The sequence below is a fragment of the Dermochelys coriacea genome, chromosome 8 (genome assembly GCF_009764565.3).
Source record: "Dermochelys coriacea isolate rDerCor1 chromosome 8, rDerCor1.pri.v4, whole genome shotgun sequence".
NCBI lineage: Eukaryota > Metazoa > Chordata > Testudines > Dermochelyidae > Dermochelys > Dermochelys coriacea.
The window spans coordinates 854,421-1,095,150 of NC_050075.1; the positions used below are offsets into that span (position 1 = coordinate 854,421).

Here is a 240,730-nt window from a genome sequence, read left to right on the forward strand (position 1 = left end):
ACCCCAGCCCTAGACCCCCGCCCCCCCCCCGGCCCCCCCCTCCCCACACCCGCCCCGACCCCCGCCCACACCTGCCCCAGACCCCCGCCCCAACCCGGCCCCCCTCCCCACACCCGCCCAGACCCCGCCCCCAACCCCCTCCCCACACCTGCCCCAGACCCCCGCCCCAACCCGCCCCCCCCCCACACCCGCCCCAGACCCCCGCCCAACCCGGCCCCCCCCCACACCGCCCCAACCCCCTCCCCCACCTGCCCGCCCCCCGCCCCAACCCGGCCCCCCGCCCCAACCCCAACCCCCCCTCCCCACACCCGCCCCAGACCCCGGCCCAACCCCCCTCCCACACCCGCCCCAGCCCCAGCCCCACACTCCCGCCCGCCTTCCCCCGTCACCATCTCGCTTCCGCTGCTTGACCGGCACGTAGGGCACGTATCCGTCATCGTCCTCCCGGACGGGCCGACCCCTCCGCCGGCTCCTCGCCGGCTCTGCGGGGAGGAACAAGGTCCGTCACGGGCCGCGGCTCCGGGCGGGAGCGGGGGGGAGGGGCTCGCACCTTCCGGTCGCCTCGCACTTCCATTGTCCCCGGTCCCCGCGGCCTCGCCGGCGAAACGCGCGGGGCCAACGAGCGTCGGCGCTGGGGCCAGGGCCGGGCCCTGTCGCTAAGCAACGCCCCGCGGACGGACCGGGTGAGGGCGACGCGCAGGACGGGCTGCGCCGAAGGACAACTTAGCGAGTCGCTTACGGAGGCCGCCAGCGCCGGGCCCGGGGCGGAGCGGCCCGGCCGCCGCGCGCTGGTCTCCGCCCTCCCCAGACCCCGCCCCCCGCTCTCCGCCCCCAGACCCTGCCCCTCCCCCCAGCTTCCCCCCTCAGGCCCCGCTCTCCGCCCCCACCCTGCCCCTCCCCCAGCTTCCCCCCCAGGCCCCGATCTCCGCCCCCAGACCCTGCCCCTCCCCCAGCTTCCCCCCCAGGCCCCGATCTCCGCCCCCAGACCCTGCCCCTCCCCCAGCTTCCCCCCAGACCCCGATCTCCGCCCCCAGACCCTGCCCCTCCCCCAGCTTCCCCCCCAGGCCCCGCTCTCCGCCCCCAGACCCGGGCCCCCCCCCCAGCTTCCCCCAGGCCCAGCTCTTCCAGCCCCCAACCCTGCCCCCCCAGCTTCGCCCCCAGACCCTGCCCCCCCAGCTTCCCCCCCAGGCCCCGATCTCCGCCCCAGACCCTGCCCCCCCCCACCCCCCCCAGCCCGATCTCCGCCCCCAACCCTGCCCCGCCCAGCTTCCCCCCAGACCCGATCTCCGCCCCCAGACCTCCTGCCCCTCCCCCCAGCTCCCCCCAGACCCGATCTCGGACCCCAGACCCTGCCCTCCCCCAGCTTCCCCCCAGACCCCGATCTCCGCCCCCCAGACCCTGCCCCTCCCCCAGCTTTCCCCCAGGGCCCCGCTCTCCGCCCCCAGACCCTGCCCCTCCCCCAGCTTCCCCCCAGGCCCCGCTCTCCGCCCCCAGACCCTGCCCCTCCCCCAGCTTCCCCCCAGGCCCCGCTCTCCGCCCCCAACCCGCCCTCCCCCAGCTTCCCCCTCAGGCCCGCTCTCCGCCCCCAGACCCTGCCCCTCCCCCAGCTTCCCCCCCAGGCCCGATCTCCGCCCCAGACCCTGCCCCTCCCCCAGCTTCCCCCCCAGGCCCCGCTCTCCGCCCCCAGACCCTGCCCCTCCCCCAGCTCCCCCCAGGCCCCGATCTCCGCCCCCAGACCCTGCCCCTCCCCCAGCTTCCCCCCAGACCCCGATCTCCGCCCCCAGACCCTGCCCCTCCCCCAGCTTCCCCCCCAGGCCCCGCTCTCCGCCCCCAGACCCTGCCCTCCCCCAGCTTCCCCCCCAGGCCCCGCTCTCCGCCCCCAGACCCTGCCCCTCCCCCAGCTTCCCCCCAGACCCCGATCTCTGCCCCCAGACCCTGCCCCTCCCCCAGCTTCCCCCCCAGGCCCCGATCTCCGCCCCCAGACCCTGGCCCCTCCCCCAGCTTCCCCCCAGGCCCCGCTCTCCGCCCCCAGACCCTGCCCCTCCCCCAGCTTCCCCCCAGGCCCCGCTTCTCAGCCCCCAGACCCTGCCCCTCCCCCAGCTTCCCCCCCCGGCCCCGATCTCCGCCCCCAGACCCTGCCCCTCCCCCAGCTTCCCCCCAGGCCCCGATCTCCGCCCCCAGACCCTGCCCCTCCCCAGCTTCCCCCCCAGGCCCCGATCTCCGCCCCCAGACCCTGCCCCTCCCCCAGCTTCCCCCCAGGCCCCGATCTCCGCCCCCCAGACCCCTGCCCCTCCCCCCGCTTCCCCCCAGGCCCCGATCTCCGCCCCCAGACCCTGCCCCTCCCCCAGCTTCCCCCAGGCCCCGATCTCCGCCCCCAGACCCTGCCCCTCCCCCAGCTTCCCCCCCAGGCCCCGATCTCCGCCCCAGACCCTGCCCCTCCCCCAGCTTCCCCCCCCGCCCCGATCTCCGCCCCCAGACCCTGCCCCTCCCCCAGCTTCCCCCCAGGACCCGATCTCCGCCCCCAGACCCTGCCCCTCCCCCAGCTTTCCCCCAGGACCCGATCTCCGCCCCCAGACCCTGCCCCTCCCCCAGCTTCCCCCCCAGGCCCCGCTCTCTGGCCCCCAAACCCTGCCCCTCCCCCAGCTTCCCCCCCAGACCCCGATCTCTGCCCCCAGACCCTGCCCCTCCCCAGCTTCCCCCCCCCAGGCCCCGATCTCTGCCCCCAGACCCTGCCCCTCCCCCAGCTTCCCCCCAGGCCCCGATCTCCGCCCCCAGACCCTGCCCCTCCCCCAGCTTCCCCCCCAGGCCCTGATCTCCGCCCCCAGACCCTGCCCCCCGTTCTCCACCCCCAGACCCTGCCCCTCCCCCAGCTTCCCCCCCAGGCCCCGATCTCTGCCCCCCAGACCCTGCCCCTCCCCCAGCTTCCCCCCCAGGCCCCGATCTCCGCCCCCAGACCCTGCCCCTCCCCCAGCTTCCCCCCCAGGCCCCGATCTCTGCCCACCAGACCCTGCCCCTCCCCCAGCTTCCCCCCCAGGCCCCGATCTCTGCCCCCAGACCCTGCTCCTCCCCCAGCTTCCCCCCAGGCCCCGATCTCCGCCCCCAGACCCTGCCCCTCCCCCAGCTTCCCCCCCAGGCCCCGCTCTCTGCCCCCAGACCCTGCCCCTCCCCCAGCTTCCCCCCAGGCCCCGCTCTCCGCCCCCAGACCCTGCCCCTCCCCCAGCTTCCCCCCCAGGCCCCGCTCTCCGCCCCCAGACCCTGCCCCTCCCCCAGCTTCCCCCCAGGCCCCCGCCTCTCCGCCCCCAGACCCTGCCCCGCCCCCAGCTTCCCCCCCCGGCCCCGCTCTCCGCCCCCAGACCCTGCCCTCCCCCAGCTTCCCCCCAGGCCCAGATCCTCTGCCCCCAGACCCTGGCCCCTCCCCCAGCTTCCCCCCAGGACCCGATCTCCGCCCCCAGACCCTGCCCCTCCCCCAGCTTCCCCCCAGGACCCGATCTCCGCCCCCAGACCCTGCCCCTCCCCCAGACCCTGCCCCTCCCCCAGCTTCCCCCCAGGACCCGATCTCCGCCCCCAGACCCTGCCCCTCCCCCAGCTTCCCCCCCAGGCCCAGATCTCTGCCCCCAGACCCTGCCCCTCCCCCAGCTTCCCCCCCCAGGACCCGATCTCCGCCCCCAGACCCTGCCCCTCCCCCAGCTTCCCCCCAGGCCCCGATCTCGCCCCAGACCCGCCCCTCCCCCCAGCTTCCCCCCAGGCCCCCGCTCTCCGCCCCCAGACCCTGCCCCTCCCCCAGCTTCCCCCAGGCCCCGCTCTCCGCCCCCAGACCCTGCCCCTCCCCCAGCTTCCCCCCCAGGCCCCGATCTCCGCCCCCAGACCCTGCCCCTCCCCCAGCTTCCCCCCAGGCCCCGATCTCCGCCCCCAGACCCTGCCCCTCCCCCAGCTTCCCCCCCAGGCCCCGATCTCCGCCCCCAGACCCTGCCCCTCCCCCAGCTTCCCCCCAGGCCCCGATCTCCGCCCCCAGACCCTGCCCCTCCCCCAGCTTCCCCCCAGGCCCCGATCTCCGCCCCCAGACCCTGCCCCTCCCCCAGCTTCCCCCAGGCCCCGATCTCCGCCCCCAGACCCTGCCCCTCCCCCAGCTTCCCCCCCAGGCCCCGATCTCCGCCCCCAGACCCTGCCCCCCCCCAGCTTCCCCCCCAGGCCCCGATCTCCGCCCCCAGACCCTGCCCCTCCCCCAGCTTCCCCCCAGGACCCGATCTCCGCCCCCAGACCCTGCCCCTCCCCCAGCTTTCCCCCAGGACCCGATCTCCGCCCCCAGACCCTGCCCCTCCCCCAGCTTCCCCCCCAGGCCCCGCTCTCTGCCCCCAAACCCTGCCCCTCCCCCAGCTTCCCCCCCAGACCCCGATCTCTGCCCCCAGACCCTGCCCCTCCCCCAGCTTCCCCCCAGGCCCCGATCTCTGCCCCCAGACCCTGCCCCTCCCCCAGCTTCCCCCCAGGCCCCGATCTCCGCCCCCAGACCCTGCCCCTCCCCCAGCTTCCCCCCCAGGCCCTGATCTCCGCCCCCAGACCCTGCCCCCCGCTCTCCACCCCCAGACCCTGCCCCTCCCCCAGCTTCCCCCCCAGGCCCCGATCTCTGCCCCCCAGACCCTGCCCCTCCCCCAGCTTCCCCCCCAGGCCCCGATCTCCGCCCCCAGACCCTGCCCCTCCCCCAGCTTCCCCCCCAGGCCCCGATCTCTGCCCCACCAGACCCTGCCCCTCCCCCAGCTTCCCCCCCAGGCCCCGATCTCTGCCCCCAGACCCTGCTCCTCCCCAGCTTCCCCCCAGGCCCCGATCTCCGCCCCCAGACCCTGCCTCCCCCAGCTTCCCCCAGGCCCCGCTCTCTGCCCCCAGACCCTGCCCCCCCCCCAGCTTCCCCCCAGGCCCCGCTCTCCGCCCCCAGACCCTGCCCCTCCCCCAGCTTCCCCCAGGCCCCGCTCTCCGCCCCCAGACCCTGCCCCTCCCCCAGCTTCCCCCCAGGCCCCGCTCTCCGCCCCCAGACCCTGCCCCTCCCCCAGCTTCCCCCCAGGCCCCGCTCTCCGCCCCCAGACCCTGCCCCTCCCCCAGCTTCCCCCCCAGGCCCAGATCTCTGCCCCCAGACCCTGCCCCTCCCCCAGCTTCCCCCCCAGGACCCGATCTCCGCCCCAGACCCTGCCCCTCCCCCAGCTTCCCCCCAGGACCCGATCTCCGCCCCCAGACCCTGCCCCTCCCCCAGCTTCCCCCCAGGCCAGATCTCTGCCCCAGACCCTGCCCCCCCCCCAGCTTCCCCCCAGGACCCGATCTCCGCCCCCAGACCCTGCCCCTCCCCCAGCTTCCCCCCAGGACCCGATCTCCGCCCCCAGACCCTGCCCCTCCCCCAGCTTCCCCCCAGGACCCGATCTCCGCCCCAGACCCTGCCCCTCCCCCAGCTTCCCCAGGACCCGATCTCCGCCCCAGACCTGCCCCTCCCCCAGCTTCCCCCAGGCCCGCTCTCCGCCCCCAGACCCTGCCCCTCCCCCAGCTTCCCCCAGGCCCCGATCTCTACCCCCAGACCCTGCCCCTCCCCCAGCTTCCCCCCAGGCCCCGATCTACCCCAGACCCTGCCCCTCCCCAGCTTCCCCCCAGGCCCCGCGCTCCGCCCCCAGACCCTGCCCCTCCCCAGCTTCCCCCCCAGGCCCCGCTCTCCGCCCCCAGACCTGCCCCTCCCCAGCTTTCCCCCAGGACCCGATCTCCGCCCCCAGACCCTGCCTCCCCAGCTTTCCCCCCAGACCCCGATCTCCGCCCCAGACCCTGCCCCTCCCCCAGCTTCCCCCCAGGCCCCGCTCTCCGCCCCCCAGACCCTGCCCCTCCCCCAGCTTCCCCCCCAGGCCCCGATCTCCGCCCCCAGACCGTGCCCCTCCCCCAGCTTCCCCCCCAGGCCCCGATCTCCGCCCCCAGACCCTGCCCCTCCCCCAGCTTCCCCCCAGGCCCCGATCTCTGCCCCCCAGACCCTGCCCCTCCCCCAGCTTCTCCCCAGACCCCGATCTCCGCCCCCAGACCCTGCCCCTCCCCCAGCTTCCCCCCCAGGCCCCGATCTCCGTCCCCAGACCGTGCCCCTCCCCCAGCTTCCCCCCCAGGCCCCGATCTCCGCCCCCAGACCCTGCCCCTCCCCCAGCTTCCCCCCAGGCCCCGATCTCCGCCCCAGACCCTGCCCCTCCCCCAGCTTCCCCCAGGCCCCGCTCTCCGCCCCCAGACCCTGCCCCTCCCCCAGCTTCCCCCCAGGCCCCGATCTCCGCCCCCAGACCGTGCCCCTCCCCCAGCTTCCCCCCCAGGCCCCGATCTCCGCCCCCAGACCCTGCCCCTCCCCAGGCTTCCCCCCAGGCCCCGATCTCTGCCCCCCAGACCCTGCCCCTCCCCCAGCTTCTCCCCAGACCCGATCTCCGCCCCAGACCCTGCCCCTCCCCCAGCTTCCCCCCCAGGCCCCGATCTCCGTCCCCAGACCGTGCCCCTCCCCCAGCTTCCCCCCAGGCCCCGATCTCCGCCCCCAGACCCTGCCCCTCCCCCAGCTTCCCCCCAGGCCCCGCTCTCCGCCCCCAGACCCTGCCCCTCCCCCAGCTTCCCCCAGGCCCCGATCTCTACCCCCAGACCCTGCCCCTCCCCCAGCTTCCCCCCCAGGCCCCGATCTCCGCCCCCAGACCCTGCCCCTCCCCCAGCTTCCCCCCCAGGCCCCGCTCTCCGCCCCCAGACCCTGCCCCTCCCCCAGCTTCCCCCCCAGGCCCCGCTCTCCGCCCCCAGACCCTGCCCCTCCCCCAGCTTTCCCCCAGGACCCGATCTCCGCCCCCAGACCCTGCCCCTCCCCCAGCTTCCCCCCAGACCCCGATCTCTGCCCCCAGACCCTGCCCCTCCCCCAGCTTCCCCCCAGGCCCCGCTCTCCGCCCCCAGACCCTGCCCCCCCCCAGCTTCCCCCCCAGGCCCCGATCTCCGCCCCCAGACCGTGCCCCTCCCCCAGCTTCCCCCCCAGGCCCCGATCTCCGCCCCCAGACCCTGCCCCTCCCCCAGCTTCCCCCCAGGCCCCGATCTCTGCCCCCCAGACCCTGCCCCTCCCCCAGCTTCTCCCCAGACCCCGATCTCCGCCCCCCAGACCCTGCCCCTCCCCCAGCTTCCCCCCCAGGCCCCGATCTCCGTCCCCAGACCGTGCCCCTCCCCCAGCTTCCCCCCCAGGCCCCGATCTCCGCCCCCAGACCCTGCCCCTCCCCCAGCTTCCCCCCAGGACCCGATCTCCGCCCCCAGACCCTGCCCCTCCCCCAGCTTCTCCCCAGGCCCCGATCTCCGTCCCCAGACCCTGCCCCTCCCCCAGCTTCCCCCCAGGCCCCGCTCTCCGCCCCCAGACCCTGCCCCTCCCCCAGCTTCCCCCCAGGCCCAGGCAGAGGCCCTGGAAGCAGAGCTGGGAACATCAGACTCTGCTCCCGCTAGGGCTGAGGATGGTTCTGCCCAAGGCCTGGCTCTGTGGTTCCTGGGGCAGCTCGAAAGGAGCCTGGGTCTCCGCCAGCGTTCCCTCTCCTGCCCCTGTGTGCGCAGTGAGTTTGTTATGTGACCCATTACCTTCACAGTGGCGCACACCACAAAATTCATGGGGTGGGGCTGAGGGGTTCAGAGTGTGGGAGGGGGCTCAGGGCTGGAGCAGAGGGGTGGGGCCAGGGATGAGGGCTTTGGGGTGCAGGAGGGGGCTCAGGGGCTACGGTGGGGAGAGAGGACTCCCCCTCTCCCTGACGTGGCAGTTCTGGGGTTGGGGCTGTAGGAGAGGCACCCCTCCCATAACCCCAGCAGGCCCGGGCTGGGGGAGGGCCTGGGTGCCACTCGGCTCACCTAGAGATTTGCCTAGTTTTACACCAGGCTACACCAAGAGCACTCGCACAGTCAGTACAGACTAGAATTTCCTACAGGCAATGACTTGTTTCTCCTGCGCTAGGTATTGTGCACTGACATGTAAGCACAATATTTATATCCCCATTGATTTGTTTGATAATGATACGGTAAACCTCTATGTACCCCCAGGGACCCGAACCCCTGGTCGAGAGCCATTGAACAAAGGGATCCCTGTGCCTGCCCAGGCAGGTTAAAAACTGCCCTCCGCTGCCTGGTGCCCTCTTTCTCCCTGCTCTGCGTGGCCCTTCCCAAAGATCTTTCACTAGCAAGTGTTGCTGGTGCCCCCCCAGCCTGCCGCAACGGAGCTGGTAGTGAGAATTGCCCACTGAGCCCGCCTGGTGTTGCTGGGCATTAGCCCCACAGCGGCAGGATTTACCTGCCTGAGCGCCTGGCTGGCTGCTGATCCAAAATGCGAGTTACAGTATCTTTTAACCCTGCTCCTGGCAGGCCTTTCCGGTGCGCGGCTGGTCGCTGCTACAGCAGACTGGCACCTTCAGGCTACAGGGTGGGTCTGACTATGGCAGACTGACTCTCCTTGCAGACCTGGACCTCAAACCCTGTGCATGGTCCAGGCAGCACTGGGTCAGCCCCTGCTGTGAGCTGCAGCGCACCGGGCAGTTACCCTCCAGCAGTGGCACGGTTGGACTCCTGCTTTGGCATACAGGGAGGGGGCTATTTTGCTGCCCCTCCCCCTATAGTTTGTGGGTTCTCTCTTGCGGTGGCTGCCTAGGCTGCTCCTCCCCACCCACCTTCCCTCTTTTCTTACCCACCAGCCCCTGGCTCTGCCACACCTGCCAGCTCTTCTCTTGGCCAGGCACTCCTCCGTGCCAGCTCGCTGGCTGCCCGTGGCCAAAACGCCGACAGGCATCGCTAGCGCTGCCCATCTCCAGCGAGACTGGCACAGCCAGCTCCCTGCTGTGGGAGAAGCTGGGAGACTCTGGTGCTGGGTGTCAGTACACAGCCCTCCCCTCGACCAGCCACCTTTGGGGCAGCTGTTCACACCGGCCTTCCCCACCCACACTGCAGCACAGAAACTGCCAGGCTGGCTCAGAGCACGGCTCCACCTGGCTCTGTCTCCTGATGCCAATGGTGGCCCACTCCAGCTGGTTCAGAAGTTAGAGCCCCGTAGCTGGCAGTGATGGGGAACTGTACTCGGGGCACTTCCTCTAATGCTCCAAGTTAGGGTTGGCTCATGCCCTAAAGCAGAAGGGTTCCTCTCCTTTCCAAGCACTCATTTGGTTTCCATATTTACTCATATCTCTGGATCTTGTTTTCCATGGAAACATCCAAGCCCCTTTTGGATCCTGCTGAATTCTTGGCCTCACTGCCATCATGTGGCAGAGAGTTCCCATGGCTAATCATTCACTGAAAGAACAAATATGTCCTTTTACCATTTGTGAACTCGCTGCTTCCCCATGTCATTGACAGCCTGCCTGTTGTAGGGTTAGGACAGGCTGAGAGCAGTGGCCCTGCCCCTTGCCGTAGCCCCCTCATTGGGTATTTTATCAGATCTCCTGGCCCAAGGATTCCCTTTCTCCACAGAGGTGGGGTCCCACCCCCTACTCGAGGTCACCCTCCCCTGGCCAGTACTGAAGCATGGCCTCCAGGGGGCAGCCCGGAGGCTGGTTTAACACAGGCCCTGAAGTGTGGCTGGGCCCCACCTCCTTTCTGACTGGCAAGCAGCCCCCCAGCATAGAGCCCTGCAGAGGGAAGCCTCCTGCTGAAGCAGCACTTCCTGCAGCTCACCATCTCCCACCCAAGTGCTGACCTGGCCTGAGGTCAGGCAACATCCCAGCAGAGGTTGCCTGAATGCGGGGGCCAGTGTAACTCCATGTCCCAGCCTGGCCCCCCTGCACCCTGGGGCGGGCAGGCATGCTGGATGAGAGGTGCCTGATCACGCACCGTTGCCTGCAGCAGCCAGGGGGTCTGGCAGGAGCACATGGCCCAGCCCACGATACCAGGCTAGGGAGTCTCCTGCCTGTGCCAGCCAGGCTGGGTCACTGCCAGAGCTGTCAATGGCAGCGCTGGGACGGCTACCGTTACTGCCACAGCTGCTAGGTGGTGCTCCCATGGCCATGCGGGAAGCTCCCCCGCTGCTTGACCTAGCGTGGGGCCCTCTCACAGAACCGTGGGACAGAACGGGACCTCGAGAGGCCATTAGTCCAGTCCCCTGCCCTCAAGGCAGGGCTAAGTGTTTGCCTCTCTGCACTGGCCCATTCCCCATAAAACCCCCTGCCCCCGCCGTGCAGTCCCTGCCAGCAGCAGTCAGCATGGGACAGCTGGGTTTGAAGGCAGCCAGGCTATCAGAGGGGCAGATGGCCAGAGGTAAGGGGAGCAGGGGAGTGTTTGGCACAATCTACCCCCTGCACAGCACCACGAGGGGGCCGTGATGTCATGGCCAAAGCACCCTCGAGATGCTGCTGATCAGAATCACTGCCAGGGCCCGGCTGGACCTGGGACACGCTGCTGGCTCGGGGCCTGCCCCCTCCAGTCGCCCGCTAATCACACAGCACACACACCCGCTCTGTGTCCAAACGGCATTTTATCTTTCAGCATGAAAGATTTTCACAGTATCAAAAGTAAATAATTAAAAAAACCAGAGAAGCCAGTCTGGCCGTGGCTGGCTGCGCAGCAGGATCCCTCTGCAGGTGGGGCAAGGGCAGCGGCACCTTCCCAGCCACCTGCAGGCTGGAGGACCGGGTAGCACCAGAAATCGTGGTCCAGAGATTGGCAGTTTGTTTCCATTGTAGCTCACTAAGGGGGTAGGTTGGCGTGGGGAACGTGGGGAGCGGGCATGTGTGCGGGGAAGGGGACCCACGGCCTGTCCATCCCTCTGCCCTTCAGCGCACACACTGAGAACAGACTAGGAGGTGCTGCTTGGTCAGCCAGAGCACCCCGGCCCGCTGTGGCTCCCACACCTGTCACACCGGGGTTAGGCTGGGATTATGGTACAAGCAGGGGCCCGGTGGGGCAAGATTCACCAGAACCCTGCGAGCCGCAGAGCCGAAGGTGGAGCCCTAGTCTTATCTGCACAGGGCAGGAAGATTCGGCATGGAGCAGGTGGCAGAGCTCAGGCTGTGTTCTACCCTGCTGGGCTGCCTGGCGCCCTCTTTCCTCCCTGCCCCAGTGCTGCTTGGCCTAAGCTGGGAGGGGAGATGGAGTGCACATGCTACTCCCTGGGGTAGAGAAAGCCCCCAGTCCCTGTCCTGGGCATCCCTTACCCCAGGCTCCATGAGCTGAGGCACCCACGCCCTGCTTTCGATCCCCCTCAATCCAAAGCAGGGCAGGGCTGGGCTGGGCAACACGCCCATCAGAACCGCACCCTGTACGTGTGGGTGGGGCACAGGCATTGCACCCTGAGCAGGCCCGGCAGCCTGACATGCACAGGCCCACTCAGCCAGAGGGAGAGCTAGGCACAGCCCAGCTAGTACCAACCACGTCCCTCCCCCGCTCCCAGAAGTGCTGCTGTAGGTGCACTCTGCCCCAGCCAGGCATGGCCCTTTGGGAACCCGAGAGCAGAGAGCACATGGACTGGTGCAAAGGGGGTGCAGAGGGCTGCTGCAGGCAGCCACACTGCTGGGGAGAACAGCTGTAGGGAGATGGGGGCAGCGCCTGCAGGCTGGGAGGCCCTGGCCCTTCTGCAGGTGCTGCTGGGCTAATGGGACGCTGCAATGTGCTCATTATGGTGCCCACTGAGGCTTCCCTCAGCAGGTGCGGGTGCCCCTTGCAGCCAGGGGAAACGCTCAGGGCCTGCGGCTGGGTAGTGACGGGATGGGCTAGGAGAGGAGTGAACTCAGCCTTGAGGCAGAATGGAAGTTGCAGCTCCTGCCTAGGGCCCAAACCCTCAGCTCGGCTGGGCCCCCCCAGGGAGTTTGGAGGGCCTGTTTGCTACAGGAAGCTGGGTATCTCTTGTGACAGGCTGGCAGGGCAGCTGAGCTGGGGGGGGGGGGCCTTAGGGTGTCCCAGGAAGCCAGGAACAAACAACAAAAAAAGTTGGGTTTTTTAAATAAAATAAAAAATTAAAAAGTTCTTTATTAGGTCCAGCATGGTCCTTTCCCCTGGCTGCGCGCCAGGCTGGCATGGGGGGGCTGCCCACTGGCGCTGGCAGGCTCCCTGCACATCACCAACGGAGTGCTGGGAGAAGAGAAAATCCCCTAGAGGGAGCGGGGGGGGGGGAGCCTGCCTAAGCTGGGGAGTCCCCTGCCCGCCCCCTCCCCCCCCGCCAAGAGCTGTGACTGGCTCGGGAGGTGCAGGCCTGACTGGCCTGGGGGGAAGGGGTTCCACATTCACAGGAAGAGGAACCCACAGAGCAAACAAAAGGGGCCCCCCAGCAGGGGGAGGGGCACAGTGAGGCGAGTGTCTGTGGGTGCTGGGGGGTAGGCACAGGGCCCCTCGCACACACTGGGGCTCCCCCCACACCTCACTGAGCTGCACTTGAAGTGGTTTTCTTCAGGGTGAAGTTGGTCCAGTTCACAGCCACTTTCTGCCGAGTTTGCTTAGCAGAATCCAGACAGAACCTGGGGAGGGAGAGGAAGGGAGGTAGAGAGAGAATCAGGGAAAGAGCAGAGACAGTGACCGCTCCTTGCCCCCTGCACGGCCAGTGCCCAACCCATCCACCCCCTGCCCCACAGCACCACCCAAGCCAGGGATTCTACCCTCCCCACCCTAGCCAGAGCAGGCTAGGTCCCTTGGAAGAAAAGCCAAGGAATAAAGGAGCCCAGGAGAGGAGGCAATTTCTTACAGGGACAATATTAAAAGCACAACTGCCAACCATCCCGAGCAAAGGAGAGACGGGAAAAGAGAGAGACAGAGGCCATGAGGAGCCCTTTAGTGACCTGAAAATCAAAAAGGAATCCTACACCAGTGGAAACCTGAACAAATTGCTGAGAAGTACAAAAGAACAGCACGAGCACGCGGCGACAAAATCAGTTACACCTGGCAAGGGACAGACAAGAGGTTCTATAAATACATTAGGGCAAGAGAAAGATGAAGGAAAGTGTAGGTCCTCTCCTGGGGGCGGGTGGATGAGCTCAGAACTGATAATTTCAAGAGGTGGGGGTGTTTACTGCCCGCTTTGCTTCCATCTTCATTAAAAAGGTTAATGATGACCAGACACTCAACACAATTAACACAGCAAGGGAGCGGAACACAAGCCCATATAGGGAAAGAACAGGTTAGAGAATATTTAGACCAGCTGAATGTATTTGAGTCAGCAGGGCCTGAGGAAATTCATCCCAGGGTTTTTAAGGAACTAGTGTATGGATAAAGCCTTTTCTTATAGCCATATGGTCAGCCTAAGGCCTTTGTCTGCAGCCAGATTAAGAGAGCAGCAGCCATGAGCTAAGAAGCAGGAGTCATATCCTCACATTCCATCTAAATGACATTAAAACAATGCAGTATCAGGATGTTAAGGAGGAGATCCTTTCCTAAGGGCACCCACTATCACCAGGTAAAGAAACAGATCTTAAGATGGTTACAGAAAACCTAGTGTTAGGATTGTTTAGTAATATTTTAGTAAAATGATTGGTTAAGGTAAAGCTAAGCAGGACTCAAGTTTCACTATATAAACTGGGGTCCAAAAGGAAGTTTTGGGGAACCAAGTCCAGAACACAGCCCCAAAAATCAGAGTTGCCAGACCTCAACACTCTGCCAATGACACCGTGCAGAAACTGGAGACCCCCAGATGGACCTGATCTTGACTGGCCACCAAGAAAAAGTTCATCTGTCTTATTGGGAGTGGCGAACATTGTAGGTATAGTATGTGCATTGTTTTGGTGATTGTTAATAGACGTTAAGTAGGATATTACTGTGAGAGGCTCTTTCATGGGTAAAAGACCCTGTAAACCCGCAAAAGATTAAGCCCTGAGTCCACGGGGAAAGGGTGTTTGCTTCGAGTCCACAGGGAATGGGTGTTTACCGGAGCCCGGAGGAGTTGAGCCCGGAGCCCACGGAGGCGTAAAGTTTGGTGCCTTTTGCCTGGAGCCCTAGGAACTGGGAAAGGCTTGGGGTGCTTAAATGAACCGGGTTACGCCTTGAGCCCTAGGTAGAGGTGGGATGTCCTAGAGTGTGCAACTGACAAAGAATTTTGTGCGGGTAACACTGGCCTAAGCCATCTCGGAACCATTCGCAATTACTGTATCTTCAAGAATACCTGGAGGACAGGTGAGGGCCCAGAGGATTGGAGATGAGCAAACACAGCACCTCTCTTCCAAAAAGGGAACAAAGAGGCCCTGGGAAAGTACAGACCACTCAGCCTAACTTCAATTTCTGGAAGGTATTAGAACAAATTACTAAACAATCCATTTGTGAGCACCTAGAGGATAACAGGTTATAAGGAACAGCCAGTGTGGATTTGTCAAGAACAAATCATGTCAAACCAACCTCATCTTCTTCTTAGACAGGGTCATTGGCCTAGTGGATGGGGGGAAGCCGCAGACGTGGTATCTTGATTTTAGTAAGGCTTGCGACACAGTCCCACATGACAGTCTCATAAGCAAAATGGGGCAATGCAGGCTAGATGGAATTACTAGAAGGCAGATGCACAACTGGCTGAAAGACTGGGCTCAAAGAGGAGTTATCAATGGTTTGCTATCAAACTGGGAGGGCGTCTCTAGTGGGGTCCCATGTGGGTCAGCCCTGGGTCTGGTACTATTCATTATTTTCATTCATGACTTGGATAACAGAGTGAAGAGCGTGCACGTACAATATGTGGCTGACACCAAGCTGGAAGGGGCTGCAAGCACTTTGGAGGTCAGGATTCACATTTGAATTCACAATGCTCTTACAAGATGAAATTCACTAAAGACAAGTGCAAAGTACTTCACTTACAAAGGAAAATCAAATGCCCAACTACACAATGGGGAATAACTGGCTACACAGTTGTCCTGCTGCCAAGGATCTGCAGGCTATAGTGGATCACAACAATGGGATCAAGTTGCAGAAAAGGCTAATATCACTCTGGGTGTACTAACAGGAGTGTCATACGTAAGCCAGGGGAGGTAACTGTCCTGCTCTACTCAGCACTCGTGAGGCCCCAGCTGCACTGTCCAGTTCTGGGTGCTACACTTTAGAGAAGATGTGAACAAACTGGAGAGAGTCCAGTTGAGAGCAACAAACATGATCAAAAGTTTAGAAGCCCTGCCCTGTGAGGAACGGTTAAAAAACGGGCGTTTAGTCTGGAGAAAAGACGACAAAGGGGGGGAGGGCTGATACCAAGGGGGGTGCTATTACAAAGTGGACGGGGATCAGCCGGTCTCCATGTCCACTGAGGGTTGAATGAGACGTAAAGGGCTTCATCTGCAGGAAGGGAGACTGGGATTAGCTCTTCGGACATTCCTCTGGGTATGCCTGCAGCACGGCACAGCTAAGCCTCTCTGGCTGGAGCCTCGTCTCTGGGACCTTCCCCACACATGGAATCCCAGAGGGCAGGAATGCCCCTCCCAACAGGGTGATATATACGTGCCCCTCCAGGCACCCCCAGCCCCACTCTCACAGAGAGCTGCAGGCTGGTCTCACCTCTTGAAGTACTCTACTTCTCGGTCCGTCTCGTCCATCTCTACCCCATCCACGTCTTTGGGCAGGAACACGTCATCTAGCAAAGCAGTGGCACATGGTCAGCAAAGGGCTCCAGGCAGAGCAGGGTCAGCGCCAAGGACCACAGGCACCAAGAACACCCCCCTCAGCACCAGGGGCACATGCTGCCGCCCGGCACAGAGCCTGCTTGGAGCAAAGAGCAATGGACAGACACCCTGGGGTGCAGGGCAGGGGGAAGGGGGGCAGAGCCAGGGTACTCCACCGCTGACTGGTCTCCACTAGAGCCACCCTATGGCAGCACAGCTCCGTGGCCTGGAGGGGGTGACGCAGCCACACCGACCTGACCCCACCCCCTGTGTGCATAGTGCCGAGTCGACAAGAGAGCTTCGCCCTCACCACAGCACTCAGCTGTGCAGGACGACAAGCCGGAGCTGGGTCACTGCTGAGCAGAGGGACCGCACAGGGGACTCACCGATGGACGTGTTGGATTTCTCCATCCTGCTCCTGCTCTTCCTGCTCTTGCCCTTGGGCTGGGGGGAGCTGCCCAGGGTTACAGGGTGCGGGGGCTGCTGATCCCCAGCAGCAAGGGGAGGTGGCTGCACCAGCTCCGGCTGCTCTGCTTTGCCCTCGCCCCTCCGGCCTTTCCACTCGCTGCTCCTCTCCTTCTCGGGCCTGGAGCCGCCGCAGCCCCAGCCCTGCCCCTTGGCGCTCTCCGGTGGCTCCACACAGCCACTCCCCCTCCGCAGCGCGGGCACTGCTCCAGGCCTCGAAGGGTGCTTGGCTCCCAGCACCAGCCCCTTCGAGCTGGGGCTCTCCAGCCCGGCCTGGGTGCTGGGCACCGCAGTGCATTCCCCCTTCCTCGCCTGGCAGCTCTGTCGCTTGTTCCTCCTCAGTCTGCCCCCCGCCGGTGCCTGCTCCTGCTGTTCTGGACCCTTGGCCGGCGCCACCTCCTTGCACTCCAGGCCAGGCCCGCCGCTCTCCTGGGCAGAGTCTGTCGGCTGGGGAGACTGGACCCAGATCATCCGGGAGAGGTTGGGCACTGCGCTCAGGCGCTTCACCACCCCATTCTCAGCCTGCGGTGGCCCCTCCCCAGGGCCCTCCCCCCAGCGAGGGCCCAGCTCACTCCGTAGCAGCATGTGGTTCTTGGAGGAGCCCAGGCTCAGAGGGGAGAGATCCAGATCGATCTCCTGCAGGCCCGAGGAGCCGTTAAGATGGGACAGCAGAGTCTTCTGCTCCAGCACAGCGGCCTTCTTGGGGAAGTCAGCAACGTCCAGGTTGAGGTCGTAGACGCTGAAGCTGGCGCGGATGGAGTCCTTAATGGTGTTCTTGATCTCCTGCAGCCGGCTGCTGAGGAAGCTGTTCACCCGCTCCAGCTCCAGCTGGGGCCACTCCAGGAGCTTCTCCTCCGCCAGCTCCCTGTCCTGGCCAGCCAGAGGGCCGCGCGCCACCCGCTTCTGGGCCTCCGCCTCCAGCTGGGCTTTCTCCTTCTCCTGGAACAGGCAAGGCGGTGGGCCACGGTCAGATGTTCTCAAGGGGCCGGAGAGAAGACCAGCGGGTTGGCACGCCCTGGGCGTGGGGCGACAAACCCAAGCACTGCTGCACAGCCCAGCTCAGCCTGTAGCAAGCACAGTCGGGGTGCCATATGCCCTCTGGAGGAGGCACAACAGCCCCTGCTCCGGCACGGTTGCCCACCAGCACAGGCCTGGGGGAGACTTATCGGCTGGAACCACAGGCCAGTGGCTGATTCCCAGCTCCCAGAACAAGGAGGGGCCCTAGCCCACACTGGGATCCGGCACTCAGCCCCATCAGGACAGGCACATGCTGGGGAGACCACACGTAGGAGAGGTGCCCAGGTCCCTGCAAAGAGCCAGAGGTGTTCCTGACAGGCCCCTGGGGAGGGTGCTGAGTACAGGGAAAGCTTCCGAGGTGGGGAGGACAGAGCCCCATGGGGGTGCAACCCTGATCCAGCCTCCCAAGTAGGGTGGGTGGGGCTGGGCCTCAAGGCCTTTCCTAGCTCGGGCATCTGTCTAACACTCTGGGCTATTCCGGGGAGGCTTGGGGCCAGGGCCGCTACCAAGGGAAAACGGGACCCAAGGCGGCTCTGACCCCCGATGGACCGGGTCTGGAATAGCACATTTCCCTCCCCCCATCCTCACCTTCTTCTTCTGCTTGTGCCGTGCCCGCTTGGCGGCCTTGGCGCTGTTCAGGGGCTTGGGCTCCGAGCTGTTGATGTAGTCCAGTAGCTCGTCCACGTCCCGGTGATCCACGGCCGGCTCCCCTGAGCTGCTGCTGTGGCCCAGCTTCTGTGGGAGCTCCTCCTTCCTCTTGGTGAGACGGGAGCGCAGCTTCTCCCGGATCTCGGCATAGTTCCGGCTCGTGGGGGCCGCAGGGGGCTGCAGAGAGAGCCTGGGCTACTACTGTCCTGCCTGGCACAGATGGACACTGTTCCCAGGCCCCTTCCCACCCTCTGCTTACGGGGCTGCCCCACCCACAGCTCATTGCTGAAGGCAGCATGGTTCCTAGTTTGTGAGGAGAGCTGCTAGGCTGAGACAGGGGGCCCTGGGGGCTGGGGCTGAGAGGCGCTGGCCCAGCTGCAAGAGTCAGGGGCAGTGTCAGATGGAGACAGACTGGTTGCTCCCGGGTGGCTCGCCAGGGCTGGCCTAGCAGAGGGGGGCTGATGTCAGGCCTGTGGGGGACACATGCCCACAGCCCAGCCACCGGGTGTTGTGCTCTCGGCATGGCAGTCTCCCAAGCGCCCATGGCCAGCAAGCCCAGCTCAATGGCTCACTTACCGCGTTGTGGCCGAAGAACTCACAGTAGCAGCAGTCACAGAATTTCCCGTCTTTCTGGTTGGTGGAGGAGGAGGTGCAGGAGCTGCGCTCAGAGCTGCTGTCCTCATCCTCCCCGAGCCCCTCGTCCGCCTCGCATGACTGGGGCGGGTGGCAGCTGGTACCATTGGGGAACTTGTGTCCTTTGCACACGGGGTCCCTGGGGGAAGGGAGGGTGGGAGGTAGCTGGAAGGCAGACCCAGGGCAGTGAGGCACTGGGGGCCGCAGCCGAGCCAGGCTCAGACGGCACTGGGGCTGCCGAAAGGAGCAGTCCCCTCCCATGTCCCAGAACTGCGTGGGGGCACCTTGCGGGGGAGGGAAGGCCCCAGGGGAGGCAGCCCCCACCCCCAGGCACTCTCCTGACACCCGACTGGCTTGTTTAATTGGTTGGGAAGAGACCCCTGCGCTGCTCCCTGGGACCCCAAGCCCTTTGGTAGGGCAAAGACTCACCGAGCATGCCAGCAAACCAGACCCGGAGCCAGGGGGTGTAGCCAGAGCCTAGCTGCCTGCCCTACACGCGCCACCCACCATGGACCCCACTGCGGTGCTCTCTGCTGCCCCTCCCCAGGTGGGCTGGGGCTCCCTGCCAACAGCCATCCCCAGGGAGGAACCCAACGCTCCAGCCCACTCCAAGGGGCCAGGGCAGGCGGCTGCAGACCAGCTAGTCCTTGGGCTCCTGGCCCTGCTCGTGACAAAGAGCACGCTGGGCGGGCCCAGGTCTTTGAGCTGAGGGGGATCAATTCCCGAACTGCAGGAGAGACAGGCAGCGAAGGCCACGTCCGCCTTGCAGACAGAACTGTCATAGCGGGCGAGGCCCTGGAGCCTCAGGGCTGTGTGGTGCTGGAGTGAGACCACCTCTGCAGAGCTGTGGTGTGAGGAGCCCTTCTGCCCCGCAAGGGCTGGTTCCTTGGGATGGGGTCAGGGCAACTTGAGCCCTGGCAGGGCCCCTGGCTTATGCTAGTGCCCACAGAACACCAGGAGCCATCGCACCAGCCACAGGCAGGCAGAGACCCTCTCACCTGTTAGTGCTGGGCAGCTGGTGTGGAGCAGCTGGTGGCACCAGGGACCCGCTGCAGTGCCCATTGCAGGGGTGGGCACAGCCTGAAAGCGGAGGTGGCATCTTCAGAAGTGGCACGTTGGCAGGGGGCAGGTGAGGGCTCTTGCAGGAGGCCTGGCCATGCGAGAGGATGCCAGCAGGAGGGGACTCGGCAGCGGCTGCGTGGGGGCTGGCTGCAGGGACCGGCGCTGCCTGCGGTGAGGTGTTCAGGTGGGCGGGTGACTGCTTGGTGGAGATCAGCGCCGGTGGCTGGGAGGGGAGCCCTGTGGGGCTGTTGGGAGGAGCGGCGAGGTCTGGGTGCCGGTGATGGTCCAAGGAGTGGAAGGCCTCACCTGCAGACAGGTAGGATCAAAGATGGGTCAAGCATGTGCACAGCGGCACCAGGCTGTCCCAGCCCAGCATGGCAGGCAGAGGAGCGCCCATGCGCACACAGAGCCCAGCAGGACCCCAGGCTCTGCTCACCCCCAGCAGAGAAGCAGAAAGAACAGAGGCTTCCTCCCCGAGGACCTTCCACCATCCCCGACCCTAGAGCACATGGCCCACCCTGGCCCATGCTCTGACCCTGGCCCAGCACGCTGGGCTGCAGAGGGCCCTCCTGCGTCCTCACTGCTGCCAAGACTGGGCAACAAAATGGCAAATGAAATTCAATGTTGATAAAATCAAAGTAATTGACATTGGAAACCATAATCCCAACTATACCTATAAAATGATGGGCTCTAAATTAGCTGTTACCACTCAAGTAAGAGATCTTGGAGTCCTTGTGGATAGCTCTCTGAAAACATCCATGCAATGTGCAGCGGCTGTCAAAACAGCTAAGAGAATGTTGGGCATCATTAAGAAAGGGACAGATAATAAAACAGAAAATATCATGTTGCCTCTATATAAATCCATGGAACGCCCACATCTTTAATACTGCGGGCAGATGTGGTCGCCCCGCCTCAAAAAAGACCTATTGGAATTGGAAAAGGTTCAGAGAAAGGCAACAGAAATGATGAGGGTCTGGAACAGCTCCCGTATGAGGAGAGGTTAATCAGACTGGGACTTTTCAGCTTGGAAGAGACGACTAAGGGGGGACGTGATAGAGGTCTATAAAATCATGACTGGGGTGGAGAAAGTAGATAAGGAAGTGTTGTTGTTTACTCCTTCTCATAACACGAGAACTAGGGGCCACCCAATGAAATTAATAGGCAGCAGGTTTAAAACAAATAAAAGGAAGCATTTTTTCCATACAACATGCAGTCAACCTGTGGAACTCTTTGCCAGAGAATTTTGTGAAGGCCAAGACTATAACAGGGTTCAAAAAAGAACTAATGTTAATGGCGGATAGGTCCATCAATGGCTAGTAGCCAGGATGGGCAGGGCTGGTTCCCTAGCCTCTGTTTGCCAGAAGCTGGGAATGGGCGACAGGGGATGGATCACTGGATGATTCCCTGTTCTGTTCATTCCCTCTGGGGCCCCTGGCACTGGCCACTGTCGGCAGACGGGATACTGGGCTAGATGGAGCTTTGGTCTGACCCGGTAGGGCCGCTCTTATGACTGCTCCCTGCTGGCAAGGGGATGCCAAGGGGGCTTTCTCAGCCCAGCGAGCTCCTCCCAGCCACAGGCAGAGGACACAGCTGCATCTGCACACGCAGCTGGCTGGGAAGGGGCCTGGCCCAGCAGCTTTCATGCTCTGCAGGACTCTTCATCCTCCAGCAATGAGAAAAGGCCCTTCTCAGGCAGGGCCTTGGGCCTGCCATGCTCTTCTCCACCACTACAGGCAACCCGAGAGCCCACGGGAGAAGGGCTTTGACGCCGGCTGGCCTGGGAGAGCAGGCGAGGGGGAGGGGAAAGGGGCAGTGCCAAGGAGCCCCAAGCCATGGTGCAGCTGCCCCGCCCCCGCCACAAGTACACACCTGGCGGGGTGGGCCTGCGGCACATGCTCTTGAGCTGCTTGGGAAGCGTCTTACAGAAGTCGAGTGAGGTAGGCAGAGGCGAACCGGGGGCAGCCCCGCTGGAAGCTGGGGGGACGGCATGGCTGTAAGGACAGGCCTTGAGCCCAGGTGCCGCAGCGGGAGCCTGGCCGATGCACTCCGGAGCCAGCGGGAGGCTGGGGTGCTTGTCACCTGAAATGGAGTCAGCGCTGGAGACGGCTTCTCCCATGCAGAGCCTGGCCTGGGCCAGCACTGGAGACTCTGGGACGGCTCCGAAGCAGAGCACACATCGCTCCCCCCAACATCCGGCTGCAGCCTCGGGGCGCAGGAAGGGAGGATCCAGCCCCCCTGGTACCCTGGGCACTAAGGCCATGTGCTCCCTTTTCCCCTAGCCAGCCCTTCCAGAGCCCAGGGAACCCCAAGGTTCTGCTCTCTAAGGCAGGGCCCCTGGAGGCCACTCCACTCAGGCCTGGACCCAGAGATGGCCAGTAGCCATGCCGAGACCTATGTGGCCCTAGGCTGGCCTGAGCTCACCTAGTGCAGCCCCCCCCCAAGGGGCTGCCTTGCGTGGCTCCGTTGGCATGCTGGGAATTCCAGAGGCCCGACAGTTTGTGAGCAGACAGGAAGGAGCTGGGATCCCAGTCCCCCGAGTTCCCGTGGCACGAGGAGGAGGAAGATGACGATGAGGAAGATGAGGAGTGGGAGCCGCCCCCGCAAGACTGCGACTTGCAGGACGTGTGTGATAACGAGACCTGGAAAGAAACTCACAGTATGAAGCAGCAGGAGGCGAATCCCCAAACGCTCTGGGTCTAATCGGGGCTCCCCAGGACCAGGCCAAGTCCCAACATGCCCCCCCATCCTCACTCACGCAGGGCTCCCTGCTGGGCCTCCCCCTGCCAGGACCGAGCCTGTGTCTCCCCCACTCTGCCACCTTGGTCTCCACATCAGCCTTCGGTGAGAGCAGGTCTAGGCTACACGTTTACAGCGGCACCTGTCGCTCTAAGAGAGCTCTCCCGTCGGCTGAAGAACATGGGAGCCGTGCTGGAGGAAGCGCTCTCCCACCGACGCAGCGCCATGCACCGCATGACTCTGTCGCTCAGGGGGTGGATTATCCACACCTCTGAGCGACGCAGTTACGCTGACGTAACCCTCTAGTGTAGGGCAGGGCTATGACAGCAAGCTCTGGCCAAGACCAGTCAGCTGCACCAGGCTACCAACTGGGCACCTTTAACGAAGTGCTTCTGTCACTCTTCACCCAGAACAAGAGCGTCTCTGGAGGGATGTGCGCAGGCATGAATCCTGGTCATCTCTGCATGGAGGCCAGGGCTTCCCATAGCTCAAGTTCAATCTGCCTTGTTTACCAAAAGGAAGCGTTAGGGGTGACTAGATCTCAGTCTCTGAGTGCCTACATGGTGACCAAACGTTTGCTAGTGGGCCCTTCGCTCAGGCAGAGGCAGGTCTAACCCGATCCAAGGATTGGACATTGACACTAGACCCATTCAGACGGGAAATAAGGGCCCGTTTTTAACGCTGAGAGTAACAGACCACTGGAACAACTTACCAAAGGCTGCAGCAGAGTCTCTGGCCATTTTAAATCCAGCTGAGAGGTCTATCTAGCATATCTGCTGTAGGGGAGGTCTGGGGGCAGCTCTCAGGCCTGGGCTGTACCGGGGGTCAGATGAGCTGACCACAATGGTTTCCGTTGGCCTGATGCTGCCAATCCCTGACTGATGGACCCAGAATCAGGCCTAGAGGGGGCAGCTCTGGTGAGGAGCTGGGCCTGCCAAGCCACGGGGGGAAATTCCTGTCACCTAATAAAATCCCCCCACCCCAAGGAACATCCAAAGGTCTGCGGGAGCAGCGAGCCAATCTTCCCAGCCAGGAGAGGGATGGGGGGCGATGGGGAAATGAGGCATAAGTCGGTGGCACACTCACTCTTCCAGCTCTGGCCTTACCATGCAGGGGGCCTCTCATACCACATGGGCAGCTCTCACACAATCATAGAATCATAGAATCATAGAATATCAGGGTTGGAAGGGACCCCAGAAGGTCATCTAGTCCAACCCCCTGCTCAAAGCAGGACCAAGTCCCAGTTAAATCATCCCAGCCAGGGCTTTGTCAAGCCTGACCTTAAAAACCTCTAAGGAAGGAGATTCTACCACCTCCCTAGGTAACGCATTCCAGTGTTTCACCACCCTCTTAGTGAAAAAGTTTTTCCTAATATCCAATCTAAACCTCCCCCATTGCAACTTGAGACCATTACTCCTCGTTCTGTCATCTGCTACCATTGAGAACAGTCTAGAGCCATCCTCTTTGAAACCCCCTTTCAGGTAGTTGAAAGCAGCTATCAAATCCCCCCTCATTCTTCTCTTCTGCAGACTAAACAATCCCAGCTCCCTCAGCCTCTCCTCATAAGTCATGTGCTCTAGACCCCTAATCATTTTTGTTGCCCTTCGCTGTACTCTTTCCAATTTATCCACATCCTTCTTGTAGTGTGGGGCCCAAAACTGGACACAGTACTCCAGATGAGGCCTCACCAGTGTCGAATAGAGGGGAACGATCACGTCCCACGATCTGCTCGCTATGCCCCTACTTATACATCCCAAAATGCCATTGGCCTTCTTGGCAACAAGGGCACACTGCTGACTCATATCCAGCTTCTCGTCCACTGTCACCCCTAGGTCCTTTTCCGCAGAACTGCTGCCGAGCCATTCGGTCCCTAGTCTGTAGCGGTGCATTGGATTCTTCCATCCTAAGTGCAGGACCCTGCACTTATCCTTATTGAACCTCATTAGATTTCTTTTGGCCCAATCCTCAATCCTGAACAAACAAATGCCTGCCTTCTCCACTGGCACTACCAGCTCTCCCCCCAGCTAGGAGAAACCCTCCGAGGGCATCACAGCGCTAGGAGACAGCCGCGTGGAGATGCTCAGCAGACAGGTATGTGTATAGGCACTCAGCAAGGGCCAGAGGGGTGCCAGGCTCAAGGGGACCTTCAGCAGCCATTGCTACCACATGTCAATTAGTACCGATTGCTCAGCAGGACCCCCTGCCTTGAAGGGAGCCATGGCCCTAACCAGCATGGCCAGAAGTCAGCAGCTGCCTACCGCCAAGGCCTGCTCCTGGACAGCTCGCCGCTCCTCCTCCTCCACACTCTTCCGACAGCTCTGGCAGATCCACAGCGGCATTTCTCCCAGCAGGTTCTGCACGAGCGTTGGCACGAAGTCTGGAGGCAACCTCTCGCCCGGGGAGACCAGTCCATTGTGAGATGGGCCTCCCCAGTCCTTGCGCTCTCGGTGACATAGCAAGCAACACGTCTGCACAGACTGGTTGGCAGTGGGCAGCACCTGCAGCAGGACACATGGGCAACGAGTCACTCACAGCTGGGCACAAGGCAGGCTACAGGGCTCCCAGGTGTTTGTGCAGGTGCAGGACAGGCCCCGAGGGCCAGCAGGCTGGGTCCATGCAGCACCTCTGCGAGCCGTGCCCACCGGATGCTGCTATCCCACTATGGCAGCCCTCACAGACCGAGTGGAACGGCAGCACTACCCAATCCAGCAGTCTTGGGCATTTAGGGGAAGTGCCGTGGAGTCTGTCATGGCCACGGCCAGTCCCTTCCCAATAGCTCCCACCTTCGGCTTGGGCACAGACACGCCAGGAGCGCTGAGCGAGAAGAGCTGAGCAGAAGGGGGTGACCCTGGGAATACCCAAGGGCAGGCAGAGGACACCAACTGGGGTAGGCAGCCAATACCCTACTTTCTAGATCCCTTGTTCCAGCCCCACTGGCCTTGGGTCCTCCCCAGCTCTTTGTTTGGTGCGGATAGAGGAACAGATGTGGCAGGCCCTCGCTGCTCTTTGCATTCTGCCCCGCAGTCCCACCCAGGGCCGGGGCCTCCTGCCTGCACTGGTGGGGAAGCCAGGCTGCAGTCCACGGCTACTTTAGAGACCTCCCCAGCTCTGCACTCTGCTCTCCACAGCTGGCGGGGGGTGTCCCCCATTGTTTGCCGCTGCAGCGGGGCCAGGACAAGGAGCCACGTGTTTAACTGCCGCTGTGAAGCAGATGGCGCCTCACACTCAAGGTGAAGCAAAGGGGGCACAGGGAGGGGCCAAGCTTCTCTTCTTGCTACGGCTGCGGCAGATCCTGGGGGGGGGGGGAAGGAAAGGAGAGAGGCAGGCAGGCTCCTGGCTCACCCTGTGCCTCTCAGGCAGAGGGCGAGGGGGGGCGGCAGCAGCAGCAAGTGCTGCCCAGAGTGGGGAAAAAGGAGCCCCCCAGGGCAGTGCCAGGCTGCGCCAATGTCACCGCCCCGGAAGGAGCAGGCAGGCGGGAGGCACCTGACGGGAAGGTGAGCAGCAGAGTACGTGGGCCCAGCGGGAGGGTCTGCTGCCAGCAGAGAAATGCAAGTCGACGCAGGCTCCAGTATGCCTGTCATTGTGTCCCTTGGTGGCAACCCCAGGGAGAGAGCTAGCGCATCGGGAGGAAGGATGTTCCCCAAGCCCCTCGCTTCTGGGCACAGGTGCCAGCTGCGGGCAGGGCTCCCAGCCATCTGCTCTGCCAGCAAATGCGGAAATCAGGCAGACACAGACAGAACAAAAGCACTGGAGCCCCTGCTCTGGTGGGGGCGGGGCGCCTCCAGGAGACTGTCAGCTCCAGGCAGGCTGCTGGGGGCTGCGACAGACCCGGCTTGGGGGGGCTTTTTAAAGAGGCTGGGGGAGGGGCTGAGCCAGGCTTTCCCTCTCTGCGCTCACTAATGACGGCCACACGTCTCCCCCATGGGCATCCGCTGGAGAGGGACTGAAATCTGGCCTGACCTCCGCCAGCCTCAGCTCCCAGTGGCCGAGTCTCCGTGTGTGGTACGGACAAGGCCTGCCAGGTTCTGACCCGTCCCCAGGTGCTCGCAGGGGTTGCCCTGAGCAGGTGTTCTGCTTAGCCTAGGAAGCACCCCAAACATCCAAGCTCCCCACTTTCCCAGGAAACTATCCCATAACTCCAAAGACACTTCCCCAGCTGGGCAGCCCCATCACCCCTAGTTCCCTCGGATCACCCCCCACAGATGTGACCCCGGTGCTACCATGGCCGGCCGTTCACCCCCTGAATTCATTCCCATCTGTCAATGTTTGGAGTGTCACAGAGCCCATCAGCTGAGCCGGGGTCCAAGCCCTCTCCCCGCAGGGCAGCACAGAAAGGGACCATCCCTTTCTGCTCTGCAACACTTCTGGGGATACAGCCCAGAATCTCAAGGCTTCCAGCAGCCATCGTGCACGACCCACTCAGAGCCCTGGGCCCCCTTTAGCACCCGCCCTCCACGGACACTGTACAGCCATTGCGCCTCCTGATGCACCCGTCAGCCGTTCGCCACCCTGCAGGCTCTGAGAGGAGAAGTGACTCGGCCACACGCGGAGCCAGACACGCGGAGCTAGGAACGCTGATCACTCTCCCCTCACAGCACTGCAGGTTTGCCAACAGACATGAGCCTGCATTTCCCCAGTCCTGTAGCATTCTGCTGCCTCCACAGGCGTGTGCAACTCCTCACACTTTATCCTCAGCTGAGCATCTTCCATGTACTGGCACCTCATGCTCCCCAGCTTTGCTAGCCCCATGCAGCCGGCTCCCCTCCTACGCTCCAGAGTCCAGTTACAAACCGGCAGGTTCCATACAGCCCCCAAGGGAGTAAGTTATTGACAAGAGTCCCCCTGCAATAAGGGGGCAAACCCAGACAGGACACAGGCCAAACAACGAACAAGGGGCAACCCCCCGCCCCGCCCCCGTCAGCCCCTTTTGACCAAGCCAGCCCCAGAGCTGTATTTATACAGCCTCAGCTCTGCCTCCTTCCGGGCCCACACCCGGCCAGCAAGCCCAGAGACCTACTGCGCATGCTCACTGTACCAGCTGAAGGCATTAGCTCGGGGGGTCTGGACCCAGGGTCTCCCACCCACAGAGAGGCCCCCACAGACTCTCCCAAAGCCCCGCGGGCAGAGCACTCACCTGGGGAGTGAGAGACTCCTGTACAAATCCTGTCGGGGGGAGGGGGATTGAACCGGGGTCTCCCACATCCCAAGAAGTGTTCTAATCACATCCTCCAGCTGGACCCTGCCTGGGACCTGACCCAGCCGGGCTGCTCTGGCGGCTTACTGGATCGGCCCTGCACGTGCCCTAGGCAAGCGTATGCTCGGGACAGGGACGCCGGCTCCAAGGGAACATTCATGCTGAAAACTCAGGCGCACACAGGGCTCAGCAGGGATTCTGGGGCTCACACTGGAGCCCAAACTAACCTAACCATGAGCTGTGGGTGCCTTAGGGTGGGATTTGGGCACCTTCATGGCTCAGGGCCTTGGACTCTCTGTGCATCAAGGCCCCCATCTACACAATGGGGCTAGCACCACAGCCTCCCTACGGGGGCGAGTGTTATTGTGAGGTGCTCCAACAACGAGAATGGGGCCAAATGGAGCCTTCAGCCAGATTGGTGCTGCAGAACCAGAGGGGCCCTGCCGAGGGCAGGGCTTTTATAGACTCCGAAATAACTGCTCAAATATCGATCACATGACATCAAAACGGTCATTTAAAAGCACTAAAGTATCAGAACGGTAACAGACGAGCGAGGCGTTATGGTCTCAGGCAGACTTGGCCTTCGAGAGAGGCCTAATTACAAAAAAGCCACCTAACCACCTACACTATTCTAATTCAGAACAACATGAGCTTGGCTGAACTGAAGTTCTCAGTAAGGACAGAGTGGCACCGTGGTGTGATCCCGCAGGGAGCTGCCCTCTATGCTGGGCCACTCTTCCTGGAATGGCTGACCCTTTCAGAGTGCGGACAAACACCCCTTCCCATGGCAGGCTCCTGGGGACAGCATCCCCACCAGGGTTTTCCTTCCATGAACAGCTACTGACATGCCCCTGGGGCAGGGGGCGGGACGCAGCCTGACATATCCCTGGGGCAGGGGGTGGTGGCTAAGCTGGGACTAGGGGCAGGACGCCTGGACTCTGCCACCAGCCTGTCCACCAGCAAGTCATGTCATCGCTGCCTTGGCCAACTGGTGGCTGGAGTGTCTCAGTGCTCAGACTACCCAGGGTCTCATGATATCTGCCTAAGTCAGGCAGGGCTGCCCTCAACCAAAAACCCGGCATGAGACCGAGTGGGGCTGTGCCTCTCTCGTCCAGGTGGGGAAGGGTCAGAATGCTGTCTCCCCTCACCCAGGGGCTAGGAGTGGCAAACAGGCAGGCTGCATCTTCACACATTTATTTAAGACCAAGTTTTGACCTGGATGATCTTCCAGGAGCTGGGAAGCGAGCAAGTGGTGTGAGCCCAGGGGGCAGATTTCCTTGTCAGCCCCCAGCACAGTGTGATGACTCTTGGTGAACATGCACAGCTGGCCCTGCAACAATATCAAGTGGGGAGAATCCCCCAGCCTGTGGCCAAGGGAGCTGCCAGCCAGCTCCCCTCAGACACTCTCTCCCTTCCCAGCATGGATAAAACCTGGCTTCACAGCATCCCTCCAGTGTCGCTAGCTCGTGCTAGGGAAAGGGCTTGTCTGCCCTCTGCACCCATCAGCCGAGCGTTTCCAGCCCAGAGGGGGTCAGGCGGGAGCCTCACATGGCCGCGCAAGGTGGGGACGCTGGAGCCTGTCCGTGGCTGGAGGCACTAGGGCAGCTGGAATGCCAAGCTCTGGCCCACTCATCCTCAGGCCCAGGTGAGCCATCCCTGCCCCACTAGAGGCAGACAGCCCAACCCAGCCCTCCAGTGGGGCGTCTGGTTCACCCCACTCCAAGAGGGCACGTCAGGGATGCAGAATGCAGGTGGTCAGGAATGAACCAGAGCATCTGCAACTTCAAAGAGCTGCTGGCCCTGACACCCAGGAGCTTGCCTGGCCCAGCTGCCAGCCCTCCCGCCCAGTGTTCTGGGAGAGTAGCAAAGGGCCAGGGATCCACGGTGGGCCATGCTGGGAGCTGTAATAGGACCTAGAGAAGCTAGACACAGGCAGGTAGGAGAACGTCTCTCGGCTCTGGAGAGACCACACCTGTGTACAGCCCTGGGCGTCCCGGTGCCGAGCGGGGCTCACCATGGTGACCACAGAGAGGGGCAGGAGAATGACCCTGATACATGGTCACCCCTCTTGTCCCTGTGCACAAGGCTATGCAGCCCCAAGGATCGGCAAGTCCAGGAGCAGCGGGCTATCATCACTGCCTGCCCACAAGCAGCCATGGCCTAGCGCGAGGAGCAGAGAGCCAACCCCGTGACACAGAAGGCCAGCAGCACCTGTACGAGGGAGCGCCTGCCGCGAGCCCCGGTCACACAGCAGGGCCCCACTGCTAGCGCTGTCAGACACGGAACTCACAGTCCACGTGAAACGGGCGTTCCCCACCGCGGCTCAAGTCTTCACTGCTCTGCCCACCTGTGATGCCAGATATGACCCCTGGCTGGCTGGCTGTTCTCCACAGAACTCCATCCCTGGGCTGGCCGGCAAAGCCAGGCCCTCCCCTATTTGAACCCCAGCTGGCTGGTCTCCTGCTGGGTCATCCTACCCCTGCAGTTCCCTTACAATAGCCCTCTGCGGTGTGCTCAGCTTACGGACGTGCTCCGCTCCCAACCCTGGGGCACATGGGAACCTAGTCTAGACACTCTTTCAGGCAGGGGTCCGGGGTTAGCCGCTTGGGGAGACATCTTGAGCACATCATGAAAATACACAGTGCCAGGTGCCCTTCCCTCCCCTTCCAGAGATGACAGCCTTCCCCGCCCCCCAGCGCCGCGCCGCACCTGACCCCCACATGCTTCCAGTTCTTCTCCTTGCACTGCACTCGAAGCTGGAGAAAGGCACTAGAGAGCCACACTCTGAACAGGCTCAGCCCAGAAGGCAACATGAGCTTCACGAACAGAGGGAGCCCCCTGGCCTGTGGAGCCTGGCTGGGGGAGAAGGGGGCCGGTTCCCAGGACATCTCTGCCGAGACGGCCAGGTAGTGCCAGATGCAAGGCTGGTATGTTCTACTACCCACCAACTCCTTCCCCGCTTTGCCCGACATCTTCGGCTACTTGCCATAGCTTCTGATCCTGTGGGCTTGGGGCTGCTGTCACCCTGGAAAAGCTGTCTACGCCTTGCAGCCAGCTGGCCCACGTTGGAGGGAAGCGGTGCAGGAATTCCCTCCAAAGACAACAGGCAAATAATGTCCTGCACAGAGACGAGCTTGGCATTCCAGGTGCCCTAGCGCCTCCATCCACGGACAGGCTCCAGTGTCCCCAACTTGTGTGGTCAGGTGAAGCCCCAACTCTGCTCCCGCCTGACCCTCGCTGGGCTGGACACACTCGGCTGACAGGTGTGGAGGGCAGACGAGCCCTTTCCACAGGCCGCAGCAGCTGTGCACAGCCTGGCTTTCCACGGGGTTAATAGCACAACCGCGAGCTCTCACAAAGCGAAGTGAATCCTCCTGTCCCGGAGATCTGCCATCTCAGTGCACTGGGGGAGGTGCAGCCTACCCAGAGATGTATCCAGCCTGGTCCAACATCCCACCTGGGAAGGAGCCGCAGGGCACAGCTCGCTGCCAGCTCCCCAGGAGTCTGCCTGTCTGTGCCAGCTTCCAGCTCAGGCTGCACTCTGCTTGCAGCAAAGCTGCCATCTCCTTACCCCATCATTCTCACAGGAACTCGGGAGATTTCTGCAAATTCATCCCAATGCCACAGTTCATCTCGGCTGTTCCAGCTGGGGGCCCTGAATTCCTCCTGGAGAGGCCGGGGCAACAGTTTGCACAGCCCAGTTTTCATCTACACACTGCCAATGCACTGCACGATCCAGGCAGGTCACTATCTGTGCACCCCCCAGCCCAGCAGCACACTCCCTGCAGAAGCTTACCCCCCCGCCCAGCAAGAGGCATAATGGTCTTCAATTCCCAAAGCCCCCACTGCTTTGAGGGGAAGTGGAGTTCTGCGCAGAGAAACCTCCTTGCACAGCCGGAGCCTTGGCTGCACAGCAGCCCTGCAGAAAGAGCCAGCCCGCTGGGGGGCTGGGTGTCAGACCCACTTGCAAACTGCCTACAGGAGAGCAGGAAGAGGATGCTGCAATCACCTGGGACAGAACCTGAGCCCTCCTGGAGGGGTGTATGCTGCATGGCTCCAGCCCCCGTCCCACCCCCAAAGGGAGCAGCAAGGGAAAGATGGGGGTGAGTGTCTGCAGGATAGGCTGTGGCTGCTGGACTCAGTGTCAGGGGAACCGTGCTAGGTAGGGAAGGAACAGGAACGAGGTGGGTGCCACATGCAGAGCAGACGGCTGACAGAGGGAAGGGTGGATGTAAGGAGCGGGCTAGGTGGTAAGGGTCAGAGACAGGGCTAGGAGCACATGGTTCTGCATCTAGGCAGGGAGGAAACAGAAAGGGTGATGCAGGGTGAAGGAAGGGGGCACCAAGCTCTACGTACAGAGACTTCGAGAGAGGGTGAGAGGAGGGTGCTGCCTGCAGGGGTGGGACACGGGGCTGTGCATACTGGGGGAGGTCTGGTCATGGGGACGGATGCAGGGGGGTGCTGCATGCGTGTGCATGTGCAGGGTGAGATCCGGGTAGGTGCTGCAGGCGGAGGGTGGGCGGGACCCAGGTGAACGCTGCCGGCCTGGAATGGGTGCAGATTGGCATGGCTACTACACGCAGAATAATGGGGCACTACAGGCAAGGGGTGGGTGCAGGAGGCCGGAGGGTGCAGGGGGAGAACTGCAGGCCCAGGACAGGAACGGGCCGGGTGCCGGGTGGGCGTGTGCAGAGGGCTGGATGGGACTGGTGTGAGCACTACAGGCAGGGGGTGTGTGCAGGGAGGAATTGGGGTGGGCACAGTAGGTGGATGACGGGTGTGCGGGGATGGGTACATGGGTCGGATTGGGGTGGGAACAGGGCCCCAGTGGGGTGCAGAGGGGAATTGGGGTGGGATCTACATTCAGATCAGGAGATCAGGAGCTAGGCATGAGTGCAAGTGGGGGATTGGGGAACGGGGGTGCAGGAGATGGGGTTGAGATTCTGGGGCAGGGCAGAGGATTGGGGTGTAGGTACAGGGAGAGGGGTGCAGGAGCCGGGGGATTGGGGTGTGGGGGGGCAGGGGATCAGAGTGGGGTGCAAGGGGCTGCAGGATGCAGGTAGGGGATTGGGGGGCAGGTGCAGGGATCGGGGGCAGGGTTTGGGGTGCAGGAGCTGGGGGATCAAGGTGCAGGGGGTGGGGTGCAGGAGCTGGGAGATCGGGGTGCAGGGGGGTGGGGTGCAGGGGCAGGTGCAGGGATCGGGGGCAGGGTTTGGGGTGCAGGAGCTGGGGGATCAAGGTGCAGGGGGTGGGGTGCAGGGATCGGGGGCAGGGGGGTGGGGTGCAGGAGCTGGGGGATCAGGGTGCAGGGGGGCAGGGGGCAGGGGCAGGTGGGGATCGGGGGGGCAGGTGCAGGGATCGGGGGGCAGGGTTTGGGGTGCAGGAGCTGGGGGATGAGGGGACAGGGATCGAGGGCAGGGGGGTGGGGTGCAGGAGAAGGGGGATCAAGGTGCAGGGGGGTGGGGTGCAGGGATTGGGGGCAGGGTTTGGGGTGCAGGAGCTGGGGGATCAGGGTGCAAGGGGGCGGGGTGCAGGGGGCAGGGTTTGGGGTGCAGGAGCTGGGGGATCAGGGGGCAGGGGGGCGGGGTGCAGGGGCAGGGGGCAGGGTTTGGGGTGCAGGAGCTGGGGGATCGGGGTGCAGGGGGGCGGGGTGCAGGGGCAGGTGCAGGGGCAGGGTTGGGGTGCAGGAGCTGGGGGATCGGGGTGCAGGGGGGCGGGGTGCAGGGGCAGGTGCAGGGGCAGGGTTTGGGGTGCAGGAGCTGGGGGATCGGGGGGCAGGCGGGGGGCCGGGGGCCCGGTACCTGCGGGGCTCTGCCCGGCTCCGCGCTGCTGCCCGGCGCCGCCTCGGGGGGCTCTGCGGGGCCGGGCCCCGGGGGGGGCGCGGGGGGGCGGCTCCCCCGCCCGCTCCTGCGCGCCCCGGCCGCGGCCGCCGCCTTGTTCCGCCTGCGAGTCATGCCCGGCCCGCGCCGCCGCCGCTCCCGACAGGACAACAGCCAATATGGCGGCGCGGCCCGTCCGGCCCCTGCCGGGGGCGGCCCGGCGCGGGGAAGCCGCCGCCGCCATCGCCGGAGCGGGCAGCGCCCGGGCAGCGCGCCCCCAGCGGGCGGAGGGGGGAGCGCGCCGGGGGGGAGGAACTTGGCTGGGGGGAGGGGAGCGGCGGGGAGGGAACATGGCTGGGGGGAGGGGAGCGGCGGGGAGGGGAGGGAACATGGCTGGGGGGAGGGGAGCGGCGGGGGAGGGGAGGGGAGGGAGCTTGGCTGGGGGGGGGCTGGAGGTAGGGAGCCCCCGCCAGTGCTATGGGCTATGAGGGGGTGCTCAGGCAGGGTCCCCGTCTTGTCCCCCTGCGTGTACCATGCTTAGCCCCGTGCAGGCCCGGCTGCTACTCTTGCTTTGCCCTGCCTGTCCCAGACACATCCCCTTTCCAAGGAGGGCCGCTGGGCAGGCTTCAGACCAGAGGCCCAGCTCCGTGGTCTGCCCTGCCAGCCCTTCTCGCCCAGGGTCAGGGAGCCTGCCCGTGCAGCAGGATCAGTTTCCCCTGGTGCCTGGGCTTTAGCTCCTGGCCCCACGGGCATGACCAGCTCAGGGTTGCAGAGGCTGCTCCTGCATCCACCCTTCCTGTGAAGCAGGAGCCAGGCATTCTCCGCAGCCCTGCCACATCCCTGAGCAGCTGGCACGGCTGGGTCAGTCGCATTAAACCAGAGAGGGCATGTGGCTGGCACTGCAGAGGGGAGCTTCTGGGTAGACCTTTGCCACTTCGCTGTGTTTCCCCACAGACACACACTTGTCCCCATCACCAGATCACCAGGCTCCTGTACTGGGTGGAGAAGACTCAGCCACGGCGCTCACAGGGCCAGCATCCGAACCAGCATTTCCCACCTGCGCCGCGCCAGGCCAGCTGCTTAGCTCTCCAGGGCTGGGCTGATGGACGAGGCAGCCAGGGCATTGGTGGGATCGAAAGAGCTTTCTCACATAGTGCCCCGCTCCTGAGCGCCTCTGGCTGTTGCCCATGCTGACCAGCTGCGAGCCGTCAGGGGAAAGGGGCTGCCACTCTCCCACAGTGGCTTCAGCCCTAGGTCCTGTCAGAGCATGGGTGAAACAAACAAGGTCAATCTTCTGCCAAGGCCACCCAGCCTTTCCTCAAAGCTTGTGGGGAGTGGACACCGGCTAGCGCTGCGTGGGGAGGCAGCGGTAGGACGGAGGAATGCACAGAGGCTGCAGGCACCCTCACAGCTGAGCAACTCTTGGACTTGGCCATCTAGGAACCCAGGCAGAAAACTCCAATCAAAGGATGGGGAAAATCAAGTGTTTCTGTAGTAACCAACCCCCCAGGGAACTGGGAGAGAAAGGGGCCAGGAAGGAGAGAGAGCACTCTAATTGCATTGGGGCTCCCACAGCTGTGAGAGCAGTCCCAGAGCCATGCTTCAAGAGCGGCTCTAGTTCCTGGTGTGCAGCTGTGTACGGGTAGCATACCTGCTGCCAGGCTGAGTCACAGCAGGGAGACACACTCACCTGTCTGCGCTCTGGTAGGGAAGCGATGGTCTCTGTAGGCAAAGGCTCTGTGGCACCCCTCACGCCAGAGCTTGCAGTGTCTGTAAGACAGGGGCACCAGGAGAAACAGAGGATTGTGCCCCACTTCTCTGTGTGGACTGAAAGCAGGCCCCTTGCACAGTGAGAGCCCAGCTTCCTCTAGTGGGCACTGGTTCAGCAGGAATCAGGCCTGCCCATGAGTCCGTCACCATGGCTCTGGAATCAGCCGGCTGAGGGCGCTGTGGAGCGCGGTACCACGCTGCCCAAATGCTGGCCACATGGCTCACGACAGTAGAGGTCTGCTCAGGCCTAATATTTATTCAGGAACCAGACCAAGCTCACCTGACCCAAGCCAAAGAGGGTCAAGTCATTTTCTAGCCTCCCCCAAACTTTAGTCAGTGCCACCCCCAGCTCCTGCCTGGGCATTGCTGTGGTGGGCTGTGTGCACTAGCAGCTGCATGCCCGGCTCCTGGCAGCCCCCCCCCATGCCGCTGGGCACCCTCACTTCACAGCAGTCACACAGGAGCAAAGTGGCAGTGGCTGTCAGGGGCAGGGCCCATGCACTGACCATGCGGGCAGGAGGCAGAGACCCAGCTCACCGGAGAGGGGCTGGCTTTCTTCTGACCCAGACTCGCTGCTTGTAGTCCAGTCTCATCAGGTTAGATTGCAGGCCTCTGCAGTGCTCCCTCTGCTGCCACAGCCCGGCATGGATTACATGGCAAAGGTACGTGAATAGAGCAGGACGACTAGCAAATCCCATTTCATGAAGCAAGGTTGAGGGCGGGGGGATTCACCCATTGAAAGGCAGCATGTTTAAAACTGACCTTTTCCATGCAGTGCACAAGCGTCCTGTGGCACTCACTGCTACAAGGTATCACCAAGGCAAAGACTATCATGATTCCAAGAAAAAGGGCTAGACCTTTATATGGATAACAGGAACATCCAACATGGCATAGGAAGGGTTAAAAACAAACCCACCTGAGGTGGGAAGGGGCTCTAACCCCCCAGCTTCAGTTCAGGAATCCCCACCAGCTAATGGGGATTTGCACAAAGCTTCCCAGGGGCAGGCTGCCCTCACCCTACCAGCTGTTGCATTTCTTGCACCTTCCTCTGAAGCAGTGGATGGTGGTCAGTGTCAGGGTATAACAGAGCAGCAGAACCCTGATCTGCTCTGGTATAGCAGATCCTAGGCTTCTACATGCACAATCCTATCAATCCCTGCGAGAGACAGCTATTTTCTGTTTTCCCCCCCAGCACCATCCCCATTCAGCATTTCTGAGGGTGAAACCACTGCCTTTGTCTTATCAATGCTCCCCCAGCCCAGGCCTTCCCCCAGGCTCCCTTCTCAGCAGGCACCCATTAGGCTCCCCCTCAGACCTGCATCATCTCTTCTCTCCCCTCTGGGTGCCCTGGGGCTAGATCCCTTCCCAGGGAGCACCCCAAGTCCAAATGAAAGGCCAAAGAAAAATCTTCAGCCAAACAGCTCATCCCCCACCTCAGGCTTTATGGGAGTTCCCTTGTGGCCCTACCTCAGGCTTCCCCTGAAGGAGCCTAACCTGCTCCAGTGGCCATCTGCCTCTAGTGCTACCTGTCAAGCCCTACACCAGGGCTTCACAGCCAGCTGCCTCCACTTGAGCACCCATGGCCTACGAAAGGGCCTAGCCCCGCCCTGTCTCGCTAGGAGGCAGTTAATCACCCCCAGCTGCGGACCATGAGTAACTGGGATTCTTTCCCTTGCCGTGTAGGTGATGGTGGGGAAGGTGCAGAGAAGGGCAACAAAAATGTTCAGGGGTGTGAACTGCTTCCATATGTTGAGAGATTAAAAAGGCTGGAACTGCTCAGTTTGGAAAAGAGAGGACTCATGGGGAGATGAGAAAGGTCTATAAATCATGGCTGGTGCAGAGAAAGTGACTAGGGAAGCGTTATTTACCCCTTCACAAGAACTAGGGAGTCACCCAAGGAAATTAAGAGGCAGCAGGTTTAAAACAAATAACAGGAAGTACTTCTTCACACAACGCACAGTCAACCTGTGGAACTCATTGCCAGAGGATGTTGTGAAGGCCAGAAGTATAACTGGGTTCAAAAAAGAGCTAGATAAATTCATGGAGGATGGGTCTATCTATGGCTATTAGCCAGGATGGGCAGAGACACAACCCTATGCTCTGAGTGTAGCTAACCAATGTTTGCCAGAAGCTGGCAGTGGCTGACCAGGATGGATCACTCCAGGGCTTAAATTCTTATAGAGTACTTGCTGAAGCCCCCACATATCCCCTGCCCCAAACATGCTATAAAAACTCCAGGGTTTTGAAAATATTTACCAGAGCTCAGCTCCAGACAGCTCTGGCTGAATTTAAGCCCTGGATCACTCGATAATCACCCTGTTCTGTTCACTCCCTCTGAAGCACCTGGCATTGGCCACTGTTGGCAGACAGGACCCAGGGCTGGTTGGACCATTGGGCTGCCCCAGTCTGGCTGTTCTTATGTTCTTATGCTCTTGCACAGAGACTGCATGGCCTCCGAAGGAGGCTGTCTCCTACTAGCAGGGCACCAATGTCCTTGAGAGCACTTATACGTACTTGCAAGGTGCCCTCCCTGTCACAGCTGGTGCCAGAGGCTGGCAGGAAGGGAGGCCTTCCTGGTGTGCTGTGGTGCAAAGACCCAAGCAGGGCCAGGAGCTGTCCTTGCCTCCCAGGAGTGGCACTTGCATGCAGAACCAGCACATGGCTCACTGCAGCTTAATCACATTCTTGCTCTGGGAGCCACCAGCTGGTGTCGGAAGCAGCCCTGGCTCGGCTGCGCCCACAGCCCGTGCTGGGATGAACGAGTTCTGCCTGGCTCAGCGAGTCCTGACAAACTTCAGAAAACCAAACAACTGCTCTGGGCTACAGTCCAGCCTATTGCAACACTCAGCCCTGCCCAGGGGCTGTCTTCCGTCTAGGGAAAGGTACAGAGCAGCTACCCAGCCAGGCCTGCTACCAGCATATGCTCACTCCTCACAGCGCAAGAGGGATCTGGGCAGAGCACTGTGGGGGTCCCTGCTGCTGCTGTGGGCCATTGCAGACTTGGCTCCACACAAACCCAGGTGACCGGGGGGAGGGGGCGGAGGGGGGCGGGGAGACACTCTGAGTCCTTTGGCTCAGCCCCCACAGATCCAAGCAGGGGTGAGGCTATTGCCACAGAAGGGACGGTGGTTATGACTGTTGGACAGGCTGGGCGCAGGGCTGGTGCCAGACAACTCCATGAATAACAGACATGACTAGACTGTGGCTCAGGAGTGAAATCCCCACCCCAGCTACACTGTGGTTACGCAGAACCCAGGGGGAGCTGCCAGGAAACTCAGGCCACTCTGAGGGCGGCCGCCTACCCAGCACCCCCACTGCTCCCTGTCACCCAAAGGCAAGCAGCCAGTGACTGTGTGTGTGTGGGTGTGTGTCTGGGGCCCTGCCTGCCTGCCTCGATCTCCTCCGAGGCTGTCCTTAGGGACCCTTCCAAACACTGCTCCCTGGGTCAGTCTGAGGCAGGCTCTGTCCCTTGGGACACATCCCACCCCACATGCATGGCCTCATGCATCCTGCCCCCAGCACCCATTCCCGGCCCGTGGCCCAGCCCAGCAGGGGAACGGCCTGTCTCTGGTGTCAGTGCCTTGGCATGCAGGGACCTGCCTCGGACGCCCTGCTCTGGTGGTGTAATGCACAAAGGGGGTTGGTTCTCCTCCTGTCTCTGGGGCAAGGGGGGGCTGGAAGCCGGGACTCTTGAGTTCTAGCCCTGGCCCTGGCAGGGGAGCGGGTCTAGTGGTTGCCGGGAGGAGGAGGGAGCCAGGACTCCTGGGTTCTATTCCGGACCTGCCACAGTGTGAGTTTGGGGCACGACTCTTCCGCGCGGTGCACGTGGGGCCAGACCCCCGCCCCATGCGGGGCTGAAGGAGAATTTAACCTGCCAGGGGCACTTTCAAAAGGGAGAGACGCGGGGGGCGCCGGGCTCGGGCTCGGGCAGGCACCGCCCTGTTCCCCGTCCGGGCGGTGCCAGCTGCGGGCCCGCCCCGTGCGGGCGGCGGCGGCGGGGAGCCGGGAGTCCGGGACCGGGCGCTGCGCTCTCGCCATGCTGCCCGCGGCCGTCAGGAAGTGGCTGCACCGGCCCAAGGTGAGACCAGGAACCCCAGTTCCCCCTGCCAGAGCCCCCCTTTCCCACCCCCACCCGCCGGGACTCCCCTCTGCCCCCCGGGGGGGCTGCCAGAGCCCCCCTTTCCCACCCCCACCCGCCGGGACTCCCCTCTGCCCCCCGGGGGGGCTGCCAGAGCCCCCCTTTCCCACCCCCACCCGCCGGGACTCCCCTCTGCCCCCGGGGGGGCTGCCAGAGCCCCCCTTTCCCACCCCCATCCGCCGGGACTCCCCTCTGCCCCCCGGGGGGGCTGCCAGAGACCCTCTGTTCCACTCCCCGGGAATCCCATTTGTCTCCCAGGGGGGCTGCCAGAGACCCCCAAGTCCCACCCCCAACTGCCGGGACTCCCCTCTGCCCCCCGGGGGGGCTGCCAGAGCCCCCCTTTCCCACCCCCACCCGCCGGGACTCCCCTCTGCCCCCGGGGGGGCTGCCAGAGCCCCCCTTTCCCACCCCCATCCGCCGGGACTCCCCTCTGCCCCCGGGGGGGCTGCCAGAGTCCCCCTTTCCCACCCCACCCGCCGGGACTCCCCTCGGCCCCCGGGGGGGCGGCCAGAGCCCCCTTTCCCACCCCCACCCGCCGGGACTCCCCTCTGCCCCGGGGGGGCTGCCAGAGCCCCCCTTTCCCACCCCATCCGCCGGGACTCCCCTCTGCCCCCGGGGGGCTGCCAGAGCCCCCCTTTCCCACCCCCACCCGCCGGGACTCCCCTCTGCCCCCGGGGGGGCTGCCAGAGCCCCCCTTTCCCACCCCCACCCGCCGGGACTCCCCTCTGCCCCCCGGGGGGGCTGCCAGAGCCCCCCTTTCCCACCCCCACCCGCCGGGACTCCCCTCTGCCCCCGGGGGGGCTGCCAGAGCCCCCCTTTCCCACCCCCATCCGCCGGGACTCCCCTCTGCCCCCGGGGGGGCTGCCAGAGACCCTCTGTTCCACTCCCCGGGAATCCCATTTGTCTCCCAGGGGGGCTGCCAGAGACCCCCAAGTCCCACCCCAACTGCCGGGACTCCCCTCTGCCCCCCGGGGGGCTGCCAGAGCCCCCCTTTCCCACCCCCACCCGCCGGACTCCCCTCTGCCCCCGGGGGGCTGCCAGAGCCCCCCTTTCCCACCCCCATCCGCCGGGACTCCCCTCTGCCCCCGGGGGGGCTGCCAGAGTCCCCCTTCCCACCCCCACCCGCCGGGACTCCCCTCTGCCCCCGGGGGGGCTGCCAGAGCCCCCCTTTCCCACCCCCATCCGCCGGGACTCCCCTCTGCCCCCGGGGGGGCTGCCAGAGTCCCCCTTTCCCACCCCCATCCGCCGGGACTCCCCTCTGCCCCCCGGGGGGGCTGCCAGAGTCCCCCGTTCCCACCCCACCCGCCGGGACTCCCCTCTGCCCCCCGGGGGGGCTGCCAGAGCCCCCCTTTCCCACCCCCACCCGCCGGGACTCCCCCTCTGCCCCCCGGGGGGGCTGCCAGAGCCCCCCTTTCCCATCCCCCACCCGCCGGGACTCCCCTCTGCCCCCGGGGGGGCTGCCAGAGCCCCCTTTCCACCCCCATCCGCCGGGACTCCCCTCTGCCCCCCGGGGGGCTGCCAGAGACCCTCTGTTCCACTCCCCGGGAATCCCATTTGTCTCCCAGGGGGGCTGCCAGAGACCCCCAAGTCCCACCCCCAACTGCCGGGACTCCCCTCTGCCCCCCGGGGGGGCTGCCAGAGCCCCCCTTTCCCACCCCCACCCGCCGGGACTCCCCTCTGCCCCCGGGGGGGGCTGCCAGAGCCCCCCTTTCCCACCCCCATCCGCCGGGACTCCCCTCTGCCCCCGGGGGGGGCTGCCAGAGTCCCCCTTTCCCACCCCCACCCGCCGGGACTCCCCTCTGCCCCCGGGGGGGCTGCCAGAGCCCCCCTTTCCCACCCCCACCCGCCGGGACTCCCCTCTGCCCCCGGGGGGCTGCCAGAGCCCCCTTTCCCACCCCCACCCGCCGGGACTCCCCTCTGCCCCCGGGGGGGCTGCCAGAGCCCCCCTTTCCCCCCCCCACCCGCCGGGACTCCCCTCTGCCCCCGGGGGGGCTGCCAGAGTCCCCCTTTCCCACCCCCACCCGCCGGGACTCCCCTCTGCCCCCCGGGGGGGCTGCCAGAGCCCCCCTTTCCCACCCCCACCCGCCGGGACTCCCCTCTGCCCCCCGGGGGGGCTGCCAGAGCCCCCCTTTCCCACCCCCACCCGCCGGGACTCCCCTCTGCCCCCCGGGGGGGCTGCCAGAGCCCCCCTTTCCCACCCCCACCCGCCGGGACTCCCCTCTGCCCCCCGGGGGGGCTGCCAGAGCCCCCCTTTCCCACCCCACCCGCCGGGACTCCCCTCTGCCCCCCGGGGGGCTGCCAGAGCCCCCCTTTCCCACCCCCACCCGCCGGGACTCCCCTCTCCCCCCGGGGGGGCTGCCAGAGACCCCCCGTCCCACCCCCACCCGCCGGGACTCCCCTCTGCCCCCCGGGGGGGCTGCCAGAGACCCCCCGTCCCACCCCCACCCGCCGGGACTCCCCTCTGCCCCCGGGGGGGGCTGCCAGAGCCCTCCCGTCCCACCCCCACCCGCCGGGACTCCCCTCTGCCCCCGGGGGGGCTGCCAGAGCCCCCCTTTCCCACCCCCACCCGCCGGGACTCCCCTCTGCCCCCCGGGGGGGCTGCCAGAGCCCCCCATCCCACCCCCACCCGCCGGGACTCCCCTCTGCCCCCCGGGGGGGGCTGCCAGAGCCCCCCGTCCCACCCCCACCCGGCGGGACTCCCCTCTGCCCCCCGGGGGGGCTGCCAGAGACCCCCTGTCCCACCCCCACCCGCCGGGATGCCCCTCTGCCCCCCTGTCCCACTCCACTCACCGGGACTCTCCTCTGCCCCCCAGGGGGGCTGCCAGAGACCCCCTGTCCTATCCCCACCTGCCGAGACTCCCCTCTGCCCCCCAGGCGGGCTGCCAGAGACCCTCTGTTCCACTCCCCGGGAATCCCATTTGCCTCCCAGGGGGGCTGCCAGAGACCCCCAAGTCCCACCCCCACCCGCCGGGACTCCCCTCTGCCCCCCGGGGGGGCTGCCAGAGCCCCCCTTTCCCACCCCCACCCGCCGGTACTCCCCTCCGCCCCCCGGGGGGGCTGCCAGAGCCCCCCTTTCCCACCCCCACCCGCCGGGACTCCCCTCTGCCCCCCGGGGGGGCTGCCAGAGACCCCCCGTCCCACCCCCACCCGCCGGGACTCCCCTCTGCCCCCCGGGGGGGCTGCCAGAGACCCCCCGTCCCACCCCCACCCGCCGGGACTCCCCTCTGCCCCCGGGGGGGGCTGCCAGAGCCCTCCCGTCCCACCCCCACCCGCCGGGACTCCCCTCTGCCCCCCGGGGGGGCTGCCAGAGCCCCCCTTTCCCACCCCCACCCGCCGGGACTCCCCTCTGCCCCCCGGGGGGGGCTGCCAGAGCCCCCCCATCCCACCCCCACCCGCCGGGACTCCCCTCTGCCCCCCGGGGGGGGCTGCCAGAGCCCCCCCCGTCCCACCCCCACCCGGCGGGACTCCCCTCTGCCCCCCGGGGGGGCTGCCAGAGCCCCCCCGTCCCACCCCCACCCGGCGGGACTCCCCTCTGCCCCCTGGGGGGGCTGCCAGAGACCCCCTGTCCCACCCCCACCCGCCGGGATGCCCCTCTGCCCCCCTGTCCCACTCCACTCACCGGGACTCTCCTCTGCCCCCCAGGGGGGCTGCCAGAGACCCCCTGTCCTATCCCCACCTGCCGAGACTCCCCTCTGCCCCCCAGGCGGGCTGCCAGAGACCCTCTGTTCCACTCCCCGGGAATCCCATTTGTCTCCCGGGGGGCTGCCAGAGACCCCCAAGTCCCACCCCCAACTGCCGGGACTCCCCTCTGCCCCCCAGGGGGGCTGCCAGAGACCCTCGTCTCACCCCCACCCTCCGGGAGTCCTCTCTGCCCCCCCCGGGGTGGCTGTCAGTGACCTAGGCACCTAGGCTGTCCCTGCACCTGGCACTGCCGAGGAACCTGTCCGCTTGCTCTGGGTGCTGCCGTCCAGCCTCTCCCCCTGCCTGGAGCTCCGGGCAGCCCCCCCCGTGCAGGGCAGAGAGGGTGGAAGTGTCCCATCGACTCCTGGGGCCTGGCCCCTGTGTGTGCCCTGGGACACCCCTGGCCTGCCTAGCTCTGTACGCGCCCTGCAGCTCCTTCCCTCCGTCCCGAGAGGAGGGGCTTAGGCTGTGGGGTGGCTCCGAACAGTTCCCGCTCCAGGGGCTGGACAGCATCCACGGGGTCTGGCCGGTGTGAGAACCAACCCACTCTTGCTGCCCCTGCTGCTCTGCCAGCAGGGCTGGGCCCCGGGCCTGGGCTGGGCCAAAGCTGTGGGGAAGTCGGGTACAAGAGCATGTCTCCGAGGTGACTAAGGCGGGTGGGGGAGGGCCATGGCCACAGCCTACACATGCCTGAAGGGTGTAAACAGGCAGGAGCTGTATACAGGAGTCTCAGGCCTTCGACTCCGGGTGAAGGGACCGGCTTAAAAAAGGCAACATGCGGGCGGGGGGTTCTCTTCCCCCATCCAGGAAGGGGAACGGGACGGGGTGGGGCCTGGCGCTCAGGGTGCTGACACCTAGACTGGAACAGGACCAAGCAAGGCCCAGAAGGGAAGATCCCTGTCTTGGCCCTGAGGCCCGGCGCGGTGGGTGACCCACCGCCAGGAGCTGCGTCTCTCTCTGCGGGGAGGCTGGGGGAAGGAACAGGAGGGCACAGCCAACCTAGCTGAGAGCCAGGCGCTGCCACTTCAACTTTCCCTGGAGTAAAGCTACAGGGAAGCCCCAGGCTGGGATTCCCCATGGCCAGCCCCAGGTGGGCCCTGTGTGCTTACGCCAAAGAGTCTGGGTGACTGGGAAGCGTCTGTTGCCTGCAGCAGAGGGGCTGGAGGCAGGGTGTGTCCACGGGCAGCTTGGCCGGTGGATCCAGGCCGTGCTGTGGGCTGATGTTAGACACTGCCAAGGAAAGGCAACAGACTGCCCGCTGCAAGGTGCCCTCCTGAGGGCGGGAGGGGTGGCTTCCGGGTGAAGGGAAGAGCTGCAGGTGGCTAGTGGCCACTGTCCAGGCTTCTCTCAGCTTTTCCCCACGGGGGACGGGGGCTGCGTTGCTAGCAGGCTGCAGCAGGCTGTTTGCCTTCTCCAGAGTGATGCTTTGGGGCCCACAGGGGCTCTCTTGCTGTCCCTGATCAGTCTAACCGGCACCTCCCAGAGTGACTCCTGTGGTCTGCGGCTCTCTGCCACACGGGGCGAAGCAGGATGGGGATGCCGCCCCTTGCCCAGCTGGCAGCGTTACAGTAGGTTTGGGGGCTTTGGAGAGGCGAGGTGGTCCCGCGCAAGAGGTACAGGAGTGAGGATCTTAGCGCCAGGTGACCCCATTGTGTGCACGGCCCCGGGAGCCGTGTGTGTGTAATGGGGAAAGAGGAGCTGCAGGACTCTGTTCTCCTGTCCACGCCGTGGTCCCTGGATACCTTGAGGGGGGCAATGCATCACCCCAGTGGCAGCATGTGGACACACGCTCTGCTTCCAGCCACTCTACAAGGCTTCTGGTCCCAGGACTTTAAAGGGACAGCAGCCTGGTCTTTCCGCAAGTCTGACTGATTGCCCTGGGCCCGTCTTCCGCTCTCCCCACACCTAGCTTTACCCTCCCTTGTGCTTCATGCTCTGTACAAGGCCCAGGCTTTAAGGGACACACCCCAGGCCAGGGGCTGACTGACCACTAGCCCTCACTATTCCCGAGGGCACCGTCACCCTGTCACAAAGGCTGCCTTCTCACACTCTTGTACTTGGTGTGATATGTGCACACACGTCCAGCCCCACCCCTACTGGGATCCAGCTTGAGCTCATTAATCCTGTTCTACACCTGGGGAAACTGAGGTAGAGACTTGCACAGTCCACAGTGGGGGGGTTTGGGTGGAGCCAAAATGAGAGCTCCAGGATTCCTGGATCCCATTCCTGTGCCTGGTCCACTCGCTCTAGCTGCCTCTGCACAATCCAGTTCAGCTGCTGTGTGCTTAGCTAATTGTGGAGAGGCTTGGATTGAGGAAGTGTGTGAAAGGCCGGGTGTGCTGCAGGGGTGTGTGCTGCTAACCTGCTCCGTGGCTGAGACTCTTTGGCCTCTTACCTGGTTAGCTCCATCATGCCTGCCTGGGGTTTGTGTGACCTCATGACCCTAGGCGGGGGCCTGCTGTGGCCCTGACTTCACTGCTGAATAGCTCTGCCCAGCTGTGGCTGTTCACAAGCACGTGCACTGGCTGGGCGCGTGCCATGGCCTGAGGGACAGAGCACCTCGCTACGGTTTATAGGTGAGCCTGCAGCCCTCCTGCTGCCAGTCCTGCCCCAAACCCCGCTGCAGGCACAACCTCTGCTCCCCACTGCAGCACCCCCTGCTGGTCATGGGTGGCCCTGAAAAAATTTCACTCCAGAGCACGAGCTCCTGCTGGGCTCGGGGGGATGGACGGGCGGACGGACGGACGGATCAATGCTCCTGGGAGCGTCAGTGACAGTTGGGATCTGTTGTGCTGTCCTCAGGGCAGGGGGCTCCTGGCTCCTCTGGCAGCAGAAGAGCGGCAGGAATTCTCCAGGCACACCCCAACCCCCTCCCCCTCTGGAGGATTCGCTGGTTCTGGCTGGCACCCATGCTGGGAACCCGGCTGTCCTGTCTGCTTTGGGCCTGCTGTGGCCAGGAGTGGCTTGGAGCACGTGTGTATTCTGCTCTCCTGGGCCCACAGACCTTGGAAGAAGGCCGACAGGCCCAAGAGCCCTAGGGGGCTGTTTGTCACGGCCTGGGACATATTCACCCCAGGGCCAGGTGGGGGCTAGGGGCTGCTCTGAACTCAGCCTCCTGCTGATGGAACAGCCGCGGCCTGGCCTGCAGCTTTGCACTCAGCTCTGCTGACCCAAGGCTGCCTAGAGATGATCTTTGCATCACAGGTTTCCTTGGGAGCAGTCTGGGGGGCGAGATCCCGACCGAGGATAGTAGCTGGATGCTCCTGGCCAGGCCTGTTGGCAATAATGGGGCCACTGGACAGTCCATGTTGCACCAGACTGTATCTAGCTGTTAGGACAGGGTATTGGGAGCCAGGATTCCTGGGTTCTGTCCCCGGCTCTGGGGGAACATGGATGAGTCGCTGCCCCTTGTCTCTGGCTGGCACACTGAGCGAAGGGCCGGGAGCGCCTTTTGACAAGCGGGTTCTGTGGTGCTCTTGCCGTACCCATCCCCACGCCATGACCTAGTTCCCCAGTAACGGGGAGGGAAATGAGGGGCCAAAGGACACGGTGCCCCTTGGGAATTTCTGGCTTGAGGCCCATGACTGGTTCACCGGAACATGCTGCCGCTGATGCTGCTCTCTGGCCTGAGGAGAGCCAAGCTCGCCCCATGCCCCCAGCTCTGCATCGCCTCTGGGGCTTACGTGCTTGGGTGCAGTGCCCAGAGTACCCCCCCTCCCCAGGACCCACACGGCCTGTCCCTGAAGCTCTTCCTACCCATGGGGGGGCCCGGGGAACAGGACACAGTCCTGGCCCCTCGCACGATGGGCTGGGAGGAGGCAGGTGCTGTCCGTCCTTCCTGCCTGTGCCCCTCCTCCGCTCACTGCCCTGCCCAGACACCCCCACTCTGGCCACATGGTGCATGTCATACTGGCTCCATGCGAGCTCTTGGGGCCGAACAGGAGCGCGTCAGCCGAGCAGGACAGGGCTCTGGAGCTGGGACCGTCCCCTTCCCCCTCCAGCAGCCAAGGCTCCCCGCAGTGCCTCCTGCTGGGGGAGGCTGGAGCCACAGCGTTGTGCTCCTCGGGGTGCCGCAGTGACTGACAGAGACTCCCCTTCTCCCTGTGTCTCTCGCCAGAGATCCGACCCCAGGCTGCTGTCCCAATTCTTCTACGCCGATGAGAGGGTGACCCGCGTGGTGATGGAAATAAATGGCCTGGATGTGGAGACGGACCCTCAGCAATACTTGGTGCTGCTAAACCAGCTGCACCTCAGCCAGGTACCCTGTGAGCCAGGGCCCTGCCCCCTACATGAGGCCCAAGGAGCGTGCGCGTGCCCTGCCCTCAGCTGGTGTAGCGGGCTCTGCTGCTGTCCAGGGTGGGAGCGCAGGGAGGGCTGGGATTTCAGGGCTGGGGCCCTGGCCCTGGTGGAGGAGCTAGGAGAGATGGTGCATGCTCTGTCCCGCGCTGCATGGCTCGGCAGGGACCCGCCAGCGACCAGCATCCCTTATGTGTGGGACAGTAATCTCAACAGACACCTCCTGCTCCCCTGCCCAGGCTCACCTGCTGACCCTCATCGAGCAGCTCATGAATGAGTGCATCCCCAAGGAGAGGCACTGCCGTGACTACCTCGCCAAGTTCCCGGAGGAGCTCCTGGTGGACAATCTGGGGAACCACGTGCTGTTTGCAGCTGAGGTCAGCCTGCGGTGATTCCTGGGGAGCAGTCTGGGAGTTCCTACCCCAGTCCTTATAGGAAATGCACTTCCTGGTGCTGTCTGGACCCTCAGAACCCCCTTTTGGGGGGCGCAGGAAGGGTGCCAGGATTCTTTGTACTGTCTCCCTCATGCTAGACTGGATTGCACCCAGGAGAGCCAGGGGCTAAAAACACCTGCTCTCCCCAGATACCTTGAGGGGAGGTGCCATGCAAGTGCCTCCCCCCACACCCAGCTGTCCAGCCCTGGGCTCCGCCCAAGTGGACCACATGCCGTGTCCAACTCCGAGGAGGTCGCCTGGCCCCTGGGCCCGTGCTGAGCCCACGACTCCGGTCACATGCTCTCGGGGTGGTGGGATTCGGCTAGGTGGGCAGGGGAGGGGCTGCGCTGGGCTGGCTCCATGAGCGGCTCGTGTGGTCTCCACAGTGTCTAGTGGCAGGCACCGTCCTGGAGTTGGAGGAAGCGGACGGGCTGCAGCTGCGTCCCCTGGCCAAGAACCTGGTGTGCAGCTTGCAGCTGGTGCGGAAAGTGCTGCGGGAGCAAAGCCTGAGCCAGGCCAGCCCCTGCTCGGAGCCCGTGCGTATGGCGCTGATCCGGTTTGACACGCTCTTCGCTGAATTTGAACTCAGGTACGTGCCAGGCGCAGAACTCAGCCTGGCTGCAGAGGCCAGGTGCAAGCATTGGGGCAGGGTGGGCCAGCAGCCTCCGCCACCTCCCCGGCCATTTCCCAGCAGCCCAGAGAGCGCCAGGCTGAGCGTGGTGGGTGCAGAATGCCGGTAGCCGCTCGTCCTTCGTAGTGTGGGGGGCTGTGTCATAGGGCATCCTACCGGGACAAGCCACTCTGGAGAGGGCCAAGCAGAGCTAGATCTGCTGTCAGGAGCCCCCTGGGCACAATCTGGGCCCCTTGCTCCAGGCCAGAGTGTTCCATGGTGCTCCGCTGGGTGCCCTGGGAAGCAGGACAGGGCTGGGATTCATGGCTGGCCTGTCTCTTGTAGCTACGTGTCCTTGCTAGTCTCGGTGAAGTCCCCGGAGGAGCTCTACAAGCAGCAGGAGATCGTGGTGCTCTTTTGTGAGACAGTGGCGAGGTGAGGGGCTGTGTGGCTGGCAGGGCACTCTGAGGGGAGAGGCCCTGGGCAAGAATTGCTAATTCCCCCCCCTCCTACTTTGGGGTGTAGTTCCCCTGCAGCTTATGCAGAGGCTGCTGGATTCACCTGTGGTGAATGGGAGCTGAATGCCATTCAATACAGGAGTGGGGACACCCCAGCTCCCCACTCCTTGGTGGGCAGGGAGCTCTCACCTGCACCACTCCATGAGCCAGCTGGGCGCTGAGCAGCTGGAGCGTCCCCCTGGCCGTTCCTGGAAGCAGTGTGCTTGGACTGCCACAACGTGAGGCAGAGACTGTCCCCGGCCCCCCGGCTGCTGCCTTGGGGTCATGCTCACAGAGCATTCCTGGGGCGCCCCCAGCAAGCCTGCTGGGAAACCAGAGGGTGACAGGTTCACTGGGTCCCCCAGCCCGCCTGTCGGGCCTAGCTTAAAGCAACAGCTGCTGCTCTTTGGCACGAAGCCCGTGGTCCCAGACTGTCTCAAGCCCCCTGCCTCTGCCCTCCCTGAGCAGAGCCCTGAAACTTGGCTACCTGAGCCAGGACATGATTGACGGGTGCGAGCCGCTGCTGATGTTCACCATCCCCCGCCTGGCCATCATCAGGTGAGTGGGCAGCTCCGTGCTGGAGGGCTGAGGCCGCACAAGCCAGGGTGGTGTGGAGCCAGGCATCCCCCGAAGCACTGGGCTTCCGGAGCTGTGGCCCAGGAGTTCCCCGGGGTGGGGCAGTGGCTGCCTGACTCCAAGCTGCCCCAGCTCCTCTGCCCTGGGCTGGTTCCTGCTCTCCCCCCGGTGGGCACCAGGCAGTGCAGCTGCACCGGGACAGGGGCACTTCCTTGCCCTGCTGCTGCAGAAGGGTCACTGGCCTGTGGGCGCCTGGAGCTGAGCCCCTCTCCCCGTTAGCTCAGCTGCCCCAGGTGTGTCCCTAGGGGACCTGGAACCGCTTCCCAAAGACAGGGCTTGCACCACCCCTTGCCCCTTCCAGCCACTCGCTGACCCTTTGGCTGCGCCTCTGGCCTGGGCACTGACCAGCGGCTGGTGGGAGGCTGGTGCCCTCCGGTTTGGAGCCCCAGACCGAGAGCCAGGGTTTGCTTTGAGACAGGGCTGGGAGGGGGCAGCCCAGGGCAGAGCTGATGGGGCTGCACCCTCTCCCTGCATGCAGTGGGCTCCTCATCTATCCCGAGGGGCCTCTGAGCCTGGAACGGACACCTGAGGAGATGTCCAGGGTCTTCAGCCCATTTCACAGCGTGCTGAAAAAAATCAGGTAGGTGCACTGGGCGGTGGGGAGCAGCCTTGGGTAGGGGAGCGCCATGGGGTGGAGGAGGGCTGGGCGGTGGGGAGCAGCCTTGGTTGGGGGAGCGCCGTGGGGTGGAGGAGGGCTGGGGAGGGGGAGCGCCGTGGGGAGGGGGAGGGCTGGGCAGTGGGGAGGGGGAGCACCATGGGGCAGGGGAGGGCTGGGCAGTGGGGAGCACAGGGGCTCAAGGGGGTTTATAAAGCTGGTGTGCGGTGTCCTTTGGCAGCACGACCCCTGGCCCGGCACAGACTGCCTCGCCGGTGCGCTCCTGGCACTGGTGCCTGGAGGGGCTCAGCTCAAGCTGCTGTGGGGCCCCAGGTGCCCTGTGGCATGGAGCTGCCCTTGCTCCCCTCCTGCCCGGCCCGGCCCCCCAGCTGTGGGAGGACAGAGGGAGGCCCAGCCTGGGAAGGTCTCATGCCCGTCTCCGGCAGGGACCTGCTGCGGGTGCTCTCAGAGGAGGAGCTCGCCCTGCTGGAGAAGAGCCTGTGTGCTGCCGAATCGGAGGGTCCTTGCAGCGCAGCCGGTCCTGAGCCCAGGGGCGAAGCGGCTCTGGACACAAGTCGCCCTGTCCCCTGGAGCTCCCCGCAGCCCGCCCCCAACTGCTCTCTGCACCCCCCAGCTGCTGTGGGAGCCCAGCGTACGGCGGCCTGCAGCCATGGAACAGCTGGAGCCCCAGGGACTGCGAGTGGAGCTCCACGAAAGAGCAAGGAGGAGGCAAAGGAGCCAGTGCCTCCTGGCTCTGACCCTCTCCCCGAAAGGCCCCTGAACGTGAGGACTAGTGACGTGGATGCGGCCTGCACCGGGTCAGCCTCGTCGGGCCTGTGGACACCTGCTAAGGCTGTGCGCCAGGGGGTTCCTGGCACAGTCGGCAATGCCAGCAGGGACATGCGGCTGCAGATGTACTCAGCCATGCCCGAGGGAGCAGGGCACACTGACAGCATGGGGCCTCCATGGCACAGAGGCCAGCAGTCGTGGGCATGCTCCACAGACCATGGCCAGCTGGCACTAGTGGCTTCTAGGCCCCAGGAGCCGACTCTGCCAGGAGGATGCATGGAGGCCCGTGCCTGCCTGCAGAATGGGTGGGTGAGGCCTCTCCCTCCACTCCTGCCTGGCGACAGCAGCGGGTAAGTGGTGATGAATGATAGGGCTCTGGAGCAGATACCCATGCCAGGGGCCCCAGCGAGCAGTTCCCTGGGGCAAACTGGTGCCTCCTCTAGGCCAAGCCTCGGAGCCCACGTAGCTGCGAGTCACCTGAGGCAACCAAACCCAGTTCTGGTGTCTGAGCTAGGGGCCAGTGCCGGGGGTCAGGGGTGAAGAAGGCAGGGAAGGCCCTGCTGTCGGATTAGATGGGGGCTTGTCTGGGGGGCAGGGAAGGGGGACCAGCCTGTGCCCTCTTGTGTAACTGGCTCCTCTCTTCTGAGCAGGTCCCTGGGGCAGCAGCCAGGCAGTGCCCAGGGCAGAGTGCTCCCCAGGGCTGTTCTGCCCGGTGCACGCTCAGAGCTCCGCTCCTGTTACAGCAGCACCCAGGACATGATCCACACGCTCTTCGTCTGCATCTCTGGTACGTGCTCTGCACAGCGGGCCGGGAGAGAACTCCGGCCTCCTGCGCTATCCCACACTGCAGTGGGGGAGCTGGGGACCAGGGCACGGGGCTGTCCTGGGCTCGCTGCGGGCAGTGGGGTGCCCTGTGAGGGGAGCGTGTGCCAGGCGCACAGAAAGCTGCTTCTAGTCAGCTCTTGCCATGGGGCAGCAATGGCTCTTGCCAGCAGGTGTGACTGCAGGAGGTGCGTCCTCCAGGTGCTTCCCCATGGCGGGCAGCTGGGAGCAGCTCATCGGAGGGCACTGTCCCACCACCTGCTGGGCCCCCGCAAGGGGACAGAGGGAGCCGCAGCAGCCTGGAGCTAGCTGGGCCCATAGGAACTGGAGCGGTTCTGGAACAGGGCAGGGGGAGGCAGGGGCATGCACTCATGCTCCCAGCCGCTGGGCACAAGCGGACACTGCAGGCCGAGTGCCGGCACTGGTGTGGTGCCTGTGCCCAGCCTGCCCAGCCCAGGACAGAGCCCGAAGGTTACGCTGCCGAAAACAGCGGCTCCGCCTACATGTCCAGCCAGGCACTGCCTCCCACCGCTAGGCTTAAGCCTGAGCTTTGCTGCGGGATCTGCAGTCTCTGCAGGCTGCATCCTCGGCCAGAGCCCCGAGGTGGGGCTCTGTGGGCCTGGAGGAGCTGAGCTCTGCAAGCACCTCGCTGACGTCCCTATATAGTCCATTGTCGTCTAGGGGACGCTGGTGTCTCCGTAGGTCACTCCATGCTGAGCGTGGGGCTAAACCCCCCTGAACTGCCTGCAGACACAGTGATGGCCAGCCCCAGACCGAGTCATTAGTGCAGCATCCTTTGGCGTTGTCTGAATCTCACCCTGCGGGCCAAGCCACCAGCACTCTGGCAGAGCCCCTCTTGGGGGGCAGCTGCAGGCCCCTTGGCCCTGACTCTGCTGCTCTCTCTTGGGCAGGGGTGGCAGACCAGCTGCAGACCAACTTTGCCAGTGACCTGCGGAGCATCCTGAAGACGGTGTTCCACATCGTGACGTCCCAGCCCGAGGCTCCGGTGGGGACAGATACGGGCCGTGAGTGATCCTCCTGCTCTGTCAGCTGCAGTCTCTCGGGAGGGGGTGGCTGTGGGGCTGGCCCAGAAGATGCTCCTCCCATCAGTCTTGTCTGTCATTCGCTGGTTAGTGGCAGTGCCAAGCAGGGAGCCCCTTGCATGATGCTGGCTCCCAAATCTGCCCCTGGGGAGGGTCCAGGGCTGGGGAGGCGCAATGGCCATGCACACAGCTTAGGCAGCACCCCATACAAAGAACACCCCACGCTGTGGTACTGATGGGGCAGAGCAATTGGAGCATGTGGCTGGCATCTAAAGCTGCTGGACTGTCTGGGAGCCGATGTGCAGCACCAGCACACACACTGCGGGCTACAAGCAGCATCGCCTGTGACTCTCAGCTAGCCAGCGCCGTTCACGGGGTGCAGTAGATCCCACCCCTGCCACCAGTTGTCATGGAGTGTGGGGGAGTCCGGGGCCTGCACCCCTCTTCCTGGGATTCACTGTGACTCTCAGCCAGCCAGTAAAACGGAAGGTTTATTGGACAATAGGAACACAGACTAAAACAGAGCTTGTGGGTACAACCAGCACCCCTCAGTCAAGTCCTTCTGGGGGGGGCAGGGAGCTTAGACCCCAGCCCTGGGGTTCCCTGCGTTCCACCACCCAGCACCAAACTGAAACCAACCCCCGCCCCCCAGTAGGCTCTCTCCTGCAGCCTTTGTCCACATTCCCAAGGCAGAGGTGTTGCCTCCTGGCTCAGGTGACAGGCTCTCAGGTCTCCCATCCCCAGTGAAACTCCCCTGCCACATTCCCAGGTCAACACTCCCCCCTCCTTGCTGTGTCCCATCTCTCCCCCCTTCGAGACTGAACTGAGCAGGGTCACTCTGACCAGTGACCTGGAGAAGTTCAGGGCCCCCTTTCCGCATCCGCTCTCATGTTGGCACTTCCCTTCACATGGACCACGTCCATGTCATAGTCCTTTAGGAGCAGGCTCCACCTCAGGAGTTTGGCGTTGGCTCCTTTCATCTGGTGCAGCCAGGTCAGGGGAGAGTGGTCGGTGTACACGGTGAAGTGTCGCCTGAAGAGATCTGGCTCTAGTTTCTTGAGGACCCACACCATGGCCAGCCACTCCTTCTCGATGGCCGCGTAGTGTTGCTCCCGGGGTAGCAACTTCTTGCTCAGGTACACAATGGGGTGTCTCTCCCCCTTTTCATCCTCCTGCATTAACACCACCCCCAGTCCCGTGTCTGAGGGGTCGGTGAACACCATAAAGAGCTTGTCAAAGTCTGGGTTTGCCAGAACTGGGCCACTGACCAAAGCCTCCTTCAGCTCCCGGAAAGCCTCCTGGCACTGCTCGGTCCAAACCACCTTGTCTGGCTTCCCCTTCTTGCATAGCTCGGTGATGGGGGTGGCTATGGCACTAAAGCAGGGCACAAACCTTCGATAGTATCCTGCCAACCCAATAAAGGCCTGGACCTGCTTTTTGGTGTGGGGAGCGGGCCAGTCTCTGATCACCTCCACCTTAGCTGGTTCCGGCTTTAGGCGGCCGCTCCCCACCTGATGGCCCAGGTCAGATACTTCAGCCATCCCCACCTTGCACTTCTCAGCTTTTATGGTCAGCCCAGCTTCCTGGAGTCAGTCCAGCACTTGTCTAACCTGGGACACGTGGTCCTCCCAGGTCTGGCTAAAGACACAGATGTCATCAATATACGCCACGGCAAAACTCTCCATCCCTCTCAGTAGCGGATCCACCAGGCGCTAGAAGGTGGCCGGTGCTCCCTTGAGGCCGAAAGGCAGGAACTCATAGAGCCTCAGAGGGGTGATAAAGGCCGATTTCAGCCGGGCATCTGCATCCAGCGGCACTTGCCAGTAGCCCTTTGTAAGGTCCATGGTGGTAAGGTATCGAGCTCCACCCAGCTTGTCTAGGAGCTCATCAGGCCTGGGCATGGGGTTGGCATCAGATACAGTGATGGCACTGAGCTTCCGATAGTCCACACAGAACCGGATCGACCCGTCCCTTTTGGGGACCAGCACCACTGGCGAGGCCCAAGGGCTGGCAGATGGCTGGATCACCCCCAAAGCCAGCATGTCCCGGATCTCTTTTTCCAGGTCCTGAGCCGTTTTCCCTGTGACTCGGAAGGGGGAGCATCTTATCAGCGGGTGCAACCCTGTCTGCACCCCGTGGACAGTCAGATTAGTGAGTCCAGGCTGGTTGGAAAACAGCTGTCGGTACGGATGCAGCACCCCCCGATCTCAGCTTGCTGGGCAGGGGTTAGCTGATCCGAGAGGGGAATTGTTTCCAGGGGTGAACCAGCTCTGGTCCCAGGGAATAGATCTACTAAAGGGTCATCTCCCTGCTCCTCCCAATGTCTACACACGGCCAACACCACATTCCCCCTGGCATAATATGGCTTCACCACATTCACATGGTACACCCGGCGGTGGTGTGCCCGGTTTGACAGCTCCACCACATAGTTTACCTCATTTAGCTGCTTGACAATCTTGAAAGGGCCCTCCCAGGCGGCCTGTAATTTGTTCTTTCTCATGGGGATGAGAACCATCACCGGATCCCCGGTGGCGTAGGCGCGGGCCCGCGCCGTGCGGTCACACCAGACCTTCTGCTTCTGGGCTCTGGCCAGATTCTCTCTGGCCAGGCCCGTGAGTTCAGCAAGTCTCTCTCGGAAGATCAGGACATACTCCACCACTGACTCTCCATCGGGAGTGGCCTTCCCCTCCCATTCGTCTCTCATCAGGTCCAGGGGACCCCTCACCCTCCTTCCATATAACAGTTCGAAAGGTGAAAATCCGGTAGACTCCTGGGGGTACCTCCCTGTACGCGAACAGCAGGTGCAGTAAGTACTTGTCCCAGTCCTGCGGGTGCTGGTTCATAAAGGTTTTCAGCATCATCTTTAGCGTCCCATTGAGCCTCTCCACCAGTCCATTGGACTGGGGGTGATACGCTGAGGCCCAGTTGGGCCGGAGCCCACATTTCTCCCACAAGCACCGGAGCAGGGCCGACATGAAGCTGGATCCTTGGTCTGTCAAGACTTCCTTGGGGAACCCCACTCAGCTGAAAATGGTCAGCAGCGCATCTGCCACGGTGTCTGCTTCAGTGGAAGCTCAGGGCACTGCCTTGGGGTAGTGGGTGGCAAAAATCTACCACCACCAGGATGTATTTCTTCCCCGACCGGGTCGTCTTGCTGAGAGGCCCCACTATGTCCATGGCCACCTTCTGGAAAGGTTCCTCTATGATGGGCAAAGGTTTCAAAGCCGCTTTCCCCTTGTCCCGGGCTTTCCCCACCCTCTGACAGAGGTCGCAGGATCGGCAATACTGCCGGACAGTGGTAAAGACCCCAGGCCAGTAAAATTTCTGTAGCAGCCTTGGCCGGGTGCACCGGATTCCCTGGTGTCCTGAGAGGGGGATGTCATGGGCCAGGTACAGGAGCTTGCGGCGACACTTCTGGGGTACCACCAGCTGCCTCCTGACCCCACAGGACTCCACTTCCCCTGGGGGAGCCCATTCTCGGTACAGGAACCCCTCCTCCCACAGGAACCTCTCCCGGCAACCTCTCCTCATGGTCCATTCCACACTGAGGTCGGCCAGGTCCCTGAGCTTCCGCCAGGAGGGATCTTTCTGCAACTCGGCCTGGAACTCAGCGACTGGGGAAGGGATGGGGCCCAGTTCCCTCTCATTGGCCGGGTCTGAGGCCACAGTCTCTCTGAGCCGTGCCCCTCGGTGCTCCCTCCCCACGAGGGTAGGGTCCTGCACCTCCGGTGTGGTACCCTCCCCAAGGTCGGGGTGCAATGCCCCTTGCCGTCTCTGGCTACGGGTCACAACCAGGGCAGTCTGAGGGTTGCTTGGCCAGTCCTCTAGGTCCCCCCCATCAAAACCTCAGTGGGCAATTGGTGGTGCACCCCCATGTCCTTGGGCCCTCCTTGGCCCCCCATTTCAGGTGTACCCTCGCCACGGGCACCTTGAATGGGGTCCTGCCCACCCCGTCAGGGTCAGGTAGGTGTTGGGCACCACCCGATCTGGGGCCAACGTCACCTCCGTGCCCATATCCCAGTATCCATTGACCTTCCTCCCATCCACCTCCAGGGGAACAAGGCCCTCTCTCTGGAGAGACAGCCCCACGCCCACCCTGTAAACCGAGCACCCTGAGTCCAGAGCCTCCAGCCCTCTGGCGGAGCTGGCCGGGGGTATTCTTCCCTCCTGATCAGGTGGTAAGCTGGCAGCCCCCCCCTTGCCTGGACCGTCTGCCCCTCGTCCAGCTGGGTCCCTACCCAGTTAATCCTGGATAGGTTGGGTCTGCTCAGTCTGTCCCTGAGCCTGGGGCACTGGGTCCGTACGTGGCCTCTCTGACCACAGTGATAGCAGCTCAGGTCACGTTGGTCCCCTGGAGCGGGTCGGATGGTCCTGATGCCAGGCGTTCCCCTTGGGAGGGGGTTCTCCATATTTCCCCACTGGGAGGTCCCATGGTGACTTTTTCTCTCTCTCTCTCTCTCTCTCTCTCTCTCTGCATCGTGGGGGGCCTGTTCTTTTGGGACTCCTCCCTGCTACCCCCGACTGACTATTCACAAACTCATCGGCCAGCTGCCATGCGTGCTGGGGGTTCTCTAGCTTTTTGTCCACCAACCATAGCCTCTGGTCGGAAGGGCACTGTTCATACAGTTGCTCCAGTATAATTAGGTCAAGCAGGTCTCTTTAGCTTGGGCCCCAACTGTCCACTTGTGGGCATATCCCTGCATTCGGTTGACCAGTTGTAGGTATGTGACCTCAGGGGTTTTACGCTGACTCTGGAACCTTTTCCGGTACATCTTGGGGGTCAGCCCAAACTCATGGAGCAGGGCCTTTTTGAACAGTTCGCAGTCCCCTGCCTCCGCCCCTGTCATTTGGTTGTACAACTCCACGGCTTTGGGGTCCAGTAAGGGGGTGAGAAACTGGAGCCTCTCTGTAGTGTCAACTCTGTGCATCTCGCAGGCATTCTCAAAGGCGGTCAGGAAGCTATCTATGTCCTCCCCCTCCTTACGCTGGGCCAGGAAGCACTTATCAAAGTTCCTTGCAGTCTTGGGTCCCCCCTCACTCACTGCAGCTGGGGCCCCACTGCTCCTCAGCCTGGCCAGCTCCAGCTCATGCTGTCTCTGCTTCTCTTCATGATGCCTTTGTTTCTCCTTCTCCTCCTGCTCATGCTGACGTTGCTTCTCCTCATGCTGACGCTGCTTTTCATGATCCTCCAGCTCCCTCATTTTCATCTCCCTCTCCCATTCCAGCCGCCTTTGCTCCAGGGATGGGGAGCTCCGCCGGGAGGATCCCCTGCTAGCTGCCGGGGTCAGGGTGTCCTCGGTATTCGCTGGGCTTCCCCCAACTCCTCCCCCAGGCATAGGTAGGAAGGGTCTCGGGATGTCCTCGGCAGCAGTCTGACCCCTCCCAGCCCGGTCAGGCCCCAGGGCCCACGCTGCATCCACCGGGCAGCTTCCCTCAGGGACAGGGCTCAGGTCATCCAAGCGATCCCTCTCCTCCAACTGGGCAATCAGCTGTTCCTTGGTGGACCTCCCAATGTGCAGCCCCCTCTGCCTGCACAGCTCCACCAGGTCGCTCTTAAGGCGTTTAGCAAACATCTCCCTGCTGGCCACTCGCAGGCCTGGGCAGCTTTCCATGGTTTCCAGGGAGAGCCCCTAGGGTGCCAGCCCTTCTCAAGGTCACCACCTCTTTTTGCCAGAGTTGAGCTGCAGACTCCTCCACCCCTGGGACCACTCGCTGCAATCCCCCGGGGGACCCTGTTACTGCAAAAGTCCTTCTCTCTGGTCACACACTCCCAGGGGTTAAGCATCCCCTGAAACCATCTCTCTCTGAATCTTCAGCACGCCTGGTCCTCGTCAATCCCCCTTGGTTTTACTGTTCCCCAGTCACTTACTGCAGGAAGCGCCGTTCACAGGGTGCAGTAGATCCCACCTCTGCCACCAGTTGTCACGGAGTGTGGGGGAGTCCAGGGCCTGCACCCCTCTTCCTGGGATTCACTGTGACTCTCAGCCAGCCAGTAAAACGGAAGGTTTATTGGACAATAGGAACACAGTCTACAACAGAGCTTGGGGGTACAACCAGGACCCCTCAGTCAAGTCCTTCTGGGGGGGAGGGAGCTTAGACCCTAGCCTTGGGGTTCCCTGCATTCCACCACCCAGCACCAAACTGAAAACAAAACACCTCCAGCAGGCTCCCTCCTCCAGCCTTTGTCCAGTTTTCCAGGCAGAGGTGTTACCTCCCCCATCCCTCTCCTGGCTCAGGTGACAGGCTCTCAGGTCTCCCATCCCCAGTGAAACTCCCCTGCCACATTCGCAGGTCAACACTCCCCCCTCCCTGCTGCGTCACACCCAGCCCCTTTGCCCATGGGCCTGTCTGTGGGGTGTGCGCCTGCTGGCAAGCTGCTGGATTGCGAAGCAGGGAGCTGAGCAGCAGAAACCAGCCCCTCCCTGCTGCGAACAGCTCCTGTGTGCGTGGTGCTAACGCTTCCCCTTGCACCCCAGAGGAGGAAGAAGTGCGAGAAGCTTCCCCCTTGGCAGACTGTGCTCTGTGCTCCAGCCACAGGGAGGGGAACAGGATCAGGAACGGAGATGGTAAGAGGGGTAGGGTGTGACTGGGGTCCCTGCTGGCCCCTAATAGTTGACTAAATAAACTCTTCCTTGGTCCCTGCTGTCAGCACCATGGCCCCACGCAAGGCCTGATCCCACCCTGGCCTCCTGTTCCAGACAGTTCCAGTTTCCATGAGCAGCTCTTGGGTTGCTGGATCAGGGCACAGGGGCCCACTGTGATCACCAAGTCAGCCCTCCGGTGTGAGACAGGGCAGAGGCCCCCACAGCAATTCCTGGCTGCCTAGAGCGGCTGGTAGGAGAACAGCTGGGGTGGGTTTACATATTCCAGTGAGGACAGAGCCACCACAGCCCTAGGTAGTAGCTGTGCCAGTGGCTAGTTACCTGCGGGTCCCCAATTGCTCCCCCTCCCACTGCTCCCTCATCCTCCCCGCAGACTGACCTCATTTGCACCCTGTAGAACCAGCCCAAGCCCGTCCCTGTCAGGGGACATGGCCCTTAACGCCCCCTCAACATAGCAACCACCAGGCACCAGCATCTGCTTGCCACCCCCGCCCCCCCCAGCTCCCCTCCTGCACCTCTGCCCGCATGGCTACCCCAGTCCTTCCCCGAGTGCACCTGCTCTTTCCAGTCAGATCCCAGGTTCTGTTAAGGTCACCTCAGACAGGCCAGCAGGTCCACCCCTCCCCTGGCAAACCCCTTCTCCTGCCCCCAGGGACCCGCCTTGGGTCGCTTCTCCTTGAGCTTTTATTGCCCCCCAGGTGCTGCCCTGCCCTCTTAATTGGCCAAGCCGAGAGCACCTGTTCCAGCCTGGGGCCAGCCCCTGGGATGCCCTCACTGTGAAAGGTATCGAACTCTTGGAGCAGGCCCTCGCTCTCCAGCATGCCTGCCCAGAGCTGGGAGGGGAGCCAGGCTGTGTCGGTGGGCAAGTGGCTGTGTCCTGTGCAGTGAGGAGCAAGCCAGCTGGGGAGGCGCTCGGGCGTTCCAGGGATGGGGACTGTCGGTGCCTGGCTGGCCATCGCTGTGTGAGCCGCTCTGCCTGCCCCCTGCTCTGGGGTGGCACTTGCTGCTGGCATGCAGCAGGATTTGATTTCTTTGTGCGCCTCCTTGGGGCCCGGCTCGTCTCACCAGCCACCCTCCTCCTGTCCCTCCGCAGGCACCTCCAGGCTGCCGCCGTGGGTGCCGGATGGCACATGTAGCCAGTGCACATCGTGTCGGGCACCCTTCTCCATGGTCCGCCGACGGCACCACTGCCGCAGCTGTGGGAAGGTAGGAAGCCGGGGGGGGGTAGGAAGCCGGGGGGGGGCAGGAAGCTCTGCGCCCTACAAGCCTGTGTTGGGGGCTCCTGCCAGGGGGATGCTTGTGGTGCAGTGAGGAGGGGGTAAATGAAGCCCCATTTGACTGTGGCGGCTGCTCCTGGGCAGCTCAGAGTGGCTCCTCCCCAGCCTCTGAGTGGGTGGTGGGGCCCATGCTGGGAAGGGCTGTGTGGATTGGCTGATGCAGGAACAGGCAAGTGCTCCCAGCTGCTGCCCTTGGGCGCACTGGGTGCCCCTGCCTGGGTGGTCCTGCAGTGGGCCAGAGCTGGATTCCCATGTGGCGCCCCTCACTCATGGCTCAGTTTCTTTCCCTGACAGATCTTCTGCTCTCGCTGCTCCCAGCACACGGCGCCGCTCCCTCACTATGGCCTCCTGAAGCCAGTGCGTGTCTGCATTCACTGCTACACCATGCACCTCCCTGCCAGGCCCCCGACCCCCAGCCACCGCTGAGCTGCTCTCGGCTGTGTGCATTGGCAGCCCCAATGGCGTGGATCATCGCACATCCTTTGTCTCGGAAAGCTACCAAAGACTGCTCAGGACTTCTGGCAGCCTGCACCACCTATAGAGGGCCGGGACACTGCACAGACCTTGGGGGGAGCTCCCGGAAGGGCTCTCACTACTTCTTGCAATGGGGTTTTTAGCTTTAAGTCAAGGAATCCCTGTCTGAGCTGGAGGGTGGGCTGTGGAGACAGCAGAACCTCATGTGCACCCTCCCTGGATCTGAGCCAGCCAGCTGCACTCCAGCTGCTATCTCGGTAGGAAAGGGAGGGCCCACAGGGATGGTGCCTGGATTTCTGGGCACTGCACTCCAGCCACTCCTGCTCACTCTGACCACAGCAGCTCCCACTGGCAACAGAACTGGCTCCATGGTGACCCAGCCGGACTTGCCTGACGTGCTCCTCCCTGTTCCTAGTTAGAGGCGTTGGGACAGGCAGGGTCTGCTTCCTGAAGTGACTGCAGAGAACCCAGCCTCGTACTGGCCACCTGGCCATGAGCTTTGCCCAGTGGGGGCCTGGTGCCCCAGCCTCTTGTGCCACTCACCCAAACAAAGCCGGATGGATTCAGGAGCTCAGTTCGTGTCCCAAGGAAGCTCTGGGGCCATGGGTCTGGGCTTGCATGGCAGGGTACTAAGTGCTGGCCCTGGTGACAGTGGCAAGCCTCCCCTGCAGCACCAAGGCAGGATGGGGGCCTAGGAACAGGGGGAGGACTTCTCCTCTCTTCTCTCCATCCCCGCCCGCCCCATGCTGTGGGAAAGGTGCATTGTCCTACTCGCTGAACAGCTCAGATCAGCCACTGGGACTGGGGCCAGCCCATCCTTGCACACGCTGTTTAAAGCAGGGCTGGGAAAACCTCAGTGTTGTGTCTCGAGTGCTGCCCAGCCTTCCTGGGGGCAAGAGGGGCTCTGGGTGCTGCAGGGTCTGGCATGAGCAGTGACTAAACCTGGAGCGCCTAGACTCTGCCCAGCTGAGGCAGCAGCTAACAGGCACAGAGCAGAATGGGGTGCAGGTAGCTGCCCCTGTGGAGTAGAGAGGGAGCGGCTGCCGTTGGAGACTCCGCACCCCAGTGAACATAGGGGCCTGGCTGGCCCAATGGGGTGGTCCTGCCCACTGACATTTGTCAGCGTGGGCTGTACCTTGGCTCTGGGAGAGGGGGGCTGCAGGTGACTCCTGAGCTGTTCCTTGTCTCCTGCTAGTGTGAGGGGGCAGAGTTTCTCTTCCTCTTTCCAACCAGGGTCTCAAAGTGCTCACACTTTCCTCTCCCAAGACCTGGGGTGGGATAGGCACCTCTGTCCTTGCATGGTTCTGCTGCTGAGCGGGCTGGAGGGGCGGACCGTGGCTCTGAGCTCCTGGCTGGGCTCGGGAAGCTGCAGCTGTTCTAGGCCCAGGCTGTAGCCTGCACCTGGGTAGGGCTGGTAGAAAGCTCTGCCAGGAAGAACAAGCCCTAGACTAGATGAAGGCTAGCGCCCTGTGGAAGAGTGGCTGCAGCCATGGCTGGGCACCTCCTGTGGCTGGCACGGTGCAGCAGGCCCTTCCTCAGGCCAGCTCCCATTCAGTCCCACACCTGCCAGCGTAGAGCCTAGTAAACAAAACGCAAACCAACAGCTCTCTTTGGCCCTGTCTGCAGCTCTGCAGTCCCCCGCTCCTGGTGCTTGCTGATGGGCTGGCCTGTGACCCTGACCATGAGGGGCAACCAAGCTTTTATTAAAAAAGTGCATCCAAGCACCCAGCTAGGCTGGAACGTAGGACAACGATTCTGTGTGTAACGTGCATACTTAAGAAGCAACGGCAAAAGTTATGTTTTGTTTCAGTGGCTCTTGTCCCTTTAAAGATGGGCAGGTGGTGGGAGCTGGTTATCTGCATCCATGAATGGCACAGGTTGTGCACAAGCAAAATGAAGCAGGTGGTGGTTTTCAAGTAATGCAGTAAACTAGGAACATTAGCTGCAGTTGTACAGTTAGGAGTAAGCCCTGAACTGTGGAGTCAGGTGACTGTGGAGAATAGGGGGGGCATTATTACAACTTGTTTTCAGGATCCAAGTTTGCAGCCCAGAAAAAGGGGGGTGGTGGCTGAATGCAGCACCCCTCAGTTCCCTGGGGGGGCAGGCAGCACAGCCATGCAGAGGGGGCCATGGCCGGCTGGCTCTGGGAGGAAGCCAGGCACAGGTAAGCCCAGAAAACATCCTTATGCCGCATGCTTGTAGGTCTGGGACTTGGCCCTGCGGGACGACTTTACAAAGGGGGGCCAGGTGTGGGTCTGGCTCAGGAATGCAGGACCCTAGAGCTGTACGGTCCCGCTCAGCAGGGGTGGCAGCAGCCTGGCTCCAAACGCAGGTGGTCACCAGTTGTCTGGATTTCAAATAGAAAGTCTAGTTACCACAGGCTGGGGGAGGCACCGCGTCTGTAACCCTTGCCAGCTGTGGGCCTAGGCTGGGTGGGCTTTGCCCCCCACCCCTAATTTCTGCAAACACTGAGCAGGGCTTGCTCCGCTCAGCCTGTGCGGGGGAGGGAAGAGGGGCTCTGTCCTTCCCATGCTGTGCTGCCTGCCTCAGCCCCGGGATGCTGTGTCCCGTCTCCTGGTGCCCACAGGCATGTCCTTCTACCTGTGCTGCCCTGCTGCTGTACAGCAGCAAGTGCTTGGGGGGTGGGGGACAGGCCAGGCCAGGGGACAATGGGGAGAGGAAAGGGGATGGGCAGGGGGAGTTGCCACCTGGCCAGGTTTTGGCTTCTATGCCCAGGTGCCATTTAGGGTGGCCAGGGGTCCAGTTTCTGGCCATCAACCTGCACCAGGCCCTGCTCAGCCTGGGCATCTCCTACCTGCAGGTGCCAGGTGGGCTCCTTGGGGGATCCAGCGAGAGAGGAAGCATGTGGGGCAGGACCTTGGTGCAAAAGGGTGGGACCTCAGCAGTTCAATTATTGGCAAGGTCACACTGGGCCTGGCCTGTGGGGTTTGCGCAGCAGGTGCCGTCTGGGCTGGCCCAGGCTTGGCTCTGGGTTCTCCCATGCAGCGGCCAGGCTCGGGACAGGTGTCAGTTAGGAGGGGCACGTGGCTGCCCCATGCCACCTGCTGGAGCTAGAGGTGCCGGGGGCCCTGCTCTGCCTGGCTGGGGGCTAGCCCTGAGCTCCCCTCGCCTGCACAGAGCAGAAGGATCCAGTGAGCAGAGGGCTCCTGTTACACCCTCTGTGCTGGCCCAGCTGCGCAGCAGGGTGAGCCCTCAGGGAGCTGGGCTTCTCCCTGCCCAGCACATGGGGGCAGAGCCCGCTGAGTGGCACTGATGAGCTGTGAAGCTCAGGAGGGCTTGGATTCAGAAGGCTCCTAGACATGGCCCAGCGTGAGGGTAGGGCAGTGCTGGGAGGCTAAGCTGTCCGCTCCCAGCAGCCCAGCCTGGTGCCTCCATGCTGGAGGACAAGGTACAGACGGTGTGGAGGTTGGACAGGCTCAGGTGTGAGCAGCTGCTCTCTGCTCCCAGCAGCCAGGGAATCAGGGCCAAGAGCATGGACTCCTCCAGGCTCACACACAAGCACCAACCAAAGTCAATGAACCCCAGGGCTGGGCCAGGGCCACCCCTTGCTGCAGCTGTGCTGGTAACACCACTCAGCTATGGCTGCTGGTGAATCCTCTGCCCCGCACCCTGAGCCGGGGCAGAGAGGCCCATGCCCTGCTCCCAGGGAGGCTTCTTTACTCTTCACCCCAGAATCCCACAGTGGCTTCCATGCATCTGCAGCTGTAGGGGGCTGGGCCAGGCAGGGGGCTGTGAACGGGTCCTCTCATGGCTTGGCCGGCTGGGTCCAGCTAGGGCTGCCTTTTCCCGCCCTGAGGCCGAGATGGATATGGAAGGACTAGCATGAGGTGGCAGTGACGGGGAAGGACTGGCCAGTTTCAGCAGGGAACATAACTGCTCCAGCAAATCTTGGTTATGCCAGATGGTGCCCTGAGTGAGGGCTCCCCACACAGGCCTTTCTGGGCAGGTCCTGCAGGAGCACACCACACCGACTGCCAAGGGCTCTCGTCCCAGGATTGTTTCTTCTGCAGAGCATGCCCCCCTCACTACAGCTGCAGAGCCTCCTGCAGGAAAGCCCCCTACCCTCCCACCCCCTTGGGCCACAGCTCCTGCAAGGGGTGTGCAGTCTGGCATTCATCTTTCCAGACGAACCCCAGGCTGAAGCCTCCCTGGGGCGCAGCCTGGCAGCACCTGGACAGCTTCGGGGGGGCCTAAACCTCACTGGCTGGCATGGGGAGGGAGCTGCCTAGCCTGGTTTCCAATAGCTAAAGTGTCTGGAGCTGCCAGGATGGGGCCTGTGGGAGAGGGGACAGTCACCCTCTGAGTGGGAGCAGCCTGCTGCTGCAGGGGGCAATAAATACTGCACTTAGGGGGGGAGGAGGAGACAACCCAGCTCTCCCTCTGAAGAGAGAGAGGCCTTCGTTGTAAGTAGGGAAGCAAGTGTGCTGCTTGCCTTCCAATGGGGAATGGGGCTCCCCCTGCTTTCAGACAGCTCTGGTAGGGGCCTGCCCATCACAGGTGCTGCAAGGAAGCATCTGCCTTTGGAGTTTCTGCAGCGCTAGAGAGCCTGCACCTCAGCAAAGCTGCAGCTGCCCCAGGAAGCTGCTGTGGGTCCCAGCTGGCCAGAGCTCCAGTCAGGACCACAAGGTTGTCCCTCAGTGCTCTGCTGGTCTGGCGGGGTCAGTGGAGCTAGGGGCCAGACACAACCATTCCAGGGCCACTACTGGAACCTGTGCGGAGCACTGCCAGCCCTCACTGTCCAGCCCAGCCCCTGGTGGAAGTAGATTCTTTAATGATAGTTACACCTTAGTAAGGATCTCGCTGCAGCTGATTGTCAGACTTGTACAGTTTCAATTAAAAAATATAAACTCTAGAGAGGCTCCTGTCCGCTGTGAGGTGCGGGACGGAGCTATTCTGCACTCGTGCCAGCAGCAAAGGGGGATGGCTTCTCACACATACTGCTGCTTCTTCTTGGTGGCAGCCTTGCTGGCCAGATCCTTGGCTTTCTCTGTGGCTGCTAAGGCTGTCTCCTTGGCCTTCTCAGTAGCCTCCTTTGCCGTCTCCACCAAGGTCTTGGAGGGAGCCTCTCCTACGAGGAGCAAGTGTAACCCAGCTGAGTAGCCCAGCAAGGCTGTTCCCCTGCACTCCCCATAGCTCAGGATCTCAGAGGGCTGCAGCCCTGATAGAAAGGTTCCTCTTGCTCTTGGGCAACAGGCTGATGCAAGCAGTCACAGCCTCTGTGGGGCTGGAGCCAGTGTCCTGGCACAACAGGGTGTGCGCGTGCGCCAGTTCCTTTATTGGCTTCAACAGCACCTGCTTCGAGCATGCCCTTTGTAGCCTCAGAGTCTGCAGCAGGGAGGAGACCTGGTGGCACAGGCCAGGTGCCTCGTTAGGCTGCGGATGGCAGGCTGTCTCCCTGCTGGTTCGTGGGTGCAGCACACGCCCACTTGACGCTGCTGGAACCTCTCACCCACCTCCTGAGCACAGGGAGCCCTTTTAACCACCATCCCCAAACCTTGCTGCAGGCCAGCTGCTAAACCCACTAGAACAGAGGTCCCCAAACTGGGATGTGCCTGAGGGGGGTGCAGAGAAATGTTCAGGGATGTGTGGCTGGGGCCCAGGCCAGCTCCCACAGGGGGAGGTGAGGGCAGCTGCAATCCAGAGGTGGCTGCAGGGCTGTGACATCATTAACAACCCTTGGCTGGAAAATCATGTTGCCATCCCCAGTCCCATCTGCTGCCAGTGCAGGCCCCCCCTGTCCCCAGAGGCCAAGGCACTCACCTTGCATTTTAGCTAGCACATATTCAAAACCCCTGGTGCTCTTGGTCACGTTGCTCTTGAACCTGGCCAGGCCAAACTCCTGCAACAAGAGAGACCGGAGTTGCAAGCCTCAACCAAGGAGGCCCAGGCAGCTGGTGATCTGCTTAAGCTGCCTTCTGAACCCAGTGGTCTGTAAGTGCCCTTCCCTCCTTCCCTGTACCATGGGGGTCCCTGTGGGCTGCAAACTAAGCACCCAATAGAATCAGCCTCTATCGGCCACAGGGCTGGTGCTTGCAGCATCAGGATGCATCAGGCTTCCGGGGATGCACTGAACATGGCAGCCACTCACCTGGATGGCTCGGGAGACGCCAAACAGACTGGAGGAGACCCATGCTTCCCGTTTGACTTCAGTCCAGCTGCTGTTCTCTGGGTTCACACAGTAAACACAGCGCTCCTCCACCACCTGCAGGAGATGACAGCAGCATCAGCTCAGTGCTCCCACTGCCCATGCACCCTGGACTGAGGGGACCAAATGGCTCTGGGGTGAAGGAGCTGGGTTACCTCAGGCAGCAGCGTTTGTGGTCCGGTTCGCTGCTTGCTGCCCTAGCCACTCACCATAAGACGTGCATGATTAATGTTCCAGGTGTACGTGGTCATGGTTCGGTTCTGCGGGTCCACAATGGAATCTTCCAGGATGTACACAGAGTGGGAGACGTTAGCAGGAAAGAAGCGCTCTGCCCACCGCGGCATCCTGTTGGTCTTGGTCAGGAGCCGCCTGGAGAGCAGCTTCTGGTCCGCTGTCACCTCCCGGTGCACAATGTCTTCGGTCAGGACATGTTTGCTGGGTGAGAAAGGCAAGGGGAGGAGGGTGGATGTCAGGCTTAAGTCTGTGCCTCCTGGATCCAACATCCCAACACGCAGCCCCAGCGGTCTGTGCTGGGACCCAGTCAGATCCTGGTTTCTGAGCATAGTTAGTGCTGGGACATTATCTGAACGGGAGACACCCAAGCAAAACACAAAACACAAAACACCCCCACAGGCCCAGGGGAGATACTACTGTGCTGGCAGGTGAGGAACTGTGAAAAGACGGAGTGCACGCAGCAGGGAGCGTGTAGACGCAGCAGGGAGCGTGTAGACGCGTCAGTAGGAGGTGCTCTCCCCTAGGAGTCAGTACTGGACCCAAAACAGCACTAGATGTAGCAGTGTCGGTGATTCAGAGGCACTCTCTCCCCCTAAACAGTACTGACCCCATGCCCCAGAATGGGGCCAGGTGTGCTGTATTGCTGGAGGTTCTCTTTGCTAATGGAGAGGCCCTGCACATTTAATCATTTGAGATATCACTGGGTTTTCATTTCACAGAAATTCCAGGGGAGCCAAGCTGTGTCAGCATCCCCAGTTCCACTTCCTTGCTGACGCAGCTCATGGGAGGGAGGTTACCGGATGGCCCCATCCTGGAGGGGAGTAGCGGACTGGGTGGGTGTCTCAGCAGTGGCTGGCCCAGGACAGGAATGGGGCCCGGCTCACTCTATGCTCAGCTCCAGCCCAAGCTGTGTGTGGGAGACCACAGAGAGGGGACAGTGGTGACAATGCATGATCAGAAGGCTTGGCCTGGCCCGCCTCGCAGCAGCCCCCACAGGCCCAGGGGAGATACTACTGTGCTGGCAGGTGAGGAACTGTGAAAAGACGGAGTGCACGCAAACCAGCGCCTGTGGGGCAACTACTCCATAACAATGACACCCCAGGACGTTACGGCCCACCTTGGAGAATCTAAGCATGAACTCAGAGCTCCTGCATCGCCTGCCAAAACACACCCCAGGTGCTGGGCCACAGACACTTTGTAAAATGACAATAATACATTAGCCACGTCGTTTCAGTTCACTTCCTGGCCCCAGGAGCTTTGTAACCTTGGTGTGCGGCTATTCAGCAGCTGCTGCATATCACCCCAGAAGTGGCTGCATGTCAGCAGTGGGCACAGCAACAGCTGGGTTTAAAGGTTAATGCATAGTAGGATCTTTGGGATGCAAGACGATGTCCTCCTGCATCGAGGGCAGGAGGACCCACCAGGGAACCTGCAGGAGGGTAATCAAACGTTCCTGAGCCAGAGAGGTGGCCAGTGAAGCTCATGTGAGCAATGGAAGGAGTTTCTGACAGGAGACATCCTGGTTTCAGTCTCCGTGTTCAGTGGGAGCGGCTGCCTGGAATGTGGTGCAATGCAAGAGAGCTGTGGCGCTGGCAGACCACACCTTGGAAACAGGCAGCGGATCGATCCCACAGGAGCAGCAGACTGTCACTGAACTGGCTTTTGCTGGTTAGAAACGCTGGGCGCATCAAGTCAGCTCTAGGGCGGATGGTCCTGGGAGCAAGTGTAAGAGAGTGTGTGTGTGTGTCACAAGCAGGACAAGGGGCTGGGGACAAATGTCTCAGCCAGACCCAGCACCCCTCCTCAGAGAAGGGCTGGCACACGACACAGATCTCCCTTCCCTGCCAGGAGCCTGCCAACACAACGCTGGCACCTTCTGGCCTTGGAGTCTAGGCCCCCCACTGCCCCTTGCAGCGACTCCGTGGGGCGAGGCACAGCAAGCAGTGCTCGGTGCCCAGGGCCAGCAGCAGGAAGAGGCCCCCGCACCACGCCCCATGCAGGCCCCTCCAGCCCGCGAGAGGAGAGAGGAGGACTCAGGCACAGAGAACACACGGACAGCGCACAGTCCTGGGCACCGACCCACAGCTGCTTGGGGAGCGGCTCCTTGTACCCACGCCCCTGCCCCGTGGGGGGATGGGGGGCCAGTGTGGGGAAAGGGGAGGTGCCAGGGGGGTTCCGGAGGTGGCTGTGGGGCCACGGTGGTGCGGGGGCCGCTGGAGGGGGATGCATGGTGCGTGAGAGGCCCCCACGGGAGGTGGGGGATGGGAGCGAGGTGTGGGGTCCTGGTATGTGTGTGTGTGGGGGTCCCAGTGCAGAGGCGGGGGATGGGAGAGAGGCGGGGTCCCGGTGGGGGGGGCGGAGGAGGGGTGTACGGGGGGTCCCGGGGCAGAGGCGGGGGATGGGCGAGAGGCGGGGTCCCGGTGGGGGTTGTACGGGGGGGTCCCGGGGCAGGGGCGGGGGATGGGCGAGAGGCGGGGTCCCGGTGTGGGGGGGCCGGAGGGGGGGTGTACGGGGGGGTCCCGGGGCAGAGGCGGAGGGTGGGCGAGAGGCGGGGTCCCGGTGTGGGGGGGCCGGAGGGGGGGTGTACGGGGGGGTCCCGGGGCAGAGGCGGGGTCCCGGTGAGGGGGGGCGGAGGGGGGGTGTACGGGGGGTCCCGGGGCAGAGGCGGGGTCCCGGTGAGGGGGGGGCGGAGGGGGGGTGTACGGGGGGGTCCCGGGGCAGAGGCGGGGGATGGGCGAGAGGCGGGGTCCCGGTGGGGGTTGTACGGGGGGGTCCCGGGGCAGGGGCGGGGGATGGGCGAGAGGCGGGGTCCCGGTGGGGGGGGCGGAGGGGGGGTGTACGGGGGGGGTCCCGGGGCAGAGGCGGGGTCCCGGTGGGGGGGGCGGAGGGGGGGTGTACGGGGGGGGGTCCCGGGGCAGGGGCGGGGTCCCGGTGGGGGGGGCGGAGGGGGGTTGTACGGGGGGGTCCCGGGGCAGGGGCGGGGGATGGGCGAGAGGCGGGGTCCCGGTGGGGGGGGCGGAGGGGCGGGGGCGGGGGGGGCGCTCACCTGTAGGGGTTCGGGTAGCGCTGCCAGAAGGCGGCGAACACTTGGTCCCAGGGCCCGCGGAGGACGCCCAGGCTCGCGCAGTATTTCCCCATGGGCTCGCGGCCCGGCCCGCCACGCGGGGGAGGGGACGCGGCAGCCACTTCCGGGACAGGCCGCGCGCCGCTCGCTTCCGCCGCCCGCCCCGCGCGCACTTCCGGTCGCCGGAGCCCCGCCCCCCAGAGCAGCCGGGAGCGGCCCGCAGCGCCGGGCGCCGAGACGGGGCCAGGGGTTCCGGGGCCGCGGGCACCATGCGGCCGAGGTGAGCCGGGAGCGCGGGGTCCCCCCCCGCCGGGACCCCCCCGGGACCCCCCGCTCCATCCGCAGCCCCCCCGCCGGGACCCCCTCCCGGCTCCTCCCCCTCGGGACCCCCCCGCCGGGACCCCCTCCCGGCTCCTCCCCCTCGGGACCCCCCCGCCGGGACCCCCTCCCGGCTCCTCCCCCTCAGGACCCCATCAGGCCCCCGCTCCACCCACAGCCCCCCATCCGCCCCAGCTCCCCCCCACCGGTCCCCCAGACTCCTGTCTCCGTTTCTCTCCCCCCCGCACCCGAGCTCCTCATCAGGCTCCCGCCCCCCAGCTTCCTCTGGTCCCATGCTGCTCCCTATGGCGCCCTCATGACCCCCAGCTCCTGCCCCGGTTCATGCCCTGCTCCCCCCATACGGTTTGGCCGTTGCTCCCCAGCCCCTTGGCCGCCCTGCGGCCTGGGAGTCCCTTGTGCAGTTTCTGAGCCCCGGGATTCTCGGTTGCCGCCTTCCCCTGCGCTGTGGGGCAGCCTCGGGCCCCGCACGGAGCTCGTGATGTCCGGTGCTGCGGGTGGCAGGGCCCTGCGTTGCACAGCTCCTTAGCCTTTGGCGAGTGCCCGGTGCCAGCGGGTATGTCCCGTGGCTTCCATGGGCCTGCAGTTGTCGCCATGCGGGAGACTGTAGCTGGCTTGGCAACGGCAGTGGTTTCCTGCCCACGGTCTGTAGTGTCAGCTCATCCCTTCCTTGGTGTCTCCTTGCTGCAGGTGAAATTCTCCGCTTGACTCTTTCTTTCCTTGGCTGCGTACGGAGCCCCTGCGCTGGCCGGCTCTCTCGCTAAGGCAGGTAGAGTGAGCTCACAAAGGGGGCCTGGGGTCCAGCTGCAGGCACCAGCAGGAAGCCCTTGGCTCGGGCCCACGCTGGCAGTGGCTGGAGAATGAGTGGGCAGCGTGTGGATGTCAAAGTAGTCATGCTGGGGAAGGAGTATGTGGGCAAGACCAGCCTGGTGGAGAGATATGTCCACAACCGCTTCCTCGTTGGACCCTATCAAAACGTAAGCATGCCCCTCTGCCCAAGCTGCCTCGGGGATCCCCCTGGGAGGAGGCAGGCTGCCCGCCCCACTCATGGAGACTCGAATGGCTAAAGGGGACCTTGATAATTATCCCAAGGCAGCTGAGTTGCATGCGATTCCTCACAGTTGGGATGCCAGCAATTGGGAGCAGAACATTGGCCAGGACTCTGGAGGCAGGTCTGGCTTCCTGGCTGCATCTGGTCCTTCACCCCACAGCCTGGCTCTCCTTGCCTACAGGTAGAAAGCTTTGCAAAGACTTGTTTGAAATGCCAGCGGAAGGTTTTGTTTATAGCCCAAACACATCCAAGCCCCTTGGATCAGTGCTTGAGAATCAGTGGCCACAACTAGAAACAAAGTGGAACTGTCCAGAGTCACACGACACCTAGAGCAAATGAGCTTGGGCAAGGGAGTTGACTAGTAGGGAGACTGGCCGGGACTCGTAAAACCCACTGTCCCTCTACGGGGCGCTTGGGATGGGCAAGCTGAGAGGCGAAGCCTGAGAGACCAGGAAATGCTGAGCGAACTGCTGCTTCCATCTCTTCTGTTTCTGTTTAGACGATCGGGGCTGCGTTTGTGGCCAAAGTGATGTCCGTTGGGGGCCGGACAGTAACCTTAGGGATCTGGGTGAGTCTGATTTGAAATGGCTTCACGACCTTGCCAGAAGCCCACAGCTCTAGGTGCTTAGAAACCTGTGTGTCTTTCCCCATTTTCGGATTGGAAACTGCTGTGGGAAAGGGTGCCCTGGCAGCCGGGGGCTCTGCATGGAGCGCCATTGAGCAGCTGGCTTCTCCCGTGGCTATCTCTAAGGCCTAGCTTGGGTAACCTTTCCTGTTCTCTTGTTGCTGGTGCCTCAGCTTGGCTGGGCGGGAGGCACAGAGCAAGGGTGGGGATCTCACCCATGGGGCACGGAAAGTGATGACTTTTCTATTGTTCTTCCTAGGACACAGCTGGGTCGGAGCGGTACGAGGCCATGAGTCGGATATACTACCGAGGGGCCAGAGCTGCCATCGTGTGTTACGGTAAGGGCTTTGCCCAGGGCGCCTGGCTGTCACTGCAGCCATGCCATTCCCAGCACCTGGCAAGGTGCTCCTCACCCCAGAGCATGCACGGTCACTAGTCTGTAGTGGGGAGAGGGGCTGGCCAGCCATGCCCTGAGGGAGCTTCCTCTGTAGGAAATGAGGCAATCCACTCCCAGCCCTTCTGAGCAGGGGAGGCAGAGGCCCCTGGCAGTATGCTGCTAGCTCCTGTCTATTTCTTTAATTCCTGGAAGGGGGGAATTTTCAATGTTACACCAAGCCCAAGGAGGGGCTCAGATACCAGGGTGGAGGATGGCACCTTCCCACACCCCCAGCGTCGAGGCAGCTTTCTGGCTTCTTGAGAGGGTCCTCAGTGCTGCTGAAGCTGTTTTCAGCTCTTAGCTGAACAACTCCTCCATGAGGCATCTGTTCTTGCTGGTTTTGGGTCTTGCTGATTCCCTGCAGGCACAGGGCAGGCCGTGGCTTGGGGAGGGGCCAGCTGTGGAGAATGCATTCGGCAGGGCAGCGTCTGACTTCTCCCATCTCCTAGATCTCACAGATAGCAGTAGCTTTCAGCGAGCTAAGTTCTGGGTGACCGAGCTGCAGAACTTTGAGGAGGTGAGTTGCTCTCTGCTCCCAGCCTGGAGCTCTGGGCAGGGGGGTTAGTTCACGCTTTCCTTCTGGAGACCCTGAGTGGGTGAAAAGTTGGAGGGATTTTCCTTCCTTTGAGGAGCTGGTTCCAGAAGTGGCCAGGGCAGTGAGAGCCCCGTCACACTCAGCCCAGCATAAGGCTTGGGGCTTCCCCACCTGTCCTTCCGCTGGCGGGGGTGTCTGCCCCAGGTTAGGGTTGGAGACTCACTGCACACAGGTGCTGTGCTCCGGGCAGTCTGCATACACCTGTGTGGGGGTCAGTATGTGACTGAGCAGGGGCAAGGCCTTGTGGTGTGGCATGTTGCTATGTGGGTGCGGCGAGGTGATTGTGGCTTGTGTGGGAAGCGTGCTTGGGGAGAGTGCATGCATTGGGGGGGTTCCTAGAGGTGCCTGCAAGCTATTCTCTCTGAGCAGTTTCTGCACGGATGACTGCCCTGTTCTTTCCTTGCTCCAGAACTGCCGGATCTATCTGTGTGGCACCAAGAGCGACCTGTTGGAAGAGGACAGGAAGAATCGGAGCATTGACTTCCATGATGTGCAGGATTACGCAGATGGTACGTCTCTGCCTTTCCTCGGAGCACATGGCTCTGCCCTGCTGCTGTCACCCTCGCGCTCCAGGGGAGGTGGCGCTCTGGAGTCCCAGGCACCACCCCACTGTGCTCTGCTCTTAGCTTCAGTTTATGCCAGTCCGGTGCTGGCCGCCTGTCACGTTAGTCCCAGTTCAGCGGGCAGAGTCTTTGGCTCTCCCCAGTATCAACAGGGGAGCCAGCATTCACCTGCAGAGTGGGAGCCGAGGGGAGATGAAAGGATGAGAAGCTGGATACGAGTCAGCAGCGTACCCTTGTTGCTAAGAAGGCCAATGGCATAGTGGGCTGCATTAGTAGGAGCATGGCCAGCAGATCGAGGGACGTGATCATTCCCCTCTGTTTGGCACTGGTGAGGCCACATCTGGAGTACTGTGTCCACTTTTGGGCCCCCCACGACAGAAGGGTTGTGGACAAATTGGAGAGAGTCCAGCGGAGGGCAACGAAAATGATTAGTGGGCTGGGGCACCTGACTTACGAGGAAAGGCTGAGGGGACTGGGATGATTTAGTCTGCAGAAGAGAAGATTGAGGGGGGATTTGATAGCAGCCTTCAGCTACCTGAAGGGGGGTTCCAAAGAGGATGGAGCTCCGCGGATCTCAGTGGTAGCAGATGACAGAACGAGGAGTAATGGTCTCAAGTTGCAATGGGGGAGGTTTAGGTTGGCTATTAGGAAAAACTTTTTCACTAGGAGGGTGGTGAAGCACTGGAATGTGTTACCTAGGGAGGCGGTGGAATCTCCATCCTTAGAGGTTTTTAAGGCCTGGCTGGGATGATTTAGTTGGGGTTGGTCCTGCTTTGAGCAGGGGTTTGGACTAGAACCTCCTGAGGTCCCTTCCAATCCTGATATTCTATGAAAGGGAAGGTCTTGGCTTGATTTGCTGTTAGTTTTCCCACACTCTTGGGGGAGTTAAGCAGGAGCTGGGAATGTCACAGTGGGAGCCGCTCAGTGCTGAGCCTGTGCCCTGCCAACGCTGTGCCAAGTTCAGAGCATGTCCCCACACAGAGAAGAGTCTTGGGCTGGTCAGTGTGCCAGCTGGTGGGAGATAGTGCTGACGGGGTGTGGCGAGGAGCTGGGCAGAAGCGGCACGTCCTGTCCTTGCAGAGGGGCTGGAACCAGCTTGTTCTGCCTGCTGGCTGCCTTTGTGACCCTGGCAGCAGCCCTTGCTTCAGGGTGGTTACCAGGAGGAATCCTGGGGGCGTGGCGGGGGGTGGTGATGGGGAGCCTTCCCACCCCCGCCTCTAGCCCTGATGCACACAGCACAGCCACCCTCTGGCCCTAACCTGTTTGTGTTTCAGAGATTAAAGCTGAGCTCTTTGAAACCTCCAGTAAGACAGGCCAGAGCGTAGGTGAGTTGCCCCAGCGGGTGCTTGGAGAACAGCAGCAGCCACAGCAGACTGCGGGGGTGGCTGTACAGGTTAGGGGGTCGCTGTCTTGGCCATCTTCCTACCTAAACATGTCCTGTGCACCCACCCCAAGGTGTGCTCAGGAGCTGGCTGCTGACAGGGTTTGTGGGAGAGCAATGCCGGGGAGGAGAGGGGAGGGGGGCAGAGCACCTGCTGACCAGGAGTGGGAAGAAGTTCAGCATAATTACTTGTCTGACCTATCAGGGCTAATGCAGGGAGCAGGCTGTGGAGACTACAAGTCCCATAATGCCATGCACTGGCTTGGCTCCATGCTGGGACCCGGGCTGCACATAAGCATTACAGGAGAAGGCAGGTGTGGGTCACACCTGGCCCTTGCCCCTTTGGCTCCCTCCGTGGTGAAGCAGATTCTGCCCCACTTCTCTAGTGCTGGAGGGTGAGTGCAGTGGCTCAAGTGAAGTTCCCTGCAGCGGGCTGTCTGCCTTGCCCCAGCCTCCTGCCCAGGGCTTCTCATCAATGCCCCACACTGGGGAATAGTCTCTTCCCGAGAGCCCGGCCCCACTGCAGCTTGTGCTAGGAGTGTGGAGGAAGGGCTCATTCTCCCCTTCCTGTCCCAGATGAGCTGTTTCAGAAGGTGGCTGAGGATTATGTCCAGCTCATGGCCTTCCAGGTGATGACAGGTGAGTGGCAGGACAGGACCCGCTGCCTTGCGTCCCACACACCAGCTGAGTCAGTGGCAGTGAAACCTTTTCCACTCATTCTCCAGCTGGGGTAGGTCTGTCACCGTGCCCGAGGGGAGCCCACGGGTGGCACTTCCCCTTCATTAATGCTCCCAGTTCAGCCCAGGCCTACGTTCAGGGCGTTGGCGTCCTAGCAAGGGACGTGGTGGTTCAGAGGCTGGGTGTTTTCTGAGCTGCTGGCTTGAAAGGAGCAGCGGCCTGGCTGCTGCTTCCCACAGAGTCCCTGCAGGATCTGCTCTCAGTGCTGCCGCAGGTCCCTGCTGATCCAGACCCATTTTCTTTATTTGCTGCTTCTGCTGGGGCTGCAAGGTGAGATGCAGGGACCCAGCCTTCATTGCAGCATCAGCGCAGCTCATAGCAGTGGTGCTGGGCTGCAGGGAGATGAGTCAGGTGGTGCTGGCTCCCCCTTCGCCTCCATCTGTTAGCAGGGACTGATGTCCCCACACGCCGCTGGAGAGTCACTAGTGCACAGGAGAGCAAAACTCCTGTGCGTATTGGGGTGCAGGGAACAATGGATTCCCCAAGGGCCTGCGCCAGGAGAACAGGTTGGTGTCTGACGGTGAAGGGGACATGTGCCATGGAGAATGGCGCTGGCAGGACAAGCTCCTAGTTAGCTGGAGCTTTAAGGGGCTGCTGTCAACTTGAAAATCCCGTTTCCATCTGTTCCCGGGTGACTAGAGCAGAAAGGCTGGAGAGAAACACTGCTCTTTAGTTTTCATTGTGTGTCAGTTGCATTTCCTATCCTGTGCTCTACGGCAGGTCTCGCTCTGCCCTACCCTGCCCAGGGGGTGCGCTCGGCCATGCGTTCCTCAGCCCTGGGAGGGGCCGGTGTGGAAGAGGAAGCAGGCGGGCATGTTCCCGGGCATGGGCCCGCAGGCGCCTAACCCAGAAGATCAGCAGGAAACCTTGCAGGGTTGCTCTTTAGTTTGAGGGCTCCCTGATTCAAGGGGCTGTGATTAGAGAAGTGGATTCTAAGACCTGTTCCACTTGTGTCTCTGCCCTAAGCTGTCTGGCGCCCACCGTCCTGTCCTTAGTTTAGTAAAAGGGCTGGCAAGCAGGCTGGAATGGTGGCTACAGAGACTGATTCTGTGGGCTGAAACAGAGCATCCAGCTGAGGGGGGCACAGAAGAGGCAGCAGCCCCTTTTCACTCGTGTTCTCTTTTCAGAGGGTGAAGGTGTAGACCTGAGCCAGAAGAACAGCACCTACTTCTACAGCTGCTGCCACCACTGAGCGCACCTCCCGCTGCCAAAATACAACCAGCCTGCTGGGGTAGCAGTTCCTGCTCTTCGGACTGTTTGTTTTCTGCCTGCTGTACGGAACGCCTGGCACCCTGGAGTACGGGATCCCCCGTGCCTGGCTCTCCCGTCCATGGGACTTGACAAGCAAAGCTGCTGTGGTCCTACAGGAGAGACAGGCTCTGTTCCACTTTTGGCAGGACTCTGCTGCCTTGTGACGGACACCAGGTGCCTGCACATTAGTGAAGAGTGTTTGGAATAGCTGCTTTCCCCAGCTGGCTCCTTGCAGCTCAGGTCATGTGTAGCTATGGCCAGTGTGTTCCATGGGATATGTTGCCTGATTCTTTGTAGGTTATTTAAATGGCTTCTATTAAGTTATACAAATGTAAATAAAGTGCATTGTGGTCCATGAGGCCAGCTGGGTGTTCTTGGGGAAGCCAGGGCTGACCGAGCTGGTGCTTTGGGACCTGTGACTGGGGGGGATGTACCTGCCACAGGAGGGAGGAATGTGTCCCTTCAGCAGCAGCTGGCCAGGAACCTGCACCCCCTACTGTAGCATGAGAACATGGCTCCCAGGCCCAAGGTTTTCACCCTCCTCCAGCTCACTGCAGCTGTCCCTGAGGAGGAACCAACCCTCCCCAGCTCCCTCTGGGATTTGTGTTACTGTCGTGCCTCTCTAACTTCCTCTGTTCCCTGGCGCCTCTGCACTTGCACCGCAGCCAGGCTGAGTTCAGTTAGTAGAGATGCTTAGTCAAAGGCTCTGAAGAGCTTGAAATCTGTCCCGCCCCTGGACGAAGCGGTGCCTGAACTGACCTGGAGGGCAGCTGGGCTGATTCACAGCTCTCTGCCCCCTTCACCACTTCCTGCCCTGGCTGGCTTACAGAAGCCCAGTGCTCTCTTGCCACAATATGCAGCTCCAGCCACTCAGGACTGATCTTAGCCTTATGACAACAGCTGGTGGGAACCTGGGTCTGATGTGGTGGTGGTGAAATGCAGGAAACCAGCTTAGACATTTCCTTCCCAGTATAGGTGAGCCAGTCTGGTGCCTCTGGGAACTGGCTCTCAAGTTTCTCACTGGGTAAGTGCACTGGAGAATAAAATCAACGCCAAAGCTTTGAGCCTGAGCTTTAAGCAAAAGTAGAGGTAGGATCAGGTCACCTCATTTATCCCAAGCTCTGCCTGTTCCTTCCAGTACCACAGATAAAACTTCCTTGACTGGTTTCCATGCCAGGTTGCAGCAAACCCTCAGGACAGGCCCTTAGAGCTGCCTTCAGCTAGAGAGCATTCTGAAGCTTGTGAGCCAATTCAAAACTTTTGAGGCGCTCTGGCCAAAGGGACTTCTGCCCGTGGCTTGGCTCTGGGGAGCAAGCATGGAGATTAGTGGTCCATGCTTACTTCAGCGCACACATCAGGATCTCAATTCCTTTCCCCATACCCAGCACTGTTTTTGATCAGCTAATCTTCCAGAAAAAGGCCAATATACGCTCCCACTATGCTGCTTTGTAAGCACTGCCACCCCACCCCCCCAAATGGGTAATGATGTTGTCAGCACCAACCTGAGCTGTCTTCTCAGACACATGAACATTTCTTCCTGAGATAGAGGCTGGGCCCAAGACACCCTATGAGCACCAGGGAACGCTGTTGTAGCTGATTCTTTTGTGCACTGGCCCCAAAGACCTGCATGTTGTACTGTTTCTCCCCAGGCTTCTGTGCATCCTTTTGGGGAGGCAGAAGAGATCTCGGCACCTAACTCTGCAGATATTACCTGGTATAAAAGATGGCTGCTCTCTCCCACTCAAACACTTCAGGGGACAGCGGCTGCTGGAGTTGGAGCCTTTGGCTTCTCTTGGAACGGAGACCTAGCATCCAGCCTTAGCTCTCTCACCTTCTTCTTCCTTGTACCATTGTACCTTGCCTCTGCTGTGACGGCCTGGATGGGCTCTCAGGGACAAAGAGCACCTGCTGCAAGACGAGCCTAGACCCCTGAGCTTTTTGCTGTGCTGTTTTCTGCAGGCCAGATCCCCGTAGTGATGACTGGCTGTAAGTATCTGAGCTTAGAGGCTAGCCCCTCACAGGGGGGTGCCTGAACTGCTGCCAGGCCATCGCAAGGTAACTTCCACTTACCCCAGTGAGTCCTGCAGAGAAGGCAACAGGATGCACAGCACAGACATCTAACCCCAGTCTGTTACTCTAAGGGCTCAATCCCCCAAGACCAGCACTTCCTGGGTGTCAGCTCCAGCTGGGAATCCCAGAGATTGTCAGAGCCTCCAAAGCATTAGATTAAAAAAAATGAAAACTCCAATGATGGCATTAACATGACTCACTCACTCAATTCTGCTTTTTGGTTCAGCTCATTTGCCATGTAAACTGGGAGGCAGAGACTCCGCTGTTGGGCACTATAGAAATTACGCTGTTGGAAAGAGCCTACAATTACCTTCCCCAGAATGGACAGCTTGCCCTATGCGGGGGGGGGAGGGGGAGGGAATAAGGGCATTAATCATCTCAAAGAGCAGTGCTCTAACTTGTGGGGGCTACCAATTTCTTCACAGCAATGGGTCACCAGCCAGGAGAGTCTGGTAGCTGAGCTGACCTCTCTGGCTGAAACTGGATGGAACTCATCCACATGGGGAGATGTACGTCACTCACTGGCTGTGCGCCTCACAAGCCGTCACTGCACAGAGACCACATTAGAATCTCATGCTGCTTGTTAACCAGTATCTGCCTGACCTCAGTGAGACAAAACACACACGACACATTCAAGAGTAAAGTTAAACTTTACTTTACAGTAATTGTTTTCTTCTATATACAAAGAATTACAGTACATAATCTGGGAGCACCTGGAGAAGGCCAACCCTCTTTTCATTATCATAAGTTTCACATACACAGCCAACAGTCTAAGGGGAGCAAAGTGAAATTAATCAATGGTCCAAGACTCTCCCCTTCCTCTTCTAAAAATAATAGATATATACTGTAAATATATAAGCCTCTCTCACTCAATCTCATGTTCTTTGTACAGGACGTGTGGCAGGTGAGTTCTGTGTAACACCATTACATTAGACAATCTTTCACAAACTCCCATGTGCTGTGTTCATCCACTGCTGCCTGCACACACATACAAATAAAGCACTGGCACAGTCATGGTAGGGCACAGTGACACTTGGCAACCCCTTCCTGCAGTTGTTACTCAGGCACTATTCCCAGTTACTTCAGTGGAAGTTTTGCTATGGCAGGGGCCCTGCCCGGTGTCCATCTCACCAGCCCCAGGGCAGCAAGCATGCGTGTGGCCTGATATGACAGACTTGGGGTAGGAACGCTATCATGCGTATTCTTCACTCAGCTTGTTAGCAGTAATCACACTGAAGCAATTTGCCTCTACAGCCCTCTTCTCTGCTGCGTGACCTTGTGGTGTTAGTCTTAACCTCTTAGTTCCTGGCCCAAGGGCAGGAATATCACACTCCCAGCTGGATCTTCAGCTGAAGGAAGAGGAGGGTAGTTTAAGCACAGAGTGCTGGCAGTGCCCCACAAGGGGGAAGGTGCGCTTCGCTTTTTACAAATATTTCTCCCCCGTGCTTTTAAGCAGCTTCATACAAACCTGATCAATCCCACGTTTCATCATTTATTCCTCAGGGTAAGGAGGGGGAACCCCTCCCTTGGTCACAGCAGACAAGGACCCTGCAAGGGGACGTCTTGCTCCAGATGCTGAACTGTAGGGAAGAGACTTCCCCTTCAGGCTCTGACACCTGTTCGGTCCTGGGGATCGCACTGCAGGCTGGGGGGGGGGGGGGGAGGAGGGGAAAGGAGCTACTAGACTTATACAAGCCTAGTGCAGTGTTAGGGAGAACCAGTGCAACGGGAAAGGGCCATCCCTGAGGCTGAGCACAACTTTCCACCCCCAGTTCTGCCATAGCATGGGGGCTAGCCAAGGGGACAATGGTAGGAGCTTTTCAAAGCCGTGTGCACTTTACACCAGGCTCCCACTGTCCTAACAAAGGCAGACCTGGGGGTAGGGGGCAGAGTGCCAAGCATAAGCAAGGCCAGGCTTCTGCTGTCAAGCTGCTCTGACCAAAGCTTGGAGCATCTCTCACTTGCTAACACACAAACTGCTTGTTAGAAAATACAGAACTTCCAGCACCATTAGCCCCTGCCCATCTCAAGGCAGTGATCTTGCTAACACTTTAATTCCATTCTCCTGTGTATGACTGATTGGTTCTCAAACTCCTGTATCATACAGGTCTGCAAGCAGCGTAACTGATTTCATTCCAATCCTTTATCCTCCCTGCAGACACCAACAGAGCATGCTGACTGTTCAGTTTGCTTTACAGGTTCCCAGCGTAAAGGTCCAAAATCCAGTTCCTCTAGGTCAACGGTTCTGAAACATCATAACCCTGAAGCCAGCTCAGTCCCTAAGGCAACACAGAAGAACATGCACGTCCCAGTGCATGCACAGGTCTTTTTAAGAAACCCAGAGACTCGCTGGCAGCTTGGTCTGGTTTGAAGGTGTCTCAAATCTGGGTAACATCAAAACAATCAGGGTGTTCCTGTGAGCCCTGTCCTGTCTCAGTGACTCTAACCAAAGGCCCAGCCCAGCTACCAGAGAAGGAAAGGATTCAGCTTGCAAAGAAACTCCAGGCATAGGGCTGGGGGATGTGAATTCAGCCCTACTGTTCTGAACAGCCAAACTCTGTACAATAGCACCACGAGAGCCCAAGTACTTAGCCAAGGGCACATTTAAGATTACAACTTTCCCTAGCAACAGGACACAGCACTATTAATTTGTAGAGATTTCCCCAAGAGGTAGATTGAGTTCTGCCAGGCCTGCCCACCACAGCCACTCCTTTAGCCCATGGTGCAGCATATCACTCTGCTGCCACGATGGCAGAGGGGGTTGGCTGACTTCAATAAGAACATCACATCAGGACGTCTCTAAAGGAAGGAATCTGCTTCCACTTTAGTGCCCGGTCGCCAAGAGCCCTGCTAGCGTGCTACATGCAAAGCTCCCGTTGACGCCAACGGGAAAGTGAAGGAAAATCTCCCTCCTGACCTAGATTTGTCCCTTCTCCACGGGTATAAGAACCTAATGAGCAGGGAAGCCTGTCTACATTAGAAAAGTCAGTAACTGGATCACTACATATGCTTCCAATGGTGTAGTACTAGCATGCATATGTCTTATTGTAGACAAGTCTCAGGCAACTTTGACACCACGTTCTGAGAAGCTGTTCAGAACAGATGTCTGCACTAGTGGCTTAGTATCACTGCAAGTTCTGCTGTAACCTTCCCAGATATCAGCTAGGTTCAGATGTGTAAGGTTGAGCATGCATATTGGAAATTTAGGGTAATGTACATTCGAGAGATGTAAATTGAGAGTTAAGGCTAAATTTAACAGAAATCCAAACACGTTAAGGTGTTGAAATGCACAGTTCAGACTCCCAAACAACCCTGCCTCCACCCTGTAGTGATGTCAGCCAAGAACCATTCAGTTACGATTGATGCTCATCAGTGCCTGTGATCTCAGATTAAACTGAACTGACTTTTCCAGACAGACTTTTCCTCATTTTTCATTTCCACCTTTACAGGAAGGAATTAAGGTTGTTTCCACAACTTAATCCTGCATAGTCTCATCTTAAAATGCTGTATTTATTTTATGTTTAACATTAACTCCAAATTCCCTGGGTTTAATGATGCTTGTTTAAAATTAATCACAACATCCCTGTATTTTTTTACCCTAATTTACTAATATGTATTCTCTACCTTAACTCCATCATACATTTTTCTCTGGGAATTTGTTTTCTTTTTAATTACTAAAGTTTTCATATGTGATCAGTAAACAAAACTCACAAAGAAACAGCTACCAAGGGATATTTTTAATGATCTGAAGATATGTAGCATCAGCCTTAACCATCTTTTAAAATGGTAATTTTTGTGTCCGGATTCACCAGTGCGCTGTCTACTTTAGGCACTCGGAAGCAGTGCAGAGGTGGATAATGATGCTGCGTTTGCAGTTGTTTTTCATCGTCAGAGCAGCACAATGCATCAAGTGCATATGCCCCTTACCCCTTCCCTCCACATTCCCCTGTGCATACCCTGCCCCCACCATTTCTCCCTGATCTCCCAGCTGGAGAGATTAGGTGCAACAGATAGTTTTTGAAAAGACCTGATTAGTATTAAGCACCATTATTTTGCAGTTATTCTTCATAAAAGAAGGTTACTTGTAGTAACGGGAGAGCTACGAGATGTGACAGCAGGTATTCACCATGTCTGCACATGTGCTGTGTGCGCCCAGGACTGGAAATTCTTCAAGAGTGATGTCTGTTGGGCCACCCATGTGCCCTGCATCTCCTTGTGCTGTGAACCAAGAGGTTAAGGGGTGGCATCGACCAACGGCATCTCCAGTTCCTATTCTGCCATGAAGCCCGTGAGGATCAGAAGCCAGAGGAGGAGGGTGGGTCTGCAGAGACCACACATAAGAAAGAACCCAGTTAAAGAAAATAAACTTCCCTTTTTCCTCATCAAGTGCTGGTCCCAATGGTTTTTCACTGTGGGTGAGTGCCAAGCAGGTGGCGGGCAGGAAGAGTTCTGTACACAGCTCACAGAATGGCTGAGCCGAAGGGAGCGCGCTCAGCCGAGGCCTGATTCAGTGACTGGTGCCCAGTGGACACGTGAATGGAGCGCCATCGCTCAACACACTTCAGAGGGGTCCCTTGGCAGGATGCCACTGTGGCAGCTCACGCTCTGGTAGCATGAACCCTGAGAGTCTGGAGAGGGGCTCCCGCCCTCTCAGAGCAGAGAAGGATGCAGCTGGAAATCCATTCTGAGTGTCTTCGAAAAGATAGGTTTCAGAGTAGCAGCCGTGTTAGTCTGTATTCGCAAAAAGAAAAGGAGGACTTGTGGCACCTTAGAGACTAAACAAATTTATTTGAGCATAAGCTTTCGTGAGCTACAGATCATTTCATCGGATGCATTTCGTGGAAATTTTTGTTTGCATTTTCCATCAAATGCATCCGATGAAGTGAGCTGTAGCTCACGAAAGCTTATGCTCAAATAAATTTGTTAGTCTCTAAGGTGCCACAAGTACTCCTTTTCTTTTTGAGAAGATACTCCTTCTCCTTTCATCTGTGCAGTTATGGACGCACAGCCGTGGAGATCTCCTGCAGGACCTTGTCCTATCCAGACAGAACAACCAAGCTATTCAGCATCCAGAGAGCAAACTCCCACCCTCACTATTCCTGTGAAAATCTGGGTAATACACAGGTAGGTGAACGGCTGGTTACAGTGGAAGTCAGATGGAACTTGGGATACAATCTCAACGACACTGTCCCTGTGAATGACAAGATCAGGCAGGTCTGCCACTGGGCCCAAACTCACCAATTCTCCTGGCCAACAGCTTTAAGGACAGTTACCTTCAAATAGTAGGACTGAGGTGGAGGCTCAGGGTTCATATGGTGGTTTCATGAGTTGGGAATGGACCAAGTTCAGGTCCCAAGACAGAGGGGCTCTTGATACCGTGGGAACATTCTAACAATGCCTTTTAAGAACTTGACTCTTGTGGGATGGGTGAGAACTGACCAGTCCTCTACTGAGGATGAAAGGCATCGACAGCTCTCAATAAATCCTTAATGAAATGATGGATAGGCCGGCTGACTTCCAGAAGATGAGACAGTCCAGGATAAGAGGAACAACAGACCCTCTTGAGGCAAATTGTGCCTCTGACACCACATGGAGAGTTGCTTGCACTCAGCAGTGTAACACTTCCTTACAGAAGGTTTCCTGCTACTGAGAAGCATGGATCACCGAGTAGGGTCTCTCTAAGTCTGTTGTCCACCCGAAAAACAGACTGCCAGATGAAGAGATATGGGTAGGGATGGGTGGGTCCTGTCCCCATTCTGTGATAGCAGGTCCAGAAATGGCTGCAGGCAAATGTATGGCAAAAGCAATAAGTCAGATACTTACTGTTGTCCTGGATTGCAAAGTCATCACAAAACGGGGATCCCCACTGGCACAAGGTTTGTTGGATGACGGACAAGCGGAGCTCCCATTCATGGGCTGTGTGAGAACGCCTGCCGAGGCTGTCTGCTAGGGAGTTTTCATTCTCCCCAGTAGGTGCACTGCAGGGAGGGTGAGCTGCTGCTGGATGCACCAGCTCCCAGCTGGACAGCCTCCCCGCAGAATGATCTGACCTGGACAGGGTGGCTCAGAAAAAGGGGAAGACTTGTGTGCATGCTTTGTGGATGGCACAAAGCTTGAGCAGGTTGATGTGGCATGTGAACTCTTGCAAAGTCCAGGAATGCTAATCTATGTAGTCACGCAGACGGGCCCCCCCATCTAGTCAGGCTGCGTCTGTCACAAGTGTCCTTGGGAGTGGGGTGGGAGCAAAGGGAATCCCCGCAAATACCGACTCCCTTTTCCTAATAGGTGAGAGATGCCCGAATGCTGGAAGGAAGGGTGACTCTCTTGTCCAAAGAGTCCTTGTTTGGGATGTTGACTTTCCTCTGCTAAATCTGGAGACTGTGGGGGGAAGCCTGGGGATGGGAGTAGGTGTGTGTCACCACATGGCTAAGAGGACCAGACTGCTGTCTGATGACTGAGAAAAGTTGGATACCAAGGTCTCTCATTGTTAGGAATCTGTCCTGTGGTAAGCAAACTCTGGATGCAAGCAAGTCAAGAACTGCTCCAATAAATTCTGCAGCCGTGGGTGTTAAATGGACTTTCCTGGGATTCCCTGAAGTCCCAAGGAGGGGCACAGGTCAAGCAGGACAGCGAATTCTGTATGTACCGCCTGATATGATCATCCCTGGAGGAGCCAGTCACCTAGACAGGGACATACATGGTAGCGGTGATAGTGTAGGTGTGCTGCACTACTAACAGGACTTTTGTAAAAGCCACCGGTGCTGCCAAAAGGCCCCAGGGGCATGCACCTGGTACTGGAAGTGCTCTGACCCCACCATGAAATGCAGGGATTTCCTGTCTCCATGTACGTGAAAAGGCATCCTTTAAATTGAGAGCTGCCTTTGTCTAGGGAAGGGACTAGAGCATCCACGGTAATCATTCTGAACGGCAGCTGCCAGAGACTAGGGTGGGTCCCCGCCCCTCTTCCTTTTGGGGATCAGGAAGTATCTGGAGTAAAAGCTGTTTCCCCGGCATTCAGCAGGTACCCGTTCTGTTGCTTCTAGTTGGATTGGAGAGTCCATTTCCTCTCTGAGGAGCTCCTGGTGAGAAGGGTCCCTGAAGAGGGATGAAGATGGGTATTTTGCAGAAGGACAGGGATCGGACTGTGTAGCTGGCTGAAATGATGCGAAAGGCCCATCTGTCAGAAGTTAAATGTTGCCACATCAGAAGAAACCAGGTTAGATATCCATCAAAAGGGGTGGGGAGACTGGACAGACAAGCACTGCATGTGAAGCTCTCAATTGTCTCCTCGATGATCAGACTTGCTGAGAGATGTCTGAGTCTGGAGAGGGGACAGCGGTGTGTCAGTTGCCCTGTATCCTCTGGCATGTTCTCGATGGCCCATAGGACCCCAGTGGAACCACAGCTGTGGGGCTGGGTAGTCTCTAGCTTGGGGTAGTTTAGAATATTTTCTGTGAGAAGCCAGGGTGCATATTCCTGAGGAACTGAGGTGGCACAAGCGTCTCTGAGTGACTCATCCGTCCTTTCACTCAGTAAGTTGTTGCCCCCAAGGATAGATCTTCTAGAGCAGCTAAAATCTCCTTGGGGAGATCTGATGCTTGCAGCCATGATGCCTATCTCATGACCGAGATAGCCACAGAACAGGAAGCCATGTTCACGGCATCCAGGGATGCCTGTAGAGATGACCCATTACAAGCTTTCCTTTATCTGTGACAGCCGGGAAGGGGGTTGGTTTGTGCCAAAGGTTTTTAGCAGGCTCCAAGATGGCCTCATTTATAGAGAGAACTTTGGAGTCGGTTTCAGAGCGCTGTAATCTCCTGGTACTGGCTCTTGCTCCCTGGGAACTCTGGGTGCACCTGGTCTGGGGCATCAATTCTCACTCAGCCCCAAGGGAGGGGAGCGATCCTCTTCTTTGACGACTTATTAGAGGACTTGTCAGTCTTCTGATGAGTGTGTTTCCCTACCCTCTTCATGCATCCTCTTCCAGTCCGCAGGCCTGCTGGAGAGTTCTCAGGTGCCTGCAGAGTCTGAGCTGCCAGGACGGCCTAGCACAAGGGAGAGAGGAAGGAGTAGCAGGTCTCACAGTTCAATGGGATGCAAGATTCCTGGAGGCAGTAGAGACAGGTCTTGTGAGCGGTGGTGAACAGGAAGACTTGAGGGCATGCAACACAGTGCTTGAAACCTGGGGCCTTGGGCATAAATGCCTTGGACATAGGGAGAATAAGGTGGGGGGAACATCCTGATCACCATTAACTAACAGCTACTTGAAAAGCCCTAGCTAACTAGTGAAAAGAGCCACATAACCAATACACCATTAGAAACACGTTTAATGTTTACAGGTAACACTGAACAGAGGCAAAGAGACTAACGAACACAACAGGGCTCCGTCCCAGAATGCGAGCGGTAGCAAGGAACTGGAGAGGCAGCTGATCCACATTGTCACTTATATGCCCTCAGTTCATAGCAGAGGAGATGGTCAAAGCACAGACACGGACCAAGGGATATGGCTATTGAAGAATGTCTGGTCCTGAGTGCTTGGAACACGTGCCCCCCCATGGTCAGACCTCAAAGTAGTACTGAATGTTTTCTCCAGCAGCAGAGGCTGGTGCATAGCATCTTGTCCTACAGAAAAGCTCACCAAAGGCTTCCCTTCCAAACAGGCATGCATGCCTACTGACCTCCCTCTCACTGCTCCCATTGCTCTGAATGGCACTGAGGTTGCAGGCTTTGCAACGCTGACCACTGCTTCCCATTGTTCCCAATGGGAGTGAAGTCCTCAGGGGAGACAATGGCTCTATGCAGGCAGGGGAAGGACAGCAGCATTGGGAGGAGCCGATGAGTAGAGGTGGTGGCCATCTTTGCTAAAGGCAGTGAATGGCCTCAGTCCCTTGGAGAACAATGGGAGCCTGCAGCCATTTCGCAAGAGGGCTTTTATTGGAGAGTTTCTATGAAACCTTCTTCAGCCTCTGCCAAAGGGGAAACTTTCAGTTATAAGCAGACAGAAAACATGGCTCTTAACCCAAAATTCTTCTTCTCAAAACCACCCCTTGCACTAGATCTACTCAGGAGCCACCTCTTGCAGCAACACCTGAGCTGAGACTATTGGGGGGAGGGGAGGAGGAGAGAATGTCTGACACCTCTTTGCTATGTTGGTAGAATGTGTTTGTCCTCAACAATGAGGGTGAATTTCTGCTTTAAGTGCAAAACTTGACTCCACCTTCCCTGTGGGGCAGCCCCTCTATCTGGTACTGATGTCTCTAGTTTCAGAGTGGTAGCCGTGTTAGTCTGTATCTGCATAAAGAATGAGGAGTCCTTGTGGCACCTTAGAGACTAACACATTTATTTGGGCATAAGCTTTCGTGGGCTTCAGCTCACTTCATTGGATGCATGCAGTGGAAAATACAGTAGGAATATCGGATACATGCAGTGGAAAATACAGTAGGAATATCTTCCTACTGTATTTTCCACTGCATGCATCTGATGAAGTGAGTTTTAGCCCACGAAAGCTTATGCTCAAATAAATTTGTTAGTCTCTAAGGTGCCACAAGGACTCCTTGTTCTTTCTGATGTCTCTAGTGTAGACACACCCTGAGTCTCTCTCTCTCCATTAAATCGTTTGATCTCAGTAGAACTCAGTATCTGTGGCAAAGGCCAGAATGAACTGCTGCCACACTTCATTTAATTTACTTTAAAACTGACCGTTTCTTTCTCTGGCTACTATCCTACATGAGGACTAACATGTTTGCAATGCTATTTTCTATATAAAGAATCCCGTGACTTGAATTATTGATGCAAATTCTAAAAGGTAGCAAAGGAAATAAATGGCATTTAAACTGCCCCAGTATAAGCGTCTCCTCTGACCATCCAAGTCAGCAGATGCAGCTGGCTGGCTCTGCTGGCTGCCACCATCTCAAACAGCGGAATTCAGTTTTTTTTCCTTTAGTGTGAATCTGCCTGGCATACAAAGAGTGCCAATCTGACCCTGAGGCTGAAGTCACTTTAGTCCTCCCCAAATAAAGGCAGACTTGGTCCCAACAGAGCATGTCTCAGGGATCACGTCTGGTGGCAGGAATGTTCTGTTTCAGAGGACCCTTCAGGCCAGGGCCTGTATGCTGAGATTGCCAGCAGGGTTTGGACATAAAGCTGTTAATTTCTTCTCCATCATATTAACTTACAGAGATGTTCCCATCAGTATCAAAAGCTTCCTCCTCTAGCCTGGGATAACACAGAAGTGGCCAGCCAGCCAGGATTCGTCAGTGTTCTACAGCTCGCTAGCGAGGGGCCGGGGCACATTCCACTCCTGGGGAGTGGGGTGTTCAGCCGTGGGCAGAGAGGAAAACCCCACTACCTGCACAACCCCTTCCACCTGATACAGAACAAATGCTTCCTGGTTTCCTCACTTCTCCTAGTCACTAACACTCTTGCACCTAGAGAGGCATTTGTATTAACTTCTAAACTGACACAAGCACTGCCTTTAAGTGATATTTCCCAGTGCCGATCCATATCTAACCAAGCAGGTGCACAGCTACTCTAAAGTCAGCTCTGTGAAATGTGTCAATTGGAAGGTGGGTGGACTGGAAAATTGGATCTGTACAGACAAGGTCTGGAGGGAGAAGAGAAGAGAAACAGTGGTGTAGTCTAATGAGTGTCGTAAGGCCATGGGCTTAAAATATCATACAATGGCTCAATCTACTCTCACTGTTCAAACAAGAGCTCCTCAATACCTGCTGCGAGTGAAGGGTTTCTGCTGCTGCTGTGAACCTTGCTCTATATTTCAAGACGTGATTTATAAGGAAGATTCTTCAAACCTGCGCTCATGAGAATTCACTGAGAACTTTTCCATTGTAAAGATTTAAAATAGCCTGCACCAAAAATATTCACAGTTTATTTTTCATGAAACAAATAACTAGTTAACACATGACATTGCAAAAACAGAGTTGGACAAAGCAGTGCAGATGTCTTTTCTTGTTACAGCTCCACTGGCTGGGCGGCTGGCACAGAGGACACCCTACTCACACAATCTACATGGCAAAGTCCAGCTCATGGGAAGGGCTATCAATGTAAATTAGAGATTTATTTTCCTTCTCACACATGATAAATACTTAACATACTGAACCTCATTACCCTTTTTTTTGTAATTTTGTTTTTATTTAAAAAGTTAATAAAATGCCCTTAGTTTATCCTCTCTCAATGGCTCTGAGGAGACATCCTGATTCCCTTTGTGCAGGAGTCATGCAAAACCATAGCTGCTTGCATCTCCCCCAGCTCAGCAGAGATCAGGGACTGACCCGCAGGTCTTCACGGAAAAACAACACTAAACACTAAGATTCCATAAACCATAAAGCTTTTCCAAGTCACAAGCTACACTGAGGGGCCTGAAGTGATTCAGACTAGAGAGGAGACACACGACAGCACTGCCCAGAGGGGACACTCTTGGGGAGCTGACTTTGGAAAGGAGAATGGATCAGGATTTGCCTTGTTACAGAGATCTCTCTGCCTACCACAGAAACCCACAAAGCTAATTATTGCTCTCTCTTGGAGCACTGGGAACATGCGAGCTGAACGCCAGCCCTGACCTGTTCCCAAGTTAGTATGGAGGGGCTAGTATGGAACTAGGGCTCCCCCTCTGAGGAGAGACCTACCGCATTCTCTCTGAAACAATGGGCCCAGGTCAGTGGAGCTCAGGCATGTCACGCAGGTAAAGTCTTGGGAGACAGTGCTGATGAAACAGCACTTATTGATGGCACAGCACACTGCACTGACCGTGGGCAGCAGGGATGCAGACTGCCCGGCCACTCCTTCGCAGGTCACAAGTGTCACTAAGTCACAAGTAGTCATTTCCTAAGTCCCTGCCTGTAATTCTACCGCACACTGTATCAGTGCCATAGCTGTGTGTATTTCTGCCTCAGCAGTCAGGTCACTTAACTGCTTCCATCAGGTCTACTCGGAATGCCAGCCTGGCAAGTCACCAGGCAGAGTTACCTTTAGTAGGCGAGGGAGAGAGAGAGAGAGTGGGGCCAGCCAGGTGCTAGAGCCATTGTGTTCCAGTGTGAGAACTATTACCTTGAGGGGCTGGTTTTCTGACACACAGACACTTCAACATAGTCCAAGTAATTCAAGTCTCCTGTGGGATTTTTTGGTTGGAAATACAGAGGCTAACCCAGGGGAAGGGTGTTGACATGGTTTTCCATTCTGGATACAGCATGCCTTCTGAAATAGCTTCTTGACTTTGCACTATGGAGTGAATTCCACAGAATTCATTGTGCTAGGGCTACCAAGACACTCTGCAAACAGGACTAAGCATGTGGATGAGATGGGGGAGGAAGAGATTATTTAGTTTGCTAGTTCATGGTAACAACCAACGTCAAGAAGGAACTGCCTGGAGCATTCAGAAGGGCAGCATCTCTACCCTGGCAAAGGCAATGCTCAGCATCCAGTCGGGGCCTTACTCACGCACTACCCTGCTACAGCTGCCTCATGGGCTCAGAGCATTGCATGTGCCATGGAAATTCTGCCTCTCTCACGTTACAGAGCTAAGACCCAAGAGGAGAATCCTGGCAGATGGTATCTTCAGAGACCCTCTCCCCCCCATCCCCAATCACAGGGTCTGCACAGAAGCAGTTCTCTTGCCCATGCTGGAATGAACTGTACAGTCTAGCAGGAGAAGGCTCCTCCACTAACTTCAAGGGACTCCACCATTTTATAACAGCACCTGTGTTTTGGGTGAGCTTTGCACTGGTGACACATATCAATGCACACACACAGGCAAACACTTGCAAAGGCAAACCCTGTGGGGAAGGAGAATTGGGCAGCACAAGTGTTAAATCCCTTCCCCTCTTCAGAGTCTAGCAAAGACACTTGTCCAATTACTCTGTGCACCATTTAATCATTTGAAACATCTGAGATCCCAGTTCAAACTAGTTGTTCTGCTTTCACTTAGAACAGTTAAGAGAAAGGAAATTGCTTCCTCAGGGCCATTTAGCTGTGTTTTGGAAACCCCTTTTGGATGCAGACCTCGCACGCAGACGCGCTAGATCAGTAACATGACCATTTCAATGGAATTAGAGATTTTATCCGGAGTGGACTCTTTATTTCAACTTTACCGTTTGTAAAAGGAAGAGGAAAAAAGGTCGCTGATGCTCACTCTCCATGGCTGGGCCACACTCCGGTTTAGGTAAACGTCCTTGCTTATGTCATGAGAGTGCCTGGGCTCGAGGCTGGGCTCAGGGACGTGAACAACAAACAAAACAAAGAAAATCCCTCTCCCCAAACAAACCGACTGCAACCTGCCTGTCTCATTCACTGACTTCACTTCGGTTTCGATTCAGCCAATTCCTGACTGGGAGAATCCTGGGTGCAGATGAGCACTATGTTTTGCTCAGGCAAAGGGGCCTGCCCCAGGGGTGTCTGTGCTTTTCCAGAGAGCCAAGAGATCTGCTCAAATGTCTGAATGTTCCTGGCAAGCCATGAAGTCTGCTCTGGGGGTATTGGTGCTTCCCTGGCAGGCCGGGGGGTCTGTTCAAATGTACGTAACCTCTCTGAAGTCCAAGGGCTCTGCTCTGTGGGTGCTGATGCCATTTCCCGGTCAGCCTGCGTCGGTGGCTCAGGCGTCTGTAATTTCTCCATGGGCCAAGGTGCCTGCCCCACGTGGGTCATGGCCATCCCTGCAGGCCGAGAGGTCTGCTCCTCAGGTAAACAAGTTCGCTCTTTCTGCTGCGGCTGCGGCTCCCCCACTGCGGCTCCTCTCTCTTTTGGCTCAGCATTCTGATCCCCAGGCCGCAGTGCCTTCTCAGACAGCAACAGCCTTGGAGGCCTGTCTAACGCCTGACGCTGCAGGGCCCCGGTGGTGGGAGCCTCATCTGACAGCAGGGGCTGCGGGCCCTTGATGGGAGACTCACCCAACGGCTGAGGCCGTGGGACCCTAGCGAGGGCGGGAGACTCGTCCATTAGCTGGGGCCACTGAGCCTGGGTAGCGGTGGGAGACTCGTCTGATGGCGGAGGATGCAGGCCCTTGGTTGGAGACTCATCTGCGGGGGGAGGCAGCGGAGCCCCAGCAGCGGAAGGAGACTCATCTGAGGGCGGAGGCTGCTGGCCTGCAGTGGTGGCAAGAGGCTTGTCCGACTGCTGAAGCCTCAGGGATACAATGGTGGGTTGTTTATCTGACTGCAGCCTCAGGGCCACGGCGGAGCAGGGCTTGTCCGACGGCTGCAGCCTCAGGGCCACGGCGGAGCAGGGCTTGTCCGACGGCTGCAGCCTCAGGGCCACGGCGGAGCAGGGCTTGTCCGACGGCTGCAGCCTCAGGGCCACGGCGGAGCAGGGCTTGTCCGACGGCTGCAGCCTCAGGGCCACGGCGGAGCAGGGCTTGTCCGACGGCTGCAGCCTCAGGGCCACGGCGGAGCAGGGCTTGTCCGACGGCTGCAGCCTCACGGCCACGGCAGAGCAGGGCTTGTCCGACGGCTGCAGCCTCACGGCCACGGCAGAGCAGGGCTTGTCCGACGGCTGCAGCCTCACGGCCACGGCCAGAGGCAGCCTGTCAGAAGGCGGACGCCTGAGGCCCAGGACTGCAGGCTGACGGTCGGAGGGCTGAGCGTTTTGACGGTTAGCCGGTGGGACTGTGGGAGAGACATACTCACGAATTTCCCCGGGCTCTAGAGGGTTGGGTCCGCAGGGATCATGCTCTGTGCATGATAAGCGTCCATCCAGTTTGGAGATAAAGAGCATGCCCTCCCGATGCTGCTTGCAGAAGGAGCTGGGACACATCTCACAGAAGGAAGCTGCTTCTTTGCCACACGCATCACACTGATGCCAAGGGCACTCCCACTTTCCTGCAGCACAAACAGGAGAAAAGGCGCCTTAGGAGGTAAGGTAACAGAGCTATCAGGTTGGGAAGCTACAGCCGAGGGCGGGGGAGACATGCTTGTAACAGCTCTCACTAAAACAGTGCCAGAAATTCCCCTTCTCTGCTCCTGCACCAGTTGCCTTGGATCCATTACACCAAGCACAGAGGGAAACCTAGACTCCCCATAGCACAGGGCTAATGCAAGGAAGTTCTGCCTTCAAACTAACCCCCTACTGAAAGGGTTCCAGATGTTTCCAATTTCAACTAGGGCTGAGTGAATTTGAGGCCGATTTCCTCCCTTCACATTGATGTGAGAGAAGATACTGGAAGACACTGGAGACAAGGAACTGAGGGCTGGTCTACACTACCGCGCAGGGTCGATCTAAGAGACGCAACTTCAGCTACGTGAATAGTGTAGCTGAAGTTGAAGTACTTTGTTCTACTTACCGCGGTGTCTTCACTGCGGTAAGTTGTGAGCTGACATTCATTCTCCCGTCGACTCTGCTTGCACTCCTCGTTCTGGTGGAGTACTGGAGTCGACAGGAGAGCGCTCAAGGGTCGATTTATCACGTCTATGCAATAAATGGGCCCTCGCTGGATCGATCACTGCCTGCCGCCGATCCAGCGGGTAATGTAGACAAGCCCTGAATTTCTCTTGTCTCCCCCTCTGGGCATAGGACAATAGTTCTTTACAGAAGCCAAACTATGTCTTAAGGAGTTCAGTTTGGAATTTCAGTCACTGCTAGGATCAGAACCATCCTGGAGAAAAACAAATCACCCCTAATGTGCAGCAGAGTCAATAGCAGGCCTCTCTGTGGATTCAACCCATAGCACTCCCCAGCTGGGCACACACTGCACTGGCTACCGAAAGCCTCTAGCTTACAGATTCATAGAATTTAAGCCCAGAAGGGACCATTAGATCATCTGGTCTGACCTCCTGTATATCCCACACCATTACATTTTACACTGTTACCCCTGTATGGAATCCAGTCACTTGTGTTTGGCTAAAGCATCTTCCAGAAAGGCACCAGCCTGGCTCTGGCGACATCAAGAGATGGAATATCCACCATTTCCCCTGGGAGTTTGTCCCACTGGTTAATCATCCTCACAGTCAATAAATGGGGACTAATTTCTAATCTGAATTTGGCTGGTTTCAGCCACCCACCATTAGTTCTTGTGATGCAGTTTTTCCATTAGATTACAGGGCCATGTAGTACCCAATATTTTACCTGTGAAGGTACTTATACTCCATAGTCAAGTCATCTCTCAATCTTCTTTTTAATAGTCTAAACAATTGAGCTCTTTACGATGAAAGAGTTAAGGTAAAAAGAAAAGGAGTACTTGTGGCACCTTAGAGACTAACAAATTTATTTGAGCATAAGCTTTCGTGAGCTCACAAGCTGTAGCTCACGAAAGCTTATGCTCAAATAAATTTGTTAGTCTCTAAGGTGCCACAAGTACTCCTTTTCTTTTTGCGAATACAGACTAACACAGCTGCTACTCTGAAACTTGTCATTATGCAAGAGTTAAGGTATTTTCTCCAGCTCTCAACTCATATTTGAGGCTCTTTTCTGACCCTTTTCAATGTTCTAACATCCTTTTAAGAACATAGACACGGTATTCCAATATCATCTCAGCGAGGGCATACAGAGGTAAAATCAGCTGCCAACTCCTATGCACTACTGCTGTTTACACATCCCAGGATCGCATTCGTTGGTTTTCACAGCATTGCCCTGGGAGCTCATGCCAAGTTGCTTGTTCACTACGAGTGCCTAAATCCTTTTCCAAATCACAGGTGCCCCAATCGGTAGCGATGGCCTGCATTCCTTGTCCCTAAATGTATAATGTTGCATTTGGCTGTATAAAAACCCATTTTGATTGAATGGGCCTGCTTACCAAGCAATCCAGATCCTTCTGTCTGACTCCCTGCCCTCATCACTATTTACCACTCTGCCAGTCTGTTTCACCTGCAAATTTTATCAGAAGTGATTTTATATTTACTTCCAGACCGCGGATAAAAATGTTGAATAGCGTTGGGCCTCGTACCAATCCCTACAGCCCATTAAAACACCTGCATTCAGTGATGAGTCTCCATTTATGGTTACTCTGAACTCTGTCAGTTAGCTAGTTCGTAAGCCATTTAATCTGTGCTTTATTGCTATTGTAAAGTGCCCATTTTCAAAACCAGATCATCATGTGGTCCTGTTAAAGGGTGGCTTGCCCTTGGGATGGAGAACCTGGGGCTAAGCGAACCTGATAATAGGAAAAACCCCACCTGTGAGGGCCCAGGGGATTTCCTGTACACAAAAAGCTGATAGGGAGCAGCTGGAGAAAGAGCTGGAGGGAAGAGACTGCAGGGAGCAAAGTGGTTCTGTGGGGCCCTGAGTCAGAAGGCCAATCAGAGTAGGAAAGGAAGCTCAAAGCAGGGAGACAAGCTCCCCAGGCTAGGAGGCCTGGGACAGACCCGATCAAAACAGGGAAGAGACTGAGAGCCCCTGAGGGGAAGTAAAGAGGTGAGGTAGGAAATGGCCAAGAATAAAACCGCAACATGGGTAAAGGAGCTGAGCTAGCTGCGCAGTACAGGTTGGAGAACAGAGACAGAGAGAGTCAGAAGAATTGTTTTTTTGCATTCAGACATTTTTGGGATTCCTTAGTTTGGACAAGTGTGACACCAGAAGGGGTGGACTTATGATGGTAACCCAGTAGGAGGGCTGAGGTACTATTCCAGCGCTGGTGACCACTGGCAGGGAGCACTAGCCCTGCAGGAGAGCTGCAATGCCGGATCTGGTCCTAAGGGGGCGGCGGGGGTGAGTGGACTCGCTTACAGTTACTAAGTCAAACACCTCACAAAAGTGTAAGTATTTTAAATCTACACAGTTAACTTTATCAATCAAATTTGTAATCTCATTAAAGAATGAAATTAGGTTTGTTTGATAAGATCTATTTTCATAAAACTATGTTGTCTTGCATTAGTTATATTCCTGTCCTTTAATTCTTTATCAATTAAAACCTATATCAGCTTTTGCTTTATTTTGCTAGCCAATAAATAGCTGCATCATCCCGTTTTCCCTTTTTGAATATGCGCACAACACTAGTACTCTTCCAGTTTTCTGCAATTTCCCCAGTATTCCAAGATTTATTAAAAATTAACATCAGCAGATCAGAGATCTCCTCAGCCAACACTTTTAGGACTCTTGAGTGTACGTTATACAGGCCGGCTGAATTAAAAATGTTTATCCCTAGTAGTTGTTTATCCCTAGCAGACTCTCCTCAGTCACTAATGGATTAGAAAATACTTCATCATCCACATGTGATACATCATCCTGCTTCTTTCCAAATACAGAACAGAAATATTTATTAAATACTTCTTCCTCTACTGCATCATATGAACAATTTTACCCTCTGCATCAAGTAATGGGCCACGACCACAGCTAGGATTTATTTTGTTCCTGATATATTTAAAAAAATCTCCTCACTGAATTTAGCCCTGCCAGCAATGGATTTTTCCCTGCTGTCTTTAGCTTCCCTTATCAATTTTCTAAACTTCATAACTTCCAATTTATATATTATTATTCTATTTCCCCCTTTTTTCATATTTGTTATATATTGATGTTTTATTTCTAATTTGCCACTAAACCAGGATGGGCTTTTAACCACATTTCTTCTCTTGATTGTGGAGTTGTGGCTTTTGGGCCATCTAATAACTCCCCCTTTTCATTCACATTTTTCTGCCTAAATGTGTTTCTGCTTCCCCTGCTCCCAATTTTGCTCATAATTTTTCTCTGCTTTAGGAAATTAGCCCTTTTGAAGCACGCAGTGTATATATTACTGGTTGGGACTGTTCTCTGTTCGCTCACGTTGAATGTAAACAGGTCACGATTAATGGTCCCTAGGTAACCACCAACTTCCAGTCTAATGATCAACTCAACTTTATTCATCACACTGAAGTCTAATACAGAATTGCCTCATGGTGAGTGCAATACCTCTTGTGCTGGAAAATTACTATCTATAATTTTTAGAAGCTCCAATTGTGTGTTACTGCCAGTGAGCAGAGAATTTGCTTTCCCCTAGCCAGGCCTAGCAGTGCAGGTCTATACCGCTCCCTTCCCAAGAGCAGAGCCCAAAGGAGCTGCCCCAGGCATTACTGACCTGCTGGCCGTTTGGTCAGGTTGAGGCAGTCTGCATGGTATACTTTCGGGCAGCCCGTCTTCTTACACGACACTAGCTGCCCTCCGTCTCCACAGCTGAAGCACTCATCCTCTCGCTCTTTCATGACTTCTGCCTGTGATCTGCGCTTCACTTGCTGCCGTCTTTTGAACTTCTTGGACTTCTCCTCTGTCAGGTTAGGGGGATTCTGCAAGTAAGATCATATAAATTAACACTGGTCTCTGGCCCCTCTATGCAAGTGGCACAAGCCATGCTGAAGTATCCTGCTACAGGAGAGCTGCCCATCTAGCACACAACTGTTGTGTCCAAAACAAGGCAACTGGGAATACTCTGAATATTCAAACAGAGGAAAAACTGGAATGAAACCCAAAGCAGAGTAACAATTCCATCTATACACAGTAGGGCCAAGCCACCCAAACTCCTGGCTTTCATGCCAGACTAACCTTCCTCCCCAGGATCCAATCTTGTCTTTTTTTTGTAAACAAGAATCAAAAACTTATACGTTGGTGACTGAATGACAAACTCCAGACAGTGAGATTAAACAGAGAGAGATGTAAGTGCTTTTTACACATTAAAGAATTAAATGTAGATGTGCTTTATCTTACCCTGAAAAGTATCAAAGCCATGGACGGTGATTCATGGATGTTAGCTTCCTATTATGGAGTGCACTGACTGAACAATAGAGCACATTTCAATACGTGAAGAGCTTTTAAGACCCCTCATGATACATGCCATGAGTTATGCTGAAGTGAACATGATGTGAATGGTGGTTTCAACCCCAAGGGAAGTTGAAAAGCATCCCATTCTGGGAAATAACTGCTTTGCAGAGGACACATAATTAGAAAAACATTGCCACTGAAACCTGAGACGTACCTGGCATGTGACACAGCTGTTTCTAAATGTTTTGTGAAACCCATGTGACCTGTAGTAAGATGGGCTGCTGCTGCTACTGTATCTGGAAATGATCTAGAACCTTTGCACTGAACGGGTTGGCAAAAATGGGCACTGCATCGTACTTAGCAATGGCAAAACTAACACAGTGGGAATAAGATTGAGGGTACCAGAATGCATGGCTCTCTCTGATGAATGAGGCTGATCAGACTTTAACAGAACTCAGACTGACGTATTTCATTATTTGGATATTTACTGACACAATGAGCCTCTCTTTTCCTTTTTCAGCTAAAATTTTCCATACTTGGACTTTGCCAAAAGGTGGTTGTTTCTGGACAGCTTGACAAACCCCTGGGAAGTTGGTGAGTAACAAAAGGATTTATTGACACACATTGCTCCCCAGTACAAGAAACCTGACCTCTATCATGGGATTAACTAAAAGACCAACTAAATTTGAAAAGTCAAACTTTAGTGTAAATAACCCTCTAGGCCAGATTTTGTCCTGCCCCTGAGAGCAGGCATGTGAGGAGGGGAGAAGCAGAAGGTGAATGCCGTGCACATGTTGTGCGGGGAGTGACTGCACAGAACATGGGGTATTTGACTAGCAAGGGCAGTTGTGAAAGCAGGGGATCATTTTAAGCAAGACCCTGCAATACTCTCTAGCTGTGAAATATATTCCTTGCTAAAGAATTATTCAACTGATTGCGAGGCCTGGTCTACATCTAAAAATTAGATCTAGCTACATTTTTCATGGCTGTGAAGAATTTTGCATGTAATTAGGTCGTCCTAGCCCCCACTGTCAACGTGGCTAGATTGATGTAAGAATTCTCTGTGGTGTAGACACTTCCTACATCAGTGGAAGGGGGAGAGGTGGATTAACTACATCCATGGAAAAACCCTTTCCAACGATGTAGGAAGCATCTACGCTACCTGGGCACAGCTGTGGCGCTGTAGCCTCTGCAGGGTAGATATGGCCTGAGTTCCGACTTTAAAAAAAAAAAAAAAAAAAAGAAGAAGTTTCCAGCCTTTAAAACATAAACAGAAGGGGATGGACCACCTTCCGTATCAGGAGAGGTTAATAAGACCGGGACTTTTCAGCTTGGAAAAGAGACGACTAAAGGGGAATATGATAGAGGTCTATAAAATCATGACTGGGGTGGAGAAAGTAAATAAGGAAGTTTATTTACTCCTTCTCATAACACAAGAAAAAACAGTTACTCACTTTCTCGTAACTGTTGTTCTTTGAGAGGTGTTGTTCATGTCCGTTCCAAGCAGGTGTGTGCGCGCCGCGTGCACTCCAGCCAGAAGATTTTTCCCCTAGTAGCGTCCGTAGGGTCGGCCTGGGCGCCCCCTGGGGTGGCGCCTTCATGGCGCCCAATATCAAGCCCCGCCAATCCCCCCCCTCCCCAGTTCCTTCCTATTGACCATTCCGACAGAGGGGTAAGGAGGATGGGTATTGGAATGGACATGAACAACACATCTCAAAGAACAACTGTTACGAGAAAGTGAGTAACCGTTTTTTCTTCTTCGAGTGATTGTTCATGTCCATTCCAAGCAGGTGATTCACAAGCTAGAGCTCAGGAGGTGGGGTCGGAGTTATCCACAGAAAAGAGCACGGCTCTCCCAAAAGCCACATCGTCCCTGGACTGTTGTGTAATTGCATAGTGCAACGTAAATGTATGCATCGAGGACCACGTGGCTGCCCTGCAGATTTCCTGAATAAGAACTTGTGCCAGGAACGCCACAGAGGAGACCTGGGCCCTGGTAGAGTGAGCGGTTATCTGCAGAGTGGGCTCCTTTGCCAGGGTATAGGACTCCCTAATGCAGGACGTTATCCATGATGTTATGCGTTGAGATAATACCGGGAGGCCCTTCATTCTGTCTGCCACGGCTACAAAGAGTTGGACGGATTTCCGGAATGACTTAGTTCTCTCTATATAGAGGGCTATGGCCCTATGCATGTCCAGTGAGTGCAGCCTGCACTCCCTATCAGAGGAGCGTGGCTTGGGATAAAACACTGGGAGGAAGATGTCCTGGGTCATGTGAAAATGGGAGACGACCTTCGGGAGAAAAGCCAGATGAGGCCTAAGCTGAACCTTATCCTTATGAAAAACTGTGTCAGGGGGCTCAGACGTGAGGGCCCTGAGCTCCGAGACCCGTTGGGCCGAGGTAATTGCGATGAGGAACGCAACCTTGAATGAAAGAGATAGCAGGGAGCAGGGAGCCAGAGGTTCAAATGGTGGGCCTGAAAGCCTGGAGAGGACTAAACTGAGGTCCCAGGCAGAGACAGGTCTGACGCATCTGTGGGAAGAGCCTGTCCAAACCCTTGAGAAAACAACTGACCATAGGGTTTGGAAAGACCGATAGAACCTCGGTGGAAGGCGGAGACAGCGGCCAAGTGGACCCTTTATGAAGACTGGGACAAGCTCTGGTGCTTTAGGTGAAAGGTAGTCCAGTATAAATGGCATGGGGGCGAAGAGCGGCGGCTGACTACGTTGCTCCGCCCAGATGGAGAACCTTTTCCACTTGGCCAGGTAAGTAGCCCTGGTGGAGGGCTTTCTACTACCCAGGAGGACTTGTCTGACCTGGTCTGAACAAGAGAGCTCTGTGGCACTTAGCCATGGAGCATCCAGGCCGTAAGGTGGACCAACTCCAGATTCGGGTGCCGGAGTCGGCCCTAGTCCTGTGTGATCAGGTCGGGGACCAGCGGTAAGGTGAGTGGGGCCGCTATGGACATTTCCAGGAGCAAGGTGAACCAGTGCTGACGCGGCCACGCCGGTGCTATTAGTATGACTTGGGCCCAGTCCCTACGGATCTTGAGGAGCACCCTGTGGACTAGGGGGATGGGTGGGAAAGCGTACAGCTGGGAGCCCTCCCACGAAAGGAGGAAGGTGTCCCTGATGGACCCCGAGCTGTGGCTCCCGAGAGAACAGAATGCCTGACATTTCCTGTTGCCCAGAGTGGCGAACAGGTCTATCTGGGGAGAGCCCCAGAACTGGAAGATTGAGCTCACCATGTCTAGTTGAAGGGACCATTCGTGGCAGTTGAAGGTCTGGCTGTCCACCAGTGGGTTTCACACCCCTGGGAGATATGAGGCCTGCAGGTGGATTGAGTGCTCTATGCAGAAGACCCACAACACAAGGGCTTCCCAGCACATGGGAGAGGAAGTGCACCCCCATTTGTTGATATAAAACATCGCCGAGGTGTTGTCCATGAGGATTGAAACACATCTGCCCGTAACGTGCGTTTTGAAAGTGCAGTATGCCAGACACACTGCCCTCAGCTCTTTGACACTGGTGGGAAGAGCGAGGTCCACCAGAGACCAGAGGCCTTGGGTCTTGAGGTCCCCTAGGTGAGCCCCCCAACCCAGATCCGAGGCGTCTGACACCAAGGTGAGCAAGGACTGAGGGCTGGCAAAAGGCACCCGTGCGCAAACCATTCGAGGGTTGAGCCACCATAGGAGGGAGTCCAGTACCAGGTGGGGTAAGGTTACGAGCCTGTCCAACGTGTCTCTGGCTGGTCGGTGCACCGACGCCAGCCAAGACTGGAGTGGGTGCAGCCTGAGCCTGGCATGCTGCACCACGTACGTGCGGGAGGCCATGTGTCCCAGCAGCTTTAAACAGTTTCTTGCTAATGTTGTGGGGAACCATCTGAGGCCTTGTATGATGTCCTGAAGTGAGCGAAACCTGGCATCCGGGAGGTACGCCCTGGCTTGGGTAGAGTCCAGGACCGAGTTTATGAACTCTATCCTCTGCACCGGGGACAGAGTGGATTTCTCCTCGTTCAGGAGGAGACCTAAGTCAAGGAAGGTCCTCCTTATAAACCCGACCTGAGCCTCCGCCTGGGCCCTCGAGCAACCCTTGATCAGCCAGTCATCGAGGTATGGGAAAACCTGTATCTGGCGCTTGCGCAGGAACGCCGCGACGACTGCCATGCATTTGGTGAATACTCGTGGGGCAGTCGACAGTCTGAACGGGAGGACAGCAAACTGGTAGTGACCTGTGTTCCCCACGAATCTGAGGTAGCGTCTGTGATGCGGGACTATTGCGATATGAAAATATGCATCCTTCAAGTCGAGGGCGGCGTACCAGTCTCCTGGATCCAGTGAGGGATAACGGAGGTTAGCGAGACCATGCGAAACTTGAGTTTCTTTATGTACTTGTTGAGCTGTCATAGGTCCAGTATGGGTCTGAGGCCCCCCTTGGCCTTCGGTATTAGGAAGTTCCGGGAGTAGAAACCCTTGCCCCATAGCTCCTGAGGAACCTTCTCCACTGCCTCTACTGAGAGGAGGGACTGCACCTCTTGACACAGAAGTTGCTCGTGAGAGGGTCCCTGAAGAGGGACAGGAAAGGGGGTTGGGGGGGTGGGAGGGTACAGAATTGGATGGAATATTCCTTCTCTACTGGGTGGAGCACCCAGCGGTCCGAAGTAATTTGAGACCAGGCACAGTAGAAAGGGGATAGACGGGACGAGAAAGTAAGATGGGAAGGATCCAAAGGTCGAACTGGCAAGCCGTCCTCGACCGTACCCTCAGAAGGGTGATTTAGAGCCCTTTGGGACCCTAGGCTGGCCTGAGTTTTGCCCCGAGGGAGGACATTGCCTCCTCCGAGTGCTCCTGTTCCGCCTACGCGGAGCGTCCTGGCGGTTCTGGGGTTCATAGGGACGAGGAGCAGGTTGAGGCCTAAACTGTCTGCGCTGGGTAGCAGGCACGTGAAGCCCCAGCGAACGAAGGGTAGCCCTCAAGTCCTTCAAGCTGTGAAGTCTCTTATCCGTCTTCTCGGAGAAGACAGCTACACCTTCGAAGGAAAGGTCTTGAATGGTCTGTTGGACCTCGTGGGGAAGACCAGAGTCCTGTAGCCAGGAGTCTCTCCTCATAACCACCCCTGTGGCCAAAGTGTGAGAGGCCACATCCGCCGCGTCCAGGGCCGCTTGTAAAGACACTCGGGAGACCAACTGCTCCTCCTCCTTGAGTGCAGAGAACTCCCCCCGAGCTTCCTGGGGCAGAAGCTCTGTAAATTTTGCCATGGACTAGCAGGTGTTATGTCCGTAGCTGCTTATTATGGCCTGTTGGTTGGCTATACAAAGCTATAGACCTGCTGTGGAGTAGAATTTCTGGCCAAACAGGTCCAGTTTCTTGGCATCCCTGTTTTTAGGGGTGGAGCCTTGAAACTCCTGACGTTCTCTCTAATTGGCCGTGTCGACCACCAAAGAGTCTGGAGGAGGGTGGGTATAAAGGTGTTCATACCCTTTAGAGGGAACGAAGTAGTGGCGCTCAGATTATTTGGCCGTAGGTGCCAGAGAAGCAGGGGTTTGCCACAAGTTCTTAGACGTTTCAGTTATTGACTTGATAAATGGCAATGCAACCCTGGATGGGTCGGAGGGAGCCAGGATGTCTATGACTGGGTCTAAGTCTTCTTCTACCTCCTCTGCCTGAATCCCCAGGCTTTGGGCGGCCCGCTTCAAAAGCTGTTAAAGAACCTGGTTGTCCTCCAAAGCTGGGGCCAGTGAAGTCCCCGTGACCGCTTCATCGGGTGAAGACGAGGAAGAGAGAACCAGAGGTGGACCCAGTTCACTGCCTTCAGCCCCTCCCGGGGTAACTTGGCACGCGGTACTCGGTTTGAGGAACCGGCACCGATGAAGAACTCTGCATCGCAGCTGGTGCTGGGACAGGTAAAACCAGTGGGACCAAGACTGTTGAGGGTGTAGGGATGGAGCTGAGGCTTCCACCGGTGCCATCAGTTGGGGAGCTGGTGCTGGGACTGGCTGAGGCACTGGTGCCGAAATCATGCGAGTCGGTGGGGCCACTCTGCCCGAGGGCGCTGCCATCATAGGCAGTGCCGGCTCTGACTGTGGCACAAACGACGCCGAGGACACTGATACCATTCTGGAGCGCGGACCATGGACTTGACCCTGGCTCTGATGGTACGCCCAGGGTGTCCAGAAAGGCCATTGAGCAGGTGGTTGCCACTGCTGTTGCCACAGTGCCGGGTATGGTTGGTGACTGTGCCGGGACCGGGATCTTCTGCTGTGCGATGTGCTCAATCGAGCCACGTCTACCTCCGACTCAGAGGTCTCCGAATAAGAAGACCACGGAGGAGCAGTCCCCTGGGTCACCAACGAACGACGACTCGACTCCGGGGAGCGGTGTGCTTCCTGTGTCTGTGCGGGAGGTGCTGGAGATGGAGACCGATGGGCCATCATGGTTGGCTTGCCCCTGGGGAGTGAAACAGGGGCTGTGCGGTCGCCGGAGACTTGTCCCTCCTTCAGGGGGAGGCCAGCACCGGGAGGTGCATCAGGTCCATTGCCGCCTCGAACGCCTCTGGCGTCGATGGTAGCTGTATGTCCACCAGATGGTCTGGGGACCGAGGAGGGTTTGGACTCAACAGGACCCTGGCCGGAGCAGGAACTGATGAGACCCTGGGTGGAAGAGAGGTGGACGTAGTCTGTGCCGAGCCACTCGCGGACGGCACCGGCCCCTTAGGCTTCAAGGGGGGTGATTAACCCCGCTCACCGGCCTTTTCTTCTTTACTGACACTGGAGATGGAGAACGGTGCCGAACTGATGCCGACGTCCTATGTCCCGAAGAGTGGCGGCGCCGGTGGGCTTTAGAGTCCTTAGTCTGGCCCAATTTGTGCGCTGCTGGCGCCGGAGCACTGCGCACCGAAGAGGACGTGTTCCGTGCCGGGTCGTTGGGTCCTGGGTCGGACTGCAGTCTCAGAGCCGCCTCCATGAGCAGGAGTTTCAGTCTCTGCTCTCTGTCCTTAAGGGTTCTTGGGCAGAAACCCTTGCAAATGCAACACTTGTCCTTTTGGCGAGTCGCACCAAGGCACTGCAGGCAGGACGAGTGAGGATCACTCTTGGGCATAAACTTGCCACAGGACTCACAGAGTTTAAACCCTGGAGACCCGGGCATACCCCCAGAGGGGAAACTAACTATCTACCAAAACACTACTTACTATGTGATAAGTACAGCTACAGAGAAAAACTAAAAAGAAAAGGCACCTTAGAGACTAACAAATTTATTAGAGCATAAGCTTTCATGAGCTACAGCTCACTTCATCGGATGCATTTCTCACGAAAACTTATGCTCTAATAAATTTGTTAGTCTCTAAGGTGCCACAAGTACTCCTTTTCTTTTTGCAAATACAGACTAACATGGCTGCTACTCTGAAACCTGTCATTAGAGAAAAGCTATTTACACTAAGAACAAAGACACTGCTAAGGCGCTTGCTGCAAGAGCGAGCAAAGTTCTAGCTAGCCATCACAGGCAGTAAGAAGGAACTGAGGGGGTGAGGGATCAGCGGGGCTCGATATTGGGCGCCATGAAGCTGCCGCCCCAGAGGGCGCCCAGACCGACCCTACAAATGCTGCTAGGGGAAAAATCTTCCGGCTGGTGTGCACGCAGCGCGCACACACCTGCTTGGAATGGACATGAACAATCACTCAAAGAAGAACTGGGGGTCACCAAATGAAATTAATAGTCAGCAGGTTTAAAACAAACAAAAGGAAGTATTTCTTCACACAACACAGTCAGTCAGTCTGTGGAACTCTTGACCATAGAATCATAGAATCACAGGTTAGGGCTGGAAGGGATCTCAGGAGGTCATCTAGTCCAACCCCCTGCTTGAAGCAGGACCAATCCCCAATTTTTGCCCTAGATTCCTAAATGGCCCCCTCAAGGATTGAACGAATAACCCTGGGTTTAGCAGGCCAATGCTCAAACCACTGAGCTATCTCTCCCCACAATGATGTTGTGAAGGCCTAGACTATAATAGGGTCCAAAAAAGAAATAGATAAGTTCATGGAGAATCGGTCCATCAATGGCCATTAGCTAGGATGGGCAGGGAGGGTGTCCCTAGCCTCTGTTTGCCAGAAGCTGGGAATGGGTGACAGGGGATGGATCACTTGATGATTCCCTGTTCTGTTCATTCCCTCTGGGGCACCTGGCATTGGCCACTATCATAAGACAGGTTTCAGAGCAGCAGCCGTGTTAGTCTGTATTCGCAAAAAGAAAAGGAGGACTTGTGGCACCTTAGAGACTAACTAAGCTTTCCACTGTATACCGATTTCCACTCAGCGGCTTTCTAAGTGGATCACTTCATGCATCTGTCCCTGTTATGAGCTGACAGGTGTCCCCCCGCTATCCATCGTCAGGACACACTCGACTTGGGCGCAGTCCTCGTCGGCTGCCTTCGTGGCCCACATCACCATCCAGGACATTTGTAGGGCCACCACGTGGTCTTCGGTTCACACGTTTGCCTCACGCTATGCAATTGTCTCCCAGGCCAGGGATGATGCCGGGTTTGGCAGGGCGGTTCCGCTGTAGCTCACGAAAGCTTATGCTCTAATAAATTTGTTAGTCTCTAAGGTGCCACAAGTACTCCTTTTCTTATCATAAGACAGGATACTGGGCTAGATGGACCATTGGTCTGACTTAGTATGGCCGTTCTTATGTTCTGTGCTGTCTTCTGAGTCTGCAGACAGCCTGAAACAATCCCTCTGAGGGAGTGAAAAGACAGTTACTTTTTCAGTAACTGGTGTTCTTCGAGATGTGTTGCTCAAGTATATTCCACAATAGGTGTGTGTGCTCGTGCCAGTTTTTCCCCTAGCAGTACCAGTAGGGGGGGAGCACCCCCCCGCAACCCCTGGAGCGGCACCTACCTGGCACGGTATAAGGGGGCTGCGCTCCCCTCACGCTCAGTTCCTTCTTGCCAGACAACTCTGACAGAGGGGAAAGAGGGTGGGGTGTAGAATAGACGTGAACAACACATCTCGAAGAACACCAGTTACGGAAAAGGTAACTGTCTTTTCTTCTTCGAGTGATTACTCACGTGTATTCCACAATAGGTGATTCCAAGCTATATCTGTTGGAGGTGGGTAGAAGTTCACAAGTTCTCGGTACCGAGTACCGCCCTGCCAAACCCGGCATCATCCCTGGCCTGGGAGACAATTGCATAGCGTGAGGCAAACGTGTGAACCGAAGACCACGTGGTGGCCCTACAAATGTCCTGGATGGTGATGTGGGCCACAAAGGCAGCCGACGAGGCCTGCGCCCAAGTCGAGTGTGTCCTCACAATGAATAGCGGGGGGACACCTGTCAGCTCATAACAGGGACAGATGCATGAAGTGATCCACTTAGAAAGCCGCTGAGTGGAAATCGGCTAATTCTTCGTGCGCTCAGCCGAGGCAATGAACAGTTGCAATGACTTTCTGAATGGCTTGGTCCGCTCGAGGTAGAGAGCCAGAGCTCGCCTCACATTGAGCGTGTGGAGACGGCGTTCCTCACTAGTCGTGTGAGGCTTGGGGCAGAGGACTGGCAGAAAAATGTCCTGACCCAGGTGGTAGGTGGAGACCACCTTTGGAAGGAATGCGGCGTGTGGGTGGATCTGGACCTTGTCCTTATGTAAAACCGTATACGGCGGTTCAAAGGCTAGGGCCCTGAGCTCCGAGACCCGCCTGACTGACGTGATAGCTACCAGGAAGGCCACCTTCCATGAATGCATCTGATGAAGTGAGCTGTAGCTCACGAAAGCTTATGCTCAAATAAATTTGTTAGTCTCTAAGGTGCCACAAGTCCTCCTGTTCTTTTTGCGAATACAGACTAACACAGCTGCTACTCTGAAACCTTCCATGAGAGGTGAGACCAGAAACACGTGGCCAGTAGTTCAAATGGGGCCCCCGTGAGACAAGCCAGCACCAGGTTTAGATCCCATTGCGGAACCAGGGGCTTGGAATATGGGTAGAGATGGTCCAAACCCTTAAGGAACCAGCCAGTAATAGCATGGGAAAACACTGTGTGCCCTTGCACCGGGGGATGAAAGGCTGATATGGTCACCAAGTGTACCCTGACTGATGAGGGTGCCAGTCCCTGGGCCCTCAGGTGGAGGAGGTAATCAAGGATAAGCTGAATCGGGGTGGCCGTCAGGGAAACACCCTGGCCTGCCACCCTCCTCGAAAACCAAGACCACTTCGCCACATAGGACCAGCGAGTGGAGGACCATCTACTTTTGAGGAGGACGCGCTGAACCTGTTCCGAGCATGTCCTTTCCTTGCCACCTAGCCATTGAGCAGCCATGCAGTGAGATGAAGTGTTGCTAAGTTGGGATGGAGGAGGTGGCCCTGGTCATGAGAGAGCAGGTCCAGGCAGAGCAGCAACTGCCATGGCGGAGCTACCGCCAGCCCGATAGGGTCCCGTACCAGTGTTGCCTGGGCCACGCTGAGGCAATGAGGAGGACCCTGGCTTTGTCCGTCTTTATTTTCTCCAGAACCTTGCTGATCAGAGGGAACAGGGGAAAGGTATAGAGGAGCTGGCCTGACCAGGACAGGGTAAAGGCATCGGAGATAGCGCCCCTCCCTAGGCCCCCCCGGAGCAGAACCAGGGGCATCGTCGGTTCTGCCTGGTTGCAAATAGGTCCACCTTGGGAGTACCCCTCCTTTGGAAGAGTTAGTGAGCCACTTCCGGGTGTAGCGACCACTCGTGCTGAGAGGAAAAATTCCTGCTTAAGCGATCCGCCCTCACATTCCGGGCGCCCGGCAGGTGGAAGGCTTTTAAGTAGATGTTGTGGGCTATACAGAAGTCCCACAGACTGAAGGTTTCATGGCAGAGGGCAGAGGATCAGGCCCCGCCTTGCCTGTTGATATAGAACATTGAGGCCGTGTTGTCCGTGAGGATCCTGACTACCTTGGCCTCCAGGTGCGAGCGGAACGCCATACACGCCAGTCGCACCGCCCTGAGTTCCTTGACATTTATATGAAGGGGTAGGTCTTGCAAAGACCACAGGCCTTGGGTCTGAAAGTTCCCCACATGGGCCCCCCAACCCAGGTCTGACACGTCGGACACAGCTCCAACGACAGGGCCCTGTCCCTGAACGGGACCCCTTGGAACATGTTGTTTGGGGTGGACCACCACCGTAGGGAGGTGATCACAGAGTCTGGCATGGTGAGGACCTTGTCCATCCTGTCCATGGCCTGAGAGAACTGCGAGGCCAGCCAGAGCTGGAGGGGCCTCATGTCTGTGTGCACAGACTCAGAATATGACCCAGCAGTTACAGGCAAGCCCTGACTGTCAGCACTGCGAACCTTGTGACCGAGTCGATGAGCCCTTTCAGGGTCTCGAACCTGTCTGGTGGGGGAGAGGCTCTGGCAGACATTGCGTCCAGTAGCACCCCGATAAACTCTATGCGTTGGACTGGGACTAACGTGGCCCTGGTGTTGTTTACCAACAGGCCCAAGGCGGTGCACATGGACAGGAGGAGCGCCACATGATCCCTCACCTGCGACCGGGAGGTGCCTTTGACTAGCCAGTTGTCCAGATATGGGAATATTTGGACCCCCTGGCGTCTGAGGTAGGCCGCTACCACCACCATATACTTTGTAAAGACCCTGGGGGAAGTGGACAGACCAAACGGTAGGACCGTGAATTGGTAGCGACTCTGTCCCACCACGAAACAGAGGAAGCGTCTGTGCCCCTCAAATATATGGATGTGGAAGTATGCATCTTGTAGATTGAGGGCAGCGTACCTGTCCCTGGGATCCAGGGAGGGGATGACGGAGGCCAGGGAAACCATGAGGAACTTGAGTTTCACCATGTAGTAGTTCAGGCCTCGCAGGTCCATGATGGGCCTGATTCCCCCTTTGGCCTTCAGGATAAGGAAATACTGGAAGTAATACCCCTTGCCCAGGAACTCCTTGGGCTCCGCCTCTATAGCTCCTAGGTCCAGGAGCTGCCCCACCTCCGGCTCAAGCAGAGCCTCGTGAGAGGGGTCCCCCGGAAGGGACGGGCATGGAGGGCGGCGAAGAGGTAAACTGAAGGGTGTAACCTCGGGAGATGGTGTTGAGGACCCATCGGTCCAAGGTGAGCGGCGATCATTCTGGGAGGAAAGCACACAACCGATTGGAGAAAAGGAGCTTTATTGGGGGTAGATCCCTGCTGAGAACTGGTGGGGTACCCCTGAGCGTCCCGTCAAAAGCCCCTTTTGCCCGCCTGCTAGCCCTTAGAAGACCCAGGCTGGGGGGCAGCCCGGGATTGCCGTCGCAGGCACTTTCTATAGTCCCGCTGCTTTTTGTGGGCGGCCTGGTCGGAAGCCTGCTGCGGCTTGAACTTGGGTTTTGCCGGAGCCAGGACATAGAGGCCCAAGGTCTGGAGGCTTCGTGCGGGAGTCTTTCATGCCATGCAGCCTTGTGTCTGTTTCCTCAGCAAACAGAGCCTTCCCGTCGAAAGGGAGATCCTGCATTGACGACTGCGCTTCGCAGTCCAATGAGACTTTCATGTTCTCTCCACAGGTACCAATGCGGAGAGTGGACCAGATGATATGTCTGGGGGGAGAAAGCAGAAGGAGACTCCGCTGGTTGGGAGGCATGAGATGCGATGTCCTGAGGTTGGGGGTTCCACGACCACCACTCCCAAGAGGAGAAGGCGGGTGGTGGTGGTCGGGGACTCTCTCCTCCGGGGGACTGAGTCATCTATCTGCCGCCCTGACCGGGAAAACCGAGAAGTCTGCTGCTTGCCAGGGGCTAAGATTCGTGATGTGACGGAGAGACTGCCGAGACTCATCAAGCCCTCGGATCGCTACCCCTTCCTGCTTCTCCACGTGGGCACCAATGATACTGCCAAGAATGACCTTGAGCGGATCACTGCGGACTACGTGGCTCTGGGAAGAAGGATAAAGGAGTTGGAGGCGCAAGTGGTGTTCTCGTCCATCCTCCCCGTGGAAGGAAAAGGCCTGGGTAGGGACCGTCGAATCGTGGAGGTCAACGAATGGCTACACAGGTGGTGTCGGAGAGAAGGCTTTGGATTCTTTGACCATGGGATGGTGTTCCATGAAGGAGGAGTGCTGGGCAGAGACGGGCTCCATCTTACGAAGAGAGGGAAGAACATCTTTGCCAGCAGGCTGGCTAACCTAGTGAGGAGGGCTTTAAACTAGGTTCACCGGGGGAAGGAGACCAAAGCCCTGAGGTAAGTGGGAAAGCGGGATACCGGGAGGAAGCACAGGCAGGAATGTCTGTGAGGGGAGGGCTCCTGCCTCATACTGGGAATGAGGGGCAATCAACAGGTTATCTCAAGTGCTTATATACAAATGCACAAAGCCTTGGAAACAAGCAGGGAGAACTGGAGGTCCTGGTGATGTCAAGGAATTATGACGTGATTGGAATAACAGAGACTTGGTGGGATAACTCACATGACTGGAGTACAGTCATGGATGGTTATAAACTGTTCAGGAAGGACAGGCAGGGCAGAAAAGGTGGGGGAGTAGCACTGTATGTAAGGGAGCAGTATGACTGCTCAGAGCTCCGGTACGAAACTGTGGAAAAACCTGAGTGTCTCTGGATTAAGTTTAGAAGTGTGTGCAACAAGAGTGATGTCATGGTGGGAGTCTGCTATAGACCACCGGACCAGGGGGATGAGGTGGATGAGGCTTTCTTCCGGCAACTCACGGAAGCTACTAGATCGCATGCCCTGATTCTCATGGGTGACTTTAATTTTCCTGATATCTGCTGGGAGAGCAATACAGCGGTGCATAGACAATCCAGGAAGTTTTTGGAAAGCGTAGGGGACAATTTCCTGGTGCAAGTGCTAGGGGAGCCAACTAGGGGGAGCGCTTTTCTTGACCTGCTGCTCACAAACCGGGTAGAATTAGTGGGGGAAGCAAAAGTGGATGGGAATCTGGGAGGCAGTGACCATGAGTTGGTTGAGTTCAGGATCCTGACGCAGGGAAGAAAGGTAAGCAGCAGGATACGGACCCTGGACTTCAGGAAAGCAGACTTTGACTCCCTCAGGGAACAGATGGCCAGGATCCCCTGGGGGACTAACATGAAAGGGAAGGGAGTCCAGGAGAGCTGGCTGTATTTCAAGGAATCCCTGTTGAGGTTACAGGGACAAACCATCCCGATGAGTCGAAAGAATAGTAAATATGGCAGGCGACCAGCTTGGCTTAATGGTGAAATCCTAGCGGATCTTAAACATAAAAAAGAAGCTTACAAGAAGTGGAAGGTTGGACATATGACCAGGGAAGAGTATAAAAATATTGCTCGGGCATGTAGGAAAGATATCAGGAGGGCCAAATCGCACCTGGAGCTGCAGCTAGCAAGAGATGTCAAGAGTAACAAGAAGGGTTTCTTCAGGTATGTTGGCAACAAGAAGAAAGCCAAGGAAAGTGTGGGCCCCTTACTGAATGAGGGAGGCAAGCTAGTGACAGAGGATGTGGAAAAAGCTAATGTACTCAATGCTTTTTTTGCCTCTGTTTTCACTAACAAGGTCAGCTCCCAGACTGCTGTGCTGGGCATCACAAAATGGGGAAGAGATGGCCAGCCCTCTGTAGAGTTAGAGGTGGTTAAGGACTATTCAGAAAAGCTGGACGTGCACAAGTCCTTGGGGCCGGACGAATTGCATCCGAGAGTGCTGAAGGAATTGGCGGCTGTGATTGCAGAGCCCTTGGCCATTATCTTTGAAAACTCGTGGCGAACGGGGGAAGTCCCGGATGACTGGAAAAAGGCTAATGTAGTGCCCATCTTTAAAAAAGGGAAGAAGGAGGATCCTGGGAACTACAGGCCAGTCAGCCTCACCTCAGTCCCTGGAAAAATCATGGAGCAGGTCCTCAAAGAATCAATCCTGAAGCACTTAGAGGAGAGGAAAGTGATCAGGAACAGTCAGCATGGATTCACCAAGGGAAGGTCATGCCTGACTAATCTAATCGCCTTTTATGATGAGATTACTGGTTCTGTGGATGAAGGGAAAGCAGTGGATGTATTGTTTCTTGACTTTAGCAAAGCTTTTGACACGGTCTCCCACAGCATTCTTGTCAGCAAGTTAAGGAAGTATGGGCCGGATGAATGCACTATAAGGTGGGTAGAAAGCTGGCTAGATTGTCGGGCTCAACGGGTAGTGATCAATGGCTCCATGTCTAGTTGGCAGCCGGTGTCAAGTGGAGTGCCCCAGGGGTCGGTCCTGGGGCCCGTTTTGTTCAATATCTTCATAAATGATCTGGAGGATGGTGTGGATTGCACTCTCAGCAAATTTGCGGATGATACTAAACTGGGAGGAGTGGTAGATACGCTGGAGGGGAGGGATAGGATACAGAAGGACCTAGACAAATTGGAGGATTGGGCCAAAAGAAATCTAATGAGGTTCAATAAGGATAAGTGCAGGGTCCTGCACTTAGGATGGAAGAATCCAATGCACCGCTACAGACTAGGGACCGAATGGCTCGGCAGCAGTTCTGCGGAAAAGGACCTAGGGGTGACAGTGGACGAGAAGCTGGATATGAGTCAGCAGTGTGCCCTTGTTGCCAAGAAGGCCAATGGCATTTTGGGATGTATAAGTAGGGGCATAGCGAGCAGATCGAGGGACGTGATCGTTCCCCTCTATTCGACACTGGTGAGGCCTCATCTGGAGTACTGTGTCCAGTTTTGGGCCCACACTACAAGAAGGATGTGGATAAATTGGAAAGAGTACAGCGAAGGGCAACAAAAATGATTAGGGGTCTAGAGCACATGACTTATGAGGAGAGGCTGAGGGAGCTGGGATTGTTTAGTCTGCAGAAGAGAAGAATGAGGGGGGATTTGATAGCTGCTTTCAACTACCTGAAAGGGGGTTTCAAAGAGGATGGCTCTAGACTGTTCTCAATGGTAGCAGATGACAGAACGAGGAGTAATGGTCTCAAGTTGCAATGGGGGAGGTTTAGATTGGATATTAGGAAAAACTTTTTCACTAAGAGGGTGGTGAAACACTGGAATGCGTTACCTAGGGAGGTGGTAGAATCTCCTTCCTTAGAGGTTTTTAAGGTCAGGCTTGACAAAGCCCTGGCTAGGATGATTTAACTGGGACTTGGTCCTGCTTTGAGCAGGGGGTTGGACTAGATGACCTTCTGGGGTCCCTTCCAACCCTGATATTCTATGATTCTATGATTCTATGAGAGCCCAGAGAGCAGGAGCCATGATGCCCGTCTCATGGACACCGCCGAGGCCATGGACCATGCGGCCGTGTCCGCTGCATCTGAAGTGGCCTGCAGGGATGCTCTTGTGGCCGCTGCCCCTTCCTCCACAAGCACCTTAAACTCCTTCTTATCGCGCTCCTGGAGGGAGTCCTCAAACTTGGGGAGGGATTCCCAAAGGTTAAACTCCTAATGACCCAGGAGAGCCTGATGGTTTGCTACTCGTAGCTGAAAGCTTGAAGACAAATAAACTTTTCTCCCGAAAGTATCCAGCCTCCAAGAGTCTTTGTTCTTGGGGGTCGGGGCTGGTTGCCCCTGCTGCTCCCTGTGGTTGACCAACTCGACCACCAAGGAGTGGGGCGTCGTGTGGGTATACAGATACTCGTGTCCCTTCGTGGATACAAAGTACTTGTGCTCCGCCTTTTTAGAGATGGGAGCCAATGAGGCTGGTGTTTGCCACAGGGCATTTGAAATTCTTGCCACCCCTTCATGGAGTGGCAAGGCCACCCTGCCCGGTGCTGAAGGGGACAGCCCATTGAACAGAGTCTGAGGGCTCTTCCATCGCTTTAGCCTGGAGGTGGAGGCTCTCTGCCACCCTTTTTAGTAGGCCTTGGTGGTCCCTGCAGGACGGAGGTGGGGCGGAGCCGCAATCAACTCCTCCGGATGGGGTGAGGCCAGTGCGGTGCTTTGGCTGTTCTCCGGCACCAGAGGATCCACCACCTGGTCGGATTCCGGGCACAGTACCGAGGACACAGGTCCCACGGACCTTTTTTCTGATGGTCAAAAGATGGACACTGACGGTGCTTCCGAGGCCCTGGCCACCAAGTGAGCCCCCACCGGAGGCCACAGTGCCCACTGGTTTCACTGGGCCAGCCACAATGCTTGGTGCCATTGCGCTTGCTGAGGCACCGGCGGGGCTGGCTGTTTGGGCTGGCTAGCTTGGTTTGTAGACAGGCGGCTGTGAGGGGAGGCCGGGCTGGCGTAAGATTCACTGCTGCCTCCGGACCAGGAGTATCAGAGGTGCCGGGATCTACGTCGGCTACAGGACTTCGATCTTGATGTGGAGGAGCGGCATCAATGATAGTAGCTGCTCTGCTGATGGCCTCGATGGGCGGATCCGCATCAGCGAGACGCCGGCGATCGACAACAGGGCTACGGTGCCTTGGCAGGGACTTGGAACGGGAGTCCAAACGGGAACGGCGTCGATGATGGTGCCGCGGCTGACTGTGGTATCTCCTGCGAGACGAGGGCCATTGGCATCGTCCGCCACGGTACCGTTGGTATTCGCTTTGCGAAGACTAGCAGTGCTGGGAGTCCCGGTCGGACGGCACCCATCCAGTCTGGCCGGTGTCGAGGGCTATTCCCATGGACTGAGCCCTTGACAGTGAGCGGTGTTGGGAACGGTGGCGACTGTGGTGATCCCAGTGGCAGCTTGCCTCTGGACTGTGGGGCCGACGTCGGCGGAGCTCTGAGCACCGGCATGGACATGACATCCCTGGCTGCCTGAAGGGCTTCAGGCATAGATGGCATCCGGACATCCAGAGAGGCCTGCTCTGAAGAGGCTGGGCTACTTCGCTCAACGTGAGTCAGAGACCTAAAGCCCAATGGGGATCGAGGACTACCTGACATGGGCCTAGCCTCTGTCCCAGATTTCCCTCGGTGCCGCTGCGAAGAGGGAGTCTTTCCGGTCCTCTTGGCGTGCCCTGTGGACGGGGAGCGGTGCCGACTGGACGATGGTACCGGAAGGTCTCCACCTACCAATGCCGCAGTGCCGAGTACCGGTTTGGAGTGGCATGCTGAGGTCAGAGCCAGAGCCGACTCCATCAGGATGGCCCAGAGTCTAATGTCCCTTTCTTTTTTGGTCTGGGGCTTAAGAGACTTGCAGATCTTGCACTTTTCGCCAATATGGGTTTCTCCCAAGCAGTGCAGACAATCCGCGTGCAGGTCGCTCCTTGGCATAGAGCAGCATGACTTAAAGCCTGGGGCACGAGGCATGCTCCGGCCCAGACTAAATGACTAACGGGCTCAATGATGGCAAAACTGGTGGCTGAACTTTGTGACTTTGTCCTCACTCATAACTACTTCACGTTTGGGGGACAATGTATACCTTCAAATCAGCAGCACTGTTATGGGTACCCACATGGCCCCACCGTATGCCAACATTTTTATAGCTGACTTAGAACAACGCTTCCTCAGCTCTCATCCCCTAAAGCCCCTACTCTACTTGCGCTACATTGATGACATTTTCATCATCTGGACTCATGGAAAAGAAGCCCTTAAGGAATTCCACCATGATTTCAACAATTTCCATCCCATCATCAACCTCAGCCTGGACCAGTCCACACAAGAGATCCATTTCCTGGATACTACGGTGCTAATAAGCGATGGTCACATAAACACCACCCTATATCAGAAACCTACTGACCGCTATGCCTACCTGCATGCCTCTAGCTTTCATCCAGACCACACCACACGATCCATTGTCTACAGCCAAGCTCTACGATACAATTGCATTTACTCCAACCCCTCAGACAGAGACAAACACCTATAAGATCTCTATCAAGCATTCTTACAACTACAATACCCACCTGCTGAAGTGAAGAAACAGATTGACAGAGCCAGAAGAGTACCCAGAAGTCACCTACTACAGGACAGGCCCAACAAAGAAAAGAACAGAACGTCACTAGCCGTCACCTTCAGCCCCCAACTAAAACCTCTCCAACGCATCATCAAGGATCTACAACCTATCCTGAAGGACGACCCATCACTCTCACAGATCTTGGGAGACAGGCCAGTCCTTGCTTACAGACAGCCCCCCAACCTGAAGCAAATACTCACCAGCAACCACACACCAGAACCACTAACTCAGGAACCTATCCTTGCAACAAAGCCCACTGCTAACTGTGTCCACATATCTATTCAGGGGACACCATCATAGGGCCTAATCTCATCAGCCACACTATCAGAGGCTCGTTCACCTGCACATCTACCAATGTGATATATGCCATCATGTGCCAGCAATGCCCCTCTGCCATGTACATTGGCCAAACTGCACAGGCTCTATGTAAGAATAAATGGACACAAATCAGATGTCAATTCAAAAACCAGTTGGAGAACACTTCACTCTCTTCGGTCACTCGATTACAGACCTAAAAGTGGCAATAGTTCAACAAAAAAACTTCAAAAACAGACTCCAACGAGAGACTGCTGAACTGGAATTAATTCGCAAACTGGATACAATTAATTTAGGCTTGAATAAAGACTAGGAGTGGATGGGTCATTACACAAAGTAAAACTATTATTCCCCCCTCCCCCCCCGCTGTTCCTCAGACATTCTTGTCAACTGCTGGAAATGGCCCACCTTGATTATCACTACAAAAGATCCCCCCCACACCCTGCTCTCCTGCTGGTAATAGCTCACCTTACCTGATCACTCTCCTTACAATGTGTATGGTAACACCCATTGTTTCATGTTCTCTGTGTATATAAATCTCCCCACTGTATTTTCCACCGAATGCATCCAATGAAGTGAGCTGTAGCTCACGAAAGCTTATGCTCAAATAAATTTGTTAGTCTCTAAGGTGCCACAAGTCCTCCTGTTCTTTTAACTAAACTAACTGAATTAGCTAACTGACCACTGGTACTACTGAACAAACGAAGAGTTCTGGGGACGAGCTGCGGCAAGGCTGGAGTAGAGTAGTTCTAACACACCTTCACTGGTGGCAAGAAGGAACTGAGAGTGGGGGGAGTGCAGCCCCCCTTATACCGTGTTGGACAGGTGCTGCTCCAGGGGTCGCGGGGGGGGTGCTCCCCCCTACAAATACTGCTAGGGGAAAAATCTTCCAGCCCCCCTGCACGTGGCGGGCACGCACACCTATTGTGGAATGCACACGAGCAATCACTCGAAGAAGAACTACCTCAGTCATCAGACTGAAATGTTAATTCTGGATCCCAACAATGGCAAGTTAAGTGTAAACACCATTAGCTATTTCACTGCTGATTGTTTTATCAGAAACATCCATAACGTGCATATCGCAGAACTCCAGACCAACCCCCCCCGGCCCAAAGCATCAGCTGCTCCCATCCAACTGTCAAACCCTCCAGCTTCCCCTGACTAGATGAGGCATACTAGGCACTGAAAATGTCGCATCAACACACAATAAACTCAACTTAATATCAAAGTAAACAACAGAGGGGCTCCCTGTGACAGCTGTGCCATTCGGCTCATCTGTAACGAGTGGAAAAGCTGTGGTTTTCACTAAAATGAGGCTGCTAAAGAATTTCCAATCTGCTACACCACAAGGCCACAAAACCCGGGATCCCACTACAGAATTTAGATCCAGCTTGCTGAGGAGAACACAGGGCCTGGCCTGTAAACTTGTGAGGCTTTGGTGGTGCAGTATCTAACTCAACTCTCAATGAGGCAGTTTCTTTGTTGCAGCATGTGCCCACTAACTCCGTAGCACAGAGTTTATAAGCTGTTTTGGTGAAGCATGTGGAACTAGTAAACAGCTGCGGCTCAGACTCTGCTGTTGAAGACTGTGAGCCATGCCAACTGGCTCTGCATTTTTTCATTAAGAAGTCCCCATCTCAAGCAAACAGTAAAATTCAAAATAAAATATTAATTCCTGTTAGTGCAACATTAAGGTTACGAAATCAAGTGCTCAAAAATCAGGAAGCTCCAAAAGCAAACATTTCCCCTCCGATGTTAGCTCATCCCTGTTGCATGTATAGAGTATTTCTGTTCCTATTTTACTAATAAACTTTAATGTATTATTGCTAAACCCGTGGAGAAAAATACTTATTAAATCTCCTAGTGCAGACAAGGCCGCTGTGTGGGTCCTCTGCTCTGGAATTTGGTTCCTACACTGATTTAACAAAATCTAAGATTCTGTGCTCCAGTAACCTAAAGTGAGGTACTTGCATGTTTGCCCATCTCAGCCCCAGCAGGATTTTCACAACCACTTTGAAAATACAGTGGCATTTATTATGGCACTTCTGTGTTCCTGCAGCAAGCAGGCCACTCCAATTCAAAGAGAGCCCTTTGAATAAAAAGAAGCCAGAGAAGGGCTGTCCTACCTTTGGCCGCACTCCTAGGAACCCACTGCAATTTGGAGCGCCACATTTGCAAACTGTCTTTCCATTCCCCAAACATTCCAGGTTGTAGTTGAAAGTCAGCTCAGTCCCTGGTAATAAAAGAAATCAGTAGGCAACATCTGGACTGTGACCAACCATACAGCTTCTGCTGAACTGAAGAAACACCAGAGCCTATTCACGGCTGGCAGAAATGTGGAGAGGCACCAGCTTCTTCCCCCTCCCCTCCGGTAGATCTGCATGGATTGGCAACTAGATGCAGACCCCATCACCTGCCACATTCCAGGTTTTGACATTGCATTTGTTTACTTGCCAGTGGCAACCCAGGAATCATATGCTGGGCCCTGGGCAATTATAACTATGCCCCTCTGCTCAGGGGCACAGACGCTTACTGAGAAGGGGGGAGGTGGAAAGATAGGGAGCAAGGGGAGCTGTTAAGACTCTATGGGGGTTAGGGGGAGCTGGATCCAGCTGTGGGGGGGTGCATCCTGACAGTTCCTGCCATTCCTAGGAGAGTTCCTCAGCATCTGGCTCCCTCTGCACTGACGTCCCCCTGCCCAGGTGCCAATGCCCCATCCCTCAGCCTATCCCAGCTAGCTGGGGGGCTTACACTGTGTTCCCTCTGCATGCTCCCTGCACACCAGTGCTGGCTGGCACAACTGCTATAGGCAGCCGGGAAAGGAGAGCTGTTCCTACCTGCTCTCCAGTGGCCAACCCGATGCTGTGTGCCACTGGAGCTGTTCTGGCCCCTCCTCCAGGTCCCTGGCCCCTCTGCCCCCCACCACGCATGTGCAAGGAGATGGAAACACATCCAGGTCCCGCTCTTGCTTCCACAAGATATTGTGGGGGTGGAAAACAAGGGGCAGGTGGCGGAAACACACAATCAGCCCTCCCAATACACCCTCTGCTGCATGTGCCAGGTTTATGTGTTCCACCCTTTGCATTCTGAGGCTTTCCTACAGGCCGCCTCAGCTCCAGACCCTCATTACAGACCCTTCCCTTTCCTGACAGAGATGCCCCACCAGAACTCCGGGTCAGCAACAGAACAAGGTCCCTTACCAGCTTTGATATTGACAAGAGCAAAGAGCCCAACGCGCGTGTCACCATTCACGGACCATTTCTGAGTCTCACAGTTGGGCTGGCAGCAATGGTTCATAAATCGAGCGTAATTGCCCTTCGGTCCCGCATCAATGATTCGATCCTAAAATCACAAGGAAAAGCGACTTTTCTAACGTAACATCTCCTGCTTGAGCCACCCCACAAAGGCCCTGCCCTGTCCCCAAAGCGTGTTACAAAGTATTCTCAGTGCTGGCTTTAAGTGCCTGGGTATGTGTTTTACAATGTCCTACAGGCAATACCTTTTTCTGTATGCACTTCTGAAACCTGGCAGAATCCAAACAAGCTTCTGCACTCGGATTTCCTTCGCTGGAGCTTGCAGGCAAAGTGCAAAATGCAGAGAACTGCCCTTCCCCAACCTCCCCGAGCATCTCTTCCTCCAATGGAGATGGAGGCTTCCTAATGGAAGAGGCTGCTGTCTAGCACATCCAGCTTTTCCTTCCTCCGAAGGGTAAAACCCAGGGCTCATACTGGGCCAGCATGCTGCGGCAGGGCATACCAGCACCACTCCTGTGCTGCTCTCTTGTGCTCCATAATCATCTTCTTATTTATGATTTGTATCACTGAAGCACCGAGGAGCCCTACGTGTGGACCTGAACCCCACTGTGTTAGGCACTGTACAAAGAAAGAATCACAAGATGGTTGGTCCTGCCCCAATCTATGTATAAGACAAGAAACAACAAATGAACACAGACAGATGGGGGCATACAAGTAAACAATAATGGTCAGCATGACAGACAGCAGTCTCTGTGCACCACCAGTCTAACTCTTGCCAACTTTTTTATAGTTGTCAAAGCAAAGGAGATTTTTGAGACTGCATCTGCAGGTGGATAACAAGGTAGCTTTGCAGATCTTAATGGGGAGCGCCTCCAAGCATGTGGGTCAGCACAAGGGAAAGCACAAGGGAGTTTTCTGGAACATTTAACACGTGGGCAGCGCAGACTCATGTCCTGGGCCAATGAGAGGTGAGCACTGATGGCTTGATAACGAATATGAGATCATTGGAAGGTTGGGACAGGCCACGAAGGCTTTGAAAGTGAAGATAAACAGCTTGTGCTTGATGCTCTAGAGCAGGGGGAGCCAGTGGAGGGCGCAAAGAGAGGAGTGACATGTTAAAACCAAGGGCTAGGAAAAGACCTTTGAAGGAATGTTTTGAATGGATATGAGCAGGGCAAGATCTCATCTATCAAAGCCAAAAAGAATGAGGCTGCAGTAATCGAGAAGACGAGAGCTGGGATGAGCGTTTTAGCTGGACGGATGGCTGGGAAAGGCAGTCTCTTAGAGGCACTATGCAGAAAGAAACAGCAAGATTTAGACACAGGCTCGATGTGAGGCCCTAGCAAGAGCGCCAAGCTGAAGATGACAGCAAGCTATGGGACGGAGTGACAGGCAGGCTATGACAGTGTGGTCCACAGTGATAGTTTTCATTTGCCTTCAACAATGCCTGTTGGCTGAGCACTGATCGGGTGGTAACAATCACACTAATGAACACAGCGTTTCTGTGGTGCAATTACCTCTGCCCACCCTCAGGTTTGGGACTGTACTTTGGTGCAGCAACATTGGTGGAAAGACCTGAGATGCCACTGAAAGAAAGGAGGGCTTCCAGTTTTAATGAGACAAAAGCAGAGCTCCGGGTTCCATCCTGTCGGATCCATGCTGCTATGGGCCAGGTCAAACATCAACACCTAATTGGGGAGCTTGACCCTGGGTTTCTTGAGACTCTGAACCCTTTCAGGCTTCTGGGTCAGCTATGTGCAACTATTGGAAAAGTGGAAGCCCAGGAGGACTTTTGAGGAGCTCACTCTGGGACCTGATTGCTCGTGCGAGCGTCTCTCAGTGAGGGCCTTGAGACACCATGCATGAGGCATGCCTGTGCAGAGACACTGCATGGCTGCACTTTAAAGCTCCTGAGATACTTCTCCTGTCTCTGAAGGGCAAAAGAGAAGGACAGAGAAGCAGGCAAGACAGCAAGAGTGCAGAGAAGCCTACAGCTATGACCCAAGTGTCTGCTTGGTGCTCAGGTGCTTTGAATTCAAGTCATGACGAGCCTCAGAAGCTCAATGATGCACCTAATAGTGGAACAAGAGCAGAGCGTGCTATTGAGCACTTTTCTGACACCTGTGATCAAGGGAGGCCTGGAGCTGTGGAATCTTGTGCTCCCAAACAGTGCCCTAAGGGTCTGTCTACACTGCACTGTAAGCCCAGGGTTAGCAGAACTCGCGTTAGCAGACTTTGGGTTTGTTAACCTAGGGCTTGAGCTCATTTGGGCCTCCAGTGTCTACACTGCATTACGTGGGCCCGAGCTCAACTACCCACATCCCAGGCTTCCTAGCACCCTTCCAAAACGTGGCTGCTCTTGCCTTCTGTTCATGATGCAGCGTGGGAAACCTTGACAGTCCAGAAGCAGTTGGACATCTCTATAGTTGCTCCAAAGACAACCGGAGAATACAGCTCTGCTGGGGTGGATATTACCACCAATGAACAGTGCACAAAGCCAAGATCTGAGGCTGGAGAGTAGACAAAGGGGGCGATGGGGGAGGGGAGCAGCGCTGCGAGGTCTGTGAGTTAACAATCAGCAAGTTACAGTCCCAGCAGGCTCCTTCTCTGACCACAGCCAGAAGGGAAATATCCTCTGGTGAACAGAAGGCAGCCTCAGGATCTTAGCAGGGGTGGCCTGAGACACTTTTGGCGGATCCACCATGGACCCAAAAATAGAGAGCCATTAAGAGTAGAAATTCTACTTAGAGAAACCCTATTGCCTGTCTGCCTATATGGCCCCTGTGACCATCATATCTGAGCACAGGGGAATCATGGAATCGTAGGCCTCGAAGGGACCTCTCCAGGTCATCTAGTCCCATCCCCTGCATCGAGGCAGGACTAGGTATTATCTAGACCAGAATTTCTCAAACTGGGGTCTGCGAGGGTACTCCAGGGGGTCCGCGGACCCCGCTGATCAACTTCTCCCCATCCCTCCCTCCCAGTGCCTCCCGCACACTTGGGAACAGCTGTTCACCGGGTGCAGGAGACGCTGGGAGAGAAGAGGAGGAGTGGGGAAAGAGTGCTCGGGGGAGGGGGCGGGGCCTGGGGCTGAGCAGGGGTCTTGGGGGTTAGCAAAAAATTTACATAAAAATGGGGGTCCTCAGGTTGCTAGAAGTTTGAAAGCCGCTGATCTAGACAACCCCTGACAGGTGTTAACCTGTCTAACCTGCTCTTGAAAACCTCCAATGATGGAGATTCCACAACCTCCCGGGGTAATTTGTACCAGTGCTTACCCACCCTGTCAGAAAGTTTTTCCTAATCTCCAACCTAATCCGTCCTTGCTGCAATTTAAGCCCATTGCTTCTTGTCCTATCCTCAAAGGTTAAGGAGGACAATTTATCACCTCCTCCCTATAATAATTGTTTATGTACTAGAAGACTTATGTCCCCTCTCAGTCTTCTCTTCTCCTGACTAAACAAACCAAATTTTTTCAATCTTTCCTCATAGGGCATGTTTTCTACACCTTTAATAATTTTTGTTGCTCTTCTTTGGACTTTCTCCACATCTTTCCTGAAGTGTGGAGTCCAGAACTGGACACATTACTCCAGCTGAGGTCTTATCAGTGCTGAGTAGAGTAGAAGAATTAATTCTTGTGTCTTGCTTTCAACACTCCTGCTCATACATCCCAGAATGATGTTTGCTTTTATTTATTTTTTTTTGCAACAGCATTCTATTGTTTACTCATATTTACGTTGTGATCCACTATAACCGCAGATCCCTTTCTGCAATATTGCTTCCTAGGCAGTCATTTCCCATTTTGCATTTATGCAATTGATTATTCCTTCCTAAGTGTTGTACTTTGCATTTGTCCTTACTGAATTTCGTCCTATTTATTTCAGACTTCTGAAAGGGGCACAGTACTCTGGAAAGATTGAGAGCCACTGGTCTAAGATATTGGCACAAGAGAGGCCCCTCATGTACCTTGTCCAAAGTCAGCATATAGAAGTTGGTAATGTCATGCTCCTGTGCGTAGCGGATTCGGGCCCGACACTCCTCCTCATCAATCAGCTCTCCCACGTATTCATTAACAAACTCACCCTGCAAAAGAAAAAGGAACAGGCAGCTGCTCAGGACTTGCTACTGACTGAAGCAGGACTCTTTGGGGGAGGAAAGCACTTCTGTGCTAACACAGCTTGCTATCCATTTCCTCTCTGGATACTTTCATTTCATTAAAGACTAGACCCCAGGTACTTTGCAGCACATTTCACCTAGATTCTGCAGCAGCTTCATAAATTTAAAAATAAACAACCTTATTCAGTAAACTAAATAGGACCATTAATAATATAGTCAAACGTTACCCCCTGTTCTATTTGAAAATAAAACATTTAGGGACAGCAAAAAGCAAAGTGAATTTGGACTTAGTGTGTTACAGAATTCTGTACTGACACCTTCTCCATCACTGAATTACAGGAGTTGTGGGCAGAATTGATACACAGCCTGGTCCTGGAATACAACCCTGCAACAAGCTTTGCAACATCGCAGAGCACAGGGCATCTGGTTTGAACACTACTGACATTTATCCCACACAGTAAAACCTGTTCAAGAGGCCACCAAACACAGTGAGTACAATGCTGCGCCACTTTTACCAAAAGACACCCCCATTTCAGCATCTAAGTTTCACTGGTTCCTTGTGTGGTGGTTACAGACAGGTTACATGGAAGGTTTTCAGGGATAACCACCTACACTGCATCACTAACAATCACCAGTTAGGGCAGCCCACAGAGGCCAGGACTGGGGCCGAGTTTGGCCTTCCTCTCTCTGGAGATGCCAACCCCGCCTTTGCTAGCCTGTTCTGCTGTCTAACAGCCCTTACACATATAATGTGCCTGTCTTCTATTCAACTTAATTGTTCTCTGCTTTCCTTCGTTGTTTAACACAAACCCTCTTTACTATGGAGAAAATCCCTCTGACCACCAGCAGATCTAGACTTCTGGATTTTAGAAAGATAGAGGTTTGGGCAGTAGGGGGATTCCCCACATCCAGATATGCTAGCTTCAGCCATCACTACAGCTCTCCCAAAGACACTGCCCTTGGTCTGAGGGCTTCCCCAACAGACACTAATTATGACCTGGGTTTTTAAGTAAGATCCCCATGTGAAGAATGCCTGGAGGTTCCAGAATGGAAGCTCAGTGCTCCTTGTCTGAGAAATCTCAACCCAGTCTAAGGCCTGCTATCTTAGTGCCCATCACTTTAGTGTCTGAGGGCCATATAAGCAGATGGACTGAACCATCTTCTAGACTACCATGGGGATTATTAGATCCCGACGCACTTCCCCAGATAAGCTAGAACATCCCGGCCACTTGGATGAAAGCAAGTCAGGAAATTAAAGTCATCCATTTCTCTGCTATATGGGCTCCTTTGGTCAGACAATATGTAAGTTATGGAACTATAGGAAGATGTCTATTAGGACGGGCTCAATGTTACCACAGAGTAAAATGAAGACACATAATGGGTACCTTCTTAATGTCCCTTTTGGCTTGCAAGCCCCAGCCTCGTGCCAGCGTGCGGAAGATTTCTACCTCTGGGTACTGCCTCTTGGAGAAGCACTGGTTCTGACAACGCTCCCCAGCTGGACAGACCAGGGGATGGCACTCATACAGCAGCATGCGATTGATGCACTCTGAGTCCAAGCCACAGGGGTTTTCATCTGTGTGTTTGCAGTTGCATCGTGGTATCTCAGACAGGTCTGCTGTGAAGATTTGCACCCTGCCCACTGGTCTGTTTACCTTGGAATGCACACACACAAGGTTAGCTAGCTAGGAAACAATAGCATGACAAGGAACAATCAACGCTGCATTTCATCCCACCCTCTGAGCATACAGGCCACAGTGCAAATCAGTTACAGCAAAGGACTGACAGAAGGCCACAGAGGTCTAAGCATATACTTAACTTGTAGGCATCCCTCTAATTCCATTCACCCCAACCTCTGACTGCACTCAAGAGCTGCTGCTTTACCACTTTCGCTGCCACTGCCAGTCTGTGGCACACCCCATGCATCTTCCATGTGAAACAGCAGGTTCTGCACTCTCTAGTGACAGGCCTTAACGCAGCTTCTCTTTTTGGCCTCTTGGTTTTGAAGCAGTTACCTCCAACAGTTCTTTGCCATCCACCACCCAGACTGCACATCTGTGACAGGTGCAGGGACTCTGCTGAGCACTGGCAAACAAGCAGTTAACTCCCCACCCAACTATCTTGCATGTGTAAAGGCAAGCGTAACCAGACAAGGCTGAGGTCTGAAGGCCCATTCTGAAACTCAGAGTTAAGCCAGGAAGCTCTTTAAAAACATCTCTGTGAGGAGGTAGAGGGCTGCATCAGATGGAGAAGAGATTGGCTTGTTTTTAGCACAAGCAGGGCCTTTGACTTGGTTAAAGACAAGGAACTCTGAAAGGCAGGCAACAAAGAGATGCTCTCTTGAGAAAAGCCCTTTGCGGTTCTTTGTACCAACTTGCAATCCCACTGAATCTACTCCTCCGCAATGAATACCAGTAGGTTACTCACCTGTAACTAGAGCTGTCCTCCAAATCCCTCAAGACCCACTTCTTGGTTCTCAAACAATGGGTTGGGACACAACTGCACATAACTGTTTTTTCCTTCACCACTAGCTAAACCCACATGGGAGAGAGACATTTCCGTGACTGTATATGACTAGTCTGTAGCTATGTAAAGATGCCCAGAGATGTCTAAGTAAATCAGAGCACCTCTGTTACTGATGTCCAGCAGTGACACAACAGCTGCTACATGAATTCAGGTAGCAGAGGGGACAGATGAAAAGCTTCAATACACAGCTGGAAGCTGAAAACCTTCCTGTCAACCCTCCCTGGGGGTAGCTAATCAGCCTTCAAAGGCATGCTCCACAGTGCAGGACACTGCAAGCAGCAAAGGCATTTCTGTGTGCCTGTAAATATCCTGCACCAACAGCTCAGAGCTTATGACCCAGGCCTCCCCTCTAGCGCCCACCAGTTGGTGATGATGTGATGTCCTCACCTTGATATGTTTGTAGGGAGGAGGCTTCTTATCATTCTTTCTGTCTTCCTGCAGCTGCCTCAGTTCTTTCTGTGCCTTCAGCTCTTCAAACCTCACAGCGGCTTCCTGCAGAGCTGAAAGAAAACAGACGCTGTGTTACAAGAAGCCCCTTGCACTAGTGTTGAAGTCAGGTAACCTGAATATTCTCCATGGCTACGTTTGTGCTCAGTTGTTTATATGCATGTTTCTGAATGGACAGGCCACGCTCCAGTGGCCTTCTACCTTGCCCAAAAGAGAGATGTTCCCCAGGTGGAATAACAGCATCCCATAAGAGGTGTCACTGAAGAGAGCTACTAGTAACCAAGTTGCAAGCATTAGCAGCCCCACTGAGGGAGTTGGGAGCGAGGGCATTATTAATTCTGCCCCCTGAGATGCTAGCCTTCCATCACTGCTTGTATCACAGGGTCCCCTCCAGCACAACACACCACTGCACTGAACACTCACAAGCAGGAATCAGGAAGAGGTAGTTTGGAAAACTACTAAAGGGGCACACAGTAGTTGCAGTCATGTAAGGTGGGTGCTTGTGACTGGAGGACTACAGTACGGATTGTTAGTGGCTTACCTTGTCCTTGAGCAGTTGTGTTAGGTGTATGGTGTATTTAGCAATTCTAAACTGCTTTATAACAATGTTTTGTGTATGTTAATTACTCTCACATTACAGATGGTGACCCTGAGGCACAGTGGCAGTGGTTCAGCCAAGTTCACAGAGTTTGTGGCAGAACTGAAATAAACTGGAATTCAGGAGCTGGGTGTCTCTTGTTCCCCTGGCATAAGCTCAGACCTCTGAATATTCTGGGTGGGTTCACTTATGGGTATGAGGCACAAATCAGAGGTACTCTGCAAGCCTTGCTTCAACCTTGACTATGGGAGGACCATTGTTTTTCCACACCCTTCATGGCCCAAAACAATCTCAGAGCAGACAGCTAGTGCCTCCCTAGAGCACGGGGAAACGTGTTACCTTTCTTATAAATGCCATCCACTCCCTTGCCCATCTTGTCCTTGCTGCTCACATCGCCTTCCATGTAGGGAAACACCCGAGCCTGGTGCGTCCACAGATAATCGTTGGACCCAAAAAACAGCACAGGAAACTCGCCAATGTCATGCTTCATCTTTTGGATATTTACAGGAATAGTTCTAGGATGGCAAATCTCAGCTGGCCACCACCTGTCACAGGGGATAGGGACAGGAAAAGTAAGTCAAAGCTTTGACACCACTGCCCCAAAAAGCTGGCAACAACGATTTTCCATTCTCTAGGGGCACTGAGAAGGAGAAAAGGAACTTTCCTGGGGCTTCCAGTACTTCACACAAAGCAGCAGTAATGGGCAGAAGCTTGGCTTGGGGAAGAGAAAAGAAGCAGGTGAAAGAGGAAAAGAACAGGGAGGAATGGTGCATTCTACTATTAGGTGCCTATGTGGAATTAAAAACAGACCCAGCTGCGTAAACATGAGTAGAAACCAGCACTCTCCAGATCTCCCCAGCATAGTCAGTGCTGCACGATGAAGGGCTTTAACATGGATATGAACTACATTTATTTTTACCCACCTGTAGCGCCCAACTTTTACCCAGACCACCTCCTTGTAATGTGGTTTCTTGCCAGCTTTGCAGTCGTTACAGTACCAGCTTCCCTCAGGCATCTCGATGTTCAGACACTCACGGTGAAAAGCAGCTGGGCATGACTCACAGCACAAAAGGCTGCCCCCTGCATCCAGGAGCGATACAGCAGTGAGAGCCACATCACAGAAACACTGGCCCCTAGGTTCCCAGACAGAACCAAACTGCCGGGAAGAGGGACAAGGCTCTTGCACAAAGCTCATTCCATCTGCCCAGGCACCCGATCTCTCCTTCTCTGCCAAGCAGCAGTACAAGGCCATGCAGAGGGCCAGGTCACTGCCCACGCACCACTGAAGTCCCTCAAAACAGGGTTACAGTAGCCTGCAGGTTTTGCACTCTGTACCCTTCACCTCACTCAGGCCTGGCAGCAATGGCCACATGCAGCTGAGGCTGTGTCTCATCTCCTGGGGTGACTAGGTGCAACCACATCTGAAAACAGACTTAGGCTCTTCTGCGAAGCTGTTCCAGTGGCAAAGTCCTTCCATCAAGAACATTAGCTCATTTCCTGCCCTGAGAAGCTTCTCCCAGGCTGGATACAGAGACCTGGGAGCACAGCTGCCCAGTGTGTGGAACGGCAGTCTCTAACACAAACCAACCCTAATTCAATGAGGCTTAATGAGAGCAAGACCAACACCCTGACCTGGCATTGGACGGGAATGGGGGCCCCAAGCTGGTCTGTCCTCAGGAATATTTTCCTGCTAAGTAGCTGGTTCCTGCATTAGGTCTCTACCTTTGGCACCCCCCATGCAGGCTCCACCCTGTATCTCCCACCGGGCAACTGGGTGTCACCCTAGCACAGGCCCTGCCCCGTACTCCCCGCGGGGCAAGTGACATCATCCCATGGCACAAGCTGACAGGTGGCTCCCCAGGGCAAGCCCCACCCCGTATCCCCCGCGGGGCGAGCGCGCGTCGCCCCGGCCCGGCCCGCGGGGCGAGCGCGCGTCGCCCCGGCCCGGCCCGGCCTCCCCCGCGGGGCGAGCGCGCGTCGCCCCGGCCCGGCCCGGCCTCCCCCGCGGGGCGAGCGCGCAGCACCCCAGCCCAGGCCCGGCATGGCCCGGCCCGGCCTCCCCCGCGGGGCGAGCGCGCAGCACCCCAGCCCAGGTCCGGCATGGCCCCGTATCCCCTGCGGGGGCAAGCGCGCAGCACCCCAGCCCAGGCCCAGCCCCGTAGCCCCCGTGGGGCGAGCGCGCAGCACCCCAGCCCAGCCCGGCCCCATATCCCCTGCGGGGCTAGCACGCAGCACCCCAGCCCAGGCCCGGCCCGGCTCTGTATCTCCCGCGGGGCGAGCGCGCGTCACCCCAGCCCAGGCCCGGTCCGGCCCTGTATCCCCTGCGGGGCGAGCGCGCAACACCCCAGCCCAGGCCCAGCCCAGGCCCGGCCTGGCCCCGTAGCCCCCACAGGGCGAGCGCGCAGCACCCCAGCCCAGGCCCGGCCCCATATCCCCTGCGGGGCAAGCACGCAGCACCCCAGCCCAGGCCAGGCCCGGCCTCGCATCCCCCGCGGGGTAAGTGATGTCATCCCAGCCCCGGGCGGCCCCGTATCCCCCGCGAGGCGAGCGCGAGTCACCCCGGCCCCGTATCCCCCGCGAGGCGAGCGCGAGTCACCCCAGCCCAAGCCCGGCCCCACCCCGTATCCCCCGCAGGGCGAGCGCACCTCACCCCGGCCCCGGCATCCCCTGCAGGGCAAGTGTGCGTCACTCCAGGCCAGGCCCGCCCCTGCCTCGTATCCCCCGCAGGGCGAGCGCACGTCACCTCAGCCCAGGCCCGGCCCCGTATTCCCCGCAGTGCTCACCGTGCACTAGGCAGAATACAGAGGGTCTCACCTTCCGAGCAGACAAAGCACCAGCTGACATTAACGTGCTCATGGTTTCTGCAGCCCCGCCGTGGAGAGAAGTGATTGGGGCAGATGATGCTGTTGGAGGCAAGGATCACTGTCCCAGCAGCCAGACAGAAATCATTGGCGTGGTATGCCACCGGACACCGAACACAACGCATCAAGCGACCTGGCGGTGGAAAAGGTTGAACACAGGTAAACACCTGAGGGAAAGTGACAATTACAATTTGCTCCTAGAACTGTTCTGTCAATATTCAGGTTTACAACAAAGGGTGAAATGGATCACTTGACCAAGGGACACCTTGCCTCTAATTACGCCAGCTTCTCAATAACTCGTTCCCTGTGTTTAAACTAACCGATAGAACAGCATGCCCCATATGGTGGGTGCTGCACCCCGGGCAGAGGGGCTGGAGCAGCAGAGGCTCCAGGCATTGCAACATGGCACAGGCTCACAGATGGCTCCCCCAGCTGTCAGGTGGGCACCAGCTCACAGCTGTGAGCCCTCCCCGCCTTCACGCTGACAGTCCATGCCTGCATGGGCTCTATTTCACAGCAGGGCGCCTACCAGCAGTGAAACCAACTTTCTCGCAGAGATGGAGTTATGATATCAGTGTAGTGGGCCACTTCCTGCAGCAGAAGCAGCACTGTGGTGCAGACACTGACATCACGTCGACCTAACTCTGTAGGGTAGACCAAGCCTTAGCTTTGGCCCAGCCTGGCCAGGGGAGCAGCTGAGATAAACCTGAATGGAACTGCCATCCTGGGCACCAGGTTGCCACATCCAGAGCAGGGAGATGGGCCCAGACTAAGCATCCACACTGCTCTATAAACCTGTGGTTACAATCGCCGAACCCAGATCTCTCAGCCATGCTAGTGTGTCCATACTGAACTACACAGACCTTCTGACTCAGGTCTGTGTCCACACTGCAAATTGATACTGAGAGTGTACTTGAGTCTCACTGGGACTTGAGCTCAGCCCCATGCCCTAGCAGGGTCCTAGGACCCGGGTCCTGAGTCAGACTGATTGATATGTGTGCGTTAACAGAGCAGAGTCTTTGACTCACACCTGAGTCAGAGCCCAGGTGCAGCGTAGACATACCCTAGCTAGAGAGCTGCAAGTTCATGGTCTGGCACTTTCCCCAGAGGACACAGCCCACAGCAAATGTCACACGATGAAAGACTGAAGAACAGGCACTGGGTGGGAGACACCGAGCACCTCAAGCTGCTCCAAAATTACAGGTGTTTTGGATGCAAGAAAGGGGCTCCCGCCTTTTTTCCCTGACCAGCGCCAGTAATTGCAGGCACAGAAGGGTTTCTTTACCTTTAGACGCAGAAAGGTTCGCTGGGTTAGCAGCATGACAAGTCATACAGATGTGCAGTGAGCATCGAAAGCCCTTGTTCTGCATGACCGTGGGTGGATACTTCTGCACACACTCTTCATGGTAGTACTTCCCACACAAGGGGAGCAAGCACCGCCTCACGTCTTCCCCACTGCTCTTGCACACAAAGCAGGTATGGACGCCTGGAGGAGAGAACACCGGTCACACGGCAAAAGGGAAGGAGCTCTCTCAAAGAAAAAGTTACCACCTCCGGCCAGACTGGCTGGCTCCTTATGAGCCCCCGGCCTGGACTGCACAGCTTCCCAGCCCCCTCCACGCTCTCTGGCCCTGGCCATTTGTCCCAAGAACAAAGCGAGCTCAACTCATGCCTTCTGCCAATGGCACACTTGAAAGCCCCACACGAGCACCCAGCAAGCGGCCTGCCCTCCCACCCGACGCCATACCTGTCGAACACTCATTGCAGATAAACTTGCCCTTCGGCATTTCTGAGAGCCCGAGGCACCGCAGATGGAAAGCACCACAACACTGCGCTTCACACAGCAACAACTCCCCCGGCTTCTCACAGATCTGTGTGGAGAGGGAACACAGCGTTAATTCTGGCTAGATACACACCAGGCATGCACCTGGCAGGCTGGCTGAGACTGCCACGAGAACACCCTACGGAAATCCTTTCACACCAGCACTCCCACTTCTCCTGAGTCCCTGCTGTCAGGCAATGGCTTAAATACATCCCACTTCATTCCCAGCCACCTAGCTCCCGTCCCACCGCTGCAGGGATAATGCACCTGGAGCCTGCTGCGGGAGGGACGGGCACTGCAGAGCAGTCATGCCACATCTATACACAAGGGAAGTGTCCATTCAGTGCAAGGCACAGGAATAACTGGACAGCCAAGTCTCCTGACAAGAGGGGCCCATCACCAAGGATCCAGAGAACATTAGTTAACTCAATCAGATCTGCTTTGAGGTTGCTTTGTTAGCCAGGGTATTAAGTATGCTGCACAGTTGCTCAACACCACCCTCAGTGTTGCGAAGGTTCACCAAAAGACCTTAGCTCCCTACCTGACACACATTCTCCTTGAGGGCTGCTCCTCCTCCTCGCTCCCCCTGCATCTTTTTGGATGAAGACACTCCATGGTCATTCTCAGACCCATCCTCATTGAGCTCCTTGGGGCTTGCAGCACTCCCATGGATAGGTATCTCTCCCTTTAGAAAAAAAATCCAGAATTTGGACTGTCAGTATTTCCTGGCCCACCCTCTAGGCTGTTAGTTTGGCTATCAAGCACATACAGGTTTTCAGCTGGGCTGCAAGCAGTGCCTTTAACTCTCATCCTGCCTGCGGAGGGCCCCTCATGCCCTGGGGAAAATGCCCTCCGCACTGTTCCACTCTGAGGTTTTATGAGGAAGTTTTGGTTTGCGCTTTAACCCCAGGTATTCAATTGGCTCACTTGCTGCCCACAACCCCTCTTCATGGGGCTCTCTCTTTGGATTAATTCTGCCCCAACCTGACCCGATAGAAACACTCAGTTTGGTGCCAGAACAGTCCTGGAGCCGCCAATATGGCCCAGAAAGCTTCCCAAAGGCACTGCGTACACACTCCACTGGATGAGATGCAAATGAGCAGAGCATGGTCAAAGCAACCATTATTTCATTCTGCGTATGAGCGCGCCAGGAACACACTGACAGTATTTTAACTGGGGGTGTTGGCTGAGGCGATGCTAGAGAACCAGATTGCTAGTAACCGATCCCGTGGAGCTGCGCCAGTGCCGCGAGTCATCCCAGCCATCTCCTTTAGGGTGCAGTTCTATTCTGCATCCCCCTGCAAGCCTAGATTCTAAGGCCAGACGGGACCCTTCTGATCATTTAGCATGATCTCGTGCATAGCACAGGCCACAACTGCCGGTGGCACTGAAGCATCTTTCAGAAAAAATCCAATCTTGCTTTAAAGATTTCAAGTGACGAGAACCCAGCACATCCCTCGGTGAGCTAAGTCAACAGTTCCTTGCAAGGTCCGAGACGAGCAGCCGCAGCTGCAGAACTTTCAAATCAGAGCGGAGAGACAAGGTGGGGGAGGTAATATCTTTTACTGGCCCAATCTGCGTGGGGGAGAGAGACCAGCTTTCAAGCTTACACAGAGCTACTCTTCAGGTCTGGGAAGGAGAGCCTGTCTGCATCTCTGTGGGGAGCTGGCCCCCACACTGCAGCGGCAGACCAGAAGGAAAGGAGAGTTCCAATTATCCTATGGAGGCCAGGTCCCCTGGAGAGCTACTGGTCCACTGGGTACTGCCTGGGGTTGGGAACGTCCCGTGGGTGCCATGGGGATGAAGGTGTGCATGGCAATACATCAAGTGTTGCAGGGGCATGGGATCAAGATGGCAAATGTGCCTGAGCTCATTGAGGGATCTGAGCAATTGGGCTCACTGAACTTTGCTGGAGCACAGGTGTATTGCATGTGCCTATTCTGTGCCCATTCCCACCTAACCCAAAAAAACTGTCACTCCAAGGTCAGCAAGCCCTAGGGGAGCCCTGTACCTGGTTCCGACAGGCAATAAGATGGCCTGGCACATGCATCACATAAGGATTTTTGAGAACTCTGTTCTTTTCAGAAGCAGACAGACTCACACTCTTCCCACAGCATAGACAGTGAGGTGTCACAGAATCACTGCATACCCGCTGCTCCCCCGGCTCACCAAGCCATATCCTGAGCACAGGCACTTAGATGGTAGTTCATCTGCACACTCAGAAAGCGCAGAGTGGTGGTCCAGTGTGCATTTGGAAAGCTCAAAGCAAGAGGACGGTGCTGCTGACATGCCAGGACAGTCAGGATCATGAGTCCCGTCACAGCTGTCTGCTGTATTCTGCAAAGGATGAGGTATTCTTGCAGCAATCATTCGCAGCCAGACTGAAAAGCAATGCCAACCAAAGCGGTGACTTGCACTTTGCGTGCAAACAAACCTTGAGATGCTGGGGCCACACCTTTTGTCTGGGCAGAGAAAACAGTGGGGATAGATTATGTTGAGGTGTGCAAATGTCAGCATTCCCTGCTGTTAAATACCATTGCTAAGGCTGCAGGTTTGTCATGGTGGTCACAATGTCACAGATACAGATGCTCCCCGGGTTACGCAAGACCCGACTTATGCAAATTTGTACGTACAGAAAAGTTCCATAAGCCAGAAATAAGGATTTTTGAGTTGCGGAAATTTTTGCATAACGTAGGGTATACGTTTCTGACCTATGCAAAATTCGAGTTATGCGAGGCTATACTGAACGGAACGATTGCCTAGTTGGGGGGCGTCTGTACTGTGATTTTTCTATTTGGCTAGGACTTTTCTTTGTGTCTGAGACTTTACTGAAGCTGGGTTTCCCAAATCCTGGGTTGCTGAGCTGGTGTGGAGCTGAGGGTGAGCCCTGGAGAGCTTATTGTGCAGCAGGGGCTCCTGTCCCATGAGGCTCAACCTGACTCCCTGCTACGGGAACTGCAACCTGGTGCATGGGTTTGCAGTGCTGCTCAAGTTTGGTCCGGCCACCCTCTATTATGACAGAGGCAGCTGGGCCAAATCTGAGTAAGTGGCACTGCAAAATAACAGACACTCAGGGTTGCACAGCCACTCATCCAAATTTGGCCCGGTGCCGCTCTGTTATCATGACTGAGGAGTGGCTGGGCCAAACCTGAGAGGCACTGCAACCCCTGCACCAGTTTGCAATGGCTGGAAGGGGAAGCCAAGCAGACAGGTGCTGTTACTGGAGGTGAATGCAGGGTGGGTTCAATTTCCAGATCCCCTCCCTGGGGCCCTCTCCTCCTCACCAGGCCAGGATTAGGGCTGTGGTGCAGAGGCAGAGGGTGCTGTTGTGGGTGGTCAGGATCCCCTCAGGAGGGCAAGGGGGGGGGCAGCAGCAGAGGGGAAGGATTCTGGCCTGTTGAGGACTCCCTCAGGAATCTGGACCCTGGGTGGGGCACAATAAAAGACAATATGAAGTTGGTGGGTCACCATGCTAAAAAGTTCGGGAACCACTGCCATAAAGCGGCTTGAACTTGAATACTTGAAAAAAATGCATATTTTATATAAAGAGCTACAGAGAGTTGACTTTTCCAATCTGTGGCTTTACACACCATTTCCCCAGACCCCTTTGGTTCTTACTACATTTCCCATGGCTGCTCTGTGATTTTTGATTTAAAAAACACCATGAGAGATCTGCAGCCCTAGTCACTGCCTCCTTTGCTAGTGCGTTTCTCCATCACTGTAGACATTTTTAACCTGAGAGGAGTTTGCCCGGAGGAGTTCTGGAGCGAAGTAGGGATGCATTGACGGCACACGGAAGTATGGGACAGAGATAAATGGAGCAAATCATGTTTATTAAGCACACAAAAGTGGAAGACCAGCAGCAACAACAAACTAGATCAAAACCACAATACTACACACCAGGCACTTCTGCGGACGACAGGAGTACGAATGCATGTCCCGGGGAGCCTGAGTCGCTCTGTCCAGTTTGTTGGCAGGGATGGAATGCCATGGAAATGCACAGGAAGGAACAGACCAGTAGGGCACAGACCAAAACGAGCTGCCACCATCCTGTACCACAGCACTGTATGAGGAGGTGGTATGTACAGGTCAGATGCTGGGGACTGCTAATGGGATAATGGCACTAATTGCCTGTGTCTTTGAATGTGCTTTCTCAGGCATTCATTCCCTTTGGAATGCTTGCTCCTGCCTCCTTCTTTCTCTGTCATGAGGGACGTATTACATCACAGTCTCTGTCCTCTTCCCCCACTTGGCTTCTGCCTGGAAGCTGCACATAGGAGCAGAGTCCCCTTTGCACATCCCCCTGCAGCTCCAGGGTCAGATCCTTTTGTTCTCCATTTCCCCCCAAGGACTGGTGAAGTGTTTAGTCCCCTGATGTTCTCAGACGCCTGATCCCTGTCCTGCTCAGCAATGCAGCAGTGGTTCCTGTAACAAAGAAGAGGGTTAATAGGGTTACCGACACTGTAAACCCTTGGAATACCAAGGAGTGCAATAGTTCTGGTTCCTGCTCACCTTGGAATTCCAGTGCCACTCACAGGACCTATCTGAGCAAGCAAGGGCAAGGACTTGGATTATTCTCCTGGATAACATAGGAGGACAGGCTCAAGGAGCCGGAAAGGCACTATGCATTTCCCTGAGGGATCTGGAAATTAGTATTACACCTGATCTGATTAGTAAGTCCAGTCATCTAGCTGTGCAAAGATTACCAGAGACTCCTCCAGATTTCAGATTAAAGTTCTTCTGTTGGATTGCTTCCCCATGTTTCAGAGGGGCACTGCAGGCTTTAGATAGGGCCATCATGGTTGACCTTGAGCAGTTTGCCATCAATAATGCTTATGCCCACGTTTCATGCTTTCAGTGGAAAGCAGAATGAAATAGGTGTGCAGCTACACAAGAGCAGATAAGTAAATAGTGCACTGCTTTGGTGTGGGGTCAACAGAGACAATGTAGCCTGTGTGGGGCCATGCTGCCCCAGGTTTACTGCAGTAGAATGCTCCTGCCAGGACATCTCCTATATTTCAGGGTTTGACCTAAAAGCCCATCCTGCTTGGCTGCCCTTTTGTGTCCAGACACATGCATGGCTAAGCCAGTCACTGTATGTTGAGGGCCTGGGACTTCTGCTCCAGCTTGGAATAATGCTCCACACAGACAAATGTAGAAGGGGCAGCTGAACCTGGTGGAGCAGAGCCAGCTGGGCAGGGGGTGGCATAGGAAGCTGCCATATGCACAGTGGAAGGGAGACTTCCGCTCTCATGAGTTTGCAACTGAACATTTTTCATAAGAACCGGACACATTGCCCCCTCCTCGGCCCTGAATCTGCCAAACCAGCCCGGTCACTGAGAATAAATAACAGCCACGTACCTCGTACAAAGGGCAGGTCTCTCTTCCTCCACCTTCTGCCGCTGTCTCTGCAGCTTACGATTCATTGAAGAGTCCTGGGGAGCCTGGCATGTTCACAAGCATGGCCTGAGCCATATCCTGGACTTGCCCACACCAGAGCTGTCACCCAACCCTGCCTGGCGCTCCAACCTCAGGTTTCACAGGAGGTTGAGTGCAGAAAATACAGTCTTGTTCAGCATGAAAGGGGCAGGTTTCCTCTGCCTCGGAGCAGCTGTTATTATTCCACACTTTGCTGTACTGGACCTTCAGGTGCGTCAGCCTCCCCACACTGTGCACCTGAATGAGGGCTACCCTGCTGGCAAGCCATTTGGATACCCTCTCATAGTCCAGGGCACTCTGAATTACAGAGCTCAGCTGCGACGGGATCTCCTTGTCAACCTAGACACTTGCAAGTGTCCAGACATTTCTCTCCGGCCAGCTGGCAGCATACTCACACCACGGCTGCTAGGAGACCTGCTCTGAAACTGGCGTGCCAGAACACACAGCAATCACAAGCAAGTGGAAGCTGGCAGGAAACAGCACACAATGAGTTGTACAGGGCCTCAGAAAACTTGTTCCCAGGCCAGCAGAAAGTACCGCAGAAAGGCCACCACTGCCATGCCTGGGGCCCTGAGAGGAAGTGGCAGGAGGGCAACCTGATCACCCGTGCTTCCCCCAACACTAGTACCGCACCAGTGGAGACTGCCATGGCAGTGAGCAGCAGAGGGGTTAGCCTTGCTCGGGTGAACAGCTGTGAACCACTGGGAGCCATTACAGCAACAGAGTGATAAGAAATGCCTACAGCTGGCTCCTGACATACATCCTGCCAGCACTGGGTGTTGTTCAAGGTGAGCCATTTGAAGTGGAAGGCCCAGGGGTGTCCCTCCTCTCCCAGGACATGTCTTGGGGAGACCTGGCTCATTCTTAAAAGGCAAAATGTGGCTGTCAGAGATACTGTTATGAGCGGTCTCTGGCAGGGCGCTTTCACATATCCAAAGAGGGAGTGACCCACTGGCGCAGGGGAAACAGCCCAACTCTGACCTCTGGATTGGCAGAGGTTGCCAGAAAGCAACCAAGTGCCCTGACCTCATGAGTGGCTCTCAATACCCGCTTCCACAACTCTGCAGCTAATGCTGGAGCACAGAACGCAGACAAGAGGCGACTGCAGCGTGTAATGCCCACACTCCAAAGTTCGTTCTGCTTACCGGTGCGCAAGAAGACAGCATTCCCCGCTGCAGCAGCCACAGCCTTTCAGTTGAATGAAAAACCTTCCAAACTGGCAAAGCAAAACGCCAGGTGAAATTCCGCTCTGTCATTGCTTCGAACCCTCTCTCACGGTGAAATCAGCTGAGCAATAGCCCCAAAATTAAGCCCAAGCTTCAGTGGTCTTTAAAAAACAGCTGCTAATTCAAAGTGATACATTCCATTTAAACTCAGAACAATTTAAACTCTTCTCTTCCATTTAGCCAATCAAATGCTGCAGAGTTTGTTTTTCAGTTGATACTCTGAAGAAGGAGAGGAGAGGTTAAAGGGTTCCTTGATAAAGTTTGCAACACCTAGAAGGACTAGCAGTACCTCAGAACTGGGAGCTTCCCCCAGTGCATCTTCACTCCTTCCTTTCTTGTACTGCGCTGTAGCTGGGGAGTATCGCTGTCTCTTGCGCTTTCTCTGCTTCTCAGGGAGTCTGTCAGGAGCTGATGGGAGAGATACGTGTCAAGACAATGGAGAAATAATAGTTCTCCTGGCCATGGGCAGTGCAGTGAATTCTGCAGTTCAGGCTGGGAAGCTCAAAACTTGTCCCACTGCACTAATGGATAATGAGGCCAGGTCCAGTACAAGCCTGCAAGCAATGCCTTGGAATGCAGTTCCCAAATGGCTATACTGGTGACACCTCCTGTTCCTGCAGCCCCTCACAAGGGCATGAACCTGGGAAATGGGGATTCATATTGGTTTTGGCATGGCAGCAGAAAAACTCAAAGCCATTCCTGCTCTCCCTGAGACCCCAGCGGGGAAGCGCTGCAGCCAGCTCAAAGCACTGTGAGAGGTTAAGAGATTTTTTTTTTTTTTTTTTTTAAAGGATTACTTGTGGCATCTTAGAGACTAACAAATTTATTTGAGCATAAGCTTTTGTGAGCTACGGCTCACTTCATCGGATGCATGAGATTTTAAAGTTATTAATCCAAATGCTAATCAACTGTCCCCCTTTCCTAAGTATTGCAACTCAAACTTCCTTGACTTTGGCTCAAGGGAGGGAAAAAGTGCAATACAACTGCAAAATTCTCTTCTGGCAGATCGGCCCCTGCTGAGCTTGGTGCAGGGCTCTCTGTGGCACAAGACCCCCTACAACAGCCACAACAGACACCCTCAGTAACACCCTCACTTTGGGCCAATGGCTAGGGGCGTGAATCCCACAACTGGGCCTTGGCCTGCAGGGGCACTGAGCACTAGAGAAGCTGCCTTCCATGGAAGGTGTGTATGTCCAGTATCTCCACTGCCCACAGGAAAGGGAAGATGCACTGCCATCTTTTGATAAATGAAAGCAATCAAATCAGGAGTCCAGGGCATTACTCCTGGCAGCTTGAGAGCTATTACTGAGTGCACAATATCCACTGTCCGTATTCAGTCACAGCAGTATGTAATGTGCTGGCTTGGCACCTGCATCATGACAGGTACTAGAGAAAAAGCAAATCTGGTTCCACAGGCCACCGTCTTTAAGGGAGGAATGGAAATTCCCACTGCCTCTTCCCCTTCCAAAATGCAGGGCTTTCAAAACCTGGCTTTCAAAAGAGACAGAAATCTCTAAATCTCGGTATCCCCCAAAAACTCATCATCAGTAACAACCTGGCAGGACCTCAGGAGAAAAACTGCACTGAGAAACCTCTATCTGAACAAGCAGAAGGCACCCATCTAACCCCAGCCCCACCGCAGGACAGTGCTCTGGAGACAGAGTGCCATTCACAGCTGTATTGTGCTCGCGGTTGCTCTCTTCACCAATTTCACACTTTACAGAGCTTACCGGGGGGGGGGGGGAAGGGGGCACAACTTTGAACAAATCAATTAGTTCTCCTGAGCGGTAAATGCCTATGTAAACCCTGACTGGGTGCTATGTATACACATGCTCTTCTGCCACAGGAACTAACTAATGTGGTTTGCCAAGAGCCCTGGCTAGACTACCCCAGGAATGACACCAGGGGCTCCTTGCTTCGTTTCACAGATGCCTAGTATTTCCTACCTTCTCCGAGATCCAAAAACTGGGGTGTGGAATAAAATTCAGAAAGGTCACTCTCCAGAGGGCCAGCATGAAAACACTGGGAATAAACAAGATTGAAACAATTTACCAGTTGCATTCAGACACGAGCAAGGAGATGCGTTTTCCTGAGCAATTCAAGCTGAATGTTTTTATGAACTGCTGTTTATAAGTAATATCTCAGATTCCAACGAACCGAAAGAGATCAGAGAAAACAGGATCTGCTTCGTGTCGGACAAATCTTTGTAAACAGTAAGTCAACTGGCTGGCCAGCTGGAGTGCTCTGGCTGCTGCTGTTTATCATGCTGACCAGTGTCATCTCACTGGTTCCTCATGCTCCCCTCCTGTGTGTTGAATCCACCTGTTGTCTCTCATCGTACACTTAGCCAGTGAGCTCACTGGGACAGAGCCTGTCTCTCTGCCATACGTTCATACAGGGCTTAGGACAACGGGGTCCTAATCTTGGGATGCTACCGCACCACTAACATTAACAATCCTGTTGTCTGGGGGGGCTTCACGCAGCAACAAGGGAGAGAGAAACATCTTTCAAAATAGGAAAATGCAATTACAAACCCACAAAAATTGGCAAGGGCTCTTGGGTAGGCACAAAACCTAAAATGTATGCACAATTCTGATCTCCCATTTGTAAGAAAGATTAATTCAAACTGGAACAGGTGCAGAGAGGGGCTACTAGGATGATCCTTATGAGAGGAGACTCACAGAGCTTCGCTTGTTTAGCCTAACCAAATGAAGGCCTAGGGGCGATATGGTTCCTCTCTATACATATATGAGAGGGATAAACACCAGGGAAGGAGGGGAGTTATTTAAGTTAAGGGCCAATGATGGCATAAGAACAAATGGATATAAACTGGCCATCAACAAGTTTAGGCTTGAAATCAGACAAAGGTTTGTAACCATCAGAAGAGTGAAGTTCTGGAATAGCCTCCGCAGTGGAGACAAAAAAACTAACTTGTTTCAAGACTAAGCGTGCTATGGAAGGGGAACTATGATGGGATTGCCTGTAAGGACATATGGCTCATCCATGATGCTATTAGTGACCATCTCCCAAGGCCGGACGTGGGACACTAGAAGAGGAGGGCTCTGAGTTACTACACACAATCCTTTCCCAAGTGTCAGGCTGGTGGTTCTCACCCACTGTTCACCATATTTCGGGTTGGGAAGGAATTTTGCACCAGGTCAGATTTGGCAGAGACCATGGGAAGTTTTTCGACTTCCTCTGCGGCATGGGTTACTTGCAGGTTTAACCTAATGTAAATGTTGGATTCTTTAAAAAAGAAAAGGAGGACTTGTGGCACCTTAGAGACTAACAAATTTATTTGAGCATAAGTTTTCGTGAGCTACAGCTCACTTCATCGGATGCATTTGTAGCTCACAAAAGCTTATGCTCAAATAAATTTGTTAGTCTCTAAGGTGCCACAAGTACTCTTTTTCTTTTTTTGCGAATACAGACCAACACAGCTGCTACTCTGAAACCTGTTGGATTCTTTGTAACTTAAAGTCTTTAAATCATGATTTGAAGATGTCAGTAACTCAGCTAGAGGTTAGAAATCTATTGCAGGAGTGGGTGGACGAGGCTCTATGGCCTGCAATGTGCAGGAGGTCAGACTAGATGATCATGATGGTCAACTTCTGACGTTAAAAGTCTGAATCTTTTTATCTCATTTTTTGAAACCATGTAACCTGGTGAACATTAGAGACCAATGGGTGATTTTCCTTTAAACATCAGAATCCAACAGCACACAGAGAGCAACTTGAACATTTCATACCATCAGAATCCCGTCAATTTAAAGTACAGGTTTGATGAGACCCAACTAAGACTCATTCTGATGTTCACCAGCTCACAGAGGAGGGTAATGAGAGAAATGTCATCCCCACTTCAGAGAAAATTTGGTATATGAAAATTCTGGGGCTAGGACCTCAGGATCAAGGTCAAGCAGCAACAGAATAGAACACATGGAGAACACATTGCACTATAAGGTGGGTAGAAAGCTGGCTAGATTGTCGGGCTCAACGGGTAGTGATCAATGGCTCCATGTCTAGTTGGCAGCCGGTGTCAAGTGGAGTGCCCCAGGGGTCGGTCCTAGGGCCCGTTTTGTTCAATATCTTCATAAATGATCTGGAGGATGGTGTGGATTGCACTCTCAGCAAATTTGCGGATGATACTAAACTGGGAGGAGTGGTAGATACGCTGGAGGGGAGGGATAGGATACAGAAGGACCTAGACAAATTGGAGGATTGGGCCAAAAGAAATCTAATGAGGTTCAATAAGGATAAGTGCAGGGTCCTGCACTTAGGATGGAAGAATCCAATGCACCGCTACAGACTAGGGACCGAATGGCTCGGCAGCAGTTCTGCGGAAAAGGACCTAGGGGTGACAGTGGACGAGAAGCTGGATATGAGTCAGCAGTGTGCCCTTGTTGCCAAGAAGGCCAATGGCATTTTGGGATGTATAAGTAGGGGCATAGCGAGCAGATCGAGGGACGTGATCGTTCCCCTCTATTCGACACTGGTGAGGCCTCATCTGGAGTACTGTGTCCAGTTTTGGGCCCCACACTACAGGAAGGATGTGGATAAATTGGAAAGAGTACAACGAAGGGCAACGAAAATGATTAGGGGTCTAGAGCACATGACTTATGAGGAGAGGCTGAGGGAGCTGGGATTGTTTAGTCTGCAGAAGAGAAGAATGAGGGGGGATTTGATAGCTGCTTTCAACTACCTGAAAGGGGGTTTCAAAGAGGATGGCTCTAGACTGTTCTCAATGGTAGCAGATGACAGAACGAGGAGTAATGGTCTCAAGTTGCAATGGGGGAGGTTTAGATTGGATATTAGGAAAAACTTTTTCACTAAGAGGGTGGTGAAACACTGGAATGCGTTACCTAGGGAGGTGGTAGAATCTCCTTCCTTAGAGGTTTTTAAGGTCAGGCTTGACAAAGCCCTGGCTGGGATGATTTAACTGGGACTTGGTCCTGCTTTGAGCAGGGGGTTGGACTAGATGACCTTCTGGGGTCCCTTCCAACCCTGATATTCTATGATTCTATGAGACTCCCTACTCCAACCGGAAAGTCTACTGTAGAGCACTTCCACCTGGGAGTCCTGGTGAGAGCTCCCTGGAGTTCCCTTTGCCAATGCAAATTAAAGGAGAGGGATGTTTCACAGCAGAAACTATCCAGTCCCCATAAGAAGCAAAGTTGTTTCCCTAGTTATCTAACTTCAATTGTTTTATTCACTGTAACACACAGACCAAAATGTGGAGACTCAGCACAGGGGTCATATGGCTAAACATGACCTGGTGCTGGCAGGTTTTGTTGGTACTGTCGGGAAGCAGTGCTAGTTGGGATGAATTTATAAGGAGATTTTGTATAACATGTTCTGAATTGATTTGCACTGAGCATTCCCTAAAAATCATGAGTGTCACCATAGCCGAGGACATATTGCTACCCCAAGAGTCTGAGATCCACATTATTACATCATAATTCAGCTAGACACATAACATGGTGTCTGGTATTTAATTTCCAGCTAGCATTCAGGGTTTGCTGGAAGGAATGTACCTTCTTTGGAGGAGTCCACCCCTCCTTCTTTGGCATAAACACAGCATCCAAATCATTGGATTCCAAGAGCTTCTTAGTTGGCTTCCTCTGGCGCTTACTCTCCAAGTTCCCTGCAATAAAGATCTAATTAGGAAAAATACAGTTTCTTTAACTGGATTCAGATTAACAAAATCCATTATCAGATACCAACTGACATTTAAAATCTCATCCACCTGCTACCCCTTGTGTCTTAGACTGTAGGTTCTCAGAGGTAGTGACTATTAGGCATTTTACATGAGTGGAGCACCCAGCGTTACACACTTCAGCCTGGCTGTGCTCTTTAGGTTTTACCACAATATCTATGTTTAAACAACAACGTCAAACTCACAGAAAAATCGGAGCTGTCAGGTCAGACAGCACACACCAGCAATGCAACTTAGAGAGAGCCAGGCAATCAGCAGCTACATCACTCAACAGCCCACTGACCACCGCTCACCAGTCCCCTTCTCCACCTCAACGAGTTCCCTTCCACCACCCACAACCCACGTATCTCCACCTCTATCCTGAACACCAGCTGTCTGTACCATTGTGTGTTCACATGTTACCATCAGGTTGGTATGGCTTCAAAATTTACATTCGATGTACTTCTATATTTGATTCTGTATTGGTGCATTTAGGTGAGTGGATCCAATTGCTGGTAAGTGTTTTGGGCAGCTTCTTCAGACCATAGCTACAGTGCTTCTGGTCTCGCAATCACGGGGAAAGATCAAGTCCAACTCAAGCACCTGCCTCGTACAGATGCAGCAACTACACTATGATCCTGTTTATCCAAAATGTTTTGGGGACATCAAAAAAAACCTTTCAGACTAACAGGAATATAACTGTTGCAAGCAGCATCCATGCAGAGATAAACATGATCAGAAAAAACGGTTACTCACCTTCTCATAACTGTTGCTCTTCGAGATGTGTTGTTCATGTCCATTCCAATCAGGTATGCATGTGCTGCGTGCAAACCAGCCGGAAGATTTTTCCCCTAGCAGCATCCGGAGGGTCGTTCTGGGTGCCACCTGGAGTCATGCCTTCATGGCGCCTAATATAGGGCCCTGCCAACCTGCCACCCCTAAGTTCCTTCTTGCCGACTGCTCCAACAGAGGGGTAGAAGAGTGGGTACTGGAATGGACATAAACAACGCATCTTGAAGAACCGTTACGAGGAGTAACTGTTTTTTCTTCTTTGAGTGCTTGGTTCATGTCAATTCCAATCCAGTGACTCACAAGTCTAAATTAAGGAGGTGGGATTGGAGTCTTCCATTGATTAGAGCACTGCTCATCAGAAGGCTGCATCACCTCTGGCCTGCTGAGTGATCACACAGCGCATGGTGAAAGTGGGTATGGAGGACCACATCGCTGCTCTGCGGATTTCCTGGGTGGAAACCTGTGCCAGGAATGCTGCTGAGGGGAGGCCTGAGCTCTGGTGGTGTGTGCAGTGATTCACTGAGAGGGCACCTTTGCTAAGTTGTAGCACTCCCGAATGCAGGACGTGATCCATGACGAGATACATTGAGAGGAGACGGAGACTTTTCATTCTGTCCGCCACTGCCACGAATAACTGGACGACCTTCAGAAAGGCTTTGTTCACTCGATGTAGAAGGCTAGCGCTCTGTGGACATCCAGAGAGTGAAGCCTCTGCTCCCTGGCACTGGAGTGAGGCTAAGGGTAGAATACAGGGAGGAAGATGTCCTGGTTGACGTGAAATTGGGAAACAACTTTTGGGAGAAAAGCCGGGTGAGGCCTGAGCTGAACCTTGTCCTTATGGAACACGGTGTGAGGGGGATTTGAGGTTAGGGCTGTGCTCAGACACACTCCGAGCTGAGGTTATCACCACCAGAAACACCACCTTGTATGAGAGAGAAGCAGGGAGCACGTTGCCAGTGGCTCAAATGGCGGCCCCATAAGTCTGGAAAGAACCAGATTGAGGTCCGAAGCCGGGACCGGCTGTCGGACCTGTGGGTATAGCCTGTCGAGACCTTTAAGGAAGCGACTGACCAACAGGTTGGCAAAGACTGAGCGTGCCTCTGCACCTGGGTGCAAGGCGGAGATGGCAGCCAAGTGAACCCTTATTGACGACACGGATAGCCCCTGCTGCTTGAGGTGGAGGAGATAGTCCAGTATAAGTGGCACAGAGGTGACAGTTGGACAGGAGATGCTGCGCTGACCAGACTGAAAATCTCTTCCACTTTGCAAGGTAGACAGCTCTCGTGGAGCGTTTCCTGCTGCAAAGGAGAACTTGTCTGACTTGATCAGAGCAAGAAAGCTCCACTGGGTTCAGCCATGGAGCTTCCACACTGTGAGGTGGAGCGACTAGAGGTTCGGATGTTAGAGATGGCTGTGATCCTGAGTTAGTAAGTCCAGGGAGAGCAGCAAGGTGACCAGGGTTTCCACGGACATTTCCAGGAGTGATGCGTACCAGTGCAGGCAGGTCCAGGCTGGAGCTATCAATATCACTGAAGCTTCTTCCCTCCGTACCTTGAGGAGCACCTTGTGAATGAGAGGGATGGGCAGGAACGTGTAGAGGAGACAGCCTCCCCCGGGAGGAGGAATGCATCCACAATGGAGCCCGGGCTGTGGTTCAGGAGGGAGCAAAACTGCTGACACTTCCTGTTGCATTGCGTGGCGAACAGGTCTATTGGGGGAAAGCCCCACCGATAGAAAATTGAGGTCACGACGCCCGGGCAAAGGGACCGCTTGTGGCCATGGAACAAGCTGCTGAGATGGTCTGCCAGCTCGTTCTGTACTCCAGGGAGATACGATGCTTGCAGGTGTATTGAGTGCTCTACACAGAAGTCCCACAGCATGAGGGCTTCCTGGCACAGGGGAGAGGAGCGTGCACCCCCAGTTTGTTGATATAAAACTTCGCCAAGGTATTGTCTGTCAGGACTAATACACATCTCCCTGCTAAGTGGGCTCTGAAAGTCTGGTATGCCAGGCGCGCCGCTCTCTGCTCTTTAACATTGATGTGTAGAGAGAGACCCACCTGAGATCAGAGGCCTTGTGTTCTGAGGTGTCCCAAACATGCTCCCCAGCCCAAGTCTAACATGTCCGTCCCCAATGAGAGGGCTGGGAGCTGGTGGCTGACCCAGTTCGTCAAATGTCATTCTTATGAAGATGACTTGCATCTCTACTTGAGCTCTGGATTGGCCCTTGATCAGCCAGTTGTCGAGGTATGGGAACACCGGCACCTGTCACCTACACAGGAACGTGCCCACAACTGCCAGGCACTTGGTGAATACTTGAGGTGCCACTGACAGGCCGAATGGGAGGACTGTGAACTGGTAGTGGGTGTTGTTCACCACAAACCTGAGGTACTTCCTGTGGGACAGAGTTATCGCTATGTGAAAGTACGAGTTCTTCAAGTTGAGGGCGGCTTACCAGTTTGCTGGATCCAGTGAAGGGATGATGGAAGCCGAAGAGACCATGCGGAATTTGAGTTTCTTCACGAACCTGTTGAATTCTCGCAGGTCTAGGATGGGCCTGAGCCTGCCCTTGGCTTTTGGTATTAGGAAATACTGGGACTAGAAGCCCTTGCCCTTCAGCTCCCGAGGAACCTCTTCCACTGCCCCTACTGAAAGGGGCGAGTGCACCTCCTGTACAAGGAGTTGCTCATGAGAGGGATGCCTGAAGACGGATGGGGAAGGGGGTAGAAGGGCACAGAATTGGATGGAGTATCCCCTCTTTACTGTGTGGAGCACCCAGTAGTCTGAGGTGACACGGGACCACGCATGGTAGAAAGCGGATAGTCAGAACAAAAAAGTAAGATGAGGTAGATCCAGTTTTTGATCTGGTACACCGTCCTCGTGCACGCCTTCAGAAGGCCTGTTTCTGGCCCACAGAAGACTTGGTCTGGCCAAAGGACAGGTGAGGCCTCTTCCCGCTGCTCCTGTTCCTCCTCCGGGAACCGTCCTGTCAGTTTTGCTGGTAAACCGTGGAGGTTGCGGCCTGAAATGCCTGTATAGTGTCACCAAGATCTAGATCTCCTGCTGCTGGACCTATCTGAAAGATAGGACTCCTCCTCGGACTCAGAAAAAGGCGACCACGGAGGAGCAGTACTGGCTGGTGCCGAAGAGCAGTGCCAAACTTCTGGGGACGGATGCAGCTCCCCCCAACCCCATGGGTGGTTGGTGCCAGGGAGTGGCACACCGGAGATGGGGTGCAGCGTGACATCATCGCCGGCTTGCTCCTAGATGGAATAGGCAGCCTGGCTGACACCGATGTCTCATCTCTCCTTGGGGAAGGTGGAGCTGTCAGGTGAACAAGGTCCTGCGCTACCTCAAAATTCTCCGGAGTGGAGTGGAGTTGAATGTCCTGGCCATGACAGTCCAGAGAGCAGTAGTGAGCCAGACTCGACTGGACCCCTTGCGGGGTACAAGTCAATGAGTCCCTAGGAGTTGTCAGGCCCGAAGTAGGCTGGATGGGCTGAGGCCTTTCTCCATTCTAGGAGCTGACTTGCGCACCGTCGGCACCGGTGCACTCGGGAAGTTCCAGCTAGCCGTCACTGGCGGTAAGAAGGAACTGAGGAGGTGGCGGGTCGGCAGGGCCCTATATTGGGTGCTATGAAGGCGCGACTCCAGGGGGTGTCCAGGCCGACCCTACGGATGCTGCTAGGTAAAAAATATTCTGGCTGTTGTGCATGCAGTGTGCACACACCTGATTGGAATGGACATGACATATGCACTCAAAGAAGAAGAGGGAGTTCTGAATACCCAGGTTTGGATAAACACGTAGTATGCGGAGAGCACATCACGTTATGGACAATGCTGGGAAATGTGAAGCGAGCAGCTGATTCTTTGGCTACCAAATTTATAATTTATGCTTGCTCTCTTACAGCCACATTACTGAGTTTAACAAAACAGAAACCAGAGAACAGTTCTTCAGCTTTCCAGCACGGATCTGAGTCAGAATTCCTGCCGCTAGACGCAAAGCAGACTCAAGCATTTCAGAACGGAGGCATGCTGCATATCGCTTACCTGATTTCAGGAAACGTTCCTCTGCCTCCAGAGAACAAGCAGAAACTTCAGACACATCAGGGGAAGATAACATCAGCTCTGGCAAATCTGAATGTCCTTCTATGAGTAGGTCAGTGGGCTCAGAGGAACGGGATACTGGCTCTTCTAACAGCAAATGTTCTGCTTCAAGGACCGGAGGAGAATCTTTGGTTGAAGAGGAAGATGGAGTTGACAGCACAGGGTTCTGCTCCAGCTGCACATTCTGGATATCACTTCCACGACTGCATCGTGCTGGAAGCTTTTCCTCCCCCTTGAACTCAGACCTCTCCCGAGAGCTCACCTAGCAGCAGCAACAGATATAGATGGAAGTGGGTTTAACCTGCCCTGTGCTATGCACAGCAAGAACACAAACAACATACTGCGGGGATACAAACCAGAGCCCAGAGCAAAAACCACAGAACAGGAGTTAGCAGCATGACGCTCTCACCTACCCTTTGCAATTGCTCCTGGCCCCTCTTTGATTTTTTCTTAGGTGCAAATATCTGATCATATTCTTCTGCATATTCCAGAAGCCGTTTGCTCGGCTTTCTAAGGCGTTTCTTTTCTGAATATGCTATGAAAAAAGAAAACAGCTTCAGGATGAAGTTTCTGAGAAGAGCAAAAGGCTGGCATGAAATCCACTTCTAGCCTGTCCGTAGAGGTTGCTCCAGTACCGTTTTCCGGAAGCACCGTGAAGAAAAGGCAGTGTAATCCAGAGGAGAAAAGTCCCTTCACATGATTCTCTTGGACAAATTGTTATCTTTAGGGGGATGTCTGCACTGTGACAAAAGACTTGCGGCATAGCTGCAGCTAGCCGGGTTACCTGACTGTCTCGCTGGGCTAGAAAATTGCAGTGTAGACACTCAGGCTTGGGCTGGAACCTGGGCTCTGGGACCTTGCCCCCCTTAGGGTCTCAGAGCCCAGAGCCCGAAGTCTACACTGCAATTTTATACCCCACAGCCCAAGCCTGAGTCACCTGATCCAGGCCAACTCTGTGTCTTTTACTGCAGTGTAGATTTTCTAGTTCCCAACTTATTAACCCTTCTTGGCACAGTGGGTCAGATTTTCAAAAGTGCCCAAGAGAGCCAGGCACCCTGAACTCTCACTGACAGTCAGAGAGAGTTCACCAGCAGATCCTACGCAGGCACATCTGGAAATCTCACCCTGCATCTCCCTTTCCTAAGCTCCCCCCTGCCACTGAACCGTTTCACACCATTTCCCTGTTATTTCAGACTCTCTCCCACTCTCTGTTGTTAAGACTGAAGATGTTGCTCTTTATAACGTAGTTTAGAGTTAAGCCAGAGTTTCACTAGAAGCTGTGCTGGAAGCCTCTCTCCTTCCCACCTTTATTCCGTGCAGCATCCTATACCTGGGAGAGCCTTCAGGTGTCTCCCTCCCGCTCCTTCTGCAAACCCACTTCTTCCACTTCGCTTCACAACAGTCCACGCTGCTATGATGCTGCCTGATCTGTTTGCTGTCTCAATCAGACTGCATGTTCCTCAGGGCACAGACCTGCCTTCCATAGCTTTGAAAAGCATTGTAGTATTACAGAAAAATAAATGATAAAAATGCTTCCATTCATAGATTCCGAAGCAAGAAGGAACCCTTGTGGTCATCTAGTGTGACCTCTTGCATAGCACAGTCCAGAGACCTGCCCCACAATAACTGCTAGAGCAGAGCGTTTAGAAAAACATCCAGCCTTGATTTAAAAATTGCCAGTGATGGGAGAATCCACTATGACCCTCAGTAAAAATTGTTCCAGTGGTTAGTCACCCTTCCTGTTAAAAAAAAGTAGGCCTTGTTTCCCATCTGAATTTGTCTAGCTTCAATTCCCAGCCATTGGATCGTGTTAGAGCTCTCTCTGCTACACTGAAGAGTGAATTATTAAATATTTGTTCCCCATGTAGATACTTCTAGACCATAATCAAGTCACCCCTTAACCTTCTCTTTGTTAAACTAAATAGATTTGAGCTCTTTGAGTCCGTCACTCTGAGGCAGGTTTTCTAACCCTTTCATCATTCTTGTGGCTCTACTCAGTCCTCCCCAATTTATCAACATTCTTACTGAACTGTGACCAGAACTGGACACAGGATTCCAGCAGTGGTCACACCAGTGCCAAATACGGAGGTAAAATAACTACTTCTGAGGGAATTCTGCACCAAAAAATTAAATATTCTGTACACATTTTAAAATCTGCATATTTTATTTGTCAAAACAACACAATATAATCACATCATTTTCAATTATTTGCTGGTAAGTATTTTGAAATAAATTACCAAAAGAATTGAAAATGGTGTGATTATATTGTTATTGTGTTTTTGGGTTGTTTTGACAATTAAAATATGCAGAACTTAGCAAAATTTTTAGTTTTTCAGTTCAGAATTCCCTCAAGAGTACCACGGTTCTGTGTGATGAAATCTGGATGCTCCTCATGGGGAGTCTGGGTGGCTCAGTGCAGGTTTTGGGGGCAGGGGGTATGGGACTCTGCAGGGGAGTCCAGGTGAAGGTGGTCAGGGCTCAGTGCGGGGGGCCCTGGGGGAATGTGGCTTGGGTGAGTGGGGGGTCAGGGTGCAGCTGGTTGGGACTAAGTAGGATGGGGGTCTGGGTGTGGGGGGCTCCTGATGCAGGGGGTAAGGCTTGGCAGGGTGGAGGTTTGGTGAGCTTGGTGGTGGAGTTCTGGCTGCTGGGGGATCCTGATGCAGAGGGGGCTCAGTGGGGAGGGTTCCGGGTGCGGCAAGGGGTCACTGTACAGGAAGCTGCTCCACATCCACCCAACCCCTGTGCATCTAGACCCCCGGCACCTAACCTCCCTCCCCCCACTGAGCCTTACCTCCCTACACACCTGGAACCTCACAAACACCACCACCCTCGCCCCGCAGTCAGACACACACACACACACACATGGGGTGAAGAGATTCCTGCAGCTAGTGGAAGTTTCTCGGGCTTGATCTGACCCAGCCCTGGCTGCTCCGTGCAGGGAAGGGGGAACTCCACCTCCATCCCCTCCCACCAGCTGGGACTAAGTTCCTGGATGGCCAGGGCATCCCCAGACCCCTCTCCCCTGATTGATTTACCTCTCCCCGGCTGAGCTGCCAGGTAGGGGTGAGCGAGTAAAGGTGCAGCTTCTCTTTGCTTCCCCACAGAAACCATTTTATCTGCAAGGAAGCAAAAGGAATTGGTAAGGTGGGGGACAGGCATTTTTCTGCTGTGCTACAGGGGCACAGAATTTTCCCAGGAGTAAATAACCTCCCTATTCCTACTTGAGATTACCCCGTTTATCCATCCAAGGATCACCTTAGCCCTTTTGATCACAGCATCTCACTGGGAGCCCATGCTCAGCTGATTATCCATCACGACCCCCAAAACATTTTTCAGTCGCTGTCTCCCAAGACAGAGTCTCCTATTGTGTAATTATAGCATACAGCCTTTGTTCCTAGATGTATCATTTACGCGTATTAAAATGCATAGTTTGCTTGGGCACAGTTCACAAAGAGATCCCTATCACTCTGAATCAGAAACCCGTACTCTTTATTATTTACCACTCTACAATTTGTGTGTCATCTGCAAACTTTATCAGTCAAGATTTTTGTTTTCCTCCTGGTCATTGATAAAAATTTTCAATAGTGTAGGGCCAAGGATCATTCCCTGCCGGACTCCTCTAGAAAGACACCCCTTAATGGAGAATTCCCCGTTTACTATTACATTTTGAGACTTATCAATTAGCCAGTTTTTAATCCATTTAATGTGTCATGTACATTTTATATCATTCTAATTTTCAATCAAAATGTTCTGTGCTACCAACTCAAACGCCTTATAGAAGTCTAAATATATTACATCAACACTACTACCTTTATCCACAAAACCTGTAATCTTATCAAAAAAAGATAGCAAGTTAGTTTGACAGGATCTATTTTCCATAAACCATGTTGATCTGCATTAATTACACTTCCCCCATTAAATTCTTTACCAATGAGTCCCATACCAGCTGCTCCATTGTCTTGCAGGTATGTGTGTAAGACGGCCAGGACTATAACTACCCTGGTCATCCCATTTAGTCTTTTTAAATATAGGCACATTGGCTTTGTGGAACTTCTCTAGTGCTCCAAACTTTACTGACCATCAACACTGATGGTCCAGAGAGTTCCTCAGCCAACTCTTTTAAACTCTTATCTAAATTTCTGACAAGACTCCTAATAGCCTGTGCTGTATTGCCATGCAACACATTTAAACCTTGTAAGCGGCAATAAATAGCTTCAGCTCAACACTCCATTTCTACGCAATAGGCTATTGGAGCAGGACGGCACACTTACTTCTCTCCTTTGTTCTTTGAGATACGCCACCACTGGTTTTTGAACAATGCTAATCTACTGACTTTCCATCTTTCGTGATTGAAAGAATCATTAAACAACATTCTCAGGAGATTCCCGTTAGTCACTGAATGTTTAAAATCTGATCACTTCAGTCTCTCCATAGCTCAGAATCTTAGGAACAAACCAAGAATATCTTCCTCCTCCATAAGCTTTTTGTCCACCTCCATGTGTGTGTAGGAGGGGCTAGTCTATTTATTTTTTAACTGAGGCACTTCATAACAAAGTGGGAACAGTGGGAGGCCGGGCAGCATCTCTGTGCCTTATTGAGGTTTCATGCTTACATAAGTACAAAAAAAATCTAACTTAGCCACAAGTGACGCAACAAACACTGTTTGCTTACAACAGCTATCACCAGTAGGCAGCAATGCACCACGTAGGGTGCCATCAGGGTGAGGTGCAGGTCCTGGTGCAGAGCTTACATGGAAGCCAAGCACTTTCTCTGACACCAACAGCACACAGCATGTAGCACTGCACTATAAAATGGTTATTTAGTATTTTAGCTCAGAGGATTGATCTGTACAAAGAGAGACTCAATTGAACAGTCAGACCACTGCATTTGCCAGCCAGATTACTTTCTTAAAAATACCAGGAGTTAGCAACTTCCAGTCGTCCTCCCTTTTTGCTTATTTGGTGTAGCAATTACACTGGTACCAGAAATATGTCAAATATTCCATTTGAATTGAGAGGGCAAATAATACTGTAGCTGAGAACTTCTGCAGTTCAGGATACAGCCTGTCATGGTAGTTATGTGGGAGCGCTATTATAGTTAAGGTTGCATCATGACATCTGTTTAAAGGTGGACCATTCTAAATCCTCTGAAATTGACATGCTTAGTCAGATTTCTTTGAAATTATGCATGCCTGGGGAGAGTACAAGGTAGGATTAGTGACCCAAATTTGGAGTCATTTGAGCCAAGGATTCCAGAGATTTAAGCCCCAGCAATAAAACAGCCATTTAAAAAAAACCAAAGTGGCACGTCTTTGCCCAGAGCTAGAGATCAAACTGCTGACGTGATGCAGGTCAAAATGGTCTCAGCAGAGTGTTACCTGAGGTCGTGCATGGCACCCCCTGAACCTCTGCAGGACCTAACCCGTGAAGTGTATTTAAGAAATGGACATTTTTACACAGTCCGTAACAGACACATAGCTAGAGGGTTTCCACTCCTGCCATTTTATATGCTTTAAAGCTCAACTCTCATAAGTGCTCTAAAATCCAAATGATTCACTGGAGTGCTTTGAAATTCAGGGTGCTTCATGGGGGTTTAGCACAGCATTAGTGATCCAAATTTGGGGTCCTTTGACTGAAGTTCCCAAGTTACAGCCTCACCCCCCCCCAAAATAGTTCCCTTCTGCTGCCTTATACTGTTAAACTGAGCAGTACAAATGAATCACAGGTCTCCTTGAGATTGATGGCCATGAACTCACTCTTCCAAACACATATCTAGGGGTAAATTAACCAGAAGCCTGCTCCAAAAACAAAAACATTTTGAACTGAGTGGCTGCAATTTGAGAGTCGTGGGTAGCAATTTCATTTTGGGAGAAATGTAATCACAATATTGGGCGTGGGGGGGAATTAGACACGTGTTTGCTTCCTGGGATGAGGAGGATTAGTAGGGGGCGAAGAAGTGGGAGAGCAGGGGAGAGGGATTTGGGCCTGCAGCGAGAGGAGGGAGATTCTGGGGCAGGGGACAAATGGGGATGGATGATGGTAGGGGAGGCAAAAGGGGTTAGGGGCTCAGGTGGGGGAGGCATGGCACCCGGTTCCCTGCACCACCAGCTCTGCCAGTGCACCCTGTGACCCGAGAACCCCTGTGCCAACTGGCATGGGGCACTGAGGAGATGCAAAGTGGTTACAGGAATCTCCTGAGTCTGGCACATGCACCCTAGTTTCAAAGAATGTTGGGTGAGATCTCAAATGAAAGCCAGTGTCAACATTATGGTGAAATGGATGGATGTTCAGTAAATATACTGAAAATATGTCCTTAAAGTCTGTGTCTAAGGAACGGTCCCAGCAAAGGGGAACCCCAGATTTTCGGTCTAGCGAACAGGAGCACAAAGAGGAGGTTTGTGAGGGATTCTCCAGGTGAAGGAAGACCACCTACAACTGCGGGGGGTGGGGGTGGGAAGATTTGTCTGCTAGTTTATTTGTCTATTTGTTTGCCATGTGCTTGCCCGCTTGACAATTATTGTGTGGGCTGTTTTGGGGACATTGAAGGAGTAAACAACACGTCCTTAGTCACTCTCTCCACACCAGCCACAATTTTATAGACCTCGATCACATCCCCCCACCCCATCATCTCTTTTCCAAGCTGAGCAGTGCCAGTACTTTTAATCCCTCAACATAAGGAAGCTTTTCCATGCCCCTGATCATTTTTGTTGCCCTTCTCTGCACCTTTTCCAATTCCAATATATCTTTTTTGAGGTGGAGTGCCCAGACCTGTATACAGCATGCAAGGTGTGGGCGCATCAGGGAATTATATAGTGGCATTATGATATTTTCTGTTTTGTCGTCTGATCTCTTTCTTAATAGTTTCTAACACTGTTAGCCTTTTTGACTGCTTGGAAGTCAAATCCTACTGAAGGAAATAGAAAGCAGCATAAATTCTGGCAAGTCAAGTGTAAAAGGATAATTAGGCAGGTCAAAAAAGAAATTTGAAGATCAACTAGCAAAAGACACATAGCAAAAAAAATTGTAAATCCATCCATTAGAAGTAGGAGGCCTGCCGAAAAAATCAGTGGGGCCACAGGACAATTGAGGAGCTAAAGGAGCACTAACGGAGACGAGGCCATTGTAGAGAAGCTAAATGAATTCTCTGCATTGGTCTTGAGGGCTGAGGATGTGAGGGAGATTCTCAAACCTGAGCCATTCCTTTTAGGGGACAGATCTGACGAATTCTCCCAGATTGAGGTGTCAATAGAGGAAGTTTTGGAACAAACTGATAAATTAAATAGTAGTAAGTCATCAGGACCAGATGGTATCACCCAAGAGTTCTGAAGAAACTCAGATATGAAATTGCAGAACTACTAACTGTTACTACTAACTGTAACTTGTTACAGTGTGTATGGTAACACCCATTGTTTCATGTTCTCTGTGTATATAAATCTCCCCACTGTATTTTCCACAGAATGCATCTGATGAAGGAAGCTGTAGCTCACGAAAGCTTATGCTCAAATAAATTTGTTAGTCTCTAAGATGCCACAAGTCCTCCTTTTCTTTTTGTGGATATAGACTAAAACGGCTGCTACTCTGATAACTGTGGTATGTAACCTATAGCTTAAATCAATCAATCAGTCTCTGTACCAGATGACAGGAGAATAATTAATGCAACAGAGATTTTTTAACAAGACTCCAGAGGTGATCCTGGCAATGACAGGCCGGTAAGCTTAATTTCCGTACAAGGCAAAGAATTATCAGATACATAGATGAACATGACTCTTGGTGAAGAGTCAACAGGGCTTTATATAAAGGGAAATCATGCCTCACCAACCTATTAGAATTCTTTGAGGGGGGGGGTCAATAAACATGTGGACAAGAGTGATCAAGTTGCTCTAGTGTATTTAGATTTTCAGAAAGCCTTTGAGAAGGTCCCTCAACAAAGGTTCTTAACCAAATTAAGCAAAAAGAAAAGGAGTACTTGTGGCACCTTAGAGACTAACAAATTTATTAGAGCATAAGCTTTCGTGAGCTACAGCTCACTTCATCGGATGCATAGTGAGCTGTAGCTCATGAAATCTTATGCTCTAATAAATTTGTTAGTCTCTAAGGTGCCACAAGTCCTCCTTTTCTTTTTGCGAATACAGACTAACACGGCTGCTACTCTGAAACCTAACCAAATTAAGCAGTCTCATAGACATTAAGGCCAGAAGGGAACATCATGATCATGTAGTCTGACTTCTTGCACATTGCATGCCACAAAATCTCAGCCACCCACTCCTGAAATAAACCCATAACCTCTGGCTGAGTTACTGAAGTCCTCAACTCATGATTTAAAGACTTCAAGTTACAGAGAATCCACCATTTACATCAGTTCAAATCTGCAAGCGATCCGTGCTCCATGCTGCAGAGGAAGGTGAAAACCCCCCCAGGGTCTCTGCCAATCTGACCTGGGAGAAAATTCCTTCCCGACTCCAAATATGGCGATCAGTTAAACCCTAAGCACGTGAGCAAGACCCGCTAGCCAGACACCTGGGAAAGAGTTCTCCGTAATAACTCACAGCCCTCCCCAGCTAGTGTCCCATCACTGGCTTTTGGAGATATTTGCTGCTAGCAATCGCAGGTAAGCCACATGCCACTGTAGGATGTCTCATCACACCATCCCAGTCATAAACTTATCAAGCTCAGTCTTGAAGCCAGTTAGGGTTTTTCCCCCACTGCTCCCCTTGGAAGACGGCTCCAGAATGTCACTTCTCTGATGGTTAAAAACCTTTGCTTAATTTCAAGCCTTAATTTGTTGATGGGCAGTTTATAGCCATCTGTTCTTGCGTCCACACTGGTGCTTAATTTAAATAACTCCTCCCCCTCCCTGGTATTTATCCCTCTGATGTATTTACAGACAGCAATCACATCTCCCCTTAGCCTTTGTTTGGTTAGGCTACACAAGCCACGCTCGCTGAGTCTCCTCTCATAAAGTAGGTTTTCCATTCCTCGCACCATCCTAGTAGCCCTTCTCTGCACCTGTTCCAGTTTGAATTAATATTTCTTATGGGTTCTCACCAGTGCCTTGTATAATGGTACTAACACTTCCCTATTTCTACTTTAAATACCTCGCCTGATGCATCCTAGGACTTCATTTGCCTTTTTCACAGCTATATCTCATTGGCAGCTCATAGTCTTCCTGTGACCAAACAATATACCCAGATCTTTCTCCTCCTCTGTCACTTCCAAGTGATACGTCCCTATCTTATAGCAAAAATTCTTGTTATTAGTCCCTAAGTGCATGACCTTTCACTTTGCACTATTAAATATCATCCCCATTTCTATTACTCATGTTTTCAAGGTTGTCCAGATCTTCTTGTATGGTATTCCGGTCCTCCTCCGTATTGGCAATACCTCCCAACTGTGGAAAGAACGAGGAGTCCTTGTGGCACCTTAGAGACTAACGAATTTATTTGAGCATAAGCTTTCGTGGGCTAAAACGCACTTCATCGGATGCATGAAGTGGAAAATACAGTAGGAAGATGTATACACACAGAGAACATGAAACAATGGGTGTCGCCATGCACACTATAATGAGAGTGATCAATTAAGGTGAGCTATTATCAGCAGAAGAAAAAAAACCTTTTGTAGTGATAATCAGGATGGCCCATTTCCAACTGCTGACAAGAAGGTGAGAGTAACAGTGGGGGTGGGGGAACAAGCATGGGGAAATAATTTTTACTTTATGTAGTGACCCATCCACTCCCAGTCTTTATTCAAGCCTAATTTAATGGTGTCCAGTTTGCAAATTAATTCCAATTCAGCAGTCTCTCATTGGAGTCTGTTTATGAAGTTTTTTTGTTGTAATATTGCGACTTTTAGGTCTGTAATCGAGTGACCAGGGAGATTGAAGTGTTCTCCGACTGGTTTTTGAACGTTGTAATTCTTGACGTCTGATTTGTGTCCATTAATTTTTATGTAGAGACTGTCCGGTTTGGCCAATGTACAGCATAAATGAACACAAATCAGATGTCAAGAATTATAACGTTCAAAAACCAGTCGGAGAACACTTCAATCTCCCTGGTCACTCGATTACAGACCTAAAAGTCGCAATATTACAACAAAAAAACTTCAGAAACAGACTCCAATGAGAGACTGCTGAATTGGAATTAATTTGCAAACTGGACACCATTAAATTAGGCTTGAATAAAGACTGGGAGTGGATGGGTCACTACATAAAGTAAAAACTATTTCCCCATGCTTGTTCCCCCACCCCCACTGTTACTCTCGCCTTCTTGTCAACTGTTGGAAATGGGCCATCCTGATTATCACTACAAAAGGTTTTTTTTCCTCCTGCTGATAATAGCTCACCTTAATTGATCACTCGCATTATAGTGTGTATGGCAACACCCATTGTTTCATGTTCTCTGTGTGTATATATATCTTTCTACTGTATTTTCCACTTCATGCATCCGATGAAGTGCGTTTTAGTCCACGAAAGTTTATGCTCAAATAAATTTGTTAGTCTCTAAGATGCCACAAGGACTCCTCGTTCTTTTTGCTGATACAGACTAACACGGCTGCCACTCTGAAACCTGTCCCAACTGTGGGTCATCCACAAATTTTATTAGCACACTCCCACTTTTTGTGCCAACATCATTAATGAAAAGATTGAAGAAGATTGGTCCCAAGACTGATCCCTGAGGAACTCCTCTAGTAACCTCCCTCCGGCATGTTCACCTCTCAGTATGCCCACTGTAGTCTCCCCTTTAACTAGTTTCTTATCCACCTTTCAATTCTCACATTAATTCCCATTTTCTCCAATTTAACTAATAATTTCCCATGTGGAACTGATCAAACGCCTTACTGAAATCCAGGTAGATTAAATCTACTGAATTTTCTTGGCCTAAAAAAATCAGTTGTCTTCTCAAAGAAAGATCAGGTTGGTCTGGCACAACCTACCTTTTGTAAAACAATGTTGTATTTTATCCCACTTACTGTTTACCTCTATGTCCTTAACTATTTTCTCTTTCACTTAAGGTCAAACTAACAGGCCTGTAGTTTCCTGGATCACTTTTCTTCCCTTTCTTAAAAATAGGAACTATATTAGCAATTTTCCAGACATGGCATACAACCGCAAAGTTTACAGATTCATGAAAAATCTTTGCTATTGGGCTTGTAATTTCATGTGCCAGTTCCTTTAATATTCTTGGATGGAGATTATCCAGGCCCCACCATTTGGTCCCATTAAGCTGTTTGAGTTTGATTTCCACCTCGAATTTGGTAATTTCTATTTCCACATCCTCATTTCCATTAGCTACCCTGCCACTATCTCAAGCTCCTTAGTAACCTTACTAAAACCTGTCTAAAACGGATGGACCCCTTCTGGTGTAGCAAGAAGTCCAACAAATTGTCACCCCTCGCCAGGGCCTTCAGCCCTTTAAATCCTGCCCTTCACTCAGGCTTCTGAGCAAGCCTTGTCCCCTTCTTGGTGCCTAGGCCACTTTCCCGGTGGCCAATGAGGGAGATCTGGGCTTTCTCACTACTCTAGGTCCCAACCCAGGGACCCTACACATAACAGCCATGTACAACTGCCTTCAGTTTGGTGCTGTTATTCCCTGGGATTTCTCCCATGTAGAGCCTCTCTTCACCCTGGCCTCGGGACGGAAGATCTCAAATCCTCTTTGTCCTTCAGAATGCAAGTACCGATAGAATCAGTCTTCTGGTTCTCTTCTTGAGCTCCTGTGACTAGCAATGTGCCCTCTTTCCTTGCTCCTCGGGTCCCAGCCAGCAAGAGCAGGGTGCTGCTGGGCTCTGATTGGCTGCTTCTATGCAGCCTCTCTAGGCAGGCCTGGAGGACCCACTTTCACCACCCTTTTTCTGGAGGTGGGTGTGGTAGGACTGTGGGAACTTCAGCAGGAGGCCTCAAAGACCCAGGTTCACTCTAACACAGTCCCCTAAGGACCAGTCTGAAGCAGAGGGGCAGGAATGCAAATAGTGGAGTACCAACCAGGACACACATCTGGAAGAACCACAGTTACTGCACAAGGTAAGTAACCTCCTCTTCTTCTTCGAGTAGGAGGTGCTCCACTTCAGGTGGCTTCCGAGCAGTAACCCCAGATGGATGAGGGCGCTTCGAAACAGAGACCAGAACTGCAAATATATTGCAGAACCAAGTGCCACATCAGATCTGAGGGCATGGATCAGGCCCTAATGTTTCTGAAACATATGTACTGAAGCCCATGTTATGGCCCTATATATTTCAGATACCAGTACATTATTCTATAGTGCCAGAGATGTTGCCTACAATCTGGTCGAATGTGCCATCACCATTTGGTGATGATATTCTGATGCTGGCAAACCAGGTGCCAGCTTAGCTCAGAACCCCAGGCCAATTCACTTGTGTTAGAACAGATCAAAGTGTTAAATGTATAAGCGTGTGTTCAAATGTTGAAACTTAATGAAAACTAGTGGAATGTTACTTGTATTGTTTTCACTTATCTGTTCCTGTTGTAATGCAACAGCAAACATTTACATGGTGTATACCCTGTAACTAAATAACCCACCAAAGAGATCTTGTGAAAGGCTAATGAAGGACTTTAACAGAAAATGCTAATTTCAAAGCAAGTGGCTGTTATGTATAGCGGTTGGGGTCAAAAGACTAAGGGCACGTCTTCACTGGCAACATTAAAGTGCTGCCGTACCAGCGCTTTAACGTGGCTTGTGTAGTCATGGCAGAGCGCTGGGGAAGAGCTCTCCCAACGCTCTAAAAACCCACCTCCACGATGGGTGCAGCTCCTAGCACTGGTGCACTGTCTACACTGGCACATCACAGCACTGACGCTTGCTGCGCTCAGAGGGGTGTTTTTTCACACCCTTGAGTGAGAAAGTTGCAGCACTGTAAAGTGCCAGTGTAGACAAGCCCTAAGTACATTCCTCACACATCTCATCAAAGGAAAAGCCCACGGGGTTAGAGACACTATCAGCTCGCTTTGTGTGTGACAATACTACAAATAAGGATTCAAAGAAAGATCCTTGATCTCTGGACAGTTTGGACTCTTACAGGGAAGTGTGCCAGATGCAAAGCGGAGATCCCAAGAGAATCTGGGTACCCTGGAAAGACTTTTGGGGAACAGGCAGTTCATTACATCCCTGCCACCATTTGAAGTTACAAACCAACTCACCTGTACGCATATTTTACCTGCTTTAACTGCTCCATAACTTATCTGTCTGGATGGCAAGACAGACTGGAGAGTCTAAGGGGACTATCTGTGACTCCATGGTAAGTAACTCCATGTTTAGCGATCCAGGAGTTCATATTTGTCACTGGCTTGGTGAAATCTAATTATAGAACATACCACCAGTCTGGGGTGTCTGCCCTTGTTTTCTGACCATCTGCCCTGAGGGTAGGCACTCACAGTTGTGAGTTACTCCAGACAGCACGACAGATACATCCAGATACATATGTCCATAATCTCTGAGTAGAGACAGATGACCCCACGGATCTATCTGTGAAGGAAACAGCCTAGGTGACTTCCTAAATTGCTTGGTCCTATCTAAGTAGAAGGCCAATGTCCTTCTAACATACACAGGAAGTACACAGGATTCCTTTAGAGAACTACATGGCTTCATGAAAAACACTGGTAGATGAATGGATTGATTAAGGTGAAACTCCAAAAGAACCTTAGGTAAGAATTTAGAGTGTGGAAGTAGAGATCTTGTCCTTTAAGGACACCATAAAGGGGGGGGATCTGCCATCAAGGCTTCTGTCTCCCCAACCCTACACATCCTATCTATCTGTGATGCTTAAACAAGGTCCGCAGATATAAAGCAGATATCTGCAGATTTACAGAACTCTAGATATAAAATTTGGATCCGCATCCATCCATGAGCCGCAAAAATGGTTCATGGATGCAGATATCCACAGGTATAAAGCAGATATCCGCAGATTTCCAGGGCTCTACTGATCTGGAGACTGGTTTTCTGAGTTGTCCACGAGTCCTGAGTTGTGAGGGCACTCAGGTGCACTACCCATCCCAAGAGTGATGCCTATGTTGTGAAAGTCACTGATGGGGCTGGGCGACAGAAAGGAACAGCCGCACAGATGCAGAGTTGATCCTTCACCAGGCGAGGGCGTCCCTCTCCTTGTAGAGAAACTTTCACCTGCCTGTCCAGGGTGCATCTAACTGGAGAACAAGTCGTTCTGAGCCAACCCTGGAAGCAATGGAGGCACCGCCTTGCACGATCGGTCACAAAGGTGCAAGTTGCCACATGTCCCAGGTGCTGAAGACAGTTCCTTATTGCGGTTCGAGGGCTCCCATGAATTGCCCATACCAGACCTGGCAAGGTTACAGGTCTGTCTAAAGGAAGAGAGGCTCTGGCCATCAATGAGTCCAAATATGCCCCTATAAACTGTACCTCCTGTACAGGGATTAATGTGGACTATTTTCACCATCCTGAACTTCTGAGGCTTTACAAACTTGTTGAGAAGCCTTAGATCTGAGATAATTTTCCACCTTTGGCAGAAGGAAAAACCCTGAGTCGAATCCCTTGCCCTTGTGAGGAAGAGGAACCGACTCTATTGTTTCTAATCAAAGGAGAGAGAATTCACTTCTTGTCTCAATAAAAGCTCATGAGAGGGGACCCTGAGAGGGACAGGGAAGGGAGGTGGAAGAGAGGGAGTGACGTAAAATGGATGATATAGCCCAACTTTATGACCTTGTTGACCCACTTGTCTGTAGCAATCTGCCTCCAAGCATGGAGGAAATAGGCAGGTGGTCTCTAAAGCAGAGGATGTGGGCCAATGGATGTAGATTTATCCAGAGGTATGGGAGGATTCAAATCCTCAACCGATCCATCAAAACTGTTGCTTCGAAGATGATTGGGTGGACATGGAGGGCGGTTAGACGGTCCTCTCTCTCTGAAATCTGTCTCTCTTTCTGAGGGATTTGGTGGATCTGTTGAACCCAGAACACGGAGCAGGACGCAATCTCTGGGCAGTCTGTGACCTACTAAACCCTTTCTTATTTGTAGGTGTGTATGTGCCCAGGAACCATAAAGTAACCTAGAGTCCTTCAGTGCGTGCAAGGACTCACCCGTGGTCTCCCAGAACAGTTTACGACTGCCAAAGGGGAGGTCCTCCACATGGTTCTGCACTTCACGCAGAAACTAACCTCCGCCGGGGAGATGGACCTGGCAGCTGTGTCCACAGCATCTAAGGGTGCCTGAAGAGCAGTCTGGCCACCCACTGGCCTTCTGAGATAATGGACTGGAATTGCTCCGTGTTCTCATGGAAGATGTTCAATAAAAGCAGGGAATCTGTTATGATTTGTACAGTTATATTTGGACATGACAACCTGAGAGTTGTGATCCCGAATTGCGAGGTTGCTGGTGAATAGGCCTTTCGCCCAAAGAGATCCAGGCTTTTCTGGTCCTCATCATAAGGGGTAGACAGGCTACATCTACACTAGAAAGGCTAGAGGTGCCGCTGTAGTGCTTCTGGTGAAGACGCTCTAAACCAACGGGAGAGAGCACTCCTGTCAGCTTAATTACTCCACCTCCCACAAGAGGCAGTAGCTATGTTGGCAGAAGAAGCTCTCCCATGGATGTACCACTGTCTACACCGGTGCTTAGGTTGGTATAACTTATGTCGCTTAGGGATGGGGATTATTAACACCCCTGAAGTGAAGTAAGTTATACCAAAGTAAGTTCTAGTGTAGACAAGGTCTTAGAGAAGTGCTGCTTACCCTGCTCATTTACCACATCTGCCATCAGGGAGTTAGGAGGCAGGTGAGAGAACAAAAAGTCAGAATCCTTAGGGGGAACATGATACTTCTTATCTGCCATTTACACATGGGTGGAATAGGGACAGGTTTTTGCCACACCGCTTTAGCTGGATCCAGAGCACCTCACTGATGGATAATGCCACTTTGAAGGGTGTTGCTGACTGCCAATAGCCAACAGTGTGCGCTGAAAATCCTTGACCTCTCTGAGTGGAATCTGAAAGGTGTCAGCTACCCTCTTTATGAAGCGTTGAAATTGCTGAAAATCACCTGTCATGGATGGCAGCCAGAGGCATAACCACCTCATCCAGAGAAGAGAATGAGATAGATGTTTGAGGGGTGGTCTCCTTATCTGCCCTGACCTCCTGCTCCTCAGTCATCTCCTCCTGAAGTGGGCTGGCCAGGAGGAGAGAGCTGTCTGACTCTACCCTCCCCCATGAGATGGTATCGTGGTCTGGCAAATGGTTTGGGTCCCAATATGGCCATTGAGGGGGCTCGTGCAGGAGTATGAGTGGCATGCAGGGTTGGTTCCATCACCCTTGATAACAAGCCTGATCTTCCCTATGACTTCCAGAGAATGGGTTCCTGTAGAGATACGCTGCAGAACCCAAAACAGAAATAAAGGAGACTGACTGGAAGTCTCCTTCATCCTCCTCCTTGTTCAACAGAGAAGCAACCGTGAAAAATGGTGGAGTCCTGCAATACGAGAGGACGGTAGTCCAGACACTCAGTACCCATGTGGAGTGGGGACTCCAATTCATCCATTATCCAGAGGTCCTTCGTCTATCTGAACTCCTGAACAGGGGATTGATACCAATGCAGTAGTTGAGGCCATGGTTGCCAAAGCCAACATTGCCATCTATGGTGGGCACACCAATGGCATGTGGCACCATTGCTTGCTTGGTGCTGAGGGCGCTGCATGTATGGGTCCTGATGGCTGGCCTGAACTCGACGGGGCTGTTCCAGAGTGTCTATGCTTCCCATCCTTGCTGGTAGAAGGTACCGAGACCCTACTGGAACCACGTCTCTCCTTTGTGCTCTGGGACTTGGCAGCCTCACAGTTACCAGAGGAGTTGCCCTTCGACACAAAGGTACCAAGTCGAGAGGTCAAGGCTTTGGAGATGGTAGATGTCTCTGGGGATCTGGTTTTTTTCAGAGCTGGCTCCTCGAGGTGAGAGTCTGCATTCCTCTTTGGAAGCCTTCCCTGAAGGCTCCAAAGCCTTCTCTTTCCTAGGGGAAGCCAGAGCCAAGGTAGAAGGGTCACTGGATCTGTCCAGACAAGACATACAGGGACGGGGGCCTCCTGACCTGACTCACAAGCAGCTGCAAGGACCATTCCATCGGTAGCAGGCAGAGTTTAATCTCCCTGTGTTTCCTTGCCCTGGGCATGAAGACAAGGCAGAGGTTACACTTCTGGGAGACATGGGACTCCCCCAAGCAATGGACACGCTCAGTGTGGCCTGTCCCTCATAGGTGAAGCCTCCTGGCGCAGAAGAGGTAGCATTTGAAACCTGGTGAGCCAGGCACGGGCTGCCACGAAAACAAGATTCCCAGAGGGGAAACAGAGAAGAAAACAACCCTTTCAGTACTTATCGAACTTGCTGGCGATAACCATAAAAACTATCGTACCCACTCCAGAAACACTAGAAAAGCTGAGGGATGCTTCAGGCAGACACCCTAGGGCCTGGTCTTGGGCCGAGGCGGCTGAGAAGGAACTGAGGGTGGGTCACCTCTGCACTTCTCAGTGCCTGGCACAAGGAGGCACGTGCCGGCTGAATGGACACTGTGAGCTGAAAATCTCGGGCTCAAAATCCTAAAATGTGCCTGTGCATTGCAGTGGAGCGCCCAGAGGGACGCCAGGCGAAGAAGAATCTCCTCGGCTCTTTGACAATACATTGGGTCTTTGTTTTCACCCGAAAGAGAGCTACATGCGGTGTGATAAGCCAAGTGCTGGTCCTTAGCTGACTCTGATGTGTGCGGTTCCTCTGGGGACAGCAGGCCTGGTGTGCTAGGGCCGGACACTGCAGGGAACGCTTGGAGCACACGGGGGCGTGGTGTGATCATCACACCCGGTACTGAGCAGCAAGGCCTGCAGGGGCACCAAAGGCAGGGTTTGCACTACCAGAGGCAGGTGGGTTCAGGAAGCTGATCCACAGCAGCCACAGACAACCAGATACCCCTACAGAAAGTCACAATCCCAGCCTTGCTGCACCCCAACCTCCCAGCACCCCAGCCATCCTGCAGCCCCAGCTCTGCCAGCGCATCTAAACCACCTGCACTCCAACCCATCTGTACACCAGTACTCTGCCAGTGCACTCCAACACCCCAACCACCCTGCACCCCACCTGTCTATACCCCCCAGCTCTGCCGGTATACCCCAACCTTCCTGCACCTAGCCTCCTGTACCCCCAGCTCTCCAAGTGTACCCCAATGTCCCTGCACCCCAGCTCTGCCAGTGCATCCAAATCACATTGCAAACAAACCTGCCAGCACCCCACAGCTCCACCAATAGAACCTGACTCTACTCCACACCCTCTGCATCTCCATCTCTGCCACTGCACCCCAACCCCCCTGCACTGCCTATCTCTGATAAAGCATCCACCCCAAAGCCCCAATCATCTTGCAGTCCTAGCTCTCCCCTGCATCCAAACTCCCCACACACCAACCTGTCTGCACCCCCTAGCTCTGCCAGTCCACCCCTAATCCCTGCACCTTCAGCTCTGGCAAGGCACCCCCACCCTCCGACATCCCCCACTCTGCCAGTGGACCCCAACCTGCCTGCACTCCACAGCTCTGCCAGTGCCTCCAACCCTGCACCTGAACCCCTCTGAAATCCACAGCATTGCCAATACACCCAAATCCCCTGTGGCCTCAAAATCTTTGGGGGGGGAAATTAGCCATATAAACACTCCCTGGGAGGAGAGTGGTACTCAGGGGAAGAGGTTTTGGGGGGGACAGTGGGAGAGGGATTTGGGTCTGCATCAAGAGGAGGGAAGAAGTGGAAATGGGTGATGAAGAGGGGAGGGAGATTGGGCAGTGGGAAAAGGGATGTGGACATAAGTGGAAGCAGGTCTCAGGGAAAAGCAGGGGCAGGGGTACCTTCAGCCCCACATACCTCTCTCCCTGTGTTTGCCTAGATCTGTCAGCCTCTTGCCCCTGTATGTTGGTCTAAGCCCCTCTCGCTGCCCTCCCATGTGTGTGCCAGAATCTGAGAGGCCCATGCTGGGCCCTTCTACAGGGAGTTGGATCATCCCCTTCCTACCCTCCTCATGTGAGCTGGATTCTGGGGGTACTCGCCCTTCTGGGAGGGTCTGAGGCCCCCTCTGTGTCCCCCATGTGAGCCAGGATCTGGGGATGTCCTGCCCCTGTGGGTGGAAAGCCGAGAACAGGCAAACTTAATGCATATCACAGACTCTACAGCACTCAAATAGGGGGATGGGAGCCCAAACCGAGGCAATGTCTACACCAGCACTTTTGTCAGTCAGGGACGTGAGGGAAAAAACCACACGCACACGCCTGACATAAGGTTCACCAACAAAAGTGCCAGTGTGGACAGTGCTGTCGGCAGGAGACACTCTCCCCTGACATAGCTAGCACTGTTCTTTGGGGGTGGTTTAATTATGCGGATGGGAGAGCTCTCTCCTGCTGGCATAGAGCAGCTACACAGGAGACCTTACAGCAGCAGCCGTACAGCTGTGCCACTGTAAGGTCTGTGCTTTAGACACAGTCTGAGACAAATGAAGCAGTTCACATGTCTCAGAGCTGTCTCCAGGCTGTCCCATCCCCTGTTCTCATTCAGCTGAAACCATCCCATTGAGATGAAGGGGCCACTTAACACCTCACAGAGCCTCCTGTTCTGCAGATGGGGGTGTAGAGTTCAATGCTTCTAAGTGCTCTAAAATCCACACGCTTGCACAGATTTTCTTGAAATTCACTTTTCCTTGTGGGAGTGCAGGGTAGTGTGAGTGAATCACATTTGGACCCATTTTAGCGAGGGGTTACAGTGATACAAGCCCAGAAAAAGACAGTCATTTTTCAAAAAGTTTCTAGGTGAGTTTTTTTTGTGCGGAGCTAGAAATCAAACACTTACTGTGGTGCCAAGTCAAAAAGGTCTGTCAGTCAGTCAATGCTTACCCCAGGCAGTGCCTGGCACCCACTACGTCTTTGGGGGTCCCAAACTGTGACTGGCATTTAAGAACATGTTCTCTTCGCATGCACAGACATGCAGCCCAGGAGGATTACAATAAAGAAAAAAGTATGAGGGTTTCTACGTAGCCACTTTGTTCTGACCTATGTAGCTTGAGGGAGATGCCATTGCCCCATGGACAGCCCACCACTGATGCTTCTAGTCCCACCTCTGCACACCTGTGCTAGTGCCTGCTCCAGGGCATAGAGGGAAGGGGGCACAGGCCCCCCTTTTTCCCTTTAACAGTGTAGGATGGAATCCCCTGGGGGAAGAGTGATTGGGCTGTAAAAGGAGGTGAAAAGCTTTCAGCAACTGTGTGGTTGTAAGTGTGTGTGTTAATGGGGCAAACTGCAACCCTGCTGGAAAAGGGCAGAGCTAAGGTTGCCTGGGTTGTTCAGGGAAGTGGTGTTACTGTACTGACAAAAAAACACCTGTTGGCGTACGCAGTGTCTACACTAGGGCTCTGTTGCCCAGCTGTATCAGTAAAGCCTGTGATGCGCAGAGAAGGCCTTATGCTGGCTGCTGCAGACAAGGATTAGCCGTACTCTCTCAAAGCGCAGCTACTATGAGGAAAACTATTATCTTTCCTAAGCCACCAACCGTTCTTTTGCCAAACCTCCAGTGGGGTTATGGACCGGTGAAAAGGTCACAGCACATACAGTTTTCTCAGCCTTCCTAACAGCCAACCTTTGTCTGATACCGTGGAAAGCAGAATAGCTTCCATGTGTGTATTCTTCACAACATGACCTCAGCACCACCACTACATGGGGGATCTCACAGCCTTCTCTGTGTTCCACTATACACAACAGATCTTCAGCTCCTTGGTCTGATAGAGGCAGAATCTGATGTCCTTCAGGGCATGCTGCAAAGCCTATGCATCTCCCCAGAGGGAAGGCTAGAGTCAGGTAGGTGAGCGGTGGGGAAAGGCTGGGCTGGAGTTAGGCTTCACTGTGGACATCAGTCTAATTTGTAACTTATGAGCACACTTGTCCTTGCAGCTAGAGTTCTCCTACCCAATGCAGCTCTCAGCCAGCGCCCATGGCGGCCACCTGAGCAGCCCTCCCCCGCCCACCCTCCTTTCTGCCTCCCTTGCTCATGAACACCTCCATGTACTATCTGTAAGGCTACAATTTAGTCGAGGATATTTTTAGTAAAAGTCATGGGCAGGTCATGGGGCAATAAACAAAAATTCATGGCCCCGTGACTTGTCCATGACTTATACTATAAATACCCCTAACTAAACCTTGGGGAGGAGGGGCCGCTGCTGGGGGGTGCCCAGGGGCCAGTGGCATCAGCTGCCAGAGGCTGCCAGTACAGCGGCTGCTCCAATCGCCTTGGGGACCATGCTTGGTGGTACTGGTGCCAGCTGCCCAGAGTAGAGGCGGATGCGGCTGGCCCCAGGGCCGCCCAAGCAGCTGGCTGCAGAGCCATTCCAGCAGTGGCAGATGTGCCAGGCCCTGAGGCCAGCTGCTTGGGCGGCCCTGGGGTCAGCCACACTGGCCGCTGCAGAAGTCACAGAGATCATGGAAAATCACAGAATCCATGACTTCCGCAACCTCCATGACTGACACGGAGTCCTAGCTATCTGCAAAGGCCCTCCAGCCTCTTTGCCAAGCCCTCTCCCTCACCTTGTTCCAGTCTCTCCTACCATTTCACCGTAATAATACGAGGGGGTGTTCACATGGTAAAAGGATCACCAAGTCATTAGGACACGGATGCCCCTCGAGCAACCTCGAGACCTTCTCACTTATGTCTCCCCCTTTGCCAGTTTGTGACTGTTTCCTGTACCATTGCTGATTTCCATGGCACCGCCTCGGGGTGGGGATTACACCTGCATTTTTGTGAAACACCTACACACTGCTGGGTGCTCAGAAACTATGTAACAACAAACAGAGGATTCAATGAATTATTTAAGATGTCACCACTTTGAGACAGGACCTTCACCTGGTCACCAGTGTATTATACACTTGTTGAGCCTATCTCAGTTTGTCTTCCATAGTACAGATGCCCAGTGGGGCAGCAGCTGCCTGTCTCTGTTTTGTACCATGGCACGCCTGGATAGCAATCAGGAAATAACGACTAATATAAAAAGGGCAAGTGGCAGAGTAAGCCTACATGAACAGTAAACACACAGCAAAATTAGTGGAAAGTAAACTCAAATTCTAAAATTCTTCCAGTTATAATTGATGGTGGTTTTGTAACACTGGCTGCTGGATCAGATTCCTGCCCCAGTCTGACACACAACGCAGTTTAGTGGATCAGGTCTTTTCAAGGGAGGACAAATAATTCAGATTTTATTTTCACTGCCAACAAATAACCCTTATTTGAAGGTGTTTTAATTTACAGTTGCTCCCTGGATGATGAAGACAGTTGTGTTGGACTCTATTCCCCACTCAGTCCCCTGGTATACTACTACTCTTATTTTAAATAAAGCTGTCTGCACAAGGTGGGGGAGAAAACAGACAATTTTATTTAGAGTCTAATGCTAGTAATGGGCTAAATACAAATATAGAAAAATAGAAAAGGAAAACCGAATCAGGCTTGAAACAGAAGTTACTTGTAAAATCTTTACATACAGGAATTAAAACTCTAGTATTATACTGAATTGTAAGTGATAAACACAACAAAACCATAGAGGTTTCTCTGGCCTTGTCTCTGCATTAGCACTGGAGATGCTATTCCTTGTCAAAGTTGTAGTTTGACCGCTTATCCATTCCCAGGGATGGGCCCCTGAGCCTTTGATCTAAGCACTCGGCTGTCCACTCCACACACTAATCACATCAGAGCTCCATCCAGGCTACCGTAAAGCTCTGTTTTGCTCTGAAAAGTGACTGTGTAAAATTGGCCTAGTGGAGGTTCCATGTTCATTGTGTCTCAGTGACTCTCTATTAAATTTTCTTAGGTTAATGCTGCTTTCCTAATGGCCAAAACTGTAAGATTCATAGATTCCAAGGCCAGAAGGGACAATTATGTGGACCTCTAGCAGAACGGAGGCAAGAGAATTTTCCCAAAATAATTCCTAGACAAGATCTTCTAGAAAAAACATCCGGTCTTAACTTAAAATTGCCAGTGATGGAGAATCCACCATAATCCTTGGGAAATTGTTCCAATGGGTAATTACACTCATTGTTAAAAATTTGCCCCTTATTTTCAGTCTGAATTTGTCTAGCTTTAGCTTCCAGCCATTGGATCGTGTTATCTCTTTCTCTGGTAGACTGAAGAACCCATTATTTAAAAAATACCTGTTCCCTATGTAGATACTTCTAGACTGTAAACACGTCATCCCTTAACCTTCTCTTTGTTAAGATCAATAAATTGAGCTCCTTGAGTCTGTCACTATAAGGTATGTTTTCTGGTCGTTTACTCATTCATTCTTGTGACTCTACTCTGAACTCTCTCCAATTTAGCAACATCCTTCTTGATTTATGGACACCAGAACTGGACACAGTAGTAAAACAGTGGTCTTACCAGTTCCAAATACAAAAATAAAATAACCTCTCTACTCTTGTTGGAGACTCCTGTTTATGCATCCCAGGATTGCATTAGCCCTTTTGGCCACAGTGTCGCACTGGGAGCTCATGTTCAGCTATTTATCCACCACAACCCCCAAACCCTTGTCAGTCACCGCTTCCCAGAAGAGAGTTGCCCATATGTAAGAATGATCTACATTCTTTGTTCCTAGACACACGTTTCTAACCATATTAAAATGTCTATTGTTTGCCTGCACCCAGCTTACCAAGCAATCTAGATTGCTCTGTACCTGTGACCTGTCCTCTTCGTTATTTTCCACTCCCCCAATGTGTGTGTTATCTGCAAACTTTATTGATGATTATTTTGTTTTCTTCCAGGTCATTAATACAAATGTTAAATAGCATAGAGCCAAGAACTGATCCTTGCAGGATGCTGCTAGAGACACACCCATTCAATGATAATTCCCCATTTACAATTACATTTTGAGACCCATCAGATAGCCAGTTTTTAAGCCATTTAACATGCACTATATGTTCATTTTATGTTTTTTTTTTTAATCAAAATGTCATGTGGTATCAAATCAAATGCCTTACAGTTTGCTCTTGGACCTGAAAGCCAAGCCGGGTTCTTTCTGGTTCATACATCACCAATGGAAATATGAGTCTGCAGACAAAACTTTACCTCAGCTACACGTAAGCAACTCCACTGAATTTCCTCAGGTGTTGTAAAACTTTTCAGAACTATTGAATGATGGGAGCCCCTGAAGACCCCATGAGCTCCTGTACATTCCATCCCTCTACAGATACCTCCCTCCTGCTTCCCAGACCACCTCATCTGAGCTGAAGCTTCTATCTACCCACTCTCTTCCAGATCTAATTCAGCCCACGCCTCCCACATGGTTCTCTTCTTCCTGCTCCTCACCTCAAAGACAAAATGAATGTCAACAGAGCAAACATTCATTCCAAAATAGCCTGTGGGTTAGGAACTCCACAAGCTTCCTAATTAACCCCTTGTAATAGTTAATTAACTCCCACCCTAAAAAACAGTTGGGGCATCAGCCCTTGTTGAGACCAACAGAACAAAGCAAATGTGGTCACTAGCCTCAACTGTGAGAGAGAAAATGAGCCAAAAACAAATTGTTCAAAGAGCAGAACCTGGTTTTCCTCCAGACTTTCTGGAACCGACCTACACAGTGTAAGAGCAAGTTGTAACCTTTCAGGGAAAGCCTGGAGGTGAAAACCGACTTATAAGAGACAGACACTCACTTCTCCCTTCACTATGGAGATGCTAATCTCTCTCCATAATACACTTCAGCTTTTAGACTAATATGTCAAATAAATCATCATGTAATCAAACCACCTCTCTCTACTCCGCACTTTATTGGGAGATGTCTAAGAACACGACATCACACGTTGAGTGCAGTTAGGTACCCTCAACGTTCCATTTAGACCAGTCAATAACATGATGTTTTACATTTTTAACTTAAAGGATTACAGAATGCACACACGCATGGCCACACATGCACACACACACACACACTTAGGTGTAAATCGAACTCCTTACCTTGTGAAGAGAACTCAGACTGGGAAGCAAAACGGCAAAGCTCTGATTCTGAATGCATCACATCATTGTTTGGCTTATCACATACATTCAAACTTTTCACAACTAAGTCTAAGTGATTCTCCCAGTCCTGGTCTGTCAGGTCTCCCTCAAGCCCCGGGGAAAGGGTGGGAGGCCTGTGCTCCAGGCACTCCTTTCCCTTTAGTGAAAAGTCACTAGAATTCAGGCCCCCAAAGGCGCCCCTGGAGCTCTCTTCTTCCCTAGATCTATGGACGTGCCGACTGGTTCTAGCACTGCTTTGGTTAAAACGCTGCCATCGCTTCTTGGGTGCTACATGGTTTACATCATTAGACTCATCCCCCAGGGAGCTTTCGCTATTCAATTCTGAATCCAGCTCTAGGCCCTCACCATTTTCAGCAGAAGTGCAACTCTCAGTATTTTTATTAGGTTCAGGCCTCTTTCTGATATGATCTAAATTATCATCAGATGAACACGCAGAGTCTTCATCAGTGGAGTGTTCCATTAACTCAAGAGACTCTTTCCTTGCAGTTTCTTCTATTTCATTACCAACAAGACTAGTAACCAAGCCCTGCATATCCCTGCGTGAGAGGGATGCTTTCTCTGCTATATTACTGGAGACCTGATTTAGAGGCTTGCTCAGCCCTTCTAGTTTTAAATCCTTTCTGATTGATGTTGCATTATCTACTAGCTTGGATGACTGCTTAGATTGTGAACAGTTGTGTCTTGAGATGCACTTTGTGCCATTCGTACCAGAAAGAGCAGTATCCGTGGGGTCCCTTTTGTTAGTACTCCTCCCACTTATCTTGGCTGTAGCGCTGCACGAAAGAGAGGATTCACTGGCACTGGGGTTCTGACATGTTGCTTCCAGAACGCAATCCCCATTTTTTTCTAATTTATAAGTGGGTCCTTTTGCAGCCAAAGCCTTCAAGCCACTTGCAGAGTTACTTCCAGAGGAACTGCTCATGCCAGCATTTCGATACGGGACCATGTTCTGAGCTGACATCAGCTGCTGCTCTTTTGTCTTACTATCATGCATATCTTTCAACATCATTAGCAACGTGCTGAATTTGTAGTCTGGCTCAATGGGCAAACGACTCTGCCCAGAGGTAGAAGAGAAGAGTACGGGTGCTGTGGTCTTAGGTGCCCCATAGTCACTAGCTTCATCACCAAGGGACCTATAGGATAGCTCCTTCAGCTCTGAGAGGACATGCTTCACCACGGCAGTCTCTATTTCAGCAGAATCCCTGCCTCTCTCATGCACATTATTTAATGGTTCCTGACTATCAACTTTCCCACTTTTGGCAGGAGGACCAGTGAAACCTTTGGTGTCAGAAGAGCAGCAATTCATGCTACATTCCTCTTCTAAGAGAGGGGGTTCTGTCACAGCAGCACTCTCCTTGTGTTTGCTTCTTATACTTTTGAGCCGGGGCACTTTGATGTTTTTCAGGTGTAGATTCAGTTGATTTGTAATCCCAATGTGGGAGCTTTCCCGGCAAACACTCTGGCGTGTAGGGTCCTTATCTGCAAGGGAAAGACGGTCATTTCTTATAGCTGAAGTACACTCTAGAGCAATAACAGGCATCTCAGTGTCCGAGGCTGCTCCTTGGAGCTCCCCATCCACAGATTCAGCATCACTTCTGCCCCCTGGAGGTCTGTGATCTCTAGATGACCTTTTCCTGGCTCTTCTGTTGCTGTTTTGTGAGAGATACATGGAACATTTACTGTTTCCCCTCATCCCTGTAGAGAATTCCTTTTCTTCTTTATCTGCAGAGTCACTGATCTCCAGGGCGCTGCAAGCTGCTTCAGAACTTTGGTCCCCGGTATCTAGATCACTAGTTCCATCATCTGAGAAGGAAGTCAGCGAATCGGACTCACTTTGCTTTTTCTCAATAGCAGCGTCAGGTGTAGAATAGTGTACCTGTAATTTGGAACTGCAAAGAATGCCTACGGGGCTTTTCTGTTTCTCTGTAGAGCTGCTGGAAAGCAAATCCACTTTCAGTGTGTCCCGTAGGGAGTCACCATGAGGAGCCCGATATTCCTGTTTCAAGGTTGTCTTTTCAAAACGTCTTTCTCCAAAAGAAGAGAGCAAGTAGTTTTCCACGGCACCATTGGATGCTGTTAGATTGTTTGCTATCCGGCAAAGTTCGTGTGATGCATGTTTATCTGGCAGGTCCCCAGCAATCATGTTTCTAACTATGTTCTCTGGTGCCTTTCCTCCAATTTCTCTCCTAGATGCTTCCAGTCTGGTGCGGCTCTTTTTTACTCTAGTCCTTTTCCTGCTGTCAGAGCTCTTTTTCACTTGTGATTTAGTGCATGACCTTCCCTTCTCCCTGGCTGAGTGTTTGGAGTCAAATGCCAGGGATTTAAAACAGCCATTCAGCTGCCTGTCCAGTTCCATTACAGGGCCATTAGTGCAGGATTCCAACAGCACATCCTCACTGTTCAGCTTGCTGGGATTCTGACTACACTTTTGATCCTCAGTCCCCTTGAGAAGGAATTCTTCCGCATGTCCGACACTGACTTCCCATTTCGCCATAAACCTCTGAGGAACCTGAATGTTTGAGAAAACACAAAGAGAGGTTACCATCAAATAAACATTTAGGAGAACCATAAAGTGAAACAACACATAAGAGATACACCCTGCTCTAGTGTATGCAAAATGCAGCAGCAGTCTCCAGGACAGGAGTCCAGCACCTCATGGCTAACATGGCTCCTGGACAGCACATCCACGGAGCACAAATGCATAGGACTCCAACTGAACTCAACCGAAATCGCTGCAGAACTGCTTGGATCACAATACTAGTAAATTAGTGTCCTGTGTGCTTTCCTTGTGCTATTGAAGCTTCTGTAATAGCAGCCCCATAGGGTTCCGTAATGTGTGTCATACCAACACTCTCAAGCCTGAATCATGTCCGACATCCTTCTTCCAGTAAAAGAGGGAGGGGTGCAATTCCTCCCCAACCTGTCACTACTGACAAAAGGGGTCCCTGACGGTACTGGCCTTCCTCAGGGACTGAATACACTGGCCTCCCAGCATGCACCTAATGCAGCAACCTGGACAGCAGCTATCAGGAAGGAGAATCCGACACTGGCCCCCTGCGCGGCAGGGCAGAGCACCAACCACTGGGCCATCAGAGAGGCGTCAGCACGCATCTCTCTAAAACATGCCATAAAGAAAGCCCTGATTTGCTCTGTCCTGACCCTTCTTGCTTCCATTTATTTCACAGTGCATTTCAACCTGTTCTCCCCGACAGCATTCCCCTTCTCTGCCACCCCACATACAAACCCAAACACACTTTCATGGGGATTTGCCTCACACAAACCCAAACACACTCTGCTGTTCCTTCTGCTTAGGAGGCTCCCAGGATCCATACTGAGTTTTGTACCCTTCACACAAAAAGAGGTGCCCAGGGCATTAGATAGGCTTTTTAAAGAAGCCTGGCTTTCCATCAGGGTTTGTTGTTCTTAGCAACAACAAACTGTAGGTTTTCGTTACTAATCCTGAACCAAAATGAATCCCAGCTCAGGGGAGCCGTTTGAATTCCCACCACTTTTCTTTTAAAGGGTGATCTACAGAATCTCAGCTGACTAAAGAATGGCAAATAACCCAATGTCACAAGGCAGCCAGATCCTTTGCAGCTCTGTAGGAAACCCTGGCGGGCGACCCCCTTGCGGATACAAACCCAGAATATCAAGTAAGCAGTGTGTTTGGTTTACATAGGTGCAGCAATGCCAGCACTACACCCCAGCAATTCAAAGAACTGGACTCAAGCCATAGACCTCCTGAGTCTTGGGTGCACAGAGCTAATAGAGACACTAGGTTGGGAATAAAGGCAGAGGACTGCAAACACTGAATGAAGACGTGAGGAATATCTCCCACACAAAAGGAACCAGGAGAAAGGAAGGCATGTGTATAAGAGTAGTGAATCCTCTGGTGCTTTTTACTACAATCACCTAATCACTTACACTGAGACAATTATATCTGTCCCCTAACAAAGCAGCCACTACTGTCAGCAGTTAAACTATCAGTATAAGATACAACTGCTTCCCTCTGGCTGCTCACTTGCAACCATCCAATGGCCCTCTGTATTCCTTCACTTTAATAATGCTGAACTGGTGAATTTCTTCAGTCATCTTTATAAGGCTGCAGGGCAGGAAGCTTGTATTATATTACGTTGTGCAAAGGCATGTCTGCTCCCATTTGAAATAGAGGCTGCTTCATGAGCAGATGATGTGCTAGACTATGCAACTCCCTCCCAAAGTCTGATTGGTGAGGCACTTTCTAAGTCAAATCAGGAGGAACTCTAAGTACTTATAAAACTTATTACAGAAGCAGGGTTCAAAACACTATTATTGTTTTTTATGACAGGTTTCAGAGTAGCAGCCGTGTTAGTCTGTATTTGCAAAAAGAAAAGCAGTACCCGTGGCACCTTAGAGACTAACAAATTTATTAGAGCATAAGCTTTCGTGAGCTACAGCTCAGTGGTCTAATACAGAATGGAAGCATGATCTGTTCCCGAGTCAGCCAGGAGAGGTCACTGGAGAGCAAAGTAAGTTACTTCCAAATGCACTTTTAATCATCATAACTGATATTTCACATCCATAGAACTGTTTCAGAGTAGCAGCCCTTAGTCTGTATTCGCAAAAAGAAAAGGAGGACTTGTGGCACCTTAGAGACTAACAAATTTATTTGAGCATAACCTTTCGTGAGTTACAGCATGCATTCATCCGATGAAGTGAGCTGTAGCTCACGAAAGCTTATGCTCAAATAAATTTGTTAGTCTTTAAGGTGCCACAAGTACTCCTTTTCTTTATCCATAGAATTGTACTGTTGAATAAAATGGATAGATAGTGAGTATGTCCAACTGTGACAGGATGACAACTTCTCCACCTCTCCGAATATTCTCGACAGTAATTTACAAACTACAGACTATGCCCTTAAATAGGAGCAAGTTTGGAAACTCCTTGTGGCTTAAAAACACTGATCATCACAGGAATTCTGCAAATCAATTTACCAGCTGTGCCCTCACAATTATCACTGCACAAACACATTTTTAGGGTGCTTTTCCAGACATACAAGAACAATTCGGCTGTGCAAAAACAAGCTACTTTTTAATCTCAGAAAAGAGTGAGCAAAGCAAGCTACCAAGAACAGAAGCTTTACCTTGTGCTTGTAGCCTTTTTCTTTTTGCTTCCCTCTTCTCCGAAGCACAGGTAGCTCTTCAAACTGATATCTGCCTTCAAAAAGTACAATAGCTTTTCCTGCAACCCAGGCTTTCTCAGAAGGATCTCCTAAGGCATCTACGTAGTACTCTCGATATGGTCTCCGATTGGAAACTATTTAAAGAAATTAAACAGGATTATTGTCTTGCTTAAAACAGCATACTAGTGTGGGAAAGGAAGCACAGAAAGTTTATTAGTAGATTCTCCACACATTCTCCTAATAACATCTTCCTAAAATCCTAAACAAATGCCAACTGGGGAACTCCTACTCAGAGGGTTGGTGGGTATGCTTTTGTCTTAGTTTTCCTTGCTTTTAGTTGGTATTTTGCATCTTGGAGAGGAGTTTGCTGTTAAATAGTTGATAGACAGTTTGCTTCCTCACTGGAGCAAAGACTTGGAGTTTGGTGAAAACAACCCAACCATCTCCCTCTGTGACGGGAAATTAACATAAAGTACAACAAACTTAATATTAATCCTCTTAATGATCACACTGTCCAGTCCTCTAGATCAGCAGTTCTCAAACTTTAGCAACCCAAGTACCCCCATTTTGATTTAAAATTTTTCACAGACCCTCAAGCCCCCCGCTCAGCTGCAGGCTACACTAGGGTTGCCAACTTTCTAATTGCACAAAACCAAACACCCTTGTCCCCCCGCATTTCTAAAGGCTCCACCTCCACTCATTCCAGCCCCCCTCCTCCACCCTCACTCACTTTTCACTGGGATGGGGCAGGTGCAGGAGGGGATGAGGGCTCCAGCTGGGGGTATAGGTTCTGGGGTGGGGCTCGGGGTGCAGGAGGGGGCTCCAGGCTGGGGCCAAGGGGTTTGAAGTGTGGAAGCAGGCTCAGGGCTGGCGCAGGGGGCTGAGATGCAGAAGAGGGTTCTGGCTACAGCTGGGGGCGCAGGCTCTGGGGTGGGTCCTGGGATGAAGGACTCAGGGTGCAGGCGGGGGCTCCGGGCTGGGGTGAGGGGTTTGGAGTGTGAGAGGGGGCTCGGGGCTTCACACTACTCCCAGAAGCGGCAGCCATGTCCGGCTCCATGGTGCATGGAGCGGCCAGGGAGGCTTCATATGCTGCCCTCGCGCCCACAGGCACCACCCCCGCAGCTTCCATTGGCCACTGTTCCCCAATGTGCAGGAGGCGCTGGGAGGGAGGGGGAGGAGTTGTTCACAGCATGGCTTGCGGTCCCCAGTTTCAGAAACGCTGCTCTAGATGGTTGTGAAAACTGCAGGTAGGTGGGATGGAGATGCACAGAAACTAGATACTTTGGATTCATTCACATATTTCCTCCATCTCCTGAACCCCCAGAGAGAAGAGCCCTGCTGTCTCTGTGCTGGAATCTGGGAGAGAAAACCCGCAAACATCATCCTAGGCCTTAATTTCCAGCTTGTTCAGCAGATCATTGCCTGATACTGAACATCTATCCTGGACTCAGAATGGTGGTGGCGACAGGTTTAGGAATCTAAGGAGCAGAATATAAAGGTGTTCCAGCTAGTCCTTACTCTGAGTGTGCATGCAATCTGACATGCTGTGCAGTTATACTGGATACCTGCATGCTCAGGGGGCATTGGGAGCCCAAGGCAGGACTCCACTACAAGCACAGATCTGAAAGCGTGTGACTGCTTAAAGGAGTTTTCTTGATAAGGGTATTCAATGAGCTCAGCAGGGTGAAGGAATGAGAGGAATTGTAATGTTGGGCTACATGGCATCTGAAAGGGAATCCTGTGTGTGCTTGTGAAAGGTGCTGGACTGAGGGCAATAGAACAAACATTTCAGGCCTCTTCCCCACACTGTCCCACCAACATATCTCCACCCTGTTCTGCAGGGACCACCACGAACGGTGACAGGGCAGTTCAGTCTCCGTGGGCAATTCAGTCCTTGGCTTCTCTGCTGAGATTGCCAACAGTAATGCCACCCCCAACGGTGTTCTAGAGATATGGGCATCAAGGATTAGACTGAGACCACCCACTCACTTACCAGATAGGATACAGTACAACACTCAGAACATGGTAAAGCATAAAGCCTTTCGGCAAATACTGACCTGGGTTAATGTCAGGCCAAAGACAGAGGCAAAAGATTGCACATATCCTATTTCCCAATCCCTAAACCAGCCAGTCTCACTGAGCAGAGGAAAACTGCTTTAAAGAAATCGCTACGTGACAGATGAGACAAGCTCTCTGGGTAAGTGATGGGTTTGAAGCTACCTGCCTGGCTTTGAACAACCCAGTGTTTGTTTCCATAACAAGTGCAGGGAGTAACAGCCAGGTGGGAGAACTTGTACGTTTCAGAAGTAGGTGGACAATGCTGGAAATTCCATTTGCCCAATAGCATCAAAGATCTAAGGTTTAATTGGTGCCTAAAGTAGTCACCTGTTAATTAGGGAAGGAGACAGAGCACAAGTGGGAGGGGCGGGAGGGGGAGAGAAAACCAGGGAAAGAAAGATTTCTTCCACACCTGTTCTGATCTGAGCAGGACCAGAATGTGCGGGGAGGGCTGTGGTCTGAGATTATCTAGGACAAGCACATCAGTTGGACCGTGTTAACCAGCATATTACTTTCATTCCAAATTCCCATTTTAGAAGTAATTGCACACAGCTGTAAGCTGATTGGCAAACAACCATTCCCACTAGATGCAGCCAATAATAGAAAATGCCCATTACACGCTCTCAGGAGGTGTCACAATAGCTAGAGTACGACATTTAAAAAAAGAACGTAATGGCCACACTGGGTAAGCCCAATGGTACACTCTGCCCAGTATCCTGTCGGCCAACAGCAGCCAGTGCCAGACACCCAGAGGGAATGAACAGAACTGGCAATCACAGAGTGATCCATCCCCTGTCATCCACTCCCAGCATCAGGCAGTCTTAGGGATACCCTGGCCATCCTGGCTAATAGCGATTGATAAATCTGTCCTCCAGGAACTTATCCAAGTCTTTCTTGAACCCATTTATGCTTTTGGCCTTCACAACATCCCCTGGCCATGAGTTCTTCACACAATGCACAGTCAGCCTGTGGAAGCATTTCCTTCCATTTCCCTCAAAGCTGTTACCTATTAACTTCATTGGGTGACCCCAGGGCCTTGTGTTATCGGAAGGGGCAAATGACACTTTCTTAGTCATTTTCTCTAAGTCATTCATGATTTATAGATCTCTCATTTCCCCCCTTCACCGTCTCTTTTCCAAGTTGAACAGGCCCAGTCTCTTTAATCTCTCCTCAGGCGGAAGCCGTTCCACCCCCCTCACCGTGTCTGTTGCCCGTCTCTATATTATTTCCAATTCCACAATATATTTTTGAGATGGGGCAAAGAGAACTCGCATAGTATTCAAGGTGTGGGTGTAACATGGATTTATGAAGTGCCATTATTATATTTACTGTCTTCTTATCTGTTTCCTAATGGTTCCTAACATTCTCTAGCTTTTTTGACTGCTGTTGCACATTGAGTGGGTGTTTTCAGAGAATTATCCACAAGGACTCCAAGATCTCTTTCTTCGACCCATGAATAGTTGGGATGCATTCCAATGTGCATTACTTTCACAGAATCATGGGACTGGAAAGGACCTCGAGGTCATCACGTCCAGTCCCCTGCACTCATGGCAGGATTTCTGTAGTTATCAACACTGAATTTCATCTGCCATTTCATTGCCCAATCACCCAGTTTTGAGAGATCCCTTTGTAACACTTACCAGTCAGCTTTGGACTTAACTATCTTCAGTAACTTTGCATCATCTGCAAACTCCGCCATGTCACTGTTTACCCCCTGTCTCAGATGATTTATTAATATGCTGAACAGTACAGGTCCCTGGGGAAACTATATTGTTCAACATGTTCATAAATTTATGGATATAGGCTCCTCAATGGCTATGAGCCAGGATAATAAGGGATGCAACCCCATGTTCCATGTGTCCCCATTCTGAAAACTGACCATTTATTTCTACTCTTAGTTTCCTGTCTTTTAACCAGTTACTGATCCATGAGAGGACCTTCCCTCTTATCCCATGACTGATTATTTTGTTAAGAGTCTTTCGTGAGGGACCTTGTCAAAGGCTTTCTGAAAGTCCAAGTACACTATATCCACTGGATCACCCTTGTCAAGGTGTTTGTTGACCCCCTCAAAGAATTCTAATAGATTGGTGAGGCCGGATTTCCCTTGACAGAAGCCCTGTTGACTCTTTCCCAACATACTGTGTTCATCTGCGTGTTACTAAAGCCAGGCTCACTGGCCTGTAACTGACAGGATTGCCTCTGGAGCCTTTTTAAAATACTGGTGTCATGTTATATCCTCCAGTGACCCAACAGAGAGGCTGATTTAAGCGATAGGTTACAGACCAGAGTTAGTAGTTCTGCAATTTCATATTTGAATTCCTTCAGAATACTTGAGTGATACCATGTGGTCCTGGGGACTTATTAATGTCTAATTTATCAATTTGTTCCAAAACATCCTCTACTGATACCTCAATCTGGGACAGTTCCTTAGATTTGTCACCTAAAAAGAATGGCTCAGCTGTGGGAATCTCCCTCACATCCTTTGCTGCAAAGACAGAGCCAAAGAATTCATTTAGCTTCTCCACAATGGCCTTGGGTCTTCACAGAGTGCCCCTTTGGCACTTTGTCCAGTGGCCCCACTGACTTTTTTCGGTTTCTGATGGACTTAAATAAATTTTGCTGTTAGTTTTTGAGTCTTTTGCTCGTTGCCCTTCAAATTCAGTTTTGGCCTGGCCAATTATATTTTTACATTGACTCGCCAGAGTTCATGCTGCTTTCCATTTTCCTCAGCAGGGCCTGGCTTCCCATTTTAAAACGGCGCCTTTTTGCCTCTAACCACCTCTTTCATTCTGGTTTGCCATGGTGGCATGTTTTTGGTCCTCTTACTTTTTTTTTTTCCCCCAACTTGGAATATATATATGTAGTTTGAGCCTTCGTTATGGTTTTATAAAATGTTTCCATGCAGCTTGCAGGCATTTCACTCTTGTGACTGTTCCTTTTCATTTCCATATAACTAGCTTCCGCCTTTTTGTGTAGCTCCCTTTCTTAAAGATAAATGTTACTGCGGTGGGCTTCTTTGGAATTTCCCCCCCTACAAGGATGTTGAATTGAATCACATTATGGCCACTACTACCACTGTGATCCACTTAGAACTAAATCAAAAACTGCCTCCCTCCTTGTGGGATCCAGGACTACCAGCTCCAAGACACAGTCATTAATAGTGCCTAGAAATGTTATCTCTGCATCCCATGCTGAGGTGACATGTACCCAGCCAATATGGAGATACTTGAACTTCACTATTGTTATTATTATTATTATTACTATTATTTTTATTGTTTTCTATTTTTATAGCCCCTCTAATCTCCCTTGGCATTTCACAATCACCACCACCATCCTGGTCAGGTGATCGGTAGTATATCCATACTGCTATACTCCTATTATTCAAGCATGGAATTTCTATCCAGAGAGATTCTATGGGACAGTTGGATTCATTTAAGATTTGTTCTATATTTGACTCCACGCTTTCTTTCACAAACAGTGCCACTACCCCATCAGCACGATCTACTCTGTCATTCCTATATAGTTCGTACCTTGTCCCACTGATTATCATCATTCCACCAAGTTTCTGTGATGCCAACTATGTCAATATCCACATTTAATACCAAGCACTCAAGTTCTTACTATTTAGACTTTTAGCAGTTGTATACAAGCACTTCTAAAATTGGTCAATATTTAGTTGTCTGCTTCATATGAGGTAACTGAATGGGACTCTTTCATTTGACTGTTTCTCTTCAGTTCCTATGCAATTTATCAACTTCTATCCTCTCCCCTTTACTAGGGCAGAGAATCCCAGTGAAAGGATGCTCCCCTAAGGGATGTCTCTGTCCAAACCATGTGCTCCTCCGTACCTGTCAATTTCTCCCAGCCATTAGTTTCAAAACTCCTCTACCACCTTTTAAATTTTATATGCCAGCAATTTGCGTCTATTTTGGTTCAGGTTGAGCCTATTTCTCCTGGATAGGCTCCTCCTTTCCTGAAGGGTTCTCCAGTTCCTAATAACCCTAAACCCCTTCTCTTACCTAGCAGTCTCTCTTCTAGCTTTCCCTATGTTATTGGTACCTACATGTACCAAGACCACCGGCTCCTCCCCAGCACTGCACATGAGTCTGTTTAGATGTTTTGAGTGATTTGCAACCTTCATACCTGGCAAGCAATTCACCATATAGTTCTCCCAGCCATCATAAACCCAACTAGCTATATTTCCAATGATCAAATCCCCCATTACTGTTACCTGTTTCTTCCTAATAACAGGGGCTCCCTCCCCTGGTGGGGTATCATCAGTGCGAGACAATACCATGACATCATCTGAAGGAGGGTCCCAACTAAGAGATTGTTTCTTCTGCTCCAGTTTGATGTTCTTCCTGAAACTTTCATCCTCCTCAACAGCACAGAAGTGGTCAGCCTGGGGATACAACCGCACTACAGTATCCCAGAAAGCATCCCATCTGTGTTCCTCTCTGTCTCCCTTAGTTCCTCCCCTTCAGCCACTCTGGTCTCAAGAGCCTGTACTCAGTCCCTCAGGGCCCTGAGCTGCTTAAATTGTTGCATATTTAAACTGTATATTCAGATAGTATCTAACGCTAGGGTGAAGGGCTTTAGGAGAGGGAAAGGCAAGTAGAGAGACAGAAAATGAGAATGTGGTGAAGCTGCTGAACCTACGGGAGATATAACATGCTGTCTATGGAATTATGTATCATAAAATCATAGGCCTGGAAGGGACATTGAGAGGTCATCTAGTCCAGTCCCCTGCACTCATGGCAGGACTAAGAATTATCTAGACCATCCCTGACAGGTATTTGTCCAACCTGCTCTTAAACATCTCCAATGATGGAGATTCCACAACCTCCCTGGGTAATTTATTCCAGTGCTTAACCACCCTTACAGAAAGTTTTTCCTAATCTCCAGTCTAAACCTCCCTTGCTGCAATTTAAGACCATTGCTGCTTGTCCTCTCCTCAGAGGTTAAGGAGAACAATTTACCCCCCCTCCTCTTGTAACAAATTTTTATGAACTTGAAAACTGTTATGCCTCCTCTCAGTCTTCTCTTCTCAAGACTAAACAAACCTAATTTTTTCAATCTTTCCTCGTAGATCATGTTTTCTAGACCTTTAATCATTTTTGTTGCTCTTCTCTGGACTCCGGTTTGTCCAGATCTTTCCTGAAATGTGGCGCCCAGAACTGGACACAATAGTCCAGATGAGACCCGATCAGTGCGGAGTAGAGTGGAAGAATTACTTCTCATGTCTTGCTTATAAACACTCCTGCTAATACATCCTAGAATTCTGTTTGCTTTTTTTGCAACTGGGTTATACTTTTCACACATATTTAGGTTGTGATCCACTATGACCCCGAGATCCCTTTCTGCAGTACTCCTTCCTACACAGTAATTACCCATTTTGTACGTGTGTAACTGACTGTTCCTTCCTAAATGGAGTACTTTCCATTTGTCCTTATTGAATTTAATCTTATTTACTTCAGACCACTTCTCTAATTTGTCCAGATCATTTTGAATTTTAATCCTGTCTTCCAAAGCACTTGCAACCCCTCCCAGCTTGGTATCATTCACAAACTTTATAAGTGTACTCTCTATCCCATTACCTAACACACTGATGAAGATATTGAACAGAACCAGACTCAGAACTGATCCCTGCAGGACACCACTCAATACACACTTCCAGCTTGACTGTGAACAACTTATAACTACTCTCTGGGAACGTTTTTTCAACTGGTTTTGCACCCACCATCTAGGTTGTATTTCCCTAGTTTGTTTATGAGAAGGTCATGCAAGATAGTACCAAAAGCCTTACTAAAGTCAAGATATACCATGTCTACCGCTTCCCCCCATCCACAAGACCTGTTACCCTGTCAAAGAAAGCTATCAGGTTGGTTTGGCACGATTTGTTCTTGACAAATCCATGTTGACTGTTACTTATTACCTTAGTATCCTCTAGGTATTTGCAAATTGATTGCTTATTTGTTCCATTATTTTTCTGGGTAATGAAGTTAAGCTGACTGGTCTGTAATTCCCCAGGTTGTCCTTATTTTCCTTTTTATAGATTGACACTATATTTGCCCTTTTCAAGTCCTCTGGAATCTCTCCTGTCTTCCATGACTTTTTGAAGATAACTGCTAATGGCTCAGATATCTCCTCAGTAAACTCCTTGAGTATTCTAAGATGTGTTTCATCAGGCCCTGGTGACTGAAAGACATCCAAGTTCTCTAAAAGTGTTAGTTCCCTATTTTGTCCTCTACTCCTACATGATTCACTATGTAAGACGACCAATCGCAACTAAACATTTTGGTGAAAACCAAGACAAAGAAAAGATCATTTAGCACTTCTGAATGTTCAACGGACGGATGAACAATAACAGTTCTCAAAGAGAACTCATTGAGTAAGGGGCCTACTCTGCCCTTGGTTTTCTTCTTGCTTCTAATGTATTTCTAGAATGTTTTCTTGTTACCCTTTATGTCTCTAGCTAGTTTGATCTCATTTTGTGCCTTGGCCTTTCTAATACATCCCGACATACTTCTGTTATTTGTTTATATGCATCCTTTGTCATTTGACCTAGTTTCCCTTTTTGTAGGGCTTCTTTTTGAGTTTCAGCTGGAGATTTTAACAGTCTGAGCTGAGAATCACTAACACTGCATGCTCACAGAGTCTAGCCTTCCAGACTGGTGAGGGCCCCAAAAGTTGCAAAAATACCACATCACTAAACAGCAGCCTGTCCTGCATACAGAGCACTACCCCAGACAGACTGACATTTCAAAGGTGTTCAATTACCAAGGGAATGTGGAGAGAGAGAGAGAGAGAGGCTGGAGGGAAAACGAGGAGAAAAATACCCAGAAATATACAGGTCCCCCCATTCATGATATGCTGGAATAAAATAGTCCCCTGCTATAGCTAACTTTACATGGACAGCAGTTTAAATACATCTGAGTGAAATGCAAGGTCAGTTTCCAAATCAAAGGGTCTCTTCTCCTCTGTTCACCTGGCCTCTCTGCTACCTCTGTCACCATTGACCACTCACGTTGATACCACCCCCCCACCCTGTCTTGGGCTCACAGGACTCTGCCCTTTCCTGGCCCTCTCCTTTTTCTGACCATTACCCAAAGAGAATCCTCTTCCTCTTTCCTCCCCCTGGTGCATGTGCCTGAGGAATCTGTCCTTGGTCCCCTTTATTCTCCTCCTCCTCATTCATCCCTTCTCTGCTCCCCTGGTGCATTACCCCTGGGGCCAATGGCCCTCAGATCTACCACTCAATCTCCAGCTCTCCCGAGGCCTCTCCGATAAGAGACATCTGTGGGGAGTTCACCTCCTTATATGAAACGAGGCAAAAACTAAACTTCTCATCTTCCTCCCAAGCCTTTGTATCAGGAAAACTGTGATCTACTGGTCCGTAGGCCTCTCCCTTGTATCCAGCAGCTAAAACAATCTCCCTTTCCCACTACTCTGTTCCTCTTCCCACCACCAGCCTCCTTGAGTCCATTCACTGCCTTCCAGTTTCTTTCCATGTACAGTTCAAATTCCTCACCCTCACTTGTCAGGCTCTGTACAGTTGTGCCTGGCCCCATCCCACTCCCAACTCCTGCAGTTCTCCCTGGCACTCTGCCCAACCCTCTCATCTCGCTCCACCCTCTCTCCTCCCACCCTGTCCCTTTTGTCCCTTTTCATGCTGCTCCCTATGCCTGCAATGCCATCCCTCTTGGTCTGCGCCAGGCACCACTGCTCTGCTCCTCAGAACGTGCATCTCTTGCTTAGCACAAGAATGGAGCTCAGTGGTACAAACTACTCCCCAATTTAAAATGCCAGAACCTACAAGATCCACTTGCTATCTTACCCCCATCATTCTCATTTGTCTTAACCTTCATCTCCCCATCCCTATACTTCCTTTGCTAACTTCCTATCAGTATTTGTCTAATCTACACTGTAGGTTCCCATGGCAGGGACCATCATTTTTAACCTCTATGCACTGCCCTGCGGTTAAAGGGCTGCCCAAATGCTTATTAGTAACAAAGAACTGCAGCAACTGTGGCACTAAGTGTCCTTAACTGTTTCGCTCAAGTGGGTACAGTACCTTTCATTTTTGAGTGACAGTCGAGCACTGGATCATGACAGATTGTGCAGGGCCACCACGGTCGTCTGTTGAACTTAGCCCAGACCAGATCTCCAACATCATACTTCACTGGAGCAGGTTTCTTCTTCGCTCGATTCTTTGGACAGAAATCAGAACATGAGGAATCAAGTAAGTGAAAGACACCTTTGAGGAAAGTCTCACATCTCATTGGAACATCATCGGACAATCACCAGTGGTGACATTTCTCTTTTTAAAAAAAGCTAAGATTTCTTGTTCTGACATCTTTCACAGGACACCAACAATTTCCTCCCACCCACTCCTTCCCAATCCACTGTAGCCAGACATCACACGATACAGCAGTAAAAGCTTTCAGCTCATAGCCAACACTGATTAGTATCCAGGTCAGTCAGATGTCCTAGTTCACAGACAAGGAAGCAGAATATCTTGAGACAGTTCTATCTGGAAGGTGGTGCTCAGAACAACAGATGCACAATATCTGCCACTGAGTAAAGTGCTGGGCACATACAGCCTAATCCTACTCTGCTTCTCAGACAAATGCAGGAAACGGAGTTTGCTGATAAAACACTTTGTAATACACTGAATGCATGTATGGTCATAATATCTTCGCCATTTCTCTGGCAGTTTGGTTTATGCATGCAGAACCACCGCTGCTCCCCCCCCAAAAATCCCCGAGAGAGAGAGAGCAGGCAAGTCTGCATTGTCAGTCTGTCGCCTTTATGAAAGGAACCAAACTATAAAATCTGAGTGCAACTGGCTGAGACATGGCTCATTGGGAGAGGCATGAAGACAGGAGCCACACCTGCCTCCAGAAGCCGCGACCTGAATTTCTGTTTAAACTGAATGCCCAAATCCACATGGTATCACCAGTCTACACATGGGCAGGTGGGCGAGCTATTTTAGGGGAGTCAGGGGCCAGCCTACTTGGGACAAGCTCCACTAAGGAGAATGAGCCAACCCAGATCCACCTGCGAGTTGTTAATTACCAATGTGGTTAGGCAGCAGTTAAGTAATTAAGGAATACGCAGGCCTTACAAAGGTTATAAGAGCTCAGGCAGGGGGACACCAGAACACACAGAGGCAGGTCTTGAGGAAAGGGGCTTCTCAGGGGAGCTGGTTAAAGAACGCACCAGAAAAGGGGACCTAGGAAAGAGGCTCCTGGAGGGAGCAGGTTCCAAAAGTGCTACAAGGGGCAAAGCCCTAGGGAGGCCTGGTCTCAGCAAAAGGACCTTACCAGGCAACAGCAAGAAGTCCAGATTGCTGGGGAACTACGCACCGCTCCAGAGAAGAGCTGCAGCAGTTTCACCTCTGCGGGGCCCTGAGTCCAGAGAAAGAACCCTTCCCTAGGTGATGGCAGGAGCCTGACTCCAGAAGAGGGTCCCGGGTCAAGAGGGCCTTACTGGTGAACAGCCTGGACGAAGGAGATGGATAGACTCAGGTGGGGAAAACAGACTAATATTAATTCGCCCCCGGCCCCAGTTGGACCACTGGGATGATGACTTGCTTGCCTGTCTGTTCAGCCTTTCATCAAATGAAATAGCAAAAGACCTGCAGGTAGCCCTGTGGCATCTTGTGCCCTTCTGGAACATTGAGTTCAGCAAAACTCAAACTCCTGAAAACCAGGAAATAGAGTTACAGTAAAAGCCTGTGCAACCTTAACTCTGCCCCTTCTGGAGCTGGCAACAGCCACTGGGAATTACCTGCATGCTCTCCAGCTGCACTCAGTCTGTTAGGGATAGCTGTACTGAATGGTGGAGGAATATGTTGGAGTAGCTTGGAAGAGCTGTGACTGTAATATAAGGAGATCTGGGTCTGAATAAAGGAGGAGCATATCTATCTTGAGGTTCCAGTCTGCATTATGTCGATCAAGTTGTGTGGATTGTGTCAGCCGTGGGCACTGGGGCACTCTTGCCATGGGTACCGTCAGCAGTGAGGTGGGAGCAGTCCAGATTTAATGATGTGTAGGAGGAAGTGTAGGTTTAGCTGGGCTGCTGCGTGCAAGAGTGAAGGGGCCATAAAAGGTACAAAAGCAGTTATTAAATGTGACACGTGTGGTATTTGGGGGGGAGCAGGTGCAGTGTTTGAGCACAGGGCAAGTGAAGGTAGCGCCTGTTCATTACCGAGACAAGGCAGAGTAGGAGTACAGATGTTATGGATGTGTTGGGGTATCGCTCCAAGAGGGCAGAGTTAAGGTTGTGTGGACGTTTACCTGAAGTCTGTATGTCCTGGTTTTCAGAAGTCTGAGTTCTGGTGAACTCAACGTTCTAGAAGGGCACAAGCTCACACTGGGCAGCCTTAACTCTGTCAGTGTTTTGGCCATTTAATTTCTTAGGTTTTGTTAAAGAAATGTCTGTTGGCAGGAGTTAGTAGTCATTGAGACAGTTTCAGTTCTCACCTAGATTTGCAGCTGATAGGCTCCTGTGGCTAGGTAATAAGTAACTGACTTTCACACAGTGCTTTTCATAAGCAGATTTCAAAGAACTTTCCCCTTTAAATGGGAAACTGAGTCACAGAAGTGACATGACTTACCCAAGGTCGCCCAGCAGGCTGTGGCAGAGCTAGGAACAGTCCCAGTTCAGTGGTCTTTCCACTGGGCCATACAGCTGCTGTGTGGCTACATACTGCTCCTTCGCCCCACCCCAGTACATGTTGTTAGAGTGCAATGGAGACAATGGTGGGTCAGAGCCAGCGAGAGAAACCTCACCCCTGGTCTCAGTCCCAAAACCTTGCCAGTTTTATCACACGGCTATTAGAGTAATGTTAAGCACATGAGAAGACTGGGGTCTCTCTCCACCCCCCCACTATTCTCCTGAACATGGATCGTCCCACCCTGCCAAGGTCTCCAGCTTCCTCTCCCCACCCCATCCCACGGTGCCCCTCGCTGCATTGCAGAGGCCAATCACAGCTCAGAACTTGCTCGTTGCTGTCTCTTGCTCTGTGCTGCTGCAGGCACGTATCACAGGCAGCAGCTCACTAGAGGGCCGCCTGCTAGCCAGAGCTCCACAGAGCCCAGCCCCTCATTCCCACTCCCCATCCCGAGCTGCTCAGCTAAACTTCCGCCATGCGCCGGACCCGCCCCGCCCACCCCTCCCACAAGCCACCCCACACACAAAGGGGGGATATCTTAACTATTCACTTTTTGGATTTCAGATGTTTAAATCTGTTACCCCAAGGTCCTGTCCCCCATGAGATCCAGGTTCACATGGAGGAGCAGGAGGAGGGACTTAGACCCTTTCAGGGAGGTAGACCTCCCTGAGATCCCACATGCACATGAAGGTGAGAATTCAGGACTGACATCCCCCACTCCTAGCCTCCCAACTTCCTTGGCTAGCCCTGATTCTCCAACCCCTCATTTTCCCCAATCCCCCTCCCTTGCTTAAGCTCCTCTACCACCCATTCCCATGTCTACCCCTTTTCATATTACCTCCATCTCCCACTGCACACCTAAATCCTCCCCTACTCTTGTTCCCCAATCACCCCTCCTCTCCCAGTGAGCATTCACACATGGAAATGATTTTCCAAAATAGTTTCAGTGCCTTCTGAATATTCAGCTGTGCTCAGATTAAATTTCTCCTAAATAAATAAATCAAACTTGACAGAGGCAGATTTTTCCCACATGTGTACAGTTCATTCTCAGATTTCCTCCCAGGATGGGTTCAGAGTTGCAGACTCAGAGAGGTGTTTAGCGGCCCATTCATCTTAATGAGATGTTTTCAGCTGAAGGAAAGCACCTGATGGAGAGGACTACAGCCTGAAACAATAGCTATGAGACCTGTGGATTATTCCACTCATGTCAGTGGGTGTGCCCATCTCTTCTCCCCCCTCCCCCTGGGTGCAGGAGAGTTTCTGACATGTGTCAAGCTTACCTGTTCTCAGCTCCTCAACCCAGTCTCGGCAGTATGTTCTTGGTACATGCTCTGAGCATGCCTGTTCTCAGCTCCCCAGAGGGGCAGAGCTTCCTCAGCTCACATAGGGGCAGGGAGAGGGCTCAGACACCCCGGAAAAACAAGCCATGTCCAGAACCTGGCTCATATGAAGAGGAGAGGGAAAGGAGGGGTCAGACTCCAGTGGATGGGCAGGAGCCCCCCAGAGCCTGGTGCATACAAGGGGGCAGCGATCAGGGCTCAGGCTCCACTTCGGGGGGGGGCAGGGACCCCCAAATCCTAACTCACATAGGGAGAAAAAGCAAGGCCTCTCCCTCCCCACCCCCCGCAAACCTGGCTCACATGAGAGGAGTCTCATCCCCAGGGCACAGCACACATGTGGGAGGGGTATGTGGGACTGACAGGCACCCCTGCTCTTACTTTCCCTCTGACTCCCTGTCATTCACCTTCATGACCCTCTTCCCTTCCTGCCACTGCACCTAGTCCCCATCACCTGATCCCCCAACACCTCTCCCCCATTCCCAACTACTCTTCACCTCTAATCACCCTCCCCCCAATCAGCGATTGCATGTGTAGCTTATTTTCTTTTCAAAACACTTGCAGCATCTTCAGTGCCCTGGTCTATATTACAAACTTATGTCTGTATAACTGTGTCGCCCGCGGTATGGAAAAATCCACCATCCTGAGCAACACAGTAACACTGACCCATCCAACGCTCGTTGTTGATGGGAGGGCTTCTCCAGTTAACCCAGCTACTGCCTCTCGAGGAGGTACGCCTATGGGAGAGCTTCTCCTGTCGGCACAGGTAGCGTCTTCAATAAGCACTACAGCTGTGCCACTACAGTGCTGTAAGTGTAGACAAGCCCTGAATAATCTGCTGTACTTAGATTACATTGACGGAAAACCCCCTACATCAACGTAGGAAGTGCTGACACCATGGCGCTGCAGCAGCTGTACTACAGACATACCCAGAGGGCTGGTCTACGCATGGAACACTGCAGTGGTGCATCCGACGGGAAGGTTTCTCCTGTTGGCCTAGGTAATCCATCTCCCTGAGAGGAGGTAGCTAGATTGACAGAAGAGTTATTCTGTCACCCCGCACTGTCTATACTGGGGCTAGGTCTGCTTAACTACATCTGAGCGATGGAGCTATGCAGAGGTAAGTTTTCAGTGTAGACCAGCCCCTAGACTCTCTGGAATCTGGAATTCTGACCAATATGTGCCAATGACACTGTGGCTAATTGAATTCATCTTTTTGAAGGAAGTGTATGTTTCTAGCAAATCTAATCTTCCCTCTGCTCTCTTACTGTGAAGTAGTAATGGTATTAAATGGTGTTAGAGTTAGGCCTGGTCTACACTAAAAAATTAGGTTGACCAACTATGTCGCTCAGGGGATGTGAAACATCCACACCCCATAGCAATGTAGTTAAAATGACCTAATCCCCAGGCTAGACAGTGCTAAAATGCTTCTGTCAATCAACCTACCTCCCACCTCTTGGGGAGGTGAATTAATATGCTGATGGGAGAACCCCTCCCATTGTCATAAGTAGTGGTTACACCAGCATTTCTCAAACTGGGGTCTGCAAACCCCTGGGGTCCCCAGGCCCCGCTCATCAACTCTCCCCCATCCTCCCTCAACTCCTCCCCCTCTCTCTATCTCCTGGAGGCTACTGAAGCCAAATCAGGAGATTTTAGGCACTAAAAGTCCGTCAGCACAGCGGGGCTAAGGCAGGCTCCCTGCCTGCCCTGGCTCTGCACTGCTCCCGGAAGCGACCAGCACATCACAGCAGCCCAAGGGGGGAGGGATCTCCAGGAACTGTGGCCAGTGGGAGCTGCGGTGGCGCCTGCAGGCAGGGGCAGTGAACGGAGCCCCCAGACCCCACCCACCTAGAAGCCACTGCCAGAGAGATGTGCCTGTCACTTTTGGGAGCCACCCAACGTAAGCATCACCCAGCCAGAGCCCACACCCCCTCCTGTACCTCACCCCCCTGCCCCAGTCCAGAGCCCATACCCCCGCACCCAAACTCCCTCCAAGTGCTACAACGGTGCAGCTGCAATGCAGCAGCAGCTGTCGCTGTAGCAGTTTAAGTGTAGACATGCCCTAGGTAAAGGTAGGTACAGCAGGCTTTCACATAATACAGGCGTTATCATTAGCCCCAATGTACTAGCTATTTGCCCCTGCCTCATGTCACTTCAGCAGTCCAACAGCTCTAAAACATTCCAGATATGATACACTGTACATGAACCTCTAGGGCTGCAACAGCAAAAACACAGAGTGGCTTCCACAAGCATTGCCCTGGGGTTCCAGGCAGAACACAGATGCATAGAGTCCTATGCTAAGCTTCTCCCTTCACACTTTTAAGTCCTGCAACTAAATTGTTAATTCAAACATTAAGATGACAACTGTTTGGGCTGGAATATATGGACCCAGTTCCAACTATCTGTAGGTCAAGATTTTATTGACCAAAATGTTAGAGAGAGAGAGAGAGAAAACTAACTGAGGAAAATGCATTATACTTTTGGAAATAATTGTCCAGGTTTCATTTGCATTGTTAAAGAACAGAATTCAAAGTAGAAAGGCTTTTTGCAGCGAACAGCAAAGAGGCTAACAGAGGGAGTTTGCCTGGGAATTTGCCTGGGGAGAGCCCACTGAGGCTTTCATCTTGCCAGCTTCTCCGAGTAGTTACTGCAACAGCTGAGGAAGCTCATAGAAGGAAGGTAATATGGATGATGAGCATTCAGCTGTTGTTACCTGCACAGGATGTGTCATGTTTATCTTTCTTACACAGGACAGAAGCGACTTTGTCTACAAAGTGCAAGCTGGTCTCCATATTGGAAGAATGGGTTCAATGTCTGGAGAAACAAGTATCAACCCTGCGTTGCATAAGAGAAACTGAAGATTTCCTGGACGCACATCAGGATATGCTTCTATGAGCACAACATACTGAAGATTCAGAGCAGGCTGCGCAATGGGGACAGGAGGACGGTGAAAAAATTTTGCAACATGTGACCTCCAGAAGAAGAAAGGGGAGCATCCATGTACCAGCAATGCAAATACAGGTAAGCAACCGTTTTCATGTTCTATCCACAGGTACTAATGCGGAGAGTGGACTAGACGATACATCTCAGGGAAGGGAGCAGAAGGAGACTCCGCCGACTGGAAGGCATGAGATGCACTGTCTTAGGGAAGGGAGTTCCATAACCACTTCTCCCAAGAGAAGGTGGCGGGTGGTGGTTGGGGACTCTCTCTCTCCTCAGGGGGACTGAGTTATCTATCTCCCACTCCAACCAGGAAAACCGAGAAGTCTGCTGCTTGCCAGGATTCACGATGTGACGGAGAGACTGCCAAGACTCATCAAGCCCTCCGATCGCTACCCCTACCTGCTTCTCCACATGGGCACCAATGATACTGCCAAGAATGACCTTGAGCGGATCACTGCAGACTGTGTGGCTCCGGGAAGAAGGATAAAGGCGTTTAAGGCGCAAGTGGTGTTCTCATCCATCCTCCCTGTGGACGGAAAAGGCCCGGGTAGAGACCGTTGAATCATGGAAGTCAACGAATGGCTATGCAGGTGGTGTCGGAGAGAAGGCTTTGGATTCTCTGACCATGGGATGGTGTTCCAAGAAGGAGGAGCGTTAGACAGAGACGGGCTCCACCTAATGAAGAGAGGGAAGAGCATCTTCGCAAGCAGGCTGGCTAACCTAGTGAAGAGGGCTTTAAACTAGGTTCACTGGGGGAAGGAGACCAAAGCCCTGAGGTAAGTGGGGAAGTGGGATACTGGGAGGAAGCACGAGCAGAAGAGCGCAAGAGGGGAGGGCTCCTGCCTCATACTGAGAAAGCCGGACGGTCAGCGAGTTATCTGAAGTGCCTATACACAAAGGCAAGAAGCCTGGGAAACAAGCAGGGAGAGCTGGAAGTCCTGGCACAGTCAAGGAATTATGATGTGACTGGAACAACAGAGACTTGGTGGGATAACTCACGTGACTGGAGTACTGTCATGGGTGGATATAAACTGTTCAGGAAGGACAGGCAGGGCAGAAAAGGTGGGGGAGTTGCACTGTATATGAGTGAGCAGTATGACTGCTCAGAGCTCCGGTATGAAACTGCAGAAAAACCTGAGAGTCTCTGGATTAAGTTTAGAAGTGTGAGCAACAAGGGTGATGTCGTGATGGGAGTCTGCTACAGACCACTGCACCAGAGAGATGAGGTGGACGAGACTTTCTTCTGGCAACTCACAGAAGTGACTAGATTGCAGGCCCTGGTTCTCATGGGAGACTTCAAATCACCCTGATATCTGCTGGGAGAGCAATACAGCAGTGCACAGACAATCCAGGAAGTTTTTGGAAAGTGTAGGGGATAATTTCCTAGTGCAAGTGCTGGAGGAACCAACTAGGGGCAGAGCTCTTCTTGACCTGCTGCTCACAAACCGGGAAGAATTAGTAGGGGAAGCAAAAGTGGAAGGGAACCTGGGAGGCAGTGACCATGAGATGGTCGAGTTCAGTATCCTGACACAAGGAAGAAAGGAGAGCAGCGGAATACGGACCCTGGACTTCAGAAAAGCAGACTTTGATTCCCTCAGGGAACTGATGGGCAGGATCTCCTGGGAGAACAACATGAGGGGGAAAGGAGTCCAGGAGAGCTGGCTGTATTTTAAAAAATCCTTATTGAGGTTGCAGGAACAAACCATCCCGATGCATAGAAAGAATAGTAAATATGGCAGGCGACCAGCTTGGCTTAACAGTGAAATCCTTGCTGATTTTAAACACAAAAAAGAAGCTTACAAGAAGTGAAAGACTGGAGAAATGACCAAGGAGGAGTATAAAAATATTGCTCAGGCATGCAGGAGTGAAATCAGGAAGGCCAAATCACACTTGGAGTTGCAGCTAGCAAGAGATGTTACGAGTAACAAGAAGGGTTTCTTCAGGTATGTTAGCAACAAGAAGAAAGTCAAGGAAAGTGTGGGCCCCTGACTGAATGATGGAGGCAACCTAGTGACAGAGGATGTGGAAAAAGCTAATATACTCAATGCTTTTTTTGCCTCTGTCTTCACGAACAAGGTCAGCTCCCAGACTACTGCACTGGGCAGCACAGCATGGGGAGGAGGTGACCAGCCCTCTGTGGAGAAAGAAGTGGTTCGGGACTATTTAGAAAAGCTGGACGAGCACAAGTCCATGGGGCCGGATGCGCTGCATCCGAGAGTGCTACAGGAGTTGGCGGATGTGATTGCAGAGCCATTGGCCATTATCTTTGAAAACTCATGGCGATCGGGGGAGGTCCCAGACGACTGGAAAAAGACTAAGGTAGTGCCCATCTTTAAAAAAGGGAAGGAGGAGGATCCTGGGAACTACAGGCCAGTCAGCCTCACCTCAGTCCCTGGAAAAATCATGGAGCAGGTCCTCAAGGAATCAATTCTGAAGCACTTAGAGGAGAGGAAAGTGATCAGGAACAGTCAGCATGGAGTCACCAAAGGCAAGTCATGCCTGACTAACCTAATTGCCTTCTATGACGAGATAACTGGCTCTGTGGATGAGGGGAAAGCAGTGGACATGTTATTCCTTGACTTTAGCAAAGCTTTTGATACAGTCTCCCACAAAGAAAAGGAGTACTTGTGGCACCTTAGAGACTAACAAATTTATTAGAGCATAAGCTTTCGTGAGCTACAGCTCACTTCATCGGATGCATTTCCCACAGTATTCTTGCCAGCAAGTTAAAGTAGTATGGGCTGGATGAATGGACTATAAGGTGTATAGAAAGCTGGCTAGATCATCGGGATCCACGTGTAGTGATCAATGGCTCCATGTCTAGTTGGCAGCCAGTATCAAGAGGAGTGCCCCAAGGGTCGGTCCTGGGGCCGGTTTTGTTCAATATCTTCATTAATGATCTGGTGGACTGCACTCTCAGCAAGTTTGCAGATGACACTAAACTGGGAAGAGTGGTAGATACGCTAGAAGGTAGGGATAGGATAAAGAGGGACCTAGACAAATTAGAGGATTAGGCCAAAAGAAATCTGATGAGGTTCAACAAGGACAAGTGCAGAGTCCTGCACTTAGGATGGAAGAATCCCATGCACTGCTACGGACTAGGGACCCAATGGCTAGGCAGCAGTTCTGCAGAAAAGGACCTAGGGGTTACAGTGGATGAGAAGCTGGATGAGAGTCAACAGTGTGCCCTTGTTGCCAAGAAGGCCAATGGCATTTTTGGATGTATAAGTAGGGGCATTGCCAGCAGATCGAGGGACGTGATCGTTCCCCTCTATTCGACATCGGTGAGGCCTCATCTGGAGCACTGTGTCCAGTTTTGGGCCCCACACTACAAGAAGGATGTGGAAAAATTGGAAAATGTCCAGCGGAGGGCAACAAAAATGATTAGGGGACTGGAACACACGACTTATGAGGAGAGGCTGAGGGAACTGGGATTGTTTAGTCTGCAGAAGAGAAGAATGAGGGGGGATTTGATAGCTGCTTTCAACTACCTGAAAGGGGGTTCCAAAGAGAATGGATCTAGACTGTTCTCAGTGGTAGCAGATTACAGAACAAGGAGTAAAGGTCTCAAGTTGCAGTGGTGGAGGTTTAGGTTGGAAATTAGGAAAAACATTTTCACTAGGAGGGTGGTGAAGCACTGGAATGGGTTACCTAGGGAGGTGGTAGAATCTCCTTCCTTTGAGGTTTTTAAGGTCAGGCTTGACAAAGCCCTGGCTGGGATGATTTAGTTGGGATTGGTCCTGCTTTGAGCAGGGGGTTGGACTAGATGACCTCCTGAGGTCTCTTCCAACCCTGATATTCTATGATTCTATGTTATAGCTGTAGGGAAAGTTCCACCAGTAATTATATTACAGACCACATTGCTCAGAATCTTATAACTCAGCCACCCAGATACCACAATAACGAGTAAAGTTTAAGAGCTCAGATAACTCATCCAGAGAGGCGGCACAGCCTAGTGGATAGAACACTGCACTGGGAGACAGGAGATCTGCCACTGGCCTGTTGTGTGATCTTGGGCAAATCCTTTCCCCTCGCAGGGCAGTCACTTCCCCTCCTGCCCTGTATTTGTCTGGTCTGTTGTATTGTGAGTTCTTTGGAGCAGGACCGGCTTCTCACTGTGTATGTGCAGCACCCACCAGGATGGGGTCCCACCCTTGTGGGCCTCTGGGGCTATCATAATATAAATGAACGTTTGTACAGATACAACCTTATTTTAAATACTTCAGGTTGTTTAAATAATAATGAAATTCTATTAGTGATTAGTTTCAGAGTAGCAGCCGTGTTAGCCTGTATCCGCAAGAACAACAGGAGTACTTGTGGCACCTCAGACTAATTTGTTAGTCTCTACGGTGCCACAAGTACTCCTATTCTTTTTATAAAAGTGATTAGTTTCAGATGAGCAAACTTTCGTTATGGCTAAGTGAGATTTCTCTCTCAAGAGTGAAGATATATATGCAGTATTTACAAAAACATTTTAAATGCACACAGTACATGTATAATCTATACACAATGCTCACAGCTTTGGTCTGAGCACAGTGAACTGCAGCAGTGTAGCTACATCAACGTACCTACGCCAGGGCAAAAATCGCTCCTAGAGACAGGTCCTTAGTACAACTCCCCAAAGGCACGTTCTAATGTGACCTAACTTCCCTAGTGAGAACACCCTTAAATTATCCAGGTTTTAGGCAGCTATAAAATAGCTAACTCCGTTTCATTACACTCTAGAAGCCTTTCAGCAACCTTCAGTCCAGTCCACAATTATTTTAATTCTTCACCAATTTACGTTCTTATTTTTTTCAGCACCAGGAATCAGATGTTGGTCTTATAATTAAGCATCATCAAGGCTCCATCAATGCCCTCATGAAGGGAAATTGAGCTAATGCAAACTGGTACAGTGCCTTCATGACAAACATCAGAGTCAGCTGTCCCGAGACCGGCTGCCTCTAGGCACGGTCTCTTGCCTGCCAATTCCCACAAAACCAAAACAAAGAAGAAGCAATAAGACTCCTCTATATTTTCAAAAAACATATTTCCTGTTAGACAATGTCCAGCGTATTAATGACAAAGAATTAATGTTGTTGATTAAATAGCAGTAATTAGGCACTTATAGAAACAGAGAAGGCTCTTCTGTTAAATTGTACCATACAAAGCCATACTTATGGTCCCCAAAAGTACAGGATTTTTCTGGGTCAGACTGCCATAATTTTTATTCCTAGTACAATATAATTACAACATACAGTTTTAGGTTAAAACTGATAGAATATATTAGTGCCTGGAACTGCAAGACTTCAGAGAGGGCTAATTATTTTTTTTAATGCCAGTTAAATTGATTTTTTTAAGGACATAGGGGAGCCCAAAACACAACTTCTAGATGCAATTCCGATTCCTGGTAATCTAGCAATAAAGCCCATTCTAGCACCTGTTAGCATGGGAGAGGATATGGAATTTTAAATAATAAAGCTGGTTACCTGCCCGATACAAGGTAGATCACACATTTTATCTCTGGCAGTGATGGACAGAAGTCACTCAGTGATTGGAAACAGATACATGGGGAGGGAAATGATATTACTTAGCTCTCTTTGAAAAACATCACAATGAACATTGTGTATTAAGTCTGACATTCTCTTTCAAGTTGGGTTAGCACTGCCTGCTGTATATTCAATCATTTGGAACATATTAAATTGATTTGTGTTGAGACTGGGCATAAATCCTGGATTATATATAAAATTACAAGCAATTTTTTCACACTATTTTTGAATGAAGCAAGAATGACTTTTTGGTGGTTTTAAGTGGTCTACATCTGTCAAAGCACGGACCCAAAACTAAATTGTGGCGAGAGGGTCACTGTCCTGGAAGCACAGCCTTGCACGACAAGTGTATGCTTCCACCCTGAATAAATGCAATCCCTGCACACTAGTGTTTTGGGAGACGAAAGATCTGTTGTAATTCATTGAGCATCACTGTGGGACATCACAATCAAGTTTTGAGGAGGCTCTTACAGACACTATAGCAATAATGTTATATAAACGTGTATGAACTAGGTAACTCCCCAGACCTGCAGTTCCCATAAATCGGGTGTGAAATAAATAGTGAGCAAAGAAACGTCATATCTAAATGATTTTATCAGAATGACACAAACACAGAAAAACCCCGTGAGTCTTGCTAATCTTCCTTTTAAAACGGACAATTTATTAAGTAGTGGTAACTACTGTGCATGTCCCGTAACCACCCTTCATAGCATTGCTGTTCATCTCTATGAGTCTTGCTGAAAGGAGGAAAAACCACAAATCCACATGCTGATAGCTATCGGGTGCATCATTTCTGAAGCCATTACCCTCTCACTCTGACAACTGCAGCATGCTCAGGTCATTAACACAGCATGGCAAGATCAGATATCCCTAGTATTTTATTGGCTTTTTTCAGACTATTACAGGCAGTGACTCTCTTGCTAAAGAAGCAACAATGAAAGACTGCAGGCCAAGTAGCAGCTGAACGCAAGGCAACAGGTCAAGATTTTCCAAAACTAGGCACTATGGTTAGCCTCCTAAATCCTCACCTAGGTGCTTGAACAAGTCATCTGATTTTTCAAAGTGCTGAGCACCAAGCAACTCCAGTTAAAGTGACAGACACTTCTGAAAAGTCAGGTGACTTCTGACTCTGCTGAACTCTATGCACCATTTTAGAAAATCTTGGCCAAGAAGTCTCTATGCTTTAATTCTGGTGCAGTGAAGAAATTATTTTATGGTTACAATGCTCTAAAATACTTTATCTATATATTAACGTTTATGACTATAGGAGTGAAACACACACTTATGTTGTGCTCCAGATCAATAGTACCATTCTGCCTGCCTAAATTTCCCAGTGGCAGGGTAGATTTGATTTAACTCACTAGTCAGGAAGACTTGATTTAATCATGGTTTTCTACATGAAAGTGCATTCTTGTTGGTTGTTATAACCTTAATACCTATTCTTCACAACTCAGAGATAGAGGTAGGTTTCATTTTTAGAAGGTACACACTATACATTTTTAAACAGTGATTTATTTTGAAAACTTTTCAGATTAGTTTTACAGCTATATCAGAAAATGAATGATTGTTTGGTTATTTCATTTACCAAAGGTAACCAAAGCAGATACTTATGAAGTCATTGGGAGGTGAACTATCTCCAATTCAACAAGAAACAACTATGTTATGGAGTGTGGGTTTTTTTCCTTCAACAGCAAACATATAATATTTTAACAAAACAAGCATATGTCCCTTGCTTCTCAGATTTATCTCCAGACCTTTTCCACCCCCAACAATCTTCTATTCATTGAATTTTTTGAAACTTTGCCCTTTTAGAGAGAGGTAAGGGATTGACTCTATGTACACAAATTTGCAGAGGGACAACAGAGTTGAGATCGGTTATTTCTCATCTCTATATATTATTTATTTTAAAACATTTTTGCTGTTAACAAGCATGTTACTTCTGGGAAGACAAATCCACAGTTTGAGAACTGCAAAACTAAGCATCTCTGATGGTAGCTTCCAGACTGAACACTGAGTCCCATTGTGTAGATAGAAAGATTAACCTAAATAATCTATACAGAAGCCCCTAGAATCCCATAAGATTGGGTCCCTAATCCATGAACGATTGGAACTAATTTACAAAACTTTTCTTAAACATTACATGAATCTATTGTCTCATACTATAGAATTAGAATTTATAATCCCTATTCCATGATGAGATATCTTTGAGATATAATGCATCTTAATTAAAACTATCTTTCAATAGGTTTTTTCCTGAAAAAGCATTTTATCAAAAAAATCCAATTTAAATAAAAAAATCTGATTAAAAAAAAAATCATTGATTTTTATCCACCCTGCCCAGTGGCATCTTCATTTCCTGGACAAGCTATGCTGATTCCATGACATTTGCTGCTTCCCACATGAGAGGTAACTCCAAAATAGTGGAAAGTCAAGCGATCCCTGTATGGATTGTTTGCAACTCTGAAGAGCATCATGATGCTCGTAAAAGGTGCTACATAAACAGGATCTGAAAAAAAATTCTACTCATGCAGGGCAAGTATGAATCTTTCCTACATAGGCATCACCAACTTCTGCAGATTTTAAGATTTCAGTTTAAAAAAAAGTAAGATTCTCACCCTCAAGTTGGTGCCGCTAACGATCCAAACATGAACTGAGGGGTTGTCTTCAATACTGGGGTAAGTCGAACTAAGTTACGCTACTCCAGCTATAACAATGAGGAGTCCTTGTGGCATCTTAGAGACTAACACATTTATTTGGGCATAAGCTTTTGTGGGCTAGAACCCACTTCATCAGATGCATGGAGTGGAAAATACACTGAAGGATGGGAGTTGCCTTACCAAGTGTCTCATGAGACAATTCACTTAACAGCAGGATACCAAGGGAGAAAAAAATAACTCTAGCTATGTAAATAATGTAGCTGAAGTCAACGTAGCTTAGGTCGACTTACCCTGGTGTGTTCACTGCACTGCGTTGACAGAAGACGCTCCCCGGTTGACTTACCTTATGATTTTCGGAGAGCTGGAGTCCCGGGGTCAACCGGAGAGCACTCTGCCATCAATTTAGCAGGTCTTCATTAGACCCGCTAAATCGATCCCCGCTGCGTCGAATGCAGCGGCATGGATCTCTCCTTAGTGAGGACTAGCCCTGAGCGTAAACTGATGCAAAAGCACCTTCCTAAGTCTGCAAATAGTCAGCTTCAATGTCTGTTCCACAGCAGTGGAGTAAAGCTAACAAGACTGGTTAGCTTTACAGTGGCTATTTAAAACCAGCCAGGAAGCAGGGAAATTGTCAAGTATCAGGCAGGCTACTGGTGTCCAGAAAAATTATAGGCAGTGACAAACCCAGGAGTTATTCACTGGGAAACTGGACTTAGATAATAAACACAAGGCACACAGGATCAGGACAGATCAGCAGAAAGCTCCACCACTGCCTTGCTGCAGCCAGGATGTTCTAGGGCCAGAGGGGAGACAAAGAATGCTCTTTCCTTCCAACAGACAGAGGGGTTGGGAGCCTTGAAAGCCAGGGCCCACCAAATGGCAATACGGTTACAAAAGGTAAGGTTACACCCCGAATGAGATGCAGAGAGAACAACCACATAGGCATATAAGCATCAACTTACAGGGGTTGTGGCTTCTTATTTGGATGCTACCCCTCATGCTGGGTATTTACTCCTCTGGCTATTAGCTGTTTGATTAATTTTTCAGGTCCTTTGTGTGAAGGTGTTGATGGGATGAAGGAATGTGCTAGTGTGTGGATGCATGTGGGGAAGAGACATCGGCGGGTTAAATTGAAAAGAGAAGCAGGGTATTGAGAAATTTGGGGGAGGAAGGAGTAAGTGGAACAGAAACAGTAATGGGCGGAGGAGGAAGATAAAATGATGCTGGGATCAAAAATAGAGTCTAAAAGCAGAGAAAAAGGAAACTGCAGACACTGAGACTAATGCAGGAAAAGATACAGCTCTGATCTACTGTAGGAATGAAAATAAAACATGGAATGAAGACAGGATGGAAAAGGTAAAAAGCAAAGGACAGGAATTATTTTGGGGAAATCCTATGGCCTATGTTCTGCAGGGGACAAGATGATCACCGTGATCCCTTCTGGCCTTAGAAGCTATAAAAGCTACATAGAAATGTGCACTGAATAGAAAGGTGATTGAAAGCATGTTTCCAATGAATAGGCAACAAACAGTACGCAACTGTTCATTTCTTTAAACCGGAAGAAGAGGTTGCATGAGACCGTAGTGGCACAGGTATCTCCACCTGGCTAGCAAGCTTAGTCATCAGACTAATACATGCCACTTAATGAAGTCCTGTAAAGCCAATTCATAAATAAGTGCCATGGGTTCAGAAAGGTAGCCACTATTAGCACTAGGTTGAAAGCTTCCACTACTTCATTTTGAATGTACATGATTGTGTATTCATGTTACACCTTTCTCTGCCAGACTGAAGAGTCCATTATTAAATATTTGTTCCCTAACTCTTAAGTCTCTTGGATGCAAGTTATCTGGACCAGCTGACTTTGAAATATCTAACCTTAGTAACTGCATGCGTCATATAATGCCAGCTGCCTATCCACCCTGGGGTCCAGTGTTGCTAGAGCTAGCAAAGACAAAGAGGCACTTGCTGCAGTAGATAACTTCTGCAAAAAAAGCCCTAATGTAGTCCAGGCTCACGGGAGCTCAAACTACTAGGTTCAGTGAGACCAGCAGCTTTCATTTACATAAAAAATGGCTGCCCCATGTTGGTGGCACACATACCCCCACCTAAAATCCAGACAGAGACACAAAGCTCATGAATACAATTGAACCATGGCCAACCTGAAGTTACCAATTCACGAGGACACCGAGAACCTTTCAAAGACACGTCTGAAATGATTCAAGGTTCTTTGGGAGCAGGCTGAAGCTCTTAAGGGGTCCTCATTTAATCCTGAGGCACACTGGAAAGAAGTCTGGGACAATGCTAATGTCCCAAACAAACACCGAATTGCTGGCTCCACAAAAGAACTTCCATGCTTCAACAAACCCCAGAACAACGGCTCACAGTGAACTGTTTAGAACACTGCATGGCAGATGCGACCATCTCTTACAATTTTGGAAGATGAAACACAATCCACAACATGACTGTGGACATCAGTCACAAACTACGGACCACAACGTAAATCGGTGCTCGCGCTGATCATTTGCTGATGGCATCTCAGTGTTACACCAAGCTCCTCCTGAAGCTACCTACTATAATAGAACCTCGGAGTTACGAACGCCAGAGTTACGAAGTGACCAGTTAACCATATGCCTCATTTGGAACCAGAAGCATACAATCAGGCAGTAGCAGAGACCAAAAAAAAAAAAAAAAATGTGAATAGTAGCGTTAAACGTGAACTACCTAAAAAAAAATAAAGGGAAAGCAGCGTTTTTCTTCTGCATCGTAAAGTTTCAAAGCTGTATTAAGTCAATGTTCAGTTGTAAATTTTAAAATAACCCCCCTAGCATTTTGTTCAGAGTTACGAACAACCTCCATTCCCAAGGTGTTCGTAACTCTGAGGTTCTACTGTAGCTCACTAACCTGGACTTGGTTATCCGAACGTTGCTAATCACCTCTCTTGGAGTACAAAAGAAGATGTGATTCCAAGGATCGTTATTTCTTTCAGTATGGAGAAACAATAGAACAGAGAAGAAAAAAAAAGACAGGATCACGAAAATATTTGTTTGGTATGACTTGCTTTTTCTTTAGTGAATTTTCTGTTTTAAATAAGCATTCTGAAATCTCTTTCAATCAAATTGAATCTACTAGCCAAAACACATGTAAAGGGAAGAAAAGAAAATTATTACATAACAGGTAAAGAAGTAAAAAGAAAAGGAGTACTTGTGGCACCTTAGAGACTAACAAATTTATTAGAGCATAAGCTTTCGTGAGCTACAGCTCACTTCATCGCATGCATCGGAGGTAAAGAAGTGTTTGAATCCAAGCAAAAAGAGCCCTTCTATTGAAGTTTCTGTGCATGAAGTAACACAAATCACATTAATACTAAGGCCTTGACTATATGCACAATTTGTATTGTTTTAATATACCGTACAGATAAAGTGATACAACCGCCCTAGTGTGCTCACAATTACATCAATATAAAAGCGCTTATAGCACTACAGCTTATTACCACAGGAGAAGAGGAGTAAGCTACACCAATATAAGCACTTTTATATCATTATAATTGCAACCACACTACACCAGTTATACTGCTATATGTATTTCAATTTAAAAAAAACTCACACCCCCTAATCAAAACAGTTATATAGGTATGAAATCTGTTTGTCGAGCATGCCTAGAACAAAACACGGACATTACAGAAGCCCAAAGGACCTTAAATGACTCCCTTCTCTAGCCTCAGGGCCTGATCCTGGAGAACTAAAATCAATGGGATTTTTGCCATTACCTTGGGCTCCTGAGGTCAATGGGAGTTCAGAGACTGCCCAGCATGTCAGAATGAGGCCCTTAGTGACTGATGGTCTGAAGTTCTAAGCTAAAGAACCCAAATGTGCACTAACAACTGGACAGGAGTTTGCCTATTCTACCCATCATGCCAGAGTGGATGGCTCAGGGTTTTCACTCTTCTATAAAAGCCAAGCATCCTGCATTAATCTCTGTTCATCTTGGTGGTAACTGTAGCAGTAAAAAGTTAACACGTAACTACTTTGCATTAATGTCTGAAAAGCTACAGCACATCTCACAATTTACAAAGAAGTGGCATCGAACCCTGGATAATTCACACAGTTCTGTGACAAAACAAAGAGCACAATAAATAACATACCTGGATTTTATTCATATTATACTAGCAGATTATAATCTTATATTTTTTTTATCTGAGGCCAATTTTTAGTATTTTTGGTATATATTTTTTAATTAGTGGGCAGCACCCAGACACCAACGGGCAAAGAGAGAGAGAATATATAAATTGAAAAGACAAAAACCAGCTGACTGGGTTATTTATAATAACCTGAAGTTATATGTTCCAAGAGAGCTTCAAAATTCTGGAGTAAAAATATTCTGATTTAGGTATGAAGGAGATGCTAATAGATGAGAGTTCTTTGACACAAAGGGGTTTGGGTTAATTGCATCACTATTTTACCAGTGGTGACTTTAAGTGTACTTACATATTCTGGATCAAGTATTACCAATAGGATACTGAAGTCTGCACCTCAACACCACCATAGTAACCAGAAATCCAAACTGACATCACGTAACAACTGCAGGAGTTGGAGGTTCTCAGTCCAGTTTCCTAATGGACAGAAGTCCACACCACAAAAAGCACTCCTGCAAGTGGCACTTTTATTAGCAGCCTCAGCGGCAAAGCCAAGAACTGAATATACAGGAAGACTGATTCATAGGATGTAGTTCCTCCGGGTTAGAGATAAGAGAGTAGCAGTGGATGAATGTGGGGATGCTTACACACTTGCTGTTGCTGAAACTGCATGTTTTCAGGATAAAGATGACTTCACTTTCCTGCTCTAGCACCTTTATTACAAATAAATTACTTCAAAAATTAGAGAAACAGCATACAACATTTCCTGCATTTTGCATAAATGCCTTACAGATCAGTCTTCTCACTAAACACATGTTCCAGTATTAGAGAACTCATAAAAATAGGTCACAGACCTGCTCATCTTCCCCCTTCCTTTATTCATAGAGTTATAGTCAGAGTTGAAGACCAGAAGGGACCACCAGACCAACCAGTGAAATTATTAAGTGAGCTATACCCAAAGAATCCTGGCAAGTGATCTGCACTCACATGCTACAGGGGAAAGGGAAAAATCCCCAAGATCACTGCCCTTCACCCTCCCTGGTGTTTATGCTCCCAATGTATTTATAGAGAGCAATCAGATCCCCTCTCAGCCTTCTTTTTGTTAGACCAAACAAGCCAAGCTCTTCCAGTCTCCTCTCAGAAGATAGGCCCTCGATTTCCCTGATCGCCCTAGTAGCTCTTCTCTGCACCTGTTCCTGTTTAAATTCATCTTTCTTAAATATGGGTGACTAGAACTGTACAAAGTATTACAAATAAGGTCTCACCTATGTCTTGTTCAATGGCATTAATACTTCTCTCTCTCTACTGGAAGTGTCTTGCCTTATACATCCTAGGACCATATTTGCCTTTTTCATATCCCAATCACACTGGTGGCTTATAGTCATCCAGTGATCGACCCACACATCTAGGTCTCTTTTTCCTTCTCTGTCACTTCCAACTGATAAGTCCCCAGCTTGCAGCAGAAATTCTTATTAGCTGACCTTAAGTGCATGACCTTGCACTTCATGCTATAGAATTTCATTCCATTTCTGATTACTCCAGCCTTCAAGATCATCCAGATCTTCCTGTTTTATGTTCTGATCCTTCTCTGTATTGATGATGCCTCCTACCTATATATCATCAGCCAGTTTCATTGGCACACTCCTAATTTTTGTGCCAAGGTCTTAATAAAAATACTGAATAAGATTTGTCCCAAAATCAATCCTTGAGGAACTCCACTAGTAACCTCCCTCCAGTCCGATAATCCATCCTTCAACACAACCTATTGCCTTCTCCCCTTTAGTCACCTTATCCACTTTACTTTGCTTGTACTGATTCCCATCTTTCCCAATTTAGCTAATAATTTCCCATGTGGTACCATGTTACTGAAGTCAAAGTAGATTAGATCTACTGTACTTCCCTTATTCTAAAAAAATCAGTTACTTTCTCAAAGAAGCTAATCAGGCTAGACTGGCATGATCTACCTTTGGTAAACCTGAAATTGCAAACCCATTAGCAAGAATTTTTAATGAATCTGTAAACTCAGGAGTTTGTACCGAATGATTGGAGAATTGCTAATATAGTTCCTATTTTTAAGAAAGGAAAAAAAAGTGATCCGGGTAACTACAGGCCAGTTAGTTTGACATCTGTAGTATGCAAGGTCCTGGAAAAAATTTTGAAGGAGAAATTAGTTAAGGACATTGAAGTCAATGGTAAATGGGACAAAATACAACATGGTTTTACAAAAGGTAGATCGTCCCAAACCAACCTGACCTCCTTTGAGAAAGTAACAGATTTTTTAGATAAAGGAAACGCAGTGGATCTAATTTACCTAGATTTCAGTAAGGCGTGTGATACCGTGCCACATGGGGAATTATTAGTCAAATTGGAAAAGATGGGGATCAATATGAACATCAAAAGGTGGATAAAGAATTGGTTAAAGGGGAGACTAAAACGGGTCCTACTGAAAGGAGAATTGTCAAGCTGGAGGGAGGTTACCAGTGGAGTTCCTCAGGGATCGGTTTTGGGACCAATCTTATTTAATCTTTTTATTACTGACCTTGGCACAAAAAGTGGGAGTGTGCTAATAAAGTTTGCAGATGATACAAAGCTGGGAGGTATTGCCAATTCAGAGAAGGATCGGGATATTATACAGGAGGATCTGGATGACCTTGTAAACTGGAGTAATAGTAATAGGATGAAATTTAACAGTGAGAAGTGTACGGTTACGCATTTAGGGATTAATAACAAGAATTTTAGTTATAAGTTGGGGACGCATCAATTAGAAGTAACGGAAAAGGAGAAGGACCTTGGAGTATTGGTTGATCATAGGATGACTATGAGCTGCCAATGTGATATGGCTGTGAAAAAAGCTAATGCCGTTTTGGGATGCATCAGGAGAGGCATTTCCAGTAGGGATAAGGAGGTTTTAATACCATTATACAAGGCACTGGTGAGACCTCACCTAGAATACTGTGTGCAGTTCTGGTCTCCCGTTTTTAAAAAGGATGAATTCAAATTGGAGCAAGTACAGAGAAGGGCTACTAGGATGATCCGAGGAATGGAAAACTTGTCTTATGAAAGGAGACTTAAGGAGCTTGGCTTGTTTAGCCTAACTAAAAGAAGGTTGAGGGGAGATATGATTGCTCTCTATAAATATATCAGAGGGATAAATACAGAAGAGGGAGAGGAATTATTTAAGCTCAGCACCAATGTGGACACAAGAACAAATGGGTATAAACTGGCCACCAGGAAGTTTAGACTTGAAATTAGATGAAGGTTTTTAACCATCAGAGGAGTGAAGTTTTGGAATAGCCTTCCAAGGGAAGCAGTGGGGGCAAAAGATCTATCTGGCTTTAAGATTCTACTTGATAAGCTTATGGAGGAGATGGTATGATAGGATAATGTGATTTTGGTAATGAATTGATCTTTAAATATTCAGGGTAAACAGGCCTAATCCCCTGAGATGGGATATTAGATGGATGGGATCTGAGTTACCCAGGAAAGAATTTTCTGTAGTATCTGGCTGGTGAATCTTGCCCATATGCTCAGGGTTTAGCTGATCGCCATATTTGGGGTCAGGAAGGAATTTTCCTCCAGGGCAGATTGGAAGAGGCCCTGAGGTTTTTCGCCTTCCTCTGTAGCGTGGGGCACGGGTCATGTGAGGGAGGCTTCTCTGCTCCTTGAAGTCTTTAAACCCCGATTTGAGGACTTCAATAGCTCAGACATAGGTGAGGTTTTTCGTAGGAGTGGGTGGGTGAGATTCTGTGGCCTGCGCTGTGCAGGAGGTCGGACTAGATGATCAGAATGGTCTCTTCTGACCTTAGTATCGATGAATCTATAAACCCATGTTGCATTACATCCCTTTTACCATTTACCCCCATTAATTTAATTATTCTTTCTTTCACAATTTGTTCTAAAGCCTTGCACACTGCTGAGATCAGACTAACGGGTCAGTAATTACCCAGATCATTTTCTTTCCCATTCTTACACAGAAACATGACACAAGCTATTCTCAAGTCTTAAGTTACTACCCCCAAAGAGATGGTTTTATTACAAATCCTTGCTACTGGACAAGCAATCTCATGTGCCAGTTCTTTCAATATTCTGGCTTGGAAATTATCCAGTCTCCTGATTTGAGCACATTAAGCTCTAAGTTTTTCTTCCATCTTCCTTGATGTTAAGAAAAATACACACTTCTTTAAAACCAAAAATGTGCATAGATCCAACATTAAGGTTGCACAGTTAAGTGTGAAAAGTCAGAAAATGGGAAACATTCAGATAGTAAGATTAACTTGGCTGTGTTGCACTTCCTACAAGTATCACACACACACAGGACAAACTTTATGATCTAAAAAGTAACATTATTAAGCTACAGATTTAACCAGAAAAACAGGAATAGAAAACACAGGTACAATGTAGCAAAGCAAGCACTGCTGCTGAAACCTTGACTTCTGCATTTCAAGACTTGTAATTTTACAGTTCCACAGTCAAAATCATTCAATCAGTGCAGCTTCTGGCATAAAAAAATGCAACCTAGGAAGTAGAGCGTGCACCTCTAGATTTCAGAAAGGTGTAGCATGACATTTTCAAAAAGTCTTATATTTGTGAAACCAAGCTTTTTTCCAAACCAAGCAAAGTCATTATTAGTTCTTAATGAGGATTACGTTCATGCCAAATTTTAAGTTTAAAACTTCAGCTACTTCACTTTCTTTGGGATACAACAGAAGTCAGAATTCTTTATATGACCCGTACAAACTCACCCCCGTTGTTTTACTTCTAGAACAAACCATTAAGCAATGTGCCCTGGAGAACAACAGGGCTACAGCCACCAGTTTCTACAAATTTAAGATTTAATTTATAAAGATGAATCTCCTAGGCCTTATGGCTGTGAAGGTAACTTCATAAATAGACAATGAATGTACAGAGAACTCTGGTGCTGCTGCAGAGTAGAAGGATAGCAGAGTGAAATTAACAAGACTCTAGTCTCTTTCACTGCTGCTATTCAGAAATCTGTAGACAGCTGAGACACTCATCCAGAATAATGTAAAGTTCAAGCAGCTGCCTGGGAAAGCAAGAAACAGCATTGGGGCAAGGGCAGGCATTAATTATCGACAGAGAAAGAAGACCAGTAACATCATAAAAATCCTTTCCTGTCCCTTTCTGCAGCAGCTAGGAGGCTCTGGGGCAGAAGCAGAGTAGCAAAGGCATTCCCTGACCTCCTGCTGCTACAGAGGGCAGACAAGTTTCCTTCCTCCTTCTCTTATGCTCTAATAAATTTGTTAGTCGCTAAGGTGCCACAAGTACTCCTTTTCTTTTTGCGAATACAGACTAACACGGCTGCTACTCTGAAACCTGTCATTATGCAAGGCACTGAATTTAGCCGTATAGAGTGGAAATCTGTCAACTTCATGAAAAAACTCGTACAGATACAGACAGACATCATCTTCCTCTCCAAATGCAAACAGATGGACATCATACCAAAAGGACTGAAGGTAAAAAATCCATTACAATCTACATACCACACAGACTATGCTGACAGCTTGTGCCACACACTCTCAAAGAAACTGCGGAACCACCTGATCAACATCCTCTACAGCAAACAGGGAAAGATTAAGAATGAGCTCTCAAAACTGGATACTCTCATAAAGAACCAACCTTCCACACAAACTTCCTCGTGGCTGGACTTTACAAAAACTAGACAAGCCATTTACAACACACACTTTGCTTCTCTACAAAAGAAAAAGGACATTAAGCTATCTAAACTACTACATGCCACAAGGGGCCACAACAGTGATTCCCGTAACCCATCCAGCAATATTGTTAATCTATCCAACTATACTCTTAGCCCAGCAGAAGAATCTGTCCTATCTCGGGGCCTCTCCTTTTGCCCCTCCACCCCCACGAACATGATACAGTTCTGTGGTGACCTAGAATCCTATTTTCGATGTCTCCGACTCAAGGAATATTTCCAACACACCTCTGACCAACATACTAACCCACAGAGACCTTCCTACCAACACTACAAAAAGAAGGATTCTGGGTGGACTCCTCCTGAAGGTCGAAACAGCAGCCTGGACTTCTACATAGAGTGCTTCCGCCGACGTGCACGAGCTGAAATTGTGGAAAAGCAGCATCACTTGCCCCATAACCTCAGCCATGCAGAACACAATGCCATCCACAGCCTCAGAAACAACTCTGACATCATAATCAAAAAGGCTGACAAAGGAGGTGCTGTCGTCATCATGAATAGATCGGAGTATGAACAAGAGGCTACTAGGCAGCTCTCCAACACCACTTTCTACAAGCCATTACCCTCTGATCCCACTGAGAGTTACCAAAAGAAACTACAGCATTTGCGCAAGAAACTCCCTGAAAAAGCACAAGAACAAATCCGCACAGACACACCCCTGGAACCCCGACCTGGGGTATTCTATCTGCTACCCAAGATCCATAAACCTGGAAATCCTGGACGCCCCATCATCTCAGGCATTGGCACCCTGACAGCAGGATTGTCTGGCTATGTAGACTCCCTCCTCAGGCCCTACGTTACCAGCACTCCCAGCTATCTTTGAGACACCACTGACTTCCTGAGGAAACTACAATCCATCAGTGATCTTCCTGAAAACACCATCCTGGCCACGATGGATGTAGAAGCCTCTACACCAACATTCCACACAAAGATGGACTACAAGCCGTCAGGAACAGTATCCCCGATAATGTCATGGCTAACCTGGTGGCTGAGCTTTGTGACTTTGTCCTCACCCATAACTATTTCACATTTGGGGACAATGTATACCTTCATGGCCGCATGGCCCCACAGTATGCCAACATTTTTATGGATGACTTAGAACAACGCTTCCTCAGCTCTGGTCTCCTAATGCCCCTACTCTACTTGCGCTACACTGATGACATCTTCATCATCTGGACCCATGGAAAAGAAGCCCTTGAGGAATTCCACCATGATTTCAACAATTTCCATCCCACCATCAACCTCAGCCTGGACCAGTCCACACAAGAGATCCACTTCCTGGACACTACGGTGCTAATAAGCGATGGTCACATAACCACCACCCTATATCGGAAACCTACAGACCGCTATTCCTACCTACATGCCTCTAGCTTTCATCCAGATCATACCACTCGATCCATTGTCTACAGCCAAGCGCTACGATATAACCGCATTTGCTCCAACCCCTCAGACAGAGACAAACACCTACAAGATCTCTATCATGCATTCCTACAACTACAATACCCACCTGCTGAAGTGAAGAAACAGATTGACAGAGCCAGAAGAGTACCCAGAAGTCACCTACTACAGGACAGGCCCAACAAAGAAAATAACAGAACGCCACTAGCCATCACCTTCAGCCCCCAACTAAAACCTCTCCAACGCATCATCAAGGATCTACAACCTATCCTGAAGGACGACCCATCACTCTCACAGATCTTGGGAGACAGACCAGTCCTTGCTTACAGACAGCCCCTCAACCTGAAGCAAATACTCACCAGCAACCACACACCACACAACAGAACCACTAACCCAGGAACCTAACCTTGCAACAAAGCCCGTTGCCAACTCTGTCCACATATCTATTCAGGGGACACCATCATAGGGCCTAATCACATCAGCCACACTATCAGAGGCTCATTCACCTGCACATCTACCAATGTGATATATGCCATCATGTGCCAGCAATGCCCCTCTGCCATGTACATTGGTCAAACTGGACAGTCTCTACGTAAAAGAATAAATGGACACAAATCAGACGTCAAGAATTATAACATTCAAAAACCAGTCGGAGAACACTTCAATCTCTATGGTCACTCGATCACAGACCTAAAAGTGGCTATCCTTCAACAAAAAAGCTTCAAAAACAGACTCCAACGAGAGACTGCTGAATTGGAATTAATTTCCAAACTGGATACAATTAACTTAGGCTTGAATAGAGACTGGGAATGGATGAGTCATTACACAAAGTAAAACTATTTCCCCATGTTATTTCTCCCCCCCCACCCCACTCCCCACTGATCCTCAGATATTCTTGTTAACTGCTGGAAATAGCCTACCTTGCTTGTCACCATGAAAGGTTTTCCTCCTTTCCCCCCCCTGCTGCTGGTGATGGCTTATCTTAAGTGATCACTCTCCTTACAGTTTTCAGAGTAGCAGCCATGTTAGTCTGTATTCGCAAAAAGAAAAGGAGTACTTGTGGCACCTTAGAGACTAACAAATTTATTAGAGCATAAGCTTTCGTGAGCTACAGCTCACTTCATCGGATGCACCAAATGCATCAAAAAATCAAAAATGAAAAAAATAAAAAAAAATTAAATCAAAAGCTTATGCTCTAATAAATTTGTTAATCTCTAAGGTTCCCCAAGTACTCCTTTTCTCCTTACAGTGTGTATGATAAAACCCATTGTTTCATGTTCTCTGTGTGTGTATATCAATCTCCCCTCTGTATTTTCCACCAAATGCATCCGATGAAGTGAGCTGTAGCTCACGAAAGCTTATGCTCTAATAAATTTGTTAGTCTCTAAGGTGCCACAAGTCCTCCTTTTCTTCTTCCTTCTAACAGCCAGAGTGGAGCAGAGCATCGAATTTAAATGATGGAAGCTCCATGAAGGGCCCAAGGACAGCACTCTGCTAGATATCCTACAACCTCAATCTTGCAGCGGTTCGAGGATAGCTAGATTTTTCACCAGAACACTGCCCAAGGACAGAATGAGCAGGAGTTCCCCATTCCAGACTCTTGTATCAAACTCTGGCTACTAAGTTTCTGGTAACATTTTAAAGTGCTACTTCCCCCTTCTCACACAACCCAAAACTTACACATGCAAAAATCAGACAGAACAAAAATGGAAAATTTAAGCCCTCAAATCAGTATTTTGGAAAATTATGAGCCTATGAGAAAGTTACTAATGGAAGCTACTTTGCTATGTTAATTACAGCCATTACTACCAAGTACAGGAAAGTTGTTGACTTTTACATTACATTAAGTTACATTACTGAAGTCCCATCAAAATAACGTCAATGCCCAATCTCAAATGGAGCTCGTAAGTGTCCAGCATCATGCTCTTTTAAAGCCACCGGAAAGGGTTATTATACTATTACGAATTAACAAAAAACAAAACCGCACAATTTTGTTTTGCGACAGCAGAGATCACGTCAAGACATATTCCACATACCCAAACCCGGAAAGGATGCAAAATGACAAGGGAAAAGGCTCCAACATTCCTTGCCACCTTTCCAGTGCCTACAGCATTGTGGAGGACATGCTCCAAGAGGCATTCACTTCCGTCTCCAGTGCATACCAAACACAATTTGTATCCCAGCTTCATCCAACTCGCTGTCTACTCCATACACACCCCGACTCCCACTCTCAGTCAGCATGAAGCAGAGTTCTCCCCCTTCCAACCTGCCATCATGACATCAACTTTCAGCATGTCAAACCCCTGAAACACTACAACACACTTTCCTTTTGGCCTTGCCAGCTGTGTGGAAACAACATGACCGTACCTTGTGGAAGTCCTGACTGACACCTCCTGACCCCCCCAAGCCCGAACGCAATACTTCTGCTAACATCCAGGTCACCAGCACCGCGAGGCTTGCCAGTCTGCAAAAGGAAGCAGGAGTCAAATGAAAGGGGTCAGAATTGGTGTTTGGTGGAAGTGTCATCTTGTGGGAGGACACAGAGGGGCTACCACAGGCGTGACTGAGCCCTTCACTTCCCTGTTGCCTGACAGCCAGAGCCAGGAGTGACAACCACAGAGCTGACACTGACTAATACATGATCGTTGATGTTTAATATACTGACCGCAGGTGGCAATGGTTATTTCAAAATGCCCCAAACCTCCTCCTTTCCGTGAAGCATTCTGCATCCCATTCGAACACAGCATGGGGCTCTCTTGCTCTCTCTCTGTAGGGGCTACACCACATACGGAGGTTTCCGAGTCTGCTCCTGCCTTTGACCTAGTGCTCCGGTCCTTTAGCTTAAAACAGCACCAGTTCAAAACCACAAATACAGGGTTCACTCTCCAGTAAGTGACCCAACAGGGCGTCAGGACCCCGCAGGGGGTCGTGAGGTTATTATATGGGGCAGTCACGAGCTGTCATTCTCCAGCGCAAGCCCCGCTCTGCCTCCAGCATTTATAATGGTGTTAAATATATTAAAAAGTATTTTTAATTGATATGGGAGAGGGTTGCACTCAGAGGCTTGCTGTGTGAAAGGGGTCACCAGGACAAAAGTCTGAGAACCACTGAGCTAAGGGATCAGGATAGTGTCAGGACCCAATTCAAACCATTATCTGTGGTCCAGCCTCTACAAGAGGACAAACAGTCCCACTGGGCTAGCGTGGATTACAGCTGCCATCTCCTGAAATCCTGCTGCCTGGCAGGGAGCAATATCTCTGAGACATTGTGTCCTCCTAAGCTCTCTGTCCTTGTGCTGAGTAACTCCTATGCTGTCCTCTACCTGGAGTCATCAATACTAATAATAACGTCAAACGTGAGCCTTATATTGTATCAGTGTCAACATTCAAAGAAGTAACTTTTTAAACTTTAAATAATTAATCAAAGCATGTAATTTATCAAATATTCTTGCACTATGCTCCTAGCAAAGAATCACACATTTAATTGCATAACTGGCTGCTCTAGTACATCTTCAAAGGGATCCAAAGAAAATGTCGAACACTAGAAACATTTTAGTTACGTGGCACTTTTTAAAAGTCACAATTAACATTTTATTCATTACAAACTACTATAGGAAATTCTAGCAGTTCAGAAACTACAAGTATTTGCAATTGATCCTCTAACTCAAGACATACTTTTTATTAAAATGGGAATCCTGACATAACCTTAATGATAGTAGTGCTACCTCCCCACTGTCAAACGACTTAACCCGCATCTCCCCTAGCCAAGACTGTACAGGACAGGACAGATGAATGAGTACAGACAGGACCAAACACAAATCACCTTTCCAGTATTAAAGTGATACCATCCATTTTCAATCTTTTTTTTTTTTTTTAAGTGAGTTTAAAATACTTCCAGGTTGCACACCGTCTCTGAGCCCTTCTGCCCTTTTTGTGGTTTTACAATCATATTTTTTAAAATCTGCCCCTTTCATTCCTGTGTTCATGACCAGCACAAAGAACAAAAAGAATTTACTGAAGGACTATACAAGAGAAACAATAAAACTTATTGTATACAAAGTGCTATCAAACGCATCAAGTAACAAGATTTTTTTCTTCTAATCTTTCAGTGATAGTAATCTTCGATGTTATTTAGAACACAGGTTCTCAACCTTTTTCTTTCTGAGTCTTCCTCAACACACTATAAAAACTCCAGGGCCGCGGGGCGGGCGGCTCTGCAGGGCTCAGGGCTTCTGCCCCGCAGGGTGCCGGGGCTTGTGGCTCAAGGGGTAGGGGACTCAGGGCTCCGAGTTTCAGCCCCATGGCTCCGGGCTTCAGCCCCATGGGGGGCACTGGGGCCCAAGGTTTCAGCCCTGTGGGGGTACCAAGGCTCAAGAGCTCCGGGCTTCAACCCCACAGGGGTGCAGGGACTTGGGGCTTCAGCAGAAGAGCCCGTGGAACCAGAGACTGGTTCACAGACCCCTGGTGGAGAACCGCTGATTTATAACAATACAGAAGTCCGATTTCCAAGTTGATGGTGTCCCTTTAAGAAACACTATAAACTACTTACAGTTACTTCAAGAAAATGCCACTTGGGTTCTTCTTGTGCCTCAGTTCATTTGTTAAAATTCAGAACTCATTAGGTATAAAACAAACCAAAAGGCTACATCTCTCCTTTGACCCTACAGATCTGTGTGTATTTCTGATTGCATTTGCTTTACTGGTACTTTAAAGAATGTCCAGTTTATACAGCGGAAGTAAGAAAAACAAGAGATCACAGAACTCCTGCTCATACAATTAACTGTCTTAAAAGAAAATCACAAGTTCTAACCTATCTCTGGAAATAGTCCACAAAGGGTTTCAAAGGCAGCTGTTACACTGTAGCAAGAAATTAGCAAATTCATGTGAGTTTTTAGGATCAAAAAAATTTGTTTTTTGCACTCCGTCTTTAAGATTGTTGTTCCATGATCAAACTGAAACATTAATCTCAACCCTTGGCTAAAATTTATATGAGTTAATAAGAACAGAACTAGAGTCATGTTCAGTTATATAAATTTGTAATAGGCACAGTTTTGGAAGAGATTTTCTAGAAGAAAAATCAAATAGCTATATAATAAACACAGTACTAAAAGAAGCTAAGTCCAAACACATGGTTAAGAATGAGATACAGGTAGGAAGAATAGACAAAGTAGTATTTTGTTTAAACAAAGTTTCTGTTACTCAAACAAATATTGAAGTAAGAGGAAATATAGTAAACAGAAATTCATGTGAAGGTTTTGACAAAGTTTGACTTCAAAATAAAGTTCTGAGGCAGACACACACAACACTTTCAGGACTCTGAAGAATTTAATGTCAATGGCTTTTGTGACCCATTTCTAGCAATTTGCAAGACAACACCTGAGGTTTTGCTATTCACAGCTGTAGCATCTGTTCAGCTGCAAACAGTTGCATGACCCTGCGTGACCAGAAGATCACTAATCATACACTTTTTGAGGTGCATTATGTGTAGTATAAATATACATAGCAAGTGATAACACATTGTTTACGGCCACAATGCAAAGGAAAACCTGTAACTGACACCTAATTTCCTGAGCACCACAAGTTATCAGGTGGAAACAAGTAGAGGTGAAACTGGAATAAAGAAGATTACTGCTAAAGAGTGCAATACTGCCAAGAGCCAATCCATTGCAATGGAAATCTCTATTTCCTGAATAACTATTCAAAAGCCCGCAGAAACCGAAAATAAAATTGTACCATTACAGCAGCCTCTATCGTACTTATCTGCCCCACATATAGGATCTATGTATTTATCCTCACAAAAGCCCTTACAAGGTGTCTATCCTTATAAGGTAAAGCACTGTGATTATCCCCATTGTACAGATGGGAACGGAGAGACAGAGATGCTAAGTGACATACCTAGGGTCACACAGGATGTTTGTGGAGGGGCAGGAACTGAACCTGGCTCTCCCAAGGCTCAGGCTAACATTCTAACGACTGGACCACCCTTCCTTCTCTACAATCATCACATTTGAAGATTGATGCATGAAATTTAAACAGCATTTAAAACAATAATGCTTTTTTAAAAGGTACAGTATAGTCACTTCACAAGTGTGGTACACTGGCAACTTCCATGGCATTCTACTTCACGGTAAGCATAAGATCCAATCACACAGCCATTTCCAAAAAAGAACCAGATCTTCCAATCCAGACAAATTTCAGTGTTAAGAAGACGCCTTTGAAAGAAACAGAACAAGGATAGTGGCCGGTGGACAGCCTCTAATTTTCAGAGGGTATATGCATACGGAGCATGTTGCCCGTTTTCAATATGGAAAGCCAAACCGATCTGATTACTGCACTGGGGAAAACCAGGGCTGACAAAGGGAACTTATACTCTGAATACACACAAACACTTGCATCTAAGGGATTGTGTGCTACCATAATCATTTAAAATTTAAATCAACATGTAATCTTAATTGTTCATTCTATAATGAGGGATTTATACTAGAAGATTCTTCTAGCAAGCTCTCCAACAGCAATATACTTAACAAGATAAAAGGAATTAAAAAAGAGGGAGGGGAAAAATCACAGAACAGAAGCCATTCATTATACAGCAGCAGCAACTCCTATATTTAGGTTGCCTAACACTTTTTATTATGAAAACAATTGTTATTTTTTTCAGAAGGAGTTCTCACCCTTCCATGGTTTGCAGCGGGATTTTTAAGTTTAGCAGGGATTAGTTCTGGAGGTCAGAGGTGCTTTTTGCTGGCCTCGTGAAAATCCTTTCAAATTTGGCCATGTTACAAGCAGATGAAAACTGCCATTGCTTGTCCATGTTTCACACAACATAGCTGTTTTCTGGCAACACAAACCTCCCCTGCAGTGTTCCACTAGCACTGCATATGCACCCTAGATGTCTCAAGTGGAGTATAATCACTGAATAACCTTCAGTTAGTAAAAAGAAAAGGAGTACTTGTGGCACCTTAGAGACTATAATTAACTTTAACAAAACATCAAAGTGAAGGGAAAATAATATAACAAAAGGTATATAAATCAAACCAAAATTTAAATGAAGGGTTTTTTTTTTTTATGAGAATGAAGTTACTGGTCCTGCATCTACACAGAGCCCTGCGGAAGTCAATGAGGCTCAGAGGTTTGCAGGGATGCATCCATGCACAACGCATTGCAGGATCAGGGCAGTACTGTCTATATAATTCCCACCGTACTTTCACCAGATTTTCTCAACTTGCAAAGACCAGAACAACAACAGTATTTAGAATTTCTGAAATTAGTCACATATTAAAATGACAAAAACTCAGTGGAAGAACTAGACATGGCTACTCACTTTAAAGTTAAACAATAAGCTGTAGTCCAGTATAAGTAACATAAGTGGCAGGGAAAACACAGCAGCAACCACCACGTTGAGCTGCTTTTACTGTGCCAACAGTTCGGAGATGGTGTTACTACACTTTGGTACCTTTACAGCACCTGCAGTAACTCCTACGGATAAACAGAGAACTTGTCTACCCCATACTGACATTCACTTAACATTTAAAAGAAATGAAGAAAGGTGCACATCTCTGCATATACCTTAACTTTAACAAAGCAACCTCTCACCCATGTGACATGTACAGTGTGCAAAGAGATCAGAGAACTATTAACACATCATCAGGCAAAATGCTACATGCTTTCTAATCTCACCTATATACATAAAGGAATTTAGCATGCACCGAAGTGCCTATTTTTAAATGTGACTTTTTGTCGCCAACCAAAAAATCCACCTATTTTCCCATCAATTCCATTGGGGGAGCTACTGTCATCTTGGAAACTGTCATCCCTTTTCAGAGTAGCAGCCGTGTTAGTCTGTATTCGCAAAAAGAAAAGGAGTACTTGTGGCACCTTAGAGACTAACAAATTTATTAGAGCATAAGCTTTCGTGAGAAATGCATCCGATGAAGTGAGCTGTAGCTCACGAAAGCTTATGCTCTAATAAATTTGTTAGTCTCTAAGGTGCCACAAGTACTTCTTTTCTTTTTGTCATCCCTTTGAAAGTGAGTGCCCAATGCTTCATTTAAAAAACAGCTGAACACAGGCACAAACAAGAGGCCCTATTTTCAAACAGGCTTTATTCTTAACAAAACAGGAAGTCTGAGAAGCTGTGGGCATGCTCAAAGCGGTTAGCATCATGAACAAAAGCTCCCTGCGAGTTCTTGTATAAAAGGTGGAACTCTGTCCTTGGGGGCAGGGTTGAAAGGAGTAGTCTATCTCTGAAAAGCAACTCTAAAAATAGCAATGCGAGCTCCTGATTTTTAAGTCTTTCAGCAACTCCAAAGAAAATTGGCTCAAATTACATGTAAATAGGTGGAGTAAGGAGTTAAATGCTAGCACCACCAACTCAGCTTGGGATCTGAGAATCAAGCTTGGTTATTTCTATCTACTACAATCTGTAGTAATAAAGAGTCTGCAGTTGGACTGCAGTTAACTATTCTGTTTGGAATGCGAAGCAGACTAAAATCTAGCTTCCTCTCCCAGAGCTGTAGGACTAGCAAATGTAAACTCACAAAAATTTACTTTCACCAATAAAGAAAGCAGGTAAGACCTCCACAGTGCACAGAGGAAGATGATCTGTTGGTTAAAAGGTGCTTTTTTTTTAAAAAATATTTTTTCCAAACACAAACTACTCTTTAGCTCCACTGAATTATCTTAAGGATTCAGCCAGAATACAGCAAACAGGATTTATTTTTATTAGAAAGCCAAGCCTTTGAGCCTCCTGTTTGCACATAAAAAATATTACAAATCCAATACAAAAATAAATTGATATGATTTCTGTGCCTTTCCAAATTCTGCAGCGCCTATGAAATCACCGATCTACAACTTGAGTGCTTCAGGGCCAAGTGCTGTTGTGAAAACTCCTCTACACAGCTTCTGTTTACAAAGTGAGAGCCCTCCCATTGCTGCATCACTGAACACATCTGCTGTAAGTAATTCCTTTGCTTTTCAAAACAAAGAAAGTTGCAGTAAATAGAAAGAGACAAAGCAGCAACAGAATCTCCCCAAAGACCTAGAAGGATAGTGGTCCCATGCACTACCTTCCCTGAAAGCTCTCTTCACCCAGAGCTCATTGCAAGGTTTGGGCCTAAAACAGCAGCATAAATAGTTTCAACTGACATTCCCGATATTCCAAGATCATCCTTTTCTATGGACACAGAGACTTTTCCAAAGCCTGCTCCCCCACCTTTGAACACATCTTAGGAGAACCCTTTGAAGGTTTCTGAATTTATAGCTCCACTTCCTACAGCAAAGAACACAGACCTAAACATGAATCAATTTTCAAGAGTACTGTGTACATGCATAGCATGTCACACTATAGTATCTGTAATTAAATAAAAAACTCTTCAGGGGGTGGATGTTGTATTAAGTAATCTCCCCAGCACAAGTGTCAGAAAATACTTAAAACTCAGACACAAGACATGCTTAAAGCCAGGGGAAGTTTTAGCCAAATGCTCTTAAAAAAAATTAAAAGAGTGGCATGTGCAGTTTGAATAATATATTTCAGTGCTGCAGCAACTATTTGTAAAACACACACTTAGAAATGAAGGAAAGTGACCTACAAATTATAGGTGGCACATGTAAAATACAACAACGAAGTTACACACATCCAACTACTTATGGAACTTAAAAGGAAGGTTTAAAGCCGTTTTGCTTCTAGGGAGCTCTGAAAATTGACAAGGTGCTAAATCAAGGAGATTTAACCACAAGTAATGGGATCTTTTTCTGAAAGATCTGCTCTAGGAATTATTTTGGGGGAAGTTGTCTGGCCTGCGTTATACAGAATGTCAGACTAAATGATCACAATGGTCACTTCTGGCCTTGGAGTCTATGAAATTAGAAAGGAAAAATGTAGCCTGAATAGCTAGAGAGACTTCCTGGCAGTGAGCTCTATTAAGCCATGAAGTAGGAAAATCCAATGGCTTGGGTTATTTAAAACTAGACTGGACAAAGCACTAGAAAATGTACTCTAGGGAACAATTTTGCACTTGTAAGGGGTGGACTAGCTGGTCCAATCGCTCTTTTCCATCGCCAGCTTCTAAAGTTTTAAGGAGATAACTCTACTGGCAATGTCAAAAAAACTGTGTCTGAAAATAAAGTTTGTCACTGCAAATAGCATTTCCAATCTTTAAAATATCATATAGGGAGAAACAACCCCAGAGGCCAGCAACTATATCAATCCTGCTTTTATACTAGTTTAACATCTCAAAAAACTTGAATGTTTTAAGAACTGTCCCACACTGAAGAGAGACTAAAAAATGGCACCAGCAGGTTCCAGTATCTATGATCTCAAGGACTGCCAGATGAAATCCACTCAGTTTACAAGTAAAACAATCTTTTTGCTAACTGTCAGGACCTGCAAACTAAGCCTAAGCCCTCAGAGGCCAAGTGGGCTCTTCCTGGCTCACACATCCCGAACAACAAATATTCTGCAGCGAGGCCTTAGTTAAAAACTCTGCTGATGATACAGGCAGCTCAGAGATGTCAGCTAGGACAAAAAGGAGAAACATCCTCCAGTTTCTAAGGTGAGCCACGGGCTTCTCCTTTGCCAACCTCCAGGACTCTGTGCCACGCAAAATGGCAGCAGCTTTGTGTTACCTGTACAGGCCCCGACCTCGATCCCGCCACTTCGTGGGGCGAAGAGAAGTAAAGAGAGGGAAGCAGCATGTTGACACGCACCTGAGACCCGGCTAGCGCCACCTCCCCACGCCCGCCCCGCCCCGCCCCGCCCCGGCCCGGCCCGGCCCGGCCGACACGGAGGCTCCGCTCTCCCCTAGCGCGGTGGATCGGGGCCGAAGGCTGCTTACAAACTGTCTCCCCGCGGCGGGCTCAGGGGTGTCCGTGGCGCTTGGCAGGCTGCTGGGGCTCGGACCGGGATCCTCCTTAGCGGCCCCGTCTGTGGTGCTGAAGGGCTGCTCCGCTCTCCCACGTGTCTGCCCCAGAGGCCCGGGCACCGGGCGCAGCTCGACCCGCTCGGTCCGCGTCCCCAGGCCGGGTCCCCGGCAGGCCTGGCCCGGCGTCTCGGCCGGCGCGGCGGGGGAGCAGAGAACCGCCGAGATGGGCTCATGGTGCCTGCGATCCGCCGAGCCGCCGCCCGGCCCGGGCCCGGGCCCGGGCCCGGCCCCCTCTGCCCCCGGCGCGGGCGGCGGCTCGCGGCAGGGGGCTCCGGCGAGGCTCCTCCGCAGCCCGGCCTCGGGGCCGCCCTCCGCGGCCGCCCCGTCGCCCTGCGCGCCGGGCAGCGCCGGCCAGTCCGGGCCCGCGAGGGGCAGCGCCCGGCGCCCCGAGGCCGGGCGGCGGCGGCGGCGGCGGGCTGCCCGGGGCCTGGGGCTCGGCGGGCGGCGGGGAGCCGGGGCGGGAGCGGGCCGGGCTCGGCGGCGCCGTTGAGATACTCGGCGCTGATCATGGAGGCGAGGTCCTGCAGCCGGCGCAGCGGGATGTAGCAGGAGGCCGGGTCCTGGCCGCAGGCCGCCTTGGCGGGGAGCGGCCCCGTGCAGCCATTGGGCGGCTCAGGCCCGGGGCTGCCCGCGCGCTCGGGCAGGGCCCGCGGGCCGGCGAAGGGGGCCAGGCCGCCCCTCCGGCTCCCGTCGCAGGCCGGCTCCATCCCGCGCCGCGGCATCGACCTGCGGAGCGAGCACAAGCACAATGGTCAGGCCGGGCCTGCGCTCCAAGATGGCAGCCCGCGCCCCTCCCCCCGCCGGGCGGGCGGGCGGCCGGACCGCCGCGCTCCGCGGCCCCCCGCCGGCCCCGCGACCCCCCGCCCGCCGGCCCGGCCCCGCCCGGCCCTGCGTCCCTCCCTCAGCGCCGCCCCGCGCGCCCCCTCCGCCCCGGCGGCCCTACCTGCCCCTCCCGCGCCCGGCCCCCGCGCGGGCACAGAACGAGCAGGCCCGGCCCGGCCCCGCAGCTCCGCCGCCTCCCCCCTCCCCCGCGCGCGCGCGCGCGCGCCCGCCCGCCCGCCGGCCGCCATCCCCCCCGCGCGCGCGCGCGCGCGCGCGGCCGCCCCTCCCTCCTGCCCTCACCGACTCTCGGGGTGCAGCGCCGGCCAATCAGCGCCGCGCGGCCCCTCCAGCGCCTCGTGCCCGGGGCCCCCGGCCGGGCCTCGCTGCTGCCTCCCCGCGGCGGCTCCCCCCGGCCCGGCCCGGCCCCTCCCCTCCTCCGCGGCCTCGTCTGCGCCTCACCCGGGGCCCGGCCCGCACGCGGCTGCCGAGCGGCGCCAACAAAATGGAGGCTGCGGCCGGGCCCCTCGCCCCCGCCCCGCCCGCCCCCTCGCGGGGAGCGCCCGGCCGGGCCGCACCGCACCGCGCCGCGCCGCGCCACACACCCGCCGCGGCCTGGGCGCTCGGGCCCGGCCTGCCCCGCCTGCGCCCGGCCCGGGCCCTCGCTGGGCTCCGCAGCGCGCTGCCAGGCCCAGGCCCGGGCCCGGGCCCGGGGGCGCTGGCCCGGGGTCGGGCGGCCGCTCGCGATCCTTGCCTGGATCCTTGCCCTGCGGGTCCTGCTGCTCCCGGAGCCGTCTCGCCCCGGCCGTGCGGCGGGGAGCGCGGGGGCCCGCGGCCGTGGGGCTGGCGCACGAGTCCCGGCCGGGGAGGGGGTCACCAGCCAGGGACGCGCGGAGGGTGGGGTTCAGCCCGCCCGGCGGATGGCCAAGGTGCTGCTCGCTCGCCTCTTGGTACAATGACTCTGGCAGCAGCGTGCCCCCTCTTTGGAGGTGTGATTGTGTTCCCAAGGGCTGCCGGTACTTCTGCACCGACAGCTGGGATATTCTCCAGCACTGGGGGTGTATGTCCAGCCTCCCTCCTCAAAGCATTTACACCAGGGTGCTCCAACTCCCTTGGAGGAAAGGGCTGAATTCTCGGTGTCACTATACTTTACGGGCCGGGGGCAAATTCAGGAGCATATTGTCCCTTCAGGGCACAGGGGAGTGGCAGCAGGAGCCTGGTCTGCACAGAGATGAAGGGGAGAATATCGCCTTTCAATTAAACCTGGAGCTAGTTATATCTTCAGTGCCTATTGTCACACTCCTCACTCAATGAAAAATCTTTGCCCAAGGCTGTCTCTGCCCTTTGTTTCTCTTCCTTCCCTTCCCCTTCTCTGTTTCTCCCTCTTCGCAGTGTGTGTGTCTGTTCTTTTCTCTGCATTTCCTTCCCTACAGCAACTCCAAATTCCTATCCCCTTCTGCCACTCAAACCATCAGTGATTACATACTTAATGTTGATACAGAAGTGTCATCACTAGCCTTTAAAACTGATAGCCCGATTAGATTAATAGGGGACAGTGGACTTTGCTTTTGTGCTGAGTCAGGTTGCAGGCTCTCTGCACACTCAGGCAGACATCACTTCATGGATTACACCGCTCACATTTAGGATGTGGCCCTGCTGCCAGAAACTTCCTCTCTTGTAAATTTAAAGATGAGATTTTAGACAATGTGAACATGCCACATATGAGTCCTATGAGCCACATAATATGGGCAGGATCTGGCCAGCAGGCCGGATGTTTGGTGGTCCTGATTTAAACCCTGGAAGTTCATGTGTCTCCATCCTTCCTAGATCTTATGCCTCGTTGGACCCTTGGCTTCTGCTAGTGGCAGAGCAGGCTGGAGTTCGGTGTGGGGCCTGAGGAATTGTGGAGCTTGCTCCACCACTCCTGGGCCTCATTGCCAGCTCTCTATGTATGGTTTCCATCTGGCGCCAAGGCCTTCAGCCTCTTTGCTGCCAGGGGATCTCTGTTCATGCTCCCCTCTCACAGGCTCCATAACTCAGGGGGTTTCTCCTTTGTTCTCCTCACTCCTGGCCATGGCATGGTTCTGTCCTGCCATGTCAGCCATTTCCTTACTGGCAGGTCGCTGTCTCTCTGCTGAGAGGAGAGGGGGACTGCTGTCACTACACCCTGGGCCATGGACTCTATAGGCCCCAGCGGTGCCTCCCTTCTCTTAAAGGAGCATCACCTGGAACATGCTGAACCGCAGAGGACTGGAGAAGCGTCCTGCTCCCCCTCACCAAAGTGGATGGCTTTCTCTCTCTCGGGAGCCGGGGAAACCACCTCACTGGTTCTATTCACATGGCTTCTGCCTCGCTCTGCTGTACACAGGGGGGCGGATGACTTGGCAGAAGGCATGTACTGCGGTCCTCGAGGGCTTTTCCTCAAGAGTCCCTAACTTGGGAGATTGCCATAGCCCACAAGTCTAGGGGTGAAGCCCAACCTTCCCATGGACATTGGGAGAAGACCATGTATTATCCCTCTCCAGTACAAGCAGAGGTTAACCCTTTGTTCACCAGGTAGTGCCGCTGTCATACATGTTACTACTTCTCCTAACATCCATACCTCTGTCACGGTTTGCATGAGAGACAAGGTGAGGGAGGTAGTATCTTGTATTGGACCAGCGTCTGTTGGTGACAGAGGTAAGCTTTTGAGCTTATTAGAGCTCTTCTTCACATGTGGGGACCATACTCCCAGTGTCACAGCAAAATGCAAGGTGGAACAGGTTGTTTAGCATGAGTAGTTAGTTAGCACATAGGTAAGGGACCATTCAAGGTAGAGTGGCCCATTAACTGCTCTGCAGTCATAGGACAAAAAGAGGGGGTTCTTTGGTTACAGATTGTTGTAATAAGCCATAAATCCAGTGTCTCTGTTTAGTCCATGAGTTTTAGCGTCTAGCTAAAAGTTCTCAGTTTAAGCTCCCAGGCTTGTCTTTTGAAGGTGTTGTGCAGATTTCCTTAGAGGACAAGGACTGAGAGGTCAGACATGGAGTGATCACTTTGTGAGGTGATGGGGTGCTTGTCATTTATCTTTTTCCTGTATGAGTTCATTAAAGAATGTAGTGATTGTTTGCACCCACATAAGTTATTGGGGCATTTAGTGCACTGGATGAGGTACACCACTATACCTTGAATGGTTTCTTACAATATGTGCCAACAACTTGTGTTAAACAATCTGTTCCACCTTGCATTTAGCTGTGACCTTGGGAGTACCTTTTCCAGACCTGAAGAAGAGCTCTAAAAGCTTGTCCCTCTCACCAACAGAAGTTGGCCCAATAAAACATACTACTTCACCCACCTTGTCTCTCTAATATCCTGGGACTGACATGGATACAACAACACTGCATATGACAGTGGATTGCATAGTCCCACAACAATTACTCACCACTGTTTCTCTCATCTTCTTATTCTCTTTGAGGATTCTAGCTCCAGGATTGACCCTGGTTGTCAGAACATAGCACTCTGATCTTCTTACAGTCCATCTCCTCCTCCTCTTGTGACCTCTCCAGCCTTACTGTTCTCAGCACTGCTTCTATACTTACAGCGCTATAGCACATAGCGAAGACACTACCTATACTGATGGGAGAGCTTCTTCTGTTGCATAGGTACTTCAGCTCCCCGGGAGGTGGTAGCAGCTCTCCTGACATCCCGCTGTTTACACTGGGGCTTAGGTCAGTATCACTACATTGCTGAGGGGTGTATGCTGACGTAAGCTGGCAATGTAGACCGGGGCTCAGACTCAAAGGACACATACGCCAATCCTGCTGCCGCTTTGTTTTCTGTTATGCTTGAGCCTGGAATTGACTTTTCTCTTGTTTTACGGGGAATCTGTCACATGCATTTCTGAAAACTTATCCCCATGATAAAGCAAAAAAAAATATTTGTAAACGCCCCAAAAGGCACTCAGGGCTCTGTACAAAACCAATGCATTGGTGGAGAATCGTAGTTTTCCTCTTTCCTTCTGTAATACTTTTGTTGAAGAAATCACACAGCAAAATAAAGACAACAAAAACCCTGTAAGTTTCTAACAAAGCACCCCAAGCTTCATTCTCTACAGCCACTAAAAGCACCCAGCTAAATAGATTAGCACTGGGTTATTTCTCAGCTTGTTTTTAACCTGCTGCCTGTTTATTAAGCCCTGACAGAGCTCAGCCGTGTGCTAGGACAGAGCAGAGATGCCAAGCAACATTTTCAAAGCAAGCTACCTGTGTCCAGCTTTAGCCACCTAAAGGAAAGTGATTTTGAGAGGAGCTGGGCACTCCCAGCTCCCAGTGGCTGCAAGTGCTCAGCTTGTCCAACAGCTAGGCTGCTTTTATTTAGGTACCTACATTGGATCATTTCAGCCCTGGTTGCCACCACAAAGAGCTCACCAACCAAGGACCCGGTCCTGCAAATACACTCAGCCCCAGGTGCTGCTTGCAGTCAATGAGGTTACTCACCTGTTGAAAGCGGAGCATGTCCCTATGTGTTTGCAGGACAGGGCCTACAGTGTAATGTTTAGCAGGACAGACTAGAATCTCTGGGCCTTAGAAATGCATTTCCTTCATTCCCTTTGTAGTTCTCACTATAAAAACTTAAAAACAGCCATACTGGGTCAGATCAAGGGTCCATCTAGCCCAGGGTCCTGTCTTCCGACAGTGGCCAGTGCCAGATGCTTCAGAGGAGATGAACAGAACAGGGCAGTTATTGAGTGATCCATCCCCTGTCGTCCAGTCCCAGATTCTGGCAGTCAGAGGTTTAGGGACTCCCAGAGCATGGGGTTGTGTCTTTGACCATCTTGGCTAATAGACATTGGTGAACTTATCTAATTCTTTTTTTTAGCCCAGTTATAGTTTTGGCCTTCACAGCATCCCCTGGCAGTGTGCTCCACCGGCTGACTATGCGACCTGTGAAGCAGTGCTTCCCTATGTGTCTTTTAAACCTGCTGCCTGTTATTTTCATCGGGTGACCCCTGAAATCCCCCTCTATTTCCTGGGATTCTGGAGTCAGCCCAGGCTGAAACCTGGTTTAAAAGCTGCCACTGCACATAACCATGACTCATGCTCCAGTTCTTGGCAGCAGCAGCTCCTGTGACCCCGCCCTGCTCTGTGTTTTCATTGCTAGTCACAGTTTGCTACTCCCTGGCTGCAGCTCCCTGGCAATCCTTGGTATTGGTGCCCTCTGGCGGCCCGTCCAACAGCTGCCTGACAACCACAAGTGAACAAACTGCTCCTTGCATGCCAGACCGATGCCTTCCTAGTCACCCCCTAAATCTCTGTATCATTAACAACCCACCCACAGGCTGCTTAGACTGGCGCTTTCTGGGCAGGGACGGACACACCACACCAGGCATAATGGGGCCCAACCTGCTTGGCCTCTGCGGCCACCAATGTCGAAATGTTAAACAGCGTTCAGGCCGTAACCTAATGGTGGGGTTGGTCGGATGTGTCAGATGCACTATGCCTTCCCCCCGTTGCCCTCTGCTGAGATGGGCCTGAGAAAGTCCGTGCCCAGAGCGCAGACTTTGGACCATCTCCAGTCTCCCCCTCCGGTACATTACACAAGTGTGTGGTCACTGGTATTGCTGGCCAGACTGCCTCCTCACTGGGGGGTGGGGGTTATTAGCAGTGCTGTCCTCTGCTCTGCGCCGACACACTGCATGGAGTGGGGAGGACCCAGTGGGCTCCCCACCCCAAGGAGGACTATGGGCTTCTGTCTGGTCTCTCGAGTGGCTGCTCTCCAGGCAGGGAGTGTAGCTCATTGGGGCTTGTGAGATTTTCCTTGCCGGAAGCACGGGTCTCTGAACGTTTTTTAAAAGCTTTTCCTCCCCAGGAGGCTCTTTAGCACACACACGGCTTCTCTTGGCCTCCTCCAACACTCATGCCCTTGGCTGTGTGTCCCTGCGCTGCGGTAGGGATGAGGTTAATTTTGTGTCTCCATTCCGAGGTCAGGCTGATCCGGGTATGTTCCTGCAGCCATGCAATGCAGCTAACCTGTGTGTTGGGCTAGATCCTTCCCAGCCATTCCCTCTGGCGCCAGCAGGTCCCGTCCCGTGTGCAGGGCCCTGCAGTCACTGTGCAGTGAGTGGCAGGGCACAAGGAGAGGGGCTGTTGGTTTCACTTGCTGAAATGGCTTGTTAAGCCATTCATGCAGGTCTGTCTGGAAGCTGGCAGAGAAGGATGTTGGGTTCAAGCCAGCATTGTGTTTCCAGTACAAAATAACGTCCTCTTGGTGTGACAGATACCTTGAGCCAGCTGCTCAAATCCAGGGGAACGAACAACACCATCCATCTGGCAGGCAGTCAGTCGGGTGTTAAACCTGGCCTTGCTCATCCTATTTGTTAACAAGTTGGGCAGGGGTCAGTAGGCTGTTAATGGCCAAACTCAGGGCAGTGAGGTGGCACAAAGATCAGGGAGCAGAGTTATAATGCACATGGCAGGACTAGCCGGATCAATGACAAACGCAGGTCAGGCTGGAATAACTCAAGTGAGGCCTCTGGGGGAAAACCATCCTAGCTGCAGCTACCCATGTGCCAGGCCCCCCTTGGAAAGCAGGAAGCCCTTGGATCAATGATGGGTAGCATTGCAGGTGACACTGGGCTGCTCCAGGCAACTCTCCATAAAGTGCACTGGCCACCCTGGGGTTCAGACCTGCCACTCCTGCCCCCAACCAAGGCATGTCTGTCTCATGCCTGGCTGCTTCCTGGCGGGGTTCAAGTTTGCCGTGTGGTCAGGTGCAGCCAGTCTCCTCCTCAGGGTCACCTGTGTGGAGAGAGCACAAGGCCCTGCCCACACCTGCTGTAGGTAGCAGGTGTGATGAAGTGGGACTGTTCTTAATGTTTCCTCTGAATACTGTAGGAGTGCCTCAGTTTCCCCTATGCATTTCTTAAGTCTCTAGGTGGTGAGATAAGGCACGAGGTGTAATTGTTGCAGAGCAAAGGGCCAGGGTACATAAATGGCCGACGCTCTGTTTCCTGGCAACTGATGGCCTGGGCCCTTCCCCCCTGCAAGGTGAGAGCTAAAGGGTTGGAGAACAAAGGAATCCGGTGCCCTCCTGGCCCAGGAAAGGGACAAAGCCCAGAGGAGGAGGGGGTGGGAGATAGTTTCAGTTTGGGGCTGGCTGGGGACATGGAGTGAAGTGCAGACGTGGTTGTGTGGCTCACTGCCCCCCAAAATGAACCCAGCTGAGGGGTCCTGTTCTCTGCACCTACAAGCTCTGTGTTAGAGCATGTTCCTGTCGTCTAATAAACCTTCTGTTTTACTGGCTGGTTGAGAGTCACGTCTGACTGCGGAGTTGGGGGGCAGGATCCTCTGGCTTCCCCAGGACCCCGCCTGGGTGGACTGGCTGTGGGAAGCGCATGGAGGGGCAGAAGATGCTGAATGCTCCGAGGTCAGACCCAGGAAGGGGGGAGCCGGGGGAGCTGTGTGTCCTGCAGACGGGCTGCTCCCAGAAAGGAGACTTCCCCAGAGTCCTGCCTGGCTTAATAGGGAGCAGTTCCAGAGCATCGCCCGGGGACCCCATGACAGCAGGGAGCACTGTTCTGCCACCAAGAACAGCAACAAGCTGCAGAGGACCCAGGCCGCCTTCCCTGACCTGCCAGCTGAGGATCCTAGACACCAGCACACGATTGTAACCTTCAGATGGGCTGCTGCACCCCACTTCTCAGTCCCAGCCTGCAGCATCACGAGGGCCCTTCCCCCCCACTTCCCCGGGATCCTAGCTCCAACCTGTGGGGGTTTGCCCTCATCTAGACTATCATGTGACACTGGTGGGGTCATTCTGTTTCCCCCACCACTACAATCCTGGGCAGAAAAAGCCAAAGCCGTTCTGTGGAAACGGGTGGGCTGGGCCACGATAACCTCCAGTGGCACAGGCTGCGGGGCTGAGGTGAGGGGCTGTGGGGCAGTCCCAGTGTGTCTGTCCCTTGGCCTCCCACGTGCTCCAGCTCAGGCCAGAGCTGTCTGGTCCACCGCACCACCACACACTAGCCCCAGAGCAGCTGACTGAGCCCCGGCAGGAGGTGCTAACAGCAGCTGCCAGTCGGCCCCCGGGAGCCGGACAATTTCTGGTGACCAGAGGTTTCCTCCACCCACGCAGGCGAGCAGCCGGGGAATGGTTCTGAATGGCGTCTTACACCAAGCACCAAGGCAGGGCTCCACTGGGGCTCCCGCCACAACCGGCCCCACCACACCCACTCGCGCACACTCACACCCACCCTCGCCCAGTCTCCAGCTGCCCCTCCCCCAAGCTGCGATTGGCTCAGCTCGCTGATGGTCAGCGTAGGGGACCTGCCGGAAGCCCTGTCCTGGGCCGTAAGAGAAACTTCCACATAGCTTCAGAAACAGCGACTGCATGGTCCTAGTAACGGCCCCTCCCTGAGCTGAGCTGCTCTGCCCAGCTCCCTGCAGCTGTGCAAAGACATGGAGGGTTTAGCTCAAATCCATGACCCCCCCTGGCCCTACAACCAATCCAGTGCTGCAGCGTAAACACCCAGCTGCGCAGCTGGCTGCTCACCAGGAGAAGAGGTCTATCGGCGCCAGCAGCTGCCAGATTGGCCCCCTCCAGGACCCAGGGCATCCTGCTGCCGCTGGGGCTGTGCGACTCCCCCTCTCTGGGCCCAGGGCTTCCTCACCGCAGCAGCCTAGTGTTGTGCCACTTCTGGGCCGTGGAAGGAAAGCGTCCCCCAGCCTGTCAGCTGCTGCTAGTGCCTTGTCAAACTGGGGGAGCCCTGCGAGAGGGGCAGGTACCCCGCCACCCCCGCAGAGCTCTCCTGTAGCTGTGGTGGGGAGCAGGGCTGGAGCTCCAGATACCTTCAGCCAGCCCTGCCGGGGGGGTCACTCTGAGATTTGATTTGGCCAATTCTTAGCTCCTTAGGGGAACCTCTGCCTCCAGCCTGTGGACTCCAAGACACTGCCCTGTCCTCGCTTTGGTCTCCTGAGCCTGCAGCACCCGTGGCCCATACAACATGTTACCTCACCTACAGCAGCTGGCGACTCACCAGCCCAACTTGCACTGATGTGTGGGAAGCCCTGGCCCTAGGCTTTAGTTCCCAGTGGATGAGTCAGGGCTGTCTCCAGGGGCTTCTCCCTAAGTGGGTCCTGCCCCAAACTCACCAGAAAGCAAGTCTCAGGCCCCTTGGCCCATGGCAGGCTGTGGGGCACTCTCCTATGGAGCCCTGTCCACCCGGAGCCTCCTGCAACCTCTGGGAAGCAGGCCTAGGGTTAGGGTTAGGGCATTGCCGCAAAGGTACAGCCCCGTGCACTCTGCACAGGCCAAGCAGTGTCACCATGGAACAGTCAATGAGCACAGTGGCTATGGACTAGACCCATCAGTCCCCAAAGTGCCCCCACCTGGATCCCCAGCCCCAGAGTAGGGCACTCCCAGGATTCCTGTGGGTACCTCCCCAGGCTGCTCCCGTGGCCTCTCTCCCAGCCCACCCTGGCCCCTACTGCAGTCCACGCCACATGGGCTCCTCTGCAGTGGTTTTCCCATCCTGCAATGGGAGGAGAGCTGGCCTGGTTTTCTAACCCATCAGGGCCAGCCACTCCACAGCTGTGCTGCAGACATATGGGGCAAGGATTCCCCAGGGTGCGGGTACGTCTCTCTCTCATGAATGCAATCCCACCATCAAGTCTCCTCACAAATCCACTTGCCTCTGAACCCTCCCACACTTCCATTCTCCTGCATGAAAGCCTGCCTGTAGGGCTCTTCTGGGGCAGGGGTGGCCCCTGGCAAACACACCCCTGGGCCTGGGGAATTCTGGGAGATATTGCACACAGAGTCCTTCTCAGAGTCCTTCTCTGCAGCTTCGTAGGGAGCAGTTCCAGACATCGCCCGGGGACCCCGTGACAGCAGGGAGCACTGTTCTGCCACCAAGAACAGCAACAAGCTGCAGAGGACCCAGGCCGCCTTCCCTGACCTGCCAGCTGAGGATCCTAGACTCCAGCACACGATTGTAACCTTCAAATGGGCTGCTGCACCCCATTTCTCAGTCCCAGACTGCAGCGTCACGAGGGCCCTTGGAAGTGACCTGAAAGCCCAGTGCTGGGTGCTATGGTGCTGGTGGCTCATCCACTAGAGGATAACAGCCTACTACTGCTACCAGCTATCTGAGTTACTTCTCTGGCTCAAGTGCTGGGGTGCTGAAGGCTCTGGATCCAAACCCTGCTGAGGACCTGGGGATGTGATACAAGGACATACCCCAAAGGTTCTTTTGGAGACATCACTACTGTGGGACTCCATGGAGCCCAACAAGGGCAGGGAAGGGGACCAGCAACTCCACGTCCATGAGCCCCTGCAGGACTTCCCCTCTTGGTGCAGCCAGGCTCTGTGTGCTCTGTCCGTATGGGAAGCTGTCTTGCCAGCCGGTGACGCTCGCTGGGAGGCGCTTTTGCTGGCTCAGCCAGAGTTTTAGCCCCTATGCTAAAGCCCCAAAGCAGAGCAGTGTGAGTGGTGACCTGGCCAACAGCTCGTGTGGCTGCTGCACAGAAATGGAGGCTCAACAACTCCCTGGAAGTTCGGTGCCTTGGTCCACAGTTGCAGGAGCGGGTGAGGAGGAGAAGGCCCCAGCTGGTGTCAGGTGAGCGCAGCACCTGGGTTTCAACACCTTATCCTGGGGGATCTCTGGCAAAGTCAGCCTGTGAGCAGCTCCACTGGGGTGATTCCTTGGGCTGCCCAGTGGGTTTGCAGCCCAGAGCGGGGTCCATTGCCCACGCTGGGATTATCCATGCAGACACTGGGGGCTGGGCAGCTCTAGTCATCCTTGGCTTGGGGCAGCACCTGAGACCCGGCAGAAATTCTCAATGGCCAGTGGTGGGGTCCCAGTCAGATGAAGGGGGGAAGGGCTATGCTCCAAAGGGGTCGGGGAACTGGCTTAATTTGTACAGAGAAGGGCTACTAGGATGATCCGAGGAATGGAAAACTTGTCTTATGAAAGGAGACTCAAGGAGCTTGGCTTGTTTAGCCCAACTAAAAGAAGGTTGAGGGGAGATATGATTGCTCTCTATAAATATATCAGAGGGATAAATACCAGAGAGGGAGAGGAATTATTTAAGCTCAGTACCAATGTGGACACAAGAACAAATGGCCATCAGGAAGTTTAGACTTGAAATTAGACAAAGGTTTCTAACCATCAGAGGAGTGAAGTTTTGGAACAGCCTTCCAAGGGAAGCCATGGGGGCAAAAGACCTATCTGGCTTCAAGAATAAACTCAATAAATTTATGGAGGAGATGGTATGGTGGGATGACATGATTTTGGCAATTAATTGATCTTTAACTATTCATGGTAAATAGGCCCAATGGCCTGTGATGGGATGTTAGATGGATGGGATCTGAGTTACTACAGAGAATTCTTTCCTGGGTATCTGGCTGGTGAATCTTGTCCACATGCTCAGGGTTT

General features: G+C 53.1%; 6 protein-coding genes and 1 long non-coding RNA gene across 17 annotated transcripts; 2 read left to right on the plus strand and 5 right to left on the minus strand.

Annotated features, from left to right (window-relative positions):
• Positions 1-10,431: 10,431 nt before the first annotated feature.
• Positions 10,432-36,083, minus strand: FAM193B (family with sequence similarity 193 member B). Of its 6 annotated transcripts, none has more exons than XM_038413866.2 (11): positions 35,634-36,081; positions 35,409-35,500; positions 24,347-24,586; positions 21,774-21,991; positions 21,222-21,431; positions 19,289-19,658; positions 18,234-18,429; positions 17,598-17,834; positions 15,914-16,931; positions 15,424-15,499; positions 10,432-12,425 (listed from the first exon to the last, which is right to left on the minus strand). In XM_038413866.2, the coding sequence occupies exons 1-11, from the start codon at positions 35,703-35,705 to the stop codon at positions 12,329-12,331; spliced, it is 2,826 nt and encodes a 941-aa protein (XP_038269794.1). In that variant the 5' UTR covers positions 35,706-36,081; the 3' UTR covers positions 10,432-12,328. The 6 variants fall into 6 exon arrangements, with proteins under 6 accessions (XP_038269794.1, XP_038269792.2, XP_038269796.2 ...); XM_038413864.2 differs by having other exon boundaries at positions 35,409-35,497; positions 35,634-36,080; XM_038413868.2 differs by lacking the exon at positions 21,222-21,431 and having other exon boundaries at positions 35,634-36,083.
• On the minus strand, positions 33,492-35,398 carry LOC122455627. The gene is made up of 2 exons (XR_006273959.1): positions 34,792-35,398; positions 33,492-34,358 (listed from the first exon to the last, which is right to left on the minus strand). It is a non-coding gene; the product is annotated as an uncharacterized LOC122455627 (long non-coding RNA).
• Positions 36,084-38,598: 2,515 nt separating the features above from the next.
• Positions 38,599-62,586, plus strand: LOC119859919 (lateral signaling target protein 2 homolog). 4 transcript variants are annotated; one of them, XM_043491499.1, is made up of 13 exons: positions 38,599-38,949; positions 46,808-46,948; positions 47,226-47,363; positions 47,807-48,009; positions 48,376-48,465; positions 48,996-49,085; positions 49,642-49,743; positions 50,205-50,897; positions 51,195-51,334; positions 52,281-52,394; positions 58,889-58,978; positions 60,108-60,220; positions 62,392-62,586. In XM_043491499.1, the coding sequence occupies exons 1-13, from the start codon at positions 38,908-38,910 to the stop codon at positions 62,470-62,472; spliced, it is 2,037 nt and encodes a 678-aa protein (XP_043347434.1). In that variant the 5' UTR covers positions 38,599-38,907; the 3' UTR covers positions 62,473-62,586. The 4 variants fall into 4 exon arrangements, with proteins under 4 accessions (XP_043347434.1, XP_043347433.1, XP_038268698.1 ...); XM_043491498.1 differs by having other exon boundaries at positions 38,601-38,949; positions 60,586-62,586; XM_038412770.2 differs by having other exon boundaries at positions 38,601-38,949; positions 51,198-51,334; positions 60,586-62,586.
• Positions 62,587-65,540: 2,954 nt separating this feature from the next.
• On the minus strand, positions 65,541-70,345 carry PRELID1 (PRELI domain containing 1). 2 transcript variants are annotated; one of them, XM_038412776.2, is made up of 5 exons: positions 70,212-70,345; positions 67,141-67,366; positions 66,875-66,988; positions 66,547-66,625; positions 65,541-65,854 (listed from the first exon to the last, which is right to left on the minus strand). In XM_038412776.2, the coding sequence occupies exons 1-5, from the start codon at positions 70,301-70,303 to the stop codon at positions 65,715-65,717; spliced, it is 651 nt and encodes a 216-aa protein (XP_038268704.1). In that variant the 5' UTR covers positions 70,304-70,345; the 3' UTR covers positions 65,541-65,714. The 2 variants fall into 2 exon arrangements, with proteins under 2 accessions (XP_038268704.1, XP_043347436.1); XM_043491501.1 differs by lacking the exon at positions 65,541-65,854 and adding an exon at positions 65,895-66,129.
• A 30-nt stretch (positions 70,346-70,375) lies between these two features.
• On the plus strand, positions 70,376-77,560 carry RAB24 (RAB24, member RAS oncogene family). 2 transcript variants are annotated; one of them, XM_038412777.2, is made up of 9 exons: positions 70,376-70,509; positions 71,256-71,542; positions 72,116-72,184; positions 72,501-72,579; positions 73,127-73,194; positions 73,682-73,781; positions 75,110-75,160; positions 75,793-75,855; positions 77,082-77,560. In XM_038412777.2, exons 2-9 carry the CDS (start codon positions 71,426-71,428, stop codon positions 77,144-77,146), a joined length of 612 nt encoding a protein of 203 aa, XP_038268705.1. In that variant the 5' UTR covers positions 70,376-70,509; positions 71,256-71,425; the 3' UTR covers positions 77,147-77,560. The 2 variants fall into 2 exon arrangements, with proteins under 2 accessions (XP_038268705.1, XP_038268707.1); XM_038412779.2 differs by lacking the exon at positions 72,116-72,184.
• Positions 77,561-92,331: 14,771 nt separating this feature from the next.
• NSD1 (nuclear receptor binding SET domain protein 1) lies at positions 92,332-229,846 on the minus strand. The gene is made up of 26 exons (XM_043490689.1): positions 229,780-229,846; positions 228,861-229,224; positions 228,412-228,828; positions 191,251-191,386; positions 181,080-181,252; positions 175,898-178,466; positions 153,965-154,045; positions 151,343-151,464; positions 150,873-151,191; positions 145,871-145,980; positions 142,287-142,362; positions 140,630-140,748; positions 135,845-136,012; positions 134,217-134,360; positions 133,601-133,724; positions 133,139-133,339; positions 131,807-131,986; positions 129,916-130,072; positions 129,332-129,537; positions 128,335-128,447; positions 126,807-127,076; positions 125,272-125,388; positions 121,255-121,396; positions 120,181-120,287; positions 98,264-98,468; positions 92,332-94,100 (listed from the first exon to the last, which is right to left on the minus strand). Exons 2-26 carry the CDS (start codon positions 229,218-229,220, stop codon positions 92,584-92,586), a joined length of 8,133 nt encoding a protein of 2,710 aa, XP_043346624.1. The 5' UTR covers positions 229,221-229,224; positions 229,780-229,846; the 3' UTR covers positions 92,332-92,583.
• LOC122455628 lies at positions 108,239-110,633 on the minus strand. The gene is made up of 2 exons (XM_043491502.1): positions 108,798-110,633; positions 108,239-108,660 (listed from the first exon to the last, which is right to left on the minus strand). The coding sequence occupies exons 1-2, from the start codon at positions 109,245-109,247 to the stop codon at positions 108,334-108,336; spliced, it is 777 nt and encodes a 258-aa protein (XP_043347437.1). The 5' UTR covers positions 109,248-110,633; the 3' UTR covers positions 108,239-108,333.
• Positions 229,847-240,730: the final 10,884 nt, after the last annotated feature.

What these genes read in the sequence shown, in the direction of transcription:
- FAM193B (XM_043491497.1), bottom strand. Translation starts at nt 33,236, where the DNA reads ATGACTCGCAGGCGGAACAAGGCGGCGGCCGCGGCCGGGGCGCGCAGG. An exon ending in AGCCGGGCAGAGCCCCGCAG is followed by an intron (nt 24,587 to 33,083) that starts GTACCGGGCCCC and finishes GTCCTGCTGCAG; the next exon opens with GTGCTGCCCACTGCCAACCA. An exon ending in AGTTCTTCGGCCACAACGCG is followed by an intron (nt 17,835 to 18,233) that starts GTAAGTGAGCCA and finishes CTCTCTCTGCAG; the next exon opens with CCCCCTGCGGCCCCCACGAG.
- LOC119859919 (XM_043491498.1), top strand. Translation starts at nt 38,908, where the DNA reads ATGCTGCCCGCGGCCGTCAGGAAGTGGCTGCACCGGCCCAAG. An exon ending in AGTGGCTGCACCGGCCCAAG is followed by an intron (nt 38,950 to 46,807) that starts GTGAGACCAGGA and finishes GTCTCTCGCCAG; the next exon opens with AGATCCGACCCCAGGCTGCT. An exon ending in TTTTGTGAGACAGTGGCGAG is followed by an intron (nt 48,466 to 48,995) that starts GTGAGGGGCTGT and finishes CTCCCTGAGCAG; the next exon opens with AGCCCTGAAACTTGGCTACC.
- PRELID1 (XM_043491501.1), bottom strand. Translation starts at nt 70,303, where the DNA reads ATGGGGAAATACTGCGCGAGCCTGGGCGTCCTCCGCGGGCCCTGGGAC. An exon ending in TTAATCATGCACGTCTTATG is followed by an intron (nt 66,989 to 67,140) that starts GTGAGTGGCTAG and finishes CATCTCCTGCAG; the next exon opens with GTGGTGGAGGAGCGCTGTGT. An exon ending in TGTGCTAGCTAAAATGCAAG is followed by an intron (nt 66,130 to 66,546) that starts GTGAGTGCCTTG and finishes CTGTGCCACCAG; the next exon opens with GTCTCCTCCCTGCTGCAGAC.
- RAB24 (XM_038412777.2), top strand. Translation starts at nt 71,426, where the DNA reads ATGAGTGGGCAGCGTGTGGATGTCAAAGTAGTCATGCTGGGGAAGGAG. An exon ending in TCGTTGGACCCTATCAAAAC is followed by an intron (nt 71,543 to 72,115) that starts GTAAGCATGCCC and finishes GTTTCTGTTTAG; the next exon opens with ACGATCGGGGCTGCGTTTGT. An exon ending in AGCTGCCATCGTGTGTTACG is followed by an intron (nt 72,580 to 73,126) that starts GTAAGGGCTTTG and finishes CCCATCTCCTAG; the next exon opens with ATCTCACAGATAGCAGTAGC.
- LOC122455628 (XM_043491502.1), bottom strand. Translation starts at nt 109,247, where the DNA reads ATGGCTGCTCAATGGCTAGGTGGCAAGGAAAGGACATGCTCGGAACAG. An exon ending in GGTCTCACCTCTCATGGAAG is followed by an intron (nt 108,661 to 108,797) that starts GTTTCAGAGTAG and finishes CATTCATGGAAG; the next exon opens with GTGGCCTTCCTGGTAGCTAT.
- NSD1 (XM_043490689.1), bottom strand. Translation starts at nt 229,220, where the DNA reads ATGCCGCGGCGCGGGATGGAGCCGGCCTGCGACGGGAGCCGGAGGGGC. An exon ending in AAAAAGGCTACAAGCACAAG is followed by an intron (nt 178,467 to 181,079) that starts GTAAAGCTTCTG and finishes TCAAACATTCAG; the next exon opens with GTTCCTCAGAGGTTTATGGC. An exon ending in GTGCTTTGTCTGCTCGGAAG is followed by an intron (nt 130,073 to 131,806) that starts GTGAGACCCTCT and finishes TCCTGGATGCAG; the next exon opens with GGGGCAGCCTTTTGTGCTGT.